Raw genomic sequence first — 231762 nt, forward strand, 5'->3', positions numbered from 1 at the left:
AACTGGTGGCAAGTGGCATCTTGGCAGCTGCACGCTTGACTTTTCTCAGTTCATGGGCAGTTATTTTGCGTCTTGGTTTTTCCACACGCTTCTTGCGACCCTGTTGACTATTTTGAATGAAACGCTTGATTGTTCGATGATCACGCTTCAGAAGCTTTGCAATTTTGAGACTGCTGCATCCCTCTGCAAGACATCTCACTATTTTTGACTTTTCTGAGCCTGTCAAGTCCTTATTTGACCCATTTTGCCAAAGGAAAGGAAGTTGCCTAATAATTATGCACACCTGATATAGGGTGTTGATGTCATTAGACCACACCCCTTCTCATTACAGAGTTGCACATCACCTAATATGCTTAACTGGTAGTAGGCTTTCGAGCCTATACAGCTTGGAGTAAGACAACATGCATGAAGAGGATGATGTGGACAAAATACTCATTTGCCTAATAATTCTGCACTCCCTGTATTGTGTGGAATATCTGCACGATTTCACTTTGTCAATTCGTATTTTATTTTCTGTACATTGTTTGTAAGTACAAACATAGTTTTAAACATGATTAAATGATCACCTCACTAAAACATTTACATTATGCTAGTTGTTTTCGTACAACAGTATGAAGATACCCAGAGATAATTTCTTCGGAACAATAATTACATAGCAACACCACATCTAAAGTTTCCAAATTTATTAAACATGGACAAGAAAATGTATAAACACAAACAAAATACACACACACACACACACACACACACACACACACACACACACACACACACACACACACACACACACACACACACACACACACACACACACACAATTACTGAACATATTTTCCTAATTTTCAAACATAATAGAAAACAGTTAAGTGAAACCAAAATTAAGATTAATTTAAATTTATGCTGATAAATATGAATTCTCATGAAAAACAGACATACACATGGGATTTCTAGAAACACATACTTTGGATAAAACACTCATACATTTGAATAACATTTGAATATGTAAAAATGGAACTAGAAAAATAGGTGCGCTTACAAGACATTTTAACTAAACAGTATTTAAGAAGTCTAAATAGACAACCATAAAAAAGTATCTACATAGAAATGTTACACATGCATTTAGTAAATTCAGGAACACCCTAGCATCACTGTTTCTCCACCATGGACTTCCTACTAGCTTACAAAAACATGCATAATGGTTTCCCTGCACAAGCAGACTCAGTTTCAGCAGAGTGCTTTAGATTTTTAATGCACCAGTGCTTCAGAAAAAGGTTTCCAAGCGGAGCTTAAAGTTATTCTCATGGTGTCTCACTGCAATTCCATAACGGAGCAGCATTTCTACATACGGTGGCCAGAATGTGTCATCTATCGCCACATAGGGGTCGTGTGGTGTGTTCAGAGCCTTGTTCATGAGAATCTGCAGGTTTATAAAAAGGGAGATGAAGACCAGGCTGAAGCATATTTGCAGTAAAGGTACAAGTTTAAACAGTTTTATAAGTTTAGAGTTTTATTTTGCCTTTACTTCCTTTACTTATTGAAGGAATAGGTGATGGCCACTAACAAAAATATAGGATATTTACATGATTATCAAGAACAGAAACATTCAATCACAGAACAAGTTAAAAAAAAAAAAAAAAAAAAAAAAATCATAAAAGCTGCCCTCAGGTCTAAAGGTTAAGTTGATATCATGCCTTTTGGTACACATCAGCTTTTGCTGCCATGGGTGATCATTACTGTGAATCGATTAATCACTACACTCTCGCTTTTATAGCACTTACGTCAGCCTTTTTGTCCTTTTACTTTGATAAACAAAAGCAACATGACACACCCACACAGTCCACATGCGTCAGACCTGCTGCTTTCTTTGCACTTGTGTGGTTAAAATAGGGCCTTAAACAGCATCTCTATAGAAAATGTAACATTAACAATGGGTTTTTATAATTTCCAGTTCCACCACAGCCAACAAACGTAGGGCTAATTTATATGTGACTTGTCGACATAAGAAATATGCAGCTGTTAATAATTAAACACATATTTATTCTATAATAGGTCAAATATCTGTTGGTGGAGTGCCAGCTCTTTCCTAGAGGTTGATAACTGGGGGGGTTTATCAGAGATAATTAAATTATCTTCAGCAAAATCTATTATTTATCTCAATATCTAGGATACTTTTCAGTCACATACAAAAGTGTCAGTGAATGATGTGAAAAAAGGAAACACTATGTGTGAAGCTATCTTCAAAACAGAAGTATTTCAAATATTGGGATGAAAATTTAGGGGTTTTTTCCTGATCAATGTTTTACTACTCCATTCCCTAATGTAATTCACCCCACCTTGAACTCATCTTCCACTCCTACCGCACACCTCACCAAGGTCTGGCTGTTATCGTACATGTCTGGCACCAGCCTCACATGACTTCCTCATGCTGTACCACACTTCCTCTCTTGGCACCCTATCATACCCTGTTTGTAGATATACAAACACACAGTACAACTCCTTTCGACCTTCAATATTTCTCCATTAATACTATAAAAGCAAACATTGACTCTGTAGTGCTATGTCTGGGCAAGGAGCCATGCTGCTGCTCACCAATCATCTCCTCTCTTCTCAACCTAGTTTCGAAAACACTTTCCCATATCTTCAAGGTATGCCTCATCAACTTTATCCCTCTATAATTGCTACAGAGATGCACATCACCCTTGTACTTGAAAATCTGTACTTCATTCCTCAGGGATCCTCTTACTCTTCAGGATTGTGTTTTCTCATTTTCTTCATTCATGAGCTCCTTCAGGCGCTCACCACACTCTCTTCACTTGTTAGCACATTTCCATTTCTGTGATAACGTCTTACATATCACATCACATGCTTCATACAAGTCATTTTCACCTTTCTTAGTGTCCAGCCTCACATATAACTCAAGCCTTGTACTTTGCCACTTCTCTCATTGCTAACCTCCCAGCACTCATCCATTTTCTTCATCTCCCAGACTATCCCACTTTTTCTTTGCTAACCTCTGCATTTGAACAGATTTTTTTTACTTCCTCCTTCCAAAACCAAGTGTCCTTGTCCTTTTTCTTCTGTCCAGAGGATACCCTTTGGGCAGTTTCCCCCAGAACATTAGCTCTACTTTGCCAGCCATCTGGCAACACTTCCGTACCACTGACAGCCTGCCTCAACCTCTTCCTGCACTCTCCACAACATTCTTCCTTCTTCAACTTCCCTTCACTCGCTTCCTCTTCTTCATGCCCAAAGTCATCATACAGACTACCATCCAATGCTGCCAAGCTACATTCTCTCCTGACACCAACACAGGGGGCCTCTATGCGGTCCATCTTTCCTTTCACATTTCTCTCCTCAATATCAAACCTCATCACCTGTTTCATTCACCTACCTGTCCAAAGCCAAATACTGAGATTTTTTTTGATTACATAAAAAAAACTCGAGTTAAACAGTTCGTTTTTTTTGTATGAAAAAACTCACCTCCAGAATTTCATTGAGTGAAATCAAGTTTTCATGAATCTCATGAGGAACGTTCTGAAAATTAAGATAAAAGACTGTAAGGTGCAATGAATTCATAATAAGGCACTTTTCACATGCAAAGCCATAATCTACACCTTCTTCTTCTTGTTTGTACTGGAATCCTCCTGAGGGAGAGGAACGTGCTTCTCCAGGATGTACGCCAAGCTCTCCATCAGCCTTTCCTGGTAGACCTTCATTTTCTGTATTTTTTCCTTGATGTCCTGCAGTATCCTGAAGAATGCATGCACATGCATCAACAAGTTTATAGATTTATTTTTCTACTTTTAAGATTAGGCTTAAAACTTTCCTTTTTGCTAAAGCATATAGTTAGGGCTGGATCAGGTGATCCTGAATGCTCTCTTAGTTATGCTGCAATAGACGTAGGATGCTGGGAGATTCCCATGATGCATTGAGCATTTCCTTTTCAGTCACCTTTCTCACTCACTATGTGTTAATAGACCTCTCTGCAATGAATCATACTTGTTATTAACCTCTGGCTCTCTTCCACAGCATGCCTTTTTTTCCTGTTTTCCTTCTCTCACCCCAACCGGTTGCAGCAGATGGCCCCGCCCCTCCCCGAGCCTGGTTCTGCCGGAGGTTTCTTCCTGTTAAAAGGGAGTTTTTCCTTCTCACTGTCGCCAAAGTGCTTGCTCATAGGGGGTCATACGATTGTTGGGTTTTTTTCTGTATGTATTAGTGTAGGGTCTACCTTATAATATAAAGCACTTTGAGGCGACTGCTGTTGTGATTTGGTGCTGTATAAATAAAATTTAATTCAACTGAATTAATTTATATTACCCTTGAAGCATTTCTGTTTTCTGCTCTATTCTGTGTAAATAAACACCTGATCCCTTTTGGTTTAGTGTGACGCTGCCATCCTACTCACGTATGTTCTGACAACTTCTCCTTTTCAATTTGAAGTCGTTCACTGTGACCACTGGCAGCAGCCAGCACCTGTTTCTTCTCCTCCAGCCATTTTAGCTCACTAACAACAAACACACAAGCATCACATTTTCAAATCAAATCAAATCAAATCACTTTTTATTGTCACATCACATGTGCAGGCACACTGGCACAGCACATGCGAGTGAAATTCTTGTGTGCGAGCCCCACAAGCAACAGAGATGTGCAAACACAACAACACAAACGAGCAAAATACAAGAATGGCCAACCTGAAACTAATAAATATATGTACAATATATAATAGTGTATGCATTTCTGGATGTGTATACTAAATATTTTCCTACGTGTGTGTGTGTGTGTGTGTGTGTATATACACATTTTTACAAATTAAATAGTAAAAAAATAAAATAAAATAATAATAATAATAATAAAATATATAAAATATACAGAGTTGAATATTTTCACAACTATACACAAAGTATAGCAAAGGGAAAGTCTCTGGATGGTCTCCTTCATCCAATCCTGAAAGGCATCCATAAAACCAGAAGAAGGACAGTAAATAATGTAATATGTACAGTGTAACAAAAGGGTTACATACAGTTCCTTAGTCTCTTTCAGTTTGTCTCTTTTGGCTTCAAAACAGGAAGCAACCATCTCAAGTTCAGAGCACAGCTTGTGCATCTATGGAAAAAGTAAAGATTGCATAAAGTGAGTGATGCATGTAAATGAGCAAAAGCAATAGTTCACTGTTTAACTTAACCACACCTCTTCTTTTCCTGCTTCGAGCAAAATCTCAGAATTTTCTGCCAGCACTGCATGAAAAATAAAAAAGGTCAATTGTATTAAAAGATAAAGTACACAACATTTATGATTTATATCTTTTTTTTTTTTTTTAGAAACCTGAAATCACCAGTTGACCAGAACTGATAACTTACATTGTGGTTCCACTGTCGACCACTGCTTCAGCTCAGCTTCTGTTGCAATCAGTCTTTTTACTGACTATAGAAGGAAAAACAGTCACGAGGAATAGAAATTACAATGATGAGCCACAGTGAAGCTGTCTGACATCAAAACAAACAAACACAAAACTCACTTTATCAGCAGCTACTCTTGGTTGCTCCCTGATTTACAATGAGTCGGCACAGCAGGAAGCTCTACAAATATTTAATCTGGCAGGTTTTTACACCGGATGCCCATCCTGACGCAACTCCAAAGAGATGTGCATCTCCTCCTGGGATCAAGCATGGGATTTTTTGCTTGTTAAGCAAATGTGTAAACTACTACACTATGGAGCCAAGGGTGCATTTGACCAGGCATGAAATGCTATGTTATTGCCAGCTGGAGTCTCTAACCTCACCATTTAAAGCACACTCAGCTGTTCCTTTTAGTGTTGCCACTGCTGATGCTCACAATGTTTACATTTTTTTACTGCTTGAATAGCACTAATGAGCTGTTTATGACTATACAAACTATTAAAACTAATTGCTCTTTTTGTAACGTATCTTGCCTCTGTAAACACCTTTCACATACAACATGTTTATGATTAATGCTAATTTTGAGCATCAACGGAAACCAAAAGTGCCATCTTGGCCTCTTCATTAAGTCATTTTATGCAAAATTCATATGTCCTGTAACCATGATACATGTAAAAGATGTTAATATTAATGATGCAAAGATTGTGAAATTCTGGGCTGGTAGCTGCTTGAAATTTGCAGTATGGCTGATGATTAATCCAATGTTTTGTTGGCATTTTCTATTATTTAGTTTTTGTTGTTCATTTTCTTGTTTGTGTTGGGAAAATAAAGAAACCTCTTTGAATGATCGCGTACAAAGACAAATTTGATGCTGTAATGTAATGGCTGCAATTGATTAAGATATTTTATTTGCTGATAGGCCAAAGGAACCCACTGACGTAACCATCATCCAATTAATCAGCACACACGTAAAGAAATGCCAGAGGTGTAACAATTTTGAAACTCAGACCAAAACCGCAACAAAAGAGAGTTTGCAATACTTTATCACAGTTCCAATTTACAATACCAACTACGAGCCAAAAGCTCCTAATTGTTCCTAATACACGGACATCAGGCTATTAGGAGAATCAGAAGCTACTGGAGCCTAAATAAAGTAGGCAAGAGTATTACTATGGAGATTAGCATGGTTTATCTGGTGAAAATTGTAATGTTTATGCATCATTCAGGTAACAAACTGGAATTACTCACATATCGGGTCTGTGATGGAGTATATACTTTTTTTTTCTTACAGTTATTTTCTACCACATTAAAAAAAAACTGACAAATGTTAAAAACCATGTTAAAAAAGATATGAATTTTCTCAGGTATTTAAAATTAAGGATTTCCACATTTTTTCTGTAACATTAACCTCCTAGGACCTGGCGTCCACATATGTGGACATCACATTTTCGGTTGTCTAGACCACAATTCTAAATTTTGCTCTACAAGGGCCTGATGTCCACTTACGAGGACATTATATTGCCACCGTCCTATTGAAATTTAATTTGAACGTCCTCATATGTGGATATCAGGTCCTTGCAGAGAAAATCAGGTAAAAAGATAATTCTTTGTTTTTACATTCATCAGGTCCCAATCAGCCCAAATAGCAAAGAGAAAGAGGTTGGATCTTAGGAGGTTAAAGCAGCGAAAGCAATGAACAAGTGAACATTTGGAAACAATCATCTCACCTGTTCTTGAGGATTCTCACAAAAATCTGGCTCACACAGTATAATCTCATTCTGAAGCTGTAAGACAAACACAGTTTATCATTTTACCCATTTATCACAAAGTGTGTGACAAGGGGCTAGAGATAAAGTATCTACACATTTTAAAAACATATTTACATATGTGATGTGGTCAGATTTTGGTTGGTTCTAGTTTACTAGCCTAGTCAACTATTTTGATTCTCAGAAGAAATGTGGTTCAAGAAAAGTTGCAGATCTCTGAATGCATCGACACTGAAACCTAATGATGATTACCTGAAAGAACCAAATCTAAGATAAAAAAAAATAACAGGTAAGAGTGTTAACAGCTAAACAACAGAGCATAGGCCTATCATATAAGACTATGGAAAAAATATTTAGTTTCTACTCATAGTATTTTTCTAATTATACAAGAAAGTGGAAAAATGTACTGAATTATAATGTAGTAACTCTGAACAAATTTTGCCAAAACTTTAACTTGCATATCTTGATGCATGCTCAGTCAACCAGTTAAGAAAATGTAGTTTTTAGCAGAACTGTTTCATCACTAATCCAAGTGACTTCTTCAAGAACAGAATCAACTTTTTGAATCTTATGTAGAAACATTTGTGTGAAAATAAAAGTGGGAAAAAATCATATCAACTTCAGTAATATATTTCTCACATTGTACCACCTCTTGGTCACCCCACTTGTTGCAGTGGCTCCATACTATCCCAATCCCCCCAAAACAATATGTATGGTAAGACAAAAAGTTTTTGGACACACTGGATTCACATGTACCTTTTCCAGCTGCGCAAATTGCTCCTCACAAATGTCCAGCAGCTCAGATTGGGCGGCCTCTGACAGCTGCGCTGCTGCCCGGCCGTCTGCCTGAACACGTAAACAACAAAGACGCATATTCGTGTACGTTTTAATCTAAAGAAAAACTGGAGCGGTGCAAGTAGGTACAATTTCTTCTAGAGCTTGTTAGCTACAGGCTAAGGTGAAAAGTTGAATGTACGTAAACACACGTTAGCAAGGCATGTAAACATTATATAATATCGTGCGTTATATTAAGCACGTGTAAATGACGAGAGTTTTTTTTAGACGACGATCAGTCTTACCATGTTTAACAACAGTTCCCTACTTCACGGACCACAACACTAGACGCTACTCGCTTTTCAAAATACCGCCAACTTTGATGACGTATCATTCGCGACAGAGAGGATGTTGGTGAGCGCCATTGTTGCGCTAAAATGCGCAAGCTTGTTAAAACGTTTGTAAACGAGTTTTTGCATAGTTTTAGATCCCACCAGGTATCCGTCTTCCCACATGAAAGCAAGGGTAAGTACTGAAACATCTTTACAGAGCCATGAACACCGAGGGGCTGTTTTTCCCTCTTTAATAGAAAAAAATACATAAAAAATCTAAACCCTACAGACTATCAACCAAAGCAAAAATAAATTATATGGTAAAATTAGTTAAAAAACAAAGTATTGAATAATGACGAATTCAAATAAATTTAAAAAAAAAAAGGTTAATTATTGATTAAACGTGTCCCAAAGGAGGGCCACATATTTTAGAGGGAAAACATTTAGATAGACGCTTATTTATTGCTTACTTATTTTATTACCGTAACTCCTTCTCAGTGACAACATCAAATTGCCACTGGGACGCTGACACGATTATGTATGATCAACTCAGAAAAAACAGATTAGACCGTTAGATACAATGGGCTGTTTAAGTGTTGATTGTCTCAGAACTCTTGCCACAGGAGTTGATGTTTAGCATTTGTTCATAATGAGTATATAGCGATTGCTAAGATGGGCAATGGCAGTACCTGATGTTGAATATGGTTCATAAAACTGCACGGTAACAGGCCTGACACGTGAAATTTTACTATATATATATATATATATATATATATATATATATATATATATATATATATATATATATATATATATATATATATATATATATGTGTGTGTGTGTGTGTGTATGTGTATATAAAACACCCAGCACGCCCCTGCGGGCGGTTTATCCTTCAAGCTCGGGTCCTCTACCAGAGGCCTGGGAGCTTGAGGGTCCTGCGCAGTATCTTAGCTGTTCCCATATATATATATGTATATATATATATATATATATATATATATATATATATATATATATATATATATATATATATATATATATATGTGTGTGTGTATGTATATATGTATGTGTGTATGTATATATATATATATATATATATATATATATATATATATGTATATATATATATATATATGTGTGTGTATATATATATGTATACATACATACATACATACATAATCATTTATAATCTCAGTTCTAATGTCAGATAAAATGCTGACATATTGAAAAACAAACTAAATGTTTATGAAAAAGCATTTTTAGTTACTCTAACTGCCGAACTTACCTATATATGTTAGAACAGTTGTGTTTATCAGATATTCTAATGGTTCCTCTTAATAAATGTGTTTATATTATTAATGTATTTAATACTATTTTAATATTTTCATTTATTTCATATATAGTAAATATATTTTTCATTATTCTAAATGTGTTTATATATGTGATGTGTGTTCACATGTGCTCGATTATGTTCTTATGTGCATACAAACACTAACTAACATGTACACGTGAAAATAGTCATATACACATGAGATCACAGACACTGAAAAGAGAGAGGCTGAAAAAGAAATGGTGATAAAGAAGTTGAAAAATGCCGTGGTAAAGTAGCGTGAAACTAGTCATTACAGCATAGTAACAAGAAAACAACAGAAAGCATGTCTGGTTGTGAAAGGTCAAGAAATACAGTCTGTGTGTAGTGAGAGGATGAGGATGAGGTGATTGTTACATTTTTGATGAAACCAAAGGTTTAATGTTATTCACATGCAATGTTGAATTATTGCACGTGGTCTAAAATACCCAAGTTCACACTACATAAAATATCCAGTATTATACAATTTAAATATGACAGTTAGCACTTTTCATAGGTTCATATCTTGACTTTTACTTAAGCACCGCTTGACCTGCCCAATTAGTACGAATACCATTCATTAACCCACAACCATACTTGTTATACTTGAGTGCTACACTTGTGGATTTTCACTTTATGTATGCATTTGAAAGAATGACTTATACCTGAGGTATTTCTATTTTGAAAATATTAAAAGATCAACACTCATTCTTTCAACACGCAAGGCGCGTGTAGTATTAATATCATTCATTATTCCAAGAGCATGTCAGGGTAGAAACTCATTAGATGGATTTTTACAAGGTAAAGATGTAGTAAGACTGCAGGAAATGAGGATGATTTCATGCAAGTGTACGAAGTAAAACAAGAAATCTGTTATTATCCTCAATATGGCATCATTAGCTCTTTAGTAAGTCTGATAAGAGATATTCACTGAAAGAAAGGCTTAGAGAAATGAGAAAGAGTCAATAAGATGTAGGAATCAAGTTATTAAATTCATACTCATCTAATCAAGAAATTACTATTTTTATGTTATTAGTTATTTATTTTATTTTTAAAAAAACAACACAATTTTCTTAAGGACGATGGAGGTTACATACTCAATATCTGCTTCCTTTTAAATCTTGCTTTATGTCTTTTTACATACTGTTTACCATTACGATTACATTCCACCTCTAATTTTATGTTTTCATTACCAGTCTTGTACGAACTGTTCCACCAGCCTGATATTGATCGTTCAAATAAAGCAATCTAAAAATATGTATCATATTTGATAATTCAGTTGCAGCTTTATAATATACAACCACTCTCATACACACACTCTTTCATGCACACACAGACACATTACACACAGCATGGCTGGTTTGCTGCTCAGTGAAGTGCAGGTCACTATCCCGTTGACACCAGCAGGTGTCTCTGTTTGTCTCAGAAGCTAAGCTGGAGCTGGCTGCAGCTTGTAGCTTGTCATCAGCTACACTTTTTTTTAAAGGATGGCTTAAATTGGCATGTAACGGTATGGATAGTAAGTTTGTTTGTTTTGCTTTTGTTTTCCTTTTTGTTCACCCAAATGTATTTTGACCTCATATGATTAAATGATGAGATATTTAGAATTGGATGAGCTTCCAGATGACTTTAGTGAAAATGCACTTTATTCACTTTTTTCCCCCCCACTTGTAGTTTTTCATGCTTTGTTCTGTGCACCACACAGAAATCATCAATACATGTGCTAAATAACTCCCACCTGAGGCCACAGATCTAACATTTTCTTCACTTTATCCTTCATCTTTCCTTCAGGGACATATATTCATGTGCTGCTAATGGATTTTATGATTTTTTTTAATGTGTAGAGGAGTTTCTTTACAGCATTGTTTCTGCTTAAAAAAATCCGTTCTAAATAGTATAAGTAGATGCTGTTGGAACATAATCTATATTAATTTTAGACTTCAACCACCACCATCGCTAGTTGAAGAAAAGCTCCAAAGTAAACACTTCATGAATCATTGAATTTAATAACTCCTACATTTTTTTCAGGTAAAGCGGTCTACATGGTTTATAATTTATCTACCTGCAGACTTCTGATTACCTTTTAGATGAGTCACAGCACTTAACTATAATTGCAAAACATTTTTGAAACTATCCTTTCTCCTCCATAAATCATTCACCTGTGATCTGAAACAGCCTTCTGAAAACCCAGCCTTGTGGCAATATGTAAAAATCTTTATTATTCTAATTTTATTCTAATTTTAAGAATCCAAAATATATAAAATGCAGTACTTGATGCAACACTTTTCTTCTCTGCCACCCACTTCTCCCATTCTTGTTTATTTATAAAGCACAGCAGCACAAAGGTTTTGCTTTTTTTTCCCACTTTGAGTTAATGTATCTGTATATTTGTTGCAAAACTCTGGATTAGCAATTTAGTCCAAATAAGCCGACTGACTCTTTCTATCTGATTATAGTACAGTGGACAAACAGCAGAAGCTAAGTCAGACCAAATATAGTTGATGTTTTCTTGCTACATCCCCAATTTCACACAGCCTTGATTATTTGAATGATCAACTAGAATTTGATTAATATGCAAATTTCTGAACAAACCGTTCCATTTGAGCCTTCAGCGCAGCCTAATTAATCAACAGTTAAAGGAAATTAATACATACATCAATTCTGTCAGGAACATGCTTAGTTCAATCGCCCGTAAAATTGAAGTTTGAAGTATTAACTGGCTCCACAGGAAGGCTATGATTAAAACTCTACATTTTGGCTCTATTTAGATATATAGAGTCATTTAATTCGAGCCAAATATCAGGTCATTTACAGATCTCCTTTTTAATACTTATTCATCATCAACAACAACAATAATAATAATAACAATAATAATAATAATAATAATAATGCATTCAAGGATTATTTGAAGCCTATGGATTCAAATAATTAATTTAAATAATCAAACAATAGATTAAAAAACCTTTTTCTTCTAAGTTTGTGTCATATTTTTAAATGAGAACAAGGTCGTAAACATTAAACAATTTAATTTCAGTGCTCTCTTTGCTGTCACCTGACTATTGCCTCAAATATGAGTGTACACTTTGCCCCTGACACTGTTTTCCACAAGGTGCAAATAATAAAGGAGAGAGTATAAAAAGGGGAGGGGAAGAGATGAAAAGAGAGAGGGCTGTACTATTGTTTCATGCATCAAACTTCAATTTTCCGCACGATTGAAGTAGTGATTTTTTCTATCTTGAAGTGAAATACTGAAATACACTTAAGACCTCCAGATTAATTACCACGAAGTGGTCCCTCAGACTGTAGTATTACTTATCACCGGGCCCGCCTGACAACCCCTCATAAAATAAGCAAGTGAAATCCATAAACTTACCTGCCTTAACACTCTCTCCCTTCATAAATATGCTTGATTCAGAATAGGCTCCAGAGCACGCACATAGGCACCCGCCACCCCCCCACCACACACACACACACATACACATACACACACAAAATAAATTAAAGACTGACATGTTCATATTTGCAGATCAATTTTCAGAATAATTGAACTGAATTGATTTTTTTCTTTCTTCAATTGAAGTGTTATCTAGAATTTAAACCTTGATAAATACTATGTACACCACCTTACCACCTTATTTTGCATGTATAAAGTGCACATAATCATTTTATAAATAATTTATAAAACAATATAATGCAGTTGTAATAATATTCTGTGAATTTTACAGTACAATATTTGCCAGCAATTAAAATTTCTTCTTTTGTGCATATTCTGTGTTATGATCAGCGTGTTTATTAGGCTGCAAGTTAATATCAGTTTATATATCAGCTTCCAGTTAGTCCACTTGAGCTGTTATACTAATAAACACATGTATTTGCTCCCTGTTATAAACCGTACTATTTATAAATGCAGTATAAGGGCATTAAAGCAAATTTTAGGCTAATGATTTTTTTAAAGACTCTAATTTATCTACAGAGAATTTACAAAAGCTTTGGTCACATTAACATCTCCCAGGCCTATCAACTTATTTAGCTTATTTAGGTTGACTTGGTTAAAATAAAAGTAAAATATAAAAAAGCAACTTCTATAAAACATTAACAAGAAGACAGCTCTACTTATCGTTTCTGTTAACAAAGAGGGTTAAATGGGAGTTTGCCTTTTGAGCTTCTCTTCTGGACACTCTTTCTTTCTCACATCACCATGTTTTCAGCTTCATTAAACTCCTTAAAGACAAAAGAAATAAAAAGGCAGACCAAGAAAAAAGAGATGAGAAGAAAACAAACAAAGGACTCCCTAACCAGACTTTGGCATAAATGTCACAGCCCAAACTCTTTATGGCTCCCTACTTAACATTAAAAACACTTCCAACAAAAATCCATTTCTTGTTTAGAAAACGTTCTTGGACAGAAGTCAAACATATTATTCCAAAGCTAAAAAGCGCAGAAAGACAAGCGGCTCTCAAAAAAGGGGCAGTTTCATTGTAATTCATTGACTTGTTCAAAACGCCAAGCAAAGAAAGGGGCTAGACATTAATAGCCGCAGATGCCCTCATGAAGGGAGAGTCTATGTAGGCATTATGGCCTTTGTTCGCACCCAGTTAAACTGTTTAAAAGGAGGGTTAACTCAATCCATCAAATTGTCTGAAATTGTGAGGAAATTTCAAAAACCATATGGCTTCCAAACGTTTGCGTCCTTTTTGTGCGGTGGGACACACTTGTCTCAGTATTGCTGCCTGCGGGGGACCGGCCCTGCTCCTTTGTGGCTCGTCCCATCAGGGAACGCTGCTCATTTGTCCCCACTTTTCATGCTTTACGCTCAAAATTACGGCCCAGTCCCGCAGAACAAAAAAGGTCTATAAAGGCCCGGGGAAACTGGCCCAAAACTTTGTGTTTTTGTGGCTTCCTCGTCTTTTTTTCTCCGGCACCAGATTTGTGTTTCTCACATAAATTTTTGCCACGAATGGAGAAACACGTCTAAGGGTCAAGAAGCCACGATACGCATTTAGGATGTGAAAGGGGATGTGAGATTCCGGGCCACAAAATGTTTAGAGCATCTTAGTAGAAAAGGACACAAAGGAACAAAATAGTAACTCTAAATAGGCCGCTGTTGACGAGCTTACACGCCCAGATTTGGCAAGGGGAGCCGTTTCTAAAATCATTTTTCTTCCCTCAATAAATAAATTAAAAGGGGCTATTATATCCACAACAAAAACCTAAACAATATTTCAAGAACTGCAACATAAAAGAATTATTCAGAAAAGCCATTTTATTCCCATAGTAGCCTATATACATTACAGTCTGTGCATTGGTTTTCAAATAATGTCCTGATTTCAGAAAGGCACTTACAGGTGTACAAAACATAACAAATTTATAACTGTAAATCTATTGTATCCAAACAATAAATCTAAAAAGTAGCTTGTCAAAATCACCGCAATATCAACCGCTGTTTCTCGCCATCGCTCGAGCATTTCCACAAAACACGTTGTAACTGTGAGTGTCCGAGTTTTGCCTTTCCGACCGTCATCATCATCTTCATCATGCACTGCAGCATCGGGACGCAGAATATGAACTGAAGCCAGGGGTTACAGTCAAATGATAATGATAATGTAGAGGAGAAGAGCCGGCAGTGACAAAGTGACTGAATCGCGATTTGGCTCGCAGAAAATACAAAAGCAATTAAATTAAAAAAGTAAAAATAAATAGATAATGATCACAAATCAAATCATGCATTTACATGCAAAAATATGGAAAACTGGAGCACTTCACTGTGATGTGTGGGGCTATCGGGAAAAGCAATAAAACAATGTGTGTGTGTGTGTGTGTGTGTGTGTGTGTGTGTGTGTGTGTGTGTGTGTGTGTGTGTGTGTGTGTGTGTGTGTGTGTGTTGGTTTATACTGTAAAAAAATAAGTTACTCATGTCATTTCAGACCATATTGCTTTGATCGAAAGAAGTAACAGTTTGCTAATGAATACATTGTAAAATATCACTGCATAATTCTTGTTCTGTGTTCATGCTTCACTATGAATAGTATCTGTGCCAATATAAAAGTCATTACATTTTGGTACATGTTCCGAGATATGGTATACAATATAAGCAGTAAGTTACAAGTCCTCCGCGGGATTATTTTATCGTCTTTTTGTGTTTCTTGACCTTCAAGCTCCTGGATGCGCCATCAGTCATCCACATCAATCTCCACGTCCTCGTCCTCTGAGCACTCTTTACTAGTTGTGTGGTCTGAGAATGGAGACAGCGGCGACGTCCTCAGTTTCTGAGAGAGCTCGTGCTCCTGCTGGCCTCCCCGCGCGGGGGACTCGGCTCGCGGGTGGCCCAGCGTGCCATTGGCGCATTTCTCCAGGTCCGCCAGTTTGGCGAGCTTGTCCAGTGGGACCTGGCCGATGGCCTTGGCCGACTCCACGTCGGCCTTCATCTCCTCCAGATCCCGTTTTAGCTTGGCCCTCCGGTTCTGAAACCACGTGATCACCTGCGCGTTTGTCAGGCCCAGCTGCTGAGCGATCTGGTCCCGGTCGGCTGGGGACAGGTACTTTTGATACAGGAAGCGCTTTTCCAGTTCATAGATTTGGTGATTGGTGAAAGCCGTCCGAGACTTCCGACGCTTCTTCGGGGTGGTTCGCTGGCCGAACAGAGTCATCCCATCCCGGCCTGTGAGGGAGAGGAGAGGCTGAGTGAAAATCATTGATAGATACAGGTGCAGGGCGTTTTCTGCACTGCTGCAGTATGCGCGTAAAAGTACCCATAACGCAGACATAACAACGAAAATGATGCTGTCTTTGAAACAGAAATGCCTCTCAGTCCTTGTGGGAATAGGTAGACAGTTACAACAATATTACACAGACACCACTGGGAAATACTGAACATCAGACAATTGGTCTTCCTCTTTACACGAGGCCATAAAATTAAAGAAAGGGCTCTGGTGATAAGAGCGGCCCAGGAAAAAATAACGCACCTTTTTTAGATATATATGTGAAAAGGAAAATATGCGCACTTAAATTGGAAAAGAGTGTCTCGAGCAATTGAATAAACACGTTTGAGCGAATTTTTGTTGTTTAAAAATCTAGTTCCAGGTGTATTAGTCAAAACGTGTTTGTCGTGCTTTTTTTCATCTTGTAGATTTACCTTCGGCAGCCTGCAAAACGCTGACTTCCAGCCCCTTGAAAGTCTTGCTGGCCAGCTCCTCCAGCGCGCAGAGCGGGGAGGTTTGGGTGAGGAGTCCCCGGTTGGACAGAGGGATGCTGGAGGGACGATGTTTCTCAGAAGACGAAATTAGATGAGCTGTGCCGCAAATTGTATAACTTCGTTTCACAGATGGTTTGTTCAGGATGTCCTCAATGCTGAATGGGGTCAGCGGCTTGTTGGAGTTTGCAGGAGGCGGCAAGTGGTCCAGCGGACTTCGCCTCCTGTTTTCCACTGCATCACATTTGGCGACTTCTTTGGATGTCATCATTGGTTGTACGCAGAGTTTATAGGACTTGGTTGAAGTATTAAGCCGTTACAAACGAGCGAACGTATCGAGGGTAAAAAAGTCACATAACAGTTTGGAGGTAGAAAAAAAAAAACAAAGATAAGGAGGGGAGATTGAGGGAAAGAAAATCTTATTCCAAAATGGGATGCGTTCAAAGTGTCGATCCTCGCGAGCAGCAAGTCCGCAGGAGTGAGATGCCTCCCTGAAAATGGCGAGGTCCAAAGAGTTGACGATTACTAACAAGTTATCATTGATTGGTGGGTAATCAATTATCTCCAGTGGCACTTTCGCCCTCTTCCCTTTCACTCTTTGACTATGTTGCAGTCCAGTGCAGGGCTTTTTGCAACTGGGGGTGTCCCATTAATTAGGACGCATGGCTGGAAGGAGGAGGAGCCGGGCGGAATTATAATGCTTTGTGCTCTTATCATCTTTGGTCTAATTTAGTCGTGTGGTGAGATACCAGAATAGGTATATGGGATAAATAAGGGGAAGCTCAGAGAGAGGGAGAGGAAGAAAAAGGAAGAAGGGTTGAGAGACATCAGAATCTTTAGCCAATTTTAACGCTTTAAAAGTTAAGTTCAGCAGCAGGTTTGTTTAAAGTATTTGGACTATTTGGATGGTTAAAAAACAACAAAAAAACAAGTCGACTCAGTTACAGATTCCGCAGCTTTAGTCAGAAGAATACGTTCCTCCCAAAGCGTGGATGACCCTTTGTTTTGTAAAGGTAATGTAGAGCTGGGCTATATATCAGCTCTGATGATACCTCCTCTGGGGCGAGATAGAAGGAGCAGCATGCATCCCTCTCAGCAACGCCAAATCCGGGCCATAACTCAGGCGAAAAGGCTCCTTTTATATCTTCCGAGAAATATTTCATTTCCTCTCAAATCTCCTCGCATCCTCCAGGTTTGACAGAATGGGTTTATTTTGGCACTGGACACAGATCGACGGCAGGGTATTTTGCATAGTGCGGCAAAGTGTTTGTTTTAATTTAGAATTAAACTTCAGATTTTAAAGATGTGGTTTTAAAAGGTAAAAAAAATAGTTTTTTGTTTCACAATAGTCTGTTTAACTTCTCCTTTAGTCCTTTAAATGAACAAAGTTGAGTTAATTACAAATACATTGCGGATAGGGGAATTTTAAGTCTATTAGTTCTGTCGCTATTAATTGCGTATCATGTTTGTTATAATAAAGAGTATTTATTTACTTTAACAGCAAACGAAGATGCAGTAAATCAGTATCGTGGTGATTATAGATTTCGGTGATGGAAGTGCCTGTAAATTATGATCATATCTAGAATTATGACAGTCGTGGTGCAGAACGAAAATTAGTACAAGATTGTTGTTTTTTATATTTGGATTTTTATTTTCAGCTGTTTTATTAAATTCTTAGGTGACTGTATTTTCAAAAATTACCTTATTTTTCTATTTAGGCAGCTTGTATTGCCAATAACGGTATATTCAGGTTATCATTTATATCATTTATATATGGCGGTGAAGACAAAAATGTAAACCACGATGAGCAGAAGGAAAAAGAAAAAGAAATTGGATGTGAAATATATTTTTTAAATGAGCCTGCTCCCTTCCTCATCTATTATATTTATATTAAAATAAAATATTTGTTCTTAACAAATTGTGCATTTAAGATTTATTAATTTTTTAAAGATTAAGAGATTAAAAAAACAAAAAAAACAAACAATGTTAGTTTGCAAAAGACTTTCAATGATGTGACCAGTTTAACTTCACCAGATTGTAAAAAGAAAAAGAAAAGAAATAAAAATCAGGCAGACAGTTTATATTTGCTGCTGGTGGGGGGTAAGATCTAATTTCAGAGGTCACTGTTCTTTAGATCCTTGTTGAAATTTAAGGAGCTATTTTTGAACACATTTTCTTCCAGTTTCTTTTATTTAAACGTAAATATTATAGAGAGACCAATAGATAAAAAAAACAAACAATAAAACATTGGCAGCCTAAAAATAATATGTACATGAACTTAAATGCTTTTAAACCAGAGTTTGATTGATGTATGTAATATGAAGGGACATTAGCCATTGCTAACAAACAGACAATGTTGCAATAACCCAGCCAAAAAGAATGAACATTAGATAGTTTTATTATTACTAAAAATATGATTATATATATAATTAAGGAAAATATATAGTCACCTTATTTTTTCCACTTTACCTCACATGTGTGTCTTTCTATCCAGCTAAGCTGTGGTGGATCATGGTGTTGGTTCAGTGCTATGCCCTCCTGTTTATTAAAGACAGATATTTGCAGTGGTGTGTCATCATTGCAGTGTCTTGCTTGCCAAGGTCAATGACATGTCCTGCCTCTCGGCTCTCCTTTAGCCGGAGAACTTAATCTCTTAAGTTACTAGACTGTGCAGTGGACATTTCTTGGCAGTACAAACTGCATCAGTGACTGTCCTAAAAATTACTCTATCCACACTTTATGTTCTTATTAGCCAAAGCTTAATGTTGGCTTTATAATTTTGATTAGATTGGAATAAATGGTTATTGAATTTATATCTGTAATAAACACTGAAAACATTGGTTTACTGTAATCCAGCAGTATTAGTTTAATGCACTCTGAATATCTTCATCTACTGCTCCTTGACATGTATGAATGCATGAATACAATAGCTCTGTTACTTCCCAACCAGGTGTTGATTTAGGCCATCCACACTGCGGTCTGTTAGCTTAAAGTGCCACCCTGCAATATGTGTTAGTGACCTCATGCAGGAGGAGACACAGTGCTCACTGCAGGCTTAGGCTACGATTAGACAGCTGCAGGGGAAACTGTCCACATTGTAGCCATTTTGTGAGACCCCAAAGACGAGTGTCATGTCTCCCTCGTCTCCCAAAGGCCTGCCAGTTATCTCACATGACACCAGATATAGATACATAGAGAGAGGGAGAGATAACCTGGCTCAAATGTGTCTCTCTGTTTAAAGCATGTACTGTATAAATCACACGTCATTACCAGAGGTCACTCGCTGAGGTACCCTATTGGATGGTTTCATCGCCAGGGCCAGTCTGGTTGGAGGAGAGTGGATTTATCTGGCAGCTGGATCTCTAGAGAGGCAGCCATATTTTATGTGACTAGAGATGTAATAACAGGCCTCTGACAAATCCCCAATGGCCCGGCTTTTCCTGCCTCACAGTGCAGTGCCAGTGCTGCTGGAACAGCAACAGTGGATCTTAAGCAGCACCATTATCACTATGATACTGCACCGTGTCACTCAGCAGACTGTTGAGTTTCACATGAATTCTATTTAAGGGTAAGGTCTCCCGAATCACCAGTGATATTTAGCTAGTCTAGCGTTCAAGTGTCAAGATTTTCCGATATTTAACACATAAATCTATTGCAGTGTGCAAAATAAAAAACAGCAGCAACAAAAAAACAAACAATACAGTAGTGGCACATGGATGGGCAAAGTGCAACAAGACATACTTCAGAGTGTGATAATAACACATATTTTAAAAAAAAAATCTGAATAAAAACTAAACGTACGAAGCAGTAAAAAGCCTGAATACTCAGCTAAGTGCACGTTTGGTGCGAAAAGCTCAGATGGCCTAATAACACCAGTTACAATGGATAACCTTAACAAATCAGATAAGAGTTTTATATGTTTGTGTAACATAAAATTCCAAAATTCATCATTATTGCTATCAGTGACATCTCTGAAGTAAACTTCTTATGTACAAAAACAAAGGGTCAGGTACTGTCATTGAAAAAATATGTTGTTGTTAAAAACTAAATAAATTTAAGCTTTGAGTACTACTTTGAGTTGGTTCACAATAATTTAAAATTGTGCATTCAAAATGTTAATTATGGAAATATTGTGTATGACATGTAAAACATAATTTTGTGATTAAAATTCGTTGGACATTAAAAGGGGCAAAATAATAAGTTTTTTCTGAAATATTTCATTTGCTATTTAATAATATTTTGTCCATAAATGCTAATGTGTCTGTCTAATAAATATGAAAAAATAAAAATGATTTATCTCTGGAAAGTAGAAAAAGTGCAAATTTCAGCAAATGCCCTCAAACTTATGCCAGTAATATAAAGTTACTTTTCTCTACTGGTCAATATTCCAATTTTTTTTTAAAAATGGGTCAACGGTCCCTTTAAAAATGATAGATTATCAACACACAACCTGCACAAATAAATAAAAAGGAACATAAAATGGGGACAGACACAACAGTCAATAAATTACAAGTCATGGCATTATCCCCGAGGCACGAAAAGAAAAAACAGGTGCACAGTCGCCCAAGAAATATAAGAAGCACAAAAGTTACCCCATGTGGGGTGCATAATGCTGAGTTATTTCCTTCTTCTCTTCTAGAAGAAACCTTCTTAGGGGTCTCTGGCTGTAGTAATACCGAATATTAGCTGGTGTCGGGTGTGCCAGGATTCTTTGTTTACTTACGATGACAATAACAACTGTACCTGGGGCCATAAGATCTGTTTATTGTGTCCTACCTGGTGGAACAGTTGCTCATCTCACACTGCTCTGCCAGCCAGTTACAGAATGGCTGCATGCTCCTGATCGTGCTGGTGTGGTTTGGGGCCTGTACACTTGTTGTTGGCGCAGCCTGAACATAAGCATTTCCTCATTTACAGAAGGCACAATCTGAAACTGCACATATGCGACCATCAGAAACCGTCCATGCCATGCCAGTTTTGACCATTAAACCTCACTGAAAACATGTCTCACCTCATTTTTATTCTTCCTTTCACAATCTGTTCCTTTTTATTTCAAGACAGCTAGTTTTATACTTTTACAGCAAACGCTTTCACACGCTTATTTCCCTTTGCTCCCAGATTCTCGGGCGGCTGATGAATCCCTCCGCTCCACTATGGATGCCATAGACCGGCAGCAGATAGTGCTTCATTTGAATGTTCCTTCTTTCTCATCTACACTTCACCATAAAACACAGTAAGCAGTGATGCTGAAGGATTGTGTTATTTGGAATGGGCAGGGTGGAAAAGATTATTCAAAGCCTTTGGTAATAAAAACTGCCAGAGGAGAACTGGGGAGAATTATGACAACAATCCTGTAGTTTTTGTTTGTGGAGGCTGTTTTTTTCCCTTTTTATACTTATTTGATGCAAAGACTTGCAAAAGAGGATAAAGAGACCTTGAGGTGGAAAACAACCGAAAATCCAATTTGTCACATACACAAGTGTAAATACCAGCTGCATTTCTGTTGATTACTCATATATAACATTGTAAATCAAACTGGATTTTTATGACTTGTTACTTACTGTTTGTTGCTGGCTGCAATCACCTGCTTCACATTTTCTAACCTGTGATCCTTCATCATCAGTGTTATCTGATCACCTCAAGCTTTAACCATTGACGAGAGGTTTATAAATGATGCATAAACACCGGAGCTTATATAATGCAAACACGTATTTATAATATGAGAAGATCACAGGGCTACTCTCATTACATAAAGTGGGTTTGTGTTGTGTTAATTCAATGCCCGCAGGGGCTTTTTCAAGATGGCCGCACGAGACCAAATGCTGACAGGTCAGCTGTTCTTTCCGAGAGGAGGAATGTCTTTCGTTCTCCTCCTCATTCCCTATTCCTCTTTCACTCCATCCATTGTCAATTATTTTCTTCACTTTTCTCTTCTCTTTCACCGTTCTCTCTGTGAAGTCTCCCTCTCAACACACACATACATATACACACAAACACTGTCTTTGAGTGATGGCCTCTGTCTTTCAATTAGCCTGCAATGGCCCTCTTACAAGGCTGGCGTCTGGCGATTTAGGCCTGCAGCAGATGCTGCTGTGGATTGGCCGTTCATCTGCAGCCTGCAGACTGTATTGAATAGTCATTAGGGTGGAGCTGACTATTCATGACAGAAGAAGTGGCTTTGTGTGGGAGGGAATGCTGCTACATAAGGTTATCTTTATTCTCTTGTTCTCTGTGGAGTTTTTACCGTGTTTAAAAAAAGGGGGGCTACTGATTAGCAGGATTAACAGATAATGAGCAAGTGACTCAGTCTGACACTTATCTCTAGTGTGGTTTCTTTTTTTGCGGCTTGTTATATAACTCTGTTCAGAAGAAAAATCAGCAAAAGAAAGGAAAAGAAGAAAAACAGCCACACATAACCCCCTGTTGGGTAGTAGAGCCACGAGCCAGTCTGTTGGATTTGTGCATGATTTGTCGACTCTCAGTGGGTCTGTTCATGAAGCACCTGGCAACCCTGCACAGAGGAATATGGTGGCTGCCATGACCATACACCAACACACACACAACCATATGCCCCCTTTGTCATTCCAATGAGCTCGGACAACATTCACTTTCGCCTCCTTTCAGCTAACACTATCAATACAAACCCCATGTGGAGGGGCCCAGGTCAAGAGGGAGTCTCACTACAAAGTGGCTGCTGACACACACAGAGGCACAAGCAGACACACACACCCGTGCACACACATGCATGTAAACATACACACACCCTGGTGCCTCCCTCTGCTCCTCCTCCCTCTCTTCTCCTGAACCCCCGTAGGCTGCACTGAGGAAATGTGAATTAGCTTCATCAATGCAGAGGTTAACATTGCGCAAAGATGATGTTGACCTCTTGTTGTATTCTTGGTGATGTCTTTCTTAGGGCCAAATGCTTATGAATAAAAATGGCGAGGGGAGAGGTTGCCAAAGGGATTTGTCTGATTAATGCCAAAGGAGAACCCCTCAGGGAAAGCCTGGTTAAGCCCAACACCACTGAATCCCCCCCTGCAGTATTATCAATCATAGAGTGGCTCACACGGCGCTGTTATTGTTTTTGCCATAATTGTGTCAGAACAGCTTTCATTTGTCTCTAATGAAAAGTGCCTGCATTTGTCATGCTAATGTGGTGACAGCAGAAATATTACGCGTAGCAACCTATAGCACTTTGCCAAACATGTACATTAAAATGTGAAACATATGTGTTGCCAGGTTGTGCATGTGCGGTAGAACAATTTAACGTAATTTAAATGTATAATTACAAAGTGCCAATTTACCCAAATAATAATAATTAAAAAAAATCTTCCCACTGATAGTTAATGGTTTCTAGGTGTCAGTAAGACGAACAATAAATCTGTCAGTTTCAGGAAGTGCTTCTTTGGTTGAGTTCCAGTAAAAATTCTTTTGAATATCCAGAAAAATTTGTCAACTGTTTTTACTGGAAATTTAAAAAATATAATTCTGAATAATTCTCGCACCACTTTCCTTTTAAATTTAAGAGAATTTTCTCACATATATAGCGAAACTTGGACATGTGAAACAACTTTTATGGCACAATTTCCTACTACTACTAATAATAAATGATTAATCATTAAAGGTTAAAAGTGTATACGTTTCTTAGTATGTATGACAGCTTTATTAAATAATTGCTATGACAGATCCCTCAGAATCAGCACTAATTATATGACCTATTTAAAAAGGCTTTGATGGGCTCTTTTATAATGCGTTAATGGTAATAACCATCAGTAAGAACATAAACAACAGAAAATCTGAGGCAGCAAAGGTGAGGTAGGTTCTCAACCTTTAACCCCAATATAATTGAAAAACAAGTCTGCATTTGTAGGCTACACAATTGAAAATGGTTTGTTTTAATGTAACACACACAACAATAACAACAAAAATATCAAGTTCAAGGCCAAGAGCTTGTTTCATCACCAGAAATCTCTTTTTGTGTCTTTCTGTGCATGTGATTGCACGTGCAGGTGCTCGTCTTCATCTCCAAGTCTTTTTGTGTGCAAACAAATTAAAGACTGCACACTCCCACGCAGACTCACACATTATATGCTCCACAGGGCCTAGGCTTGTGTTTATGACTTTATTAAAAGCGTCTTGTTTCATATCATGCTCTCCCAGCAAAGAACCATATACCCAATATATCACACTGTTATTGTAGGTAATTAAGTCCAAAACTTGGTGTTATACGGCGCCTGTTGTGCATAAGCAAAATTGACCATTTTAATTGCGAAGGAAATATTTGCTTGCATTTTATCTAGCGTGAATGATAGTATTACTCTTCCTAATACTGAAAGAGGGGGAGGGCCCAAAGAAGATAGTACAGGCATTTATTATACTAACAGTCCCCTTTTAAAAAATGAATGGTAATGAGACACAACAGCTATTTACTTTGCTTTAATGCTGTGGCAAGTAACAAGCGCGACCCCCCTCTTTCCTTGCAAATGCCCCTGCTACTGCCCAGAGCTTTTTTAAATCCTTGGACTTGTTACACTGCAAAATACAATATTGCATTAAAAATTTAAGCGATAGAAGTTGAACCCTAATCCACCTTGTGCTGATTATCCTGCCAATCAACACAGGACGCATCAGTGGATTTGGGATCTGCTGTTGCTGCCTATCGGGCTCCTTTAATAATTTTTCATCCAAATGGAGGGAAAATACCACAACATGCTCAACTATCTATCATCACTTTTAATCTAATGCTCATTCTCTGCCTCTGTTTTTGTGTCTTCGCTCTCATCTCAGTATTGTTCACAGCGAGCCCAATAACCTGCGTCTCTTTCTCCCGAACAGATGAGTATAGCCCGAAGGAGTAGGACTGCCATTCATCCAAATCTGTGCCTGTTCCTGCTGTTTAAACCCGAGCAGGCTCAACTAATGCCCCTGCCTCACATCTCCGCCACACTGCTGCTTTATAGGCTTTGTTTGAAGCAGCTCCTTTATTTCCTCCTCTATCCATCTTCTTCATATTTTCACCTCATAATTCTCTCCCCCATCTCTCCTCACCTTGATCTCTTTGCTCCTGTCCTCTCACCATCTACTTCTACTGCCCTTTCTCTTGTGTTTTCATTTACCTCTTTTACCTTTCACATTCCTCCTTAGCAATTGCTTTCTCCATAGTTTTTTTTCTCCGCCTGTAAAAAAAAAAAAAAAGCGGTGGTGGTGGGAACAGGGTGGGGGCTTAGATGAGAAGTCGGTGGCGTTGAGCCGAGGAGGACACACTCCACTTAGATAAATATCCCCATCGCTCTGAGCAGAGCCAGGGAGATTTATTCATCCGCCGAGCTGGCAGAAAATTGACTTGTTTCATGGGGGCAGGCTAGTGACGCATCGCCATGAGAGGCAAAGAGACAGGATGGAGGGAGGGGAAGGAGAGATGAAGAATGATAAAGAGACGAGGCACATGGAGAGGGAGAGAAAGAAAGGAGGGAAAGAAAAGAGGGGTAAAAGGGGAGAAAGAGGAAAGCGATTTAGGGAGATGGGAGGGAGAAAAGGCGATAAAGAGAGATGAGAGAGAGCGATGTCCCTCCCCTTGTACCAAAGGATAAAGCCAGTGGGGTGGTGAAACAGTGATGAGGGAATGGTACAGCTGACATTTATATAAGAGGATATTGATGAAGCAGAGACAATAGCAGACTCAATTCACTCATCCTCTTCCTCTTTTGCCTCCTTTATCTTGTTTACTACTTTTCACTCTTCCTCTGCTTGTCTTTTCTCCTCTGTCTCCTTCAGCTCTCTCTCTGACAAAGTGCTGTTATTGGGCACTACATCCTCATTGAGGAAGAAGGGCCACAACCTTGGGTGACTTAAGACTACAGCCACCAATGAATCACACTGATAATCTCTTATTTTCTGCCTCCCACCTCCACATACAAACTGCAGCCAGCATGCTGCAGAAAAACTACAGTGATCCTGTGCTTCATATCGTGTCCATGCTAACACAGTAAATAGAGAGGAGACGAATGCTGCCTCCCCTTGGCTTTTCTGAGGAGGTGTAGGGAATGGAGGTGTGTGTGTGTGTGTGTGTGTGTGCAGGGTGGGGGTGTATTTGTATGTGCTTACTTTGTATGTGTGTTTGTGTGTGTCTGTAAGTGCGTATGTGTTCTGGGAGTGATGGGGCGTGGAGGATTTCTGCTTGTATCAGCACCTGGGCTGCACTGAGAGAGAGGTATACAGGGGAGAAAGATGGGGGAACTGGGAGTCTGAGCGTGTGAGTGTGTATGTGTGTATGGGAAAGAGAGAGGTGGGGGTAGCTAACAGGGAGTGGAGCAGAGTATAATTTAGTCGCACCGAAGCTCAAGGCTCATGTCAACCTTGGATAGGGACCCAGGATGATAATTTGAATTGGGAATTAAGTCACCAATCAATGGTTATACTTATGCTGAATCAGTGGTTTATTAAGAGGAGAGAACTCAATCATCTGATTGTGTGTGTGAGTGTGTGTGTGCATGTGTGCAGGTACATCTACATTCGAGAATTAGCACACTCCATTTCTGTGTGATGTTTTGTGCAAGTGGATGTAGATTGTTTGCTGGTATTTGACATGTATTTACTCACATGTGGTCCTCAAACTAGACAGCCATATATGGTTTTCTTTGCTTAAAAGACATTTTGTGATCACAGGTAAACAAGAAATGGTTATATTAGCTTAGTGATAGAGTGCATCCTATAGACAGAAGGGCATAACCACCGTGACTTCATTGTTTGACTTAGGACTTCAGTGTTAGTATTTTTCCTATGCCCATGTTGATTTTTTTGGAGCTAGACATGGACATATTTGGATGAAAGGGTGAAGTGCTAAGTTAGCAAGCCATCTAGCTTGTTAGCAAGCTCCATTCATAAACTGTAGGAGTGCAAATACACAAATCTGCTCATTAGTGCCAGTAACAGTGTATTAAAACATTGAATTTTACTCAACAAAACTTCAGAACAAAGTACTAGATGGTACCACACATATCTCTGCAACAAAACAAGCAATGACAGTAATCAGATAATCCATTAAAAATGCTCCAAAAGGCACCAGCAGCACAAACACAGTGAAGAGGTCCAATTTAATAACTTGAGGTGGTACATGAGACCTGGCAGTCTCCAATTGGCTCAACCTGCTTCTGTTGAGACACTTAACCAAAATAGTCACATCCCTAACTCCAGTATCCAAGTGGATGAGTTAAAAAATTCAGTCAAATGAAACGGTCCATAGAGACCAAAAGCATTCATTGTACCAGGCTGTAAATGCTTTCTCATACTATAAAGTTGGGCATTTTCACACTGGAGTCTATGGGGATTGAGCACCTTTTGGAACCAGTCTCAAGTGGCACCAAGAGGAACTGCTGCATTTGTTTTTTCCATGTTAGATCATTTTTCAGCTCTAGAGTCTGCCCTTTGGTGTATCCGCCTCATTTGTGGAAAAAAGTTAAATACATTTATTTTGGCTTTTTTTCCTGACACAAAACATGTCACTAGTGGATGTCTCAGGCTCTGGTTCATCAGGGAACCCACATGTATAGTAGATATGTTAGTCAAGAGTATCTTTGATTCCCCCTCATACTTCAATAATGTTGCTTCAAAGTTGAGATCGACACTGGTACACTCTAGTTGAGAGCTGCTGAATTTATATTTTATGGTAATATATATATATATATATTCTAAAATGTACATGCTTTTAGGACTATGACAGTCTTGACTTTATTGACTTTCTTTCATGGTAAGAAGGATAATCAACAAATGTCAAAACCATTGCTACAGCATTAACTGCATATTCTCAGTTTCTATGCTTACTTTATCTAAGTGGTTACATAAACCCTGTGTTAACTTTTATAACTGCACACAAGGAACATTAGTAAAGGCCAAAAGCTTTACCTACTATAAACTGAAGTTTCACATTTTAGTATAGTTGCAGTGTTGGCAAAATGGGAAACCTCCCACTGGGAGCGTTCACATCTTACTTTAAATGTGAAGCCATAAATACTCTAAATCACATGAGTACAGTGGGTATCTGGTAGAAATCAAACTAGATTAATACAAGCTAATAACATTTTAATTGATTTTACTCAGCTGTAACTGAAATTTTGCCAAGAGTTTGCTGACACGTTCAAAACCTTTTTGCCAAAAGGGAGAAATCAAAGACTCATCCAAGACTTGAAACCGGCATGAATGGTTTTTCCCACTCCGCTGCTTGTTATTAGTTTGCCATGATGTGAACGTAACATTAGAGATAATTCTAAGAATGAGAATTGAGCACACTGTTTGTGAGGAGAAACACAGTTCAAGGAGGTTCTGTGTTAAATCAGTTTATTTTTCCACTTTGTTTGCAATCATGAATTTTGTGAATCCAGGCTCACTGCAGCTACTGTTCATCAAGTAGAACCAAACTTATTAGAGCTATCCTTCATGTCCGCAGATTTAAGCGTTTCATCATCCAAACATAGGTTTGACAGACTTTGCGTCAGATGCATTAAAAGTCATTGAGGGTTGATACCTAGCTGTACTAAACTCCAATCTTAATAAAACATGGCACAATTGGAAAACACCCTGGAACAAACAACTTGTGCACTCGCTAGTTTCAAATGACCCGAGGTTTTCTTCATGGACTGTAACTTGTGTGTAATTTCGTCATGTGAGGGTTTTCATACCTCTAGAGTCTGAGTAAAATGTGAGTGGCAGACGTGTTGGAGGGGTACCGTGACCTTCTCTCTCTGGACTGTAACTCAATCAGAGCTCAAGGCGTGACACCGTAACCCCGTGTGGCAGGAAACGGCCTGGCCGCACCACTCTGCTAATGCCTTCACTAATGGGCGTGACCGCACCGTGCTCATATCCCTCCGGAAAACAAAGCCCTCCACTGCCAGTTCCTTACGAATGAGAGATAAGCCTGTTTTTTGTGATTCGCTCCAAAATGTGTGTCCAGGATGACAAGTTCACAGGTTACCAGCTCTCAGGTTACAGATTCATTAAGGGAATTAATGATGCTTCAGTGGCAGTTGGATTAAGGGAGTATCTGCTTTCCTTCTAGGCATGCTCTCGAAAAAGCCCTTTGGAAACAATGTGTATTAACCACGATTATTTTAAATGGCCTGTAAACTGACAATGGCCACTTTAAAGAACATGAAACTGGGTGCTGATTTTTTCTCAGGCTATAAGGTGGCATTAGGTTAGGTTAGTAACACTTGTAGATGTTTAGATAAGGGAAACTAACTAATCTGATTATGTGGAGTTCATTGCTGACTAAATGGTGGAGGCTGGCTGTGTTTCATCAGCTGCTGCGAGGAACCGCACAGCTTGTGTTGCTGTGCTTACAAACACCTGCATACCCACTGGTGTGGCCATTTGGGAGTATGAGTGTGTGTTGCAGTAGTTATTGCAAGAGTATCTCGTACCTCTTTCTGCTCTCCGTCTGCTGCTGTTGGGTTGGGACTGTTTTATATTTTCAACTTTAAATGAACGTCCGTTGTTATGGAACTTTTGAACTGCCCGGTTGTGAAAACATCCTTCACCCGTGAACAGTGAATTTTCACATTAAAAAAAAAATCTTTTTATTTGGTCTTTAAATTAATCAGCAAAGACCACAAGAAGAAGTGACCACTTTTGTGCTTCAATAATTTCCATCATTTTTCACAGCTCCAAGTATATTACCTATAGCAATAACTAAGTATTTGAAAAAACACTACATTATTTAATAAAACAGGTGGGTACTGGATTTCTTTTTATTAATTTTCAAAACACAGCAAATTGAATATTACTTTACACAAAACGGCAGATTCATGAAACAGTCCTAACACCTAACAGGTGACGTTAAATCGTTTCAGACAGCAATTTGTTGCATTATCTTTAACCACTGTATGTGTGTTGATCAACCTCCAAAGCTAAAGATACACATTTGTTATTTTAAGCTTAGTTTTTTTTTTTTTTTTTTAAAAAGATCTTTTGAATAATCTGAATCAGCTCAAAAATGTCTGACAGCATTTTAAAGTTTGAACTCTGATACAATAATAAATTAGGGCATTGCCAGTAAGAGCTTGCAGCCAATCTGAATGTGTCACATGTTGGATCTGTGACTTTAGACATTATAGAAAGTTTAACTATGGAAAAATGAACATGATACAACAGCTACACGTGGCCTTACACTAAATAAGGCCATGTGTAGCACAAACTGAGGCATCAAGTACCTCTTTCAGTGCTTCCATCCAGTGCTCTGCATTTCCAAATCTCCTTCCAGTGCATATTTCAGAGACTCTGTTGCTCGATATTGGGATATCTTTTATCTTTTAACACATTACTTGCTCCAAAATATAAAGTGCATTTGTTCAGGAACTATTCACAGCTGCAGATTAATATGCATCTTCAGCTTTACAGTAAATTCATGGCAGCAGAACTGTTGGGCTGACTCAAACTACAGTGTGGCTGTTTATTGGATTGTTAATTTATGGGAGCATGTTGCCATGCTCACGTAGCTATTTTCTTTAGCAAAAGTATAGTTCTATGGTATGTTATGACAAATAAGATATAAGATCAGGTTTTAGTAACATGCTTTAGATTAAACATATTATTAGGATTACGTTGATGTTATTCTTTGGCATTTGTTAACAATTAGAAAAAAGCTAAATATCACAATTTTGAAGATTAATAGCTTACTAAAGTCAAACCCAAAGTTATTTTTGGTAAAAGCTTCTCCAAAAACCAGCAGTTTGTGGAGATATATTTGGATATTTCTGGAACGTATCCAGAAAAAAAATCTTTGTAATAAATTTGTTAACTATTAATAAAGCAGGGAGAAACAGCCATAACCATGAAGCTGGTTCTATGAAACCACTTACACTACATAAGGATTTTAGTTCACTAAATGATGAGTGAATAAATGACAAAAACAGAGTGATCAAAGAGGTTATTATCAACAAGCAGTTACCAGCCAATCAACAGAATCTCCAGTTGCATGTTTTACAACAGCACCTCTATTCTACTAATGTGGGAGTTGCATGTAAAAATAGATAACCAGGCCTTTATGTTCATCCATGTGGTGGAACAGGTGCAGCTTTTCAAATGAGTGCAGCATGTTATAAGTGCTTCTCCTTCTGACTCCGAAATCGTGAGAGGGGACCAGGTTGTTCCTGTGAGATCAACAGTCTTGACCCAGCTCATAAACTCTAAAGTGCTGTGGATTTAAAAAAATGGCAGACATCCACGTTTGGAAGTGATGGAGAAGTCTGGCGTGCTATGTGCCGCTATGTGCGATTGGCCTACGTGTGCTATTTCAGTCTGTTGTCAGTTTTTGGTGCATGCACATGCAAAGTTTTGACTCAGATTACATGCAGCAGAACAGAGAAAATCCACACAAAGAAATACGAAGTTGTGCAGGCATGCACACATATCAGCACACGTGAACTCCACAGTGATTTGCTCCCTGATACTCATGTTTATTATCAGGGCTGGTGTTGGAGAAAGGGTTTAGTTGTAGGGCAGAGGTCGCGGCAGTGGGATTTGATGGCTAAGGCAGAGATCGGGTCGCTTGTGAGAGAGCACGGCCTCGCAGAGGTGCAAAAACAAAGAGAATCCCAAATCGAAACCCTGGACAAACACAGAGGAATAACCAGGAACGACATCACAGAGAAATGACAAAGTGTATGTTCCGTCTGTCCGTAAAGAAAAATCCTGAAATACAACAAACTAAGAACTAAGACAAAACAGAAAAGAACTGCATCTAGCATGAGGAAAAAAAGTAAAAATATTAACATTATTTACTGCCCTTATTTTCATATCCGGGCTCCCTCCCGGATTTGCATGTGTTTGAGTTCTCCATTTGTCTTTGCTCGCAAACACAATTTAATATTAGAATAAATTACAAATGGAAGACTGATGCCTGGCTTAGATTTGTCTTGCGGGAAGTTCAGACTCCACCAACATTAATGTCCCTTGCCACCGTTGGAGGCATAAATCTCTTTTTCCCTCTTTTTGCCTTGAATCATATAGGGATATTGAATTACTCCCCTGCTCCGCACACATAGAGGCATTGTGCATTACATTGACTGATAAGCTGTCACCAGCAGTTTAACTTAGAGACATTCAAAGAGTAATACACCAGTTGAGGATAAACTAACCCCAGTCCCCTTAGAGTAAGCTATGGTGCTGTCACTGTGAAAAATACGACGGGGGCATTTCATATAACATGCAGCATCTGGCATCTGAAAATAGAAGAAAATACCTCTGAACAATGCTTGGTTTATGGCTGTTTTCATACTGGGAGACAGTTTTACCCTTGAACATAAGAGAAAGCTTGGAGAACCACAGTGCTATAACACGCTGATATATAAGCTTTACTGATATATAAGCAGGTAGACTGCTTGAGGTTATATCGAATCAAAAATCTTAACAATATAAAACAGTGGCTCTGCTATGCACTGTGATTACTGTGTTCTTTCGAACATCATCACAACTGGTTGTATTCTGAGCTTTTTTGTGCAAGTGTCTTTCTCGCTTGTTCATTCTTTTTTTTTTTTTTTACCTCTTTACCATATTTATGAGAGCAGCTAAAGGGCCTTTTCTTGCTACAATCTGGGAACAACCATTAACGCTTGGAGTTGGACCAATGAGAGTGAACCATCTCGTAGCAAGTCGTAGTTGGCATTAGAGTGGGCCGATCCATCACGACAGGTTTGGCGGCAGTGAAGCTCACTGTATGCCCCGACGCTTCAGGGTGGTCTGTCCAATTCAACATCTGCATGAGACACTCCGGCAGAGCAGCTGTGTAGGGGGGGCGCGGAGGGGGCTGCTCCTGTGTCTGTGTTTGTGTGTCATGCTTGTATTGGTGGCCTGTAAATGGATACAAACTAAAGACAATATTACAACATTAATAAAGCATTGCTTGTATTACGACAGGAGGAAGGGAGGTGCGCTTAGTGTAGAGGAACACAGTGTTGTGTTTTTCTCTAATATGTTGCGATTTATGATATTGGAAATCAATAACTACATATGAGCAAAGGCTGACTGACTGTAAGGGCCGTTTGATGATATTTCATGGTTTCTGGACAGACATGGCCATGAATACAGAGATCGCCTCAGAGAGGTGTCTCATTTTGTACGACTGAGAGGAAAAATGAAAACATGTTTCAAGACATGCAATTAAGTCAGCTGGAGATCCCTGATTTTTTTTTTCTTTTTTGCCTTTGTATGTGATTTGCACAGGCATGTGACTCTTTCAAAGCACAAAACAAAAGTGAAACAGAGTCACCAGCAGTGATATGTAATGTGCACAGAAAGCTTACCTTTGAATCATTGCTCCGAAAGATTAATTCATTGTCTTTAAACCCAAGACTCAGCGTGACAAAGAAACGTTTAAAGGTATGGCCGTAAAAATGTGATATGGCAAAGCACTGCCACTGACTGAGAGGCTGAAGGAGGACATAAACAAGACGGATGCCCGTCCCTTTTAATATAACATAAAGACTGAGCTGGAGAAAATAAAACACCTCATTGTAATGAAATGCATTTACTGCAGCACAGGCTTGAAATCAGGCAGAAGTGAGCACAAATGTCAAAAGAGCTCTCCTGTTGAGCAGAGCGGCAGAATTAAGAGGCCTGATATCTAATCCATTTCTTGTGAAACCGGCGGTGTAGGGGACATCAAAGAGAGTTAAAGGGGATTCAGTGAGAGCAGTTGGAGTGGCAAGACGGTGAAATATGGCACATTTGGTTTCTTCTATCCCCCGGCACTGGGCCTTTAGAATAATTAGAGCCTAATTCTGTCTAATTAACGGACTCAATTACTCCTGAAGAAAGCTCATCAAAAAGATGGCGGGAAAGCAGAGAAGAAAATGGTAGCGTTTTTTCTTTAATTAATGAACTGAGTTGAATAACGGCCATGGAATTAAACATTTCCCCCAATGTGTATGAATTGCAAATTGGAGCATAGTTTCTTTTCCTTTTTTTTTCAAGACTGGAGCCCAGGGGCTAACGCTGCTGTCAAGTAGCTCTCTAAAAAGTCAAAGCGCCGATGCAGCACTAACAAATTACTTAAGATTACCATCTTTAGCACATGCGGCGGTCCTAACGAATAGCGATGAATTAATATGCCGTCTGTGTTCCAGCTCTCCCATTGGCTATGAGTTTCACTGATCCTAAAAGAGCCAATAAACCAGGCACCAGCGTGAACTTTATGGAACACTTTTCTTCCTGTACAATTGGTTGTCTGTCGATTGCATATTTCACATCTTTGAGACGTTGATATAAGTCTTGTTAAATTACTCAGCTGAGATGGAGCGGTGCATACACGAGTGTTTTCAGGGGTTGAAAACTTTTTATGTGCTATCAGGGCTGAGAATGTGTGTGTGTGTGTGCATGCATGTGTGCACAAAGTGCTGTGCTGTGCTCAGCAGCTTTAAAGGCCCAAGGGTCGGCTAAGCTAACTCACTGCCTCAGCACTCTTTAGCTCAGTTCTTCAACACATTCGCTGAGGCACTTGGAAACAAACTTAAAGGCCCAATATTATCACCCATATGTAGACAAGGAGTGCAACACAACAGCATAGGAGACATTTGTTGGTATCCTCAGTGTAACTGGTGTTTTTTGCAGATAGATCTTTTCCTGTACCATTATTAGGTAATAATTTTACCTAATGTAGTACTTCAGCCAGGGATTTTTTTTTGGTCTTTTTTCCATTTCAAGTTTATCTATATTAAAGGTTCAAGCCTGTTGTAAGTTATTTATCCAGTCACACTGGCTCACCTGTAATGCCTCCTATTTCAAGCTTCAAAATGAAAAGTAAAGCTGTATGATCGCACCGATTTCAAATCTGACCTCTGAATTTCGCAAAGATACAGCACTGCATTTACATCCTTGAACAACAATTAGATTCTTAGCTGTTGTTCCAAGTTCATAATCTGCATGGGAAGAAATTGAACTCCTCAAAATGCGTATTAGTCTTGCGTGTAGTCTTGGCCATAAAACGGTCCCAAAGCACAAACGTTTTTCTCTTTCGTGCTTGAGATATATTTCTGTGTAATTTGCTTTTAAATTGGAGAAGCGTTTATGGAAGGAAAAAGCTTGAAACTTGAGTTAATAAATATAAGATGTTGTCAGTAAATTTAGACTCCTTGTAGAACACAGATGAAAATCATCAAGTGATTGTAGCCTTACAATTTCACATGCATTTTATTTAGCTACTTTATGTCTATTTTATCTTTGGATGAAGACCACAGAGTAAAAGATCGTGACATCCATTGCTGATATCACATATTAACTACATATATGTATAGCGAGAGAGAATTACAGATAATAACAATAAATGTCCTGATAACCATGGATGGATGTCATGATGTATTTATTTAAATAAGAAATCAAAAATGCCACAATATCAAAATATCATTCTTATCTTAACAGCAAATATGTTTCATTTGCTTAATGAACATAAAAGTTATAGATGAGTATTTTTTCCACAGTTTGCTGTCATTGTGATTTTTTAAAACTGTGATAATCATGAAGTGGAACTGGAATTTCTAGCTGCGCATAAAGTACAAATTCTATTTTAATATTATTATTAATAATATTGTTGTTGTTTTTAATCAATAAAGGTTAAATGTGCATATTATGTCTAATTAGTATTGTCGTTAATGTTCATGTTGTCAATCAAAGTAATTTTTTGTTTACAGTTTGCTCCTTTTTATAAAACATGTTGGTTGTTCAGACAAAATAAGCACTCTTGGTACATTAGCTGGGGATCTGGAGAGTTGCAGTTTTCCTTTCCCAGTAATTTTCAGTAATTCCAAAAACCTACAAGTTATTTAATAACGATAATAATCCTTAATTTCTGTGCAGTTTTTCGTTTTCATCTACTTCACTGAGTGGTTCATCCCCAAAAGATAATTACATAACACAGTTAGATTACTTTAAGGCTGATTCGTTGTTATATTTGGCTCTGTTTAGAGCCCTGGGTGTTGCCTTGAGTCGCAGCCGTTCTGATTTACAGTTTGTTGCCTATATGCCATGAAAGAAAGTTTAAAAAAAGATACAGAAAAACACACTAAACATGAAGAAAACTGTGAAACTTCTGAGAGGCATTTTCAGGAGGTTTCTTCATTTGGTGTTAGATGTGCCATGACATGCCTTGTTTACATTTGGAATTGGGAAAAAGGACTTTCAGATCATCCAATTAAAGTTGTACCCCTCCAGAGACCCGATGCCCTTCCTCTCCTCAGCTTATTGGGTAGCACCCACTGAGAAAAAGCATTTGACTGCATTAACAGTAAATGAGGCCAACTTCATTTGTTCATTAAAGCGCCATTCTGAAGATGATAAAATTGATAATAGTCAGCAGCATGTATTTCCAAATTTGCACTCTTAATTTGACATTCTTCATATTTTCTGAGATTGGTGGCGGTAATTGAATACATTTATAAAAACAAAAACAGATATTGTTACGGTTCGACTAGCAATATAAAAAAAGATGTATGATAGCCTGCTATTTCAGCACTGTCTCCAATGATCATCGTTTAGGAGCACCTACTGTGTTTTTAATATCCTGTAAATCTAATTAAGAAGCAATACTGTGGTTTTGGGGTTGTGTGCAAACAAGTATTGGCCCTCAACACCGGCGTGGATGTAGAAATTCAAATTAGAAATGCACTAAAACAAACAAATCTGAACCCAGATAATTGTTTGTGTGAAGGCGTTAAAATCAATAACAAGGATGTTTATTAGTTGAATGGCTTTGTTTGAATTGTGGGGCTCATATCTCTCAACTCCCTGTGTTATTTTAAAGCTGCTGAAGAAGAGTTAGCAGGTAGACTGCTGGAGTTTGAGTATTTCTCAACCTTAAAACACATTTAAATCCCAATGAAAAAAAAAAGAAAAGAAAACAATACAGATGGCTGAGGCTTCCCATCTGTTAAAGAAATGGTGCAATCTCAATCCTGAGGGTTGTTTCACTTTTAGACTGAATAGCATGTGGCACGGCATAAACAGTATCCTAGCTTATAAAAGGCTTCACTGGTTTTACCATTTGTAATTAGCAAAAAATAGACACCAGTAATTCGCCCTCTCGTAATAGCCTACAAGAAGTCATCAGTTCATCGCATTAGTTTGTAAAGTTCAAAGATAATTCTGGACGGTGGAGAGAGAGAGAGCAATACATAGCTCTGACTGATAATGAGGCTCCAGCTAAGCGTGCGTTTGTGAGTGAGGAAATGTTGATGGAGATGAAATGTCATGACAAAACCCTGTTTGTTGGAAAAAGTACAAGAAGTTTTTCTTTTTCACTTCGCTTCTTCGTTCTGTGCGCCGCAAAAGCAGGGGCTCACATAAACGAGCTCGCAGATGCACACACACACACACAAAGGGGCAGGTTCCACTGGGGGGCATCCATCTTATGGTAAGCACAGCTGAACCATTAACCTCATTAGTATAATGGTCACACATGAGTGGTATGCAGCCTCCATGCTTCATGATGGCAAATTGATGCTGATACACTCCTAATGTTGCTTTGATAAATATAGGCAGGAACAGGGAGCTCACACAAAACTGGTATACATCATTGTTAATGAAAAGAAGCAACTGTAGTCGTTAAAGTTTTCCTGGCTGTAGGTCTGCTTTTGCGGATGCAAAGCACGGTGAGGCGACAAAGAGCGGCGTCCTGAGCTGCTGAGAAGATCAAAGTGTTCTTTTGTCGTGTATTCACTGAGTGTTTGACCTGCCTCTATGATTGAAGCATTTGCTTGACATTCATGCAATACTTTTATACGCTTACCCAAGTTTTCAACGCCAACAAAAATGCACCGGCACACAGAGTGACCTGTAAATGCTTTCCTCTCATAGAGATTCTTTGCAGCATTCGTAGCCTTTTGCATCCAATCTCACTTCAACATATTGAGTCAGGTAAAGAGCTCTGGAAAGACAGTGAGTGTGTCCACGCCACAGTGCGCAGGCCGTCTGCCATGACGGAGAGCGCGTGGCTCAGGCTGCGTCCCAGGGTCCTGCAGGCACCCTGTTAAAAATGTCACTGCAGGGAACGAAATGGCTGCCCCGGGGCATCACGACCCCCTTTTTTCCATGGAGAAAGAACACAAATTGCATTCTGGCAGTCACGATGGCTCTCCAAATGTTAGATTTCAGTATCATTTCCTCGGCACAGTGGCCTCAGAGAAAATAAATAAAGAATATGTTTATAAATATAAATACATTCAGAGGCGGCAAAATGTGTCCGATAGGGCAGTAAATGATAACGCAGTAGGGAGCCATGTGGAATGTGTGTTTATCCCTTTGGAAGGCAATGACCTCTATCCCTCCTGACATTTCCCCACCGCCCATCCCCAGTCAACACCAATAGTGTTAGAGAGCATGTGTGTGTATGTGTCTTACCACTTTACAAGAAGCTAACACAACATGCCCCCGAGAGGTACCCTTTTCAGCCCGAGCCATAAAAACCACCAGCTTCAGCAGCCTTTGGAATCATTCAGGATGAAACATCGGCAGTTCGGTATTAAGTGTTTTTGATAAATCACTTTTATGAGAAATGCTTGGAAAACAAACCGGGGATAAACTGCAGTGGGCAACGGCGAGTGAATTGAAGGAGAAAAATGTTTCCACCACATTTGGATAGACATGTTCATCAGTCTTGTTTACTAACATATGGCACAGGGATGAAAAAGAGCTGCTCCTCCAATGAAAAGTGTAGCTTAAAGATGCTAAAGCACCCTGCATCTTAAAAGAATTGAGAGCAGACAAATAAGAAAAAAACACAACAACACTGAAACAACAATGTGAGTTGATAATTTGAGAGCGAGGCGAAGAATAGGTACAGGAAATTGTTGCACCATTCCTCCTATTTGGCCCTTTGCCAAGGCTCCAGTTTGGGTTGGATCCCTGAAGCATTAGCATCACACATTCAAGCTGTTCCAACAGCCTGAGCGCTAACGGGCTAATGGGCTAATGGCTAATGGAAAGGCTGCATCATGGGCGTGGGCTCTGTCACGCCAAACCTCCACAATAACAGAGACACACGACAAAATGGTAGCAAAAAACACGTTATCATTAATGAATCCCTGGGAATACCAGAGTTAGTCGTATAAACCTGTTTCGCTAACATCTGCCCGGCCAGTTTTAATTATGTAAGAAAAAATCAAAACAGCACTGAAATGTGGTTCATTTGATTCATTTACTTGCTTAAATCTGCAATTTAACTAATTATTTTCTTTCATTAGCTGGGAAAAAAACCCTGCAAAAACACATCCATCTCACTTGTGCTAAAAAGTTTGAATAATAAAGTTAATAGGTCATGTAGTCAAGACACTGGTAAGATAAGAAGCACTGATTCTTAATTGAAAAACTTTTTTTATCCTTCAAACTTGGCTTTTGGCTTTGCAGCAATTGCAGTCCTGCTTTGGTATTCACGCTGTCATTTTGTTGAGGTAATCTGGAAAAACTTCACCCCATGCTTCCCGAAGCGCCATCCACAGGTTGGACTTGTTTGATGAGAACTTCTTACATACCATATGGTCAAGCTGTTACAACAACAGCTCAAATGGGTTGACTGCCACTTCAGACAGAATACCAGCTGACTGCTTCTTCTCTAAATAGTTCGTGCATAGATTGGGGCTGTGCTTTGGGTCATTGTCCTGTTGCAGGAAGTAATTGGCTCTACTCACGCAGCACCCACAGGGTACGGGTTGGTGCTAAGAAATGGAGTGATAGCCTCACTTGTTCCATTTTGTTCTCAGCAAATTTCTCACTTTACTACCAAAGCAATGTTTGAATGCTCTCTCTCAGTATATTTTAATTTGTTCGGTGACCCACAAATGTCCCTTTCCCCACGTAAACACCACCTTTCTCCGCATTGTTTTTTGTCCGTTTTTCAATATCTGTGTTCTTTTGCTTTTTGGCCAGTTTCACATGTATTCTGCCTAAAACACCATTGTCCAGGAGGCTTCTCTTTACTGATGACACAAGTTGGACTATTTTGTGATACCAATTAAAGAAGCTGCCAAAGTAGGAGCAATGATGTGTCCTTTTACTTTAACTAGAGATTCCGATGTGCACTTGTTCACAGTAGTTCATAAACTAATATAAAATGTTGAGGATTTGAAAACTGGAATAGCTTTCATTTCGAGAATATTCAGATAAGCTGCTGAAGAAAGATTTACTTTACCCATTTTGAAACCCACATAGCCGAACACGCGCCCAACACTTAGCTAGCCAAATTTATATCTTCTTTGCCAGATCAGCAGTAATCAGCTGCGCCAATATATTTGGAAAATGTTTATTTCTAATCATCATTTAGCCTTTTAACATCATAAACTTCAATCACGGCACACAGAGTGTACAATCGTTGCTGAAGATGTAGATACTCCACTGAAAAAAAATATTCATGCAGTCCTGTAATTCACTGCCATTTACAACTTTATATAAAGATAGAAGCGTCTTTGATTTTATTTCTGAGATAAAAACATTTTGTATCTGTGACTGTACAAAGATGATAGCAGCTTATGTTTTGCTTATTCTGCATGATTACAAAAGGCTTTTTTAAATGCAAATATTCACAACTTTTATACCAGTCACAAAAAATTACAACTTTTTAAAGTTAGTTTAGAACAAGTCTGCAGACTGTTTCCGTGCTTATGTATTTATTTATATTTTTAATTGCAGGTTAAATCACATAGATCACAGGCGTGTAATTTGTTATTTAATTTTTTGCAAATACAAGTCAGCATAACAGAAACACTTTTTTGTAATCTCTAAGGTTGATTGAGACTCTCAAATGATTGAGATGAAGAAAGTTTGCTCGTTTTCATGCTTTCTACATACATGCAACCATTGTAATACACCAAATTACAAAAACTTTAATTTTATGTGGACTTCAGCAGCTGATGAGTAAGACAGGATTATTACAGACACTTCCTAAGTCCCTTCACACATTCATCTTATCATTTATTCACTGCTTCACTTGTTCAGTGGCTCCATGAGTTCCTCTGCAGTAACTGTGTGGACTGGTTAAGTTGTCAGAAGTGTAAACTACTGCTATCTAGTGGTGTGAGGATCCATTACACTGCAGGCGCCAGTAGGTTCTTTTGCAGATGACCAGAGTTACCTGCACTAGTGTTATTTAAACAAAATATACTGCTTATTTTCTTAATCTGTGAAAGTTGTAGCTGGAAGTTACAAGTTCCAGGGACTTTTTTTCAAACAGTGCAGACATATTTTTCTCAAACATGAAATTCTTTGAAAGAAATATGCCCTGAGAGGTCCAGGAGGTTAAATATTTATATATCCCCTAATCTGTTTCTTATGTGGGTGTGGCCCATCAGGTTCACAAGCATCATATTGCCAGAGATTTCAATTCTGCTTAACTTTCTTTGATGTGTGTTCTCACTGTGGTTTCTGGCAAGAACCTGATTGACAAACTGGTTTTCAGGCTTGTATGAATGAAGATGTTTCTTGTCAAGATGTTGAATTGCACACCTAAGATTTGACTTCACTGAACACTTGGGATAAATATTAGATTGAAATGTTGCATGTGCTGTCCACTACCATCATCAAAACAGCAAATCGACAGCGTCTTGTGGAGGAAAGCTTGTTTTAACCCGTGCTTTACAGAATCACTTTAAGTGGCACTTCTCCTGCAAATTGAATTACATACTGGTTAGCTTCCACCTATCTTCTTACATTTATAATATATCACACAAATATTCACCATTTTCACCATCTCTGATAACCTCACATACAACCACCAACACACCCCCACCCGCTGTGACATCTCCATTGTCCCCCACCCTTCCTGCACCCCCCTGCTCTCTAACTGAAGTGTGGCGGGAATGAGTGATGAGCCAGTGTTTGGGTTAACGACAGAGACGGGGTGTTAAACCTGAAGTGTTTAATTAACCTCACAATGGGCCTGCCTGTCAGCCCGTGCCCATTCCCTCTTGATGGAGACTTCAGCTCACACGCACACGCACACGCAATCACACACATATGCAAACACACGATCAGAAGCAAGCGTGCACACTCATACAAATTCACATGAATGCACTTAGGCACACCGGTCTGTCGACACACACTTAATGGCAGGTGCACACACACACATACACACACAGCCATAAGCACACACACCAATCTGGAAGGGGAGAGGATGAGGGGAGGGGAGTAAAGTGATAATACTCCGCCACAAACGCAAGATTGCTTTTTTTTTTCTCCCTCTCCTTCTCTAAAGTCCATTTTCTGGGTCACTGCATTGCATTCATTACTGTCTTTGAAGACATTGGGCTGAGAAGGAATAATGCTTCTCTTTCACTCGCACTGAGAGAGAGTAGAGAGTTGTGAGCACCGGAGTTGGGGCCAGAGGCCTGGGAGGGAGGAGAGGAGGGTGGGGACACGGTAATATGTGACATCTTTATCTGGTTTTAATTTCAGTCATAAATATTGAATGCTTTATTTGCTCATCTGCAGCTGCCTCCACTCAGTCAGGGTTTGTGTCTCTTGTCTTCTTTTCTTTTTTTTCCTGCTCTGCCGGCACACTCCATGCTTCTTATGTTGTAGCTCAGGGCTAAAGCAATAGGATTAGGTAACGATTTTTCCATTTTCAAATGAACTCCAAAATGGACTTTAGCCGATTGAAACACTAAAAACCCAGCCCGCAGATCCCCTCTAGACTGAATGAATATGAATAAAGCATGATTTAAAATACTCTTCTCTCACATCTACATTAACAGACAGGGAGGAGAGAGGCTATCGGCCGCTCTCCGAGAGGGTGACACTGACATAGCGAGCTTTATGGGAATCATTTCATCCCCTGGGTGAATCAATAGGTGCCATATGACAGTGACTCACCCATCAAGTGGTGCGGCGACTGGGGGTGATGCTGGAAATTTGCTTAAAGCCTACACCAATTAACTTCAACATGACAGATTCAGGCAGCCAATGAGTGAGCGCTTTGCATTCTGCCGCCTGCCTGACTCTGTGGGTACAGAAGGGAAACCTCAGCTGTTAGACGGATGGTGTGCTGCTTTTTGTGTGTCTGTGTGTATTTTCCTGCATGCGCACAACCCTTTCGTGTGCATGCTAAAGCGAGGTGTGTACGTGTAGCAGAGGGGGTGGTGGCAGTGGTAAATCTGCTGTGATTCAGGCCCTGCTCTCGCTCCTTAATGATGATGTCAATCTGTGAAAATGCACGCACACATTGGAGCTGTCAGGGCCTCATCAATCAGAGAGAGGTTTGTCAAAGGAGCCCAGGCCCAGATTAACGAGGCGGGGACAATGATGGCGCCACATTTGCATAGAAAATTACCCTCATCTTTAGGAAAGTGATAGTGCCAAGGAACAGAGGCTGACAATGGGGATGTTAGCAGGCGTTGTTGCAGCGGTTACTGAGGAAAGAAAGCACTTTGATCTCTGTTTCTGTATTTAATGTGACAGTAGAAGCATAATTAGAGCATTTATTGTAATAGATATTTCATGACATTTGCTGCTAAATAAAAACAACAAAAATCTTCTTATATTTAAGCTCTGATAAATGGATTTAATACCTTGTAAAAGCAAAGAAACTGAAGTGTTTTGCACTTTTAACTGCTGACTACATAATAAAACCTCCCCACAGAGGTACAGCAGAAGCACAGTGTATCCACCCCCCCCCCCCACCCCCCTTTCTGTCCATTTGCTTTCTTGCCCAAATGAGACAGTGATGAATAAAGTGGGTTTAGCGCCATTTTTATGAACTCCTTCAAGAATATACAGAGTCCGTCTTTACCCGCAGCTCAAGCAAGTGCTCCTCCCTCCCGGCTCACCCCATTGTCAGGCAGAGGAGACAATGGTTAAAGCTACATATTAACTCGGCCTGTTGTTCAGAGCCATTCGCTTCTACTGCCATCTGGCTGAATTGGCTCTTCTCCCTCTGACAGACAGGACAGTAAGGGTCAGGTCACCTGCAGGGACAGGCCAGAGTACATTAAGGCATAATGGTCGAGCTCCAGTGTGTGTATTCATGTGTGCTTGTGTGTGTGTGTGTGTGTGTGTGTGTGTGTGTGTGTGTGTGTGTGTGTGTGTGTGTGTGTGTGTGAAAGTGGGAATCAAAAGGAGAATTGTTTTGTTGGCCATGTAGCGAGAGTGTGGGGTGTGGGAACTGGGATTCAAAGAAAGTTTGTGAGAATGTCACTGTGTGAATATTTGTGTCGGGTGTACAAGTGCACACATTCACAACTGCACCTGTGTAAGAAAAGAAAGTGACTGGCTACAGTTTGTGGCATTGTGTTTGTCCTTTAACCACCAGAAGAGAAAGTGTGTGTGTGTGGTGGCAGGGGGCCTTCCTCACTGAGCGAGAGCTGGACAGTTAAGGTGTCACCACCATGATGGAGAGGGTCCTCCTTCACAGGAGGCCAGCAGCTGCCAGGTTTTCAGCAGCTTGTACCGGGGACTCCACATAAGTTAGTGGTCAGAGGTTTGGGTGATGTGTGTAGAAAAGGCTGAAAACCACAAGAATTACAGCAGAGGTCGGAGGTGGAGGTCCGAGTGTGGAAGGTCACAAGTTGCACTTTCTCTTTTCTTTGCTTCTCTTCGCTCTCTCGGATACATACGACACACACTCATTGTGCTAATGTGAAAGAATCCTGCTTCACCGTTTCCGTGCTAATGCATTTTTATGTATTATTTAAGGTTCTGTTAACTCAAACTATACTGAAATATATGTCTTACTTCCTCTTATGCCTGTAAATAACTTGGAAACTTTTGCAGGCATTTTAAAAATTCTGACTTCAAAATATTTTTGTTAGGTGGTTAGCTCAGATAGGCTGTTCACCGTCAACAGACTTGGCATATGGGTATTGTTTATGAAAACGAGATATCTCGAAAGCTTGAAAGAGACCTCTTTTTTTTTTTAAATCTGAGATTCAGAGACTTAAGATAAATTTTTCTGTTAATGAGATATTCTGGAAATCTATGTTTTCTCTGTTATACAATAGTGTTAAAAAGAAAAATGATCTTGCTTTTCATGCATATTGCTACTGGGCTATTAAATATACTCAAAAATCTTGGCAGTAACGGGTAAGTTTAAATTAATACTATGTCGAGGAAACTGTTAAGCACCTCTTATTTTAGATGTCATTTTAGACTTAGCCGCTTTATCTTAAATGTATGTTTTATGAGTGCAATTAATGTAATTCTGAGCTCATGTACATTTGTACTTATCATACTGTGATAGAAAATTACCTTGACAAGTGTAAAAAAAATTCATTCGACTTACATTTTTTGGGAGCTTTAATAACTCACTCTTTATAAAATCAGAAAACGAATGTCAAAGATTTAATTCGCCCTAGACGGACGATAACACACACATATATATATATATATATATATATATATATATATACTTAAAATGCTTTCCAGTTACTATTATTTTTATTATTTGATCATTATGACATGAAAAGCAGAAAATGTCAAATGGAGAAAATATAGAAATATGCTTAAAATTGAAAATCACCTAAACAATGAGTTCAGTACTTTGTCTCTAATATCAGGAACTATTGATACAGACTTCTATTTTTTTTCTTTTGATCTAACTGTGGTGAGATGAGTGTTACAAATGTGCAAGCTTTAAACTGTAGGATCAAAACTCCCCCAAAGTTGATGTAAAGTCCCAACAGCAGCATTAAACAAGATCCTCACAGTTTCAAATACAGGTAAAATTAAGTTGTTTTCAAACATAACATTTTTAATATAAAAAGCTATATTTTACATGTTTAAATCCTGTCTGGCAATTTCAAGACTGACCTTTAAATCTACTTAGAGAAAAGAATCTCCACAAACTGTATTTAAGGCCAGTAAATAAATAAACAGCCTCATTAATCACCCCTAGATCAGAGTAGACACTTTAACACCCTGACAGTCGACTTGGCATAGCCCTTATTACACTGTCATGGACCAATAAACACCCGTGCCAGCACCACTCCACCAATCAAACATCTGGCATCTGCAGGTCGTTAGAGACGACGACGAATCAGATACCTTACTCACGCGGAGGAGGGGGAGTCGGCTCCGTGCCCGGACCCTTCTAATCTCACCAATGGGAATGCAGCACTCCTTGTAATCCAATTAAAGGAGCGTAAGCGGTTTGTTAGACACTGTGTGTTAATGTAAGCAGTATCCAATATACTCTGGGCTGATAACAGCATGGCTGGGGATACACTTTGGTCCATGCAACACAGGAGTCGTATACAGCTGGAGGGGCTGCTCTGGTAATATCATGATCAGCAGATTTCTCTGGTATTTGCTTTGGCCTTTTGGAGTCTCATTTGTACCATCTCAAATCAGGCTTGTGAATATAGCAGAGGGGGGAGAAGGCCTAAAGCACTCAAAATGATGATACTGCTGATCTTCGGTTGTTCAACTTCAAGCCTGATGAGAAAGACAGAAGCTGTTTAATGAGATGAAGAATGAGAAAGGTCATGCATAAGGTCATCATATAGTGTACACTTTATCTTTAAACAGAAATACTGTACATTTTTAGTATTTTTCTGAAATTAAGATTTTTCTGAAAGCTCCTAGATTGTGCACTCTCATTGTTATTCAGTACCATTCACTCTGTAAATGTATAGTCCTGCATCTCAACTGCGTGTTCTGAGCAGCATTTAATAACTGTAGATTTGTACAATTTGCAGTCATTGCAGATGTAGAGACGAGTGTTTTCCTCACACTGGCACCTCCCATTTCCCCTGATCCGGCAGCTGCACGTGAACACGCTGCGTTTGACATGGAGGAACTTAATCATATCTTCTTTTTTTCCCTCTTTCCCAGATGCACTGAATTGAACTTAATTAGATGCTACATCACCTCAGCGAGGTGCTGCATGGCAAATCTTATTAAGAAAAAGCAGTATGCTTCTCCAACGCTCGCTGATTCCTTTACATCTTGGCGTCTGTGGGAGAAAACCGCACTGAGGCGTATTCTCCAGCCTCTGTAACTAATGATGGCGTTGCCCAGATCTGACAGTGAGCTGTGTCTGTATATTGTGCTTAATATCATAATAATAATGAGAGCAAATTAGAACAATCAATTTCCATGGCTAGTTGTTGATTGGAGGAGGAGGTGGAAGTGACAGTAGGCAATCCATCATCCTCGGCCAGTCACATTAAGGAGAGCGCTGTGGAGCAGGTGGGCTGGGCTGGAGGCCAGCCACAGCCAATGGGAACGGTCGGGAGGGGAGGAGGGAGATCCATTACACCCAAATAAAGTGATAATGTAGCTGTGAAGGGGGTAAAACACAAAACAGAGGAGAAAAGAGGCTAGAGGAAGGATGACAGGGCTTCGCTTAAACTTATAACTGCTTTATTTGGGCTGCAAAGCGTGTGCTTGTGTGTGTATATTATAGTTTGTCTATCTAAATACCAGTGTGTTTGTGTGTTCTTTAGCTAGAAATACTTATATTTCCAGAAGAAAAATCCATCCAACACAGAGTACACAGACTATAGTTTCTTTTTTCATAAAGATAATCACTCCATAATGAACTGGAGCTCACACCCCACAAGGGGTCACTAAAATCTCACTTCCGCTCTCATCTCTTAAAATTTCATCAACACATTAAAGCAGTTATATCACAGAGTCATGTGCCATTTGCCAGTGCAGTGTACTGACCTTTCCACGAACACAAGGAGGCTTAATAGCTGTGATAACAATCGTGAAAATAATTATCATGACACGACTGATGACAGTCACTCTGCTTTATGGTTTTTAGATTTATAATCTGTGCCTCCTGACCTCACTCACACTCACACTTCATTTCACTAACTCAGTTTCATCACACACCCCACAACCCACAGCCATCAGTCAACAGTTAATGTCCCAGACTCCTCTTGGAGTTACTCGACCACTGCCAGAACTCTTCAATTTTAAAAATCTGAAAAAGCATTAAGTGCATTAAGTACATTTCCACCTTTTATCAGCTGGTGTAGGAGTCTTTTTCCTCTAATCCTATTTCTGCTAAACGATGGCATGGGGCGAGTATATTAGATTTCATCAGCAGCCATCAATCATGGCCACACTTAACACGATCAGCTTCTCAGTTTATTCAGAGCGAACAATGGGGGACAGGCACGTCCCGCCTGCAACAGAGTAAATGAGGAATTTAAATACTGCACAAGAGACTACGGAGGCTCAGAGGGGGCTGACTGATTAAAGGCCACAATATCTGCTTTTCTAGGCAGATGATCTGTCAACTGGATGCAAGAGGAGGTTTATTGAAATAATGGGCTGCTAATGTGAGGTTATTCCGAGCTTCCTGCAACACACACAAACACATACAAACACACACACTGAGCATCCTCATTGTGACAACATGGCTGTGCACGTTCACACGAAACTCACTCACAACCACACACAGAGGCTCACACAGGCACATGCACATGCTGCATTTCCCTGCACAGCATCCCTACTGTCTGCTATTGATGGGTAATTTATCAAATGACATCTTATTCACTGCTGGGAGGAAATTAAATCATGTAGTTCCACATCCTGATTATGATCATGAAATGTCCCTGTTGTAAATTATGTAAGGGAGATGTTAATTTCTTTTCACTGCTTTTTATTTGTCAGCATCTGAGTCTCTATCTGGTTTTTCTCCTAATTATTGTGTTAATGAGCAGACACAATCAGATGGTGAGAATCGCAATAAATTGAGAAAAAAATGTCTTTGCGATATGATGCTGTGGTTTCACTTTTGATGGAAGATAAATGAATTATTCCACTTGTTCTTATCCTAAGCAGAAAAATGACCAGCATAAACCTCCGAGTCACATGAGCCTAAACAACGTAAAGAGATGAACACGTGAACTCTGATCAGAGTCTCACATTTTGTCCGTGTTCCTCAATGTGCACTCTTGACCTTGATCCAAGAAGCCCAGTGAGCAACAAATGAGAACAGGCCTGATATTCATCAAGACCCATCAAGAGACACAGACCTCAGTCTCCAAATTTACTTATAATAAAAGCAAAGATTTGTTCATCGTTTACTGTAATCAAGTGTTGCTCTTTATAACACAAACACAACAGACCAACTAACGTTGCTCTATAATAGGTGTTTTGATGCATTTAGGACTTCATTTTGATGAATTACTACAGGCCAGTTAACTTAGATTCAAAGAAATAAAAACACTGCAGCTGTGACTTTCCTTACTCTGTAGCTCCTTTGCTGCAGTCACCTGACCAGGATCACCAGCAAACATTTAAAGCTACACTAATCAATATTTTTAATTAACTATTAGGTCAGCTAATTACCTTTTACATGGCAGGGTTTGCCATGACTGATTACAACAAACTTTCTAAACTTATTTGCACTATTCATAAGTGTCCAAAAAATCAAACTGAATCTAATTATTTTGTGAATTAAATCAAATGTTTGCTTTTATAGACCCTCAATTGTTTTTGCAATAGTTTTTTCTGTTCTCATGATGAAAAAGGGTATTACAAATTTATTTAATTATCTATTAATTTTGTGGAACTGGAGGCGAACAAGAGCTGGTAAGTGACACTTGAAACGTGACTGGAAAAGGGAGGAGCTCGGTGACCTGTACCAGGTGTCTATGGCCTCTCCCCTCTCTCAGCTGGGATAGGTTCCAGCCCCCTGTGACCTTGGATTGAATTAGTGGAAAAGGATGGATGGATGGATGGATGGATGAGAAAAGACAAGAGCTCAGACACTTGCGTTTGTGTTCTAATCCCACAAATGTTTTACACATGGCATAATTAAAAGTCAAACTGTACAAAAAGACCAAAAAAAGCTACAATTATGCTTCACAGTCATTATTAATTTGGTGTATACAAATGTATATGTATATGTGCGAACATGTATGCCAAATATCAAGTTTGTGTTGCGTAGTAAACTTGTAAGTCTTATCGAGTGTTTTTTAGTGTCAGCACACACCTTTTCCTCATAATATTTCATTTCATTACACATTTGTTCTTTTCTTCTTTTACGGTGTCAGCCCAGTGAGTTATGTCCCTGTTCCCAGCCTAATTGATTTTATACACAAAAACAGCATGATGCCGCATAAATTTCACAGCGCTAGAAGTCATATGACACAAGTCATTTGACCTGCATGATGGTCTCAACTTGGCTCGTTGGTTTAAAGTTAGGAGCATATGTTTAAAGGGTCATTGGTTGTGTACTGGAGGAATCTATGTAGGGAATATACTATATCATACCAGGAAATATCAGCAGGGAGAAATCTGATGGAGGTAGCAAAAGGGTGTAAAGGAGGTGAAGTCGCCATCACCCCCTCCCCATGAAAAAATAAAATAAAATCTTGTGTCACTTTGTGTAGTCCATTGCTGACTAAATTCTCCACTTCAACTCACATATCCCTGTATTATTATTATTTCATTTAAACTTCTCACAGTGCATAATATACTTCATGTGATTTATCTGTGTTTTACATATTTTGTGTTTGATTTCTTCTTGTCTTCTCAGCTTTTAGTTTCTAAACACAATTAAACTGTTCTGTGCTTACAACAAACTTAAAAATGTCATTTCATTAAGTAGTCTCCAGGAGTAGCTCTCCAACTTCTTGAAGGACATCCAAAGCTGCACTTTGGATGTTGGCTGCCCTTTTTTCTGTTCTTTATCAAGATGATCCCACACTGCTTCAATAATGTTGCAGTAACGTTGTGTGTCCTTCTACACAGGTATGTTTTTACTAAATTAGAACTAGAAAATGTGTTTTAAAAATGAGAGGTGGCTCAAGGCTTTTGCATTTTTGCAAGGAACTCCATTATCTCATCTTGAAATAACCATAGACCAGGGGTCTCCGATTACTGGTCTCAAGGGCCAGTGTCCTGCAGGTTTTAGATCTCACGCTGCGTCAACACAGCTGAATCAAATGATTAGTTCACTACCAGGCCTCTGGAGAAATTCAAGACATGTTGAGGAGGTAATTTAGCCATTTAAATCTGCTCCGTTGGATCAAGGACACATCTAAAACCTGCAGGACACCGGCCCTTGAGGCCTGGAGTTGGACACCCCTGTTATAGACATTTCAAGAATCATATGTAAAGCAGATGGTACTGTGACTAAAGGCGATTAAAAGGCAACCAAACAGGTCTTCATCCATGACAGTCAGGTGAAGATCTGATGCCGAGCATATCACTTTGGTGAACATTAACTGACATTGTTTATTTGCATTTTGTGTAGAGGACAAAACTGTGAGCAGATGAAAAAAATGTCTACACCTGGAAATGTAGGTTTTGTGCTTGTCGTTTCTGAGTAGAATAATTATTTTTATAGAACATTTCAAATTAAAAGCCAAAAGGGAAGCAAAAAATGCAAGTCTTACTCCAAGTACTTTAATTAATCAGTAAAGGTAAGAGAAAAATCCAAACTTAATCTTAAATTCTTTTCAAACTATTTCCATTAAAGGAGGTTACAGAAAGCAACATTTATTGTTACCATAAAGCAATAAAACATAACATAGTTAAACTTCTAATGTCAGCTTTGAAAGCATCTTACTTAACCAGAAGTGAAAAGCTGCACTTATAGATTTCTGTAAAATCGTGCAGCTACCATTTGACTAGCAAGTGCTTTAGGCTTCAATGACTGGATTTTTAAAAATCACTTGTAATTAGCTGGAAAAGGGAGGAGCTCTGCTACACTCATGTGAGTGTTGGGGAGATGAAACTTACAAGATAAACGAATTTAAACAGGAAAAAATGCAAAGTTCAGTGCAACTTTGAAATTAAGTCAAGGTTAGATTTATACAACAGACCTCCAGGTGTATAAGGAAAAATAAAATCTTAAAACTGTAAATCAATTTCTTCCATCAAATTCCACGAAATTTAAGGTTTTTAAGGTAGGTTTTGTGTAATCATGTTAACTGACAAATTATTAAATAAAAATTGTTTTTTTTAAAGTAAATTACTCTAATCACTCTGGGGTGTAGGATGACACTCGTGATCTTTGCTGGGGAAAGGGAAACGATAAAAGTTGTGGGATGGGCCTGCTTTGCAGGCGGTTTAACGACTGTGGAAATTCCGCCCATCAACACGACACGCCTCCTCTCCGGTACACGATCACGGCTCAAACTCTACAAATGGGGATGCGGTGAAAAGAGTTTTGAAAAGTTTTGCAGATGACGAAGAAACTCACACAAGGGGAATAATCATTTATGACTTAAATGGCGGAAGAACTGTTACAGGGAAACAATGAAAAACTCACCTCGGTAAGTGTAAGCATTTTTAAAAATTTCGATCTAATTCCTGGGTGGTATGGTCGTTTCCAGTGATCGCTTTTTATTAGTCACATGATTTTGGAATTATGTCGCGAATGCCTCCTAATCTCATTGTACAACGTTGGTTCAAGGTCATGGTTCATATAAGATGCTTACTGGGTTCCTTGGAAAACTCATCATGACACACTGAACTCGTACAATAGCACCAGTCACCACGTCATATGACATTCCAAGCATCGTTCAATTTATCACAAATCAGGTTAAAAAAAAGACTAAAGGAGACTTTAAAAGCAAAAGTAGCCTGTGTGTGTTTTTAAACGGCAAATGAGAAGTTACTCGTGTCTCATTTTAAAGTGGTGTGACATGTGAGCAGCTCCACATGAGATATTTAATCAGAATAAATTGTTGCTGAGTGGGGTGCAATGTCTCCTGTGAACTATATTTAAAAGGAGTGACAATGGCTCAGAGGAGCTGTTGACTACCTTTAGTCATAACAGACTTATGAGTCTTATCTGTTATCACTGATTGTTGTTGTACAGCTTTAAATTCTAAATAAAGTCCGGTACCTTTGATCATGGTGACTTTTTAAAACTAAACATCATTTAGCTGATTTTTCAATACACATTGACTAAACTGTAACATTTAGTCAGCTGCTTTAACATATTCATTTAGGGTAATTGTTTATGCTTCCAGTTTGTTTAGTTATGGTGAAATCTATTGGATCAGGGGTGTCAAACATAAGGTCAGGGGGCCAGAATTGGTCAAGCAAAGACTCCACTCTGACACTGAATGTGACAACGCCTGTAAGTTTTTGACTTTTAATTGTGTTTAAATAGGTTTTACAGCTTAGATAAAAATGGCCATTGAGGCAAAGTTGTTGTGATTTGGTGCTGTATAAATAAAATTGAATTGAATTGAATGAATAGTTAAACTGCTTTACACTGAAAGAAAGGGGAGTTTCACTGGCCTGGTCCACTTCACATCAAAGTGGACTGTTTGTGTCCCACAATGTCAAATGAGTTAGACATCCCTGAGACAGTAAACTCTGTTTGCAGCTTGGTTTTCCCCTCATGTGTTGCTTTGTGTTTTCCACAGCATCTTACAAAGCCTCTGCTGGCAGTGGCTTTCCTGGCCTCATTTGGCAGCTCTATGCTCTATGGCTATAACTTGGCCGTTGTCAACTCTCCTGCAAAGGTATTTTCATCGTCGTCTACATAATAAAACTCCTAGTTTTGTGATTTCATTTGCGTGCATGCTTTTCGTGAGAACTCAAATGTTCCCTTTATGGTTAAACACTGTATGAAATTTGATTCTCAATGGTTAAATAACCCATTTGAACATAACACTCCAACTGAACAAATAAATTGTCATGTGGGGTCATGTGGGCTTATGTAGCTACCTTACCATGTCATTGATACGCTGTAGCTCTTAATCCATTATGTTCCTTGGATGTTGAATTTGCCGCGGTGCGGTCATGTGTTCAGCCCCACAGAAGCATGTGAGCAGGTTCAGGGTATCGTCTCATGTTCGTAGCTCAGGACTTAGGATCAGCTAAACCTTTCATCTCCAACTTTCATTTGCATTGTTTTTCTAGAGCTTGGTATCTGTTGTTGAAACTTTATAAATATGTTTTATAGTCGTGGATTAAAGTAACAAAAATTTTATAAAAACCCTGCATCAGTTCCAGGTCAGGAATCAGCCAGCCAGGGTGTTTTCTTAATGCTATTGTTTTTAAATATCCACAATGAAACTGTAATTGGTTTAGAGGGAGGCTTAGACATGTTGAAATGCTTGCAGATGCACTGTCTACATTAAGCTGGGCATACACTGTGCGATTTTTTTCAGTCGCATTATTCAGCTCCTGCTCAAACTCTACGATTGATTCGCAGGGGTTAGAAGTTCGTGGGTCACGATGCAGGGTCTCACACTATACGGCCCGATGCTCTGATGCGACTTGAGTGCTCACACTGTGCGTCCATAACATGAAGCTTATAAGCTTAAACACAAAATCTGTCTCTCCCTCTCTGTCTTTAACAGACACTGACACACACACCACCACCATCAACTTTGCTAAATTGCTAATGAAAAACATTGACCAGGCGGCTGCAGTTGAGCAGCAATGTCCATCCAACTCTTTTCACGGTTGGTGCGCTCGTGATAATATTGTGAGGCCACATCGAAATGCTCGGATGAGCTTGCCAAATTTCTTCAAGTTGTGCCTCCATCGCTTGTGTCCAGATCACTGCCGTGCTGCTCCGTCTTTCTACTTCCAATTCTGTTTGCGCATGCGCAGTGTGAGAGGCTGAGTTGACACCCTCACGAGGGCCGAAAGGATTTCAGACAGGTTTGATTTTCTTGCGACCATACGATTGATGATCGGGAGCTGGTCATGAGGTGTTAATCGCTTCTTGTTACCTCATGTATACTACACGATGCACGACACACGATTAAGGCGAAACTCGGGCCGATCCCCAAAACAGTCGCACGACTGAAAAATCGGACAGTGTATGCCCGGCTTTAGAAGCTTGACATGAGTTTCATTTTTATAAAAATAGATTCACGAGATGATTAGCTTAGCTACTGGTCACGGGAGGATGGAATGAAGTCACAAGTCATCTCTCTAATGCTCTAAAACGCACACATTAATGTAATAACTATTTCCTGGCACGGCTAATTTCAAAAGACATGGAGCCAATTTAGTTGCTTCTGCTTGTGTCCTTTGGCTAAGCTAGCAATTTAGCTAGCGTAAGCCGACTCCCGACTGATATGGAAGTGAGATGTGAGAATAAAGTCAATCTTTTTCTTGAGAAAAACAGAAAAATACTGGGTATTTCCCCAAATCCTGAATGCTCTGCACAGAAGTAGGGACAGCTGGAGCAGTTCAGTTCATTTTGTTTGGGTCAGTTTCTTAGTGTCAAGTGATCTAAAATTCTGTTATCTGTTAATGTTAAAATTAATGAATTTTAACATTAAAAGTTTTAACACTTCCTCAGAGCATTGGATCATCTGGCTTTGGGGTCAATGGGTTTGTACTTCCAAGATTTTGTTGTTGTGTTAACACAGACCTGAACACTCCAGACATATGACAACATTCAGAAAGTAATATTTTAGTAAGCAAGGTAATATGGAGGAGTTCTATTCTATTCTATCCAGCTCTTTTAAGGAGGAGCAGGTCAGCAGTTGAAACCTTTCTGACATCATATGACACTTTCTGTTGTTTCAATAATTTTCATTACTTTGTATAAGAAATCAATACAGAAACAAAGCAAAGGAGCAAATATAAATTTCCCTTCCTGTTGGTTATGGACACTTACTATGTTGTTACTGTCGTATGCTTCTTTATGAGATCTGTAGACTTTCACTGAGGCCTTTTTATGTGCGATAACATAGCACATAGTACAGGGAGAATTTTTGAATTGTGTCCTCTCCTGCACCTTTTCTGTATTCTTTTGAATTCATATTAATGTATATATTTAATTCATATTTTTCTTAAAATTTTAATGCAATGGATCATCCTGGACACTTTATTGAGTGAAAGGCATCACCGTCAGATTCATCAAGCATGCAGTCGATGAGTCCTTTTCAGCTTTGAATTTGACTTGACTTAAATTATTGAAGTTACAACATCAAATTTTCATTTATCAGGTCTTTTGGGGATATATTGTGACGTATCATTTATGTTTCATTTTTTGTGTCATGTCTGTAGTGTTACAGTTACGGATGCTCACATTAAACATGTTCAAGGTTTCAAAAAGTTTGATCGGTGTAATTGATAATAACTTAGTATTTGCACTATTCACAAATCCAGGCTTCCGACTGCTCTATTTCAGGCTGTTTTTGCAACTCTTGGCTCTCGTTTATGTTGGTAAGATTGGATGTATTTATTATAGTCGTCTCATGGCTTTAGATGTGAGCACAGAAGCTCCACACTCCTCTTCAAACTTTCGGTTTGCAAGGAGCAGTCGGTCAGAAGAAAGTTGCTTTAAAAGGAAGAGGAGCTGGTTTCAGAGAGCTGGTTTCAGAGAGCACATGGCTGCACGAAGCTCAGTGTAAGAAAAAAAACAATATTTTGAACTCTGGCTCCTATAAAACTGCTGTGCTAGAATAATAAATAAAAGGCTAAATAAATAAGATATCTAAAAAAGGTAACATTATCTTTTGATTGCACACAATCTTTTTACACTGGGTTTGATTTATTTGGGGTGTTTTTTGCTTAGAAAATGAATTTACCTTGTTTTCCACCAGTACATCAAAGACTTCTACAATGAGACATTATTAGAAAGTCATGGCTTGACTCCGGATGGGCATCTTCTTACCGTCTTGTACTCTCTTACTGTGTCAATCTTTGCCATTGGTGGAATGACCGGAGCACTGCTGGTGGGCAGACTAGTTACCAAATATGGAAGGTCAGTGTGACCATGTTTATGAATTTTGAGTGCATGTTTATAAATTGCTATTAACCTGTGACAGACTCAAACTTAGAGAGCTGAGCAACGAGAATCACTGCGTCCAAACAGGAAAGGGACTCTGGTGAGATCCACTGCACTTGTTTTTATGGGCGGAGCTCTGATGGGCTTTAGCAGATGGTGCAGAATTCCTGAGATGGTCATCATTGGGCGTTTCATCACAGGAGTACATTCAGGTAGACATGCCTACTGTTCCTGGTTGACTAAAATTTATTCCAATGTCAATAATCTCCTCTTAATATTTATTACTGTTATTATTACTGTCACATATTTGTCTGTAATTAGCAGCACTTTGTGTTGTTGGTGAAAAATAGCTGTATATACATTTCCTATAATCTATAAACAGCTGAGTCATTTATGCTTTAAATTGCCTTTTCAGTTCATATTTGGTGTTTTGTTCATTTTTGCACCAGCACAGTCAGACTGTATTAATTGCACTTTCTTCGTTTCTACAGGGATTTCTCTCAGTGTGGTGCCGATGTACCTCGGTGAGATCGCTCCTAAGAATTTGCGAGGCTTCCTGGGCCTTGTTCCCAGCATTCACATTTGTCTTGGAGTTTTCATCGCTCAGGTCCTGGGGCTCTCGGCGATACTGGGAAAGGTTCTTATACTGTGATGTTTGACTGGCTTTCATAGTTCTAATATGTAATAAAAATAACATTTTGAATTGATGCATGCATGCAGAGACTCTGTGATCTACAATTGAGCAGATGCACAAAGCGTTGCAAACAATATACTTTCAGACAGAAAAAGCTTCAAGACACCCTATGTTTACTTATGGAATAGCTAAATATACAGTGGGGCAAAAAAGTATTTAGTCAGCCACCGATTGTGCAAGTTCCCCCACCTAAAATGATGACAGAGGTCAGTAATTTGCACCAGAGGTACACTTCAACTGTGAGAGACAGAATGTGAAAAAAAAATCCATGAATCCACATGGTAGGATTTGTAAAGAATTTATTCGTAAATTAGGGTGGAAAATAAGTATTTGGTCAATAACAAAAATACAACTCAATACTTTGTAACATAACCTTTGTTGGCAATAACAGAGGTCAAACGTTTACTATAGGTCTTTACCAGGTTTGCACACACAGTAGCTGGTATTTTGGCCCATTCCTCCATGCAGATCTTCTCGAGAGCAGTGATGTTTTGGGGCTGTCGCCGAGCAACACGGACTTTCAACTCCCACCACAGATTTTCTATGGGGTTGAGGTCTGGAGACTGGCTAGGCCACTCCAGGACTTTCAAATGCTTCTTACGGAGCCACTCCTTTGTTGCCCGGGCGGTGTGTTTTGGATCATTGTCATGTTGGAAGACCCAGCCTCGTTTCATCTTCAAAGTTCTCACTGATGGAAGGAGGTTTTGGCTCAAAATCTCACGATACATGGCCCCATTCATTCTGTCCTTAACACGGATCAGTCGTCCTGTCCCCTTGGCAGAAAAACAGCCCCATAGCATGATGTTTCCACCCCCATGCTTCACAGTACAATGGCTAACACTGAGCAGTGTTGATTTTCCAGTGTTAGAAAATCAACACTGCTCAGTGTTAGCCATTGTTAATCTTCAAAACTGACTAGGTTACTTTTAAACATATAACACTGTCAAAAGTGTTAATTTAACACTCAACAGTGTTGTATTTAACACTCAGAGGTGTGGACCCATATAGACACTCTCTAGTGTTAATTTAACACTGGAGATTTTGCTGTGTAGGTATGGTGTTCTTGGGATGCAACTCAGTATTCTTCGTCCTCCAAACACGACGAGTTGAGTTTATACCAAAACGTTCTACTTTGGTTTCATCTGACCACATGACATTCTCCCAATCCTCTGCTGTATCATCCATGTGCTCTCTGGCAAACTTCAGACGGGCCTGGACATGCACTGGCTTCAGCAGCGGAACACGTCTGGCACTGCGGGATTTGATTCCCTGCCGTTGTAGTGTGTTACTGATGGTGACCTTTGTTACTTTGGTCCCAGCTCTCTGCAGGTCATTCACCAGGTCCCCCCGTGTGGTTCTGGGATCTTTGCTCACCGTTCTCATGATCATTTTGACCCCACGGGATGAGATCTTGCGTGGAGCCCCAGATCGAGGGAGATTATCAGTGGTCTTGTATGTCTTCCATTTTCTGATGATTGCTCCCACAGTTGATTTTTTCACACCAAGCTGCTTGCCTATTGTAGATTCACTCTTCCCAGTCTGGTGCAGGTCTACAATACTTTTCCTGGTGTCCTTCGAAAGCTCTTTGGTCTTGGCCATGGCGGAGTTTGGAGTCTGACTGTTTGAGGCTGTGGACAGGTGTCTTTTATACAGATGATGAGTTCAAACAGGTGCCATTCATACAGGTAACGAGTGGGGGACAGAAAAGCTTCTTACAGAAGACGTTACAGGTCTGTGAGAGCCAGAGATTTTCCTTGTTTGAGGTGACCAAATATTTATTTTCCACCCTAATTTACGAATAAATTCTTTACAAATCCTACCATGTGGATTCATGGATTTTTTTTTCACATTCTGTCTCTCACAGTTGAAGTGTACCTCTGGTGCAAATTACTGACCTCTGTCATCATTTTAAGTGGGGGAACTTGCACAATCGGTGGCTGACTAAATACTTTTTTGCCCCACTGTAGGTATAAAGACAAAGATGGTAAAGATGGAATGAATAGTTTTAGATGATGATATTATTATTTTTTTAAATCAAGGTTTAGGTGAGGTCTTTGGTTTTTATTGGGGTTGTTTTTTCCCCACACAGGAAGAGCACTGGCCTCTGCTTTTGTCTCTTGTGGCGGTTCCTACCATGGTCCAGCTGATACTGTTGCCATGGTTTCCAGAGAGTCCACGATATCTGCTAATAGAGAGAGGAGATGTGCATGCCACCATTGCAGGTTAAAAAGTGCATTTCTTGCTTTCCTTTTCTGAATAACCTAACCCCTAACCCCTATTACAAAGGAAGATCAAGACGCCTAGAACAGATTCTCAAACTTTACATAATCCTTTCACTGTGATACTTGAAGGATGAATTAAAACTGGTTTAATAAAAAAGACTCCTGTTTCACTCCGTTCTGTAGCCCTAAAGTGGTTCCGTACTAAAGGAAACATTCAGGCTGAGGTTGAAGAGATGCAGGAGGAGCAATGCTCTTTGTCCTCCATGCAGACCCTCTCTGTCTGCAGCCTCCTCATGGACAGCTGTGTCCGCTGGCAGGTCCTCACTGTTGCAGTGGTCAACATCGGCATGCAGCTGTCTGGGATTGATGCCGTGAGTAGGAGAACTATTGTGTTGTTTTTTTCATCTTTTGTTTATATGTGTGTGTATTGTCACATTTTGAATGTGCAACAACTGTGCAGTTATTATATGAGAGGGAGATCTTATAGTGCGAGAGTTCCCAGCTGGGCTCCTCCCGTCCATCCATACATCACAGTCTCACACCCACTGAATGACTAAGCAGGGGGCGATGTGACCATGCCTCATTATCTCCTGGTGCTCTCCCTCAGCGTTACCTCACATAACAAGGTCCACCCATCCGAACACAAAGTCAAACACATCTTTGTACTCATTGCTTCATATGGATGGAGGCTCCAGGCATGCAGGCTCATATGCTAGTGCCATTTCGCAGCAGGGGTGCACCCCACTGAGTCTCTCAGTCCCAGCTGTTCCAGCCAGGAACACTGGAAGGCTTCAAACCTCCAGAAGAAGTAGTGTCTCCAAATCTGAGACACGAAAAGTAAAACTAAGCAATTCAAGAGAGTTTGAAAAGTAAATGTGCATGTTTTTTCTTAAAATATTGGATACTTATAATCATATTCATACAGACTGAGTTTGTGCACAACCAGATATTATTCAACATGTTACAACATGGTGCTTTTACAGTATTTGTGGTGCTGATTTTGTAGAGTTATTACAGCCAGCTGGGGAGCCACTCAACCTAGGAAAAATGATGAAAGAGCTATTTCTTCTGCAAGTACTACTGTAGCTGTACTGTCATTCACATCATAAAGTGGCAGCCCCGCTATTATTTTGTTGCTGCTCTTGCTTTGTTTTCGTTCTTCCACTTCTACACGAAGCAAGAGAATACGACAAAGCATCGACTACATATTCATAATCATAAACAAGTGAAATCATGGATAAATCGTGAAGAAGGAAAAGAAGGGACAAATAAATGCATAACTAAATTCATAAAGTTAATTTTCAGGTAACAAAATATTTTCCAGATGAATGTAATGAATGATTTCCAGTGTCTTTGTACTGGTTGTAGTGGATAATTCAGCATGAGCAAAATCAGTTCCAAATAAGAATGCTGTAATAAAACGGATAATGAGGATTACGCTCTTTGGTTGTTTTTTCTTAAGGTAGAGTAAGTTGAGACATGTGCTGAGGCTACCTGCATCTGTTTAGGATCAACATACTCCACTAAAAAGTGAACTAGGTTTTATCCACTTTTTGTAATGTGGAAGTGTAAGGCATTAGGACATTTGACACAAATGTGCTCAATGAACGGTTTCCTGAACTAGGTTGTATAAAGTAGAAGTTGCCATTAAACTATTATGTTATCAGCATCTGTCTTCTCAAGGACAGTTTCTCAAGACAGATGCTTGTTTTGGTAATACTGAAGTAGTATAGTTGGCATTGTAGCTTTGAGTAAGCCCAGAGATTAAGTCATTTTAAGACTGTGATTTTCTCCTACTTAACTTTTCCTACTTTAACTGTACATACCTCATTGTGTAAATCTAGGTTAGGTTTACACACTGAGGCATGTCAGATTAGATGAGCTAAATAATCCAAGAACACTTTTGAAATCCTGTGATTAGATGAGGCTACTTCTGTTAAACAAACAGTTTGGCCTGAAAAAGCTGAAAAAAGCTCCAGAGTGAAATGAGCCATGGCTACTTTGCTTAGCACTCTGACATCACTGCAGTGTTACTGGCTTGCACTTTAGTGCTCATGTGCGTAAAACAAAATATATGAATCAACTCATATAACACAATTCTTATATTAGAGGAGATTTTAGCTCAGTAAGGAGGCGTTTTAGCCTAGCAGCTTATATTCATCTTCATCAAATCTTATCCCAGTTGTTTAAGTTTCTGGAATTGTTTGTGCTTGTGCAGGCCTTCTGCTTTGCTCGTCTGTTTGCATACTTCAAGCCTCCAATGGTGATGAAATGTTATATGTATGGTTACTAAATCAACAAGACAGCATTTAACTGCACTGATCACGATCTTGTCCGCACATCATCAATGATGGATGTTGTATCAGCAAAGTGTGATTAATGAGAATGCGCAAATTAATTTCAAGGGGAGTACTTGTCAGGAGTCCATACTGATGAAAAGCTGTATCTCAAATGCATGAGTGATGGTCGGCCTTGTGATAATGATCACTATGATGAATCGTGTGCATTACCAGATAAGCAGAGTGACTTTTTGGCTCCTTAAGGAAACAAGGCAAACTTTGATTTTTGCTGTATCAATAGTCCAAAGGATTCAACATATCAATAAACCTTGTGTCAATTTCAGATCTGGTTCTATACAAATGACATTTTTAGGAATGCAGGAATCGCAGACCCTTATATTCAGTACACAACAGTGGGAACTGGGGCCATTGAGGTCATCTCAGGGATGCTGGGGGTGAGTAGACACACACACACATTAAGATGAAATGAATGTATTTCTATTATACAAGGATTTTTTTATATTTTGGACTAGAGATGGCACGATACCACTTTTTTATGTCCGATACCGATACCGATATCATAAATTTGGATATCTGCCGATACCGATATGAATCCGATATAGTGTTTTTTAATCAACAAAACTGTTTTTTAAATATCTTGCTGCATTTTGTATAAGTTCATACTCAAGTTTAAAACAACAACTACACTAAAGCTATTCTGTTATACCTGTATGCAAAAAAAAATATTTCATAGTTCAGCAATACTGATCAATCTAATAAACTTAAACCTACACCATCCTCCCTATTCTGGTATTTTAAAGAGTACTTAGCATAAATATTAAGCAACCTAACTAATAGGGTTCCAACTCCCAGCAACAACAAAAATAAATAAATAAAAAATAGGGAACCACCCCTCACGCGCCACCTCATGATGCTTAATCGACGTAATCAACCTTAATTTGATGCAGTGTGAAAAAAAATGCACAGAAATCAATTCTTTTTCAAGAAATATTAAATAGATTCAACATCTTTCTTCAACAAAATTGCAGACTGCACAGATGGTACCTTCCCAAAGGAAAAAGTACTATAGCTTACTAGGGTATATTAGACTTAACAGTTACTATATGCAGTAATGGACTTCTATACATTTTACATCAGATTAAAACTTTGGGTGTAAGATTCAGATAAATATTAAATAATTAAAAGCGAGACATTTTAAATGAGAATAAGAAAGAAAAGTATGTCTTTGTGCCCCCTTTTCCCTGTTAATGCCCTATCGGCCCCCCTGGCTAAACTTTGCTAGATGCGCCCCTGCACAGTTACCAGCGTCAGCTACGTAGAAAAAGATCCTCGAGTAGAAAGTAATATTAAATAAATTCTAACAACAGCTGATCAAGCTTAAATGTGCTGCTGTTGTTCAGCCGCTGGTTTCCTCTTTCTGGTGCAAAGTGGGCCAAAAGCAAACAAGAGACACGGAGTCGCGACAGAAAAGCCGATCAGCTGATCATTAAGCAGTTTCATGATTGAAGTAGCAGCTGGAGAGCGAGAGGCAGTCGCTCGTTAAGCTTAACGCAGGAATGCTTTACAAACATTCAGAGATGGACTTACACACTTGCTTTACTTCTCTCGGGGATAACTTTGTCGGAGATGAAATGCCGGGTTGCTAGCGAAGCTCCACATGCTATCCAGACCACCGACAGGTCCCGCATGCCACAGCCGCTCTATCACGTGATGCATACTGCTCCGACGTGCTAACGTTCTGAGGTGAGTTACGGCGTGTTGCAAGTTTTGTGAGGTGCTTTCGTGATATTTAATGGATCGGATTACATTTTTTATTTTTCTCCGATATCCGATCCAGTAATTTAGGTCAGTATCGGACCGATACGTAATATCGGATCGGTCCATCTCTATTTTGGACTTGTAACGTTGGAACACAGATGTGATAATGTGCTGCTGTTTTCCTGGTCTGAGATCTGTTTGACCAGTGTTAAAGCAAAAAATATACAACAGAATTAAGTATATTGGGAACTTGACATAAAAAATTGCATTTTTTGTTTTGTTATGGATTTAATGGCTGCTAAACTGAAAATAGAATTAGCAGATTAATTAACCATGAAGCACTTGGGGTTGCAATAAATCTGTGCCTTGTATGACTGATGGTAACTTCAGTCTTGATCCACAAGAAAAAGAGAAACTGGGAAAAACAAATGCCTTCCCTTCTGATAAACATGTAACTTCTTACCTAAAATACTTAAAAGAAATAATGACTTTGGTTATTTTGGTTATGACATGTAGTCATGCACAGTCTGTTTTGTTTAACTTGACTGTTTCAGTTTGTGTTTTCTGTTGTCTTGGTCATGCTTGCATAAAATCTGATTAGGGGAAGGTGAGCTGAAACCTAATGAAGGTCATTTATTCTGTAGCGTGCACAGGGCCATGTTATACTCTATTGAAAATAGATATATAGATATAGATATATATATAGGCAAACGAAAGATTTGTATAATTGCAACTAACTTTTTGAAAATCTATTTTTATGGGTTAGTCACATGTAGTCCTGCTTATTTGTCCGTTATTTAGTGTTTCACTATTGAGCGTCTGGGCAGAAGACCACTGATGATTGGTGGTTTCCTTTTTATGGGACTGTGCTGTGCCGGAATCACTGTGTCTGTCCTCTTCCAGGTACATGTCATCTGATATCCTGCTGGTTTAGGAATATTTTGCATGACATTATAGTACATTACATGGAGCTTAGGACATAACCAAATTTACATAATTTACATAAATTATTGTATGTCTTCAGATGCAAAAGCCTCTAAGTGACACCCTCTGTGAAAAATGAGAAAATTATATCAGGTGAAAGCTTCACTTCAAAGCCATGCTAAGCCTCTTTCTAAACATGGTTTGCTAGCAGAAACCTCTAAATGCCACTAAAAGCTACCATGTCCACAGGAACACCAGTCAAAACACACTTATCTGTAAGATTGTTTTCAGTTGCATGTTTAGCAACTATTTCCTATGTCTCATCCAAAGAGGTGGACTGCACAAAGGATGATGCACAAATGCAAAGCAGGTTTCGCTGCAAAAGACTATCAAATTTGTTAAAAAGCATTTCATTCAGTGACCATTTCACTGCTGTTAAAGTAAACTCACTGAAGCTGAACATAGGACACTGACGAAATATTTAAAACAAAATAAAATGTTAGATAGGCTTAGAGATTTTTCCATCTGAAGTCATCATATAAATGAATAATATTAAAAAAAAACTGTGTGTGACTATCTGCAACTCATGACTTGTGTTTGACCAATCACAGCCGCAGTTGTCCTACATGCGCTACATCAGTGTGGGCTGTGTTATTGGGATTATTGCTGGCTTCTGCATAGGTCCAGGTAAAAAAAAAACAAAAAAACAATCTTGTATCTGTATCTGGCATGAAAACTTTCCAACACTTTCAAACCTACATGTGATTGCATTAGCTAGAAGTAATCCTGTGTATGAGGAAACACTGCACCCTGCTGGAAACTTGCACAATAGCAGGCATTAAAGCTTGAAAACATCAGCACCCCATCCTCCACACTCCTCCTCTGGCTGTGAGGAGATATTGTATTTCATTAGTCTTGTAAATTAGGAAATCCTAACTGCCACACTGCTTCCATTCTCACAGCCATTTGTACACTGGATGAGATGAGTGAAGTGAATTAAGAGGCAATAGTTTACAACGATGAGAGCCACGTCGAGCGAACCTGCGAGGATGATGGATTAGAACAAATCTGGTTTACATAACGTCATTCGTCAAACAGGCAAAATCTATACCTCAGCAAACAAGGATTTCTCTTGCTGCAATTAGACTTCTAATGGCTCATTGTTCATAAGCTAGCTGTGATGAATATGGTTTCCTTCAAATGAAACCTTGCTTGCACATTGATGCCCTCCCATATATACCGCAGATGTTGACAAATTATGGTGTAGTTATTGGTTTGACAATATTAAACTTTTCTCTCTGCAGTTATCATGCACAGAATAATGAGGAAATTATTCGGAAAGCTAATCATTAGAGCTTATACTAATGCATATTTCTCCTTCATAGCCTTCACTTCTAACAATGAAGAATCACATGTTTAAAGTTAAGGCACATCTTAAACTAATGAATTGCATGAGCTAAGCTATTCTGTGTCTTGTGGTTCAGAAGTGGAGTTTTGCCGTCTTGACAAACACCTTCCTCTCTTGTCAGTCTATGATTAGTGAGTAATAATGAACACATAATGAAGTACATGTAGAAAAAGGAGTGTAATATAATAGCACTTGGGCTTGTGAAATGTTTATCATTAATCATCTTCTGTTAATTTTGAGTAACTGCCAAGGAAGAGTCCTGAGTGGGAGTATTGATAAAGTAATTGATGAACTAAGATGCCGATGTTAATTTCACATCACCCAATAGATTCATATAGCCATACTAAGTAATTAAATGTGATTTGTGTTATAACAGGATGCTTAGTTAGATTAAACTGTCTTCATGTGGTGTTGTTGGGAATATTTTTGGAATAAGAAAAATATGTTTTTGTGTATTCTTTACAGCGGGTGTGCCTTTCCTGATCACTGCGGAGCTGTTTAAGCAGTCTCATCGACCGGCTGCGTACACCGTAGCTGGTTGCCTCAACTGGATGTCCAACTTCACCATTGGTTTTGTCTTTCCCTTCTTAGAGGTTAGCACTGACTTGTATCCCACAGAGCTAAATTCAAATGTACACAAAAGCCATCTAAATATACTGTCCAGTTTATAGTGAAAAAACATGTAAAAAGGCTTTATTTCTATTTTTTATTTTTTTTGTACATGTGTAGTCTTGACATTTGATGCACATCTACTGTGTGTATACGACTGGCTGTGCACTTTTGTCTGAACAGAAGTGACTCCACAAATACCAATAAAATTGCCAATTAAAAGTCCCGACCTTGCTGTCTGTCATTGTCCTCGGCTTCGTTCCAAGTGAACAGCTACAAAGTAAAGAGGACAATTAATTGTTAAGTTGACAGTGACCGAGGCAGTCAGTAATTAGTCTGGCCATAGATCTTAAAATATGAGATTGCACGTTCCTTAATCTTTCTGTTTTTATTCCACATGAAGCAAAATAACTTCATTGCTCTCAGAAAGTGTTTTAGGTCTTCAGGCTAGCAGGTACCGTCTTCCTCTAGTCTCTGGGATAAGCTAGGCTAAACACCCTGTCCTGTGTTTTTTCTGTTTTATAGCCTACCTTAGAGTTTATACCAAAACATTTCCCCTGCTGCAAAACATCACCGATTTGGTACTGATCTTACTGTCTTTTCCAGCAAAAATAATGGCAATAAGGGCAATAAAAGAGCCCCTGGCTAGTTTGGAAACCTAGTAGATCATTTACAGCTTTAAAAAAAAAAAGGGAAGTACTTGCCTTAAAAATTTGCTATGTTAATGCTAATGCTATTAATGCTAACGTTAACCTTTAAGCCAACAAAACCAATAATCTACCTTTCATGTTTTGTGTCTTTAACTGTGCATTTGTATTTTTTTGTGTCCTTCCACCCCAGATTGCTACAGGTCCTTTCTGTTACCTGATCTTCTGTGTGGTCTGCTTGGGAGTGGCTGTCTATACCTTCTTCATCATTCCAGAGACCAAGAACAAAACTTTCTTGGAGATCAGCCAGATGTTTGCCACCAAGAATGAGATCTGTGAAGAAGAGCTGTATCCAAATAGTGAACTAAAAATGGCTCCGATGAACGGCTATGGAACCCTCGACTTCCATAACAAAAAATAGGAATTCAGCCAGTTGAATAGGAGCTCAACCAACACTGTCAGTGATACAGACAAGGAACTGTCAGATCAGCTGCTTCGTGCAAATTGTCACTGCATACAGTTATGGTCAGAAGTTTACATACTCTTCATGGGCATGAATGTCATGGTAATTTTGGACTTTTAATGACTCCTTTGAATTGTTCTTTTTTTAAGGTTGGAATGATTGTATGGCAAACATTTTTAATGCTTTTAGAAAATATGAACTGGGGACACAGTTGTGAATTCATGTTGTATTTTCTCAAATCCACTCAAAATTAAAAGTATGCATACAGACTCAAAAATATACATATATCCCCACTAATATTTGATTAAACGTCCTTTAGTGGGTTGGACCTTTTGTAGATGCCTTTGGTAACCAGAATTATGCTTCTGTCATAACTCGTACTGGACATTTGATCTTTCTTCTTGACAGAACTGGTAGATTTAATTTAAACTGGTTTCTTGATGTGGTAATAGCTTTTAACCATAGTCTATGGAGGAGGTGGGGGCTTTGGGAAGGCCATTCCAGAATCTTAATGTTAGCGTCCTGTATCCATTCCAAAACCAGTTTTAATGTGTGTTTGGGATCATTGTCCTGTTGAAACATCCAACTGTATCAAAGTTTTAACTGAAGAATTTGACAGTAGTTCTTCATTATCCCATCCACTTTGTGCAAGGTACCAGTACTACTGACAGCAAAACAGCTTCTGAGCATGATGCTACCACCACCACACTTAAAGTTGGTGAAGTGTTCTTAGACTTTGAAAGCCTCACCTTTTCTCCTCCAAGCACACCTCTTTTGGCCAAATTGCTCAGTCTTTGTCTAATCTAGCCATAAAACTTTTCTCCAGAAGGCATTTGGCTTGTCCGTGTAGGCAGCTACATATTTTAGTCGAGCTTGAAGGTGTCAGTTTTGGATCATCCCCAAATTCCTTTGACTTTGTTCTGAATATCGGTCAATCCAGTGAATGCTGTCAAACAAATCCTTTTTATACTGGCGAAGAGAAACTCCTAGCTGTAGTCGATCATGATCACTAACAAGAAGTTATCAGACCTTGGCCTTGTCAAGTTCAGAGATCACAGCACAAACACATCCTCTTCCAAATACACATGCATGCAAACTTTATATAGAGTAATTAGTTAGTATACCGCTGAAGAATCTTGTATAGTAGCTGCACAAGATTGCTCAGTCAATTTTTAATGCTTTATCATTTACAAGACACAAAAATACATCTGACCCTGGATTTCTTTTGTCTGTTTGTTCTTTGTGTTTTGCCTATAATAACAAGCAAACATACAAAACATTAATATGAAAAAATTCCATTCATAAACTCAGAAGTGCATTTCTACTTTAACATCAAGCCCTAAGCAGCACCTCTGAGTTAGCACAATACTTTGACTTCTTTTGGGGGCTATATTTGCTTCACATTCATTGAGCTGATGTGATGCTGGAAAAGGACTCCCACACTTAGAAAATTAAAATCAAGAGAAATATTGTGTGGCATCATTGCGTCTCACCAAAACTACCATAAAGCTAACACAACAACACTTGCAATTACAGCACGAACAAAAATGAATTATGAAAATAATACACAAATAAAACGGAGATTTTCAAACTGCAACCAAAATCATTCCCAACAGTGACATAATGGAAAAACGTTGCAAAAGGAGCTATTCACACCAAAGGGCAACAACAGAACTCAAACTTTGGCCTGAAAGGCAGGCAAATGCTGCCCAGTAAGTTAAAGCTTTAATAAAGGCAGGATTATTCTGATTCTTATTATTGGTTAATAAATCATTCATTATCTCTAGAATTTAGTGGTTTACAGATCTGCCTGACAAGTAAAGACACCCTAGTTTTATCCCGTGAGAAGACAAAAATCCCTTTGAGACTGCATCAGGAGAGGCCTCCGGTGCAACAATCTGCCAAATCAAAAAAATGCATAGCTTTCCACTTTGGCGACCACGTGTTAATAAAGTAGCAGCTGAAAGGAGCTTTATTAGCAAATAAATCATTCAACAGTAAGGTTCACAGTTCATTCTTGGGTTTGTAATAGCAGTTTAGAAAACATTGTCACCACAAGGTCTATTTAGTTGCAGATCTAATTTCATCAAATAACATCATTTTTTATCAACAGGGAGACTGTCGTACACAGCAGGCATCTAACTGCTCAATATGGGCAACAAGTGCTCAGAAAAAAACATACTACAGTACTGCATGCACTAAGGAAGATTGTTATAACTGAAGGGCAAATAAACAGACCTTACTTACTTTACAAGTGTTTCACAGATATAAGCTATTAAGAAAAATGTTAATAGCTGTCAAATTTGGCTGGTGTTTCTCCTGCAGATGGTATGTAGTTATTAAAATGAATGTTTTGGTAATGCTAGCAAGTTTAGTTAGCAACGTGCATTCACAGGCTCTATGGGTAAATTACAGATAGTTGTTAATTAAGGATAATTGTTAAATACTATAATTTTACTCAATAAAATTTGGAGTACAGACTAGAGTAAAATTACCTGCAAAGCAAGAGCTCTAAGACAGCGGTCTCCAACCTTTTTTGCGCCATGGACCGGTTTATGCCTGACAATATTTTCATGGACTGGCCTTTAAGGTGTCGCGGATAAATACAACAAAATAAAACTAGTACCGGTACCGAAAAAAAGAAGATTTATTCATAACACACGTGAAAAGACCCAGGAAAACCGAGATAACGATAAAAACGATAACAAAATAACGCTGAAAACCGATAAAAACCCTGAAAACCATACATTTCACACCTGAGCCTCAACTCTCACGGCCCGGTACCAAACGACTCACGGACCGGTACCGGTCCGAGGCCCCGGGGGTTGGGGACCGCTGCTCTAAGAGGTCTGAAACCACAAACATAACAAGGAGGTCCAGTTTGATGACTCGAATTAGATCATATGTCTGCAGACAGCTACCAGCTATTGCTGTTTTTTCTCAATGGGGAAATTAATAAGCAAGAACAAATATTTTATTTTGTTCGTTTTACTCTAATACTGCATGTGCTAACACAGGTGTCTGTGGTGACTGACTCTCTTTTGGAGTCAACCTCAGATTTAGTTATTAAAATAAAAAGTGATCTCTGGCTAATGACACAGAGGCAGCATGTATTAGTCAAAATGTTGTTATGACATTGTAAATCAAACAAAGTGTTTTATTATCTACCTCTGGTTCCGTCATTCTGCGCAAAGTGTGTCAGTTAAAATGTTACTAAAGTGTTACTAAGTTATGACCGTCTACTTTAGTCGTTCATCTCAAACTGTGTGATCATAGCGTGAAGAAGCTTTGGTAAAATGTTGCTCAGATGTACTTCTCAGTGTGTTAGTGCCATCACTGACTATTTTTCTCTGTGAGGGTCGAACATTTGCCATACCATATGACGTGCTATGGCATATTTGGGAATCATACAGTATGTTGAGAGATGGGGAGCACTGCTTTTCTTTCGCTCATCTCTTCCCTCTGCCTTGAGGCTGGCTGATCCATCTGTCAGGCCCTGCAACCCCCAGCTGAGGCAGAATGGATACACAATGTCAAATGCCTGTTTTGATATCACAGATGAGAGAAGAGGGGTGGACCGTGCCAATGTTGGAAACATCATCATATCACTGTAGGATTGGTAGAATACTCACAGCACTTTAAAACACGTCTTCTTTACTCACAAAAGCGGAAGGAAAAGTGAGGCAAACTGTGATGGAAGGTCAGGCTTTGGCGTTGTTGATTTGCTGCTGAATGGACAGAAGCGTTTCGGTCTTGCAGAGAGGCACAAGTAGGGGCAGCATGGCTGTTCATATGTAATGTCACTTTCAAACAAAGGGCTCCTTGTCACCGAGACTACAGTATATTTCTGTGGATAATGCCAAAGCATTGTGCACATGTGAAAACACACACTTACACGCAGGCTCGCTCCGCCTCGGGCTGGCAGAAGCTATAAATCAAACAAATAGCATCACAGCCTGGCGAAGAAAGCATTCCAACAGATAAAATGCTCTCCTACACAACAAAGCCACGCTCACTGCGTAATTAATTGCAACAAATTACCTCTTCCTCTCCCTGTCGGCCCCCACCTCGCTTTTTTACGGCACTGACAAGAGCGCACGCTCCTGCGCACGTGTGTGTGCAGATGTGTATGCGCACGCAGCGCACAATCTACTGCGCACTATGGCACCGGTACGTAGACTCGCACACAAGCGCACACACGTACACACTCGGCCTGCACCCTTCATAAGTGCTTTAATGTGGCTTATTGCAGTGTGCGGTCCCCTTAGCCGTGGAAATATTCGCTTGACGGATGTGCTTTGTCGCCGGCGCTCCCCGGCGGAGGGCGGCTGTCAGGGAGGAGATGATAACATTAACAGGGAGGCAAGGCGATGACAAATGCCTGTTATCAGCGAACGAGGCCGGTGACAAATCGAACGGCAGCGCCCAAGCAGCCCCGGCGCGGCGTAATAAAAAAGAAGATGGATGGCACACCCAGGCAGGGCCCGCGTTAATGCGATTTCCACTGCTCTCCCTGACTCCCAATTAAGGCTGGGGGTGGTGGTGGTGGTAGAGCGCGGGAGAGAGGAGACAGAGACTGTGCGCCTCGTGAGTGTGAGGAAGGAGGGAAGCTAAAGATGGGAGGAGGGAAGACTGCAATGGAGATGAGAAGAAGTTAAAAAAAAAACAGTGGAGATGGGTAGAACTGACAGGAAGGAGAAATTCTGCAGACATATAAAGAGGATAGCTGTCACTAAGGATGGGGTGAGGGACAGGAACAAAGTGGAAGAATAACAACACAACATGCAGCATTAATTGCCTGCAGACCCCATCTGCTCCCTCTCATCTTCTTCTCCTCGATTTTATTCACATCTCAATCAGGGCCGTGTCTCACAGGTACAGCGTTGTTTTGTGTCTTTGCAGCCAGGTGGAACATCATTAGAGTTTTTCTAACAGCGACAGTAATGAACATAACCCGACACAGCATTAGAATAAAAAATAACTGGATAAATTCTCGCTTTAACCTCCTATCAGGGGCACCGCATGCTCCCGTGGTTTCCTGTTGGCCCAGGATTCAAGGGCTGCACCCTAAATCAGTGCTTATAAAAACAGAACTGACAGACAGCCCATGGCGTATAAGCAGACAGAGCTATACAGATGAGCTACGACTCTGTCCAGGATGACTGTTCAAACTCATCCTGTCCAAGGACCCAGATGTTATCTCTTTACTAAAAGGATCAGCTCAGGATATTGAGAAATTGCTTCAGGATAAGGGGGCATCTGTGCCCGAATACCCAAGGGCTGCTGTTTTGTCACTCTGACAGTGTTTTATAAAAGGCTGAGGAAGCTCAGAAGGCTGCAGAAACAAGCCTCATATATCTCCCGCTATTACACCCAGGCTAGAAAGAGAGGGCTGAAATGACAATGAAATATAGCCTTGGCTCAAAGGGAGAAAAAGAACAGGGTCTAAAGAGGGACAGCTGAGTCTCCCCAGGAGCCTGAAAGGGGCTGTGCTCCAAATCAGAGACAGATGCACAGCAGTCAGACACCAACCCTGTGCTATACTGCAAGTGCACAGAGGTGAAAAGGAGACGATATGTGGTTCAGAGAGGGAGGTCCTCAGAGAGAGCAGCCTCTCGGTGCCTTTGCTGATATTAGTCTGAAAGAACAAGGAAGGAAATTAGAGCCCTGCAGGAGGAAGAGAGAGGGAGAGGTGTGCTGGGGAGCTAAAAGTCCAAACTCGGCAAGGACCCTTGCATCATTAAGTTGTCAAGTGGATGGGAGGCCCCGAAATATGACTTGGAGTTATTGCTGGGGCCGGGCCTGATGATATAAGAATTACAGTACATGGATCATGGTCGGATCGATAGGTAGACAAAGTCATTATAGAGGGGCTAGAGTTCAATGCCTCCCTGGGGCTGCAAGCTGGGACATATTTATCACTATGGCAATGTGTAGCACACACAACACACAGGTGGGTAGCTGTGTAGTTATATTTTGCTTGTTGCTCTTATTTCCAAGGCTATCTGTTCCAGCTGTATTGATTGTTTAAGTTTTATGTGGGTGCAGGCATCTCTGCATGAGTTTCTCGACCTGGTATCTGTCTACGTTTGTCAACCTATTTTCTTCCTGTGAGGAGTACCGACGCATGTGTGTTTACAGGTAAGCTAGATATCTTGGTGCTTGCACATCACTCAGCGGTGAGCATTTGTCCTTCCTCGCTCTCTGTCTTTGGATAGGGAGCACGGGCAGGCCAGCATCGATCCTCGCTTTGCCGAGAGAAATTAGGCATGAAATTAAAGCTCCCATCAAAGGCCAGAGCTGGCATTGTCACCTGATCTAGCACTATTTATACTCCCAGGAGATTTTGATGATGTCTCTATCACACTGATGATAACAGGACAGAGAGTAGAGAGAGAGAGAGAGAAAGAAAGAGAGGTGGAGCCACAGATAGAGAGTTTCTCCCCTCCATCCACGGTGCCACTGACCCACCATCATTTATACTGCCAGTGCTCAAGTGCAAGGTTAGCACCAACCTGAGCCTCCATAAATCACTGCTCTGCTGGACGGAGAGAGGCCGGGGTCAACGCCTCTCAGAGCCAACCTCTGCAGATGACAGAGTATTTATAGATCAGGAAGGAGAAAGGCAGGGAGGAAAGAAGAGGCAGGATGTGTGTCTAAGTGGCATGTGAGGAAGTGTGTGCACACAAATTCAGATGTGATAGTAATTATACATCTGATATGAGTAAACTCTTGCTGTTCTCTTGAGAACAGAGCCATGTAGTCATTGTGTGCACAGCCGACATGGAGTTGTGACAAACGCAGGAGACTGTAGGGGGAGCCCATTAACCACAAATCAGACCCCATGTTTCGACTTTTCAGCTTTCTTTATAAAAGCACATACTTCAACTTTAATTAAATAAAAACATAAAGTTTTTATGCCATCTACCATAAAAGACCAAAATTTGGGGGTAAAGAGCCTACATACAAGTCACTGACACATAGATGACTCTATCTGTAATACACAATTTTAAAGTCACATATTTCCCAGTCAGACTCTGCTGAGCGGAGTCCCCGCCAAGTGCAGTGTTTTGACAACGGTACAGCAGGTCCAGCATGGTGCTCTAATGACCAGTGGCCAAAGGTTGTCCTGGCTAAACACTGGTTATGGTCAGCCACAAGATGACTGGGTGTCCCAGTGTCGAACTCATTTCTGCTGCTGCAGGGTTTCATGCACGGCGTCCATCTCTCCAGCAAAAATAAACCTTGGCACAATGCCAGATTTTGAAGAAAGAAAAACGTTTTTCAGCATCAACCAATCCTGTCGCTGCCCTGATGATTTAAGTGTTTACTTTTAATTCTGGAAACTACTGAATCCCTGAAAACCCATAATACAAAATTCAAATGTTGTGTGTGTGCGCGTGTGAACAGTCGTAGTCTGAAGGTCAAAGCAAAGCGCATGTGATTGGTTCAACTCCAAACGGGCTGGAAAATTTGCAAAGACGTGCATGAGTAACTTTGCCTTTGGCTGGCATCTGCTGCTTTTCAGTCATTAACAATATGATGCTGCGTTTGTGCATACAAGTGGACAGCAAGCACACAACATTTTCAAACCATGAACTGAGCCTGTATATGATGTCTTTGATGTTCGGGTTTCACCTCCATGGTGTGACAAATAGTAATTAAAGCAATTAAAGTTGTCTCCTGATACAAAATTAATAATTTCCATCTAAATTTCTGTTTGATAAACTTCGGTCCTAGTAACCGTACGGGGTTTGGGTTAGGTAAATGTTGGTACCTGAATTATTGAGTTGATTAGTTGACAAACATAACATTTAGCAACAATAATTTTATTAATTAAAAAAGCTTGATATATTTAGTTTTACCTTGTTTTGTTTTGCTTTTGCCTTTCTTTTTTCTTTTTGGTGGCGCAAATGTATACAAGTACTGAGGGGAAGTGCAGGTGAAGAGGAAAATTTTGAATCAATAAAGTTTCAAGCACGGGGTAGGGATTAATAAATATATGCATACTTCTTCCTATCACACATTCATATGTACGTGTACATGTATATGCAGGTATCCGTATATATGTGTGTTATTGGTGTGTTTGCTTTATATGTCTGAAATAAAAGGTTATCATCATCATCAATAAAGTTGAAGTTTTACTGTTTCTTTTGTATATTAAAATTTTAGCATTTACTTTTAACGATGTTTTGGACTAGTTACCTTAGCAACATATCTTCCTTAATGAATTAGGAGACTCAAGAAGCCCATAGTGTCCTATTTTAGAAGTCAAACTAGCGGTCAGAATAAGCTTTTAAAAATAGCAGTTGTTTTCTTTCTAGTGTTCCACCACTTTCCCTGGATAAAGTTACATTTTCTAGATGTTGTAATCTTATATGTCAGAAACAGGACTCGTGTCAGTTGTATAGTTTGGATGATAAGGTAATTTCACTGAGAAAACTCATGTGGCGAGGATAAGCGGTAAGTTCATCTGTGGCAGGTTTTCTGTGCATTAGCTTTGTTATTGTACTGAATTGACTTTCACAATCACGAGACATCCCTCTACCCCCTCCCACCCATCTCCCGTTACAGTCTCCCCACCAGAGCAGCCCCTCCTCGGGACATGAAGGTCAGCGTGGCAGATAGGAGGGGTGTTTGATCGATAAGCACCACCCTCCCCTCGGCTCACTGACAGCTCCTGTCAAGTATCCAGCAGGACTCCTATCAAATGGATCAACCCTTAAACCCCAACCCACCACCAAGACCTCCCCAGTCCTCACTTTAAAAGAGAACTGTCACTAACTGCAACTGTCACATACCAGTCAGGTGTTTTCAACGCACTGATAATGTGCCAGGGAATGTCACCAGGGCTGAAAGTGTTTGTGTGTCGGAAGGAGAGCTGTTGAAAGTTTGCTGGTATTGTGTGAGATGTGTGTTTGCCCTCTGTGACCCAGCTTGCTCCTTATCATTTCAGATATCGGATTCAGCTGCAAGCCTTGATTGATTTTACAGTCAACCAAATCACAATGGAATAAAATAATAACATGACTTATGAGGCTGGAAAACTATACTCCCTCCCCCCTTTTTTAAAGGACTGGAAGAGATCTGGTGCTTACTGTGTGTCACCAAAGGAGAGGCGCTCCTCAGTGACCCACATCACAGATGTTAGTGGTGGAAGAGACCTTTGTGTGAAGTCTGAGAAAACTGTGTTTGTGTGTCCTACACCCACCATAAGGCCTGCATTCTTAGGTGCTTAACACATTGACGACTATGTCCTTAAACTGCGATGCAGTAAAGCGGGCTGTAGGTTCACAGTGTATGTGTGTTTGTGTGTCTTAGAGGTGGGGGTTGGGGGGGTTTAGGGTGACAAGGAGATAGTGTCGCTGATTGACACGTGAAGAGCAACTAAAAAAAATGCTCCCCTTTGGAATGCAACAATCTCCCAGCGTTCCATGTTGCTCTGTGTCCAACAGTGAATTGTTAAAAGCATTCCTGGCAGTTAAGGAGAGGGTGAAATGAGTGTGAAAGGCGATGTTCTCGTGCTAAAAGAGGAGTTTGTTTACTCCTAAAGTGGATGAACCTTATCCTATCAGGCCTGCAACATAATAACATACAAAAGATAATGACAGAGAACAAGAAAGTGACACATTTCGTAAAGATTTTCCATTTTCTTTCAGAGCGTCTTTGTGATCTTGCTGTGTCACTGACATTTCAAAGCAGCTAAACCCTTAGGAGATACATTTAAAAGCAGCTTGGTGGTCTCCTAGTTCCTACCATCACAAACAGTCCCCCCTCCCACCCCCCAAATCATCCTTAACCCACCCACTGAGCCTGACAAGGTGGTGGTCGCACTATGAGGAGAGATCCTTCTGGAGCAACAGGTTAAACCGACCACACGACGGGGGCAAAAGGCCCCTGCTTACAAGGTCTAATTGTTTCCACAGGTTGCAGACTACAGAGGAAAGAGGGGGACGGGGGGGATGCAAATGGTAAAGCGGGGTGTAGCAGACAGAAATAGAAAATGAGATGAAGGGATGGAAAAAAACAAAACAAAAAAAGGTGAAATAAGAACAAAAGAAGAGGAGCAGAGGGGTCGCTTTCCATGATGCAGTTTTACAGTGACTTTTACTGCTGTGCTGAGACAGCGAGAAATGGCAGATCACTGCTTCCAAGCCCAGGTGTGTCACTAAAATACCGGTCACATCACAAAGTATTTTAGACTGATCTCTTTAACATGGATGAACAGCACCAACATTAGATAATTAGCACTAAATACAGCTCAGCACCAAAAGTAATGCATCTAGGCTCCAACAACAAGCTTCAGACAGCAAATAGGGAGTTTTATGAATGGTGATGTTATGCTGAGAGTCTACAGGTAGCTGCCCAGTGGACAAGGAGCTGATGAAGTGCTTAGACAGTGGGGGCAGCAGGTAGCAGACTAACTTTCAGACATGAAGCAAAAACATGATCCTAATGCTTAACATTTATTAAAAGTGCAAGTGATTGTGTCATGTGAGTGTGACAGTAGAATCAACGTGGGCAGCCTAAATGAGCGTGCAGGACTTTCATCATTACTGGATTTTGACATGATGGTAAAACTGTGCTGCAGAATCACTTGTTATTACAGGTCATTTCTAAAGACGCAGTATAGAAAAGATACAACATAGTACAAAATTAAGACACAAAATCAGCTGGCAAAATGTCATGGCAACCCTGTGATAGCAGCAACAAGTAGCATCTATTTTGATCAAACTTTATTTAAATAGGAAGTAAAACACTTGGGGTTAAGAATGTCTTTATGAAAGCATCCAAGAAAGCCAGGGTTAACTTTTCATGTTTTTCGACTGTGGGAAAAACCAGAGCTCCCAGAAATAACTCGTGCAAGCACAGAAGAACATGAAAACTCCGCATACTGGTCCAGGTTTAACCCAGTGTGTGCTTGTTGTTAGGTAGTACTTCTAACCACTGTGTTGCATACTGGTGCCAGCATTGAAGACTACAATCATAACCACATGAGACTGGCCTCAAAGGTGAGTCAGTCCCAAAGGTGTTAAACGCCATGGTATTAAAAAGGTTGACATTACAACAGAAATAAACATACCTAACATGGTTTGGTCAAACTACTTTTACCTCTTTTCAAAAATACACTAAGTGGTTTAAATCATGCGTTACTACAGGCATGACCACTTTGAGTGATCTTGTTCACTTATTAAAATGTAGGTTATGTATAGGAGTCTGAGGAGTTGACAATTCAGTTTCAATGACAGGTGACGTTATTTCTGGATTTTTTTTTTTTAATTACTATCAAAATTTAGGATCCCATTTAGTATCACAGTGAAGTACAGATGAATCTCACTAAGCCTGCGTTGTCACTGACTGTTAACACCCCAGGACTACCCCCTCATCCGAAAATGTCAAAATGCTGATCTGAAGGCTTCAAAACAGCAGTCCTCTGTCAAATAGGTAACTGAACAATGCATCAATAACTCTTTCTTTTTAATATAATCTATGATCTAAATCAGACAGATGTGTAAAAGAGAAGCTGAACTCAGTGGAACTGGCATTTTGCTCTAGTGGAGGCTAACTGTAATTGTATGACTGACATTAGTTATGACAGAGATGCATGCTGTCCAGTTACAGTTGGTGAAGGGATTAGATTTATCCTACCTTGCACCCTAATTAGGATGATTTATTTCCCTTGTTTTTATGACAACTGGACCTTTTGATTAAAGTACTTCAAATGTATATTAGCTTGGTGAACATCTCTATGTTGGGCTTTCTGTGCATGTTTGTGACTTATTATTTTAACGGTACAAAATGGTTTAAAAAAAAATCCCATTATAACCTGCAGAAGTCATCATAATAGGATATATTTGTAGAATACGAAAGCCCCTAATGCGAGGCACATTTATGAGCTTTTCATTTCTTGTGTTGGTGTTTCTTTGTTAGCTTTATATTATCTGTTAATTTATAGTGCAGTCTGTCTAATGTAATGAACACATCATCTCTACAGCCACAAACCACATACAAAGCCCCAAACCGCTGCCATCGGGAAGTAAAATCTGGAACTGTTCAGCAGATGAAGGAGTGACTTTGTGAGTCCTCTGAGTATTTATTTCTTTTTATACCTCCACAAGCTTTAGTCTGTATTATTGGTAGTTATGGGGCAGAAAATGGTATTCCCAGAGAAATCACCTTGGGTGCTGTCACACTGCAGGAAATCTTACAAGTCATTTAATCTAGTTAGGACTCTTAAAACATTGTTTTTCTTTAAAAAGAAAGTTTAAAAATGTTTTCCAGTGGGGAGAAGTAATGCGACATATTTTTTGCGCAATAGAAAATACCTGCAGATTTCCCAGTGACTATGTTTAAGGGTTTCCTTAAAAAAATGTATTTCTTTGACACTATTGGACTAAACTGCCTTGTTTTAAACTGAACTGACAAATAAGTGTCTTTGTAGTGAAATACATTTCCTCCATTGCACCTTGACACCTTTACCTTCTTTCATACTTTGTTCCTTTTATGGAGCAAGTACAATTTTACATCTCCATGACATCTGTCCTAGACTGTCTAGACCATAGTAATAACACATATAAATTCCTAAAGTGAGTGGCATTCCCATTTGATGTAAAGTGATCTGCTGTGTGCTTGCCAGGACTGAGTGAACAAGATCACTGACACTATTCCTGTTATACAATTTATTTGAAGGAGTCACTAAGTTTTAATGTAAATCCCTGAGCTTTTGTGCACGATACTCCAGCTGTAAAAAAACAGAGTGTAAGGTATAACCAACGATGAAGGTCCTGAAAATCAGATCCACTTCCCATCGACTGAGAAGAAATTCAAGCTTCAGTGTGAAAGTTTGTTATCTCAAATGCTACACGCACACACACACAGAGCCAGTTACAGTACAGCTGTCATGATTAAACTGTTATGGCCCAGATGTATCGAAGGGTATGATTTACAGATGTCCAATGACATGTTCATAGATGTGTTATGAATGTGTCAAATATCTAGTAAACTTGAGTCTTTACCACATCTTTAAAATTGAAAAGAACTTGAAATAATGTCAAATCTGGGTTCTCTACCATGTGGCAAGGCTTTAAATGGGTTATTGGAGTCATCTGTTGGGAAAATTTGGTTAGCTGGGTCCAGCTTAGAGAAAAAACAAGGGGAACAGCTTACCTAGTTCTCTGTGAAGGTTCAGTCACTGACAAAATGAGTGTTTTTAGTGATTTAATCACAATATGTTGTTTTCAAAGTCATTTCTTTCTATTGGAATCATAGAGGTGGCAGTGAGGGAATCTGGACAGGGCCAAACGTGTGGTTTCCCCCATTAACTGAAGCTAATTCACTCTTGGTGGTGCCTTCAAATGTATGTTTTCATTTAATTAATTTAATTCAGTTATGACAAAAGTAATGTTTATCCTACTAATGTCAAATTATTACTCTCATATTTAAATTGGTCTATCAAACGTTGTATTATTTTATTTTATTTTTAGGTTTAATGTCTAAGCTGTTATTGACATGTTTTGAGATTAGATTTGTTGCACCCACTGGTGAAAAGCAAACTATTCTGCAGACAGCAAGCAACAGTCCAACCCTTAACAGGGATTCAAGTTTGTGAAGATGTTCTGTAACAGGACCTCCGTGCATTATCATCACCAGCATTTGCTGAAGGAATGAGATATTTATTAACGTTAAGATGAAAAACATGCTGAATTTAATGTTGGCCGTCATTTATTTAAACATTTCCAAATGATCTTTGTTGCAGGCCGCCGAGCCTGATCATCGCTTTGACTGGAATCTTTCAAGTGTTTTGTGGGAGCCAAAGGGTTAAGACCTCAGTTGCAAGAGATACGGGCTGAGAGCAGCCCATGAATCCTGCAGTCTCTGCAGGCACAGCATGGTAAAATAATTAAGCTTGCCTTTGAAGGGGACTAAACAAACACAACAGCACTCAACACCAGCCATGTCCACTCTCTTTCCTTTCTGCCTCCTCGGTCTTCTCTTCTCTGCTTTCTCACTCTGCTACCTGCCATACACCATACGTAGCCCCTCATGATGACCAGTTACCCTTCCCGCCCATATTTCTAATCCTTTCATCTTCCTTGTCATTTTGTGGTCTCTCTCTCTTTATCTTTCTCCCGCTCTCTGTGGAGATTCTCCTGGGGAAGAAGGGTGGAAAGTAGGAAAGAGAGAGTAGGGCCAGGTAATTCACAGGTCAGCTTTTTACATCTCCTAGAGTTGGCTTTACACTGTGAGGAAACAATGCTGCTGGAATACTTAACTAGTAATTCATAAATGTTATAACATTTAAGTCCCTTCTATTAAGTGGCCTTTATAACAATTGACAATAATGAATGGAAAGTGGCTTTTCCTGGCAACAACTTTATTTGAACTGATAATTTTTATTTTATTTTTATTTTTTTTTGCACAAGTTGCTGACTCTTGCTACACATTCAAACATCTTCATGTGTAGCACATTCAATGGTGTGTAGAATTTTATCAATATTTCTCTAAAAAACAGCAAAACCGCTGAAATGGAGTACATAATGAGGTGTACGTGTACACTTATTTAAATGAATACTTTGACATTTTGAGCAATACAGGCTTTTGTTTTCTTGGCTCGAGTTAGATAATAGAAGTAATGCTGCAGTTGTGTTTGTATGGTAAATATGACGCTACAGTCATAGAAAACAGCAATCTTGGCTCTTTATCAGAACTGCTTACTGGCACCTCCACAACACTAATCAACACGTGTTTAATCTAAACAAAAACCAAAGTGAAAAAGACTTCACTGGGTTTTTTTTAATGCTGAACCAGCAACAGAAGTGAAACACAGACTTCCAGTTGACTCCTCAGTGCATGAAATAGTGCCTGTGCCTGCTATAAGCCAAATATATTGTACATCTATGGGTTATATGTGGTATTGACTGGAATGAATGTTAGTGATGTGACTGCAAAACCCCCACACAGCACATGGCTACTCAGTTACAAATTCACTGCCTCTGTGCCTCACCTCTCTTTTTCTCCCACACATCCTGCATACACACATCCTAAAACATTTAGATTACCATAACTACACACTTATGGCAATCTAAAGCAATTGAACCCAAGTCACAGCTCTGACCCTAGCAAGCATTGCTGCGTCCAGCACAAACAAATCAACTAATGCAGGTGGTTCACGGGGGGGCTGGTATGTAGAGAAAACTATCAATTGGGATTGGAAAGGCTAAAACAGAACCGTTATAAAACAGAGAAGCTATTTGAACAGCACCCCCGAGAATGGTAGGGATTCTCACCAATTGCTCATTTTTTTTATTATATCCCACCTCTTGGAGGAGTGCAAGGAATTTTAAAACCAGAATGGTGATCTCACCACAGAGTGGACTGATGGTGATGATGCATCAGGGACATTACGTTTAGCTCCAAAACTGCAGCTCTTGGTTTTTTGGTTTTCAGAAGCTGGGACAGAAAATCATTAATTCTAGAGATGGAAAATTAATCCTTTTGTCTTTCTTTCAGACATCAAAACAATTCAATGTGTGTTATTGTTACCAGTATCACTGGTGATTTACATAAACATCAGTGACCCGAATACAACTCTGAATCCAAACTCTAAACGTAGAAACAATTCACTGAACTAAACAACAATCCTAAACTGATTTTTTAAAATTAAAGTATGCATTTATATTTTGACTTAAGTTGTATGAAATGTGAAAGGGCATCTTATTCCAGTACCACCATCAGCACAATGTTAACACAAAACATTTAGCCTATTTCAGCTCATTGTTTTGATTCTCTGATAATGTTTTGTTGAGGCAGACATGTTTATAGGTCACTTTAGGTGTTCAAACCATTAACCAACCCTAAAATGTATTACTAGGACCTAAGCAGCTGGTTGCAATAAATAGTGAATCATGATATTATTTATTGTTTAATATCTCAAACTCAAATAAATACACATTCACATGCTACAGTTCGGTAAACAGCTGAAGAGAAAATCCCTCCTGGGGAAAACGTCCTGTCATGTGAGCACCGAGGTGATACCCCCACCTGTCCTGAATCAAGGAGCAAGGAAGGGAAGACTGAGCAAGATGCTGCAGAAATCACTGCAGTCAGGAAAAAGGATGTTTGGAGAAAGTCTCTTTCAGAAGCTGTTAAATCTTGTAGTTAATATAACGAACAAGGAGATAACCAGCTGTTGAAAGCCAACATACTTCAAGAATGTAAGGACTGGTTTGGCCCTCCAAGATTCCAGCTTGTTGTGATTTGGTGTTTTCTGCCTTTGATATGTTATCCAGTGGTGCAAGACAGATGTGTTTACCCTGAAAATATACTATGTTCCATGGATAATCCTGTGTACACCTAGGATGCTGAAAAGGATTGGGTGTGTCGACGTCCTGGGCGAGAGCGAAGCTGAAGAGCACAAGAGTGACAGTTTATTATGGCTGGTGATACAATTCTGCTGAACATCCCATGAAAATATGTGTTAAACAACATCCAGTAGTCTTCTTGAACTGCTCCTGAGCCCATGCAGTGAGTTCCATGAGAGAATCAAACCTGTTTTTAATACAGTGCCACCTGGGAGTTTGAAGATCACAGGCACCCAGTGTTGATTTTCAGACTTTTCCCTGACTGTTCAAAGTTCTCACAATTTCATGTTGAGGAACATTATTCTGAAATTGTTCCACAATTTGTGTTTTTTTGAAGCAAGCCACTGCCCGACTTTTTTTCTGAGAAACTCTGCCTCTCTAAGATGCTCTTTTCATATCCAATCATGTTACTGACCTGGTGCCAAATAAAAATATTAGTTGTGCAATATTCCTCCATCTGTTTCTTTTTAGTAAAACTTACTTTTCCAGTCTTTTGTTGACCTGTCCCATCTTTTTGGAGATATATCACTGCTATCAATATCACTATGAACTAATATTTTTCATAAAATGGTAAAATGTCTTTAAGATTAGATTAGATAAGATAACCTTTATTAGTCCCACACGTGGGAAATTTGTTATGTTACAGCAGAAAGTGGACAATGCAAAGTTACATAGCAAAAATGAGAAAAACACTGGAATAGGAGAAGATAATAGTAAAACGAATAAGATACTGCACACAATAGAATAGAATAAAATAAAGTACTATATACATTAGAGTTAAAATAGAATACAAATACTATATACAACTGAGTATATATTGTATGTTCTATTGTGAATACAATAAGGGTTCATGAGATTTGCAAATCATAGCATTGTCTTTTTTATAATTATTATTATTATTGTAATTAGGTTTGTATATGACAGCAGGAAGAGGAAGAGCATTGGTGAATTAAGAAGAACAAGAGCAACATGGCGAGCTTCATTAGTATAAATATCAGCATGGTGGACCATGGAAGAGCCCATGGGCAAGGCTTAGTTTCTTTTCTTTTTATCAAGGTAGCATACAGCACACGCTTCAATCAAGTGAACCTGTAGCAGTGGATTGGAAGGGAGGAATACCAGCTCATCTGCAATAGTCCAAATCCAGGGCACAAGACTTTGGACTCCTTAAGATGCTACGGGTCACATGACAAGAGCCTAAAATTGGTCAAGATGGTGAAGTTCATCCTCCACTAGCAATTCAGTATATTCATTGTGTCAGACATGACAAGGGCAACACTGTCAGTAGCTTTACCGATGACAGAATCAAACTAGAACTGAAAGTCAGTCTCAGCAGGAAGCTCCGATTCCTGAAAAACTTCCATCCTAACATACGATCTGGTCCAGCAGTCTTAAAACCATTCTCTTCATCATTTAAGCTTAATGTTCCATTGAAGAGGCAGTAGACATTTTCTTCAAGAGGAAGATTTGAAGTATGCAGATATTTTTTTTAATACAAAGAAGCTGATTGGAGAACCCAGCACATGTTGGATGCTGCAGCTTTATGCATAAGCTGTTCAGCTCCTAAAAGACATGGGAGCAACAGAAGTAAACAGATGAAAGGGCTTGAAAGATTTGATTGAAGAGTCTGAAGAGAGTAGCATTCGCCTTTGAAAGGAAAGAAGTGTGAGAAGTAACTGGAAATCCAGAGACAGGGAGACCTGTCCTCCATTTCTTTGGCACCCAGAGATGATGCAAGGTTTAATCTTGAACCTGCACTGGACTCATGGGTACCAGAGAAGCTGGAGGTAATGCCCAAACAGGTTGACACCCATCTTTATAATTAGTCATTTATTTCTTACTGCTCAGTTTGACCCTGTACCCGCCCTTCATTGATGTTCAAGAGTTCATCCTGTAACTATCTTTCTTGTAATGCAATTCAACGATTTAGTGGTAAAGCTGAGCGTATCAAACATATGACAGAAGATAAATATAATTAAGAATTTGTTCAGCTGTGGCAAAGACAATTTATAGCTGAAAAAAATGTTGTACAATAAGGCAGAGACAGAGAAAAAACAAGGAGGAGAAAGGTATAGAGAAAGAGGGATAGAGAAAAAGAGCAAGAGAAAGGCATTGGGAGGTATGACTCCCGGAGGACCATTGAATTTCTTTTCTTTCTTCTGTGCCTTTTTCATGGTCCTCTCACTCCCAGGTCTGCACAGCTGTTTCAGGGCTGGGGGCTTCTTTCTCCAGAGCCCAGATAAAAGAGCCGCCCTAAGCAGCCCTGCAGGTAGGTCTGTTAAAGCAATTGCTCTGGCTGTCCACTGCCCAGCGCATGAAATTTAAAAAAAAAAAAAGGCAGAAAGAGCGAAAGAGAGAAAGAGGAGGGAGTTTAAAGGAGGGTGTAGAGGAGGTGAAAAAAGTGCATAAAACAGGGGGATTTTTAAAAAGTTAAAGCGAAGGAGGAAAAAAGAAACACAGATGACAGATAAGGACTAAAGATGCAGATACAGAGATGAATGAATGCGAAGGAAACCAGAGAGGCAGAGGAGGATACCTGCCTGCGGCTACCACAGACTCCTCCACCGCCCCCTCGATAGGAGCCATGTCTGCTTTTATTGACTTTGTTAAACCATTTTCAATGCTACTTCCTATGTGTTTACAAGACAGTAAATCACGCTCCATTCCGGGTGGGGGGTTATGGGGTGAAATACGGCAGAAACATCCAACTTGCTCGGGAAGGAAGACCGCTTTGACTGATCCAGAGACAACTTTCCAGCTTTCTGCCTTACTGCCAGCACTTCACACTACACACACACACACACACACATCTTCCTGCACAGGGAACTGATGGGGATGACACCGTGGGGGCCATTGTTTTCACTGACAAGAGCAAAAAGTGTAATTTAAGACTTACTGGATGATAAAATTGTTGTTGAGACACTGACTACGTTTACAGAGCGAAATAGCAAAACAGAACTGCTGTACGCAACAGTTGTTAAAATCTTCAGCAGAGAGCTTTATTTAATAGTACTAGGAGCACCACTCAAAGTCGTTAAGCAAACACATTTGGGTTATGGCAAAACTGGGTCCTTTAATCACTTCTACACACTGGGGTCATTCCCAGACAGTCGTTTCATCCAGTTAAAAAGTCATTCAAGCTCTCCACTTCACTAAAACACGAGTAAGTACTTTGAACGTCATTGGATGGCTTGATTTTCCAAATTTTCTCGCTGTAACAATTTTCTCAGGCTTTGGCGTTTTGACACCCCCGCATGCACAGTCGCACACACACTCACCAAATCATGGCTGTGTAACTGAGCTGCTCTTTGTGGCTGAAAGGTAGACTGACACCCCCACCCCACCTTCACCCCACCCACATTACCTCATTTTAATGGTGCAATACAGCAGACGAGGGACAGTTAATGTCCCTCACACGCTGTCTTTCCATCACTAATAATTAATTTCTAAGATGATGATTAAAAAAATAAGACATGCTCCTGAAGAAACTGTACAGGATTTTTCAGTGCAGTAAGGTGACTAAAGGCGTTTAACCTCGACCCTGAAGCAAAACTTATGGGCATCCTTGAAATGTGTTGCAGACGAGATTGCCTGCATATGGAAGTTTTTGTGCAAAATAAACCGAATTATCAAATCAGTTGATTCCAGAAAAAAGAACTAAAAAAAACTCTTTAATTAAAATTAATTTGGTGGATTACTTTAATGAGGCTAAATAATAATAAATAAATGCTTCAAGGAGTTTATAGAGGTCACTAATAAGTGGTGTAGAAAACACTGATGATCCACCATAATGTAAGCACTCATTAAAAGTGAAAAAAATAAATAAATATTTGAATTTAAAAAATTGTAATAATCATTATGTTGGCTGTTATAAATGTAATTATTAATTATAATAAAACATTAAGTCTGTTTAATAAACCACAAACAAACAAGCATGAACAAAAGTCTGCATCTCCCCCGGTGGCTCACATCTCTCCATGTTAATTCCTCCATTGAGACAGAAGAAGGTGGAGGTGCATATCCAGATCCTTTTCTTTAAAACACAAGGCACTAGTCTTCAGGGAAGATAGCGCTCTTCTGGTCAGTCATAGGTATTTAAAATACTGCAACAATTTTGTGCACTTTACCCAATTAAAACTGAATATCAACTAAGGTAGCTCCTTGATTACTATGCAAAGCAGGGCCTTCTGAAATATTTTATTGTTTTATACACAAGTGAGCTGCTTTACCAGTACCACACGCTAACACCAATTAAATAGTATTTAAGCCCTGAATTACTGGTTCCACTGGTGGGTGTTTTAGAGCAAATTTTAGCAGCACTAAAATGCACTAAAGAAAAAAACATCAAGTTTGGTTGCAGTAGTAGTAGGTCTCCCCGTTATTCTATTACATCAACAGCAATAGTTCAAAAGCTTACTTACTTTTTCCACCCTGAGCTATGAATGATTACTTGCTGTTTATGTGTTACGACTTTATTTCGATTGTGTTAGTCTAAATTGTGGCTTCGATATGAAAAAAAAAAACCCCCACATTTTTTAGCATTAAATACAGAAATATTCTTGTTTCTAAAAGATTGACAGACATGACAGGGATTTGCTTAAAACAAAAAGGAACTTATTAAGCTGTCATATTCAGTTAAATGTTCATCCAAAGTTAAACATCAGTAGACAAGTCAAATGCTTTAATTCATCATATGGCATTAATCCTTCTTGTCCTGCAGTGCCAGGAACAAATTGTAGCCTTCAGAGATGCGGTTGATGCGAGCCAGCATGCTCTCCAGCCAGTTCAAGGTAAGTTGCTGAGGCGGTGATGTGGTCACAGGCACATTATGTGGTCCAGGTTGTTGCAACAAAGCAGCAGTGCATAATTACAACAGGTGGTTGAAGAGTTTTTCTTCTAAAAAACCGCTGAGGTTTGGGGAGTGAGCAACACTGCGAGCAGATGACACTAAGTGAATCACAACATCTCACATTTTCTTTCCACCCAAACACACTCATACATGCTCATTGGCTCTGCTTTTTCTCTTCATCTATGGTGTCTACCTTTCCATTGGCTGGCCTTATGCAAGAGTGTGTATTTTTATGTCTTGCATTAGCTAGTGGGAATAATGCCTCTCACTGAATGGTAGTCTGCTCTGGGGCCTTTTCAGACATTCAGTCACTTCTCTTCTAAGAATAACCAATGCGCAGCTTTGCCAAAAGGTTCCTCTCCCTGACTTTTTTTCACAGCGTCCTGTGATCGGTGTCTTTGTACCTCACTCTCTGATACCAAGGCTTTGGATTAGCAAACTGTGATCCAAATGAGAAAAGCAGCATTGGGAGAAAAGGCAAAGGAGCAGGGATCTGGGGCAAAACTTGGACCTGTGTCAACTCTTCTCAAAATTATTAAGAGGCCAGAAAAGCTGCTCACTAGAGAATTTCAGGAGTGAGGCAGCAGACAGTTAGGTATGTAACAAAGCAGAATAAAAAATATAGCTTTTGATCAGGTTTCATGAGGAACCTTTCATGTTCAGTCTGGAGAATTTTAGCCAAAACTGCCTGACAGGTCACCTTAACCAAATGTCGTTTATAATTGCAGAGACAGAATTGTTTCTAAATTGTAAGTGGCTGTTGTAGACTGCTGTGAAATGTAAGAGATGTATGGACTTTACAGCACCAGACTGAGCACTGTGTTGCTGTAGGGGCAGATACTACACTAAGGACAAAGGTGTTGTGGTTGTTTAAAGGAGTAGTTAACACAAAAGTTTGATGTTTTTGAAAACATATTAACTTTTGTGCGAGTTAAATAAGAAGATTTATATTCAGATTGCAGTTGCATTGGGTTATTATAAAAACCTGAAACTGAGGGAATCTGACAGCCTGGTTGTGTCTACATCATGGAATATATTGATTATGACTTAGAAGTGTTGAAAATCAAAAACCTAAGATCAGTTTTTAAAAAAAGGTTTGAAAATGCAGAAATGTCAGACTTCTGCACTCAGTCCTTGGTTGGGACACCTTTGCCATGAATTACTGCATCAGTGCGGCGTGGCGAGGAGGCGATCGGCTTGTGGCACTGCTGAGGTGTTAGCAGCCTGGATTTTGGTGTTTTTGATCTTCCCCTTGACAATAGCCCAAAGATTCTCTTTGTTGTTCAGGTCAGGAGAGTTAGCTAGCCAATCAAACATTGTAATAACATGGTCAGCAAGCCATGTGGTAGTAGTTTTGGCACCATGGGCAGATGCTTAGTCCTGCTAGAAATCAGCGCCTCCATGAAGCTAGTTAGCAGATGGAAGCATAAAATCTCCTGGTACGTGACTGCACTGCCCTGTGACTTGATAAAACACACCAGCAAATAACATGGCACCCCAAACCATCACATACTCCGGGAACGTCACACTGGAGTTCAAACACCAAGCCTTTATCCAGACTGTAGGATCTTTATTTCCAAATGAAATGCAAAAAAAAACCCCAAAAAACTTTGAGGCACTCATCCTTTTTATTTGCACATCTTTACATGCCACAATTTTCCTTTCCAGTCAACTTTCCATTAAAATGCTTCGATACTGCACTCTGCAAACAACCAGCCTTTTTAGCAATGACTTTATGTGGCTCAGCTTTCATCATCTGGACAACTGTCAAGTCAACAGTCTTTACCTGCACTGATACAATATTTCTACTGCTTTATGTGTAATTTACTCAAACTTGAAATGAAATATTCTAATGATTTAAAATACTGGCTCAAAACTCAGACATTAAAGTCCTGGAATATACATTATTTTCTCTTTTTTTGTGTGTGAGAAGTCAAGCATTGGTTTTTGATGCCCTGAATGGCAGCCTGAGACACCAGGAAATAGTAGCAAGTTGGGTTAATATGTTGCATCCATAGACTGTATGCATTGGCTAACTCTTGATTGGTGGTAAGTAACCTATGCTATTCATAGGTTACTTACCACCAAACTACAGATTAGACTTCACAGATGGCCTTTTGCTACTGTTAACTATGCAGAAAGGTATAATATCTATTAAATAACTGCAACAAATACTCCAACAAACAGTTCTAGTTCTTTGACTCATATTATCTGGGCTGAAGTCTGGCAGACAGCTCGTGGCTTAGGCTTTGTCACTGGCTTATCAGAGCAGTATAACTTTTAGTCTTAAAACAATTTATCTTTAATGATTTTTAGAGATAAAAAAGTACTTCCTATACAGCTGACACAAAAGCAGGAAATTAACTGCAGAGAACAAAATATTTCTGTTGATTTGTTTGTTTTATACCAGACAGTCAACACTTTTGGAGACAGCCTTTAAGCAGGGGTAGGCAAATCATTTTCCCAAGAGTCCCCACGAGAACCTGAGACCATTGTGGTGGGTTTTATCTCTTTATAAGCTTGTTGGTGAATCCCTGCACAACAGTTTCTCATGTGGCCCCTTGGGAAAATTAATTACCCACTCTTGCATTAGAGGAGCTGTAGTTTTTGGTACATGGGTTTCATTTTTCAGAGGTTGCTGCTAGGTAGAAATCTTAAAAGCACCCCAGAAACCCCCCTAAAGGCACATCTAAAGCTTTTTGAAACATCACGTCTTGTTTGTTTAATCTGTGCAAAAACTGAAGTGTAAAGACCCTTTTTCTCAGCTAACAAGAGGTTACGTTTTTCTTGGCGGGAGCAGAACACAGCAAACTTGCCAGACCACTAGTGGAAACCTATATTTACATACATACAGGGAGTTGTGTCAGTCATCTCATGTAATTTTAAATATTCAAGTAACATATCCCAGGTAACATTTATTAAGCCAGTGCCATTATATCAGCCACTTTTCCCCCAACAAGTTTTAAACCTAATTTCTACTTTTTTACAGAAGTTTTTTCAGGGCAGTTCACTCACAAAGCACTTATAAAATCACAAACTAAAAAAGCCAAGTTAAAAACTCATCCTAAATGTTTTTTCTTTAATTTATCATTCATAAGTAACAGTTATTACAATGATAATGTGTCGAGGCTGTCAAAATTAATTAAACATGCACAACTTTCCTCACAAAAAAAGCACTGACCTTCTCTTGTTGGTTTCGGCTCAAATAAGTTGACTATAAGTTAACAAAGACAGAAGCTAAAATTTTGGGAGACAATCAGCATGAGCTATAACCCCAAGACATTCAAAAAAGTAAATAATAAACTATACTTTTGTGTCATCCCCTAAACCTAAAATAGAAACTTTGACTGTGAGTGATGTACAGTGGCTTTAAAATAAAAAGAAACCCTCGATATGGGACTCAAGGTTTCCTTTGCCTCTTAATCAAATTTTCTTTAAATGACTCGTGGGTGAACTAATCTGGGGTCACACAGTCACGTGCACTATACTGATAAGTCATTGTGTGGTCTACAAAAAAAACACTTGCTTTAATTGTCATGCATGTGGATTTCATATTAGGATGTGCAATCGCTGCTTCATATGGGGTCAAAATATGAAAGAACAAAGTGCAGAATTGGTCCAGGTGGCAAAATCACTTGTTGCAGTGTCCCGCTGGAACTAATAAGGCAGTCCATTTTCACCCTCTAAATCCCCTGCATTGGCTAAAATGACTGATTTACAACTAAGACGTTGACCAAACTCACATAATTACGTATGTATTATATTTTACTCTTGTACAGCTGTTCTGTGTGAAGGGTGCAATAGTTTCCCATCCTGTTCGCACAAAGAACATGGGCCTGCTTGTATTAAGTCTCACAGGTAAGAGTCAAAGCCAGAACTCTGCTTTGGCTCATTAGGACGATAATCAGATTTGAGGCCTGAAGTCTGTAAAACTATACTGTTAACAATATTATTCTGATTTAAAGTGTAGTTATCAAGGCTGATTTGCCGGAGTTACCTAAATTTACTTTCACTTGCAGCATTGTGAGGGCTAAGATATACAGTAGAGATTTAGAAGGCAGTTTATGATTGTGTGTTTAGTCGGTCATTTCTCTATTTATGATTAATGCTTTATCTGCACACACAAGAGCAATAAAAAGTCAAGAAGAGGGGTTTGAAGTAACATTTGTTTCACATTTCTCTGTATTTCTCCTCACGTCTACAAATGACATTGGGCTGACTTTTTTAAGTCTGCTTAAAAATATTAATTATACTGTACACTGAAACCTTTTTTCACTGTATTTGTTTCTCCTTTATTCTCTAATGTGTTAGCTAAAAATAGGGGGTCAACTTCCTAATGTGCTTGTGATGTAAAAAAGCTGGCGACAAAGTCTCCAGAAATTATTCAACTCAAAAATATACCAAAGTTCATCTGAAGCAAACATGAAGCTTTATCAGTCCAAGTGACAAAGAAATGATATAACATTTTTTATATAAAATCCTCCTGAAATTTTGAAGGCAGGCAAAAGTTACATGACAGCAAGAATGACATATAAAAATATATCTGATTTTTTTTTTAATTAAATGAGTCCTAATTTTATTTTATATGTTAGATTGCAAGGGGTCATTCGTTCAGTTGTAGATTTTATACTTGAAAAGCTGCGTTTGAAGTTTCCCATTTTACCCATGAGACAATTATGCAACAGTGATCTTCCCTTGAAGAAAACGCTGCTGCTTTGCTGTCACAAAGAATAATTACAATATAAGTGCATGATGTAGTGTATGAAACTATCCTCTGCAAGTAGCACACATGGGCCAGGACACACTTCTCAAAATCAAACCATGATTGTGAAAAGTTGTGGAAGAGTGATTTTGAGTGAGAGAGCATTTGTATCCATGGCAAAGGCTTTAGATGTTATGTGAAAACCATTCTGTGTCATGCGTTCACATGGAATACATATTACTTACATATGTAGGATGAAAAAGTACATCGAGGTGTGTCCTGAGGGACCACCAAACAACCTCTAACCTGCAGTCAGGGAATAGGTTAATGTAACTGTAGCTTTTCTTAAGTACATGCCAAGGATTTTTTTTTCAAGGGGACATTTCTGCTTTTAGAAAACAAAGTGCACTGACTGCAAGATCAAAACATGTGCGTGAATAAGATTAATGTGTAAGACTGTGATTAAACGCTTGGTTTAAAAGATTTTGAAGGGCCTGTTTTTATTAGATTTCTGTAGATCAGGTCTACCAATTTACCCGCAAATAAGCCGATTTTTTCGTGACAGGATCTAGTTTATATTTCATCTCATAAGGTGTTTAATTATAAAGTCAACTCATTGATGAATGCGGTGTTTATGGATTTGCAACCAAATAGTTGCAGGCTAAGTAACTTAACAAGTATTCGGTTTCAACTTGGCTCCAGGCTGAACGCTCCGCCTGCTCTCACCGAGGATATTGACTTTCCCGCAAGTTAAAGTATTTAAATGTAGAGGGAGACAGATGCTGTATGCGGACTGGAGGCAACCACAAGAAATACACGTGTGGGAGGAAGGTTGAAGCAGGAGCTTTACTATCTGCGCATCTTATAGAAAGACAGTTGTGGTGACATTGCTTGAAAACTTTAAGCAAACGGAGCGGCGCTAGTATTCGTGATATTCATTCACTAGTTTTCCTTCATATCGAATCACCTTTCTTTTTAGGAAACCCACGGTAGGCTACGCATCTTATCGCTGGTGCGTAAAGATCGGTGCGTAAAACTAAAACTCTTCACTGCGGTGGCAAAGCAAGTCAAGTGGGATTCATTCTACTTTAAATCTTCATTGTTGAACAACTGAGTGTCACAAAGAGGATTTAATGGAGGTGGTTTGGTGAAAGCGACGCTTTCTCGGGACTTTAAAGTTTGGATTAACGCTTTTAAATCGTCCATTTTTTCCCCCTATCCTATAAGTAGAATGGAGCGTAGATGCCGTACCTGTATGGGACCCTGACAGTTTTGGATCTCTTAATTGCCACGGGTATCACTTTCTATGCGTAACAAGAGGGGGATAAAACTGAGCTGAAATCCCCTTCAGGAGCAACTTTATTTCCGAGAGCTTCCAGCAGCGAATCAGTGGAGTATTCATGAAGCAATATTTGAACTATTACAAGATGAGGCTGAGAACTTCGAGGTTAGGTTATCTGTAAGTAAAACATCTTTTTTCATGTAGCTCTCTGTGTAAATCATACATTCTGAGCAACAAGTTAAAGCTTTTAATTGATTTTGTCTTTGCCGCAGGTTACTTCAGTTCACGGCGCTTTGCTTTTACGCACAGGTAACGCACACTTTCACTTCAATAAAAAAAGACACTAACGCTGCATAAAGTTCTATAGGCTAATTAATTTGAACAAAACTTAACAGGTACCAAAGGCGCAGTGCTTAGCAGCTTATAGCCCACTCCCTCCACCTCTCCAATAGGCTGCAATAACAATGAAAACATTTTATTATGAGTGCTATGGCAATTGGCAACAATTCAAACATCTTGAAAAGCGGTAAGCTCCAGCCTAAAAGGTAATTGTTAAAACACATGTGGACGGCGAACGGCTGAAATGAGGGGAAAAGAGAAAGTCATGAAGGGGTGAAAGATCAACGGTGGTAAAAAAAAAACAACCTACAGAGTGAAATGTCATCCACGAGGTTTCTTGAAAGCATCTCCGAAAAGACTCATAATAACCCAATTTTATTTTGGGTTTATTTAAAAATGACTAATGCTATGATGAACTGTTGGCAGGGGCCTTGGCTCAGTGACTTGACGGGCTTTTTATTTCCAGACAGGTGAAATAAATATTTTGCCTTGACGTGTTCGGGGTGTTTTTTTTCTCGACAGAACACCGTGCAGTCCCCTCCGAATTTCAAGCACCACGTTACCGAGCAGAGCCGGCTATCGGACCGGATGAGCCGCAGGCTGACCCGAACCTACCAGCTGTACAGTCGCACCAGCGGGAAACACGTCCAGGTCCTGGCCAACAAGAGGGTGAACGCCAACGGAGAAGACGGAGCGGCACACGGTTAGATACAAGTGATCGCTAAATAAGACCAGCAGGGAGGACTAAATCTTATAGTTAAAAAAACAAATATATATTTATATATTTTGGGGATTTATTTTTAAATAGTTGCTGAATAGTCTCACTTAACCATTAACCTTTCCAAATTTACGCATGCGATAATGTATTTAGGCTCACTGTAGTTTATGCAATAAATAGGTAGTTAAACGATGCACATATGTTAATCCGTTCAGGGGAATCACTTTTTATTGTCTCTAAAATGATCGAGCGACTTTACTTCTTCAAGCCCGTGTATTATGGCCAGATCAGTCAAACCCCATGACAGTTAAAGGCCATCGTTTCTTACATTTCAGTGCCTTTAAACCTCAGGAAAACAGTAAAATACGAAACGTGTTCACCTTACAAACACCGGAATTGTTTAAGTTCAATGGCGCGCAGGACGGTGTTGAAAAGCAGCATAAATTATGTCATTTTTGGCCGCCTGTGGAAAACCGTTTGAGCCAGTAGAAACAGAAGCCACAGTTGCAAACATTGTTAGTGGCATCAGTGTTGCCATCTTTTATGTCTTGTGCAGATGAATTCTTTCTTAGTGTGTTGGTGTTGCAGAAAGTCTGTGACACCTGTTATGATGGACTTCAGCAGGGACATTTTTCTTAACATTTAACTGGAGGAAAAAAGATCTTAAACTTAAAAGGAAACATAATTTCTGTCACCAAAATTTTGGTGCGTCTAGGCATCTTTCCACCACAACCGCCACCATCCATCCACCTCTCAATGCATGATGCCTGCTACTTGGAGGCTGGTTTTATGAGGAATTTTCATTGCTTTACACTCAATGTATGACTCAGTTTACAAGGAGCGGTGAAGTCAGCATCTTCACTTTATACCTTTTCCTCTCCAGTCCTCTCCTGTGTGCACTTTTGTCTTTTAAATTTCTTTTGCCTAGACTCACATTCACAGAGAGAGCAAGAGTCAGCCATGCATACACTCTCCACACATCCTAAGTGGGTGTCACTGTTGTAACTGGCCCAAATCTGACCGTTGCTCTGTGCTCGGTGGTTGTGTCTCTGACCGCAGTATTCACTCTCTCCTTTATCCCCAGTCTGTGCTGCATCACAGCACAGCATTTACAGACATTCGAAAACAATCACGCCGTACAAAATCACTATCATTTGATGCTATTTTGGAAGGTTAGCATGCTTTGTTAAAGGTGGCTGCTGGATTACAAAAAAGGGCTTAGAGAGAATTTATGTCATCTTTAGTAGACTGGTCATGATTTTTTTTTTAGAAGACTTTGATTTTCTTTAATGCTGATGATACATTTTCATATTCTTTCTGCCATGCATTAAAAAAACCCAGAAAAAAGAAATGCAGAGGTCGTTTGTCTGCATGCTTGCACCGTGACCTGACTGTATCAACTCATTATACGCATTTGCTTTCTTTGTCTATGCAGCTAAACTGGAAGTGGAGACGGATTCTTTTGGAAGTCGCATTCGTATTAAAGGGGTGAAGACAGGATATTACATATGTATGAACAAGAAGGGGAAGTTGATCGGCAAGGTAATCTGGAAATAATAGTTCTGTGGCTGCATAAGACGACAGCGACATTGTGAAGTGTTCCTTGGAAATGTATTTTGCAGATTTCAAGCTTATGGCAATTGTTGAGACTCATTCAAAGCCGGAACAAATTCGGTTTTGAGAGATATTTCATTGTCTGGAAATAAAGATGGTGTTTCTGATTCCTGGAGATTGTCCAAATGTGTCTCAGCTTCTCGTGTCTTTTTCTTTCCTCAGCGGAAAGGGCGAGGCAAGGACTGCATCTTCACCGAGATTGTTCTGGAAAACAACTACACTGCACTCCAGAACGCCAAGTACGAGGGCTGGTACATGGCTTTTACACGCAAGGGCCGCCCCAGGAAGGCCTCCAAGACCAAGCAACACCAGAGGGAGGCCCACTTCATGAAGCGTCTACCCAGGGGGCACTTGCTGAGTGAGAAGAGACCGTTTGATGTTCTTCCTCTCCCTGTCCCCGCGCACCCTTTCAACAAGCGGACTAAACATTCCCACCACCAGCGCTCAGGGGGACGCTGAGGACTGAAACCACTGAGGGAGAACCGTGGATGAACCAGCACAGAAGAACCACTACAAGAGAAAACCATGTGCTTCATGCAAACTAACTTTTCCTGTCAAGTGCCAATACACTTTTTGCCTCATTTTTGGATTCGATATATAATTTTTTGTTGTTTTTTGTACTGGCTTGTATGTAAACATTGACTATCTAATCTGTTAGATTTTTTTCCAATTCAGACAAACTGTAGAACGCTTATTTTCTTATTAAATCAGGAGGCATTTAAAGTACAGGAGAGCTCAACAATAATTTCACGAATGAAAACCCTTTGTTAGAAGTTAGTCAGCTCAGCAACAAAGAATGTTTAAATGAGTATAATGAAGCTAGACACGGCAGCTATCTGTGGTTACAGCATCTGACTTTCAGCTGACATGCTATCTTGCCTTTATGAGGCCATTTTGGAGACTATGTAACCTGTTTTTTTTCTACATATATAAATATATTTTTACTGTAAAAATGTAAATTACATCAAATGATGGAAATATTTATTGTAGAGTGTATATTAAAACCACTAAAGAACGACATCACAGGCTGCTCTGGTTTTCTCTTGTGTGTTTATATTGGGATGGAAAGCTAGCGTGCGATGCTGGTATCCCCCCAAAACTGCAGTTCTCTCCACCTTCTTCTTCAAGCTGGAGACCCAGATAACTGAGAGGCAATATCTGTGACAGGCTACTGAATTCAATGTGCTCAGCAAGTGAGACTTGGGCCTGAATGGCCCAAGCTATGCATTAAAAGCGATGAGGTCAGCCCACCATTTTGGCCCAAACAAAGGTTACCACCATGTAGTTGCATTTCTCACGATCGCACACCGTAACCCTCTGATCAAATGGGCCCTTTGTGAAACCTCATATAAAAGGGCATGTTATACAATAGTGGGTTCGAATAATAACACGAGGAGGGGTCAGTTATCAAAAAGGAAGCCAGTCACACAGGGAGGGGTAAGGGGTTTTGAGGGGGGGGAGGTGGCGAGGCAGCGAAGAGGGAGTTGAGGGGTTGCAGAAAAAGCACCAGGGCTTGTGTGGCAAACTGTGGCATCAACTGAAAGAGGGGGAATGGCTGGGAATAGGCATTCGGTAATGAAAGGGAGGCAGGAAAGAAACCCTCTTCCCAGAAGCAGCTGAGCATGACCATCAGAGGCCAAATGACAGGGGAGGAAGAAGACCCTGAACAGAGCTCCCACAATGTTGGAGCTGGATGTCCAATTTGTTAGCTGTTTTGACAGTAGATGAAACTCTGAGAACAGTTAATTATTAAAGAAAATTAAGACTTCTAAATGAACGCTACTCAGCAGCAGAAACCTTCATTATGTTTAAGATAATCAGAATCAACATTTGGCACCAAGACCGAACTATCAAACGCTACGTACGAATTTATTTTTGTCATTTTGACAGTCAGGCCCCTCACAAGAATTTACAAAGCGACAGGGCCAGCTGGTTTTGAAATGTTTTCTTATATTCTTGTTCTTTCCATCTGGATGAAGACAAAGCACAATAGTGAGGGAGAGAGACCTGTGGTTTTGTCTCTGCTTTCTGTACTTGCTCTCTGGGTTTGGACAAGTGGTAAAAAATGCAAGGAATCACAGGGTTCAAACAATCTATATTTAAATGCCATTGTCTCCTTTAAACACACTACTTCTTTTGTTGTCCACTGTCTAAGTATTCCTCACCAGCAAACAATTTTTCAATTTTTCTTTAATTGAACTCGGATTAAAGAAAAAAAAATAGAGAAATACCCAACTTTAATAAACCTCATTCAGCGTACAGTATACACAAACATTTCAGTTTCTCAAAGATATAAAATCTCAGCTTCACATTCCTTCACGTTAAACAAACAAACAAACAAACACAAATTTCATAGAAATTTGAAATAAAGCTCTGCAAAAACAGTTGCATCTAATTCTTACTTATGTCTACGGCACTTTGGACATAGACCACTAAGTCAGAATCGCCTTCTCTTGTAAAGGGAAATGGTAACGCAAGTTTCAGTAATGGCTTTCAGGGTGGCCCACTACATACAAGGAACATGAGGGTATTCATTTAACACAAATGGGATGTCCTCGTAACTGTGACCTCGGAACGAACAGGGATGAAGCCTTGTGTGTTTTGAGTGTTTTACAAGGACATCAATGGAAGGAGGCCGGTAGGTTATGTGACCCCCCCAACAAAACTTCTCCACAGTAGGTTTGGTAAAAAGAAGCAAAAACAGATTCTGACATTATTTTTTGTCAGCCAAAGAATTTGGGTTAAAAATTAAACCACAAAGTTTTTAAATCTACTAATAATATATTTTACTAAATATCACTGTATCAAACATAAATGGCTGGACACATTTCCAGACATATAATTCCACCAAATTAATTAAGACAATTAGACATTAAGCTAAGGGACAAGGCACAGTGAATCTTAATGAAGGGATTAAGTACAGAAGAAATAAATGAGAGCTCATACGTGACTGGAAAATGATGCTGCGAGGTTCTGCTCTAAATGCAACCCAGAATTATTCCCTGGCTCCCACAGGCAGAATTCATTGGGTTTTGCAGTCGACGTCCCCGTCAGCACTCCCCTTCAGCTTTTTCAGCTCCTTCAGTAGCTCTTGTTCAAGGGTTAAGATCTCTTTGGGTTTCTCGTACTGGACAACAGAGAAAAAATAATAATAACAGATTTTATTTATGCATATTATTGAGTGTCTTCATAAAAAAGTCTGAAAAAATTAACACACAAAGTGATTGAAGCAATTATTGTGAGCACGAAAAATAAACGTGGGAAATAAAAAAAAGAAAAGAAACAATTCTTCACTCTCATGATTGGCATATAGTGCTTAAACAATAAAGTGAAACTGTTCTTATGTCTCTTTGCAAAAGAGAGAGATACATTTTCTTTGAATGTGTGGACAAAAACATATTTTGTACATATATATTCTTTTAATAACAGTGCAGGTATACTCGTTAAATAGATTCTCTTCGGGCTGGAGCAATTTTAACTTTATCATAAACTGATGATAAAATTGCATAAAATACACACACACACACACATATACATACATACATACATACATACACACACATATATATATATATATATATATATATATATATATATATCAATTGCTGGTATGCAAAACTTACGCTAACAATTAAAGTGTTGTTGGCATGAGTGAAACTTAGCGCGGAGTTGTCTAATGGTAGCTGACTGCGGTCGAGATCAGGAATACTGAACTTCTTGTAATACCTGGGAAGACATGGGAAGGATGTCACAAAGCTGAACTGTCGGGACAAACGTATTGTAAACAGTGCCATCTATAGGGAGAATGCAGGGACTTCAATGCAACCAGTGAACAAAACAGAAATAGGTGCACAGATGTGTTCTCATGCATATTTACTTTTTGTTTGAGGTTTTGATGATGATGCATCTCTCAGAGTGATCCACTGAAACACTGAAGACATCTTTGGGGTAGGAAAGGTTGCGGATCCTCCACTGAAAGCTGGTCTTTGTGTCTTTACGCATGAATATGGGCTGCGCAAACAAAATGAAGACGAACTTCACAAATGTAAGTCAAAAGTAGAGATCTAATTAAAACGTTAACACCTACATTTGAGCTGTTCTCTTTGATCATATCAGACTCCAAAGATGCAACAGGACCTGCAAGGGGCTCCCCAACCTCCACCAGCCACAAGCCCTGAACTCCAAGCGTGCTTTTATGGCGCCATTTTCTCACTGAAATGTATCAAATGCTTTATGAGACACAAACTGATCCAATGCATGAAACTGTAGAAATTAACAGCACCATTCAGCTGTGTATAACTCAAAACATGTGGCTTACCGAGGAGCTCATCTGTTTTTAAGTCATATTCTTCTGCCATTTCTTTTCCATCTGTGAAGAGATAGTGGATCTTCCTTTTTCCTGCACAAAAAAGAAGTCAAATTTGAGCCATATAAGCAGATATGCATCAATTGCAAAACTCTAGGCAAATACCAATGCTGCAAAACAGTTGTCCCAATAGCTGATTCAGATCTTTGTTTTTCAGTCAGTTTATTTTGTTGTTTATTCTTTATTATTTATTTCCAACTATTGTACCAGGAACACCAATATATTAAATCTAAATAAATAATTGACCTGTTTTTAAAAAAAAAATCTGCTCTTCATCACACTGATTTGTGATACTGATTTTTAGTCAAAAGAACCAATATCAACAGATACCGACATTCAGCCAACATACAGGCGAATTCCTAAGTATTAGTAAACAAATTACTCTCTACTCACTACAACAACAGAAATCATGCCAAACCCAACTAAATTAAGTCCTTACCCAGCTCTAATTTTGATCATTGTCATGATATATGTAAAATATACTCTCACTGGCCACTCCATAGGTACACCTGCCTTTCAATGTCAATATCCAATCAGTTAATCACATGGCAGCAGCTCGGTGTATTTAAGCATGTAGACATGGTCAAGATGAGTTGCTGAAGTTCAAACCTAGCTTCGCAATGAGGAAGAAAGGTGATTTAAGTGACTTCAAAAGTTGCACGGTTATCTGTGCCAGACAGGCTGATCTGAGCATTTTCACAAACTGCTGATCTACTGGGATTTTCTCACACATACATTTCTAGGGTTTAGAGAGAATCCAGAGAAAATATCCAGTGAGCAGCAGTTCTCAGCATTAAAATGGCTTGTTGATGCCTGAGGTTAGAAGAGAATAGCCAAGCAGGTCACAGTAACTCAAATGACCACTTGTTACGACCAACATATTCAGAAGAACATCTCTGAACACAGCATGTTGAAACTTGCAGAAGACCATGGTGCATGTCATTCTTGTAAGAACAAGACACTGAGGTTATAATCCATACAGACTCAGAAAAATTGGACAAGAGAGCATTGAGGTTCAGATTAGGGCAGTGTAATTCGGATAACAGAAACAGAATGTGGGTTCAAACGCATGAAAGCATAGAAGCATCGTGCCCTGTATCAACGGTTTGTGCTGCAGGTGGTGGGGTAATGTTGTAGGGGATATTTTCCTTGTATACTTTGGGCCCTTTGGTACCAACTGAGCATCATTTAAAGGCCGACTATTGTTGCTGACCGTGTCCATCTCTTTGTAACAATACTGCATCCTCTGACGTCTGTTTCCAGCAGGATAACACATCATGTCATAAACCTCAGGTAATCTCATATTGGTTTCTTGAACGTGATAATGAGTTCACTGTACTAAAATGGCTTTTACAGTGACCAGATCTCAGTCCAGTAGACCACCTAAGGGATGTGATAGAACCTCATGGATGTGCAGTCAGCAAAACTGCACAACTGTGCGATGCTCTCATGTAAATATGGACCCAGATCTTTAAGAACTGCTTTTAGCACTTTATGTAATCTGTGGCATGAAGAATTGAGGCAGTTCTGCCAGTAAGGGGGTAAGGGGAAGTATCCGGTGTGTGTATATTTTCCTTACAAATTTAGGATCAAACCGTAATTTACAAATAAGAACAACAGGCTTAAATAGTCAAGCAGGTGAACTCACTTAAGAAAGAGAAGTAACAATGTGCGCAGTGCAAATGCCTGACTAGCTTGCCGTTGACATCTAGAGAAAAGCACATCTTTACTTTGGACATATTATCTTAATTTTTTACAATTTGGAGCCTAGCTGTTTTACTAAAAAGACACCCATTTCTTGTAATTTTAAAGCAAAAACAACCTCAATGGAGTTCAATACCACCTGTACCACCTGCTTGTTACCTACTTATATTACATGTTAGCGGTACCGCTGTGTGCGAAGTTGAGATGACTGAGTTAAAATGCTTAAAATGAAAGTAATTCTGGGGGAACGAGAAAAACAGGTCTCTGTATTAAAAACACATTTTACTTCTTGCACTTACCATCATGTATTAAAGCCGTTTTCTTTGACGATTTTAGCATATCACTCCAGCTCTGCACAGCCATGTTTCAAACAAATGTTTCTATAGAGCCACTTCCGGATTCAACCCGTAACCAAAGCAACCGCGATAAGTACATTAAGCAAATTACAAAAGTATTTATATAATAGGTAAAAAATTATCAATGAATTTACTGGAATCAATTATTTTTTTCAATCAAAACATAATATGTCACTTCAGGGATTATGATACATTTTAACAAAATTTAAATACTCGATGAACCGGAAGTAAAACGTTTAAATTGAACGTTGTCCGTCTTTTGACGTTCCTGTATGTATGGTTCCATGCGATCAGGGGTAAGATCCAAAACATTAGAGTTTCAAGCGTTTAAAACAACTTTAAACATGCACTTATGCAGGGAAACTTTAGATTTTTTTTTAAATTTAGTTTATATACATTGAGATAATACTACAATTGTAATAATCTAAATACTGATTTCTTGGCTATTGCTAACGTCAGCTTCAGCTAAAGATAGTGTACGGTTTGCAGACTATCTGTCAAGAGTATCCATTGTACAGAGAGTAGTTTTAAAGCAGTAACTGTAAGAAAAATTTATTTTCGTAGTAGGGGTTAAGAAAATTGACACACCAGTCAAATAGCAGTAGTGTAACGCGACAAAGTAATGGGGGACAGATGTCTTCTCACTGGAGTATTATATGCTACTTTGCATTTCAGAGTGAAGCATTGTACTGTACAAAATCTATGTGAGATTATAATGCTATTAAACTGCTACATAGCTGAAAGTTCATCCTACCAAACCCTTGAGCTTAACCCTTTAAATGTGTCTCACACACCAATGCATCATTAAGATCTCTTTAACAAAAAGTTCTGACCAGAATAAGATTTAAAACTTCTGCATCCTGTTATATGAAGCAATATTTGTTTTCTTTCAGACACATGAAATCTGAATAGATTTCCCTAACATTTTTGTGTAGTTATGTGCAGTATACACTCTGCCTGACTCTAAAGGGTTGTTGTTTGTGGGATTCCAAACAAGTGTGCTGTCAACAAGGAAGTTGCAGAGTGCCCTCTGGAGAACAAGCGACACACTATCATCACTCATGAGTGAAGGGTGCTTTTAAAGTGTCTTCTTCTGAAATGATCATTTATTGGCTTTTATAAATGCCAGTACTGATAACTCAGACAGCAGGCTCTGTGAAACTAATTGCTCTAAAATTGCTGTTAAATTCAAAATATTAGAAAATTACTTAAATGTCTCTCATAATTGCAACATTTTTAGATGGGTTATACATTCCACTAAAGGACATGTTAAGGGAACAATAAATTACTTGACATTTCCACACACTAAATTAAGTCCATTTTCTCATGTCAGCAAACTGGACTGAATCACTGTTAAAATTATTTTACTTTACTTTTTTTCCAAATATGTGTTTGTTTCCCAGCTTTAGACTGCAGTGTTATAATTCTCTCTTACGTCACAGGCCACTTGCTCCTCCTATCACCAGAAAAGATGGAGCCTCGTCATGGTATCATGAAAGCTTTTTCTAAAGTCAAAAGGGCAAAAGTGCTACAGGGGAAGGATGCACCCCCACTGAAGAAGACAGCAGATGACTGTGATGTCACAGGTGGTTACAGTGTTTGCACGCATGCGTCCACATTACAGAAAGAGTGATTTTTTTTTATTTATTTATTTTTTTTAAATGGAGCACAACATAGAAAAAATATAAATAAGGCTGCATTACATTAAGAGAGAAATGAATACTGTGCCAGAATGCAAAATATTTGTTTACTGGGATTGTTTTAACATTTTCTGCCTCAGGAAACACTTTTAATGGAGTGACGGTGTACCTTCTGCCTGCTGGAATAGGAAATGCCAGATGCCAGATTTTCCAAAGACAAATTCAGCAGAATGGGGGACGAACAGAGAGTTCACTGTGTCCCGGTGTCACTCATGTTGTTGTGGACGACAATGTGGACAGCGAAAGGGCTCTGCGCCTGCTGAAAGTAAATTGTATGCCCTCTGGAGTCCAACTGGTAAAATGTACCTGGCTGAGCTTGTGCATTAGTGAGAAACAGCTGCTAGATATAGCCAGCTACAGCCTTCTTTCACCCAAGAGGTTTGTGATCTAAAAATGCTTTCTTTGAAAGTTAAAGGTAAAATTGTACTCCTGCTGCATGAATATCCCAAGATATTCTCACAAACATTAGAAAATGTGTATCAGCTTATTTGTACTTTACATTTACCTCGTTGACAGTAATATATGTTTTAAGCTTTGTATTGTAATGACATTTTATGTTCTATCCACTTAGTGACTCTGAAACAAAGCACGAAGAAATTAAAAAAGAGTCACTCAATATCAAACCTGATGCAGAAACTCTGATCGAGCCAGTGACTGATCAAGAGGAGAACACAGAAATGGTAAACTTCCAGATCATGTTGAAAACATTGTTTTGCAGCTTCTTGGTGCATTTCAGTCTTTCAGTTAGTAATCATTTGGAGCAGTCAGGGGAAAAAGTTTAGACCCCAAACGCAAGAAACAGAAACAGTTATTTTACATTACATCCTGCCCTCAGACAGTCCCAGACAGCAAAGAGGAAGTGCGGGGAGAAGAAGACGGCGTCTCTCAGAGTGATCTGGAAGCTCTCATCACTGGCCAGCACCCCAAAGAGGAGACTCCTGGCCCCAGCCTCTCCCTTGGTCCAGATACTGCTGCTCAGAAGCCAGTATCGGGGAAGTGGGTCTGTGCCCAGTCCTCTCAGTCCAAAAGTAATAACTTCAACAAGCACATCACAGACAAACTTGAATTGCTGGCCAAGGCCTACACGCATCAGGGGGACAAGTGGAGGGCGCTGGGCTACTCCAAGGCTGTCAACGCACTGAAAAGCTACCATAAACCCGTTACATCATATCAGGTAGCCTTACCCAGATACTTTAAATGCAATGTTTAGATTGCTGATTACCTGCATATGTCATTGTGTACTGTAAGTTTTATCTTCTGTGATAATACAAGGACTGTCTAGCTTTTTTTTTTTTTTTTTTTTTTAAATTACATTTTTTCCCATTGGTCTCAGGAAGCTTGTCAGATCCCAGGAATAGGAAAACGCATGGCTGACAAAATTGAAGAGATTATGGAGAGCGGTCATTTGCGGAAGCTTGATCACATCGGTGAGGCTGTGCCAGTGCTGGAGCTTTTCATGAACATCTGGGGTGCTGGAACTAAAACTGCACAACTGTGGTACCAACAGGTGAAAACTCACATATTAGTATAGGAGATTGAAGTACAAAGATTGTACCCCGCACAAAAAGTTGTTAGTGAATTATGTTGTCTGTGTCTTTTCTGTCTTACAATATGTTTTACAACACAGTGATATGATATTGACTTCTATTTCATGAAATATAAGGTAACAGAAAGGCGTTTAAGATTGAAATTTTGGGCTATAGCCTGAAAAATGAAACAACCTGACTGATATGGTGGTAAAATTTCTGCCGCACTGGTATTGCTGCACATATTGACTGATTGCAGTGCAGAACTACAGAAGATTTAAGATAATGTAAAAACAGTGTTGCCATTAGACAGTTTGTCTACAAAGAGCTTTGGAATTTATTTTTCAACAACACAGTCATTGCATTTTCTCATAAATCTGTTAATAAAATAACAAATTCTGGTGAAAATGTGAGCTACAATATGTATTGTTATACCATTATTGGGTTTTCTAAACTGTAAAATTACTCACTTATGAGATGTCAGTTTTACTACGCCAAAGTTCTTTTAAAAATTCTCCCTGGCTATACTCTGTATAATTAGCAGCTTCAGTCAAATGAAATCCGTATCATTTTACTCCTCCATACGATATTTATTAAAGGTACAGCTGTGACTAGGAATTCAAGTGGGTTCATCCTAAACTCTGATGTAACAGTACAGTGGGTTGAAATTAGTTACTAAGAAATGCTGTAGTTTACTAAACTACAGCATTTTGATCTGACTGAGGGGGAAAAAACAGTTGTATCCAGGTGAGACCATGTGATTGTTTATCTGCTTCCATGACTTCAGCTGGAAGGTGTGCCAGGCTTCAAAATAATATCAGATTTAATGACTCATGAATCAATTTTACCGGAACAAGGTTCCAGGAAACACTGAATCTCAAGCCACTTTCATTCTTGGCTGTGAATGTCTTTAATTTTATTCTAGTTTATTCTAATTTTATTAATAATTAGAATTTTAAAAAATCAGTAAGCAAATGCCAACATAACAGTTTTTTTTTCTTAAAAATGTCATTTTGCCTTTCAGGGATTTCGTACTTTGGAGGATATCCATACAAAAGCCCACCTGACAAACACTCAGAAAATAGGACTCAAGCACTACAATGACTTTCTAGACCGAATGCCCAGAGAAGAAGCAGGAGCCATAGAAAAAGTGGTAATGCATCTTCATCTGTCACATTAAGAGCATGTATAATTTAGTGATGATGACTGAAATATCTTTATTTCTTTCACCACTCTAATATGTTTAGTCAAGTTTAAACAGAGTTGAGATATCTGAATAAGATTTGCTTCTTTAACCATCAGAAATGTAGAAAGAGGGTCTGAAGAAGGAAAAAGCTTGTGTCAGCTTTCCTTGACTGCTTGATGATGGAAAAACCAGACTGCCTTTTCACGAAGTAGAGCATCCCAAAGGGGAAAAGTAAATCCTTAAACTTGCTGCATCTTAAGTTAGCCAGATACCTGTTCGCTCCAGAGCATTAAGTACAACGCTAGTTGTTTTCATATTGTATTACTTAGATTTTCTTTTTCCTACAAAGCTGCCAGATAGAGCGTGCATATTAGATAGATGGCTAAAGCATGTGTGCTCCCTTGAGCTTGTCAAAATTATATGCGATGCCTTAGCAAGGCTACCTCCCAGTATTTGGCTGGGAACAGGTAAAAACTTTCTTTTTTTGCCAGTAAACATACAAAAACAAGCAAATGTGAAAAAAACAACACACAAAAATATCAGCATGCCAATAAGAAGTGGAATGTTTTTGCAGGTAACAGCGTTTGTGCTTTATTAATGGTCTTTTCCATGCATGTGCAGGTGAGGGATGCTGCACAAGCCATCGACCCTGGCCTAGTGGCAATAGCATGTGGCTCCTATCGTCGGGGAAAAGCCACATGTGGAGATGTTGATGTACTTATATCTCACCCTGATGGCAGGTCCCACAGGGGCATTTTTACTAAAGTCTTACAGACACTCCGTGACAGTGGTAAGCATCATTTTTGTTGATGGGAAAAACTTAAGCATGTATTTTATTTTATTTTATTTTTTTTAATAAAAATCTCTTTATTTCTGACCTGTTTACTTTAAGGGTTTTTAACTGATGACCTGGTGAGCCACGAGGAGAACGGTGAGCAGAAGAAATACATGGGTGTGTGCCGTTTGCTGGGGCATGACCAACGCCATCGCAGGCTGGATATCATCATAGTGCCCTACAATGAGTTTGCTTGTGCTCTGATGTATTTCACTGGTTCGGCACACTTTAACCGTTCAATGAGAGCCTTGGCAAAGACAAAAAGAATGAGCCTATCAGAGCACTCCCTGAACAAAGATGTGGTACGTCAAGGAAGTGTGAAGGTGCATGGTGGCACTCCACTTCCCACACTGACAGAGAAGGATGTTTTTAGCCTTTTGGGCATACCCTACAGAGATCCCCATGAAAGGGACTGGTGATGATTTGACGATTAGCTTATGGTTTTATAGAAAAATAATTATGATGATAAGGAATAATGATTATTGGACTCAAACAATTTTAAGTATATTTTACAGGTCCTTAGATTATACAAGAGCCCTATTTGACTTGAATGCTAATTCATATTTTGCAAATTAAAGAATGGTGGTAGTCCAACCTTATAAAAAGCTAAAGCTTGTTTGTTGCCTGTGTTTAGTTCCAAAATGTCTGTGGCTACTGCACAAAATTGAATATTCTTGTTTGAACCAGGAATGTTTTTGGTGTGAGGTAGCAGTGGTAACTTAAAAGTGTGAAATTTAAACAACAACGGTGATCTAATACTGGCAGAAGAGGTTTTAGAGGCTTGTAAATTCAGAAAAGAAATGTGGGATAAGTGTCACTAAGTGAGTGAAGTGACCTTCAGTTCATGTCAGGAGGATGTTGAATGTTTTAAGTATTTTTTTTTTTTAAATATTACAGATGATAACAGAATGTAATAAAAGATTACATGACTTGTTTGTCTGTCTTTCTTTCTTTAACATATATATTTATTTATTTTAGAACTAAGAAGTCCTGGTTAGAGTATTCACTAGTTAAGTGTTGTAGAGTTTTTGAACTTTGTTACAACGTAGAACCTCTCTCCCATCACTTTTATCACTTCAAAAAGGCCAAATAAAGGAAACGACTAACAAAAACACAGACGTTTTTATTTTGCTGTTGAGAAGAACTTGGCTGTTCCGAAGGTATGTTCCCACGAAACTGAGACGTTAACCCAGGATCATAACAACCCCATGCACGGGAGACGCACCGATTAGTGATTGGCCAGACTCTTCCCATCTGGCTGGGACTGTCCAATCGCTGGTCAATCCGCAAAACCAGTTATGATCCACGGCACCGAACGCCCATCACGTTGCGCACATGCAACTTATAGAGGTGACCACGCCACACCCAGGTGACCGAAGCGGAGTGCCTGAGCTAGGGAACGGCTTGTATAACAGCTGTATCAGTCAGTGGCACCGACAGCAACCAGTTGCGTTAGCATCGTTTTTTTGTAATGCCCAGTACGCAAAGGAGGCGGTGCTTACAGCGGCCTCGCAACGCGATACGGGCCGAGAAATACTTAAAGATAGTCGAACACAGTTTATGAAAACAAGTGTTTTGCATGCCTATGTTTCTGTTGTAGTCAGAGCCCCCTTTGGAGGAATGAGAGGCGAATGTTCGGGTCTTAAAATGGGATTGTTTTTGCACGCTGTTGGCTCTGTCACCCCCACCGAGTCCGCAGCAGCCGACACGGTAAGGTTGCTCACTCAAAAACAAGGCTTTCTCAGATAGCTAGCTAGATAGATACCGGGCTAAGGTAGACGACTATCCGAATAGGGAATTTTATTCTGCTTTATAACAAGCTCGCCTAGTCTTTGATACATTTTTATAAATCTGCTGTCGTTGATATTTGCCTGCTGCAACTCTTACCGTGTTGTCAGGAAATACGTTAGCTGCCTGTTTGCTAGCTAACTTCGGCTGCTAGCTTCGGCAGCTAACGCACCGTTGAAGTAAAAAACACAAAGATCAGTGAGTCAGGGCCTTGGTCTGTTTTCTTTATGATAGGCGGTTGACATTTTAGCCAGAAGTGAGTAGCACGATTAGCAAAAGCAGTTCTTCATGCCTGACTGCTGCCATAGCAGTAAACAGAACAAAATCGTCTGACTTGGATCAAGAGCGGTGTAGTTACCAGCAACATAAAAATAGCTCGTGTGAACTTCACTCTGTAATTAATTTGTGTCGAAGAGCTATATATTATTATCACTGTCTTGGCTTCGTGGTAGTCTGCTCCCATTATTTCAGTCTTTGGGCCTTGATGTTTTCCTTTTACAAAAATGAATGTAAAACATTGGGAGTAGCTTCGTGAACAGAACAGAACTGGATTCTTAAGTTTCTTCGTTTTTACGTAAACAGTGATGTACAGTTTTAACACATACAGTATAAAATCGGCAGTGGTTTTTTTTTAATTACATGAACATACATGAACTGTATATCCTCAATAAGAAGGCTTATTACTCTAAAGGGGGTCAGGGGTGATGTTTTAAATGTATTAGTCCTTGTTCTAGATTACATTAATGGTACTTTCCCCCCACTTCTGGAGGCATGCTGTATTAAACCATATTGTTGTATTTTCTGTGACACACAACATATTTAGAAACAAAATTGGCCTTGAACATATGACTTTTCAGTGGTAAGATAAAAACGTAAAGAGAACCCTTGGTGTGTTGGGACGCCAAAGCTGAGGTCTATAATGCATTGCATAGTGTCATGGACACACCAGAAATGCATCTTCACGAGCTTGAACTGAACTGCATTTGGTAGCTGTTCGCTGCAACTTTCAAACAAAGTCCAAAGAGATCTTGATACAAGTGTAGGAGGACATCATTGGGCTGTAAAATCAAAATAAAACTATTCTAGAGACAGCAAAAACTGAAGGAGTGGCCAAATCAACAGTTCATTCTTAAGAAGAAGGAATGCACCAGCCAGCTCAGCAACCCCAGAAGAAATGAAAGACCACAGAAAATGACTAAAGCGGGTGATTGTAGTACTCTTTGTGCTGGCCAGGATATGCCGTTAAAAACATCTAGACATGGAGGAAGGTGTATTATTGTCAAAGTCTACAATCCAGAACATGATGGCCAGATTTGGTTTGACAAGCACCTGTCCAGTAATGAAAAAAGAATAGAAAAAACACTGGAAAGATTAAACCAAGATTATCTTCTACCACAATAATGGGAAGGCAGACGTGGTGAAAGAGGTTCATTATCTGAAACTTACAATATTATCTGTCAAACGGTGTGGAGGCCACTGTCAGCATGTATGCCTGCAAGTGGAGCTGGGTTACTAGTTTTTATTAATGATATCACTGCTGATAGACGTATCATGATGAATTCGGAAGTTTACAACACTATATTCTCAGCTCAGATTCAGTTAAATGCTTTAAAAGTGATCCAAAAGGTCAGTCATCTAAAACATAATGCAAAAGCAACCCAGAAGTTCCCTAAGAGAGAAAAATGGGAAATTCTTTAATGTGCTTTTAGTTACAGAATTAAAAAAAAAAAATAGGCAGAGAGAGACACAGACAAGCAACAAGTACTTTTACTCAAGTATTTAAAGTTGTTACTTTGTTTCATTACTTAAGTCTAAAAATGGGGGGAGTATTTATAAAAATGTATTTTCCAAACAGTTAATTAAATATTTAAAGTATCCCCACTTTAGTTGTTTTATTTAAAATATACCATGGTGTAGGGCTGTGCGATATGACCAAAATCTCATATCCCGTTATAAGAATTCTATCGTCCTGATAACGATATAAATCACACAAATGTAACATTTTCTGTAAATTCTGTGAATCTCGGGCAGCTCGTCTTGCGGGAAGTGTTTCCAGCTGCGTGTCATGTAGCTGGAGTCGAGTGTTTTAACCGATGCATTAGGGCTGCTCAATTAATCGAATTTTAATCACGATTATGATCTGGGCTTTCAACAATCATTAAAAATGACTGAGCCGATTATTAGCCCCTCCCTCATTTATCCGCGACACCTTAAAGGCCGGTCCGTGAAAATATTGTCGGGCATAAACCGGTCCGTGGCGCAAAAAAGGTTGGAGACCGCTGATTAAGAGGACCCGAGGGAAGCTCGGAAAGCTAAGCAGAAGTTATTTGGAGAGTGACTGCCGTTGGTTGAAAAGAGAGTTTAAAAAAAAAAAAAAACTTCAGTGGTGTTGCACACTATTTTATATTATTTTTTAAAAGTCATTGTTAACCCTTTAAAGCCGGTCAGAGCTGCATGCTCCGTTTTGCATAACTATTGTTAAATTCCTGTAGAACCTGGACCGTGTAAGCTATAGCGCAATAATTTGTTTTGCATATGAAACCGGAGGAGTTGTACTTACATCTTATGCCATCAGCTTGTCCTCGGTCACGGTTTCGTTCCACATATAGCTTTGCAAAAATTGCATAAAAAGCGCTTGCAGGAACAAAAACATAATATTCCAGAAACACGCTTTGCCGTTCCTATCAGCTGTTCGTAACACTTCCCACAGTGAAATGATGCACCTGCTGTTTTCTTTGCAAATTTGCATCATAGGATTGTTTTTTGTTTTTCCTGCAGTATATAAAAATTGCTGTATCTCCAAAATAAAACTATGAAGACACTCAAAATAAATTTCCTGTGGTGGGAAACTATTTTTTGCAACTTTATTGTATTTAAAGTTTTGAGGGATAAACCTCTTAAATTTCTCCAAGTAGAAATATATGTAAACAAAACAAAAGCGATTTTCAATTTTTTTTGTAGTTTATTGCACTTTTTTGCAATTTATGTAATTACTATGGACTTAATGCATACATATTATTAAAATATGGGCTATAACAGTTGTATTGATGTATAGCAACTTGAAATGCTCCCACAAATGGCATTACAGCATGTAAAAAAATAATATAAGCTCTGGTGGACTTGGTTCTATAGTAGGTCTTAAAGGGTTAAATAAATATCGTCAAATAATCGTGATCTCAATTTCAGTGAAAATAATCGTGATTATCATTTTTGCCATAATCGAGCAGCCCTACGATGCATGAAACGATACATTTTTAGACATAAGTTGTAACAGCCGCTGTTTTCTTTGTGAGTATTTATTACACGGCGTGCTGCGGGGAAAAGCCTGTTCTAACGTTTGAGTCTAAGGTTTATTTTTTAGCACCTGGCGGCTCTTTTTTACTTCTCATTCATAAATAATCTGCTCTTTCACGTGATTCAGTTTATTTTGAAAAGTCTCAACGGGATCTTGAGCTTTATTGTGAAAGGTTTATGTGGAACATAAACAAGCGGACACGCGATGGTGTTACCGTCGTTGTTGCTAACCACAAAGCATAAAAACAGGCGCTTGTCCGTCTGTAGTGTGGTTATATTAAATATAAAAGAAAGAGAGAACTTTAAGAAATTAATATAGCCACTACAGTGACCATCAAAACGATGACAAAATATTGCCGTAAACGGTTTATTTTGCGACACCACGAAACAAACGATAGCGTAAAATGAAACGATAGACGTTTTTATATCGTTATCCAATATATATCATTATATCGAACAGCCCTACCATGGTGGTATACACATGCAAAATGTATGCAAATGTATTGTTATTTATTTTCAAACAATCCTATGGACCTCTTTGTAGTCTAGGTTTACCCTATCTTTGATATATCCTGTACTGCTCTAGCCCGTTTCACCAGAGCAACATACTGCAACTGTCACTGTAAAAATTAGCTTATTGGTATGTTTTGTTTTGTTTTTCAGGACAATGTCAGTTATTAATAAGTCTTTTCAGAAAGTAAACATGAATGTATTTGTCCCAATTGAGTATTCAGCTTTATATGAAACTTGCTCTGTTTGACAGACTAGTTTTCAAAGCAGTTAAGCCCTGTGGGGATTAAGGCCACCAGCCAAAAACATGTTCGTCAGATATGAAATTGTTCTGTAGAGTACAAGTGGTGCTGGAGCTCTAACTTCTTCAGATTTTTGTTTTTGTGCATCTTGGAAGTAAGTGAAATTGTTTTGGAAACGTATACTCTGTTTCAGAAGTCTGTTTTTGACAGCAGGCTTGACTGGTTTGAAAGTGCCAGCTAATGTTGGTGCTCTGTTGGACTTGTATGTTGTTGATTATTCAAAAAAAATATCTGAAGGAACAATGGTCTGCTGTAATTCTTTTTCCCATTACCTTGTGAGTGATTTGAGCTGCTGTCAGGTAGGAGTCAACTGGATTTGCTTCACACAGTGAGAAGTCTCACCAAGTGAAAGCTACAGTTCACTTGTGTACTTACAAGAAAAGCTGATGAAGGAAATATTTGTTTTTTATTTTCATTGAAATTTAACAGTGTTACAAACAGTCTTCACCCAACTAACAACTCAACAACCAATCACAGAAAGGCTGGCTAGAGCCTAGCAAAGTTTTATTAATCAGGAGCAATGTGACAACATAATGTGAGCACTAAATGTGAAATTTGAATTTAATGGGCATTCCTGTGTGACCAGAATCGTTAACTCGTTGCTTATGTCCAGTAACACTTCCAGGGAGGGTTTTTTTGTACTCAGTACTGGCAAGAAAAAAGAAGAAAGGGAAAATTATTATCCTACTGGCTTTAATACTTAATTTAGGTTAAATTCTTCACAAGTTTTGACATGTGTAGTGTAATAGATTATGAGTAAGTTCAGCACTTTGGGAGTAAAGTAATTACAGATGACTACTATTATCAATGTAATGTCACATGCTTTATGTCTTTATGTTATCAGTGCACGTGTGTGCAGGTAATTTGCTGACAACAGAAGTATAAACTTAGTAGATGCAATAGATGCAGCACAAGATCCCGACTATATGTGCCATGTGCTTTCACACCTCCAAAACTTAATATAGTGATTTCAGGTATATTGTATCGGTTTCATGTTATTATAATAAGTGATTATGTTGATTACCATTTGGCAGCGGTTCATAATAAGAGTTATTCTCTTCATTATACAATGTAAGTTTGAAAAAAGGTCCATTCACACATTAAAATTACAAAAAAAAAAAAGCGAAAAAAAGACTTCCCAGGGTAGTGAAAGACAAAGCTAAAACTTTAAGCTTGACCTGCATGAGCTGTCACTCTGTTTTAATGGGTGGTAGGTTGGTATTCATCACTGCTAAAAGTCTGCGATTCTTTGTTTCTTTACTTAACCGTTTAAAGGAGTAGGAGAAACAAAAGGCTAAAAAGGCACATGGTTTGGCTTTTCACTGCTATTTTGACTTAAAGCCTTTTCAAACTGGCCCTAAATCCTGCAGTCCCTCTCAATCATAGGGTAAAGTAAGGGCAGCCTTTGAGACTAGGATCCTTGTCCCCGTCCATCTCTTGCTTTCTTCACACACATAAGCACCCTGAAATGTTTGTTTTGCCTTCCCTTTTTTCAGTAAAATAATTTCCTAACAGTGGAAACACGGTCATCAGGTTTTAAAAACAACAAAAAAAACATCAGCCTCAAAAGCTTAAAAGGTCTTCCCTAGCCATGGGACTCTTCAGAAAGAATTAGCATCAGTAATACCTCTGCACTGTATAAAAGGAGAAGTTTCTGACATGGTAATGTTGCAAAGTGTAGCTTACGCTATATTGGAAGACATCAGATGTAAAGCCAATCATAGATAATCCAGTTTGTAATTTTAGAAATTAACAACCTCTTAAACAGCCAAAACTGTTGTATAAATGTTTTCTCTTGAGGCAAAGCTTTAGCTGCTGTGAACATACTGTTTGTTAACTTGGAGATAAAATTCAGCAACTCTGGTTTACTATACTCTCCTCCTAAGCTGCCGCACCTTTCTCGGGTGCATTCATAGCATTTACGGTTGCTGCAGGAGTTTTTTGTTATGCATAACCTTCATGACTATGAAAGGGTGCCTTTCTTTGTTGTAGGACAGATTAATAAAAGGGCAGCGAGGTCCTTGCATGCATCGTCTGACTTGCCAAGTTCTACAGGCCTGAGCTAAGTGGATCAACTCTGATTGTGCAGTCAAGACTTAAGAAAGAACTGCTGCCTTGTATCTCCAGTAACAGTGTCTGATTGTCACCAGCAGATGTTTGAACTGGTCATTTCAGCAAGTTCTCATTAATAAGCTTAATTTATTTTCTGATGCAACAGTAATCTCAGAGACAGTAACCAAATCTGCCTTTAATCTGCAAGTGTGGCATAAGAGAGGTGGATTGTCTCTGTTGATTGCTTGGATTAGAGACAGGGGAATCTCACTAGTCCAGATTCTTTGCTCGCTCACAGTCTCTTAGGGTGACTAAAAAGTAAGAACTGGGAGTGCTCTCAGATGTGTGGGGTTTTTTTTTAGGTCTAGTTAGTGGTAATCACCTGATCTTTTTTCGGCAAAACAGATTAGTTCATGCATGTTCATGTTAAAGACTTAACTATAGTACTTTTTCCTGTTAAACTGTTTTGTAAAATCTTGAAGCCCCCTCCCCATTCATTACCCCATTCTTTGCATGCAGCACTGATGACTGAACACTCAGTGCTGAAGACCCAAACAAACTAGATGGTTATCTCTACTGAATTGCAATAAAAAGCCCAACCCCAAAGGAGCACAGCATATGGTTGAGATTGGCTTGTGTCAGTGAAAACAGCTGATGTTATCAAAAAACAAACTTAAGGAACAGAACATCCAGTAATTATTACAGAGAATTAAAGCTGTGGAACTGAATTTAAAAAAATGTCATGTTGATGAAGCCGAAACGGCTGACAGTCCATCAGATTTGAAATCGGGGCTATAATTTTATGTCAGCAGTTTGTTTTAGGGCTGAACGATTATGGAAAATAATCTAATTGTGATTTTTTGCCCCAATATTGCGATTGCGATGCGATATGCGATTATTTTTTAAGGTCTTTGTCTTCTGTATTATTAAACAAAGACAAGCAATACATCATATAGTATGGCCAATACTATATTACATTAATTTTAAACTGTTCTTTCCTGGAAGACAGACCTCTGTTATGATGACATGAGGTGATGCATGAATTGATGACTGACATTTTTATTTAACTTCTTCAATCACAACAGTATATTTGAACATACACAATAGTTTATTTTTAGCTTACAAACATCTGAGCATAAAGTGCTGACAAGGAACCCTGGTGTAAACATTAAAATGAAAGTCAGTACAATGTGCAGATTGCAGAAATATACATAAACAAAATCAGTGGCTTTACCACACTCAGTTTTTCGACATCTGTGAACTACTAGACAGTCATTCAATTAAAAAATAATATTAAATAAATAAAACTAATAAATAAAAAATACACACATCTTACTGATCTCTGCAGTCAGTAACATTACACATAAAGTGCAAACATAATAGCAATTGTATAAACACACACACAAACACGCCTTTAAAATTTAAAGGCGTGAAATTGGACGGTCTAGTTCTGATTAGCGTCACCGCTGTCTCGGTGGAGGTTAATAAACTCGGCCGTCTGCTTCTTGCTATCTAAAATATAACCAGACACTGGTGTAAATTCTCGACTGTCTCATACTTCTGTTTAATAAGTTTTCTGTTTGACGTTTAGTCAGCTGTGTGAAAACCAAGGAGGAACCCACCCGGGGGATTAATAGTTTTATTTTATCTAATCTAATAACTTTAATCTCAGCCAAACCGATTTACTCACGAACAAACAAAACACTGAAAAAAGCCCAACAATAACATTTTTAGGTTGTCTAAGTGACTTATATATTACGTTTAACCCGAGCAGCGAAACTCCGCGGTGATCTGAAAATGATGTGCCGGGAGTTGTGCCGTTCTCGGCCGCATCAGTAACCCTCGAGCTCCCGGCTAGCTGTCGAGCTGGTGGGTAGCAGACGCCTCTGAAAACGTCGAAGCACTTTTGCAAATATGCGATATCTTGATAAACCGAGCAGATATTTGATGTTTACACAACTACTTTCTCGCCTGAAAATATGTTAAAAGTTTATTTTGTGACCCAGAAAGATTAGTATGAGTAATTTTAAAACTTAGTAGCTGCCGCCATTGCTGGAAACTGGAGTTTGGCTGGGCCGCGCTATGAATTCTGGGATATGGTAGTAATTTGGACAGCCTTCGGCGCGTCGCTGTGACGTAATCGGTCTACAAATGCGGCCTCAGGAGGATGCAGCCCATGAATTTGGACATGTCCAGAGTATAATCGCAGCCTTTGCGGTTAGAAAATTGCACTTGATCATGTCGCGATATTATCGCAAATGCGATATATCGTTCAGCCCTAGTTTGTTTTGTGCTGATCTGGTGTTTCTTGTGTGACAAATCATTTTTGTGTGTCTGGAGTTTCTTTGATTTTCTTTCGTTCTCTCCCTCCCTCATACTTAACACACTTCTCACCACTCTGCACAACTTATTTTCATGCAGTGTCTCAGCTAGCAGCTCGCTCTCCACTGCTGCTTGGAAATTTCCGTAAAGCAATCCTTGTCCACTGTTTGGGCCTGGATTGGAGTGGGCCGAGGGAGTGTGGGAGGGGTGTGTGTGTATGGTCTACAAAGACGGAGAGGAAGGCTGTGTGAGAGGGTGAGAGTATGCTTGAGAGCTGTTTGACTTTAATGACCCATGTGGTAGAGGAAACCTGTCTAGGATTTGTGGACCCATGATCATCATGCCTCTCAGTCGGGGACCTGCACTGGTAATCTACAGAGAGATAGAAAATCCAGTTATAGAACTTTGGTTAGCTAATCATTAAGCTAATCTAGAATAACTGATCTACTTGGAAAAGTTTGTAAAGCTGTCTCAAGGTTTTTGATTACAATGCTCTCTCCTTTTTTTTTTTTTTTTTTTTCTATAGCGACCTGTCTTCTCTGTTTATTTCACAATGGAAGTTTTTACAGGTTTGGTAGCAGTCAGCTCACTAACATGTTTTGTAAAGTTAACTGTTGACCACGCTGCTAGTTTGCTATATTGACTGTTAAAACAAGCAACCACGTGCTTGAAGTGGAGACAAGTGCCCTATTTATTTTTGACATTTTCCTCATTCTCATTTGGCCTTAGCTGAAGTTTGAATTTAAATTTCTTTTCTTTTTCACTGTTCTGGGAAGCATACTGGGTGGTTTTTGTGCTGGCTGTGATTCATACATTTACACTTGATATGTGTCTTAAACATTAGTGAAATTCTAGTAGTTTCCAAGCATAAGTGATTACGACATGTTCAGTTCAGAACAAGTATAAATGTATGGCTTCGACATTATCTGCAGTGTTATTATTAATATTCACAATGACAAATCAAGGTTAGGGGTGTGTGTGTGTGTGTTTTGATTTGTTTGTTGTTTGTATTTTGTTTGTTTGTTTGTTTTAAATCTTCTGAATTCTTTCTCATATTAAAGTATCAGGATTCTGTATCACCACTTTACTCTAAGAAGATAATATTGGCTGATATCAGATTTAAAGTAGATGTACATGTCATTGTTCTGTTGGCAAGTGAAAATAAGTAATTGATTTTGATATTTCTTTTTTCTTTGTGTCACAAATATGGGGATAATTAACCCATGTCAACCAAATGTTCAGAAAGATTAACAAAACCCCAGATAAGGTGTATGCTTTAGTAAGCTGACTAAAATTGTATTTATATCCATAAGTATGGAGAACTTAAAGAACATAATACTCCTGTCGGTGGCAGTGACGACCATGTTGTTCAAACCAGTTTCATTTTGTAGACTTTTTTTGTCGTGTTATAGGCTCAGATAATTTTTATTTTGTCTTTGTTATTGGACGTAGCTACTAACAAGTGACTGCATTTCTTTACTTGTTTTGTAGAGCCTGCTGCACTGTGAAGGTGTTAACAACCAGAGCTACATCTGTGAGTCTGGACATTGCTGTGGGGAATCTCAGTGCTGCAGTTACTACTATGAGCTTTGGTGTAAGTCTAATTTTCTTCTTGTGTGTTTGATCCTAATTCTTAAACCTTTCACTCTGTGACAGGCACTAAAAGATAAGGTATGACAAAATCAATCATTGTAATATTAAGCTGATGCATTGTAATAAGGACTGAAAGAGTAATGGGATAAATACACTTAGTACCGAAACAAGACTGGGACACATAAATTGTGATGCTTTTTTGTAAAACAAAAAAAATTGTAGTTTAAGCAACCTTACAAAACAAGATTAGATGTCTCGAAGTGGAGTGTCATCCTCAGAATTAAATTTACATTTTGTTCTTAAACTAAGACTGCCAGCAACAGTGAGCAAACGCTCATGGTCAGATGGAGCAGATCATGTTCACCAGGTTAAAGTATTTATAAGGGGAAAATTTGGGATGCTGGAAAAAGTGCTTAATAGAAATAAAGGGCAAGAGGACAGACAAGGATGAAAGGGTGCAACGCTGGCATAATGAGTGAGTCCAGTTATAAAATCTATAGGGGCTGCCTTGTTTCATTAGCAGTTTAACTTGTTTATTATTACTATGTCTAAATGCATATTCAGCATTCATCATCTCAATTCTATTATATTTTAGGCGCACCTGTGTAGTTTTAGTCTTAGCTCTCTGTAGTCAGAGGTCACAGATTTGCAGGAACTCTGTGAGTGCAATGTAATCAACATTGTGATATCATGGCAGGGACTGCTGTTAAGATAAGTAGCAGATACAAGAATATCACCATTAAAAACATAGTGAAGCTTGTGCTTTATTGAGAATTTCCTGTACAGTGTTACACTGGGGAATACTAATGTTTAAATTAAATTGTTGTTGTTTTCTTCACATAAAGATTCTTAATAGGTACTCAAACCTTTTTTTAACCATGGCATGCACTCAGCTGGGTAATAAAAATGGCTTATCAGCTCTCATAAATCTACAAATTATGTAATGGTGAAACTGTTGTTGAAGTCTTGCCTAGCCGCAGTTACAAAAAGGTTGCCTCAAGGGCAAAAGTGAGGTATAGCAATTGGTGTGGGCTCCCTGTAAAAATAGAGGGAATTATATTACAGCATTAATTATTCACTGAGGACATGATGGGGAGTAAAATGCAGCTTGCCAAAAAATATTGATGTAATGAACTAAGATTCTTCAGTGCCCTGAATAAAAGAAAATGTCTCACGTTGCATTCAAGACTGTATTAGCAGGGCTGGGTGATATGAGGAAAATCTAATATCACAATATTTTTTTGGCTATATCACGATATGTTTAAGTAACCTCCAAAAACAAATGTTATTTTCAACTATATAGTGCTTAAAATTGTACCGGTATACTAATTGAAATCTTTTTTTGAAGCCACAAGTTTGCCTGTCTTTCGTTCACTTTTGTCTTTACGCAACGTTACTCGACCTCGCCTCTCCTTCACTGAACACAACTCCCCCTCCTCCCCCATCACTTCACCTGCAGGCAGCGACAAGATGGACACGGCAAATCTCCGTTAACGAGTTACTGCACATCGCCCCGTGCGTGGAGCTGGACGGCGTCAACGTGTTAACGAGCTAACCACGCCAACGCCATGCAGCCCAGAGGGGCTGCACAGCCTAAAATCCTTTCATTCTCTCAAAAGTTGACAGCGCGCCTTATGTATGAATTCTGGTTGTGCTTGATGACCGCGAACCGATTTTATGTGGTACACGGCGCTCAGCAATCTGTCAAAAATGTTTGAGTATGACTTTGGTAAGCTACGGAGCTGCACCGCTTGATGGATTGTCGGAGCATTACAGCTACCGAGGAGCCTCGCGGAGTGATACGTACTGTGCTTCAACATAATATTACCGTATTGTGTGTGTATAAGGACCATAAATGGCACCTGTTAAGAGACATGGTTACGAAGCGGATTTCAAACTCCAGGCTGTCAGTCTGGAGTTTGTTGGGAACAGAGCAGCTGTGAAATCTGTCTGTTATTATGCTCGGCGTCTTTTAGTTTACATTTTGACTGCACAATTGTGAGCTCTTTGTTATGCACAAAAACAACACAGTTTTCTTTTATTTATGGAGCATTATTATTTAATAAATGCTCATAATTTATTTTTGAGTAGTTTCTATCATGTACATCTATGCTGTAATGAATAGGCTTAATAAAAGTGCCTGTGTGACATCTGGGACACAGCTTTGACTAATAGAGGTGGGAATCACCATACATCCCACGATACAATATTATCACAATACTTAACGCACGATACGATATTATTGCGATTTAAAAAAAATAAATAAATAAATAAATAAATAAATAAATATATATATATATATATATATATATATATATATATATATATATATATATATATATATATATATATATTCAGATTCTGTACATAAAGGTAAACTTTATCAATATTCATTTTATCTAATATCAAAGTCTCGCACTCAGTCTTTCTCTCATTTCAGTCAGTTTTATTGTTGACAAACTAAACGGTTTGTATTACAGTCTAGTCCAACTTAACTGAATGCAACCATCTGGTACAATTATAGCTATTCTGAACTAAGCAATTTATGAAAACTATGCAGCCCACTCAGCAACTGAAGAATTTGAAAGTAAATTAAAACAAAATATAAATTTACATTAAATAAAAAAGTTTTAAACTTAATTAAAATAAAACATGTCTTAAATTAAAATAAGTAAACTGTCATGTTTATTGCTGCCAAAAAAAAAGTTAAACACATTTGGACAGTGAAGGAATGTCAGGATTCTTGCTCAGAAAAAGGATCAACATGCTCTGAGCACAAAAACCTTTTTAGTAACAAAATATCGATTTCTGCTGTCCCTGTATTGATACATTATTAGCAAACAAAATATCACGATACTACACAGTATCGATTTTTTCCCCCACCCCTATTGACTAAGAACTCTCTTTTTGTTCTTACTTTATGGCTTTAAAAAAAATATCGAGATATATATCTTATATCGCCATCCAGCTAAAAAATATCGAGATGAATTTTGGGTCATATCGCCCAGCCCTAGCACTACACCCTTTTGTGGCAATGGATTTTATGGCATGTTTTGCAATTACTGCCTTTTTTCGACGTCCTCTTTGTGAAGTCCAAACCACTGCCAGATTATTGATCCAGTGCTGTTTCTCTTTGGAACTAGTTAATCTGACTCCTCTGCAGTTACAGTCTAATTCCTTCACTTGTCTGAAACGCCTGCTGTCGCCATATTTGTTTTTTTTTTTGTCTTTGTTTTTTTCCCCCCATCTGGTAGAATCTAAACACGCATGCTCAGCACAGGGTGCCAGGTAAAAAATTTCCAGTTGGAATTGGATTAGTGATCCATTTGCAGCATTGGGTAGGGGGTGTGTGTTCACAGTGAGTTACATGCAGACAGCTTAATATTGCCATGGCAATTTATACTCAGTGGCTATGATAGAGCCATTTTAACCATCGTACATGTAAAAACTTTTCATACGTGAAGTATATGTGATATATCACCCACACCTAATCCAAGTCAGCTTTCTTTTATAATTTTTTATGTTGATGTCCTGCAAACCTCCACATTTTGAAATGGATCCAGTTATTAGCACTCATTATACTATGAGGTCAAAACAGAATATTTCAGGCTAAGTAGCCTGAAAGACGTCTATATGGTATGCCTTCAAAACTATGTAGAAATTGGGGTGCTGACGTCATACAGCTCTGGTGCCAAAGTGAAAAAGAATGAAAATCTGTCAGTACTCTGTTGTACTGATAAGAAGGAACTCTGATGTTTAAATGGATTTTCATGGTGTAAAGCTTATAATGCAATGCATACATAGTTGTTTATAGCATAGTATAAGCGTGTAGATGTTTCACTGTGTTGAACTGTTTGATCTGCAATGTTATGTTTGTGTTAGCAGCAGGCACTTGTTACATCACCACATGGATAATGGAGAGCACATTTTTGCCCACTTTGAACTATGTTGTTTTGCTTAATATTAAAAAAGTCACATTGTATTCACATGTATTAACTAAACTAAATTGCTCTTCCTCTGATTTTAGGGTTTTGGTTGGTGTGGGCAATCATCTTCATTTTAAGCTGCTGCTGTGTATGTCATCATCGCCGCACCAAACACAGACTACAGCAGCAACAACGGCAGCACGAGATCAACCTCATTGCTTACCGTGAAGCACACAACTACCCCTCTGTGCCCTTTTACTTCAGTAAGCTCTGCCACCACATACACCCACATTATATAAATCTTAAAAAACAACAACAACAACAACAACAGCAAGAGAAACAAAACAACAAAATCTGATGTTGATATTTTTACTATTTATTAAGCATTTTTTTTTTTTTTAATCGTAACTGAGCAATTATGTATTTAAGGTTTCATCATTTCATTGGTTTGCATGAACAGTTTCAAGTGAACTAGAGTTGGTTATAGTGGTGAACATAACAAATGAACTCTGCAGTGTTTTTGAGCTCTCTTTAAGGAGATGATAATGTGTCTTTGTTGTATTTAAAGCAAAAAGCCTAAAATACAGTGGGGCAAAAAAGTATTTAGTCAGCCACCGATTGTGCAAGTTCCCCCACTTAAAATGATGACAGAGGTCAGTAATTTGCACCAGAGGTACACTTCAACTGTGAGAGACAGAATGTGAAAAAAAAATCCATGAATTCACATGGTAGGATTTGTAAAGAATTTATTCGTAAATTAGGGTGGAAAATAAGTATTTGGTCACCTCAAACAAGGAAAATCTCTGGCTCTCACAGACCTGTAACGTCTTCTGTAAGAAGCTTTTCTGTCCCCCACTCGTTACCTGTATGAATGGCACCTGTTTGAACTCATCATCTGTATAAAAGACACCTGTCCACAGCCTCAAACAGTCAGACTCCAAACTCCGCCATGGCCAAGACCAAAGAGCTTTCGAAGGACACCAGGAAAAGTATTGTAGACCTGCACCAGCCTGGGAAGACTGAATCTACAATAGGCAAGCAGCTTGGTGTGAAAAAATCAACTGTGGGAGCAATCATCAGAAAATGGAAGACATACAAGACCACTGATAATCTCCCTCGATCTGGGGCTCCACGCAAGATCTCATCCCGTGGGGTCAAAATGATCATGAGAACGGTGAGCAAAGATCCCAGAACCACACGGGGGGACCTGGTGAATGACCTGCAGAGAGCTGGGACCAAAGTAACAAGGGTCACTATCAGTAACACACTACAACGGCAGGGAATCAAATCCCGCAGTGCCAGACGTGTTCCGCTGCTGAAGCCAGTGCATGTCCAGGCCCGTCTGAAGTTTGCCAGAGAGCACATGGATGATACAGCAGAGGATTGGGAGAATGTCATGTGGTCAGATGAAACCAAAGTAGAACTTTTTGGTATTAACTCAACTCGTCGTGTTTGGAGGAAGAAGAATACTGAGTTGCATCCCAAGAACACCATACCTACTGTGAAGCATGGGGGTGGAAACATCATGCTATGGGGCTGTTTTACTGCCAAGGGGACAGGACGACTGATCCGTGTTAAGGACAGAATGAATGGGGCCATGTATCGTGAGATTTTGAGCCAAAACCTCCTTCCATCAGTGAGAACTTTGAAGATGAAACGAGGCTGGGTCTTCCAACATGACAATGATCCAAAACACACCGCCCGGGCAACAAAGGAGTGGCTCCGTAAGAAGCATTTGAAAGTCCTGGAGTGGCCTAGCCAGTCTCCAGACCTCAACCCCATAGAAAATCTGTGGCGGGAGTTGAAAGTCCGTGTTGCTCGGCGACAGCCCCAAAACATCACTGCTCTCGAGAAGATCTGCATGGAGGAATGGGCCAAAATACCAGCTACTGTGTGTGCAAACCTGGTAAAGACCTATAGTAAACATTTGACCTCTGTTATTGCCAACAAAGGTTATGTTACAAAGTATTGAGTTGTATTTTTGTTATTGACCAAATACTTATTTTCCACCCTGATTTACGAATAAATTCTTTACAAATCCTACCATGTGGATTCATGGATTTTTTTTTTCACATTCTGTCTCTCACAGTTGAAGTGTACCTCTGGTGCAAATTACTGACCTCTGTCATCATTTTAAGTGGGGGAACTTGCACAATCGGTGGCTGACTAAATACTTTTTTGCCCCACTGTAAAGTAATTACTGTTACTTTATTAATCCTTTAGGATCAATCCAAAAATTGTGAACTGGTTTAAGACTGCTCACAAGAGTTTAAAACAGGCTCAGTTTCCTATTATTTGGTCAACAATCCAAAGTTTTGAGAAATCGGTGAACATGGAATTAAGTCAACTGGTATCAGCTCTAGAATTACAGTAAGAAATGCATTTGAGATTTTTATTCTTAATAGTGATGGTTATTAAATGGAACATGAGTACACATCAATACAGTACAGTTAGTACAGTATTTATCATTTGTTCCAAAACTAGAGCTGCAACAATTAACCGAGTGATTCGATAAATATTTCTCGACACAAATTCTTTGCTTAAGTGTTTCGTTTAACACACAGATCTGTAGCATGCCACTGTCGCAATGGAAACGCGAGTCACATTTGCGACTAAAACAGACCAGCAATACAAACATATTTGGGAGCAATGAAAAGTTTGACAACATTAAGCCCACACACAATGATAACACAACGGCAGCAGAGATGATGACACTGGCACAGTTTAACGTGGAGTTGGTACAAAGCAAACAGGTGGAGCCGCTATTAAGACGGTGAGCTCAGGTTGAGTGAAAGAAAATGTGTTTCTAATATCCATAACAGCAGCGCTGTTTACTGGGTAAAAATCTCGGGTTCTTCATCAAAGCACCTGATCAACAAACTCCCAAGGTGATAAGAAGCAAACTTTGTAACTCCCTCCACCGAAGTTTGTTTTATACATAGAAAAATCAGCTGTAACTCAACAGAAGTTTATTGGAAATATGCAGATCAACTGCAACTTTTGAGTATTTATTATTGCTCATTAATAAGAAAAACAAATTTCTTATCTGATTACATGATTAATGAATGAATAGGTTACTCGATTAATAAAATAACTGATAGCTGCAGCTGCTTTTACTGAAAAAAATTGCACATACTATTCTTAAACTTGTTTAAAAAAATGGCTTTGCACCTACTACACAGTGGAACCTGTCACAGATGCAGTTTACAGGGAACTCTTTCTATGGTTCCACATGTTGTGGTGTTGCCAGAACCTTCCCTGTTTACAGGAAATGACCAACATTGTTGTCTTGGTACCTTGCCACTGTTGTAACGTGAGATTACAATGGCCCTCAGCACACACTTGACCCACAAATAAGCTTTTGTTGTCACATTTTTACCCTATTGCTTTGTTTTGGAACTGTCTGAATTCTGGTCTGGGGAGTTCAGTGAGGTCAAAGTGTCTTTTTTTTTCTTTTGGCAGGTCAGAAACCTGTGTGTATAATCAGTGGTGTGCATGGCATGTATTTATTCATGTGCTTTTATAGCCTTTTTAAAGCATTTTTTTTTCTTTTCCTATAGGGTTTCTGCCAAACTACCTCCTACCTGAATATGAAGAGGTGGTCAACCGGCCGCCAACTCCTCCCCCTCCCTACAGTGCCTTACAGACTGGCCCATCCTCAGTGGCTTCTAGTCCACTGGCTCCTGAGCAGCAGCAAGGACACTGTACAGCCATTCAGCCTTCCCCAGTTCCCCCAGTCTCTGATAGCCTGTGTTGTAGGCCCACCATAGAGGAACCACAACCTCCCACCTTAGACTTGAGGCCAAAGCCTGACACCAAGTCCGTGCAAACGGCACAAAATTCAGGCGTGATACTGCTCTCAGAAGGGCTTAGCAGAGAGGGACTCGCCAACCAGGAAAAACTAAGCGAAAGTGGGGATGACTCCTGCAAGAACCCCCTGCTGAAGGATCTCAGCCTGTCAGATGGTAGTGTTGAGGACAAAGAGCGACTCCCCAGTGGAAGGAGGCGGCGAATTACAGGTGATTCTGGGATTGAGGTGTGTGTGTGTGGCACACGTGGGAGCAGTGGTTGTAGTGGAGCTGGAAGTACAGGCCAGGAAAGCAAGGAGTTAAGGGAGCTAGAGAGCCTTCTGGGGCATGAGAAAGCTGACGAGGAAGAGGAGGAAGCAGGCGAATTCTGTGACAGCTGCAGCCATCAGGCCTCCTTCTGTGTGGAGGAGGAGCAGGCTCTTGGGGAAGTTGATAGGCGGCCTGGATGTGGGCCAACAGGAAGTCCCCAGCCTGCTCACCAGATAAGTAGTGGCTCCCTAAACCCTCCTTTGTGCCTCCTCCTCCACACCATCAATGAGCAGGAAGGACCAGCACACAGCACCAGCACTGAGCCACAGGGCTGAAGCAAAGTTAACACACCTTTGTCATGAGGGAAGGAGAGCACTACACTGTTTTTGTACTTCAGGAAGTGTTTGCTTTCTAAGTCTTTTTTATGAATGTGTGCATCTTAGATAAAACAAGTGAGAAGTGAGGGAGCAGCAAGTAGGATCTCTGCTAAAAATTGTCTGAGATCCAGAGGTTGAAAAAGCACGCTCCTGTGTGGAACAGTGGCCTTAACCTGTGTATTTTGGGTTATATTTGGTCTGTAAGGCCCTTTAATATCCTGTGGCAATTGGGACTTCAGACTACGCACACAGAGTCCTTCATTTGCCCTTCTCGTACAACAAAAGCTACTGATACATATGATGGCTGAAGTTGTGCTGTCAGAACAGGACGTTCACTGCCTAGGATGAATGTAGCTCTCTTTGCCAGGTGCTTGCAACAATTCTGCAAAGCTATTTGTTCTCTGCAGGTAGTGAACTATGTAATAAAACAACACACAGCAGAAACATTTTTGGACAAGTATGATGTGGATTTACCCAAAGTATGTGTTTATGTAAGCTGATATTGTACAGGGATGTCAGAACAAGACTTTGGGGGATGTCCTGTTAGACTCATGTTTCTAAAGTGCTTTTTCAGCAGTTCAAAACCATGCTGCCTTTTGTCTGTTTTTGTTGCTATGTAAGTCTCACTAGTGATAGGGAAGTGTTAGTGCATTAACAAATCTTCATGAGAACAGTTCCTCTTTTGCACAAATGGTATTTATCTTGCAGATGCTACGGTTGTTTAAATCTAGTCTTAAATTAGCAGTAGATAATTACCTTCTTACCATTTTGTTGTAATGTGTGAGAAATGGACCTCTGAAATGTTAGTAGGGAATGCAGCAGATTTGTTTTGTATACAATCATTTTTAAAATTGATTTGTTGAATGTTTGTAGTATGTGCCTACCCCCTTAAAAATGCAGAAATTTGATGGACAATGCTAGGCTTCCATTATGTTGAGAGACCCAGAGAAAGCAGGTACCAAAAACATGAACTGAATGTTAAGCTTCATAGAGATTACACGTGAGACGGGCAACATCACACCTCACATTTTAAAGTCACTTTAATGAATTATCACCTTCACCAGCTTTACAGTGAAAAAACATCATAACTTTTAACACTATTTGTATAGAATTTTCATATCACCGCAGTTTTGACATTATTCAGCTTTGCTATTCATACATGAAACATTTAACGTCTCATTGAAGGCACATTAAGGCTAATTTTAGTCAACTGGAAAAGTGACTTCTTTTTTTTTTCTTTTCTTTTTTTTTTTTAAAACCAGGGTTTATATTTCCAGTCATCTGCATTTGTACTGTTCAATCAAGAAAGGAAATGTTACTTTTAATGTGTATATATATATGTTTTCTTCATTTAGACATTCATCCCGTATAAGTTTGTATTAAAATGAGGATTTAATAAAGGCTATGGTTATGAAGCAAGGAGTTTGCACACAAATTACTTTTAACATAAGTATTTAACCCAACAGAGCAGTTTGAACCTGCCTTTCTCTGTTTGCATGTTCTTTCTGAGCTTGTGTGGTTTTCGGCATGGTGCTTCAATTTCCATCTTTGGTAAATTTACATTTCTATCCCTAAGTTTGAGTTTGAATGGAGACGTGTCCAGGATGTACATAATGTCTGATGTGGCAGGCTCCAGTAACCTTGTAACTGTAGTTGGATAAGCAGTCAAAAAAATATATACATGTACATATTAGTGGGAAGATTAGAGATTAGTTTCTTATTAGACATGAGCATAAGGTAATGAAATAAGTCATTGGCTGTTATGGATACCAGAGTATCTTAAAAATAAGCTGTTGCACAACAGGACCTTTATGAGACTATTATGGTACAGCATGGTACAATATGTATAATGCTGCACTGCTGTTACAAAACAAAGACAATGTGGTAGAGGAAAAGAATATAGTTGTCAGTTCCCGTTATTTTAGGAGTTTGAATGCTGACAATCTAGCCTCCTGAGCTTCTAGTGGTATGCCATAGATGATAAACACAAATAAAAGATGCCTTGTGAAACCTCCACAAAGAAATCTATGTCTAATCTCTTTAAGTAGCCACAACTGATGAGACTACACCATTATGCCATGCAATTAATCTACTTGGAGTACCTGAAAAGATGCACAAATTGCAATTCTGCAAAGCACAAATGTTTCAGCCGTTAGTTTTACGGCTCGAGGAGAAAATGGTTTCCCAGAATTTCCAGCACAAAAGGAAAGTAACTTTCTGCATAAACAGTTAAGCTGATTGACTTTTGCCCATCAAAGCCTAAACAAACTCGAAAGTGCTTTATCCGTTAATGCTTTCCGCAAGCTAGAAGATGTCATTGTGTAATTGTGGTACATGTCGTCGAAAGATGAGCTATTTTTCATATTGTCTGATTCTTTGAAAAAATAACGGAACTGTATAAAATCTCAAAACCACTTTATATTACAAATCATGTACAACATTCTGTAACATGTTCATGAACCAAATAGTTGCTTTAATCATTTTTATGAAATCATTATCTTTATCATTATGGACAGATTCTTTTTTTTTTTCTTCTTCTTCTTCTTGTGGGTATTATTGTTTTTTTGTTGAGAAAGACTTAAGTTCTTCTGAGACTTAAACTGAAGTTGTGTGAAGGGTACGTTTAACTAACAGTACAGTAGGTAATTTGTTAACAAGATCAGGGGCATCTCGCCAAAGACATTTTTCTTTCTTCATAAGTGTGTGTGGTTTTGCACTTCTTGACATAAGCCATTTATTATGACAACTAAGATGGATGTATGTTCAATAAAAATGCTTAATTGTAGTCAATCACTGTGTCCGTGACTTAATTTCAGAGTGGTTCTACTGAGTGATGTTATTGTAGAGGTCAAGGTTCCTAACAAATGGCGCTAATCAGCCACTGACAAGCTGATTGGAGCTTATCCCAGCTGTCATTGGGTGAAAGGCAGGGTCCATCCTGGGGGTGCCTGATGGCATCTCCATCCATCAGGCATATGTGTAAAGTCCCATACACATGTAATTAGGATTTTGTACAATATCACAAGCACTCCTTAGTACTTTCCCAGAAGGTTGTCTAACTTTGTCAAAATTTGAATTTTGACTTTTAGTAGCCTCCCATATGCTGCTATGCACCTATAATGCTGTGTATGTTCCAGTTTGAAACTGTGGCACTTTTGCCACATATAATAAAAACGGTTTACTTGCAGGTGGACAGCTGTTTTTATTGTAAACTGATAAACCGTCACTGACCACATATGGAAGGCACCTTACCATTTAACAAGAAGGCAACATTATAATATAGTATAATATTATTATATTCTGTAACTCCTAGTTTTAATTATTTATCTATTATTATTGAGCTGAATGATTGGTGGGAGTGTCCCATGCTTCCTCTTGGAAATCCCCATGAAATCGATAGCCTTGTTTCTATTAAATCAAATCAAATGCATTGAATTAATACAGCAACAATGTGAAATGCTGTCACATTGTTGCTGTTATGTTAGGCAGTGAGGCAAGTAGAGGGCGCGCTGGTAAAACAGGAAGTGAAACGCACAATGTTCGTTCAAAGTAAGGAAACTTGACAGCACACTGAGATTTTCCTTTACTTGGGAAGCGAACGTAATGTAACCATGGACCATGGAAAGAGGTAAAAACAGCCTAATCCTTGTGCATTGTCCAATTTCAAGCTGCAGCTGTTCTAAATTCAGCGAGTGACGTGTGTCAGGTTGAACCTTCACCTTTAATGTTGTTATGATACGTACACGGTTATTTTAAAGAAACAATAGTCATAAAGTGTCAAGTTAAAGACTAAAATAACTTGTGATCTTGTAATGTGACCTTACTTGTAACTAAAGCTACATCAGTTTAAGTCAGCAGAGAACTAGCAGTGACTTGGCGTAGGCTAACTTACTGACGTGTATTTGGAGGGCTAATCTGTAACTCATGTTTTCTTTTTTCTTTTCTTTTTTTAAAGTACGTGTCCAAAGGGATTCTCTGATAGCACGATTCACGTGGATGTGAAGGTAAAATAACACCAGTCGGTAGTGGGACTGCTCATGACAGAGTGTTGTTAGCCTATTTTCAGTATTTATGTAACTGTTAAAACAGATCTGGCCCCTGATGAGTAAATGATCTGTTTGTACAGATCATCTGTCATTTAAAAATAAACACATGTTAGCCGTAGTTGTGCTCATTAAGGTGTCTGTCCAGCAGTTTTGTTCCATTGCTTGTATGGTCAGTTTCCAATGCAGCCTCAGAGTCAGACAGTATCAGAATCACAATTTGTATTGACATTATAGCAATGAAACATTAAACAGGGAAATTGAGGTGCAATTACCTCAGTGCAAAAGAAGAATAGAAATTAGTGTATATATACCTATCTATCTATATATCTATGTGTGTGTGTGTGTGTGTATATATATATATATATATATATATATATATATATATATATATATATATATATATATATATATATATATATATATAAAAAAAATTTTTTTTAAATATACACACACACACACACACACACACACACACACACACACACACACACACACAATCGTTTCCATATTGTGCTTCTTCCCGTTTGCTGGTGTTAGCTTAAATACCAAGGGTAACTACAATTGTAAACATGTAAACATGAGATCATGCTGTAACAATGTAAACATTGTATATGTAAGTTGTATTGAATCTGGTTGTCCGTAATTTAGCAGTCTTCAGCATGTTGATGGCTGAGGGATAAAAGCTTAACAGACTAAGCTCCTTAGTCTATTATGTCTTTATGGCTCTGAAACGTCTGCCTGAAGGTAGATGTTCAAACAGTGCATCATCATGGTGAGATGGGTCCCAAAGGATTTTATTTATGTTGCTGAGACAACGGGCGCAAACAAACTGTTTATTTATAAATAAATAGTCTGCTTCATAATGAGGAGCTACTGTTACCAAGATTTCTTTTGTCAAAAAAGAATTATTATGGCAAGAGGCTGAAGAAAACCTCAGACCTAAAGACCAATGCCTGTGTGGCTCCAGTCCAGCCCACCCCTGACTTCATTCGCCAGGCACTGAAGAAAGTACACCCTGAAATCACTGCTAGGTTAGTGGGTTGCTGACCTCTCTGTTCTTCTAGTCACACTTCAAAATCAGTGAACCTGATATGTTTTTGTCTCCCACAGGTACTATGGCTGTGGTTTGGTTGTGCCAGAATGCTTAGAGGGCTGCAGGATACTAGATTTGGGCAGTGGAAGTGGGAGGGACTGCTATATGTTGAGTCAGCTTGTGGGTGAGAAGGGACATGTCACTGGTATTGACATGACTGATGGCCAGGTATTGAACATCCGTATCGCTGCATTGGCCTTATGATTAATCGGTGCATCCTAGCTGATGGTTAAATGATACTGAATTGAACTCAGAATATCTCCAAAACTCTATTTAAGGCTGTTAAAATCTTCTAAGTGAAGATTTTTCAACTTCTTAATTTGTAAAGACAAAACTCTGTTCTGTATGCATGCATGCCTTAAATACAACCAAAAAGTTTTGGACTTATTGAGTGATACTGATAAATTCTGATAAATACCTTTTTTTTTTTTCCTTTTTAAATTCCAGCTCGAGTTGGCCAGGACCTATGTGGACCATCATATGAAAGAGTTTGGCTACAAGAAGCCAACTATAAATTTTGTCCAAGGCTACATCGAAGCCTTGACCGAGGCAGGTCTGGAAAATGACTCGTTTGATGTAATTATGTAAGGTGTCTTACTAATCCTTTTTTGTGTGCAGTTTAACAATATATAATCATAGAATAACAGTTTTGAACATCTTCTGCTTTTGCTTAGCTCCAACTGTGTGGTGAATCTTTCTCCAGACAAGAGGCTGGTACTGACTGAAGCTTACAAAGTACTTAAGGTACGCTGCTTCTCATTTTTTAAATATTGTTATTAAATCTTCAATCATAAAACTATGAGAGCAAAGCTAAGCAAATATTTACACATTTACATACACTTTCTCATTTTTCCTCATTAGGATGGTGGTGAGCTGTACTTCAGTGACATTTACAGCAATGGAAGACTAACAGAGGAAATTAAAAATCACAAAGTGTTATGGGGTGCGTCTAATTAATATTCTACTGCCATAAATTGACAAGCACCCACCAGAATATCATAGTCTGTTTTATCTTTGCAGGTGAGTGCCTTGCTGGAGCACTCTGCTGGAAGGATCTCCTACAATTGGCTGAAAAAGTGGGCTTCAGCCCCCCACGGCTGGTTACGGCCAGTGTCATCACTGTTGACAACAAGGAACTGCAGGACATTCTTGGTTTGACAGCTTTTTTACTTGCTTGACTTTTGCATTATTTGCTTGATACAGAATTACACTCAACAGCCACTTTGTTAGGTACATCTGTTCAGCTGCTTTTTAATGCAAATATCTAGTCAGTAAATCACATGACTGCAGCTCGGTGCGCATAGGCATGTCGACATGGTCATGATGACCTGCTGAAGTTCAGACCGAGCATCAGAATGGGGGGGGGGGGGGGGGGGTGATTTAGGTAACTTTGAATGTGGCGTGGTTGTTAGTGCCAGATAAGCTGGTATGATTATTTCAGAAATTGATGATCTACTGGGATTTTCCCACACAGCCATCTTTGGAGTTTACAGAGCTCTGGAAAAGAGTAAATATCCAGTGACATTCATGTCAGTTGTACATACAGGCACAATCGACATGAATGATGCTATCAGAGAATCCTTTTGCACAAGTTCTTAAAGAAGAACATTTTATAGATTAACCCTACAAATAAACATTACTAAGTTAGCTTGCACTATTATGTCACTGCTGGTTTTCTCCTAACCTATATTTATGTAGCTACAGTTACAACTAATGTAACATTACAAGATTCCAAGTTATTTTACATTTTGAGAGCTGCTAACCTTCTTGCATGACCTGAAATTTATTAATTTTTTTAATTTCAATCTTGTGTGTTTAATACAGGTGACTTCAAGTTTGTTTCTGCCACATACCGCTTGTTTAAGGTCCCCAAGGGGAACACCAAGAACTGCAAAGTCATATATAATGGTGGCATTACAGGGGCAGAGGATAGTTTCCAGTTTGACTGTCAGTACACCTTCATGGTCTGTATATTCTGAATTAGAATATACATCAGCCTTCTACTCGCTTAAACTGTGCAAATGATTTCAGATTTGGATGTATTTTGTAGGCCAATGAAGTTGTGGAGGTGGATGGAGAGGTGGCCAACATACTGACACATTCCAGATTTGCAGAGGACTTTACTTTCCAGCCACTGGGGGGCCCCACTGGGCCCTGTGGAGTCAAACCTAAGGTCAGTGTTGTGTTTAAATTCTTGGATGTCTCTTTTACACATTAGGGGTCAGTATGTTTCTGGTATCAATTTGTGTGACACGCCCAGAGGGCAGAGCGCCTCTGTCAAACTGCGCTCACAAACACACATGCATGTGCTTCTGCATGCTGTACATTCTTGGACATTCACGTACCGCTCAAACATACATACACACATGCACAAGCACAAGGTCAAGCAGCTGTCTTGGACTCATAACCAGACTGTGGAGTCATGCTGGGGAACCTTGAACAAGAAGGAATGTTCTACACTCAGCTAATAGAATACCATTTCATCAGGGCTTGCAATCATTTTATGCACATACACCTCTAATAGCACCGCTTTACATTTTTTTAAAAATGAGTTCTCTAACTTGTTAACCGCTCATTAAAGATTTTTTTTTCTCTTCTGATATGAGAAATAGAAGTAAATTAAAATGGTAAAGGCTTATCAAAATCCACCTCATTATTAACAGTTTGGACAGTGTGAAGTCTCGTCTGGAAGAGTTTTCTGTAATCACTACAGCAGTGTGCTGATAATAGTAATAAAAAAGCCTTTGGTCTTATTCATGGAAAGAACAGCTGCTTTGAAATTGTGACTTAATGAACAAACAGTAACTGATAAAGGAAGCACAGGGCCATAACAAGACTCTGTGTAGAGGAGCCGGTGTTCTGTTATAATGTACCGTAATAGTACCTGGATTCACTTCTTCAATTTTGTGACCTTGCTTACAGTGATTTGGGATGAAACACAAATGTTACATGATACATTCTTGTAACTGGGTGCTTGTTCTTTTAATGCTTCTGCTTGGCTGAATTATTCATACAGGCTGGCATTGAGGACCCTTTTGAGCTGGCCCTGAAGTTGGGTGTGCAAGGCCCTGCATCAGCCACTGGGGGATGCTGCAGCACACAGTCTGCTGGCTGCTGCAAATGATGGTGGGAAGAGCACAAAGAAACAGGCTCAGCTTCCTGCCTACCAATAATGTCTACATGTTTGGTGAACTTCCATGAGTATTAATTAATTCATTTTAATTAAACATAATCATGTTCCTCATATATGACCTCACAACTTCATTACATCGATAAACAATAAACACCTTGTGGGTAGATCATAATTTAATAGATACTGGTTGCTCAAACAACTTCACCCACCCAGTGTATAATGGAGACATCTCAGCTGGTCAAGTTTTAGTTTCACTTTGGAACACCCTGCATTGCAATTACACAAAGCCACCATTTGCTTCACATACTGAATGACTATGTGAAGGACTACAAGTGTATGGCCTGCAGAGAAATGAGTTCTGCTGATGACTTTAAAATGTTTTATTGTGTAATCAAAGTGTTTGTATTTGAAGTTGCTTCAAGTGCATATGAGCCAATTTAAGGAGCCAGCATATGATTTAGGACCATAAGGAAAAGAAATCTCACATCAAATAATTTTAGTTTGTCTTATCAGAGTGAGGTGGTTGTTAAATTGTACCAACTATTTTTTAAATTAAGGTTAGGGTGGTTTATTTTGCTATAATGTCAAAGAAAATAGTTAAAATTGAAGAGATCTGCTCCCTGCTTCTAGTTTTCAGCGGTACTATCCATTGGTTTTGACTGAACTGTTGTTGAATCAAGGGTGATTAGAAGCCACATAACATTTTTGAAGTCTGACACTGGTCCACAGGCCACATGTTGAGTACCTAGGCTATAAATTATCTTGCGCAAACAAGATAACAATATCACTTTGAGGGATTTAAGGGTTCTGCAAGTGCTCCCAGTTAATATTTTATGAAAGGATTAAATATGGTAACAATTCATTAACATAATTATATTGTATAGATAAAAGGAAAACTTTAGTAAGGTAAAATAAAAATGCAACAAATTTAAAACCTTTTAACAACCATGAGCAGTATTAAGAAGAGCAACTTCTTCATTTGTGCCTCATTTTGTCATATGCCTGCTTAGTCTAATTATTTTTTTACCCATAAAACTGACATTGTTTATTCACACAATACTTTTTACTTCCCTTAAAACCTGTGTTTTAGTAAATCGGTGCTTAATTGTTTTGCAGACTGGCTTTAAGATATGCTTCAACAAAAGTGTACAAATTATTTCTCATTATTGTGATGGTTATGTGTTATTTCTGATAAAACACAATAAATATTAATTAATGAAATGACTCTTCTATTTTCATCTTTGCTCCTATGATGTAGTGCATTATTTCTAAAGGTACAAATGCACATTTGTATTTGGGAAAAGCTTTGGTTAAGGGGACCAGTTCAAGACATGGTGGTCAGGATCTCTCGCTTTAGTTTCATTTTAAGTTTAAAGGGGGAAAAGATAAATAGTCTAATAAGAGATAATTGTATTAAAGAAATTGTTTTTTGTATTACACATCTCAATGACGTATATGTATATGTGTTTAATGGTTTTGACAACTTTAACCTCTTCAAGTTAGTCAGTCTAAGAACATATTACTGTCCACTGTAATACCTGTCATTAAAATGAGACATGATATAGATAGTGCTTCGGAGTTTCAGCATGCAGTATGATGCAATGCGATAGGAGGAAAACAAATTAACATGTCCCAACCTTTGATAGTCTATATAGATAAAACATGTTGTAGTATTTATTTTAGTTAACCTTTAATCTTTGCACGTGCCTTTTTTAAACATTTAGACCGGGTATTGTGGTTGTCTTTTCTAGCATGATATGTTTTAAGAAGTCACGAGTAAAGTCCTATCTGTCTCCTAACATGAGGTGCACTTGTTTTGGAATTTGATTCGTCAAGGAGGCTGCGGACGCCCCGCCTCCCGGCCAGCGGAACCTCCCGATTGGTCGTCGCCGTCGCCTGTATCGGGGACACCAGGGGAGGCACGAGTTGGCCCGTAAGCCTGCGCTCGCGAGTCATCAGTGTCGGACACGTAGTGGGAACGAGCAGGTCCCGATGCACAAGTCACGGCAACCCTGGGCGGAGATGAAGGCGGACTCCGACTGGCTCTGATTTTTAAAAGCCCTTTTCATTCAGGAGGTTGGTTGCCAGTTGTTATCAATATGGCAGAACCGTTATCCCAAGCACCCACCGCTGCAAAAATGGCGTCACTTAACCGGGTCCGAGCTTTGGCGATGATTTTCTTAACTGTCACTGGCTGCTGTGTCACCCCGACAAGTGGCAAGGAAGGGTCCGAGGAGACCGTCATCATAGGGCTCCGACTGGAGGACACGGACGACATTTCCTTCATGGATAAGGGCTACCTGCGGGTGAGTGAGCGCTCTCGGGTAAAATTAAGAGTGTACGGGCAGAACATCAACAACGAGACCTGGTCCAAAATTGCTTTCACGGAACATGAGCGGAGCCGGGTGATTGGGAGCATTGACAGCTCCTCGGGGGATAACCAGAGCCAGGAGGACTCGTCCGGCTTGCACCCCTGTGGTTTTAGGACTTCGGATATAATGATATTGCCCTACATCATCCTGAATCGAAAGACATCCGGTATAGTTGAAATTGAGGTCAAACCTTTGCGAAAGACGGAGAGGAGTAAAACGTATTACCTTTGCATCGCCACCTCGACACCAGCCGTGGCCGGGATGCACGACCCGCGGACGGAGAACACCTGGATCTACCACGATGGGGATGACACCAAAGTGATAGTGGTGGAGGAGAAAAAGTTTCTGCTGCCTTTCTGGCTCCAGGTCATCTTCATCTCCATGTTGCTTTGCCTGTCCGGTATGTTCAGCGGGCTGAACCTGGGGCTCATGGCTCTGGACCCCATGGAACTCCAGATAGTGCAGAACTGCGGCACGGAAAGGGAGAAGAATTACGCCAAAAAAATAGAGCCGGTCAGGAGCCAAGGGAATTATTTGCTATGCTCTCTTCTGCTCGGGAACGTGTTAGTGAACACCACGCTAACCATCTTGCTGGATGATATCGCCGGTTCGGGCTTGATTGCTGTTGTCATGTCCACCATCGGTATAGTCATTTTTGGGGAAATTGTGCCACAGGCCATCTGCTCCAGGCACGGCCTCGCTGTGGGAGCCAACACCATATTCCTCACCAAGTTCTTCATGCTGCTTACCTTCCCTGCGTCCTACCCAGTCAGTAAGCTGCTGGACTACCTGCTCGGACAGGAGATAGGAACCGTGTACAACAGAGAGAAGCTTCTGGAGATGCTGCGCGTCACGGACCCCTACAACGATCTGGTGAAAGAGGAGCTGAACATCATCCAGGGCGCGCTGGAGCTCAGGACTAAGACTGTAGAGGACGTGATGACGCCGCTGAGGGATTGCTTCATGATTCCTGGGGATGCAACGCTGGACTTCAATACCATGTCCGAGATAATGAAGAGCGGCTACACGCGCATCCCCGTTTTCGAGGGCGAGAGGTCCAATATAGTGGATCTGCTCTTGGTCAAGGACCTGGCCTTCGTGGACCCGGATGATTGCACTCCGCTCAAAACCATCACAAAGTTTTACAGCCACCCGTTGCATTTTGTGTTCAATGACACCAAGCTTGACGCAATGCTGGAGGAGTTTAAAAAAGGTAAGAGAGTTTTGCAACAACCTTTGACACCTGGAATGTGTTAAAGGTTGATGTCTGTTCTAGGCAGGTCTTTCACATGACCACTCTCTTTGTTGGATAAGGCAAGGTAGATACATGAGTTATGTAATCGTTTATGATGCAAGGAGTCACTGAGTGCATGTGGTGTATCTATAGGTCAAATGTCTAAAATCAGATATTGAGCAATAAAAAGAAGGAAGAGGAATTCCTCAATAATTTCTTGTACTGAAGGAAAAAGAGATGAGGGAGGTAGCAGCAAAGGTTCTTTCCCCCTCAGACAACACTGAATCTGCCACAGGTGTAGATGCCACATCTTCACAGGTCACTTCCTGTAAAGTGGAGAAGCAGGTGGCCTTATCATTCTCCATCACTTCCATTAAGTGTTAATGTTCACACTCTCTCTCTCTCCTCCTGCTTTTCCTCCTCATGCCTTGCCCTCCTCCTATTCAACCCTTTTCACACTTTCCCATTCCTTTCATCTCTTGCTCTCTCTCATTTGTAAATGCATTAGGACATGTGGGAATAGTGCAACAGCAGCACTGAGGTTATCAGGTGGGGGCATCTTGTTTGAGAACCTGCTTAAATCCCTGTCTGCCTCTCATGCGCTTGCTTCAGAGTGATGGTGGCGATAACTCTTTTTTTGTCCAATCCTGGAATGCAGTCGTGTGGATAATGAATAACAACCTCTAACACCCTCAAGCCCCCCGTGTGCTGTGTGTATTTGTATGCGCATGGTGTTTGAGAAAGATGTTTACCTCACCCACGGTTTATCTGATGTTTTGCATAGCCAACCCCCTCACTGTTGTTGCTTCTGACTAAGTTATTCCTGGAAAGGGTTTGTAGATTTGGTGCTGGACTGGACTGATGCATATACAGACACACCTGTCAGCAGCTGATTTATGAACTCTTAAAACTAGGGGGAAAAAACATGACTGTTGTGCGCTTATTAGAATATTCGCTTCACTTTAAGAGGATTAATTGGGAGGAAAAACAGAACAAATCAGTGAGCTCCATTACCAGAAATTAGGTGTAGTTCCTCTGCCAAATTAGCATTACATAATATACTATTTGGGGATGGGGGTGTTTGTTTATTTATTTTCATTACAGCTGACTAGTCACAGACATGCACCAGTTTTCTGAGTCAACAGAGAAAGTTCACCATCCTGTTATTTTATCAGAATACTAAGATCAGCAAATGTTTGCAATTTCTTTTTATTATTACATATCTCTGTTGTGATTGTAGTAGACATCTGATGACTAAGATTTTGTGTGTTACAACCATTTAGTGAATATTTGAATGTGTGTGTGTGTGTGTGTGTGTGTGTGTGTGTGTGTGTGTGTGTGTGTGTGTGTGTGTGTGTGTGTGTGTGTGTGCTACACAATGGCGCTGAATCCACAAGTCACTTCATTGATAAGTAATATTGCAGAACATTAACTGGGAACTGTTTTGGTGGAGATATCATCTGAATTTCAGGAGTGGGAACACTCCTACCTTCACGCCCCCTCCGGCCTCAGCCTATAAAAGCCCCCCTCCTCCAATACCTGCTGTTCTCATTTTCACGCCCCACCCTTCCCCCTCATTTTTCCCTCTCTTCTCCTCTCTTCCTTTCCTTCATTCATTTCTCGTTAGTACATGGGGATCTGCCCGGCCCGAGAGCCGTCGCCAGTCCCCTTCGAGGCCTTCCCCAAACCGCAGCACCAGTCACACTTCCTCATCCCTCATCGCCCATCGTTACCGAGGATGTGGTCCCTGCTAGTGAAAAGAAAATAATTGGGTTGTTGATTCATTAGTCACCATATTTCAGTGACACAGAAACTTGTGTGAAGTTTTTATTTTTGTAAGGTAGCAACATTTTAGAATAAAATAGAATAATCCTTTAATTGTCCCACAAGGGGAAATTTGGTTGTAACAGCAGCCAAAAAGACACATATACAAACAAACAGTACACAGGACACAGAACAGAAACATACACAATTTTTCTTACATATTTACTTTTACATTTTCTTCTTAAGGAAGGAAAATGTGCCTTGCTCTGATGGAGATTTAGTAATTAATAATTACACTCCTGCACAATTTGTTTCGACAAAAAAACAATAAACTAAGACAAACCGTTTTCTACTCTTTTTAATTAGATGCATATTTTTCTATCTATCCACTTTCTTAACTCCTTATCCAGTTCAGGGCCATGCTAGCCTGGAGCTTATCCCAACTGTCATAGGATAAGAGGTGGGGTACAACCTTGACTGGTCACCCATCTATCACAGAGAGAAAAGGACAGCCGCTTATGCTTCCAGGCAATTTAGAATCACTAATTAGCCTAATGAGAATGGAGCGATCCCACACAGGCGCAGGGACAACATCCACATACCAAACAAATAAAGATGCCAGGCAGCTGACAGTCTCAAATCCAGGGCCCTTTTGCTATGAGGCGATATTCATAACCACTGCACCACTGTTCCACTCGTGCTTAGTTTGCTTTAGAGTCATTCCTCAGTTTGTGCACAAGCTGCAGATGTGGTCGGAGTTTAAAACATCTGCATGCACCTCATTAAATATCCCGGGGCATCGGTTCATGTTCCGTCCTCAGCATCCAAACACTTGCTACATACCTAACACTGAGTTTATGTTTAAATAAAAGCTGCTGCCTAAGCAGCCGTGACATACTTTGGTTTGAAATACTTAAAAAGAGACAATTAATAAAATAATGTGAAGTTTTTCTCTGTAGAAGTATTTTGCCCGTTAGCAGAGAGAGTGTCTTGTTGCATAATGATGCTTTAAATAATTCAGCTCCATTCATCTCAGATATGTTTGTAAATGGGTAACCGGGTGTATCTGTTTGCAGTAGTTAGTTGCAATTTGTGAATTCTGTTCACATACTCCCACTAAAAGACGCATACATTAAGTTTTCGCATCATTACACCTGCATACTTAATCATAAACACTCAGCTCTGGAGGGTATAGCGTCTGTGCTGCTGGCAGTGCACCAGAGGGGAATTCAAGGGAGGCAAGTCATAAGCAACTGCTGTGGGGAGGCCTGCGGGGTCAAAGTTTCCCGTCAATCTGGCTCTGTTCACAGCACACACTCAGTTCAAAGTGCTTTGTATTGTAAGTCATTGTTAATTAATTTGATGCCGCTTGCGGAGCTGCATAGTCGTTTGGAGTCGGTTACAAAAAAAAAAAGAAACAGTCCCAAAACATGCTGCTCACGGTAGAGACTGTGTTAGAGCATCGGATCAGAACTTTTTTCATAAGTTGGTTCCTCTTCACAGTTGTGGATTTGTAAGAGAGGATTTCAGACTGTGCAGCATTACATAATTCACCGTGATGCTGATTCTACTCTTTGTTAAGGTTTAAAAAGATTCTCAGAAGTGCTCATTTTACTTGAAATATAGAGAAGCCACCATAATCAACGTGCCCCTGCTTATGTTTTACCCAGCTCCATCGAGGTCCTAGGTCAAGGGTTACAGTGAGATTCATACAGGAGGTGTTTAATGCAGGCAGACACACTTCTGGAAACTTCTGACCCTTCATTAATTGCTCTCCATCTGCGACTGCAACAATTACTGTCATCTGGGGGTTTCTTGTCAAGCTGCAGCTTTACCCGTTAATGAGTGGGTCAGTGAGTGCCTTTTGGGACAAAACCAAGTAGCTGGGGCAAAAACAGGAATTTAGCTGCCCTTCTGGCTTCCAGTTATGTGCGATATTCCTGAAAGTGCAAGTTAGTCACCCCTTCACATACAGTGTTCCAAGCTTTTTGAGAGGAGGAATGGATTTACCGTAGGCATGAGAGCTCAAATCAGGTTGCACACATGTTCCTCTACACCACTCTGCTTTCTGATTCTGGGGAAGCCGGGCCACTCGTGCAGCATCAGATGCACGGGCACTTAGAGTCAGTTTATCTTATCTCCTATTTTCAAATCGCGTGTGTGATTGATGCGGTTATTCTCCTGCGTGCTGGTGATAAATATGTTATTTCACGTGCATACTGTTTAGTCATGCCTACAAGCTATTATGCCACATTCTTCTTTCAAAGCACAGCACTCATCTGCAAACCTTTTCTGCTGTTAAATGAAAAGTTCATTCCACCGTGGTCTTTTCAATTCAACCACTGTTTCCTAGCCCAGACTGCACTGTATTCTTCACTATTTTAGAGTAAAAGTCCCCAGTGTAAAAGAACCTACATGAGAACTGGCACGACTTGAACTAGTTCCCTAATTGCTGCAATATAGGCCAATCTATGCTTAATTCAGATTCAGCAGCCTTGCAGGCTCTTTGCTTAGGACTTTGTCTTAAAGTGAAACTCATTTTTTCTCTTTTGGGCCTTGTTGAAATACTGACAGCAGTTTGTGTGTGTTGCGTTTTTTTAATGTTTTTATTCTTTCTGGGGGTTTGTGTGGAGCATGTCATAGCAAATGTCTAAAAAGCGTGATGGATTGTTTGCCTGGTAACCCTCGGTTTTTAACGCTGCATCAAGTGTTGGGATTAAATGACATCATGTTGGTAAGAACACTTAATGTTTCCTGATGAGGGACACCCCTTTGAACTCAGCGTGACTTCTTCTGCCAGCCGCTCACTTTATCAGAACTAATTACCTCGAATCAAAGGTTGTCTGCATTTCACTATACTTGGTATTACAGAAGACGGCATCGGCTGCAGATTTTCTCTCGAGTGGAATGTAATATCATTTAAAAAAAACCCAACACTCTGCATTTATTTATTATTTAAACACTTATCTTTTTATAATCATATCACTTGTGATTTCTGCTTATTTGTTCAGGCACCTGTCTGCATGGTTTATAAGAACAAAAATGATTCACTTGTAAACATATTCCTCTGTTTCTGCAGCCCTTTTAGGAGGTCTTTGAGAAAGAAGCCAGAAAACCTCTGTTGTAGTAACCTGTTGTTTGGTAACTTCTTGTCTGTGACTAAGTTTAAAGGCCCACACAAGTTGTTAATGCGTGTTTTAGCCCGTTTACTAAAAGCGATGAATAACTCACTGCCGCCAGATTTTCTGGCTCTGGGCGTAGTTTTGGAGAAGCCTGTTGAAAGCGCATTATGTAATCCGTCACGATGAAATTTTCATTGCTTTTCTTTGTATTAAGACAACACCTGACAAAGGATTTTTCTAGTTCACTAGTTGCCGTTAATTCATGCGGTTAGTTCACTTATTGTTGCTGATTGAACCAGACAAGTCATTTATTAACTTAATCATTTGGGAATACCAGAAAATTGTTTGAGTTTTTGAGAAAGTAGAGTTTATATATAGTAAGCACAGTACTACATTATGGAGAATTATTTAATAACTACCCTTTAAAGGCCACGTGCTGACAACACCTGAAAAAGCATTGGTAATCTTCATGTGTTGAGGTAACCAGCATGATTATCTAATGTGAGAGAGACTGACCAGGCCCACTGAAATCTTACATGTATATACTTACATGTTTTACATGATAAGCTGTCTTTGAGGTTAATGAATAAAGTGCAAAAGTACTCACATCATCTTTTCAGGGATATCATTTATGGTCTCAAAATGATCACAGACTTGAATAAAGAGTTGATGTAAAGAAAAATGTCTATCTGTGGCTGATCTGTGGTCATATGAGCTGGTATACTGTACTGCTTAAAGCCTTGATTATACCAAGTTGTGGACATAGACATGGACAGCTGGAGACACCATGGCTGAGTAGCTATTCCTATTATACTTATAATACTTATCCTATTATACTTACTTAAAGGTGTGCATGCATAACAGTTGATGGCTTAGATAAGACACACAAAAAACCAGACAGGGATTCGGACATCTGCACAGATCCTAGCGCAGACTGTCCAGTGAGGAAATTATTGTCTGTCATATCCCAACAGACCCTAACAGACTTGAGTGTGTTACATTAACACATTCTGAACTATTGTGGAACAGATCCTCTCCCTTAATTCCACATTGTGTTCACCAGCAATTTGCGCAGATCATATGCTTTCAGGTGCTGGAAAAACATTTTTTAAAAATGGTAAACAATGGCATTAAGACTCCTTACTGAAAAAAGCTGAGGATGGAAATGCTGTAGAAAGAACAGAACTAGAAAGCATTCACTAGAAAGTACTTTGTGTATATATGTACAATGGAGTGCAGAGATGCAGAACTGGATGATACGAGAAGAGAAGCTACGTGTGAGTAAATGCATCCACCATCTCATGGATTACTGGCCACCTGGCAGACAGGTCACAGTATGTGAGACTGAGCGGTGCTCTGTCTGATTTGTCGATGTGTACTAAAGCAGCTGTGCAGAAAGGTCTCTGTCCTGTCTCCATTGCTGTTCACATTGTACACCTGCAGTTCATGGCAGATATAGAGATGCTGTAACAGTTCTGTAGTTGTTGGATGTTTATGTGGCAGAAGGAGGAGGGCAAAGAACTAGTTGATGATTTTTGTGTAACTGTCTGGAAGGAACTGTCTGCTTCTTAATGTGAATAAGACCAGAAAGATGGTTATTGACTTCAGAAGGAAGAGAATGGCTTCATGACCTGTGTCTATCATGGGACAGGATACTGACGTAGTACAGATGTATAAGTACCTGGGCTGAACTGGAGGCTATATACTAAAAGGGAATGAGCAGACTTTAGTTCCTAAGGAAGCTGAGAGCCTTCAATCTGTCAATCAAAACAAAGGTGATTTTTTTTTTTATCAGTTAATTGTGGTGAGCACGGTGGACTTTGCTGTGGTTTGCTGGGAAATCATCATCAGGTGGTGACACCAACAGAACAAACTGATTAGTAAGGCCGGCTCTATTACTGGCTGCAAATTGGAACTTGTGGAGCTGGTGTAGCGAGGAGGTCACTGTTATCCATCATGGATAATCCTGACCACCCTCTGCACCACTTAAACTCTGTAATACACTATATTTGTCTGGCAGAGAGGCATGTCCCATATATTATTATCATTATTATAGATCCCCTTCCTGTGTTTTTGTCAGTGCCCCTGTCTCTAAATAATGTATCAAAGCAAGTCTGACTACATCTTCCCCTACCCTTCTCTGATAAATCAACCCAACACTCGTCTCCATCTGCTCCACCATGCCTATTTAAACTCATCCACCGTCACTACCTCTCCTAATCGCATCCTCACTATTATATCGGTCTCCCTCTCATTCAAACTTGTGTATTCTGACTTTCATTCCTCTTCTCTCCACCTTTGCAGACTCTCTTCCGCCTGCTCCCTACTCCAACTATAGATCGCAGTGTTGTCTGCAAACATCATAATCTACAAAGTTTTTTTCCTGACGTCATCTATAAATCTCTTCATCACCATTGCAAACAAGAAGGGGCCCAGAGCCGATCTTTGATGTAATGCTACTCCGCCTTTCACTCGAACCCATCTGTCACTCCTACTGCACACCTCACCACTCTCTTGCTGTCCTCATACATGTCCTGCTCCACACTCACGTACTTCTCAGCCGCTCCTGACTTCCTTATGCAGTACCACAGTTCCTCTCTTGGCACGCTGTGATAGAGCAGGGCGATATGGCCAAAAATATTTATCACGATATATATTTGAAAATTTGCGATAACGATATAACCGACGATATAATTGATGCGAGACAAAATACAACTCCACAACATTACTAGCGCAAAAAGACAACCTTCCATTTATTTTCACTTAAACAAGAAGCTGGTTTTTATGTACATTAAAGCTTTATAAAAATGTAACAGTGCAAATGCAAATTCCTTGCTGAAAGTTTAACCAAAAGGCATTTCCAGTAGAAATGGGCTGACATATCCTGAGCATAACCATGTATAATATCCACTGAAGTTAAAAAGAGGTGCTTTGCAACATTAAACTGCAGTGTGCAGTACGCATTTTTCGGACCATAAGGTGCACGGGATTATAAGGCACATTAAGCGAAACAAAGCAGTCAGATAAATCAAACTTTATTAAACTCATTCTTCTTGCTTCCTCCACTTCTGTACCATTGATTCATTAATGTTGAATTCTCTGGCAGCTGCTCTATTCCCATGTTGTTGCAGTATATTAATGACTAACCTCGTATTGTGGATGGATTATCTCAGTTGTTCTCCTGACTGAAGTTTGGTCCGTTTACAGCATCCTGCCATGCGATTGCATTTGTCTCTAACCATGAAGAACCTTCACGTTAACTTTTATAAGTGGAAAAGTGTTAGTGTTCGTCCTCCAGCTTCACTGTTTATGTTATGCTAACATAGCTGTGTCGCTAGCGATCACGTAGCACATCATTATATACCAGCTAGCCCAACTTCAGTAACCCTACAAACGTCACTGCTGTTTAGTTTCCTGTCTTCATTTATGTTGGAAGTGATAGCAGAGCTGTACGTTTGATTTTTTTCAGAAATCTCTCCGTCAGAACATGCTATATCATGCTTAGGTAACTAGCGAAACTAGCGAGCTAACTTCCGCTAGCTTCCTGCTAACTTCTAACTCCGTTAAATGTAATAACTTTTGTTTTCATGGATGCCTGGAAGTTAAACTTTATAGTTACACCTGGTAAAGCAGCAATGCTGATCGTTTTATTAAAGATGAAAGAATTTAGACAGTTTTTAACTCTAAGTGATGCTGCAGTGTTGTTTGACCTGAATGTATACGGAGTTTAGGACCCAGATTACTCCCAGATTTAAGAGCATCTTAGTCCAACAAATACGACAATAACAACGGCCGCTTGCATGTTCTGCAAAAAAATGTGCTTTGTTGTGTATCTGACGGACAAACACCAAACCAGTTCCACATCACGGAAGTTGCACCATTTTTACAAACCAATTCTGGTTCATCTGTTTCACTCAACAATCGGCCATGTGCGTATGAAAACAAAGGCACTGCGCATGCGCGTTTTACTCCCATTCTATCGCGATATTTCATTTTCCTATCGTTGCCTAACATTATACCGGTATTACCGTGAACGGTATAATATGGCCCAGCCCTACGCTGTGATATGCTTTCTCTAGATCCACAAAGACACAGTGCTCCTCCTGGCCTCCTCTAATAGCAAACATCACATTTGTTGGCTGAAGAAAAACATTTGATTAAAAACCAAACAAACTGACATTTTCTATTAGCATTGCTTATACTTGCTCGTTGTTTGAGTTTGATTTTTCATAACTGTTTAGGCTCCAGGGTAACACAATTGTGAAAAAGAAATGAAGATGATGTAATGGTTAGTACATTTTGTAATGCAAATTTAAAGACTTTGTAAGTTCATTTTCATAAACTCATTAAATGGATGAAAACCAGCTGTAGCCAAAATCTCACTTATTGTAATTCCCAAGCAGTGAAGTCAAGTTGGTTAGTTACTTGTGACATCCACGAATGCAGAAATGTAGAATTTCTGTCAATTCAGAATAAAAGTTGGTGTGAGACTGTGCAGTAAATGTAATTAATACTGATCGTTCCAAAAAGCTGATGTATTAGCAATTTGTGCTCAAATGTTCAGTTCAATTCAATTTTATATACAGCGCCAAATCACAACAACAGTCACCTAAAGGTGTTTAGCGTTGTTTTTTGTGTCTGTTGTTTGAATTTGTTGTCATTCACCAGTCAACTCTGTGCACATTTGTGTGAAAAATCCGAGCTGGCCATGCTATGACCCGCCAACAATGCCAGGGTACAGAAATTCAGTGATTTTTCTTTTTTTTTTTTTTTTTAATCTTTGACATTAATCTACTGCTAGTAAACAAGTCTAAACCCTGTTTGCAAGCTGTAAAAAATTGTTGACGTTGCTCAAGTCTGTTTCTGCTTTATTGCCCAATTTAATTTATTAGACAAGTAATCAAAAACTAAATGCATTTCAATTACAGTAACTACAATAAGCTACATTGATGATGAAGAATAAAAACATTTATTCTTCATCATCAATGAAGAATAAATTCATTACAGGTTAACTAGTAATCTGTAACTTATTACAAAAAAACCAAACTTTTCCCAACAATGAATGGATGCACTGTTGACCTTTGCTGATTTTGATATTGACTGGGTTAAACTCTTGAGTTTGTTGCGTTACAAGACTAGTTTTTGAATTGCCCCACATTCTTCAGATTCTGGTACAACGTGGAGTAGGCTTTTAAGACCCGATTAGTACAACAGTTAAGGAGTGTCAATCTAGCCGCAGTGCATTACCAAAGCCTGTCTGATCTGGCATTATGACTTTTCTTTACATTTATTTTCTTCCTGGAAAATAAATGTAAAGTAGGTTTCCTGGAAGTTTTGCAGATTTTTCGTTGACTGTAATGTATTCTGATGTCAAAATTAAGATTTTGGGTGTGATCCAGTCTCTATTCACGTAGGCTGTGGTATTAAGCAGTACTGCTGGCCTACAACTCCTGCAAACAAACAACTATGTCAGCTTCAGCTTGCTATATTTGGAAGTAGCACCACCAAAATGCATTAGCCTCCAAATTTGACCTGTGCACAGCCATCCAAAGATATAGTAGAAATGAGACTGCACTACTATCCAAAAGGGGTTAAAACACACAAAAAGGTCTCTGTTGCTTTATAGTTGACATTTTATCAAGGGTTACTTTGAAGAGTAACAAGTGTGGAGATCTGACATGGAAGACTTTTGATATAAACCTCTGTAATCTCACGTCCTTGCTTCTGTATGGCAGATTTATTTGTTTGTGACAATGGGCTTTTTATGAACATCCACAAATATGGTTTTTATCACTGTAGTCACTTGAGAAAAAGTCCCATATTGTACCAAGGAAGTGAGTGGGATAAACCTGAGGCACTTATTGTAGAAAGTATAGTGGTATTACTGTACTACTGTAAGGTCTCTTTCGGTCAGAACACATTGCACAGAAATCCAAACACTGTCACGTATTGTCTCTGGTGTTGGTGCAAACATCTATCTTGAGCACATTTTAAAAACCGCAGTTCTTTTTTCTCGACACTGCAGTGCATCTCACTTCACATCATTTCTACCTAGTAACTTGAGTGCAGACTCATTAGTGACTCATATAACTTCTGGTAGTCTCTGACGATGGCTGCTCCTGAAGGAATGGCTTTTGTAATTTTGTGTTGTTCGTGTAGTTAAGGAGCCGAATCTGCTTCCAGCGCATGTTGCCTAGGATCTGTAGCCATGAAAAAATTTGTTATTATGCAATCCAGAATGCAGCCACCCCCACGTTGCTTTTAATAAGCTGCTTCCCAAAACAGAGCTCATACTGCACCTGCCCGTTATTTCGTTAACAGATTATTTAGACTTTGTAATTGACGTGGCCATGCAGGTATTACTGTAACAGGAGACTGAGGCTGAGAGGTGTATGATGTAACAGAACAGCCTCATGTTTTCATTTATTCTGTTGGCCTGGATTTAACTGTAAGTTACCCGAATGGAAGATGAGATATTTGCACTTACATCCATTTGTACTTAAATTTATTAATTTTGATAGGCCCTTTAATCCTCTTTAAACAAATGTGAAATGATCATCTCCATAGTGCAGATACTCTGATTTACAGCCTCTGTTTTGGGATTGTATAATCTAAGACTTTAGTGGGAGTAGAGAAATGAACTGTTGGCGTTAATCAATATTTTATCTGAATATTGGCATTTGCCAATATTTTTTTTGCTACTAAATGTTCAAAGACTGATGATGATGATGATGATACACCAGAAAGACTTTGTGTTTCTGTCGTCCAAATGGCAGAATATAAAACACATGCATGCAGACACACAGACACAAAAAGGCACCAAATTTAACCAATTTATTGTTATAAGACTAAAGTTTTGCTGTTATTAAATTCCAAGATTTTTAGAAGAAATTCTATTCTAAAGCAAGAAACCACTTAACCAAGACCCTTATCTTGTTGGAAAGACACTTAAAAGATGCTCTTTTTTTGCATTTGATGGCAAAAAGAGCAAAAATCGTCCTTAAGCTGATACTTGAAATGCCACCATTACATATTTAATATAAAGAAAAATCCTTTATGTAGTCGTACGCAAAGTGTCATTCATTTTGTCTCTGCTGAGAGGAACTGTTTGCTCTGACTGTGGTTATGTCTTTAAGATATTATCAGGGTAATTTGGGTGTTGTGCATGATGTCATTGTTATGAAATGACGGGAAATTGCTGCTATTAGTGTCGCCGTATGATGATTAGTAGGAGGAGAAGAGTGATGATGATCACTGTATTGCGGTAATCATTATGTCTTATTAGCAGGGGTTGAAATGTACAAATTTGTAACGCCGCCTCTACGTCAGTCTGTCCCACTGGAAGCTCTAGCAGGCTCTAGAGATGGCGTGCCATAATGAAACATGGAGATAGTGAGACTCCTCTTAATGAAAGCCATTAGCACTGATTAACTGGCATCCTACTGATTCTCTCATGTGGAGAAAAGTGGCGACTAGCTGCTACTACATCCTGGGTATAAATGTACAATGGGCTGATGCACTTAATGTATTAAAGACAAAAGAAGTTGAGGCTATAGAATAGCGCCTGGGACTAATATACAATTATGCTTTATATAATTAGGTTTTTCCAGTGATGCATTAATGTGCAAGCAGCTTTTTAGTGTCATAGTTATTTGATTTAAAATGTATTTTTTAATATACTTCTTATGGAAATGAATGAACAAATTATTGCTTCACATTGCTTGTTTTAAGCCTTATAGTCCAGATGACTTCTGGACTATAAGGCTGTATGGACTATAAGGACTATAAGGAAAAATCTTAAGAGCTGTTTTTACTGGGTTTGTTATTTAAATGTGCTCTCATCTACCTAACAAATCAGTCCCATAGCATGGAAATGTTGTGGTTTTTTGTTTGCTTGTTTGCTCTCCTCTGGCATTAATGTATTGCCCAGTCTAAACATTTATTAGAGAAGTAGTGATCAAATATGAATCAACAAAGGAATCAAAACATCATGAAGGCTGCTAAAGGTGTCAGATAATTGCAATTCACTATATTTAGTTTTTAAAAAAAGATGTTATGTACTTAAGTTTTGTTTTTTTGTGTTTTTATTTAATCTTTAATCACCAGGAAATTCCTTGAGATTAAAATCTTCTCTTCCAGGGAGACTTGGCCAAGAAAACATTGAGTAAAAGTACTTAGTTACATTCCAGCACTGCATTTTTTCTGTACAGAAGACTGTATCTTTTTCTGGTTTGTGTCTAACTTTGACTTGAGTAAAAAGAAAAATAAGGCCCATTCAGGCTGTGCCTCAGAGAGGGACAGAAGACTCTGCAGCTTGGTCAGCCTAGTAACCAGGCTCTGTGCAGCACACTAAAGGAAGCAGAGCCACTTGCTTGTGTAGCAAAGTCCCATCCCCCTCCTCCTACATTCCCTCTCTCCCTCTTCTCTCCATATTGTCCTCTTACCCATTTCCCTCAGTGTTATAAATTACAAACGACACAAACCTCCAGGCCTAATGCCCTGCTATGGATGCCTTCCAAGCTGCACTTTTTGGAGAGCCAAGAGGCTGGCTTCATTGATAACACCGGGCACACTGTCCGTCTCTCCATTTACTGGCAAGAGGAAAAGCCCAAGACGGGCCCTTCACAGGCCCGAAAGACACCAGCGCTTTTTACAATCAGCTGATGGAGCCTACTTTCCTGAGACTTAAGCAGTGGTAGTGTTTTTATTTCAGCTGGCAATGTGAAACACATCGATAATGATTAAAACGACAAAAAAGCACCGAGCATCAGGACCTCACACTTACTCTTATGGTTTAATTCTGATTTAATTATTAATTAAACTTTATAGATTTGTAAAAGTCTGTAGGAAAGTAATCAAAGTCATTTTGAGGGACATTTGGAAAATTCTCACACTGCTGTTTCAGTTTCTCAGAAATCAGCACCAGCCACTCATTAGCATTTATTAGCAAAAGCTAATGGGCCATGAGTGCATGTGACCATTTCGTGCCCTCACATTACCAAAGTTATATTAAAGAATAAACCCACTATGAAATGGAACCAAAAAACAACATTTTAATAACATTTACCCCGCATGACAAATATGATTGTTTTCCTTTTTTTCTTCTTCTCATAATTACCAATAACCTTAAACGTAGCAGCTCATGTTAGCTGAACTGAATGTAGGTTTCCAGTAGAGTCCAACTAATGTTTCAGCCAATACTAATCTATTAAAGATTTTTTGGTATTTGCATGTTACCTAGCATGTAAAAATATATATTTTATAAACAGTTTCTGGTGTAGTTTTTCCAGCAGAGTGACTCAGAGTTCATTGTTTGAAATGCTCATAGCGCTGTCTGCTGACAGAAACAATGATAGAGACAAGGCAAATGATACAATTGTATAACTTAGCATTTTACCTTGTTCAGCTGACATTTATCTACTTATGTCAACTAGTTACAGCTTACCATATGCTATATCTATATATCTATATCTATATCTATATGTCTATATATATCTATATATATATACATACATACATATATATATATATATATATATATATATATATATATATATATATATATATATATATATATATATATATATATATATATATATATATATATATATATATATACACATACCTATATAATTGATTGCACCAATTTTCCCTGTTTGTGTAATCACACCTTAAAGGTCAATTTTGAGTCACAAAAGCTCTGATCGAGCATATGGTAAGCTGTAACTACTTGACATAAATGCTTTTATGGAAATCATAAAATAATTTTTCTGCAGGAAAAGTCCAAAATGTCTTTCGGGATACCAACAACAAGCACTCTGTGGCATTAACCATGATTCAGTAATCACGTGCAAAATTAAGTGCCCGTTGTGCTGTTGAAGCTATCAAGGTTAACAACCTTTTTGATCTGTTTTGCTGTCAGTATCTGAATTTTTTTACTGCCTTCGGATCAGTATTGAAATTGGAATGAGCCCCAAATATTGAGCCCCTGGTTTGCACCTACTTTCCGCTGCAGTCACAATAATAGGTTTGGTTTCTGCTTTCAATTTACACATTTTACCAGTTTTTCCACGTTTCAGTTGTTTTGCTCACTTGTTATCTTGTTGAAGAACGTGTCTTCAAGTTCAAGTGGCTTCACCTCTTTCATGCTTATACATTTGGATGTATCAAATCATAGAAGAACTCTGACTCAGGTTTTCACAATTATTTTGTACAAGCATGAAAACAGACAGAGTAAAACTTTTTTCCTCAAAGTGGCACAAATAACACAAAGGCATTTAAGTTGTCAAGACTGTTTTCAGTTCTGCATTCAAATGAAGAAACCAAGCAGGAAGAAATCAAATATCTGCCTATCTGACTTTGTTGTAAAGACGCAGATGCATTTTTAGGTCATTCAGGACTCTTGGTATGCGTGCGGTGGACCTTTTCCCTCTCTGGCGTCTCCCAACTAACAGCAAGAGAGGGAACTGCTAGTAGAGCCCCACTATGGGTTGCAGGCCCCAGCCACTGCTCCAGCTGACCCTTCGGGCCCAGATTCAGCCTCTAAGCTTTAACCCCATCCACAGCTGACTGTCCAGCTTGAATTATTATTCCTGTCCTGTGTGCTTCCACTGCAGATGGCTGTTTAATCAAAGCTTGAAGTTCTAATTTCTTGCTTTAGGGACACAGCCGAGTTTGTTGACTTTAGTAAAGTCATCGGAAAACCAAGTTTAGTGCAAAGTGTGACGTTATGACTTGTAATCATTAATGACAATTGACCTTAAGATGAGTGAAAGAGTTATTTATGACCATTGAAGTGTTACAGGGTCAAGGCCATAATCATTTAAAAAGAGTTATTTTAGATCATTTCTGGGAAATGCATTATTTTCATTGCCCTGGGTTTTCTTGAATAGTACCTTGGATTCTTGTTTGATTTCTTTTTGGTCCTAGTGTTGTTTTACTGTGAAGGTTAGTTTTCTGTTGTGTGTCCTTCTAGTTACTTCTTTATTTTCTTATTTGTTATTGTCTGCTCTATAGCAATTGTCTTCACTTGTTCCTGATTGTTTTCACCTGCGTTTTGATAATCAACCCCTTTGTATTCTTTCACAGAAAAAACAGAACTTTCTTCTGTGATATCATCTGATGTCATGCTTGACGGATATAAGCTATTGAGGTTTTTCATCCTTATTTCTTTCACTTGTGCTTCTCATTATTTAATATTTAGCATTTTATCACTCACTCAGATTCCAGTCAGATAGGCCGAGAGAACAGTCAATGATTTTTTTGGGGCACCAGTGGTTACGATGGAAAATGTTACTATTTGACCATTTGGCAACTGGTTCTTGTTGGTTGCTAGTTGTCATTAGGTAACATTTGCTTGAGAAAACCTCTTTGTGATTGCTTTGGTCACTAGCGAATTGTCACCTTTGCCTGTAGTTTACATAGTCTTGTCTACAAACTTTCATTGGCTGCCAGCCAAGCAGTTGTAAAACTTGAAAAGGTGAAACACAAACTGTAATAAAAAAATCTTTACCTCCAGAGTAAATGTTGTAACTCAGTGTTGCAGAATGATGTTTCGAAAGGTGCAGCTTTTACTTTGAAAGCAGACAGTCTCTGGTTCCAGTTTGTGTTGGTCTTATCACAGTTTTACTATCATTCTTAAGAAATAGTTGACTAGTGTTTGCAAGCAAGTCTGTGTCTTCTGCTAGCAACCTGAACAATCGCCCAGAGGATTTTAGTGCAGCAGTGTATGCCTCCAACAACCAGTCCAGTAAAAGATTTTTCCCCTGGTAACTGGTGGTTAGTGGTCTAACCATGTTCTAGACGAGGGGTCTCAAACTCCAGTCCTCGACGGTCGGTGTCCTGCAACTTTTCCATATCTCCCTGCTGCAACACACCTGAATAAAATTAGGAGGTCATTAGCAAGACTCTAGAATTTGACTGCATGCTGAAGTGGCAACCCCTAACCCTACTCAAGTAAATTTAAGTAAATGTAAGTGTTTGGAAAAATGTACTTCTAAAAGTACTTTTATTGGACCATGTTCATTTACTCATAAGCTGCTGTAACATGAATCAAATGGTTGAATTGCCATCTCAGCATGCAGTCAAGTTCTATAGTCTTGCTAATGACCTACTAATTTTAATCAGGTGTGTTGCAGCAGGGACACATGGAAAAATCTGCAGGACACCAGCCCTCGAGGACTGGAGTTTGAGACCCCTGTTCTAGACCTATGTGAACGGGCCTTCAGGAATTGATTTCACTGGTGGTGGTTACGACTACAACCCAGAAACCATCCGCGATCTGAGAGTACACATTTTTCCCTCACAATCCTTAGTTTGTCAGATTGTTGGTAAATGGTCTATAGACCTGTGTGGCTGGGGCCTTATTCAGTTGACCCTATAGGATTAAATGTCTAGCATCATATAGTTAGTGGTCATGTGGCTGCAAAACCTGAACATATAGTCCATTCTTGGACTTTGTTGTTATGCTTTGCTGATGAGCACTGCCATGTTTTGAGCTTGTGGCCTTTTTTTCTTTTGTACCATTAACACAATATGACTGGGAGGTACGGTGCAGTGGTACACCACCACTGTTGGCACTGTAGCCTCACAGAAAGGGAGGTCTTCAGTCTGAATCTGCCAGCTGTCAGGAGCTTTTCTGTATGGAGATTGCACGCTCTCTCCGGGTACTCCAGCTTCCTCCCATATTTCAAAAACAAGCTTGTTAGGTTAGTTGGTGATTCTAAGTTGTCTGTAGGAGAGAATATAAGGGTGAATGCTTGCCTCTCTGTGGCAATCTGTCTAGGCTGCCTCTCCAACATGACAGTTATGACAGGCTCCAGCCCTCCTCCGACCCCAGCTTGGAAAAGCAGTTAAGAAGATAAATGAATATTCTTGGCCCAAACATTTAAATGAAAGCACTTCAAATGTGGAAAAACTATGGAGAAATGATAAAAGCTATTTATGTGTTCGGTGTCATGGTGTATGGTAGCCTACCATACACCATGAAATAAGTCATTTTTAAACTATATAATATTTAAACAGGAGTGAAAAACTCAGATGTTAAAATCACTTGACTGGAGTTCATGTTTACATATTTATTTATGCAGCAAAGTTTGAGAATCATCACTGATGATTCTGTGGAGGTAAGAAACACAGGGACCCGGGACGTTTTTGCAGGTTCTGTGTTTTCCTTCACATTCTTAAAGCTTATTGCAGAAAGAACAGGAGCTTTTTTATTCAGTACTTAGCTCATTGTAGCTTTAAGGATTTTGCCCTGTGGCTAATTGTTTTTATTGAGGCATTAATTATGAGTTTTAAAGCTCTGAGTACTCCATGCCAAGAAATGTGTGTTTTTATGCGTTTGACTAACTTGCTCTTTCTGTGTTAAAAATGAAGAGTGCATCTAATGATTCGACTGCTGGTGTGGCAATGGAATAAATTGATTCATTATTTTGATATTAATTTTTAAAGTTTAGCAATTTCTAACAGACATTTGATAAGTAGTCTAATAAAGTCACTGTGATTGCTCTAAACATGCTAGAGATTTATTGCATTATTGCATTGTCACACTTCATTACTGTATATACAAAGTATAAAAATTGTAGAAGAAATAGATTAAAAATTGAATGTTGTTCAAAAACAAAATACTACAGCAAATGATCTTTATCACACAGCCACCATTTGATTATTTAATTCTCTAATATGTTGATACTTACTGATCAGGTCTTGGTATTAGCATGCTATTAAGCACTTTCTATGTAAAGACAATTTTTCGTTCAGAAATGACCACAAAAATAATACAAAACAGTTTTTCTTTCATTTTTGCTTTTTTAAGATACCCTCAGTCCTCGTCATCCTTGTGCGATGTGCTAACCATTCAGCAGTTGCAACACTCACATAACAGAGCAGCACCTGACCGCAGACTCATTCATTTATCCGCACTGGTTTCCCATTGATGCCTCTCCTTATGACTGAGGCCCAGAGGAATCTCCACCCAGGGGACCTTTCAACAACAAACGCAGCCAGCTATGACAGCAAGCTGCTTCTCTGAATGAACAACAATGTCATTCCAGCAGTGTGTGTGTGGCTGTCCTGTATTTGTGTATGTGTGTGTGTAGTCAAACACCACTGGCTAGTAGCAGCAGAATGATCTTGTGACCAAGGCCACTTAGTGACGCTTTGGAGCTGGAAGTGGACTTAACTTTTGTCCATTGATTGATTTGTCCATGCTATTGCTTTGTTAGAAGACCTACCAGTGCATCAGTGACTGAACACAAATGCTGAAATAGTTGTTTTTACCTAGAAATAAGTCTGTTTTAAGGTGCATTTCCACTTTGGTTGATGTGCTGTCTCAATTCAGTAGCTTAGTAAACAATGTCACTGAGTGTATCAAGATTATTAGTTGTGAACAAGACAATATCTCTAAATTCCAGGCTGAAATATCTCAGATCTTGTGAAAGGCAATTTAAATAACCGACATTTAAAATAGGAAGGCGTCTATTTCAGTCTTTGCACTCGTTTGATCATATATTTGGTGTCCGCAACAGAATAACTGTTTTGTTTTGCTGTTAAAATAATGCTAAACAGTAAAAATAGTAATTATAGTAGTCATTTTCAGTTTTGTGTGTCTGAGTTTGTGTTCACATGCAGTTGTATATTTGTCCATGCAAATGAATATTAGCTCTGTTTCTCAACTGTTTAGTTGATTGACTGGTAAATTGCAGGGTAAGTGAGTCAGTCAGTGAGTCAATTGTTCAGGCCAGTGTTCATCTCTGTCCAAGTGACCCTGATTGTTTATATTTGTGACAGCTATGGACCCAAGTGTGCATACTGAAGATTATGATTGTTTGGGAAATGATTGTTGTTTTTAAAATCTGAGCTGTTTCTCCTCATGTCCCCCACAGTTTCTTACAACATCACCCATTTGGAAGTTGATCAGTGATCAAAGTCAAAGCAGTTTGTTTTGTTAGTGAGAAAGCAAAGCATGCCTCATCCGGTGATAAATTTCCCAAATATCACATGTGCTGATGAGTATCTATAAAGGTTATTGTTATTAATTAAAAGAAACATGGGGTTAGTTGTAAGTTAAAAGGGTTGGTATAGTGAGCAAGGTCTTGTTTAGTAAAGAGGAAATCACAAAAATGGTTAGCATGGAGCTTCGGAGCAGAGTTGTCCTTCTCACCCCTGAAGAAGAAAGCAGAATGTGGATATATATATATATATATATATATATATATATATATATATATATATATATGTGTATATATATATATATGTGTATATATATATATATGTGTATATATATATATATGTGTGTATATATATATATATGTGTGTATATATATATATATGTGTGTATATATATATATGTGTGTGTGTATATATATATGTGTGTGTGTATATATATATGTGTGTGTGTATATATATATGTGTGTGTGTATGTATGTATGTATATATATATAGGGGTGCAACGATACACTAAATTCACGGTTCGGTTCGATACTTTGGTGTCACGGTTCAATATTTTTTCGATAAAAAAAAATGTTCATGCCTTTTTAATGTCATTTATTAAATTTTCACGGCACATTCCGCACCACATCTCTGTGCGTTCATCATTTGTTTGAAGCCAGCTCACCTCCTGCAACTACTTTTCCGAGAATACGCGCTTCTTTTGTGGTTCGGACTCCTGACATTTCTTTGGAGGTGGAGGAACACCAAAGTAATTGCTTAAAGGAGCTTCTTGGACATCTTTAAGAGTTTTAAACAAATGTCTGTCCTCCTCCTGAAAATCTTATGTACGCAAACACGCGTTGCAACTTCTTATCTTGTGCGCGTTTTTTATTTTGACAGCGAATGCGCACCTGCGGACCACTTATGTGCAGCCCCGGTTATATAGCTCATCATATTGCAACCACAGAAATTATTTTGTCCATGAAACCATAAAGCTGCACTTTCTTTTTGCCTTATAGTCTGATTTGTCATAACTTTTCCGTTTTGTGGTAAGCCTTTCTTTGGCTGTCACTTCTTCACCCTGACCTGTCTTATTTGGCTCAGCAGAACTGAAATATATATCCTGCTGCTTTTACACACGCACTCACATAACGCTCAGCGATTCTCTGCGCGATCAACCTCTCACATGTGTAAGCTGCGGGAGATTTCACTTGTCATGTTTGCATAGTAAGCTAACATTGATAAGACGATGTCAGAGGAATTGGTGCGCAAATTATCATCACTCACCAATCAGTGCTGTCGCTCTCTATACACAGTTCGCGCGATTGCAAAGTGAAAGCAAAAAACAAGCGCAAATTCAAACGCGATTTCAATATGTCACATATTGACAGTGGCTCACCGATGCCAATGACATAATTACCCAGCTACATTTCTGAAAGAATGCAAAAGCATTGACATATATTTTTCCTTCGTACGATAGGCCGACGGGCAGGGCAGAGATAGATTTTGGTAGCCCGACTGGAAAAATCGCTAGCCCCAGGACGTCGGGCTAGCGATTTTGCGAGCCCTGCATCTGATCGAGGAATCACTCATCTTTGGAAAAGAGAGTTTATTACAGAGAAATGGCTCTTTCCAAAATAAAAGCTATACTATACGCTTCTTCTGGGCTATATTCTCAGCAGCATATTAAACATATCAGGTCCCCATAAGGAGGATCATGTGCTAACGGCTGTCTAAATGACTCGGGTAAAGTTTGTAGCATGCATGCTTGTTGTTTTTGTCTGGCTCCACTTGTCTTTGCACTAGGATGATGTCGGTGTAAATGTGCAGTCATATTCGTTGTGTTCCCACTAGTGCTGTCAGCGTTAATCTCGTTGAAATGACGTTAACGCCACAACACAGCAAATCTCCGTTAACGAGCTACCGCGGCTCGCCCCGTGCATGGGGCTGGACGGCCAGCACGTTAACGAGCTAACTGCGCTAACACACTAGCTCCCACCCATTTAATTGAGCATTGCGTGGCACATCCAACATACTGTTTTACTTTAGTCCATGACGCGCTTACCTTCAGGGTCATACGTCACATGAAAACCAAAATAGTTCCAAACGGCAGATCTGAATGAGGCTGGGGGAGGTTCAATTTGCCATGTTGCAAGGAGAGCTTAACTTCTGTCTCGCTAGCTTGTCCTGCGCTCAGTGAATCTGCGTTCGACTACTCCGCCTAGGCTGCACTGTCGAGCGCAGATCCACTGAGCGCTCAACACAGACAGCATCGTCAGAAGGAAAGTTGATCAAATAAATTAAAATTTTTGTATTGTTCGATACATATGATGTTGCTCCTGGGATCACCTAGCTTGGGAGTCACTGCACTTAGTGCTCCGATTACCACTGGACCCACCGTCACCTTCACCCTCCACATCTTCTCCAGCTTTTCTCTGAGCCCTTGGTACTTCTCAAGCTTCTCATGTTCCTTCCTCCTGATGTTGCTGTCATTCGGAACTGCTACATCAATCACTACAGCTGTCTTCTTCTGTTTGTCAGCCAACACTATGTCCAGTTGGTTAGCCACCACCATTTTGTCCATCTGTATCTGGAAGTCCCACAGGATCTTAGCTCTGCAATCTCCACCACCCTGGGGGGTGTCTCCCATTTAGATTTTCAATCCCCTCAATTCTGACTACCCTCTTTTCATTATCATCTGACTACACTTCTCCAGTCCGAATGATGTTCCCATGTCATTGCTGGATATCGTGGTGGTGTGGATCAGTGAATCGATGTCTCGTTCACTCTTGGCATACAGCTTGATGTCATCCATGTAGACGAGGTGGCTGATGATTGCTCCATTCCGTAGTCGGTATCAGTAGCCAGTCTTGTTAGTGATCTCACTGAGGGGGTTCAGGACTATGCAGAAGAGCAGTGGGAACAGTACAGCTTGCTATACTTCTTAGGCACCTTCTTCATCGCGCCTTTCTGCAGCTCCGATAGTTGGCTAACCTCCCTCTGTGCTACCTTGAGCTTGGCCTCTAGTCTCCTTCTCCATGGAGGGTATTACACCTTGTGGCTGTTCAACTTGTAAACAAAAACATATTATCTATATGTTTCTATCATATAGCATTTATCAGAGCACTACGTAACTACATTTAGTACAAGCACATAACACGTAACAGCATTACTACCCTGTCTAATGAACGTAGCCTGAGACACAGCCAGATCATGATATTGTTATGTCAGTTGATACCATCTACTCAAAGATATTTAGTTAATTAAAGGAACAGTCGAAATGAATTAAGCACTCTTGGTTGACCTAATCTCTGTATCATTTTTGTAAATACCCTTCAGCAAACTGCATGCACATTATAAAGTTTGTTCAGGATCAATAAAGGTGCAAATGCCCCTTGTGTGATTTATTAAAGTGAAGTTGACGGAGCCTAGAGCAGCAGCTGCTCTGCCCCTTTAAGTAACCAATTAAGGAGCATTTGTTTCCTTATTTATATTAATCTTATAAATGCCTCAGCAGGCATTTCATGTATCTGTTTTATCTATAAATTCCATTTCTGTCTCCAGATAATACAGGCCACAAGGTGACACTATTTTATTCAGTGTGTATTCAGTCTGAATGTTTGTGTAAATAAAGAAGCTGTAAATAGCTGACATGTTACCAGGGTAAAGTTTTTATCCATGTCAATGGAAAAATGGGTGAGAATAGCCTGAAACTCTGCTCCTTTTTTTCACAGGAGGTAGATTTAGAAGAAAGACCATCCAACGAGTTCCCATCACCCTAACGTTGCACTATATTTGTCAGGGCTCAAATATTTGGAAAAACAGGGGGAGAGCGAGACAGGGAGGGGGGCAGTGATGAGTGTCCACAACAGATACTGACCCCTCATACTCCCACCCCAAGTCTCTGAGCCTTACGTGCCTATTTATAGGGGCATATTGCGCTATGGAAAAATATGACAAAGCTACATTCCATAAATAAGATGGGAATGGTGGAAAAGAGCACATGGCTTAGTCTCTGAAGGCCTAAATGGAGGTTCTCAGGCTTGGCTTTGGGGTATGGATGGATAGATGGATGGTTTATTGGTTTGGCTTGGTACAGTTATCAAGAGTTGGAGCGCTTTTAATTTGGATCTTTGACAAACTACATATGAAAATGGGCCCATTAAGAATATTACTTCCTGAATTATTGCAACCCCAATTTAGATTTTTCAAAGGTTCTTTTATTATGGTGACTGGCATTTTGGTGACTGGTTGACTGACTTTGGGGACCCAATGACTTTCCCTTTAGTGCCTCCATTTTTTCCGTCTTTAATTACATCACATCACATTGTTCTGGCTGAAGCTTTGGTCTGATATCACTTAGAATACTTAGATTAAAAAACCTAATGCACAAAATACTCTTGTTCAAAAATCAGTTTGGTTAGTTGACAAATACAAGCACTACAACTTTTTTATGACAGGTTATAATCAGTTGAAGGTTATAAATTCTGTTTACATGTGAATAAAAAGTTGCAGTGTTACCATGAAAGGAACCATATACCCTACCTTTAACTAACTAGAGTCACTTTCTGCTTCTCTCAGTACACACACAAATACACACACACACACATGTGTTTGCACAGTAGTGCCATCCCAGTTATTTTGTCTCACTGTCCCACAGATGAGTGCATACTTTCCAGTTTCCCACAAAGACAAAATAACACACAAACAAGAGGAAAAAAAATGCAGCTTCTGTGTTCCATAAATATATTATGAGACAATGACAGCCTGTTTATTTATAGCTGCTTCGCTGCCGTAGAAGCAGTGTATTTTTGTTTTTTTTAAAAAAAGAGGGAGTAGAGGTAGAGAGTAGAAGCTAACACTCTGGACCTTCTGGAGCCTGGAACTTGGCAGCGGGCCTCAGGGAGAGCGTGTCCTTGTTAAGGCCAGTCGTCTAGGGTCCTATAACCCACCACTGCTGCCTGACATCTGGGGCTATCTAGCTGGGATGAGGCTGAATGCATGCTGGGTAGTCCAGCGCACAGGCACACTGCAAACAGCAGGGTCAAGGGTCAATTCACTTTCAGTTTCATCTATTAAGGAAGCCTGTTGAGAACTACAACACAATTATTACAGTTATTCAGTGCTATGTTTGAACATTTCTGAGAAATGTCAGTAGCCCTGTAAATTACAGTTTCAGTTTATATTTGTAATTGGGTGAAGTGAAGTAAAAAGTACACAGCGGATTATTTTGTTTTCCTTAACAACAAAGCAGTAGAGGTGCACTACCAGGAAGTGCTTAATCCTCTTGAGTAGACAGTTTAGCTGTTGTTTAATACACTGGCAGCATAAGGAGAAGGATGTACATCAAAAGGTCTGCTCCACAGGGCCGTACTGAGGTCACGCACCCACCCTCAAATCCCATGGAAATTTTCCAGTGTCTAATTGACTCAGCTCTTAAATACAGTTTGTTTAAAAAAAGAAAAAAAAGTTTTCCAGAGTTTAGAAGAGCATTCATTCATTCCGTATTTCCTAATTGTGCTCGGCCAAGAATATTTAAATAAAAAAGTGTAGCTCTGTCAGGAACTTTAGACCAGCTACACAAGCTAAACGTTAACATCAGTGATGATGCTAAGTCATGTAGTTATAACTAATACCACGGTTGTCATTTTTTCTATGTGCCACCAGCACATTTATCACAAGCAAAGAGTAATGCTGAGGCTAATCGGTCACAGATTTTGATAGGCACTCTTGTCACTTATCCATGGCAAACTCTCTGGTAGTTGTTGAAAATTTACTCAGACTATGGGGGGGAAAGTCAGTAGATCATCAAAGTGATCATAAATTCAAACTGAACTTTTAAACCAATCCATCAAGTACTGGAAGATCATCCACTAGTGATGGAAACTCATAACAGCCGTTTCATGAGCTGAAGATATTCAGAAAAAGGTGAAATAAAGTGGACCCATGGTTTTAGAGCTGCAACATATTCTGTCAATGCATATCCTTTATTTATAATTGGCCTAATGACACATAAAACATCCAGTATAGTAACAAGAGAAAATTATTGGGTATATCATTTTCTTATGCCCTCTGTTATCCATCCATCCAATCGCTTCCGCTTATCCTTTTCAGGGTCATGGGGGGCGCTGGAGCCTATCCCAGCTGTCATAGGGCGAGAGGCGGGGTACACCCTGGACAGGTCGCCAGTCTGTGCCCTCTGTTATATAGAACAAAATGTTGAGTCTCCTTATATATCAGTCCATGGGACAGACTAGAAACTTTGCATAAACATGCTTCTCGCTGTCATCTCGGCTTCCCACTGAGTTTCATCCTTATGTCGTTTTTAAGTAATGACGCTTACTGCCTCTGCTGAAACCCTTACAACAGAGTCATCAAGTCCTTTGGTGCTTTTGGGATACCAATGGCTGAAATTACAGATGTGCAAAGATGTTAAGGTAACCTCTGTAGAAAGAGTCGACGATGTGACTCTTTATGAGGTCTGGTAGTAGTAATTTGTAATTTGCCCCTCTTTGGTTATGTATGTGTGGATGAACATAATTTTATTTTGCAATTTAGGAAATATTTTGACATAAAAAGTCCTCCTACTCACTTTGACAAATGTTAGAGCATGTCCTGTGCATGTCATGTTCATCCTCAGGTTAAGCCAGTTCTTCCCATAAACACGATAAAAGGTTAACAAGGTAACATAAACAGTATATTAAATCGCAATCTGCATCCCCATACAACATAAGTAATGATAATGATTAAGGTTAATAAATAACATTTCACAGTATTCACCCAGTTACTACGTTACTCGTGCAGCTGACATACATGCGAGTTTAAAAAAAAAAGAAGCAAGTCGGAAAAGCCTGAATAGCAGCATTTCTTTCTCCAAATCCAGTATTTGTTTTATAAACATGAATGGTCTATTTGCAGTTACCCATGCCATATGCAGTAATGGCATGGGTAATTGCAAATGTAAAACCTATAAGCAGAAGGTGGTTTCAAACTTTGCTCTGATAACAAGCTGGATGTTTCTTCTCTTGGAAAAACAGAAATCTTTTTGACTTTTCAGATATGTACTTTTTTTTAATTTTCAGTTTTAAATGCAGCAGCAAACTGTTTTTTTTACTGACAATGGTTAGTTAATTTCATTTTAAACTCTATGGTGTAAAGACAGAACATGTTTTATTACAGTACAAACCTAAACTTCATAACTTGTGTTCATTAACATGAGTGAAGTGGATGTCATTAGCGAGAAAAAAGCGAGCATTGATCAATTTCACTCTGCAGTGCTGTGCTGTGCTAGCCACTCCATTTCTCTTTCCCTCCCTGGGCAGTTTAGAGTAAGTGCATGCTCAAGGACTACAGAGGTATGATTGCTTTAACCCATGAGGTGCCATTTGTGTTTGTCTCAGTAAAAAAAGCACTATGCTGAAGATATCATTTGTATGTTTTTTGACACTTGGGTGCTAAGATTTTCTAAGGCCTTCTACTTTCAGGCTCTTTGTGTTAGTGGATTTATGTCCTTACATTATTAATACCTCTCTTAAGGGATCTTACGCTGCCAGCATGTTAGGTGTAACCTGAGTATCTTTCTTGAAAGCATCAATTCTCCATCTAGCACTCACAACATTCTCACTTTCAGGTTCTAGCTACTGAACATTGTTGTGCTGTCATAGTGTTGCGAGGAAGCAGTGAGATGCTGTGCAGTATAACTCTGTTGGTCTTTAGCTCAGACATCTTTTCAGTCTGTGCTTGCCTGCATCGAAGCAGTAAAAATGAGCTGAAACAGCAACTGAGACCAGACCCTGTGATGTACCTGTAAAATAAACATACTCCTTTGTGCACACAGACGCTCCTGACACACGTGCATGCACACGTACGCAGAAGCACTCTGACGTCCTCCATGTTTTTATACCCAGGTGTATCTGCATGCAAACGGCCCATTCCGAGACAATCTGATCACACAGCGGAGGTTCGCCCGGTCTGTTCCTTTGCTTGGTGAGAATATCGCCAGGGCGGAATGGAAACTTCATTTTGCAGGGGCTAATATTAGCCTAGGCCTCTGGAAAATTCCTTTTAAATGATCACAAGCTGAGAAAAGTCAAAGAATTTGTTTAGTGTTTTGCCTGACAGTCGTCTCTGCATACACGGCAGTTTGTTTCTTTTTTTTCAGATGTTACAGCACACAGGAGGGTCCTGGGAACACAGATGTGGAAGGAAGGAGGGCAAAAGGGGTTCATACGATGAAATTTAGGATTGTTTGATTGTCTGTCTTGGTCTGAATTACTTTTTCCTGGCACTGATAACAGTTTAACCCTCACATTAGCAAGCACTGTATCCCTGGGTACAACAGTCATGCCTTCAAATCACTTTGCATCACCTGCTCTTTGTGTGATTTTGAATCCCCATAATCCCTGCTACCCTGCTACCTAACTTATAATTCCTCTTTGCTATACAGAAAAACTTAGACTATATAAAACATTTATCCATGATACACCTCAGATTGGTACATTAGACATGTTTACTCCCGCCTGTTTCTTCTCTTTTATAACCAAGCTCACTGTGTGAACCACGTTTAACCGTCTATAACATATGACTCCAACTTTATGACCTGTGTATGTGTGTGTATGATTTGCTAGGAAAATCCCACCTGGCCATAGTTCAGAGGGTGAACAATGAAGGTGAGGGAGACCCTTTCTACGAAGTTCTGGGTATTGTCACCCTGGAGGACGTTATTGAAGAAATCATCAAGTCAGAGATCCTCGACGAGACTGACCTATACAGTAGGTTCCCCTCTTTAAACTCAACATAACAACAGATACAATAAGTTCATGAAAAACAAAACGGATGATAAAATCCCTGAGAATTACCACGCTCCATGTCTCTTAACAGCATTTTTGCATCTTTCAGCCAATCATTTTAATCTCAAATCAAAAGCACTATTTCAAGATGCAACAGCTGCCTGTTGTCATTGCTCTTTGTCACTCGGACTTGGTGTCCACAAACTCTGGAGAAAATGTGCAGTTTACAAGCTAAATGTTCAAGTTTCTAACTATGTATATCTGCTGTTTGGTGCCTTGTGGGTACTGTGGGGTAGAGCCAGTTTGTGCAGTTTTTGGTTCACACTAATGAGTGCAGCGGGACTGAATCAAAGCAGTAAAGCTGGCTGCCAGAAATGCAAAATATTGTGCTAAAAACATCTCTGCAGAGCTGCAGTGATAATGCTCTATGGGTTCATGCCTATAAATGACAACTTTCTCATTATATGCAGATAATGGTAGCTTCAAACCTCTGTTCAAGAATACATTTTTGAGATGATGTGTTAATTGGAGTTTGTTGGAAATTGAGTTGTTTTGAGAATGCTACTCTTGGTGAGCATTTTATTTACTCTAAATTTACATATTTTTTACTGAGAAGATTGTCTTGTTTGTGTTGTGCACCCAACATCTGATTTTTTTTTCCACAAGCAGAGATTATTTTCAAAAGATATATATAAAGAGTTTCTTAACATGACTCTTATTTATTATTTATATTTGACGCTCTAAAGCATCTGCTAAGTTTATTCAGCATCTGAAACAATCCATTTTAGCTCCTCTGATTGGCTGCCTCTTACAAACAGAAGGTTTAAACATCAGGTCTGTCTGTCTATCTATCTATCTATCTATCTATCTATCTATCTATCTATCTATCTATCTATCTATCTATCTATCTATCTATCTATCTATCTATCTATCTATCTATCTATCTATCTATCTATCTATCTATCTATCTATCTATCTATCTATCTATCTATCTATCTATCTATCTATCTATCTATCTATCTATCTATCTATCTATCTATCTATCTATCTATCTATCTATCTATCTATCTATCTATCTATCTATCTATCTATCTATCTATCTATCTATCTATCTATCTATCTATCTATCTATCTATCTATCTATCTATCTATCTATCTATCTATCTATCTAAAGTGTTGGGGAGTAACGGAATACATGTACAGGCGTTATGTATTTAAAATACAAAATATGAGTAGCTGTATTCTGTTACAGTTACTGTTTAAAAGCGTGGTATTCAGAATACATTGACTTTGTTGAAATAAATGGATTACACGGTGGTCTTTTCCTGTTTCACATGTTAGGCTATGCCATCTATTTTTGGTAATTCCACGCCGGTGGAAACCCAAACAAAACACGCATTAGGGGCTCTAATGCCTGCATCTCAATCTCGTGGCCCATGTCAAACCTAGTTGCGGCCGCATAATGACGTGAAGAAATATTTTTTAAATTATTCACAAAAATGATTTAATATGAAGGCAATAGGCAGAATGTAGCCTGATGGGCAGTGTAATGCGTGCTGCAGGGAGAATGGACTGCCATACCTGTGTGTGTGTGTGAGCGCGAGGAAGGGAGAAAAAGGAGAGTGGAAAGTCCGAGTTGACACCGAGCAGAATCGGGAGATGGAAGCATGTAAATATAATAATAACCACTGCAGCCAAAAAGAGTGCCTGACGAGCCCAGTTGTAAGTAAGCTGTTAAGACTCGACTGTACACTGTGTTCTGTTTTCCTCCGAAACAACCTTTCAACGCCTCTCTCTGTCTCGCTAGCAAAGTTGACCCAGACAAGTTAATGGTGGCTAGTTTTCGGCCCGCCAGAAGTCTCTTTACGACGGCTCGGAGCCGCAAACCTGTTTTATATACGCGCGAATAGTTTTCTATACGAGATCGCTGTAAAAAGTGCAGCCTTACCTAATGTCACCCTACAGTTTCTCATTTTATATTAAGATTTAAAAATCAAGTTGGTATTGGTATGTCGAGTAACCTTCAGTAATAGTAATAAATCACACAGCAATAGTACATTCATGTAGTTATAAAAAGCATGATAATATACAGTGGCTTGCAAAAGTATTCGGCCCCCTTGAACTTTCCCACATTTTGTCACATTACAGCCACAAACATGAATCAATTTTATTGGAATTCCACGTGAAAGACCAACACAAAGTGGTGTACACGTGAGAAGTGGAACGAAAATCATACATGATTCCAAACATTTTTTACAAATAAATAACTGAAAAGTGGGGTGTGCGTAATTATTCAGCCCCCTTTGGTCTGAGTGCAGTCAGTTGCCCATAGACATTGCCTGATGAGTGCTAATGACTAAATAAAGTGCACCTGTGTGTAATCTAACGTCAGCACAAAAACAGCTGCTCTGTGACGGCCTCAGAGGTTGTCTAGGAGAATCTTGGGAGCAACAACACCATGAAGTCCAAAGAACACAGCAGACAGGTCAGGAATAAAGTTATTGAGAAATTTAAAGCAGGCTTAGGCTACAAAAACATTTCCCAAGCCTTGAACATCCCACGGAGCACTTTTCAAGTGATCATTCAGAAATGGAAGGAGTATGGCACAACTGTAAACCTACCAAGACAAGGCCGTCCACCTAAACTCACATGGCGAACAAGGAGAGCGCTGATCAGAAATGCAGCCAAGAGGCCCATGGTGACTCTGAACGAGCTGCAGAGATCTACAGCTCAGGTGGGGGAATCTGTCCATAGGACAACTATTAGTCGTGCACTGCACAAAGTTGGCCTTTATGGAAGAGTGGCAAGAAGAAAGCTATTGTTAACAGAAAACCATAAAAAGTCCCGTTTGCAGTTTGCTACAAGCCATGTGGGGGACACAGCAAACATGTGAAGAAGGTGCTCTGGTCAGATGAGACCAAAATGGAACTTTTTGGCCAAAATGCAAAACGCTATGTGTGGCCGAAAACTAACACTGCACATCACTCTGATCACACCATCCCCACTGTCAAATATGGTGGTGGCAGCATCATGCTCTGGGGGTGCTTCTCTTCAGCAGGGACAGGGAAGCTGGTCAGAGTTGATGGGAAGATGGATGGAGCCAAATACAGGGCAATCTCGGAAGAAAACCTCTTGGAGTCTGCAAAAGACTTGAGACTGGGGCGGAGGTTCACCTTCCAGCAGGACAACGACCCTAAACATAAAGCCAGGGCAACAATGGAATGGTTTAAAACAAACATATCCATGTGTTAGAATGGCCCAGTCAAAGTCCAGATCTAAATACAATCGAGAATCTGTGGCAAGAAGAAGGGGCAAAGATTTCAGTCTCTAGATGTGCAAAGCTGGTAGAGACAAACCCTAAAAGACTGGCAGCTGTAATTGCAGCAAAAGGTGGTTCTACAAAGTATTGACTCAGGGGGCTGAATAATTACACACACCCCACTTTTCAGTTATTTATTTGTAAAAAATGTTTGGAATCATGTATGATTTTCGTTCCACTTCTCACGTGTACACCACTTTGTTTTGGTCTTTCACGTGGAATTCCAATAAAATTGATTCATGTTTGTGGCTGTAATGTGACAAAATGTGGAAAAGTTCAAGGGGGCTGAATACTTTTGTAAGCCACTGTATTAAGTAATCCAAAGTATTCAGAATACGTTACTGTCATTGTGTAATGTAACGGAATACGTTACAAAATACATTTTAAAAGTAACCTTCCCAACACCATCTATCTATCTGATCTCCTGCTGAATTTGTAAGTTTATTTAATTTAAAAAGAAATGAAAAGTCTAATTTCTATTGCAGTTTAAATATTATTGGAGTGAAATAAGATTACCAGGCAAACTATGACTCTGTTTCTTGTAGTTAGTCACCAGGTTTACACACATCTCATGAAGGATTTTTGGGCCACACCGCTTTATAGAAACTCTAAATCCTATTGGCTGCCCTTTGGCAATTTGAAGCTTCAGCTCCCTTTCACGGATTTTCTATAGACTGAGGTCTAGAAGCTGGCAAGTCCATTCCATGACTTTAATGTGCTTCTTGAACCACTCCTTTGTTGTCCTGGTGGTATGTTGTGGGTTGTCATGCTATCAATGACCTCAGTGTTCTGGCTAAGGGAAAGTGGTTCTCCTCCAATATTTTATGATACATGGCCCATTCCATTGGCCCCTCAATTAGTCCAAGTCATCCTGTACCCTTAGAAAAACAGCTCCAAAGCATAATCTTTCCATGTCCTTGCTTGACTTGGGGGATGGTGTTCTTTGGTTCATTCTCAGCATTACTCTTCCTCCAAATATGGTGGGTTGAGTTGATACCAAAGAGCTTGAACTTTGTTTCATTTGACCACACCAATTTCTTCCAAACCTTCTCCGAATCATTCAGATATTCCCTGTAAAACTAAAGACAGATGTCTACATGTGCCATCTTGAGGATTTGGGTGGGTGGGAGGTGCTGTTCTTGGTGACTGTCCTTGGTGACTTCCCAACTGCCCTTTTAGGTTGATCCACCACCTTTCTCATTTCTCATTCTTCCATTTCTGAATAATTACAGCAGTAGTTGTCATTTTCTCACCAAGCTACTTGCTGGTCTTGCAGCCCGTTCCAGCTTTGTGCAGGTCTGTGGTCTTGTCCCCGATGTCCTTTGACAATTCTTTGGTTTTGCTCATATTGGTGGAGAGGTTGGAATGGAAAATGATTCTGTGGACAGGTTTGATGTATATGCATAACAAGTTGCCCACATGGCAACTCATGATCTGTGTGGCTATATGGCACACAGATCAAATACTTAATCAATGCCATGCAAATCAATTTCTAAATCGATTTATAATTTTTTTGAAATGTGCTTTGTTCTGGATTTTTGGTTGATATTCTGTTTTTCTCTATTAAAATGAGACTGCAATAAAAAGTAGAGATTGTTCATTTCTTTGAAAGTGAGCAAGCCTACAAATTCATCAGGGTATCAAATAATTATAGGAGTCAAAATACATTCATAATCATGGACAACCATAATTACTATTTTACCTTCGACTTTGTAAAAAATGATGGTATCTGTGTACATGGAGTACGTGCCAGTACTTCTGTAATGCCGGGAATGTGGTAACAATGTAGCCCTCCTATAGCTCTGCTGTAGTTCTCAGAAAGTCAGCACTGCTACTTTTATGGAAAACAGTAATCAGTGCAGGGTAACTCAAGTTTAGTCACCTTTTGACCCGAAATGACTAGCTCAGCGTCAGAGGAGTGTCGTGGACTGATCTTTTCCTGTTTCAGCCAACCTGTTGCAGGTTGACTCTTACACCTGACTTTTCATTTTTCCCTCCTCAGCTGACAACAAGACAAAGAAGAAAATCACACATCGGGAAAGAAAGCAGGATTTCTCGGCCTTCAAGCCTACCGACAATGAAATGAAGGTTAAAATATCACCTCAGCTTCTGCTGGCTACCCTGCGTTTCCTAGCAACAGGCAAGTGGGCTGCGTTGCTGCTTGACTTCCCCCAGTGTGCCCTCAGCCCCTCACTGTGGGGAAAGTGTGTGTGTGAGTGTGTTTGTGTGCCCATACGGGCTTTGAGTTTTGGGCAAGTGGGTGTAGAGAGGAGGAGGTGTGAGTATTTGTGTAGCATGAGTAGCCGTTGTGTGCGTCTATGTGTAAGGGAATGAATTGCGTGGGGACTCACAACAAGTGTGCTGGTATGTATGTGTAAAGAGGTGGAAGGCCTCTCTATAAGCCCAACACAGGATGTCTGCAGAATGGACACGGGTCCAAAAAAATGCAGGCGTTTATTTGCTTGCGTGTCATGCACAGAAGGTTACATGTTGAGATCTTTGCTCACAGCTTTAAAAACACCACCCTGTTTGCTTACACTCGTTCCTCAGTGACATCACGTCCAGGATTTTTGGCCTATAATCGCAGTTCTCACACAAGTCGACATACTTGGTTACTTACTAGCGTAAAATGTGAAATATTTCACCCGCTTTCCCTCGGGAAATGGATTTCAGAGCAGGCAGCAAGTACTACTACACCAGCAGCAGCGGTTCACTATGCCTCATTGCAGTTGGATTTGCTTTAGAACTTTGACCTGGCAGCTAAGCGTTGATTAAGTTCCTCTAAAGGCTATTAGGGAGTTTAGTTCCTGGTGGTGGAGCCAGCAGCCAGCTGACACATATCACCGCTGATGAGTTGAAGGAGCTGATTGGCCCAATAGGTGGTTGAAGAGGACCAGACACAATGAGGGGGAAGGGGGTGTCTCTATTAACATTTATTGAAATTTTTGGCCCCTTATGTATGGCTCTCACCTCACAAAAATGCAGTAACGGTTTATACAGTTTCTGCAGCAGCACAATGTTGCTAATATTTTGTATTTTTGTTATCATGTAAAAACCAAACCATCAAAATGTTAACTTTTTTGTTAGGGTGTGGTTCTTACAGTAATTTAATGAATTGATTTGAGGGGGAAATGCTTACTTCAGCAATATTCTGTCTTCCTATTAATTTTAATGAAATTTGGCATGGTCATTCATCTGGAGCTTGGTAACCGACAGATAAGCGGCACTGATCGCATGCCCGTGATTCATCTTTCGCCTTAGCGAGTAATTTGTCAGCCACTGCTATTTGTACTATTTGTTTTACTGCAGCAGATGATTTTTCCAGCTATAGCTCTTATTTATACTTTATTTAATTATCATATGATCACTTTGCCACTTTCGCAAGAACCAATCTTTCATCCAGTGTTTAAGAACATGTTTCACCTAGTTAATGTTTTTTAAACTTTTGTGTAAACCAGAGATAAGATAAGCTACAATTATCCAATATCTGTTTAACATGCGAGACCCATGGTGACAAATATTTCCCATTTTATCCTGGCTGAGCAGATAGTTGTATGCTAGTTCACTGAGTTTAGTTTCCCTTATGTAATCCTTCTCTTTATGACTATGATACAGAGTGGGTCCGATCTTCCCTGCTATCCATGGACAATATATGCTTTAATTTTGACTTTAAGAACATATGGAATGTAAGCTCCAGAATTTAAGTGATTATCCCTAATAGATTACACAAGTGATCTATTTCTATATCCCCTGTTTTGATGTTGGAAAAATAAGTTTATTGTCTACATATATCATTACCCTAAACTAAATATATTTATTGCCATGCCATCAAAATTAATAATCTGTGAGCCATTTTCTATTAAATAATCCACTAGGTCAGTGATAAATAATGCAAACAACAATTATACAATTGATTCATTTAAAATCCTACAAAGACTTGAAAATACACATGATTTTATTTTTTTAATCTTAAAATTTCCTCTAATATGAGATTTTAATCTCTGAAATTCCTTACTGCGACAAGTAAAGGAACAAAGCCTTGTAAAGGAATCTTTCCAGAAATATCCCAGAACCTACATAACTTTGCATTTGATATATTTACGTTAGGTTTATGTGGTTAACTCAAAAACTATACCTCTGTCATTATTAAAATCCAGTTTTACAGTTTCATCTTTCACTTTTCCTCTTTTTTAAACCGAGAATTTCTACTAAGTCGGTTTCTGCCGCTTTTGCTGATGTCATTTTCAATATAATCTTTGTCTAAAATCAGTTTAAAACAATATGTTAGAAATAAAATATTAAGAATACAAATATAAGTTTGCCGGGTCTTTGGTTTAAAAAAAATAGGCCAGCTTATATACATGCCTTTCTTTGGATAAATGTAAGTAAAACTGCCACATTTAAACACATCAAACCTTTGTCTGCACAGGTAACAGCACCATGTGGCCCCCTTGGAAAACTAATTGCCCATCCCCAAACTAGTATGTGCTCAGTGGCAAACAAAATTTTCAAACCATCAGGTGACATCACGGTGGCGTTTTTCTTGTAAATAGTCCATGAACAGTAATACTTTTTTAGGACTAATTTCTTTTATGTTTTGGGATTTTCATGGCAATAAGGGAGATATAAGAATAATTTTATTACATTGATATAATTATTTAACTTTTCATAAGAAATGAAATGTTTTGTCTTACCACAGTCTTTTTCTCTCCTTGTCTCTTCAGAGGTTGAGCCATTTGCACCGATGCAGATGTCAGAAAAGATTCTGCTGCGCTTGTTGAAGCATCCAAATGTGATCCAGGAGCTAAAATACGATGATAAGAACAAGCGGGCACCAGAGCACTACCTCTTCCACAGGAACAAACCTGTGGATTATTTCATCCTCATCCTGCAGGTGTGTGGACACAACGAGTTTCAAGGTGGAAGGATACATCAGTAGTCTTTGATTTTTTATTTTTATTTTTTAAAACAACAACAAAAAACCCCACTACATAACCAGTTTGGGAAAATGTAAATATTGATATGTATTTTAGGTTTAACATTAAAAAAAATAACGCAAGTATTCTAACTCTGCTCATGCAGGATAAGTTCGTTTTACCTGCATCATTTAGTTCCATTATTTCCTTCTGCCGTCACTACAGATGAATAAACAGTATATACTATGTGATCAGTTTAAAAATGCTGCTTGTAGCACTGCAAGCATTCGTTTTCCTCTGGCCTACAGTTTTTCACGGTGTAGTCATCGATCTAACAGAGTTGTACTGCCCGAGTTTGTTCCCACAGAAGCCATGCATCCCTAAGGTATGCGCGGTATGACTGTACTGTAGGGCAGTTTAAACTAAAACAAGCAATAATACTATAGATAAGAAGCTAATTAGTTATAATAATGTCTGACCTAAGAGATACAGCATTTTAAAAGACCAGTGCCACATACCATAGCATTTATAGCATGAGCAAATTTATTGTGCCAGTCCCTAGACAGGTCTTTAAAGTAGTACCATAAAATGAAAGATAAACCAGATGATCCATGACTAATCCAAAAATTGTTTCAGTTTGAGTTTAAAGTTGTTATCCTGTTTGAGTTCTTTGTGGTAAGCGTGAGAATGTGTGACATCAGTATGTCCCAGATGAGTCTAACCCTGATGAAATTCAGTGAAATCAAACCATGAAATATTTACCTTCTTGAGAAAATTTCAGTCGTGTGGTTTCTTAGCCAGACATTAATTGCACAGTCATACAGTATGACCAATACGAGTCCTGCTTATAACCAATAAAATACTTAATTATTTACTTATTTAGTTAATTACTTCTCAAATGTATTCAGTATATGGTTCATTAATCTTGGAGAATAATTTATTTGACAAATAACTTCCAACATTTAAAAAAATTAGACACAGTTGTCCTGATAAATTGTTTTGTTTATCTACAAGAAATAGAAACAAGAGCGTTCAGTATCATCTATGCGCCTAAATAATGCAATAAGCAATAAAGAAATAAAGGTTTGGGGTAAACACACTTTACAGGTGTTTTGGATAACGTGTCACAGTCAGGCTGAATTTGTCAAGTTCATCAGTACCCATGTTCATCTGGACAAGGAGTTAGAGAACTCTTCTTGTTCTTCTTGTGCCTGCTTTACTATTACTGTGGAACCAATCGCACATAGTTTTGGACAATGCATACGTCATCTAAGCATCTTATGTGCATAAACACATCAAAGCTGAAAACAAGCAGGCCAAAAACGGAACCCTGTGGGATTCCTGCATTATCCTCAAAATGAAGTTTTCTGATTGTTACACAGTGTTCACATTTAAATGTTATAATTTGAACTATCATAGAGTGTGACAGGAAATGTCTTAGAAAGTCAAAGTTAAGCATCATTCAGAAAAAAAACTTTAAATAGGAACCAAACTGAACTTAAAACCTTTTAAAATCCAAGCTATGACACCAGCCTTAATGAAAATCTTTCACCCTGCAAATCTTGGAAACACATTTGCGTAATAATTATATATGATAATATATAATAGTTAGTGTATTCAATAGTGTATAGATCACGGACTTCTGCACTTCATGTAGCTTTAGTCTCAGGTCTGAAAGCAGCCCTGAATTTCTGCACTGTTTCTGATATGCCGCTGGAGCCAGCACTATTGTCTTATTCAGGGAGGGTATTAGGACTTCTCTGTACGCCTTAAAGGGAAGTCCCAAATAACTGTTCCTAAAGTGAGTTCAAAGTCTTTATTGCAAAGGTTTGCAGACTTTGTATATTTCCCCTATCAGGTCACTAAGTCGACATGTATATTAGCCTTGGATTAAATAAGGTTCTGCTTGAGCAAGTGTGGGGTCATTGCCCTTGAGACCCAGCTTAGAAGCAGATTGGGAGCTATTAAACAGAGTGAGGATTTTCTACAAGTAGTAAAAAGGAAAGGAAACAAGGGAAGCAGGGTGGATTTATTATAATCTCACAGACAGGATAAATAAAGTAAAAAATAAAGCATAAAGTTAAAGGAAATATCGTAAAACCAGCACAAATAAGTAATCTTTTGTTTAACTAAGCTGATAAGTTGATATATAATGTGTTGAGCACTTACATACTTTTAAGATAATTCATGATTCTTTTCCTTGGCTGTCACAGGGGAAGGTGGAGGTGGAAGCAGGAAAAGAGGGGATGAAGTTTGAAGCGGGACCATTCTCCTTCTATGGGATAATGGCTCTGACAGCCTCACCAGGTAAGATTTCTTGATCTAGGTCTTAAATTTTTATACCCATGAAAGTGAATCCTAACTTCTAGGGAATCTCACTCGTCAGCCTCCTTTGAGAGGGTCTGGACAGAAGAATCCGCCTGTTAGTTTTACCTCACAATCAGGAGCAAAACTGCAGTTTTCGTTTCACTCATTGTGGAATACTTGGAGGTGGGTGGGACTTTGCCAAACCGGTCTACATGTGTTCTGTGAACTAGTGGAAGTTTGGTTTGCATCAATGGCGCTGATGTCAAGCTCACTTTAGGTGGGTGTTTGACTAAAGTGTTGTTTGTCACTGATTCTGGTTCACAGGTATGGGCAGAGTAAAGCAGGAGATGAGGATCTTGTACTGATCTGCTGCGGGGAAGAGAGAGCTGAGCTTAAAATTGAAGATGTTGAGTCACCAGTTGATTTAGGTTCCTAGCCTGACTGAAACAGTGAGGTTACAGCTACAAATGGCAGAAATGAGCTTCCTGCAAAGGTTGTCTGATTTGGGAGGGGCTTAGAGTAGATGTGAGGTGATTCAGGCTCTGACAGGATGCCTCCTTGGTACCTCCTAGGTTAGGTGTTTTGAGCATATCCTACCAGGAGGCCCGTCCAAGATAGACTCAGGACACACTTGAGAGGTTATATCTCTCAGACTTGGAAATATCTTGGGATGGGGAGGTCTGGGCATCTGTGCCTAGACTGCTGCAAATAAAGGGATTGCTTTCTACTCTAGCTGAGCACTTGAAGTGCTTTTTGCTATTAGTCTCAATAACACACTTTGTTTTTAGACCTAAGCACTTTATCTAACATTGAAAGTGCACACACACTCCAATAGTTGCATTGTTCAGTATCCAAAGACTTCCGCATGTAGCTAGGGATCGAACCACTGAACTTCTGACTGGTAGATGACCTGCTCAAGCGAGCCATCCACCCCATAGCCAGAAAACTGGCAGAAGATGGATGGATGGAAAGAAAACCCTGTGACAGAAAAATGATATTATTAGTAAGTAAAATGTTAAAATGCAGCTGGACGAGTAGCTCTTCTCTCTGGGTTTGTGATATAGACCATTTACAGTGTGATCCACTGTAGCTTGTTTCCAGTAAAATATGTTATAGACTGCTCATATGAAGAATTAGAGGTTTTACTACTTCTTTATGCTTTATAGGTACTGGAGGTCTTATAAGACTTGCGCACTATGATTTACTCATAAAATTGTCATTTTTCACCTTGTTCTCATGCAACATAATTTTAAAAATTACGTATGGATAAAGTACTCATCATGTTACATGAGAAAAATGTGAAAAATGCCACTTTTGTGAGTAAAAAATAATATAATAATAACTCATAAGTCCTAATATGATAACATAATAAATCAAGAGAGGTCATGAAAATGCATCATCTAGTGATCCACTCATTCTTCTCTGTTCATTCATAAACTACAGCACTGTCCTCGGCTATTAGACTGATTCATTTGGGTGGTGTGATTTGAGAGACACCTACTGGTGAAACAGTAGAATAACTCTCCTGTGGTGGATGTGTGCACTCTAAGAAATTAAATCAAATGCTTCATGGTTTGTGCCAGTTTTCATCTTAAGCTGATCAGTAGAGGAACAACAAGTTAACACTTCTTTTCTTTAATCAGATGTTATCATATATAATTGATTAAATTACCCATTTTCTCGACTTTAACAATCTCGTCTTTCTGTCTTCTCGCTTCTTTTGTCTCTCTCTTGTTTCATCCCTCTCTCCCCCAAGTGCCTCTGTCACTGTCTCGTACATTTGCAGTCAGTAGGGCTGAGTCATTAGCAGGATCTCCAGGTACAGTGGATTTTCAGTATCACCTCTCACTCTATAACCTTTAGTGAATAGTGATGAAATTTCATTATTTGAAAGAGAATGTTTTGTTGATATTAAATAGACGCATGAAGTTGTAGAGTCACAGTTTCACCTACCTGCATGCTTTACCTAAATATACCTGAGTGTGTTTAGCCTTTTGGTTTTCATAGTCTGCTTGAGAACTGACTTGTTTTGTGTGACTTTCAAAGAAAGTGTTCACTGTCTGTTTGTCCCTGAATGCAACATACACTGTAAACTTGTGTGTGTGACACTAAAAGAGAAAGAGGCAGAGTGGAAAACGGATCCAGACTGAGGCTTAACATCCTCGTCTCCTGAGCCATTAGTCAAGTCGCTGAATGGTGTTGGAGACTAGAGGCCCCAGAGTGGAACCCGGCTCCGCCCCGCTCGCCCCTAACCTTTAACCCCCTGACTACATAAACAAGACCTACAGCTACAGCCCCCTGCTGGACACCACTGAGCACACATACAAAGACATGCACATATGCATATGTTCACATTTACAGGCCCATGAACAAAACCCACAATACTACACACATAGAAGGGCTGCTTTGAAAGTGAATTAAAAGTGAACGCACCCATAGGAAATGCTGTGGAATAAATACACTTTCATTGTGTCTGTAGTAGAGGCCTACAGTGCTCACGTTGGTGCAGTGGCATTTGAGTGTGTGTGTGTTTATAAATCTAGTATGTGTGTTTTCTTGACACAGCACACTGACGTTTTTTTGTGTCGACCTGGCCCCTAAAAAGTAGAGTACTAATCCACAAGAGTCCACATGCCAGGTCTTTGGCCTACTGTGCTCCCTCTACACCCCCCCACACACACACTGTTTTTGCCTCTCACTTCCTCACTCATACACATTCATACACACATATTCCAACATGGGATTACATACATTCCAGTCAGCGTAGTAGCATTAGTGTTGGCCAAGCTGTTTCCACTTTGTTGTGTGTGATTTTCACAAGGCTTCTTTAAGAAGTGGAAAACATAATCTGGCTTTAATTAAAAATAACCAAGAAAAGAAAAGAACAAGTCTTCTATGTGGTAGCACATAGAAGAACGCAGCATCACTGGAGACTGCTATATGAAACTAGAAGACTTACACATAAATTAGATTTCTATACATCACAGCTTTGTACCTAAGACTCAACCTGGAAAAAAGTCACAGATACAAAGGATCTTAAGTAGTGCTGTACAACTTGGCTAGTTTCAGAGGAAATTTTAAGCATCTTAATGTCCTCAAAACAATTGAGACAAAATTTCTAATTATGTAAAGTTTCTAACTTAAATTTTTTATGTTGTCATTATTACACAGGCCCAAAGAGATCATCTAACAGACAATGAAAAATCAATATTTAGTGTCATATGAACTTTAAGGAACAGTAATATTAGATCAGACTAGCAGAAATGTAAAATAGAGCCCAACTGATACAGGAGTTTGAAAACTGACTGAAAACCAATTCCGGTGTTCTTTTCTGTCAGACACTCGAAAAATAAACAGATTTTCTTTAAATTTGTTATGTGAATTTATGAGTACTTAAAAAGCTAATATGACAACACAGTTGAAAAGTAATCTTGTTTTATTGTCCGAACAAGTCGTGGATTACTTTTTCAGATGAACTGAATCAACCTTTAGGGATTAGGGCCCTTTAAAGTACTTTTGCAGTGCCATGCATTACTTTTGCATTCCAGTATGCTTTAAATTTCTACCAGGGAAGCTGCAAAGGGCCCTCTGATAGACAAACTACACAATGTCCACACTGGAAAAAACATTTAAAGACTTCCTCTCCTGTCTCTACTTTTTTTCATTTTCATTTATTAGCCGTTATAATCATCAGTACTGATATATCAGTAAATAGCTAATAATGTCGATATTTTGGCCCCATGGATAAATCAGTTGGACGAGTGACAACCTTTAATCCCCAAAAACACGCTGTGCCAAAAATTGATCCACCCCAAGGATCAGGTCCCCCAACACAGAGTAATGTAGTGTACGCTGTTATGTGCCGGGAGGATTGGCATGATTTATACATCGGGGAAGCCAAACAACCTCTGGCGAAGCGGATGGCACAACACAGAAGAGCCACCTCGTCACTCGTCAGGCCAGGACTCTGCAGTCTATTTACACCTACAGGCCAGTGGACACTCTTTCAAGGATGAGGATGTACACATCCTGGACAGGGAGGAACGCTGGCCTGAGTGCGGAGTCAAGGAGGCCATTTACGTGAAAAGGGAAAGACCATCTCTGAATCGAGGAGGGGCCTAAGGGTACATCTTTCGCCATCTTACAATGCTGTGATTGCAGCCATTCCCCAACTCTCTGTGAATAGTACTCATGGCCTTTGATAAGTGGTTGTTGATCAATGGTCATGACAATTTGCATAATTAAGATGAAGGAACTGACCTCCCAGCCCATTGTTCCTTCAGTGGTGCTAGTTTCAGTTATTGTGCAAAAGTGCTGTTTATAAGGTTGGGGAAACCTGCAGTCAGCTGAGACTGAAGAAGTCAGTCGGATGAGTGACGAAACGTTTCTCCCTCTGAAAACGCTACGTCCAGATGAACTGAATCAACCTTTAGGGATTAGGGCCCTTTAAAGTACTTTTGCAGTGCCATGCATTACTTTTGCATTCCAGTATGCTTTAAATTTCTTTCTCCTACAGAGAATAAATCTCCTCCACGGCCATTTGGACTGAATCACTCCGATTCTCTGAACAGGAGTGACCGTATAGATGCCATCACCCCGACTCTGGGCAACAGCAACAACCAGCTCAACTCCTTCCTGCATATATATGTGCCTGATTATTCTGTCAGAGCACGCTCAGACCTGCAGTATATAAAGGTGAGTAAACACAGGGGATCAGAAATTAGCCTGCAATGAGGATTATATGCACATTGTAGGTGATGTGGTGATGTCACATGCAGCTGCGGATTTCCATTTTCTTTTTCCCACTGAGTTCTCAACATTCAACATGAGCAGTTAGAGAATGAAACCAAAGCTTTGGCAGTGCGCTCGCAGCTTTGAGCCATCCATCTGTGCCAATGCTCTGATAGCATCTTCCCCTCTCAGTCTAAATAAATGAACACTGCTAGCAGCAACTATCACAACCATATCAGCCACAAATAAAACTTGCTTTTTGTCAGTGTCAAATGTACTGCTGTAATTTGGATCTCAGAAATCACATTTGCACAAGTCATTTCAATATTCTCCTCCCCAAATTCTCTGCTCTGAAATAAAAACACCTAGAAATACATTAAATATCTGAGGATGGCTGCTTTATGAAAAATAACTTATAAAGTCTTACCTGTCTAAAAGTGAAAAAAATATATCATGTTGCTGCTGATGACATATATTTGACATACATGACATATTTTTGTCCTTTTATATTAATATTTCTATTTATACCCATATCTATATATTTATCTTAACATTTATCTATCAATATCTCTGTACACTGTCTATGCACGCATACACTCTCAGTCAGGCAGTGAGACACTTCATTTTATACGAGTGCTTGACATTTGTTGTATATTTGCTCAATTTCCCTCTGGGATTAATAAAGTCGCTCTGATTCTGTTTCTTCTAAGTAACGAATAAAGTCACTGCTGTTGTGCCAGATGTGTAAATGTGGCAAATCTCTTGCTTTGGAAATGTTCATTGATGAATTCTGCTGCTTCATGAGGCTGTTTTTGTTTATTCTGCTTATCAGCCGTGAGGCACAAATAGAGCTCTGACGTAACTAATGTACTACTTTCTACGATGTTTTATTACTTCCTTTTAGGGTCCCGGGTACCAAATCAATAGAAAAGATCAAAAAGCAATTACCTAACTGATATAAATTGACAGTAAGATAATTACTTCATGACAATTTAAAACATTTAGATTTGATGAATCATGGATAGCTCCAGAGTGTAGCGGTTTACACATTACACACAAAAGGTTGCTGGTTTGATTCCAGCTATAGAAACAAATGAAGATGAGTCATTTTCTGGCTTGTAGTAATATTCTTGTCCTCTCACTGGACACTAAGCAGATAATGAAAGGCTATCATTGTAAATTAATCATTACATTTTTTACAGAATATTTTAAAAGCAATATTACTTGTAGCCTTTTCCACATCCTTATTTAGTGTCAAATCCTTGTTTACCGAGCTACCAGCTCTGTGCCACGAATAACGGCACAGCAACCTCTTGTTGTGACACTTGACCCGACCTTCACTGTTTTGTAGGTGACGCGACAACAGTACCAGAACGCTGTGATGGCGTCGCGGATGGACAAGACTCCGCAGTCGACAGACAGTGAGTTCACTAAGATCGAACTCACGCTAACAGAGCTCCACGATGGAGTGGAGAACCCAGCTGTGGTCACCGCCACGGCTACCACCACTATCACCACCCCTGTTGTGGCCTTTGCCGTGGCCAACGAAACGTCCCACCTGCTCAACCAGCAGCAGAACTGTGTGGGTCTTAGCAGGAGCAACCACTCCTCCCACAATGAGGGACCCATCTAGCCCCGCCGAGCCCGGTGGAGACCCAGACCCTCCACCCTGTCTTGTGGAAACACACACACACACACAGTGATGTAGATGAAGATGAGGGAACGTGGGGAAGCGGAGGCAGGTGGAGTGAGGGTTCTGCTCCAATCAGTAGCCCCCAGTCAGTCAGGCAGTGAGACCCTTTCATGAAGGGGCTATGGGGAAGATGGGTGCTGTGTCACCCTGAACACCCCCACCTGAACCCTGTCAGAATCCCTGCTGTACTACACCCTCTTCCGGAGGGTGCACTCGGACAGTACCGTGTTACTGAGCTTCGTTTTTTTGGGACAATCGGACACTGTCAAAGCGGTATCTTGAACAGAGTGCATACACGCACGCACACACACATAACACAGCACTTGCTGTACTTGCTCCTCAGGCCAAAGACTTTGGTCCCCCCCCCCCCTTTCGTACACTGTTTATGCACACATACACTCTCAAACACATTCACAATCATGCACAGAAGGAAATGCAACTCCCCCACCGGTGCATCTTTCAGGGAGGCTCAGTCAACTGTTGATCCCATCAGCAAGGGCTCAAACCCAAACATGCAGAGAGGTTAGTCAAAGACTGCACCAAAAACCGCTTTGGAAGAAACCGTTAAACCACGAACCAAGAATGTTTTCCTGTATTTATTTATTTTATAATATTGTATGTATATATGTTTGCGTGAAGATATGATATATATATTAAGAAAACTGGCATATGAGCATGCATTAGTGTGCTACAGAAGTAGAATATGCTACATATATGGGGATGAACATCCATTCTTGTATAGTGCATTCAGAAAGATTTCACAGTCTTTGAAGTTTTGTTGTTTTGAAGATTTTTAAAGTAGATTTTTTTTTCTGACAGTCTACACATAACAATACACCGTGAAGAAAAATCAAGAACAGGTTACTGAGGTGCTATGTAAATTAATTGCAAATAACACTCAAATATTCCAGGATATCAGTATTCAGATACCTTACCTAGTACTTTCCTTAGAACATTGCAGAGCTTTGGTGTGCACCAACTATCAGGTCTGTCCAGAGGTGCTGTATTGGGATCAGGTCCTGACTTTAGTTGGGCCACTCTACAAATCCACTACTATATGTTACTGAGATTCTGAGCTCTCTGTAAAAGTTTTTCACTCAGGACTGCACTGGATATAATTCTGCATCCATCTTTCCACATATCTTTACTAGCCTCCCAATCTGTGTCACAGAAAAGAGCTTCCCCAGAGCACGTGTTTGACTGCAGGAATAGCATTAACGATTGTTGCCCAATAATTGTGTGTCTTGTGGTCTGAGATCTTGTCAGTTGCCTTTCAGTTTTTCACAAGTCAATCATGTGCCTTTTTTTATTAAGGATTGACTTCCATTTGGCTACTCCACCATGAATGTTTGGTTGTTGAAGTGCTACACTGACAGCAATGTGCACCCCAAACGGCGTGAAATTGGTCTCAGAGAGGTGTTTCCTCAAAAACCTTGCAAACGCTTTGGCTGCTAGCAGGTTGAGTTCATAAGTAGTTTGCATGGAAGATGGTAACTTGTTTGCAAGCATTCACAAACTTCTCGCTGAGGAGTACTAAAATTGAAAAGCGCAATGCTAGCTAGATACGGAGCACGTGTACCTTAAGTGTAAAAGTTGCACCATGCTTTGATTGTTGACTGTTGATAAAGGAAGGAAGCACCAGAGATCAATTGTGAGCTTCAAACAGAATAATGACTCATCTAGATGTTTTAGTGTTTGTTAGTCTGGATAAAAAAGACACTCCTAAAACCTTTTAAGGAGTCAAAACATGGAAATCTTGCGAGGGTGTGAAAACTTTCCGAATGCACTGTATATGAGGAGGTGAGGGTATTTTACAGAAACATATGTATATTACAGATCTTGTTATTTTTACTATTATCCTAAATCAGGCTTATGGTACAATATATTTTTCACCTTTTAAAAAAATCACACTATTGCCTTTAAGAGAAATCATATAATTAATTATTTTTAACAAAGTGCAATGAACCGCAGTTTATTTAAGAGATGATTATGAATAAAAAAATTCACTGTACTATAGATTTACAGATTATATTTGTATGTATGTACTGTATGTATATTTGTTTTTGTCTTAGTCTCTCTTTACCCTTTTGTTTCCTTCGTGTTTTTGCATCCGTTGACCTCAGACACGTCTGCCAGTTCATTTGGGAGTTATGACGCCAAGATTTGTCACCACAGTGTAGCTTCCGGGGTGGGGGGAGGGGTTCGCAGGTAGCGGAGTTGTGTGAAAGTCCAGCATCTATGCATGTGGGGGTTATGTGTCTTTCTTCTGTTGTTGTCAATTTTACGCATAATCAGACTTGATAATTGCACAGTATTAATGACCTCATCTAACATGTTGAGCACCATCAACGTCACAAAAAGCAACCTCGACATTAAACGTGTCCATGAATGATACACAGCTATGTTCTCCCACTTTTTATGTTGGTTTTCTTTTCTGCTCATTGCGTGTCTGTTTAGTCTGTTTCTTTATCCAAAATGTAAGAGAGCAAATATAATAGGGAGAAACGCACCTTTATTTCACTGGGCTTCTGTTATGATGAAGAAAAATAGTTTTTTACTTAATTCAGGTCTGAGGCTAAAAGTTAAAATGCAGTTTTTAAAAGAATTTAGACTAAACTAATTAAACTATAGCCATTTCCCAGTTTAGAGAAAACTGGATATTTTGCAGACTACATTAACTTAGATCACTCTCATGTTTTCTTTTGTCATTATTGTGTAAAAATGCTCATAAAAAAAACAAGACAAAGACGAAATCTATTTCTGTGCAAAAGTCTTGAACCACCCCTCATTTCTTTGTATTTTTTGCTTGGAAAATGTGATTTATTGAAATGTGCAAACATACATGGAAATACATGAAGCAAAAATGGAGTTTGTGCAATTCTAACAAGCTTGAAAGTCAATATGTAGTACGAATGTAGAACTGTCTTAGGCAGCTTTCTCATCCTTTCTTTAAGTGATCCTCAAAAGTAGTTCTCCAGGTTTTTGAAGGACATTCAAAGCTCTTCTTAGGATGTTGGCTGCCTTTTGGTCCCACACTGCTTCAGTAATGTTGAGGTCCTGACTCTGGGAAGGCCAATCTATGATTTATTGTCTTCTTATCAGTCTATGTCTGTGAAGGTTCTCAGTCATCCAGCTCATCGTAGTCTAAGGAGCTTGAAAAGAAAAGCGTCTGGACTTCTTTAAGTGTCCTTGAAGACGTTTCACCTCTCACACTTGTGTCATGGTCCTTTTCTGCATTTATAATTCCATCAACTTTGAAAAGATTCTCAGTAACACTGTCTGAAATGCATCCCCAAACTGTGGCAGAACCTCCACGCGTTTCGCAGATGGCTGTAGACAGTCACTGTAGGACCTCTCTCTTAGACGCCTCTCTACATATTTACCACAATTTCAACCAAAAATGTCAAATTTTGGATTCACCACTCCATCAGACCTGAGTTTCAGTCCAGTTCTTGTGTGAATTGGCAGACCTCAGCCTTCTCCCCGTTTCCCCTTCCTTAAGTTTCTCGACAGGCACCTTTGAACTGAGACCATTTCTGATGAGTCTTCAGGGAATAGTAAAGGCTCAGATGCATCTTTCCTGTATAAACTCTTCAATGGATTTTCTCCTATTTCTTAAAGATTTGACTTTCACACCCTGTCCATTGCTGCCATTTGTTTTGTCTTTTGCTTATCCAGTTTCCTCAGCATGCAGAGATATGCAAACATTTTCAGTTAGAAGATCTTTGGGAATCACCGTGTTTGTGTACAATATGTGGTAAAGATAAATGCAAGATAGCCTTCTTTACTTAAAAATATAAAGACATTTGGGATGACTTAAGACTTACACAGTACCATAAAGTTTGTGTTGTTTTTGTTTTTTAATGCAATGGTCAATGTGCACATTTCTTTTTTTACACATATCACATCTTCTATTAGAAAAGTGAAAAGAATTTGCCCAAAGCATAAATTAAGCAAATTTTTCTAGAAGACATTTTTGCAAATTTGTGTATGTTTAATAAAATAATTACCAATTCTCTTTTTTAAAAATGCATTTCTATCAAGCATGTTATATAGAGAACCACTGACCAAACTGATAAACCAACTGGGAAAGTTTTTAAGGTAATATCTGTCTTAATATTTAAAGGCACTTAGATTTTTCTGAAAAACTACTTTGGTAGCACATAACATCTACCACTACAATTTATGTCCTTCTCTGTATTATGAAGGTTTTTACAGATTTGTTTGCTTACAAGACCTCAGACCTTTTTTATTAAGTATTATTTAAAAGAGAGACTTTTTAGGCTGTTGATAGTATTTTCTAGTACAAGTAGAGGCAGTGGAAAAGATCGGGCCTGATCTTTAACATCATATCTAATGTTTGCTTATAGTTAATTTGCTGCTTTACAGGCAACAGAAAATTTCCTAAAGCTCAGTCATCTTTTTAACATTCAGTTGCAGACTATAGCCACTGGTGGTAGCTGTTTCCTATTATATTTCAAGGTATATGTATGAGTGCCCTAACCGTCTCTGCAAGCTGCACACATGGACAAAGAGCCCTTCCATCTGCTCAGATGCGAGGGACGTCCCTGTTGTAAAACCGGTCACAGAGAACATCTGCATTGTTTGCAGCTGCGCTTGCTGTTGTTTATCGTTTACTAGAAAGTGCTCCTATGCAGCAGGCCCACTGCAGTCTGCAGGGACGATCACTCCAGAGATAAAACAGTGATTCACACTGAAAGGTTGTGATGTTCAAATTCTGCCTGTGCACCTCAGAGCCCGATGAAAGAAGAAGCATGAGAACTTTTTTTTTTTTAAAGTCTGCACGAAACGCGGGGGGTGGGGGTGGGGCATCAGCTGTAATGGGGGTGGTTATTTTAATATTCTGTGACACAGAACAAACATACAGTCATTTTTTTCCTCTTACACGCTCCAGCCTCAGCTGAACAGAGGTCATCATTCCTCGATCATGTGAATGTCTTCCAGGCCTGTGTTAAACTGGACTTCTGTCCACCTCTATGCTGCTGTTCAAACCATGTGCTGTCCATAATTCTTCTTCTGCCTGAACGTGACACTCTCGTTGCCTTCTCCAGCCAGTGGTTTAATAAAAAAGTGAATGATTAACAGACAAGGCAGCCGGTGACTCTGTGTGCTACATATGAAGCTGCATCAAATGTTTGCTTTTGAGACAGGACTTCCTCTACTTGACACACGTTTTACTGATACTCACACCAGAGCAGCAATTAAAAACAGGACAATCTTCATCTAACAACCCACCAAGATGGGTCAGGTTAATATCAGTAGAAAACACTTCATTCAAAACACTCAGATGCTAATGGTTCTTAAGCTGTTGGTCATTAACAAAGCCATTACTTAATGAGCAGTAGCTTTTATTACCATTTACCAGCTGTTAAGCATTTAAATCACTCTCAGAGATCCTGATTTGTTTGTAATTCATTCAGAACAACTGTAATGAAAAGAAATATGTTTCTATCTGCAGTGCTATATGTTTAGCAGCATGGCTTTGATTTCTCACCTCCCCGACCTTCATCACGTATTTAAGGAATGCAAGACCCATAGCACAGGAGAGGCTGCGTATCAATGGCAAGGCGCAGGAAAACGAAGGTGTGTTGCAAAGCGGCTTTGCTGACATGGCGCTGTAGACTGGTTAACACACTGTAAAAAATGTCCAACTAGATATAGTAAGTTTTCAGCTGAGCCATCACCTAAACTCCATGGATTACATCTCATCCAACTATACTCACTTGCAAACTTTCCCATGTTAGAATTTAGCATCCATTGCTATCCATGTTTTGCTTTATACTTTGTGGAGGATGGAGGACATTAAAAGAAAAATATTGCACCTTAAATGATTAAAACTAAGGACTTTAATGCTGAGTCAGGATTATGTTCTGTTCCAGCAGGAGGAGAAACGGGGTGTGAAAAATTACACACCAGGGTGTGAATAGTACACACCTTGTTTCAGTAGTTTGTAGAAACAGCTTGACCAGCATTACTTGAATGCTTTATGACTTGTAGCCACTCTTCTTTACAGCGTTGTCAGAGGTCTGAGCCTCTGAACAGTCACCCTGACCCTGACTCTTTTTCAGAATTCTGTTGCATTGTATTTGCTGATGTGCTTGGTATGATTGTCCTGTTTCATGACCCAATTCCAGCTCTACTTTAGCTGTTGGACAGACAGTTTAACATTTGACTCTTTGGCATACACACAAATGCAGGGTAATCAGGTCCTGTGCCTGCTAAGCAAACCCAAATCATCACCTCTCTACTACCGTGTGTTGGTATGGGGTTGTGCTAATACGCCTTCACTAAATGCAATGTGGTGCATTACAGCCAAACATCTCCACTTTGGTCGTTTGTCCAAGAAAATTGTTCCAGAAGTCTTTTGGTTTGTTCAGTTGAAGCTTTGCAAAATAAACAAATAAGGGTTCAATTTGTCATAGATGCCTTCTCCAGTTTAGCAATATTTTTGTTAAATGGAAAAGAATTTTGTTATATTTTAAAACCTGCTATGGATAAAATTATTTTTTAATTATGTCCTGATGTGCAAAACCCTTTAACTGAGCCTTGAATTTCCCTTAGTCACTGATCAGATGTATATTTGCCACATAAGTGTTAGAAAAGTGAAACCTTATGTCAATAATAAAAATTTTATATGTTAGGAGTATATTAAATACCTTAAATTTTAGTTTTAGCTCTGGACTATAGATACAACAATATATGTATGACCTGGTTTCAGGTCCCTTAACACAATATCAAGAGAAGAAAACCCAAGAAGCAACAGCAAAATATTACAAACTATCTTTATTCTACATTTTTATGTAATTTACTTCAATGTACAGTCTAAAGGATAATTTGTGGAAACACACAAAACACTGAAGAACATAAATTGATATGCATAAAAACAAAAGTTTACTAAAGGTTAGAAAATGAACAGTGGAGTTCTTGCACCTGTTAAATACAGATGCATTCTGGGCATCAGAACACAAGATAAAAATCTTCTAAAGCACTGTAACCTATTCACCAGTCTTTAGTTAGTTCCAAGTCGTAGTGACAGGTTTATGAGATATTGTATAAAAATGAACAAAAAATGTTATATTTTTTAAAGAAAATCATATGAAAAGGAAATGGCGAGGTCTATTTACAGTTCTGTAAACAGAGACCATTGGAAAACACTAGCTTAGAAAAGTAAAAATCCCATGATGCTGATGACAAGTAACAAATTATGATACTTAACATGCTAGTCACATTTCCCTTCATTTTAAGATTTTTTTTTCTTTTTTTTCTCAGGCTTACAGTTTGTTTTTTCTCTCTATCCTCTCTGTGTAAACTACACCGACAGCAGCCTCACATAGAAGTCAAACTGATGCTACCATAACGGCCACAGCGGAGCGGATACTGTTGTTATTTTCACATGAAATGATGCAAAGACAGTCACCTCTTCCACGCTGGCAATGCAGCTGCATCATGTAGCATATCCAGTTATTCTATGTTCAAGAAACAAACATCAGAACATAAAATATAAATATTTCACTTGTAAAAAACAAACAAACAAAAAAACAAAGGCTAAACAGCTGTAATATGTTCATATATGTTCAACATGGTTTTATCCAACGCATTAAGCACATTCACCACTACTCACTCCACATCAAGCCAAACCAAAAATCATTCCAAAAACTAAACGGCATGTTCCTTCCCTTTTTGTGGCCTAAATCAAAAGGCCGATCCAACACACTGAAGACAGAAGAGGTCGAGACTTACTTTAAAAAGGTGAGGCAGCTTAACGTTGCTTTTAGTGGATGGTAGGAAAAGGGGGAGAAAAAAGTTGCTGTTTGAAAAAAATAATATGAGGCAGCACTCTACCTTGTGTATGAACACTGATGCCACTGACATCTGCATTAAAGATCCTGAAAACTTTTCCATCACCTTTTCTTGATGATCAGCAGAGTCCAGTATGAACAAAATCTGAACAGTTTTAATAATTTAATGGAAGATTTTTTTCTTTCAAAATTCTTTTTAAAAACGAGAAATTGAACTAGCAGGGACGTCATTAACTTTTTAAACCAATCAGTATAGACTGACATGCATTCCAGTGGCAGTTAGCGGGTAGTTTGGTCATTAGGTAAGTTTGCGTGTGCATTTTAAATGAATCTGATTGGTGCCATTGGAGAGGGGCTCAAACTTCAAGCAGAAGTGTCACGTTTTGTTTCCATCGTCACATTTTCCTTTTATCATAACCCCTACTAAACCACCTCAACCAAAGTTTTCAAAATTAAATAAAATAAAACTTTTGATATTGATTCAAAAATTGTTTTTCCATTTAGGATTTAAAAAAACAAAACAAAACACCTAAGCAGAAAAGTCCACATAACACAAGTTGTTTCAATTATTTAAGCTATGAAGTCTATAACAAGCTTCATAGCAATCACACAGTGACTGCATAAATGCAACCTGTCTCCAAACATTTGTGGTCCAACGTGGACTGAAGGTATTCAAATAACTAGAGTCAACATGTTGCAATCAATCTGAGCGCATCTCTTTCCAAGACGCGACTCAGCTGGTTACCAGCTGGTTGTATTCTGGTTAAATTCCCATAAAACAGGCAAGGTTGCAGAGCGCTTATGTCATTTTGCAGTTCAATCGCTATCCAGCAGCAACTATGCCACCATTTGTGGAAGAATTTCTGAATTTCTATGAGGCTCTGACTGGACTCTGAATGCAAGTAGTTAATATGAATTTCTGCGTATGTAAACAGAAAACAAATTTGCAACAGATTTGTGATTTTGCAAATTCATCACCATAACGTCAAAGACAGACTGACCCCATTTTGCTGTTGCAAACTGATAACATGTTGACTCATTTTGCTATTTTATCGCCATCTTAACACAAAACACACTTTGAAGAGGGCAACTGACTGTGACTGGTCGCAGACATAATTTCCATAATTGAAGAAATCATTTCAAAGGCAACAATTTGGAAGTTAATTGCACACGGTCACAATCATTTTGGTCGTGCCACATCATATTATGCAGTTTTTCCTAGTCCGACTGTAGCGTAATAGAAGTCGTATAAGACGAAGTGTGTAAGGTGTTTTAGAATAAGTTTTCAGGAGCTTTAAGTTTAACAAGCTTGTATTTTGTTGCAACGATCAGAGCAAATGCAAAATCAAGCATTTAATGTTGGAGCACTTCACTCATTTCTGACCTGTGAACACGATCTACAACACATAGTAGTGTTAAGAAGCCCGCTAGCAAAATACTGTAAACACAGTTCATATTTCATCCTATGAATGGCATGATAATACTGGACCTGTGGATAAAAATCAGCTAAAACTCATTAGACCTTTTCAATTAAGTTTTTTGTCGAAAACACTACTTTCATTACATGCCGAATCCACTTTCATGCTCTTTCCTTTTTTTACACACTTCGCAAAATAACAAACTTGAAGACCTTGTACTGTACACCCCCCTTACCAAAAAAGAAAAAAAGAAAAATCTGATAAATGAAAAACTTACGTTATACTTCCAAAACAATCAAGCTGACAAATACTGCATAACAGCCCGCTCATGGTGTTGAACGATTAGCTCATCTCATTTACCTTACAGGTATTTATAGAAACAGTACTGTGTTTCGGGGTAGTCATAGAGACTAAGGATAAAATATAGATACTCTGTCCTCTTTGTTGCTTGGTAACAAAGCATCAATTCAATAGCCTCACTTGTGTACGCCTAACCAAACTCCAAACAAGTCAAAGAAGATATTCATCTGGGTATCGAGTGGTGCGAGCTTGTGCTTCAGTTTTGTCCAACATCTTCTTTGCTTACCGTCACTCAGGATGCTAAAGTCTGAATGAGTCTACCGTGACAGAAACACACACAGAAATACTCTTACATACAAGTTACAGCTCTATAAGGGCAAGCAAATAAAACAAAATGGATAAAAAAAAAAATTGAATGTTGTTCCCATGTTGCATATAAAAATGTTTAATGTCTGCACTGATTTTTCGGCACTTACGCCGTGACTGCAATGTGCATATTCTGTCAGTTTGTGTTACACTTCAAACTACAGTAGAAAGTCCAAACCTGGTGGATTAAACCGTAAACATGACCAAAACTAAGTGATCCACCAGCAGGACTTAAAACTCAGCGTATAAAAAGATAAAGAAACGTGGTGTGTGATGTCTGTTTGAGTGTGTGTGCTCTGTCTGTCTGCTGGGAGAATTATACAGAAATCAAATGAATTTACAAATCAAGAAGTTTGTGTTTGTTTTCTTTTTTAACTAAGCTCATACAGGTTTTGTTTAGAGGACCGAGCATGCAGTCTTCTGACAGTCATATGATCTCTCTTGCTACTGGTCCTTTACACTTATCCTCAGAAATTTGAAGAATGTGTACGTGTGTGAGCGTGTGTGATCACACATATGCACACTGGAGATGTTTTCCCCTCTCTGCCTCGCTTTGAAAGCAATCACTACTTGACTCTACTAGGAAAGATAAGAAGGCAGGAACGGGAACATGGCTCCCCTCTAAAGGTCCTATTATATTACTCTTCTTCTTCTTCCTCCTCCTCATCATCATCCTCATCGTGACAGTGAGTGATCTCCTGGGGAGTCTGAGGGAACAGGTTGGGTGGCTTGATCTCGCTGAATGAGCGGGTCAGCTGGTTGCGCTTGCACTCTAGCTCTTTGCAGTCGCTGCAGTGGGTGCGGTTGCGGGTAGCCAGCGGGGACTCTGTGTCGATGTCCACGTGGGTGTGTTCAACTGTTGACTCATGGGGCATCTGGAAGAGGAGAAATAATTTTTTACACAACAAGAACACAGTTAACCTTTGAAATGTTTTACGAACAATGACAGATCAGAACAGACAATATTTTAGTATGTGCATCAGTGAAGTGTGGCAATGTGTCTGCATCTTAAGGGTGCGTGGTTTCATTCAATTCCCCCACTTTACATTCAGATACTCACTAATATGTGTGACGCTCTGAAGAGGTAGCTGAAGGGGTAATACAGCAGGTTAATGAAGGAGGCTGCATACAGGTCGGCGTAACGCATCACTTGTGAGGCAAAGAGAGTCTGTCTGGAGCCACTGCGGAACAGGCTACCCATCATGCCATAGCACATGTCCATGTCATGTGTCACTTTCTATAAAACAAGAAGAAAAAGAGAAACTGGTAAGCCTTCAAAATCACGTCAAAAAAAGAGGGACACTGATTCATTAACCCTGGAAAGTACGGTTAATAAATTATTTGGGATGTCGTATTTGTTCAGTGAAACAGCTGAATCTGCATCTTTTTCCGATAGCCTATGAGAGACAAACACCGACTGAAAGGGCTCTTTGATGAGGCGGTTTAATGATTAGTCTCTATGAAACAAACAGCACTAAAACCACATAAGCAGCACATCTGTTGTCATAGCAGCAGAGGTCATTAAGGGTGTACCTTGATTCTCCTCTGGATAGTGCTGATATCTGGCCTTTCATTACTGCTGCTATCCAGATGCCTGAGAAGGAAGCAGGAGAAAAACGATGAGGACTGGGTGGGGGTGTGGATACTGATATCAGCCTCCTGAAAGATGATGAGTCAAAGAGGTGGCGTAACAGAGAATTGCGCCAGGCTATAAATAACGTCAGTGAACCTGCTTATCAGGTGCACACTTTGACACTTTAGACTTTACCCTATTGGCCCTGTGGGTTTCTGTTAAATATGCAGTATCCACACATGTATGCAAACAGACACTGTTACAGCCGAGAGCAAAGAGCAGCAGAATGGGAACCTGGGGGGGGGGGGGGAATGAGGCTAAAGGTCACAGTTCTTACTTGTAGAGTTCTGCCAAGAAAACATCCAGGCCCTGGAGTTCCTCGAATAATGCTGGAAAACAGAGGGAGAGCGTGAATCTCTCTCTCTTCAGCACATTTGAGTGCATGTACAGTTGCTGTACAAATATTTGAAGTTTTGAGAATGTATCCTTTGAGAGTGAGATCATTTACAGGTTTTTGTTTTGCACTTATAGATGTAGTTTTTGCACAACATTTTACATTTCAGATTGCTATTAAAGATCAAGTCCTTTCTGAGACTGAGAAAACAAGCAGTCAAACTAGCCCTCCCACATGTCTGCACACTATGTGTTATTATGAGTCAAGTTCTTTCTAGACTCACAGCTCTTGTCGGTCCACACGTGAAGCTCCTGGGCCAGCTCAGGTATAACCAGGAATGTTCTCCAGCCTTGACGTTTCTTGGATTTGAGGATATCTCCAAAAATATGGTCCCCGATGTATACTATGTCCTTTCCCTTGGCCCCCAGCAAGTCACACACAATGTCTGAAGAGCCTGAATGACAGTAGCGTGTTACCAACTATGTATGCATTCTTAAGGTCCACGAATGACAGATGAATAAAGCCTAGCTCAAAGAATGAATGATGAAACAAATAAAGCCTTACCTCCAGAGTAGACTATCCCATGTTGCAGTGGTCCTGTGTAGGTTCCTATCTTTAGACGTCCTGTTGTCTGAAATGAAGAAAATAAATAAGTCACTAAAAAGTGGGTCTGAATAACCTAAGTGAAGTGAGTGACTGTTTTTGAATCATTCTGCAATTGCTCCATCTTCCTGAGAACAATCATTTAATTACTTATGCACTGATGGCATATTTTTAGGGCCTTTACCTCTGCGTTTTTCTGGCATAAATTCATGCTTAAATTTACATAATGTTATGCGTTTTAAATCATTGTGATCATTGCCTTCCCATTAATATATATGTACCAAAATAATTGACATACAGATTTTGTCTAATTCGACCCTAGAATGGATCCCAGGTTGAACCAGTGACTAAATCAAAAATGCAAACTACGCTCGAACGACTATCTAACAAAAAATTCACTCATGCACTCTACACTGTTTTCAGTAAGCTGGCCCTCAGTTTGAAACAACTGGTGTGTTTTTGGAAAACAAAACGAAGAAATCCTGAACAGCCCTGACTGAACAGCAAATAAGGGACAGATTGTAAGCCACAACATAACACATGCCAGCTAGGGTTCACTTATAATGTCTTCTCTGGCCAGAACTCTCTCTTCTGATTTTGCTTACTGTGTCCACTTGTCTGAGCACTGTACCCTCTGCGAAGAACAGCGGTTTCCTGGCATCCACCAGGATCAGATCAAAGTAGGACTGCCAGGGCCGGTGCGGGGTGCCAGGCTGGGGTGGATGGAAACACACAAACATGAGTACAAAGATAAAACCATGATGTACATTTATGTTTGACAATAATAAAAAAAAAAATCGTCACCAAATAGAAATAGAAAAAATATGTTTTACCTTTGGGCCATGAGGGAAGTCGAACAAATAGGTCATGATTTTCTGTAACACAACACAACGTCTCTAAGTCTGATGCGACACATACTTTGTTCATAAGCTAATACACGTGTTACCGACAAACTGGTAGAAAACTAATAAAAGGATCTCGGCATTAACTTACTGGCATCTAAGTCTTTCACTGTTATTGCATTACTGTTTTCCCTAATCAGTAAGTTTCCACCATAACTACACACACACACACACACACACACACACACACACTTACATCAGTGTATTTGTAGTCACTGTTGGTTGCCAAGAAAACCTTGGATACTTCATTCATTCGGCTGAGAAGAAGAGGCAGCTTTCCCTGGTGGGAACAGAGAAGAAGAAAAGAAAGAGAAAGAATGAAGCTCTAAGCATCTTTACAAACCAGCCTCTTCACAGACTACAAGAGTGTGAGACACTGTGTGTGTTTTCTCTGCAGCAGTGCACTCACAGTGAATACAAACTACTTACATCTTTCACCACATACTTCTCCAAGTTCTCCACAGTCTTCTCCTTCAGCGTACCCTGCAATGTGAGACAAAGGGGTTAGCAAAATCATCAATAACTATAGATATCAGTGAATAATGCTGGATTTCCAAAAACGCTGATAAAAATTCTTAAAATGACAAGTAAACCTAACTCCTTTGTTTAAAATTGCATTAACATTGGTATAATCTTTCTATCCATTATCATTATGCAATAATGCAACATTTCAAAAGTTTAATCATTAGCTTTAAGACATCACTGAAACGTGCTTACACATCTTGAACTCACTCCCTTTTCAGCGGATGCTCAGGGTGATGTTCAATTTTAGCACACGAAATTAAAACAGCTTTCTAGTGTCAAACTCTAAAGAAAAGATCACTATACACAATAAAGATCAGACATTCTAGTGAAGTAACATTTTAAAGTACAGCTGTATGGTTAATAGCAGTTTGGAAGCAGTAATTGGTGACGACTGCTGCAGAACCTTTGGGACCTTGTGTTGTTTAGTTGTGGCATAATCAGTGGTAGTGTTTCAAGAGTATCTCTAATTCTTCTGTAAACAACTTGTCTTTTTGCAAAGGTTTAAAAATTGGTTTACAGTCTAGGACAAATATGCATGGTTTAACTGCAGTTTATTTTGGAAACAGGTATAAGTACTTTTTAACTGAATATAAGAAGACATAGTTGACAGAATTTTAACTGTGAATTTGTGTTAGTATGTTAGTGCAGACTGAAACATATGTGTACAGAAAATATATGCCTGCATATGAACGATATGATGAATGGCATTATTATTAAGACAGTCTCAAAATTTCCTGTATATGTCGTCTTCACAAATACATATCAGATAAAAACTGGGAGACATTATCCTGATGTTCTTAAGTAAATATTACAAACTTAACTGGATTCTGTCAAGAGACTCGATTCAGACATCGTATGAGGAAAATTTTACTTGGCTTGTTGGTGGCTGCCTTCTGTTATCACATTATGTTATATTTGGCCAGAATAAATAAGGAAGGTAAGACTTCCACCAAGACAGAGGAAGGGGTATCACAGAGATGTCAAAAGTATGAGAGGTTGTGATGATACAACATGCCAGTATGTTTATTTCAATTCAATTATTCTTTGCAAATAATAACTTGTCCTCAAGATATAATTTATGCACTCTATTTCATCACATGATCTAGTTTTAGTTCCAACAAATCAGATTAAATCTTAGTGGTTGCATGTGTTTTACCTTGAAATGGACCCAGTCAACAGCATCCCGGACATCCTGGAACATGCTTTTAAAGGACATGAAGAGGTCGCCATCTTTGAAGCCAGTTTCACAGCTGGGGGAGGGGAGCAAAGACACACACGTACACAGCCGTCGGACAGGCCATAGTTTTATAGAAGGTTTTCAAAAACATGACATTTGTTTTTTGTTTGCTTTTAAATGGGATAGCCTTCCCTTGTTGGAGGGGTCCCCAGCCAAACAGGAAAACATTCTCCCCCTAAAAGACCAACAACCAGGTTTCAGAGGACAAAGGACATGCAACCATTCCAGATTACATTCTCAAAAAAAAATTACAGGCCATTAAATCTCCTTACTTTAACAGTCAGAGGATTATCTTGTTGTTATATCAGGATTTCATTCTCTGCAAATAGTTAGTAATTGTTTTTATTCCTATCTGAATTTGATAAGAATCCATACTTTTTCACAATTGGTAGAACAGATTAATAGATATAGTAATTGTAATCGAAACGAAGGGTTATTTGACTGAACTCCCATTGGATTAACAATAGAATTAGACGAGATTAGCAGCTGAGACACCTGAACCCTCCCATGCGTTAGGGCTTGCTCTTGACCCTTTGTGGCTTGCAACTGTCATGGTCTCATCATGCGGCGCCCAGAAACTTGTTGCAGGCCAGATAAAGCAGAGAAAGGTTTTCTTACCTGTCATATCTATCACAGTTGGTGAAGAAATCCACAAGGCAAGCAAAAAGGTAGGTCTCTGTGAAGGAAACAGGAAGATTGGAAGATAATGTCAAGAACCTCAGTGAAATTATTTGCCGCCCCAGCCTTCCAGATTTAGATTCTGTTGTACACATTCATCCCATTCTTCTGTATGGGAAAGTTCTTCCCACCACCACCACCGCAATACGCCAATTTTTATCATCGGACTTAAACACTGGTCTTATTGTTAAGCCCACCAGAGACTTGACTTTATTTAGCAGCTAAGGAAATAGAGAGGCAGTCTGTAAGGTATGATCCATTTTATATAGCTTCACACTAAGCCGCCAGAATCACCAGCAAGGCCAGAAGCATCATCCATGACCAATCCTCCCTTAACATGACCTTTTCCATTCTTTTCCCATTGGGCAAAACCATTACTAGCTGAACATATTTAGGGATAATACTTAACTCCAAGCTATTAGGCTCTTGAAGATGCATTGAAGCTCTTATTAATTCACTTTACCTACATCAGCTTGTGCTCATATAATCGAAATGCATTGGGCAGTAAAATGTGTATGTATGTATCATGCATTTGCAATATTAACTGTACTACTTGCACTATGGAGTGTTCCCTTCTGCAATCTGGACTATATCCTGTTGCACTAAAAATCACTTTAAAGGTAGATACACTGAGCTACTATGGGCTGATCTGTTATATGCACTTGTATTTTGTATCACGTTGTGCGGTGCTGTGTGTTGTGGAATGTGTCTTGTTTTATATGTGAGCACACCATAACAATTCCTATCAGTTGTTTTGTTGAAATGGCTACAATAAGCTTGAACTTGAACCCACCTGGCAGATTGAAGAGGGTGTTGAGGATATAGAAACGCTCTGTATCATCTCTCTGGATAAACTTGTTGGGGTACCGTTCACGGATCTCTGGGCTGGAAAAAGCAAAAAAGCACAAAAGGGAATAAAATGTTTTATCAAATGTTTATATTTATGATGCTTGCTTGTATGCAGAGATCTGTGCATTTTGAGGGGGAATGTTGAAAATACCTACCCTCGCAGGAAGTTGAATCCATGGACACAGACCAGGATATTACCGTAAGCATCAACCTTCAACAAGTTTCCATACATGGTATCAAACACAAGGCCTCTGAAAAAAGGAGCAGAGGGATGCATGATTTTGCAATGCACGAGTAAAACAGCCTTTCTAACTTTCTAACAATCTTGGCACTTAAACTCCTGTCACTTGTTATCTTTTACTACAAAATAAATACAGTGACACTGAACTTTGCACAGGTGATGGGGTTTTTCATACTATTACTTGGCTAAGATAGATATCTCAGCTAAAAGGTTATCTGGACTACAAAGTTTAGAGATTAGGCAACAGAAACAGCAGTTGGTCAATAATCTGATGGCCACGATCAGCCTCATGATGTCTGTGCAGAGAGATGGGATTGGTCTCACCTGGTGGGAAATGATGGGTCATAGACGAAGCTCAGGAGCTCCTGAGGATAACCGATGGACACTAGCCGTTCCACTGTCAGCTCAAAGCCTAATGATTCATATTCAGGTGACTTATACACTACAAAGGAAACACATGCACATTAGTTTAGTAAATAATGCCAGCTGCCCATAAAAGTGTCCTGTAGACACTTTAAAAACTGTGAAATGTTACATGAAAGTAGTTAATATTTTATAAATACATACATATAGAATCAAACAAATGATTGATTATCAATATAACAGATTTTAAATCAGATGTTTAAAAACTTTTTCCCCTGTTTATTTGAATTTGTATTTATTACCTTTTGTAGGATAACTACTTTAATATTGACAGTGATGCTGTACTGAAATGGTATCGATCTGAAAACCTGACTCAAAATTATACAAACAATGTTGTATTTAAAAACCCCAGAAGCATAGCCTGTGGGGTGATTCGATGGCAAACAATGGTTAATGAGGTGATATGCATTTTGTTGCACTTACTCAAGTTACACAACAAATAAGTTTGAGTTTTCAAAGGCCACCTTATCCATTTGAGATCATCTTGTCTGTATTTTGTCAACAACATGTTTTCACTCTACTGGAACATCCCCTCACACCCAATGCCCTTCTCAGTCCTGGCTACCAACACAGACCAGGATGTTCTGCATGTAAATCCACAAAGAAAGAGGATCGGGCGGGCAAATGAAAAATCACTTGATGTTAAGCAGTGGCTTTAATGAGCCCAACTGACGAGCCCCTAACCCGTCACTGCCAGTGGTAGATATTTACCCCAGGCTAAACGAAAAGCGAGACAGGAGTGGGCTCTGGAAATTAAAACATACAGTGATGCAAGGCTAAAAAAAGACTGGCAGAGGATTAAAATGCTTTCTGACAGGGGGAAAGAATATGTCAGATGTTATAAATATAAAACAGAGAATGCACTGGTGTTAATGCTTGCTTTCTACACCCCCAGTGGGGTGGTGGAAGGCCCCTCAAGGGTATGACATATTGGCTGATGATACTTAGAGAAGAGTTAGTTGGAGGGAACAGCACTGTAGGTCAAGCAGGAAAACATCTGTGTCCTACTCTGGAAAACGTGTGTGTATACACAAGTCCTGGGTTATACAGAGAGATGATAAGTACACAGAGAAGTACAGGAAAAGCCTGGGTTCAGTAAAGCTCTGTTCTTTTGTTGACACCTTTACTCTGTAAGCATGAATTCAATCCAATTTCATTTAAACAGCGCCAAATCACAACAATAGTCGCCTCAAGGCGCTTTATATTGTAAAGTAAAGACCCTACAATAATGCAAAGAAAACAAAGAAAACCCCAACAATCATATGATGTAACTGCATGAGGCAGTTTCTGCATTTTAATCACGTAACCTCTTGTAGTTCACCCCCTGCTGTGTTCTCCCAGTAAACAGGGTTTGGGCCCTCTGCCCAGAGCAGCAGCAGCATACACCAATATAACTGCATTCCCCCCTCCTCTTTGCTTACTTGTAATATTCCTCATGAGTTGCTACAAAGAAGCCTATTTTAAAACCTGTTTCCCCTATGTCACCCTCTTCACTTGAGGTCACTGGGAGTCTCTCTTTACATGTTGTCTTTTGGAAATTAGTACATCCCACACATAAAACAGAATAAATCAAATCTCATTACGAGTTTGTCAGGCTGGAAAACTGAATCAGGAAAATGGTTTGATATATAATAATTATTCTAGACAATTTTAAAACCTATGGGACAGCTAAAACTCCCTAATACACAAAGTTAATATTAGGTCAAAAGCTACTAAAGTTCCCCCAGTAATTGGCTTAAAATGTCATTTTGTCCATAATGTTACTGTTTAATGAAAGTGCACCAGCCAGAGTTAAGTTTGGAATGAACTATGGTTAGGTATTTTATGTTAAAAGCCCTTTACATCAAATCTTCGAACTGTGAACTGTTGATAGACTATCGTAGAACTGTATTTCATGAAAGCCACACCCAAGACTACATAATGCAACATAAAGCTGCATGTTTTAGTAAATGAGACAGCTGAGATGCTCATGTTTACTGCATTTTTTGTAAACAGGAAGTTGGGTTATTGTTGTTTGCTGTGTCCTTGACTCTCTCCCCCTGTGGTGGGAACTTCAGAGATCTGTTTCCCTTTTTATCCCCAATGGGACTGATGCCAGATAATTATACTCCCACTGCTGAGCAGCAACGTATGTCTCCAGAGTTTATAGGCCAGGCCACCACAGGCCTAGATGTAACGTAGACCTCTTGCATACAAGATAAACAACCAGCAGAAAGCCCTTCTGCTGATAGACCCTTATCTCCAAATCAGATATAGTGTGTCGTACAAGGAGACTCTATCTGACCCATTTCACACAGCAATAATTTAACTTGTGTCTTAATATTTTCACAGAATAAAGTGGAAATGTAGGCCTCTGTGACAAATTTGCAACACTATGAAGCATATTGTGGGAAAAATTAGAAAGCTTAAACATTGCCTCAGGGGCACACATTCCAGCCAAAAGTCTGTGAGAAAACTAGGACAAACCTGCTTGTATCTCTCACTGCAATCTGGGCCTAAAACTGTGTTTGAGCAACTTTCTGCAGGGTGTTACGTGTTCCCTTTAGGAGCAGAAGAACAGATGACGCAATGTTGTCTCAACATTGCTAATTCAGTTTACAAAGTCTTACGAAATGTATGATATTTGCAATTTGTTTGCACTAAAGCTTTAGAATAGAACAAACTTTTCACCTCTTCTTATCCTCGTGTTGAGAAAAATTGCACAAAATGTCTCATTCTGGAAGTCACTGTACGTCATTACACTGATGCATGACGACAATGCATTATGAAATTGTCTATAACAATCTAAAATACTTATGCTGATATTAAAAACAAGCCCTGAAATCACATTTTCTTTGACCGTCTTTATTCCAAGAGCTATAGACAGTCATATGAACACAAATACTTTAATTTTTGGTTAATTAGTTCGTTTACATTGCATTTCTTTTATAGTCTGTGCTCTTCTCAAACGCTTGAAAGGGATAACAGGAGCACAGCTAGTAACAGGCGATGGTGAGGTCTCCAAGAACCAATCGTAATTTCTCAATATCTGAATTAAAATGGAATTCCCCTGTTGCTGGCATAGTGAAATTTGATTACACAGCAAGCTTTATGAATGGATTAGATTGTTGCTTCTTTCTTGAATACATTTAAATGTATCAAAAATGCTTTGACATCTGAAACCAAGGTCACAAGAACTTTAAAGGCACCTTAATAGTTTTTTTCCTTCGCATTCCTAGCAATATTTCCTTTCCAAACTTTACCTTTTTTATTCGATACATAAGATGTGATTTTTCTGAGCTTTTTAAGGTATTTTAGTATGTCACTGTAAACACAAGGATTAATCCAGAAAAACAGAGAGAATTATCTTCATGAATCAGGACATGGAGTGCATTTCCTGCTTCAATCACAATCGCATACCAAAGTAAAGAAAAAGTTAACTTATTAAAACGTTTTATAATATGACCGTTATCTTCAGCTTAAATTCACTATGCAGAACTGCAATATATGCTGAATACACACAATAGTAGTCTTTGCACAGTGTGATATATGCCAAACTGATTACAGTTGACAGGGACTGTGTTTAAAATTCACCCAAAGCCTCACACAATCTCCGAAGATAAGCAAAATCATTACATTAGGTTTTGCATACGTTCAATTAACTTAAGGGTTTTCCCCAAAACCCACTATTTTTTCAAAATGCTTAATGACTGCGAAAAGAATTACTGAAAAACTGCTCTTGGTTTCTCTGAGTTTTAGACTTTCTTTCTCTGTTTGGAAACACTCGACACACCATAGACATGCCACAATGAAGGCTGTGAACTCAATAAAAAACACAACTCTTTAATCATGTTGACAACTGCTCCCATCCACTCCCAATATGTTACACTCAGCCACCGCGCTTGTTATGCAAAGAGTACATATTTGAGAACTGCTAGCTTAAAATAGCAAAATATCTTCAAATCTTACAGATTCTTGCCAACTTATCTACAAGCTGAGACAGGAGCCCCTCATCTCTGTAGGAGCAGCACTGTAGGCAACATCTTCACATCATCAGAAGTGGACAGTGGAGATTGAAATAGCAACTGATGTTTAGTTTTGTCATACTTTCTAAACTATAATCTGTGTTTTCATTTGTTCATGTGTACCAAAATTTCCTGACAGATATTATTGAGTTTTTACATAGTGATTTAAAAAAATAAATTATGTTTCTGCTTTAAATCTCTATTTTTATAATCCCAATCTTTCTTCCTTACCTTTTTCCATAAACATTGCACGCAAAAAGCAAGTAATATTTGAAATGTACATATTTCAGGCGTGCTGCACATCTAAACCGCCTTCTATCACATAGCGTTGCATGTGATTAAGCAACAGTCAATCTGAGGAAGCAGTTCTGTGATCAAAATGTGAACACTCTCCAAAGATACACGATAGCCACCCTTCAAGCAAACATTAACACTTGGTTATGAGCTCCCATAAAGAGAGTCATGTCAACAGCTGAGCATCTGTAAAATCTCTTATACCCCGAATGGTGATAGGGGTCCAGAGTCAAAGAAGAACTACAAGTGACTCTTGTTCTCAGGGGAGCCGTCATTGCTGAACTCAACAAACAAACGTGACCTGTTTTTCAAAGTCAGGGAAGATTTATTTTTAGATGTGTAGAGACCGAAAACTGGAGCTGAGTCACAGAACAAAGTGGCATGAAAAATCAGGATATTTTTAGCCAGGTTGCTAGCCACTAGGAAAAAGAACATACACAATTAAGTCTGTGTTACAGAGAGCTACTGCTGGCTTAACATTTCGTTATCCTAGTGTTATGGCATACTCAGTGTATCACTATCATTGACCTAAATAATACTTTATGAACAACAAGCTGTGGTTCAGGGGCAATGGTAGGGTACCCAAATATAGAGCTGAAAAGAAAGGGATACTATAGACTTCAACATCTACACCAAACATGAGGTCACAGCACATTTAACAGCTAGGGAGTTTTTTTCAGCTTCTAAAGGCACATAAATAAATGCGCTCTCAAAATCTAAATTTAACGTGACAACCACAAAGTTGGTTTCCCTTTCAACCAATGCCACTGCAAGACACTTTTATAGATTCATTACATAACGTTTATCAAGATAGGAATGGTCATTTTGACAAGATTGTATTGTTGATGACAGCACAGACGAGCCATGTAAACTGAGAATGTGCTATACAACACTCCAGCCAACTTGGCCTGCATACCAAAACCCTAAAAAGTGCTGATTCATTAGATCAATAAATTGATAGATTGTTTATTAAATCTAAAACACTTTTGGACCGTATATAACAAACGTCTCTTAAAAACTGGCAAATTTAGAATTAAAAAGAAGTAAAAATAAAAAAAGATCAAAATCATAAAAATAATTATAATCTGACTGTGACTTTGTCATTGGGTCTTTTCTTTTCAGCTGTTATGTTGTAGAGTTAATGGTATGCTTGGGATTATTGTCCTCTTGCATGACCCAGTTTCGGCCATGCTTTAGCTGTCTAACAGAGAGCATCATCTTTGACTCAGGTATACAGAGTAGTTCATGGTCAGCTCAGTGACTGCATGGTAACCAGGTCCTACAGTTGCAAAAAACAAACAAACAAAACCCCCCAAATTATCACCTCTTCACTACTGTTCTTGACAGTTGGTATAAAGTGTTTGTGCTGATATGCTGTACTTGGTATTCAAACTGTGCATTATAGTCAAAGAGCTCCACTTTGGTGTCATCTGTTCAAATGTCATTGTTCTAGAAGTCTTGTGTTGATTTTCTGTTTGTTTGGGTTTTTGGGGTTTTTTTTTTTTAAATTTGGTTTTAAAATTTTCTTTCCATTGTCAGAACTTGGGGTAAATTTGTGGGGTCCTCTCCTGGGAAAACTGTGGCATTGTGATAACACATGTCAATTGTTCAATCCAGAAAACTGCCAAAACGTCTGCTTTTACAGAGGTGGTCCCACTTGCTGATGATCAATTAATCAACTGTATCCGATTAGCACCTGGACGCTATTTACAGTCTTAAGTCCAGGAACCATTTAGGGTATAATTTGTTATAATAGGACTGCATAGTACTGTGAAATCTCTTTTTCAAATGATAAATAGGCATTTTTTTCCCTCCAATCACTCACTTCATTAGTTAACTGATTATCCAAACTCTGATCTGATTATGACTGATTGTAATTGATTGTGTGACTGTGTATTTAGCTTACCTGCTAAAGTGTAATCCATATCAAAGCCAAAGCACTTAATCTTCTCCATTGCCAAGCTTCTGTTGACAAAGATTCTGGGGGGAAAAGGTTTTTGTAAATTTTATGTAATCATCCGCAACAAATTATGACTCATAGCAGTTGCCCCAAGTGAGAAAAAGAAGAATGTTATCCCACATATACATATCCAACAACTATCATTTTTTCTTCCAAGTACAACTTTTAAATTTTATCAAAAGGTACATCTATAGATTTACATTTTATCAAGTCAGGTAATTTAGACTCAGTGCATTTCACTGTGCATGCATAGACTGAGGTGTTAAAATAACTGTGAAAATCAAATCTAGAAAAATACATAAAGCAAATGTAAAAAACACAAAAATAAGAGTGTAACTCTTAAAAAATAAGAGTGTAACTCTTATTTTTGCATTCTTTTGTACAGTTATGATTACAAACCTCGGTGTCACCTCTATGAGCTTGCAGTTTGAGTTTGTTTGCCAAAAAAAAAAAAAAAGACTACACCAAATAAACAATGATATAGGTGATTTATAGATTTGACTGATAGCTATAGCCCTATTCTTTCAGATTTTCTGTACAGTCTCATTACTTCAAATTATTCTATCCACATAAATCATAAAATGAAAATATGATAAGTTCTAACATGGACAAATCTTGTTTACTGTTGGGTGTCCTTGAGTGTCTAATCTAAAGGTCAGAAAAAAAAGATGAAGTTACTACCACTACTACTACTACTCCAAATTTGGCAATTACCACACAGTGTAAAAGAATAAATTCTGTTATTGTGTTAGGTACAGAGCCTTAAGAAGCCAAAAGGCAGCTTATGACAAGTGCTTAAGAAGAGCTTACCAAGTCATTTCAGCCTTATTAAACACCAATATATAACACATAATTAACTACATTTTAGGTGCTGTAATGAAAATGAGAACTAAATATCCATTTCAGATCACTTCATCTTTGTATGTACTGGAAATACCATGCAAGGATGATGGTTCTTTGATACTTTCATTATTACAAGTTGTTTGTTTCTCTAGAGCGTATTTTATGAGATCTACTTGCTGGCGTGTTCCTTAACGATAATAGTAAATTAATACACATAATTAGTTCTGATAATATCTTAAAATACTTTAATATAAAGTGGCCACGATGAAAACCAGCGCTTCGTAGACACAGAAAATACAGCCACACACTGTCTGCGTAACTCTGACTGCTAGCACAGACCTATATAACTTATCTTCTACAGCTGTGACATAGTTGAAATTCTATACAAGTCAATATTTAATCATACAAGAACCGAAATATGTATCAGACCAACAGAAAAATCAAGAATGACACTAAATTAAAAACAAGGGTGAACTGATACACAAGTCTAAAACTGCAAGGCATCTAATCTTCTCATTTTTCTGTGACAATGGTCTATTTATCTTCACCAACGTCTAAATCAGTTGTGAAATACCTGGCAGCGGCTCCATAGTGAACAAGTTCCCATTTAGAGCAAAGTCCACGACACGACTGGCAATGCATTCTGTGTGAAATTAAACCTCGGTTTGACTCTCCGGTGGTCTGACACTGCTCCAGCAACGCAGGGCAACAGTGGACCCACAAACAAAGCCCCCCTCCCTCTCTCTCTTTGCTGTCTTGCCATTCAGAAATTTTCTGACTTGTTGCAAAAATGATTGTGGCCATTCTGCGTCATTCTCTGTTGTTGTGTGCTGTCAGTCAGGGTTGTTGTGAACCATGATGTTTGTGGGCCCTCAAAGACATCTAGAACAATCACAAGTCGGGTAGAATCAAGCACGCCAGTGCCACAAGCTACAGCTGCTTCCCATTACTCACATCTGGTTGAATATACACATTTGTCGTTGGCCTACAACTACTGGTTATTTTTTAAATTCATTTTTGTGGCCGTGAAAACTGCCAGTTGTGATTTTCAACAGAAAATTACCTCTTCAAATATCCTTAGACTTCTTTATTCAAATAAAAATTTAATTAAATATGTTTATGCTGTAACTGTTAACAAAGTTAATAGTACTTTTTACTTTCTTTCTTTTTTTAATGTAAATCCTTTCTTACAAATAAATAAATTTTGTAGATGAAATTAAGCGCTACTGAATCTCAAACTGATCACCTGTAAAAAAAAACCAAAAAAAAAAACCTGATTTGCAAATTCAGGTTAACGACCTTTTAAACTTGAAAAACGTGTACTCAAATATCAAAATGCTATATCAAATTTGATCATCTATATTTATTTTATATATTTAGTTGCTTATAAAAAATGAGCCTATTATGGCCTTATTTTGACATTTAACATTTAACACTGGCTCATCAAAATAGGATGTGCTCCTCATCAGCCAAAACAAATACAGTCAACATTTCGCAGGGATGAACAAAGGATTTAATGTTTAAATCTTTTCTATTTCTGTTTTGCTGGTGCCATTATGATGTAACCTCTTGCCAGATGCCTGTGGGAGGGGTAGTAAAGAACGGCCATAAATGATAAAGCGTGCCCCTCCTAAGATCAATTACTGTAGTCAGCCTTGACTTTGGCCCTGCTGACATCAGTATTGCTTCAAATAGCACCTACAAGTGAATCCCTTAATAACTTTTACTCCATCTGAGCGCAGCTGAAGAACAATCAGCCAGATTTTTTCCACTGCGCTTTAATCTCATGCAGACAGTGACTCGAACGTTTATCTGCACTGGGCAGAGCCATCAGCCCCCTGCAATGTGATATACACAGAGTGCACTGTTTCGGCTGAGCTCTTACTTTTTTTGGAAAGGCCTTTGTGAGTCTGTAAGATAAACAAAAGGTCACGCTTAAATCAGTAATGATTTCACTGACCAAGAACTTCTGTCACATTGTTTCAAAGAGCACCTTTGAACTTTCACTTAGCACTGCATGTGTAACCCTTTGCTGGTTCATGAACTGGTTGATTTATTCCCCAGCAGCACATGCAGAACAAACAAATGAGTGATGGTTTCATAAACCTTGTGAGCACTGCATATTATATAATAGCATGGAAGAAAAGCAGTACCCATTGTAAACATGCCTTAGAGTTAAACATTGAAAAGAAACACTCATTTTATTGCTCTGACAGGGAATAAACCCCTGATTATGTCAGTATAACTGAACGGACTTTACTACAAGCAGGTAAAGGAACAAGGATGTTTATAAGTGAAAAGATATATTAATGGTCAATAAAGCTACTTACTATAAAGTCAAAGCCATAAAATCCCTGCAAAACCAACTACATGTTTATTATGCTGAGCATATCTGGATCTCGAGTCGTCCATTTAGCCCGTGGGTCTTGTCATTCTGCTGATGTTTCATGAGTGAAAAATTTTGCATAACAGCTACAAAGACCACACCCCAGTCACAATCAATTCTATGAAACATCTAAGGCAGCACAGCCTGCTTCACAGTCGAAGTGACAAAGAGACATAGCCTAGTACATGCTGAGCACCAATGGCAGACTACAAGTAAAATAAGACGGGAATTAAACTGGAAAACACAGCACGCTAACAGGATAATCACAGATATAATCACAGATTAGTCAGTCACTCTGTTATAATGACAATAAGTGATACACAATGTAAAATCTAAGAAACGCACTTTAGTATATTTTTAAAATGTATGACATGCTTTGCCATGGTGAAATAAATAGTAACAAGCTACTGTCATAAACTGTTGGGGAATCCAAAGACCACCCAACACAACTCAACTGGTTAAGTCATGATTTGAGTTATCGTTGTTATAGTTACTTAAAATAACTATATGTTACTGTTGGTGTAAAAAATAAATTAGTCAATCAATCAATTCTTAACGGAAATACAAAAAACCCCAAATACATTAAAAAAAAACCTTAAAGAAACAATGTTTCTTACTAAAGAGAAAAACATCATTACAAAATAAAGACACAGAGGCAATACCTTTAGTTTTAGTTTCAAATTCCTAAACACATTAAGTATGAGGCAGCAGTGTGAACTGAGTCTGGCACATGTACATAGCTGTGAGTCAAATCCTGTATTGTAATAACTGATCTGAACTTTATAAATTTGTCCTTTAAAAGCAGACCTACATTATAATAACCAAAGACTAGAACTAACACTGAAACTGAGAAAAATAAAACAAAACAAAACTAAACATTTCCAAGCAATAAAAGCTAAGCTGAAACAAACAAACACACTCGTGAAACAAAGGAAATTTAACTCAATTTCTTTGACTACTCGCTGATGACAAATTGGAAATAAAAAGGAAACAAAAAACACAAATATAAGCTGTCCGAAATTAATAATGGTAGTTTCTTTAGTGTCCTGATGTCTGTATCACAGAGCGGCCCTGGATTCCTTTGTGGTTCTGTATATAACTATGCAATTCATTCTGTAAACGCCTCTGTGGTGGGTGGCCATACAATCCATCATTTTAACAAACAGAAACTGCATATTATTAGTTTTCATATTACAGAATGGACGTCCACAATATTTTATTATTACCTGCAGATTTAACCTCTGAATGAAAGCTGAATTATGAGCACTATTAATCCTTATATTACAAGCAGTATATTCTTTATGTTGCGCTGACAGCCCCAAATTACAAATGCTCAAATCTTCCTGAAAACTATCATTCATTTACTTTCATTTCTATTCATAATTCAAAATCATCAGTCCAGGAGTTTTATTTGTTTTTTCCACAGTAGTCTCTGTCTGGCTGCTTAATCTATGCTGTGAAATGTCAGTGTGTCCCTTGTGGATGTTTCATACCTGTGGTAGGGCTCCCTCCTGTACTTCTTCATTGTAAGGCCGTCCATGTTGGCGGGCAAGTCTGCATAGTTCTGCAGTCTGTCACTCCATGAAGTGGTCATCTTTCTAACTGTTCAGTCTCTAGAGACAAGAAGAAAGAGACACAGAAGGCCTAAATGTAAGTTGCTGAATATCCGTGTTGATCAGACAACAAAAGAGGGAAAAACCCCCATTAGAAGCAGCAAAGTCTGTGGTGAATAGAAATATAATTCAATCACACTTTGTCCTTTAGACTTTAGAAATGGGATTATGTGGATGAGCTAATCAAGTTCCAACCTGTAGAAATTGAGTGGTTTAAAACTTGGAAGGAGCCAAACCAATATCCTGATAGTTTGGTTATCATCGCCTAATTATGGTGTTTCCTGTGTAATTATCAAACTAGGATTAGATTACACAGTGGAGGGTGAGGACCTACTGTATGTAAAAGTTCAAGCCAGATTAAAATGAGAGATAAAACAAAGACATGTGATACAGTTTAACATGGGGATCATGGTAGTCAGAATATGAATGGGTCCTTATTTGGTTATAACATCAGATTGCAAGCAAAAAAGCTGAGACCTAAAAAAAGAGACATATGGGAAGTCTTGTGGATTTATGCTCCAGTGGAATGCAAGCCTAGTTTCTGGTTTTGTCTTTTAGCTTAAAAGGCCAGTGTTGTGTGTTTTTTTCCTCTTATGCTGACATGCTGTCATTCCTGTACTGTTGCTGGAGAGGCTGCAGGAAGGAAGGGTAGAGATCAGCTTTCTTCTTCTTAGTGCCAGCACAAAAGCAAATGAGAATCACATGCTGAGGCAAAGAACTGTCAACAGGGCCACAGACATAAAAAACAAACAAAAACCACTGCAATCAGTGTGCAGCTTCACAGAACACAAAACAAAAGCTTCAGCTGATTTCATCTGAAACCTTATTTTAACTGTTCGTATTTAAAAACAAGTATGGACACAACTGGTAGACAAATCACTTTTTTGTTATTTTACAGCTTGTTTGCTTTCTTAGCTCTATCTTAATTGCCCATGTTGTGAAATGGGTCCTATGGGGTCAGAAGGAAGCTCTGGCTTGCAAAAATCCACAGCTAAGCATTACGAAAACCTGGTCAACTCAACAGTACTGCAGACAGCAGCTGAAAAGCAAACATAACTTAGAGCAGGCTTTGTTTCCTATGCTCAGTCTTGGAGAGAGAGCGTGGATCAACGAGTACTGCAACTGTACAGCGGGTGAAGCTAACTGTCACTTGTTTTTGGCGAAGAAATCACGCCAGCTCTTTCTTTAACTCCGCAGTCAGAGAAAACAACAGTGAATACTCACAGATTATCTGAACCTAATGTAAAAGTATCTCGACAAGCTAGAACATCTCGTTCGCGGGGTTACCGAACAACATCCCGTTATTTACCACCGGACTACGGGGCTAGCTAACACTCCGCTCAAACCGCCTCCGTCCAGCTCTTCTTTATCTGACATTGATGCGAAGGGCAGCCAGAGGTGGTCCAGGCACAGCTAACGCGTTAGCTGGCTTTGACACAAAAACACGAAGACTTGAAACTGTGGGAGCAGATTTCACTTTGTTCAGCTGCGGTTGGCGTTACTGTACTCACCTCTGAGTTCCTGAATAAAACAAATGCGCCGTCGGTTACTCTGAGCATGCGCCTTGAGCTGCGTGCAAGTCGCAGGAAAAAGTGTATATTCTGACAGAAAGCTGTGGGCGAAGCGGTGACGAGTACTCTGCAAAGCCAGGTATGTAATAGCTGTCCGTGCCCTGCCTGCTTCCTGCTGTCTCGCTCTCTGCTGCCAGCTGCTGTTATGAGACATTCAGAGGGCGGCGTTAAGTTCTGTCTATCACAGAGGGGCGGGACCATCAAGCGCCGTGGCACAAACACGTGACCCCACTTGAATTAGGCTTCACTTTATAACAAATTAATTAATTAATTTAGAAAAAAATAATATAACATAACGATTCAATAATAATAATAATAATAATAATAATAATAATAATAATAATATTTGATTTTAGCAATATGCTAAGCAAGTCTAATATGCATATGCAACTTCTATACTGGGTGTGTCAAACAGGTGAAAATTGCATAAAAAAGAGGTAATAACTACCTTTATTGCAACCCCTAACCTTGAAAATGTATTGGTTGTAACCTCGGTGATGTTAAAGTCCTGATTTCCATCAGCTCATTGGCATTCATTCTAGGATTAGAGTTGATTTTTGTTTCTGAAACATGCTAAATAGGCAAATTTTCAGAAACTATAAGATGTGTGTGTAGGTTCTCAATCATTCAGGTCGTGGTACTCACTCTCTTTCCAAGCTCTTTTGAAACTATAAGATGTTAACCTTTCCTAAATGTTGATTTTACAAATTTTCTGGCCTTTTGGAGGTGTCGTTTTGTTTTTGACACACAGGAAAATTCATATTCCATTGGATAGTTACAATAACCAGGGACTGAACTGTTAGGGCCTCCAGGGCCAGGCAACGGGGGCTGAAGCCACAAGCTGGTGTACTACTAGTGCTGGTCCCAAGCTGATATAAATGGGGAAGGTTGTGTCAGGAAGGGCGTTGGGTCCAAAATCTTTACCTAACAAAATATGTGGATCATCAAGACTGAGAGCGGAAGAATGCTTGTTCAAAGGCAGTGAGGGAGAAGCCAGGAGTGTGGAGGTGAGAGTAGGGACTTTTTTTAGACTGTAGAGATTACTGGTAATAGCTAATAAGACCACAGAGAAGCCTAATATATGTGATGATGAGTGTTGGTAGATGATCTGCTGTAGTGTCTCATAAAGGGAACAGCCAAAATAAGAAAAATATCTAGGACCTCTGCCTAGAGGCCCTACATTAGGTGATGTTTTCTTCATAGGGGTATTGTGAGTTCTTCGTCATCTGGCCCCTCAGCAAGGACCAATTTACCTGAGACCCCACACAGGCAAATACCCTGACAACATAACTTACTAGGGCACACAAATCCTTCCATCATGATAAGATGGCGATATAGTGGAAAGACCCAGCTTAGGTGATTCATGCACATGACTAACATGTGTCCTAAGCATGTACTAAGTGAGGTGTTCCAGGCATGTCCTAACAGAAGGGTGTTCCCAGGTAAACCCAGGATATGCTGGTGAGAATATATTTGTCAGGTAGGTTGAGAACACCTTTGTGTCCCTCAGATGAGCTGTATGTGGTGGTGGTGGCCATGCAGAAGGAGGTCTGGGCTTCTCTGCTTAAACTACTGTCTTGTCAATCTAGGCATGGTTAAGCAGCAGAAAATGGATGGGGATGGATGGAAAAACAGGGGTCTAAAATGAAGGATGTTAACACAGTTCAAACCCTGTCCCTAACCCTAGATGACACTCAAGTGACCTGATGAGTGTTAAGAGGTTAAAAGTAGTAAAACAGAATACAGAAAGTAAATTCAATCTGAAAGTCACTTGTTTTAGGAACAACACAAGCACTAATTACATCTTGTTTGGGATATGACAGTTTTGCACAGTCATAACAGATATAATTTTTTTTCATTTGTGATATCTCGTATTAAAATTATGATTGGTAATGACTAAAATGTAGATATGTGAAATCACAAATGGATATCACAAATGCAGCTATGGGTATCTGAAATGTCACTGTTCAGAGTTCACTGTTCTGCCTGTAGACTCACCCTATAGCATAATAAAGATTAGAAGTAGGCTAATCATTTGCTCCCAGTACAATCAGATTATTAAATGGTCACGCAGGAAACTTTTCATGGTTTTGATCATCTTTCCATTATTTTGATGCATATTTTTAATGTATGCATTTTATATTTCTTTTCCATCCCGTCTTATGTTTTGTTTGTTGACTTGTTCTTGGATATTTATCCATCTAACTGTCATACTGCAGTCAGATTTGCCAATCTTTTTCCTCTTGGAATGTCACTGCAGAAGTACCTGCAATACATATATACTCTTGCTATTAAATGTCATAATAATTTAATGTGGTGTCCTAAGTGAGCAAATCCAGGATGTTTTGATTTAGAGTCCATGGCTATAATTAGTAAAGTTAAATGCCTGCAGTGTAATGCTCTGTGTAATGTTCAAAACTAAGATACCATCAACAGTGAGCCAGTGTCCCTTCCCAGTTAACTGGACCTTTACTGTGAACAGTTTCTAATAATATTAAAAAAGAGAAGCTGTCTAATCTGTTAAGCCTTAATTACTGCTCACAACAATATGTGTTTATATGTATTATCAAAGTTACAGCTATGCATTATCTCAGACCTTAGCAATAACTTTGCTAATACATATAAACACATAAATGGTGGAAAGTCCCAGGTATCTCACTAGGGCTTAAATACTTGGGACTCTCCACCATTTGGTCTTAGAACTGAAGAAGCTTCTTGGATTTGAGGTGAAACATCTTCAAGAAACATAAAGAAGTCCAGTCGCTTTTCTTTCCAAACACCTTAGATTAATAGATCAGAGAAGTGCATATAAATATATATATTTCTAAAGCTCAAAATGGAGACATGTCCCTACCTAAATAGTAGTTTCCTCCCACTGTTGAGTCCCCACACATGAGCACATCGCTAATATTGATATCCCGAAACCTAATCCTTGCATGACTACCCCCATCTCTCTTCATGCTTCTTTGTACCAACTATATGAAATTAGTACTTGCTCAATAGCCAGTTGGAGTACCATTAATCTAGTGAGATTTATTCTCAATCTGATGAGGATTACTTGCTCTTCCCTTGTTCTAAATGTAAATTTCTACTTTTTATTTCACTGTTCTTTCTTGCCATTACCCCATACTGTGCAACTTAAGACTAAGGACAGATGCATTACTAGACACACCTTAAAGTCAAGTCATTCAACTAAAAACACTAAACAAAAGAATTCTTAATAGCAAACTGGAATTCAAAGTTCAAACAACAAAACCTTAGGTCCATGATAAGAGTATAATACCAAAATGAACACATTTAACTAGGCCCTATTTATAAATCATTCTTATAATGATCTTGCTCTGCCACAAATCACGATAATAACACCACTGTGAATGTGCCGCACTAAAATTTTTAAACACACTAGAATAAAAACACTGTGGCAGTTAATACGGTTCGGTAGTCCAGTTTGCTTGCAATGTAACGCTATTTGACAGCAGAGGGCAGCAAAGGCCTGTCAGTCGGATCCTGTTTGACCAGGCTTTATATATACACACTTTACCAAACAGAACAAATAACAATCAACCAGTCCGAGTAACCCTAGATATTATTTAAAACAGTTTTCTTGGAAATCTAACTCTAATTATATTTCGTGCAGCCTGCTACATTTTATGCATAACATATTTATTTTCAAATACAAATTTCTCATTGTGTTATACGCATGTTTAACACAAGAAAAACGCAGGGCTCGCTCTTGATCTGCGTTAAAATAATGGGTCATATTATTTAAATAGATGCTATTTGGAAACTGCAAGCAGATGTGTTGTATGACGTCAGTACTGTGGTTTGGGGAAGAGTGTTTTACGGATGTTACCTGGCTGCACTGCAAGTAAGTAAGTTTGCAAGTAAACTGCACCGTCATCGTCATTCTGCGTTAATTAAAAACAGCATAGAATTTGTAGACTGGAGCGGATTAGATGAAATTCCGTTTTCAGAGATTTTTCTCAGCAACAAAAACGCTGAAGATGGGCTGCAGGAAACTGTTGCTAAAGGATGTCTTATACGGAACATTTGTTACATGTTGTTAGCTGTTTGTTTTAAATAAGCAACAAGCGATCAGACGCGGATACATCACCACTGCGCCAAAAAGGACAGTTCCATTTGCTGAAAGAAAGAAAAAAAAAAATAGAGTAAACCGTGCACATCTGGAGTGATGTCATATTTAGAATATACCTATCAACGAAAAATCTAGTTTACAGGAGTGATTTCCGTTCATTCGCATATGCACAGTGGACTGCCTGACGCATCTGGAACAAACTAAGTCCGGATGTTACCGTTGGGCATTAATTAGTGATTGGGTCGACACCCCTATATAAAGGAGACGCGCCCACTGCTCTGCTCTGTCTCCACACAAGCGAAGATGAGCTACGGATCTGAAGTCTTTTCCTCCTCCTCCTACCGGAGGATTTTCGGGGATTCTCCCCGTTATGCATCCTCTCCATCGCGCACGGTGATGAACGTGGCCTCTCGCGGAGGGTACCGGTCCTCCTCCCTATCCCGAAGCAACGTTTCGTCCCTGGGCTCTTTCAGCAGAAAGTCTGGCCGCTCCTTCTCTCCTATGCCAGTGGAGTCCTTCGACCTGACACAGAGTAGCGTCCTCAACAATGAGTTTAAAATCATCCGCACTAATGAAAAGGAACAAATGCAAGGTCTTAATGACCGCTTTGCAATGTTCATCGAGAAAGTGCGCAACTTGGAGCAGCACAACAAAGTGCTGGAAACAGAGTTGACTGCTCTGCGACAGCGTCATACCGAGCCGTCCAGGCTGGCAGAGCTCTATCAGCAAGAGATCCGCGAACTGCGCTCCCAGCTCGACGAACTGAACGGGGAGAAGTCCCAGCTGATGATCGAGAGGGATAATATTGAGGACGACCTGCAGAAGCTCAGGGGGAAATATGAAGAAGAGTTCCGCGCCCGAGAGGAGGCGGAGGCCACCCTCAAGGCTTTCAAAAAAGATGTGGATGATGCTACCATGGTGCGCCTGGACTTAGAGAAGAAAGTGGAATCCCTCCTGGACGAGATCAACTTCCTCAGGAAGGTGCATGAGGAGGAGGTGGCCGAACTGACGGATATGATCCAGGCTGCACAGGTGTCTGTTGAAATGGAGGTGTCCAAGCCGGATCTCACCTCCGCCCTCAAAGAGATTCGCAGCCAGTACGAGTCCATGGCTTCAAAGAACCTGCAGTCCGCCGAGGAGTGGTACAAGAGCAAGTTTGCAGATCTTTCCGAGCAGGCTAACCGTAGTAACGAGGCCATCCGCGCCGGCAGGGAGGAAGTGAACGAGTTCAGGAGGCAGCTGCAGTCCAAGACTATCGAGATCGAGAGTCTGAGAGGAACCAACGAATCTCTGGAAAAGCAGCTTCGGGAGATGGAGGACAGACACAATATGGAGATTGGAAACTATCAGGTAATTCTGTTTTACTTTTTTTTTTTACGCTTATCATCGGGTTTCTCCTGCAATGATATTCGGCTGTTAAATAGCAGTCTCGTAAAAGTTTCATTTAAATTGATAGTCTACTATGTGTGTAGTGTTTAGTGACAATACCGCAAGAATAAGATCGGGACAACCGTTTTTTGCCGGGCTCTGTCCGTGGTGCTGAAACTAGTTCCTTCGGGATAGCGCGCTCAGCTGCATCTGACAACGCCCACTGTCAATGCTCTAAGAAAAAAAACAACAAAACAAACGACTTTAAAACAAGAAAACGCTCGATCCAGAGCTTCTTACTAAAAATAAAATATTTACTATTTATTAATACATTTCTCAAATTCTAGCCTACACCATGCCCATTTTAATAATGGGATTGACAGAGGTCTTTGTCTGTCTGCTGCAAGACATGTAGTCACACACATTGTCTTCACCTTTTAAAATATGTAATTCTGGCCTACTTTCATTTTTAATTTTCTGCTCAGGAAAGCATGGCAGAGCTGGAGAATGAGCTGAGGACCACAAAGAGTGAGATGGCTCGTCACTTGAGGGAGTATCAGGATCTGCTTAATGTCAAGATGGCACTGGACATAGAAATTGCAGCATACAGGTATGTTTCTTGACACCTCACCACTTGCCTCTCTCATTATATAATGTCTTCCTCTAACACCTTTTTATGACCATTTCTGCAGGAAACTACTGGAGGGAGAGGAGACCCGCATCGGGACAGGCATCACCTATCCCAGTCCCTCCATAAGTGCTGGACCTGGGCAGGGCTACAGCTACCAGACCCGCATTTACACAAGCTCTGGCAAGAGCTCCAAGAAGGAGGGAAAGGATGACGAGCAGCTGGAGAGCAAATCCGGTGGGAAGATGTCCCAGCGTGAAGTTTATGAGGAGACAGTAGTCACCACCAAGAAGATGGAGAAGCAGCAAGACGACATTCCCACCAATCAGAAAAACTAAGAGCCTACTGTAAGCCTGGTGTTGACCCCTAAATCTTCCCTTTGCCTTGCAAACCCATACCTCTTCATCCCCCATCCCAAAAGCATAGTAAGATTGTCTTTCATATCTGAGCTAGTGTGTGTTGGATGTGATTAGAGTGCAGGATCTACAGGTTTGTTTTATGTTGGTGTCCTTGTCCCCTTTGACCCCCACAGGTGTTCCCCCCATCAAGGGAAATCCATTATACCGCTATTATAACCGACACATCATGCAAAAGTCCAGTACATCTGTTCTCTCTTGTTCTCTCTTGTTCTCAGCTTCAAACAATATCAAGCACTTAGGTAGCATCTCTTACAGGAGTATGGTCTTTCACAGTACATTATTCTACTGGTCTTTCTCACTAATCAATATGTACGGACACACAGTAGATAATAACAACTCCGGTTGTGCATTTCTTCCACAAACTGTGAATTATTCTCAACACATTCCACACTATGCCAAAAAGATCTAAAACACATCAGCTGGTATGGGTCTCTACCCACAATAGGAATATAATGATTTCTCTTTAGTAAGTACATAAGAAACCAGCTAACAATAATAACAATAATTAATAAGATGAACAATATTAAATGATAATGTCTTACTGAGCCAACATTTTGAGCCTTTTTAGTGCAAAGAATATCCTCCTTAAATCAAATGTTTGCACAGACAGTTCTCTTTTCATTGCAAGGGATTTGAGCACAACCCAAACGGCTGAAGGAGTCGAGCACCGACCCTTTTCGAATTCCTGGAAAAGTTTCACTAACAACAATATATTAATGTAGCTCTTTGAGTAAGATCAAGACTTAGGACAAAGACAAAAATATATTATTCAGGCATAATGTGCATGGTGTACGAAGATGTCATGCTTGCATGGAATTCATCAGCAAATTACTCATTCAACACATTTTTGTTGTATGAAGTTAAAACTGCCGACTATGTCGAGCATCATCATGCACAACACCTTTTAATGACTGCATTAGACATGTGTTTGTTAGGCCTTTAGGTTAGATTTGAGACTTTAGAGAATGGAGCAAACATAATAAAAGAGTCTTTTATAAAGTCAGTTGAAGACTGAATTATAAATTATGCTGTAGCACAAATGCACGAGTTTCACAATGATCCAGCGATTGAGGTGTGATAAATTTTACACATCAGCTGCATAACAACATTTCCCATGAAGCACAACCCAAGAATTAATACCATATCAGTCACCCTGAAGAAAACAGTGTTGACAAAACTCTAATGATTTAGTTGAAGCGTGCCATGCCATGATGTGTTTAGAACGTCTCAACTTTTTTTTTTTTTTTTTTTAACTGTGGCCATGACTGGATAAAATGTCTGTTGTAGTGTGACCTCACCACTAGAAATCCTTCAGTAGCTTAAGAGACTTGCAGCTTGTTTTCTCTGCTCGTGCACTGCCAACTCTAACACAGCTATCTTTATTCTCTTGCTGCTGGTCATGGTGAATAATGCCCTGACAAACTGCACTAACACTAAGAATGGTAACAAAACCTACTGATAGTACTGTACTAAGTGTGTTTGTGTCTCTACACAGTGGCCTATCATAACTGGAATTATGTGTTGAGTGAGAACAGCAAGTCTGCAAGCCGGGCATTTTGATTTTTTTTCGTAGAATAATGAATTGTACGAATTATAGCGTCAAACAGAAGAAGTTATAAACACACTGAATGAGTTGCTAGTGGTTGCAAATGTCAAGCCTTTATCCTTACACTGTAAACCAAAAGAGCTTTCATGGATGTCTAAAGAAAAATATTGCGTTCGCAGCACTGCCAAACTTTTCTAAATGCACGTGCTCTGGAAAATGATGATCAGTATATCACCAATTCAAAACCAACAATCAATATTTAGCCATACTGTAAAAGAAATACTGTAGGATGTAAAATGCCTTAAAACACCAGCAGCTTTTGACCATGTGTTTGATGCATACGACTCTGTTCAGTGGGGTGTTTAACCGTTATATTCTCTTTCGTAGTGTTTATCATAGCTGCAGTGACAACAAAAGCATATGGATTGAATGTAGTTGACATGCTTTACTCTTTACTATTATTATTATTGTATTGCTGTATGACACCATATCAATAAAACCTTGAAATAATTTTGGCTGCATGTGATTTCATTATGTCTCTTTAAAATGACGGGGAATGGTTTCCTACTGGAAGGTATGCAAAAGTTGAACGCAAAATATTTCTACTCACATAGTTGTCATTATTCATCTATGCACACATCATTCGTGTCTGTTTATGCACCCTATTGATGAACTGGATATTTCCTAATCTATGATCAATAACAAGCTCTTAAACACAGTCCTGATGGAAAGTCAGATTTTTTTTTCTGCGTAGCATTTTTAGTGGGAAAAAATGTTATAATTATGTCCAAGTTACACTTAAAATGTAGGCATTTAATACAAAATATATCAACAAATAATTTAATAACTAACAAATAAGGCATTGCACAGGTCAAGACAAAGGAAATCAGAGGAAAAAACAAAACAACAAGTGACTGACAGATGAAAATCAGTTTTGAGGGTCAGTATTGTTTTATAAATATTTCTCTAGGGGAAAAAAAGACTGGCTGGCTGGAAAGCAATGTCACCTTGAAGCTTTTAAGAGGCCCAGGACCAGGAAGCTGTGCATCACAGAGATATGATGGATTACCTAAGGCTGTACTGTGCATTGACCCTTGAACCCCCAATCCCTGCCCCACACACTCACACAAACAGAGACCCAGACCCTTTGACCTTGGAGTCTTTGGACCTCACGCATTGTCCTTAATTAGCCCATCTTGCCTTTTGCGCACTGATTGTGCGGGACAGCTTCAGCACCGCGTGTGCATGCATGATGCACATTGCAGTTCTTCAAAGATTTATACCTCTGCAATGCTGCTGAATGGAAGTCCTGAGGTGAAATACTGTAAAAGCCCTGTTACAAAACAGCCCTCCCTCTGATTGCTTCAAACTTCAGGAGTGCTTCAACTTTCTATTTTGAGATGCACCTTAGCCACCCTGTCCCCACTTCATAACCGCCACAAAAAAGAAAAAAAAAAAACCATAAGAGCTTTACGAGGCTATAAAAGAATGTGAAATATTGTACTACCTTCCATTGTGTAAAGGATTCTTGTGGAAACTGCGTCCGATCTGGGATTAATTTGAAATTTACTGCTGAATGCTATGAGAGCAGGTTGAGCCTGCACTCCCACTGCAATCTATAAGCATTGCAGTTGGCTGATTTCTCAAGTGTGTCATTTTTTAATGATTGAACACATGCTTATATTACCATACCTGCAGTGCTGTTTAAACTTTGTTTTACTGATTGTAATAAAATACAACAAACTGAGCCAAAATACACAGAAAAACACAGTTCCTCCAGTGATTCCTTACATTTTATTATGGCATCACTGGTACACCAGTAATACATAGAGTTAAACTGTGAAAAGTTTAGGCACAGAAAGATTACATTCTCATCCATCATGCAGTACAATCAGGGAAGCATCTGATTGTGTCCAAATTCTTTATTTGTTTTAAAATACACAATACATTGTTGCCATTGTTTATTAAAACATTATCACTTACATAACTCATGTGGTGAAGAACGTTGCTGTGAGCAAGGTAAAAAGTTTGATTCCCAGCTGCTCCGTATGATGCTAATGCCTGTAAGATGGTGCTGTTGAGTTTTTGTCTGAATGAATGAATGAGACTGTAAAACACTTATTAAATATAATACTATGAAATGCAGACCATTTACCTTGAATAAACCCTTTCTCTGTGTTGAAAAATGTCTCTAGATGTCTCATACATCCTTTTACACACATCTACTCATCATTCAACCCTCTAATATAAAGTCATTTTAGGCTCTCCCTCTGAATTTTTTAATTTGAGAAGTATTACTAAATATTATATATACATATAGATCCCTCACTGACTGTGGCAACTCTTCTTATTCATGCCTTCATCTTTGCAATCTTGAAGAATAAAAGGGCCCGTGCTGAGGGAGAGGCATGTTTTATGTACTGTCTGGTGATTGCAGGGGTGTGGTGTGGGGTGGAAATGAGAATCAGGCTGTGCAGCAAGCGAGCTTTGCCCATAAATTTCACCAGTTTGTCAGCTTCTCTGGATCAAAGCCATTCCTCTTCACTGGGCTGTGGTGTCAGCTCTGCAGGCATATTAAAGTCTGTATGCGTGTGACCTTTCACACAGAAATAGACATCCAGAAAACCAAAAATGACCAGCATTTCATTGACCTATTTATTTACAGTTTCTAAATACATCTGCTACAATGTGTACAGACAGAACTGTTTGTTTTATGGTTTAGTGTCGCAGGTAACGCAGTAACATCATCTGTTCTTGTGAGGTGAACACAAAAAGAAGACTCAGCGGCAAACTCACAATCTCCGTCTTTTCTCAGTCATTGCATTGGTTATCGTTCAATAAAAATGGTGGATATGCACATACATCCCAGTTATTGTACCAGTAAACAAAGTGTTAATCTGAGTTAGTGCTGCTGTTGCCTTGGAATTTGTTGCTAGTGTCTTGCTGTGCTCCTGCAGCCTTAGGGAGTGACCGCTCTCAGAGAGACAGGATTCCTCTCGTCTAGACAGAATAGAGGCAAAGAGCATACAGATGAAAAACAAATAAAAAAAAAATGTGAATAAGACAAAGAAAATCAACAAATTCTTGAGCATAATTTTACCACATTTAGGATAATGGATCCTTGAGGTAGGTACCAATTGAGTGATCCTAAACTGTCTGTCAGCAACAATTAATTCATTAATTAGCAATTAATTAAACAACTTAATGTTCAGTGGAGAGATATATTTCAATTTTGCGTGAAATGTAACAATTTTCCAGTCTGGCACAAAGTGCTGAATCATTCTGTGGTGCTCCCTGTTAACCAAGCCATGACTGTGTGTTCTCTCTCTCTTCGTCTGTGCTAATAATAGCAGAGACAGAGCCAACAGAGCCAGACAGCCAGACAGACAGGGTGAAGGAAAATGTTTTTCCCTGAACAAAGAGGAACGTCGAAGCTTTTTTTGACCTCACTTTCAGCTTCTGTGAGGATGGATGAGTGGTACTGGGACTGTTCAACATGAGACATATAATTACATTAAGTGCAAAGTCTGTTTCAGTAATCAGAAAATGGTAATCAGTAATCAAAAAACCTAAAATATATATCAATCAATGTTTATATTTTACACCTACCTGTGACAGAGTCTACATTCTGGCTAAATTACTAACTTCTTCTTGTATATAGACTGGACAGTTGTTCACCTTTTGAAGAAACTGATGATAGTGGATATAAGTAAGCCTATCCCTGCTGCTGTAGGGTGAGAGGTGGGGTATATGCTGGACAGGTTGCCAGTCTTACACAGGGTGGATAAGGATATATTGATATATGATATATTTTAAGATTTGCATCCTTTATCTTCAAGAGTACTAGTGCTTGTTTGCTGAATATATTCCAAGGACACGCCCCTTTGAACACCACTCTACCTTTGTCTGGCTCATTTTTAAATTATATACGATGTACTGAATAATTGCTGGTGTCTATATCTGACAGTAAAGGTATTTATACATTAAATACAACTCTATGAAAGCCTAATAAATCAAGCAATTACAACATCTCTTTTTATATAATGTATGTATATACATAAAAGAAAGATGCAAAACCAAGACCAAATAAGATCGATTACATTTTCATAGCGGCTTTTCAAAATTCAAACCTTCCTACCTTTTTTTTGTTTTTGTTTTTTAGAAAGATGTTGTCTATCAAACAGCCAAAAATAACACACAATAAAAAGCAGTACACCGCGAGACTCTCCTTTCTACCCTTTCATGTGAAATCTCTTTCTCTTTTCTTCAGGTGTGATTCATCACTTCCTTCAGTGATTAAAAGGATATAAGGAGAAAAAAAAGTTTCACAGATAAGACAGGAAAACTTGAGATGAAATGGTAAAATTTGTCTATCTTTAGCTTTCAGGTGGCTGGATCAAAAGGCGGTGGAGGAGCAGGAAGGTACTTGGAGAAGCTGATGTGTGCATCATAAGTAGCTGAACTGAAGCTCTGCAGACTGCTACCGATGCTGCACTGGATGCACCTCAGGCACAAAATGTCACTGTGGAGATACATCTAGTAAATAAATAAATAAGAAATGTGTATGCCCTTCAGAAATTTGAAACCACTTAGGAATATTAGGGGCGGGGGCACCTAGACCCGGTTTGTAGAGTACGCTTGGGGAGTGTGATCGTGTGTACAGTGTCTCTCTATGTCTGTCTCCACGTTGGTTGAGTGTGGAGTAAGTGCATATGAGAGCATGAGGGTGGGAATGGATGTTTGTATCTGTGTGTGCCTGTATGTCTGTGTCTATATGTCAGGTTGGGTGTCAGGCGCCACCTCTCTGGGGACATCTCAGTCCCTCCAAGGTTTGGAGGCCTATCTCCCCCTACCACCACTTCCCCTGCCAGTGGCGGACCCCCTCAGACATCGGTGCGTTGGTGGTTCTTTGTGTCCGGGGATGGGCGTCCAGGTACACACCGGCTCACTCCTTGGTGGCCGCTTATCGGGGCCTGGAGCCTGGGGCTCACTCGGGCCACTTCGGAGGTGGGGTGCCCCCGGCCTCTCGGCCTGGGGCTCGGTCACTCAGGCGCAGCTGGCTGCCGGCGGAGCTCACGGGCGCGTCACTGCAACCCCCCCTGGCTTCTGCTCCGCGGCTGCTGAGTGAGCCCTCATCTGGGACTCTCCTCAGCTCTTTCCGGGACAGTGGCGCAGCTGCCCCTCTGTTGGTCTTCCTTGGTCTCTTGTGTTCTGGGGGCCTCTGGATGTCTGGAGTTTTGATCTCCTCCACACCTGCTTCACGCCCTGGAGGACGGGGCTGTGGCCCCCCCACACCCTCTAGCAGATTATTACATGAAGGAACCTTTTAAAAAACAAAAAACAAGCGCGTCCATGCTCACAGGTGTACACACGGGTGATCACACCCACAAACTACACCCTTTTTGGCTCCTACCTCAAAGCACACTGTGTTCTGTTGATCTTATGTGCTGCACAATAATGTTTAACATTTAGTATTTACTGTCATATTCCCATATATCATTGTGATGTTGTTTATTCTATTACTCTTGTTCTCTTCTGCTTGCTTTCTTTTTTCTTTCTCAGCAGGTGATCCAGGTGATTGATATATGCATTTTTTTTTCTCTGCCCGTTCTGTTGGTTTTTGTCTTTTGCCCTTCTCCCCCGTCCCTCTTCTCAGCTGTTTCTCTTTCCCTCTTTCTTTCTCCCCTTCTTTCCCCCAGTCAAGTCTGTCCTGTATTCAGTAAGTGAAAATAAAATAAACAATAAAAGGTGAATCAAATGGACCATTACGGCAAGGCTGGGATGGTCAGTTTGGTAAAGTAAATCCGTTGGGCATCTTTCTTTGCCTTTAGACAACAATTCTGATGGCAAAAGAGCCAAACGGGACAGGCCAAAAAAAAAAAAAAAAAAAAAAAAGGAATATTTTTGAAAATCCTGAGATTTTGTTTACTGCTTTCTTACGACAATTACGATGATGATCCTCTGGTTTCTATTAATATCAAATCAATATGTTCATAAAATTGTTGCCAAT

The 231762-nt window shown here is 39.2% G+C and overlaps 11 protein-coding genes across 14 annotated transcripts; 7 read left to right on the forward strand and 4 right to left on the reverse strand.

Annotated features, from left to right (window-relative positions):
- Window positions 1-511: 511 nt before the first annotated feature.
- Window positions 512-8920, reverse strand: cenpk (centromere protein K). Its single transcript, XM_085410575.1, has 10 exons — window positions 8242-8920; window positions 7919-8008; window positions 7124-7180; window positions 5358-5421; window positions 5188-5234; window positions 5021-5103; window positions 4406-4504; window positions 3615-3750; window positions 3481-3534; window positions 512-1417 (listed from the first exon to the last, which is right to left on the reverse strand). The coding sequence occupies exons 1-10, from the start codon at window positions 8242-8244 to the stop codon at window positions 1262-1264; spliced, it is 789 nt and encodes a 262-aa protein (XP_085266701.1). The 5' UTR covers window positions 8245-8920; the 3' UTR covers window positions 512-1261.
- A 5945-nt stretch (window positions 8921-14865) lies between these two features.
- lbx1b (ladybird homeobox 1b) lies at window positions 14866-17445 on the reverse strand. Its single transcript, XM_085410572.1, has 2 exons — window positions 16753-17445; window positions 14866-16278 (listed from the first exon to the last, which is right to left on the reverse strand). The coding sequence occupies exons 1-2, from the start codon at window positions 17078-17080 to the stop codon at window positions 15791-15793; spliced, it is 816 nt and encodes a 271-aa protein (XP_085266698.1). The 5' UTR covers window positions 17081-17445; the 3' UTR covers window positions 14866-15790.
- Window positions 17446-52839: 35394 nt separating this feature from the next.
- Window positions 52840-70449, forward strand: slc2a15b (solute carrier family 2 member 15b). The gene is made up of 12 exons (XM_085410561.1): window positions 52840-53021; window positions 54126-54224; window positions 57276-57436; window positions 57548-57672; window positions 57952-58097; window positions 60244-60376; window positions 60560-60747; window positions 63000-63110; window positions 65236-65337; window positions 65970-66045; window positions 67232-67359; window positions 68216-70449. The coding sequence occupies exons 1-12, from the start codon at window positions 52977-52979 to the stop codon at window positions 68441-68443; spliced, it is 1542 nt and encodes a 513-aa protein (XP_085266687.1). The 5' UTR covers window positions 52840-52976; the 3' UTR covers window positions 68444-70449.
- Window positions 70450-95147: 24698 nt separating this feature from the next.
- fgf8b (fibroblast growth factor 8b) lies at window positions 95148-99385 on the forward strand. The gene is made up of 5 exons (XM_085410576.1): window positions 95148-95856; window positions 95952-95988; window positions 96541-96721; window positions 98172-98278; window positions 98513-99385. Exons 1-5 carry the CDS (start codon window positions 95798-95800, stop codon window positions 98807-98809), a joined length of 681 nt encoding a protein of 226 aa, XP_085266702.1. The 5' UTR covers window positions 95148-95797; the 3' UTR covers window positions 98810-99385.
- A 1185-nt stretch (window positions 99386-100570) lies between these two features.
- dpcd (deleted in primary ciliary dyskinesia homolog (mouse)) lies at window positions 100571-104847 on the reverse strand. Its single transcript, XM_085410577.1, has 6 exons — window positions 104720-104847; window positions 102669-102749; window positions 102438-102562; window positions 102228-102361; window positions 101974-102076; window positions 100571-101477 (listed from the first exon to the last, which is right to left on the reverse strand). The coding sequence occupies exons 1-6, from the start codon at window positions 104781-104783 to the stop codon at window positions 101373-101375; spliced, it is 612 nt and encodes a 203-aa protein (XP_085266703.1). The 5' UTR covers window positions 104784-104847; the 3' UTR covers window positions 100571-101372.
- Window positions 104848-105011: 164 nt separating this feature from the next.
- poll (polymerase (DNA directed), lambda) lies at window positions 105012-110952 on the forward strand. Its single transcript, XM_085410559.1, has 9 exons — window positions 105012-105072; window positions 106219-106362; window positions 106557-106854; window positions 107048-107156; window positions 107312-107650; window positions 107810-107983; window positions 109027-109155; window positions 109810-109978; window positions 110081-110952. Exons 2-9 carry the CDS (start codon window positions 106248-106250, stop codon window positions 110440-110442), a joined length of 1695 nt encoding a protein of 564 aa, XP_085266685.1. The 5' UTR covers window positions 105012-105072; window positions 106219-106247; the 3' UTR covers window positions 110443-110952.
- A 370-nt stretch (window positions 110953-111322) lies between these two features.
- wbp1lb (WW domain binding protein 1-like b) lies at window positions 111323-133035 on the forward strand. The gene is made up of 4 exons (XM_085410562.1): window positions 111323-111733; window positions 121783-121885; window positions 125912-126073; window positions 129371-133035. The coding sequence occupies exons 1-4, from the start codon at window positions 111359-111361 to the stop codon at window positions 130201-130203; spliced, it is 1473 nt and encodes a 490-aa protein (XP_085266688.1). The 5' UTR covers window positions 111323-111358; the 3' UTR covers window positions 130204-133035.
- A 701-nt stretch (window positions 133036-133736) lies between these two features.
- as3mt (arsenite methyltransferase) lies at window positions 133737-139741 on the forward strand. Of its 2 annotated transcripts, none has more exons than XM_085410570.1 (11): window positions 133737-133873; window positions 134201-134249; window positions 135195-135322; window positions 135402-135552; window positions 135832-135968; window positions 136059-136128; window positions 136246-136327; window positions 136405-136536; window positions 137209-137348; window positions 137435-137557; window positions 138401-139741. In XM_085410570.1, exons 1-11 carry the CDS (start codon window positions 133857-133859, stop codon window positions 138506-138508), a joined length of 1137 nt encoding a protein of 378 aa, XP_085266696.1. In that variant the 5' UTR covers window positions 133737-133856; the 3' UTR covers window positions 138509-139741. The 2 variants fall into 2 exon arrangements, with proteins under 2 accessions (XP_085266696.1, XP_085266697.1); XM_085410571.1 differs by having other exon boundaries at window positions 135402-135508; window positions 135832-135937.
- A 642-nt stretch (window positions 139742-140383) lies between these two features.
- Window positions 140384-191793, forward strand: cnnm2b (cyclin and CBS domain divalent metal cation transport mediator 2b). 3 transcript variants are annotated; one of them, XM_085410554.1, is made up of 8 exons: window positions 140385-142102; window positions 170568-170711; window positions 176051-176188; window positions 178773-178942; window positions 181178-181271; window positions 183028-183090; window positions 185788-185966; window positions 187354-191793. In XM_085410554.1, exons 1-8 carry the CDS (start codon window positions 140617-140619, stop codon window positions 187633-187635), a joined length of 2556 nt encoding a protein of 851 aa, XP_085266680.1. In that variant the 5' UTR covers window positions 140385-140616; the 3' UTR covers window positions 187636-191793. The 3 variants fall into 3 exon arrangements, with proteins under 3 accessions (XP_085266682.1, XP_085266680.1, XP_085266681.1); XM_085410556.1 differs by lacking the exon at window positions 176051-176188 and having other exon boundaries at window positions 140384-142102; XM_085410555.1 differs by lacking the exon at window positions 183028-183090 and having other exon boundaries at window positions 140386-142102.
- A 2691-nt stretch (window positions 191794-194484) lies between these two features.
- nt5c2b (5'-nucleotidase, cytosolic IIb) lies at window positions 194485-217844 on the reverse strand. The gene is made up of 18 exons (XM_085410560.1): window positions 217636-217844; window positions 216005-216122; window positions 211229-211302; window positions 204926-205043; window positions 204516-204611; window positions 204305-204396; window positions 203452-203509; window positions 202753-202846; window positions 201501-201554; window positions 201268-201351; window positions 201003-201044; window positions 200775-200882; window positions 200131-200197; window positions 199850-200020; window positions 199510-199561; window positions 199133-199193; window positions 198660-198836; window positions 194485-198474 (listed from the first exon to the last, which is right to left on the reverse strand). The coding sequence occupies exons 2-18, from the start codon at window positions 216103-216105 to the stop codon at window positions 198238-198240; spliced, it is 1686 nt and encodes a 561-aa protein (XP_085266686.1). The 5' UTR covers window positions 216106-216122; window positions 217636-217844; the 3' UTR covers window positions 194485-198237.
- Window positions 217845-222049: 4205 nt separating this feature from the next.
- Window positions 222050-226252, forward strand: inab (internexin neuronal intermediate filament protein, alpha b). The gene is made up of 3 exons (XM_085410563.1): window positions 222050-223141; window positions 223645-223769; window positions 223852-226252. The coding sequence occupies exons 1-3, from the start codon at window positions 222095-222097 to the stop codon at window positions 224123-224125; spliced, it is 1446 nt and encodes a 481-aa protein (XP_085266689.1). The 5' UTR covers window positions 222050-222094; the 3' UTR covers window positions 224126-226252.
- The last annotated feature ends 5510 nt before the right edge of the window (window positions 226253-231762 follow it).

Source organism: Rhamphochromis longiceps, linkage group LG6 (genome assembly GCF_057381845.1).
Source record: "Rhamphochromis longiceps isolate RC_006_pf linkage group LG6, R_longiceps_female_GT1.1, whole genome shotgun sequence".
Lineage (NCBI taxonomy): Eukaryota > Metazoa > Chordata > Actinopteri > Cichliformes > Cichlidae > Rhamphochromis > Rhamphochromis longiceps.

Excerpts from the sequence above, each read along its gene's own strand:
- lbx1b (XM_085410572.1), bottom strand. The coding sequence starts at position 17,080 with ATGATGACATCCAAAGAAGTCGCCAAATGTGATGCAGTGGAAAACAGG. Across the intron at positions 16,279-16,752 it reads CGTTTTGCAGGCTGCCGAAG|GCCGGGATGGGATGACTCTG; the intron begins GTAAATCTACAA and ends TCTCCCTCACAG.
- poll (XM_085410559.1), top strand. The coding sequence starts at position 106,248 with ATGGAGCCTCGTCATGGTATCATGAAAGCTTTTTCTAAAGTCAAAAGG. Across the intron at positions 107,157-107,311 it reads AAGAGGAGAACACAGAAATG|ACAGTCCCAGACAGCAAAGA; the intron begins GTAAACTTCCAG and ends TCCTGCCCTCAG. Across the intron at positions 109,979-110,080 it reads ACAGACACTCCGTGACAGTG|GGTTTTTAACTGATGACCTG; the intron begins GTAAGCATCATT and ends GTTTACTTTAAG.
- cnnm2b (XM_085410554.1), top strand. The coding sequence starts at position 140,617 with ATGGCAGAACCGTTATCCCAAGCACCCACCGCTGCAAAAATGGCGTCA. Across the intron at positions 176,189-178,772 it reads CCTGCGTTTCCTAGCAACAG|AGGTTGAGCCATTTGCACCG; the intron begins GCAAGTGGGCTG and ends TTGTCTCTTCAG. Across the intron at positions 181,272-183,027 it reads GGCTCTGACAGCCTCACCAG|TGCCTCTGTCACTGTCTCGT; the intron begins GTAAGATTTCTT and ends CTCTCCCCCAAG.
- inab (XM_085410563.1), top strand. The coding sequence starts at position 222,095 with ATGAGCTACGGATCTGAAGTCTTTTCCTCCTCCTCCTACCGGAGGATT. Across the intron at positions 223,142-223,644 it reads TGGAGATTGGAAACTATCAG|GAAAGCATGGCAGAGCTGGA; the intron begins GTAATTCTGTTT and ends TTTTCTGCTCAG. Across the intron at positions 223,770-223,851 it reads ATAGAAATTGCAGCATACAG|GAAACTACTGGAGGGAGAGG; the intron begins GTATGTTTCTTG and ends CCATTTCTGCAG.
- dpcd (XM_085410577.1), bottom strand. The coding sequence starts at position 104,783 with ATGGCTGTGCAGAGCTGGAGTGATATGCTAAAATCGTCAAAGAAAACG. Across the intron at positions 102,563-102,668 it reads AAAAACAGATGAGCTCCTCG|TGAGAAAATGGCGCCATAAA; the intron begins GTAAGCCACATG and ends GATACATTTCAG. Across the intron at positions 102,362-102,437 it reads TCAAAGAGAACAGCTCAAAT|CCCATATTCATGCGTAAAGA; the intron begins GTAGGTGTTAAC and ends TTGTTTGCGCAG.
- cenpk (XM_085410575.1), bottom strand. Across the intron at positions 7,181-7,918 it reads AATTTGCGCAGCTGGAAAAG|CTTCAGAATGAGATTATACT; the intron begins GTACATGTGAAT and ends TTTGTCTTACAG. Across the intron at positions 5,235-5,357 it reads GTCGACAGTGGAACCACAAT|TGCTGGCAGAAAATTCTGAG; the intron begins GTAAGTTATCAG and ends TTTTTCATGCAG.
- slc2a15b (XM_085410561.1), top strand. The coding sequence starts at position 52,977 with ATGGCGGAAGAACTGTTACAGGGAAACAATGAAAAACTCACCTCG. Across the intron at positions 57,673-57,951 it reads CATCACAGGAGTACATTCAG|GGATTTCTCTCAGTGTGGTG; the intron begins GTAGACATGCCT and ends TCGTTTCTACAG. Across the intron at positions 58,098-60,243 it reads TCTCGGCGATACTGGGAAAG|GAAGAGCACTGGCCTCTGCT; the intron begins GTTCTTATACTG and ends TTCCCCACACAG.
- nt5c2b (XM_085410560.1), bottom strand. The coding sequence starts at position 216,105 with ATGACCACTTCATGGAGTGACAGACTGCAGAACTATGCAGACTTGCCC. Across the intron at positions 204,612-204,925 it reads GACCCATCATTTCCCACCAG|AGGCCTTGTGTTTGATACCA; the intron begins GTGAGACCAATC and ends TCCTTTTTTCAG. Across the intron at positions 198,475-198,659 it reads TCAGAGCGTCACACATATTA|ATGCCCCATGAGTCAACAGT; the intron begins GTGAGTATCTGA and ends CTCCTCTTCCAG.
- wbp1lb (XM_085410562.1), top strand. The coding sequence starts at position 111,359 with ATGCAACTTATAGAGGTGACCACGCCACACCCAGGTGACCGAAGCGGA. Across the intron at positions 111,734-121,782 it reads AGTCCGCAGCAGCCGACACG|AGCCTGCTGCACTGTGAAGG; the intron begins GTAAGGTTGCTC and ends CTTGTTTTGTAG. Across the intron at positions 126,074-129,370 it reads CTCTGTGCCCTTTTACTTCA|GGTTTCTGCCAAACTACCTC; the intron begins GTAAGCTCTGCC and ends CTTTTCCTATAG.
- fgf8b (XM_085410576.1), top strand. The coding sequence starts at position 95,798 with ATGAAGCAATATTTGAACTATTACAAGATGAGGCTGAGAACTTCGAGG. Across the intron at positions 95,857-95,951 it reads ACTTCGAGGTTAGGTTATCT|GTTACTTCAGTTCACGGCGC; the intron begins GTAAGTAAAACA and ends TCTTTGCCGCAG. Across the intron at positions 95,989-96,540 it reads CGCTTTGCTTTTACGCACAG|AACACCGTGCAGTCCCCTCC; the intron begins GTAACGCACACT and ends TTTTCTCGACAG.
- as3mt (XM_085410570.1), top strand. Across the intron at positions 135,323-135,401 it reads CACCCTGAAATCACTGCTAG|GTACTATGGCTGTGGTTTGG; the intron begins GTTAGTGGGTTG and ends TGTCTCCCACAG. Across the intron at positions 136,328-136,404 it reads AAATCACAAAGTGTTATGGG|GTGAGTGCCTTGCTGGAGCA; the intron begins GTGCGTCTAATT and ends TTATCTTTGCAG.